At 39.0% G+C, this 234,191-nt stretch overlaps 10 protein-coding genes and 1 non-coding gene across 20 annotated transcripts; 5 read left to right on the forward strand and 6 right to left on the reverse strand.

Annotated features, from left to right (window-relative positions):
• Positions 1-24,360: 24,360 nt before the first annotated feature.
• arfip2b (ADP-ribosylation factor interacting protein 2b) lies at positions 24,361-41,893 on the forward strand. 5 transcript variants are annotated; one of them, XM_059351581.1, is made up of 10 exons: positions 24,361-24,697; positions 27,708-27,818; positions 31,315-31,371; positions 32,794-32,902; positions 35,534-35,620; positions 36,593-36,708; positions 36,837-37,058; positions 37,220-37,377; positions 38,103-38,277; positions 38,386-41,893. In XM_059351581.1, exons 2-10 carry the CDS (start codon positions 27,720-27,722, stop codon positions 38,539-38,541), a joined length of 1,179 nt encoding a protein of 392 aa, XP_059207564.1. In that variant the 5' UTR covers positions 24,361-24,697; positions 27,708-27,719; the 3' UTR covers positions 38,542-41,893. The 5 variants fall into 5 exon arrangements, with proteins under 5 accessions (XP_059207564.1, XP_059207559.1, XP_059207562.1 ...); XM_059351576.1 differs by lacking the exon at positions 35,534-35,620 and adding an exon at positions 34,097-34,153 and having other exon boundaries at positions 24,363-24,697; XM_059351579.1 differs by lacking the exons at positions 31,315-31,371; positions 35,534-35,620 and adding an exon at positions 34,097-34,153 and having other exon boundaries at positions 24,365-24,697.
• Positions 41,894-42,839: 946 nt separating this feature from the next.
• Positions 42,840-52,352, forward strand: fhdc3 (FH2 domain containing 3). Of its 2 annotated transcripts, none has more exons than XM_059351557.1 (12): positions 42,840-42,978; positions 43,851-44,347; positions 44,681-44,742; positions 46,619-46,721; positions 47,390-47,475; positions 48,617-48,717; positions 48,840-48,910; positions 49,052-49,159; positions 50,197-50,267; positions 50,426-50,543; positions 50,648-50,812; positions 50,919-52,352. In XM_059351557.1, exons 2-12 carry the CDS (start codon positions 43,913-43,915, stop codon positions 51,996-51,998), a joined length of 2,400 nt encoding a protein of 799 aa, XP_059207540.1. In that variant the 5' UTR covers positions 42,840-42,978; positions 43,851-43,912; the 3' UTR covers positions 51,999-52,352. The 2 variants fall into 2 exon arrangements, with proteins under 2 accessions (XP_059207540.1, XP_059207541.1); XM_059351558.1 differs by having other exon boundaries at positions 42,881-42,978; positions 43,840-44,347.
• Positions 52,353-53,467: 1,115 nt separating this feature from the next.
• Positions 53,468-88,768, forward strand: trim3b (tripartite motif containing 3b). 2 transcript variants are annotated; one of them, XM_059351559.1, is made up of 18 exons: positions 53,468-53,608; positions 55,778-55,859; positions 75,266-75,441; positions 79,410-79,539; positions 80,264-80,374; positions 80,511-80,662; positions 81,597-81,777; positions 81,971-82,072; positions 82,205-82,303; positions 82,844-82,996; positions 83,301-83,679; positions 84,217-84,320; positions 84,427-84,594; positions 84,708-84,876; positions 85,319-85,360; positions 86,021-86,091; positions 86,176-86,316; positions 88,549-88,768. In XM_059351559.1, the coding sequence occupies exons 3-18, from the start codon at positions 75,296-75,298 to the stop codon at positions 88,699-88,701; spliced, it is 2,301 nt and encodes a 766-aa protein (XP_059207542.1). In that variant the 5' UTR covers positions 53,468-53,608; positions 55,778-55,859; positions 75,266-75,295; the 3' UTR covers positions 88,702-88,768. The 2 variants fall into 2 exon arrangements, with proteins under 2 accessions (XP_059207542.1, XP_059207543.1); XM_059351560.1 differs by lacking the exons at positions 53,468-53,608; positions 55,778-55,859; positions 85,319-85,360 and adding an exon at positions 58,692-58,888.
• On the reverse strand, positions 54,979-55,050 carry trnaw-cca (transfer RNA tryptophan (anticodon CCA)). Its single transcript has one exon. It is a non-coding gene; the product is annotated as a tRNA-Trp (tRNA).
• A 14,065-nt stretch (positions 88,769-102,833) lies between the features above and the next one.
• LOC131986546 (sodium/calcium exchanger 1-like) lies at positions 102,834-128,873 on the forward strand. 2 transcript variants are annotated; one of them, XM_059351556.1, is made up of 9 exons: positions 102,834-103,007; positions 104,054-104,129; positions 107,777-109,148; positions 109,309-109,823; positions 119,292-119,398; positions 121,813-121,931; positions 123,727-123,826; positions 125,142-125,414; positions 127,038-128,873. In XM_059351556.1, the coding sequence occupies exons 3-9, from the start codon at positions 107,832-107,834 to the stop codon at positions 127,415-127,417; spliced, it is 2,811 nt and encodes a 936-aa protein (XP_059207539.1). In that variant the 5' UTR covers positions 102,834-103,007; positions 104,054-104,129; positions 107,777-107,831; the 3' UTR covers positions 127,418-128,873. The 2 variants fall into 2 exon arrangements, with proteins under 2 accessions (XP_059207539.1, XP_059207538.1); XM_059351555.1 differs by lacking the exon at positions 102,834-103,007 and adding an exon at positions 103,034-103,709.
• Positions 128,874-136,482: 7,609 nt separating this feature from the next.
• On the forward strand, positions 136,483-171,725 carry si:dkey-175m17.7 (uncharacterized). Its single transcript, XM_059351089.1, has 8 exons — positions 136,483-136,756; positions 150,717-152,803; positions 153,205-153,507; positions 154,838-155,097; positions 166,714-166,849; positions 166,972-167,079; positions 167,992-168,083; positions 170,046-171,725. The coding sequence occupies exons 2-8, from the start codon at positions 150,733-150,735 to the stop codon at positions 170,172-170,174; spliced, it is 3,099 nt and encodes a 1,032-aa protein (XP_059207072.1). The 5' UTR covers positions 136,483-136,756; positions 150,717-150,732; the 3' UTR covers positions 170,175-171,725.
• A 1,197-nt stretch (positions 171,726-172,922) lies between these two features.
• Positions 172,923-176,796, reverse strand: banf1 (BAF nuclear assembly factor 1). Of its 2 annotated transcripts, none has more exons than XM_059351592.1 (3): positions 176,668-176,796; positions 175,110-175,274; positions 172,923-174,198 (listed from the first exon to the last, which is right to left on the reverse strand). In XM_059351592.1, exons 2-3 carry the CDS (start codon positions 175,233-175,235, stop codon positions 174,052-174,054), a joined length of 273 nt encoding a protein of 90 aa, XP_059207575.1. In that variant the 5' UTR covers positions 175,236-175,274; positions 176,668-176,796; the 3' UTR covers positions 172,923-174,051. The 2 variants fall into 2 exon arrangements, with proteins under 2 accessions (XP_059207575.1, XP_059207576.1); XM_059351593.1 differs by having other exon boundaries at positions 175,110-175,271; positions 176,668-176,758.
• Positions 176,797-177,614: 818 nt separating this feature from the next.
• On the reverse strand, positions 177,615-181,886 carry prdx5 (peroxiredoxin 5). The gene is made up of 6 exons (XM_059351590.1): positions 181,442-181,886; positions 180,012-180,146; positions 179,792-179,923; positions 178,589-178,627; positions 178,442-178,506; positions 177,615-177,993 (listed from the first exon to the last, which is right to left on the reverse strand). Exons 1-6 carry the CDS (start codon positions 181,535-181,537, stop codon positions 177,888-177,890), a joined length of 573 nt encoding a protein of 190 aa, XP_059207573.1. The 5' UTR covers positions 181,538-181,886; the 3' UTR covers positions 177,615-177,887.
• Positions 181,887-183,422: 1,536 nt separating this feature from the next.
• Positions 183,423-198,960, reverse strand: esrra (estrogen-related receptor alpha). Of its 2 annotated transcripts, XM_059351573.1 has the most exons (8): positions 198,726-198,960; positions 196,992-197,095; positions 191,455-191,838; positions 191,179-191,295; positions 190,955-191,068; positions 189,546-189,713; positions 188,637-188,906; positions 183,423-186,610 (listed from the first exon to the last, which is right to left on the reverse strand). In XM_059351573.1, exons 3-8 carry the CDS (start codon positions 191,831-191,833, stop codon positions 186,357-186,359), a joined length of 1,302 nt encoding a protein of 433 aa, XP_059207556.1. In that variant the 5' UTR covers positions 191,834-191,838; positions 196,992-197,095; positions 198,726-198,960; the 3' UTR covers positions 183,423-186,356. The 2 variants fall into 2 exon arrangements, with proteins under 2 accessions (XP_059207556.1, XP_059207557.1); XM_059351574.1 differs by lacking the exons at positions 196,992-197,095; positions 198,726-198,960 and adding an exon at positions 195,768-196,052.
• A 4,535-nt stretch (positions 198,961-203,495) lies between these two features.
• Positions 203,496-210,793, reverse strand: LOC131986556 (potassium channel subfamily K member 4). The gene is made up of 6 exons (XM_059351571.1): positions 210,605-210,793; positions 206,119-206,233; positions 205,879-206,039; positions 205,584-205,770; positions 204,489-204,631; positions 203,496-204,376 (listed from the first exon to the last, which is right to left on the reverse strand). Exons 1-6 carry the CDS (start codon positions 210,791-210,793, stop codon positions 203,762-203,764), a joined length of 1,410 nt encoding a protein of 469 aa, XP_059207554.1. The 3' UTR covers positions 203,496-203,761.
• An 8,523-nt stretch (positions 210,794-219,316) lies between these two features.
• On the reverse strand, positions 219,317-229,307 carry adssl (adenylosuccinate synthase, like). The gene is made up of 13 exons (XM_059351567.1): positions 229,047-229,307; positions 227,739-227,841; positions 227,124-227,192; positions 225,986-226,036; positions 225,842-225,908; positions 225,585-225,692; positions 224,347-224,428; positions 223,384-223,510; positions 223,141-223,295; positions 222,186-222,310; positions 221,978-222,075; positions 220,358-220,507; positions 219,317-220,250 (listed from the first exon to the last, which is right to left on the reverse strand). Exons 1-13 carry the CDS (start codon positions 229,278-229,280, stop codon positions 220,198-220,200), a joined length of 1,422 nt encoding a protein of 473 aa, XP_059207550.1. The 5' UTR covers positions 229,281-229,307; the 3' UTR covers positions 219,317-220,197.
• Between the last annotated feature and the right edge of the window lie 4,884 nt (positions 229,308-234,191).

Below are 234,191 nucleotides of genomic sequence, written 5' to 3' on the forward strand. Positions count from 1 at the left end.
TTGGATGTATTTAAAGTTGTAATGAGAGTGATGGCTTAGCATTCAGCAAAATCATTGTTCCAACAAATGTTGAAAGAGTGTGTAGACATCCTTCTCATAAATAAAAATGTTTACTCTGTCTAGTTACTCATTTGTGGATGTAATACTGTTTTTACAATGCTACAGGGGAGCAAACAATGCAAAATGGCCGGACCACGTCTGGTAAGAAGTGGTCAGTGATTCATAGACAATAAACACAGGCTCATTCTGATGAGTATCATCAAAGCACACACTTCTTTGAAAATGCTGTTACTATCTCATTATTGCATCGATGCAGGTAAGAATGATGACACACCGAAATGTGGCACCACCTTTTAGAAAATCAGCAGGGAAACAGAGTGGTCCAAGGTGCTCATTTTATAATAAATCATTACTGTAAATGGCAGCTAAGTGTTCCTTTGAAAGCTCTGAGTCACTGCATCTGTCAGTAGTAGTAGTAGCTGAGTCAGGATACTGTGGCTCCTGTGTTTGATTATAACCAAGAGTCTCAGGCCTCCGCGTCTCCCAGGGTGTCTCTCACAGGCTGTTTCTGTGAGGAAAATAAGGGAAAAAGGACAATGTGTTTTGGCCCGCATGAGTAATGAAACCACATTTCTTCTCTCTTTGCACGAAACCGAGCGAGAGTGAGAGGGATTGCGGCACTGCAGGGATATAAAATCCTAAAAATTGACAAGGGTTTGGGGTTTGCTACTTCCAAAAATGTTGCATTCTGGCTGATAAAATCCTGGATTACTTTCACTGATTTATTACAGCTTTGCGTGATACTTATTCCACAGCCATTTATGTACTTGAAAGGTCAAAAGAACCAAATCCGGATTGTCCCAATCGAAGTGGGTGGCGTAGCTGCAGATAAAATGAGTCACATTTGAACGGGGATGTTTTTTTGGTCTACTTTTATAATTAATGGTTAAACTCTGGAAGAATTGGTTTGGCCGCTTAACTGATGACAGCCACAGACCACATAATAGAGATATCAGGCACGGTGAGCTGTGAATGATGAAGATTTATGAGGAAGCTGTGGATATCTCCGAAGTGTCCCCCATGGCTCCCACATTTCCTGTCATGTCCACAAAGTAGACTCCCTGCATAACCTCAGCATGAGAGTTCACTCTCATCACCACCACCTCCCCTGCTGTGTCCTTTGCTGCTAACTCCCTTTACCTCCCCTCCCCAGACTCTTATAGAGATTTAGATAGATGCATCAGGGTATTGCACCTTTCCAAAGCTCTTTCTATCATAATTCATTATGAATGATATCTAGTGTGGAAAAACACAAGCTTATACACTTGGTGACAGAGAAGATCAAGAGCTGGCTGCATCTGGTACAATCGGAAAAAAATATAGTGATAGTATTTCTGCAGATCACTGTTAGTGTACCTGTACAGCTGATACTGTTTGGATCCGATATTATCTCCTTCTGATCCTCTACTGTCCATTCACACTGGTGGGTTTCTTCTCAACACCGTTTAAGTCTTTACGAAACGAAACACGATCAGTGCTTAAAGCCTATTCCAGCACTGTCAGTGTGAAAGATGGCTGTACTACAACTCTTTCCCCTGCAAAGACAGGCGAAATCATTAACGGTAAAGCATAAACATGACTTAGTGTCAGGGGAGTGCATACCCAGTGCACAGTGCTCCATGTATTTGTTTTATACTTGATGAAACCATTCTGTAGGTCATGCTGACATGGAGAAAATTGTAATTAATTTACTCAGAGTACAAACTCATTTTTTTCTCATACAGGAAACATCACTCTTGTGATGCTTCTTTTTCATATTTATTTAAAAGTTTATTTCGGATATTGATTGATGGTTTCAGTCGTAGACAATATAAAACATGGCCAGTGTCTCTGTGACGTCACCTATAGCTCTCTGAAGTATCACTTGACATTAAGTTGGACATTAAGTAACCAGCTGCAGTGTGTAGTTATATTACTGCACGCTGTCATTGTGTTTAATGGGTTTTTCAAGAAGCAAAATAATGTCAAGTTGGTCTCTGATATGCACAAGAACCATTATTTTTTGGTGGAATGGGGGACCAAAAAAATCTTAATGTCCAAAATCATGAACTATCCCTTTAATGGAATTTTAATGGGTGATTTTTATATAACAATGTACTCATGTGCAACTGTCAGGAATGGGTAAATTAGTTATAGAGACCAAAACATTTTTGTACCAGGCAGTAAACATGTTAATTTCAGCTGTAAAGTTGGGCATTTTAACATGGTGGTCTACAGGGATTGACTTGCTTTTGGAGCGGTTTTTGCCACTTGTTGGCTTTAACAATCCAAGTTTATGATATAAATCCTGCCCAAAATCGAAAGGGTTTTTTAAATGCACCAATGGTTTATGTTTATATTTATCCAGACAACATTTTTAGAATCATGAAAAAAAAAAAACATCTGGTGCTGAGCTGAGGGGTCAGAGATTCGAATGTTAGGCTTTTGTGAACTACAGCCATGGTGACCTGCTATATTCTGCAGAAAAACAAAGACGCCATGATCAATTGTCATAGCCAAGTCAGGGCACCATTTGTCTTTTGTGTCGTGCAGTGTACCCAGCTTTAGAGAAACATTCAGCCATGTGACCTTCTTTCGAGCTCTCTCTGTTCAGCAGCAGTCAGAACTTCAGCACTCAGCACTGTGGCTTCTATTTGTAGACATACCAGTAAACACAAAACACAATCTCCCCTTACATTTAAGCGGAACTACAGGGGGTATTTTTTGACAGGAGGCGAGTTTTGCTTTGGCTCTTTTCACCCCCTTCTTAGCTCTGAACCTCAGCCCACCTCCTTTTCTCGCTTCTCTTGGCCCCCGCTGTGTGAGTCGTCCAGGTTGTAAAGGATACGGGTTGTGGTTGTACATAGTTCAGATGAACTGAATTCCTGGCAGCGTGGCATGTCACTCGGAGGAACAGTGAGATGTCAAGGCCAGTGAGCTGAGGATGAAGCACGGAGAGAGAGAGGTTGATGGGGGTGTTTCTCAAGAGATTGTGTCTTGGAAGAAGATGGATGAGGTGAGAATTCCTTTTCATTATAGAGGCTGGTCAGAACGAACAAAGTTTCGCTTTTCTTCTTCTATTTTTACTGTTTTGACAGAATTTTCTGTATAAATTATTTTCCACATCTGCAGGATGTGAATGTATATCTGAGCATCTGTTACAACATCAGGCAATTCAGCCGTTTTAATCAACTGCTACCGAGATGTATTGCATTTCTGAGAGTGAGAAATTTAAAGCAAAAGTTTCGCACTTTTGAATTATAATCATTTTCTTCCAGAGTTCCAGTACATGAGATGATGGCTACCACTCTGATATCTGTTAAATATTAGCTTAGCTTAGCATAGACACTGAAAAAAAGGGAAGAATAGCCTAGCCTGGCTCAGTCCTCCTGGTTACCTCACTCTAAATGTAACACTCACAGATTTAAACATGTTGTTAATGTTGTGAAACAGTTTTTAACAAATTACTTGGTTAGGTGTAGGAAAGGATGTGACATACTTAACATAATTATGTAATGTAACTCAACATACAAGTTAACCTAAAATAACTCAACGCTTACTTTGATTTCACATTGGACACAAACTGCAGTGTCCTGGGTTACAGTCCTTTGTTGCTCCTTATACTATTTCACCGAACTTCCTGCCTTGCTCCAATCATAACTATGACCAGGTCGCCCCCTTACAATATACTTTAACTTGGGTCCTAATAGGCTGTACAAACGAACTTTGGATTTGTTTTGGGTGGGAGGACAGTCAAATATTTTCCAATATCAATTATAATAACAATCAAATCTCATAGCTTCTGGCAGCCAATATATAAAAAAGCGGCATCTAAACTATATATTCAAGCCTAAGTACAACCTTGAAAAACTTTAGTTTGGGTTGAGATATTCCTTATGCTAACAAGCCCTCTCATCTACTAAACTACTAACTACTGCATCTTTTAAAAATAGAAGAGGTGGAGAGAACAGCCAAAACTAAGGTTGGCACCACGAATGTTGGCCCTTAACATGGAAAAAAAAATTGAGGGTGGAGGACAATGTAATCCTCGGGGCAGGGGATTTGTGAAAAAATGCATATCATGAAGTTGATACTTGAACCAGATCCAAGTCGACCAACCTTGTGAATGGTATAGTGTGTGAAAAGAGTTGAATTAAGACCCAGAGCAGCAGCAGAATTACTTTATTCCTGTGCTCTTATTTTCCACTGAATAATGGGCATATGGGAGACTGATCACAAAAGAATAGCCATTAATCAACCGGCTAAAAATAAAACTTACACAAGCACAACTCTAAGTGATGGAGAAGGTGACCAAAACAGCGACTCTCCAGAGAGTACAGCTAGATGGTGAAAACAGCTTAATCATTCTCTACAATGTGTGTGTGCGTCTGCCTGTGTGTGCATGTGGCTGCTCAGTGCACATACAGTAAATGTGTTTCAAAGGGCTGACATACTGCAGAATGAGACTCATGGCTCACCCTCTATGTGTTTGGGAGGAAATATTATAGATGCATGTTTTCTGTACTCTGTGAGCTGAAATCACGCAATCGCAGGCTTTGTGCAGCTTGATGTACTTGAAGCACATTGTGCATTTACACAAAAATAAATACAATGTTTGGTTATTTGCCTGACTCTGCATCTCAGGGTCACATTACAGATGCTGCAAACATCATTCTTGTCATCTGAAGGGGAAAAAAATAAACCTCTCCAGTATTGTAAGCTGTTACTGTAAGTTATTGTGTGCCAGCTGAGCAACGATGTCAGCTGACCTCTCATGAACCTCCCTCGCATTGTTTAGCTGCAGTTTCGAGCCAGACATCACATTGTTTTTGCTTTTTGGGGTTTCTCTCACGCTCACCCTGTCACAGCGGAGGGTCTTTCTGATACCTCTCAGCTGACCTCACACAGCGAACTCTGGCTTTGTTATGAAGGTTTATGCTCCCTGCACATCTTTGTACACATGGCAGCGAATGCTCAAATGTCTGTGTACGAGTTTGCATATCTACATTCTTGTAAGGCAGAAATTGTGTGTATGTTCATATCTGTGGTTCAAACCTCTTGTTGAAGGCCCAGAAACACAGGTTGAAGGAAAACTGGAATGGGCTCAGAAACAGGGAGCGCAGCAACAACATGAGTCCAAGACTTCAAGTGGAAACTATTCCAGACTGAAGTCCCATCTGCTTTCACTTTAGAGTCTGAGTCCTAAACTAAATAAAGATCCCTCCTGAACACTTTTATTGCTCTTCTCTTTCTTTCTATCCATCCTTCTCCCTCGTCCGAATCTTTTCTCAGTATCTCCTATTCCTAGCACACATTCTCTTTATTGTTACTTTGTGGGAGCTGCAGATAGTTGATTGTGAGCGAGCTATACTGTATTTATTCCCCCCTCTCTCCCCCTGGTTGCAAATAAAACTGTTCTGTGGTGTTATGAGTTAAAATGTCCCCAATAAAGACCCGATCTGATCCCTCTCATATGCAACATTGAGCTTATTTTTTATTAATGTGAACTGAAATAACTTTTACCTCCTTCTGATCTAAAATGTCTCGTTGTTATTGTTGCACACCTGATGACCAGTGTCTGTTCCTCTTGCTAAAGTCTTTACATAATTTAATTGTTTTCCTGTCCAATGAGAAAGTAATCATGAGGTGGAAGTTAAAACTATGTGAGTTGAAACTGTAATTTGGGGAATACATTATTATCATTATTATTATTATTATTATTATTATTATTATTATTATTATTATTGTTGTTGTTGTTGTTGTTGTTATTATTATTATTATTAATAATAATAAAGATGTAATTTGTTAAAGTGATTATGTTCTAAAATACTTTCAACACTATTTTATCCTTTCATCTTTTCTTGTTAAAAGTTAAATAATCTCTTCTTTAAATACCCTTGTCCCAAATCACCTAAATTATTTATTACATTTTTTGAACCCTTTCTATGTCGTCTGTACATTAACATCTTGCCATAAAAAAGGTGCCTATAAAAAGTTGTTCTTTATGTATTCCTAATAAGTTGTCTAATTGTCTAATTTTTTCTGACATTTTATTTCTATCCCTTTAGGTCCTCTTTAGAAACCCAGTCGAAGTCAGTGCTGGTTTTTGGTATTTTCCTCTAAAAGAATACCTGTTATGTTTCTCCTAATATTATGTGTCTTGATATGGCTGCAGACGCCGAGACATTTTTTTAAACATTGTTTAACCAAGTTTTTCTCAAACAAATTGTGCCTTTCTAATTTTCTAGCTGTCTTTTATGTTTATATAGTTTGATCTTTCTCCTTTTCTAATGTGGTTTTTAATAGCATATGAATCAGGTAGATATTTGATCCTCCCACAACATGTGAATGTAATTAAGGACACACCTGTGTCCTGTCCCTTATTTACTGTATCAGCACTTCTCTAACACTGGTGTGTGTTCTTCCTATCTCTCTTGTTGTTTTATTTGTTTAAAAGACGTGGTTCCTGCTTATTAAATAATTGGTGGCAGGCCGTTTTATTTATTGCATATTTTCATGTTTATACAGTCAATATTTGTGCATGTGTGTTTTACATCAGTAGTCATGGCCACTTGCTCTCTTTTGCAATGCTGAACACTCACTGATATATGTGATATGGGAAAAGAGAGGGGGCAATAAAGGGATGCGCTTAAAGACAGATGCCAAAAAAAAAATAACTGAAAAACTTTTTATCTTTTTGATGTTTGAGTCAAAAAGAAGACATGTTTTGTGGTACAAAAGCCTGATTTATCATTCTGTCATTCAATTGCCTTGAAGATCATTTGATTAAGTAAAGCATAATTCTCTTCACAGTTTTTTCTGTTGAGGTTGCATGACATAAATGCTTGTCTCTGAGGAATATATCAAAGACATCTTCTTAACTTTGTGCGCTTCCCAGCAGCACAAACAACCACAGAGTAGCACAGCAGCATTAAATATTCCAATCAAATCAACAGAGAGAATTGTTGAGTGCTGTCTGTCCTCACAGGGTCCTACCATAATGAATAGTTACCACACTAAACCAAGACAATCAGACTGAGTCTACACCACAATTTTAAGTCCCATTAAATTCTCTCCGGGATAAAAAAGCACTGGAGCTCTGGTGCTGCTGGAGGTAGACCCAGGGACGTTTGAATCCACGTTTAAGTGTCTGTTTTTTCAACCAAGAAAGCTTCAACACAGTGAATTACATCCATCTGCTCATGTCATTCCAGCATGCTGCCTTCCCTCCGCCTCTCCCTGCATGGTATGGTTTGGATTGTCACACTCTGCAGCCAATGCAATCACTGTGCTAACTCCCAGGCATGCGCCACAGCCCGTAGCCAACGGAGGCCATGTTTTTGTTTTTCTAAACAAACACTGTCCATTTTTGATGTTAGGTTTGTTTGAGTTTCAAATAACAGGCACCAAAGGGGGGATTGGAGTTGTTGGGCACTGAACAAAGACTTCTTCATCCATACAAATAATTCATAAAATGAATGAAACGCTCCGTAAGTCCACATGGATCTGGAGAGGCATCTGCTGAACAAAGAGATGATGATGAATTTGAGGCTGACCGCATATCCCAGAGAGACATTTACTGTATATTTACGGGGAGGTAATTCTGTTTGCTGATGTGCAGTCTAACTGGCTGTCTCAGGCTTGGTATTACAGGTCAGTGGAGGGCAGACTGCACTCAGAGATGTCCTGCCTACTGGCTGGGTCACATGTGACCTCATGGTGCTGGAGACATCCACAGACCTCCCATCTAATTCTTCCCCTGGGACTCTAACCAGCCACATAGGGTGCATGAATAAATCATGAAGCACAGACATCTTTTTATCTGGTGACGCTTCTCTTTCTCATTGCTCTCCCTTTCTTTCTCTCTGCTTCTTGCTTATTTAAATTCAGGAAAGAGAGCCTCACTTCGTTAAAGCAACCAGCCGTTGCATCTCAGGTTTAGGACCAGTTCTCGTTTAAGATATGCACACTTGCCCTTCTCAATCCCTCCCCTTGAGTTCTCCTTTGGGTCCTCTTGTGGTGAAGAGGGCAATGTATTCATCTATTGATTTACTTGTTTGCATGTAAGCCCCATGTGAGGCTGGAGGTTGTCTCTGTGGGGTTCTCAGCTGGCTGCAGTGAGCCCAGATCTGCTCAACCGAGTCAGATCGAATAGACAAGTTAGTCCCCTCTGAATAACACTGAGGCATGTTGAGCAAATGAACCAATAATGAATATGAATCAATAATTACAAGAGAAAAAGGGAAAAGGTGAGAGATTAATGCCATGTCGGTTTTTGAGCCACTTGTTTATTAAGATGCTGTTGTATTTAACTCCCACTCCCAGACCCTTTACCCTTTATGAAGCAGGTAAAGAACATGTTTGTAGAAATTGTGTTTGAGGCAGCAATCCATTCATTTCTATGAAAGTTGCTCAGTGGTACATAAAGCTGAATATGGTAAAACTTCCATGTACAACATTTCCTGGATCTTTAGCATCCATAGGACCTTAGTTAAGTACACCAGCTTTTTCTTTAACCCAGGAAAGAAAATAACTGCAGACATGAATATTTAAAGTGTTATTTAAGTGTTTGTATTGGAAAGTTGATGCAGCTAAAAAAATACAAATTAATCTGCTCTTACACAATATCAGTCTATGGGAAAACATTGTTTAGGGCTCCATGATAGGGACATGATGGACCCGGAAGTTGTAATTACACAGTTTGACCACTGTGTCGAATTGACTTTAAAGCCCAGAGCTGATCCCGGGGGTTTGGTGAAGAGGTCAAAGGTCAAGATACAGCATAAGTGCTTAAGAGGGGTGAGACAGGCTTCAAGGATGATTGACGACGAGAGAAAAGAAAACAAATTAAAATGGTAACCTGATGCCTCTTGGAAGTAATTTATGTATAAAATGTGCAGAAAGTCAGAAAATGCATGAAACCTCCTTAAAGATCAGAATGCAGCATGACTGAAATGAAGAAATACTGCCTCAGTGTGTTCCCCTGGACTGTGTTTAGTTGTCATTTGTTTATGATGGCTATGTTAAGATTTCAACACCCAACACCCCACCACACAACTGACTACTGACTTCACATTCTAGTTTGCTTCAGTTGAGTTTAACTTGAATACTTTTACTTGTTTACTTAACTTGTTGCTGTGTGGACCTCCCTTCTTTGTTATGTTCCTAAACAAGCTTGGCATATGAAGAAATGGCCTCACACACCTGAATATATATATTTCAAACTAAGCTTAAAAGATGCCTGTGATATCTTTGAAGACATTTATTTAAACATAAAACAGATGCATATTACTATAAGTCAAGATCCTGAACTAAGCAGTGTTTCTACATACAAGAAAACAGAAATTGACTGTTAGTATTTGTATGAGTATATGTGACGTATTATAAGCTGAGACAATGTCAGAACCTGATCCAGTTTGATTTATTTATGGTGCATTTTTGTCATGATATGCCATCTTGTTTGTGATGTTGTTTTCCTAAACATTTTGTTGCCCTCCTGTCATTCAACAGATCAAATTCTGCATGTACTGACAAGTGACAATTTCTGTGCATACTGTACCCAACAAGAAGCAAAAAAGAAAACTAGAGCAAGCAAGAAAATATGAGCCTGGCAGGAAGAGGCAAGAATGGAATATACAATCATGCAGACAGGAGGTTGTAAATCTGAGTTATAGAAAAACGTGCAGTTTGTTGGTGTGTGGCAGGGTTTGTGTGTGTGTGTGTGTGTGTGTGTGTGTGTGTGTGACATATCTGCCCATCCAACATGCATTCATAGCAAGAAGTCGACTCATCAAGCAACATGTGCATCTATTTTGGGTGGAAATATTTTGCCAAGCGTGACTCAAAAGATTCAAAACACAATCTGTTTTTCATATTCATGACATTTAGCCAGCTGGGAAGGGAAAACTTGCACTGGCTGTTATTTGTGCATCACAAATGTTGTCTCTGTCACTAACACATACGTCACTCTGTGCCTGTGTTTGTGTCTCCCAAGATGCATTTATCAAACTTCAAAAACAGCAAATGGAAGAGGATCCCAAAGTTTTCAACTCAAAAAATCAGCAGATTTGATGTTGCATTCTTGCATTTTCCAGGAAACATGACGGCAGAAAACTCACACTGTGTGTGTGTGTGTGTGTGTGTGTGTGTGTGTGTGTGTGTGTGTGTGTGTGTGTGTATATATATATATATATATGTGTATATATATACATTCACTTATATTTAAAGTTTTCCCTATTGACCATTTGACCCAAAAGAGGGAGGGAAAGAGTTCACAGCTTGGGTTTGAAAAGAGGACACTGACTGTGTACTTTGTACTTCCTGGTTATAATTCAGGATAAAAAACGTTCTTTGCTGTATCTCAATGCTGGCAGTATAAACCTAGCTGAGCCCGAAGCAGTCAAAAGTATTAAACTGGTTATTAAGCTTCCACAGATGGATATACAATGGTAAGACCCTTTTCTGCTTTGCTCTGGATAAAACTGTATGTAGTCTTGAGGTGGATGTGACTGCGGGGGGTACAATAAACACCGAGCTGAATATATTTCTTAACTGTGAAGGACAGATGTCTCAGTCACATCAGCAGCAGATTGCAGGGCTGAGATGAGCAGCTTTCACAGTAAGCCACAATGAAAGGCTCTGAGACGCCACGATGAGCAGTGTTATAAGCTGCACTTTCCCAGAATAAAGTTGAGGCAGTTTTCTTGAACTTTTTTTTGCTTTAGTAGGATAAGGATTTGTGAGAGAATGTGGGGATCACTCTGGTTTTATGGCTAGTTTTGATTGGTTTAATCTCAGTGAACATACCGTCTTTGTGTGGGTTTCGGAGGATGGAGAGGAAGGGAGATATTTGCAAAAATTGCAAAGAAGATCATAAAAAAACCAATGCACTCCCTTATTATAACAACTCCCTCGAAAAGTGCACCACAATGTGTACAACCCAAATTCATGGTAAAGTGAAAGCTTTGTGGCAGGCGGAAGGAGATTGTCGGATGGATTTAGACACTGCCAGCAGCTCTAACTCAAACCCAAACTCACAAAATCACATGCGAAGTTTTGGAAAATGTATTGTTATGTAAATGATATACTATAAGTCACTCTGAATTTTGCACCTGCCTTATGACAGTAATGAAAAAGGAACAGAATAAGTATAAGAAGATTTCAACTGTGCATGACTATAATCTGAGGCTGCACTCAACAGTTGTGCAATCTTCTGCTTGTGTCTTCTGCTCTCTGCTAACTCCAGTTCACAGGTTTTTATAAACTGTCCAAACGCACTGAGATTTAGTCCAGCCAGCAGAACTGAGAGAGAAATTACACAATGACCATATAAGGACATAATGTGTGCTGATCTGCAATCTCAAATGCAGCTGTGTGTGCGTGTGTGTGCTCTTGTCCTCTGTAAGAACCTATTTGAGCTGTAGACCTTGAGAATGAGGATATTTTTGGAAAGTGAGGACATTTTTGCCAGACACTTTCACTTCTTCAGAAGGCAGTTTTGCAGCCCAAACGAATTGTAATAAACATATAAACAATATGCCGAAATACCTACATCATGATGCAGATGTGTGAAAAGTTTGAATTCATGCTTTGTCAGGTCTGTCTGAAAGGCAGCAAGCAAATAGCTTTAAAAATGGTTGTTTTCTGGATGGAGTCTGGATCATTGGCTGTGCTATGCAGTAGAATCTTGATGCTGATAGGCTTTTGTGACAGTCACAACGGAAATGTTTCACTCACGTTCAAAATTAAAACTTGGGTAAATATGCCTCTTTCGGAATCAGGGTTGTAATTTTTATGTAATCATGCAGCACAAAAGAATTTGCTTTGCAGCTGGTGTGAACATCATTGTAGTGCACAGGTGTGTGTCTCCCATTGTGTTTGGCAAGCGATGCTGAGCTTTTTTGTTCAATGAATTTTGGAAGTGTCTTCTCTATGGAGTTAGATTTGTGCCAAGCGAGCAGAGAACAGTTTGTTTTAACTTCCGGGGCAGTTGCAGCTCAGCTGTCAGTCAAAACGCATTAGCCAATAGGTATTCACTCAGAGGAACCCGCCCACGCGTGAAATTTGTGCCAGAACAGCAAGCAAAAAGGCTGTCATCGCAAACACAAAGACAGAATCGCAAAAGCAAAACCAGAATCGCAATTGCAAAACCAGCAGCAAACAAAAAAAAAACAGTTATTCAAAGACTTAAAGACAGATTTCTTTGGCAATTACACAAATAATTTGATTGCAGGTTTTGAATTTTGTCTTTGACTTTATTTTTTTTTTTTAAATTGTGTATTCAATATTTTTTTGCTTGAATTTGAAGAAGTGTTGTTTGAACATTTTGGCACGAATCTAACTCCATACTTCTCCAGGTATGAGAGTTAAGATTCAACATAGGATTATGTTTTGGGTCTTGTTAGCTTAGGCTTTTTGCACTGTAATGGTTATGGTCCAGGTTAGGTTTTGGGGTTTGATTATGAGAAGGTATTTTATGTCTTTTGTGTTTTTCTGTTGTCATCCCATTGTATTATTTTTCCAGTTTGACAGGTTTCTGACAGTGAGAGTATGACAAAGTGAAAGATAGAGAGAAATACTAAGCATGTGTCTGTTACAGTATATAGTATAAAGTTACATGAAGCTGGTTGTTGTGCAATTCTCAAATTTACTCTAAGCAATATATAGTATTTCACCATGTCTAATAAAATATCAACTTTATTTCCATTTCCCTGACTTGTTATGTGCAATAGCGTGTCACTTTCCCAAATAAAACATTGGGGCAAATCCCCAGTCCCTGCCTGAATGCCCGAAAAGGAATCAATGAAAACTCTCAGTGTAATATAATTTCTCCATTTTACAATGTCACATGTAGGACTCTCAATCTAAAAATGTCAGGAGCATGTTGCAACAGTCCAAAAATGCAACAATTTCTCATCCACTAGAAGCTTTTCTGGATCCTCATACATGCAGAGTCCAGGGATAAAACATGGAATGGGCTTGGAGGGAATACAAGAATGAGAAGAGGGAAAAGTATAAAGTCTGCAAGCGGGAGAGAAAGCAGGTGGGCTGAGCGCTCGCGTCTGACCTGTAAAACTCACTTCAGCTTGCTGTGCCAAATCTGATTCACTTTCACTTCATGCTGAGGGCGATGAAGGTCACAAATGTGCTCACCCTGAAATTCATCCGGGAGAGACAAGTAGACGGAGGCAGACAGTGACACAGATACAGAGGCCAACATGTTGGAGGTGGGGATCTCAGGATTGGGTCTGCCCCATTGTTGGCCTCCTAATTTAATAGATATGACAGGTAAGTTCATTTTGATGAGTAGTCTTATGCACAGGAGAGAGGCTTAGGAATGGCTATTTGGGTGGCTGCTGCCTCCTGCATACCTAAATCCCTATAAGCTGTCTATAAATTAACCCTCCTGAGAAATTCACCTCCAGGCGAGCTTGTGTGTCTTCCACAGTCTCTTTAAAATGCATTTAAGGTCCCAAGTTTATATATGCAGCTGCACCGCTGCTGCCAAATTCCTGTATATTTGTAGTTTTTGGCCAGTTTAATGCTAGTGATTGATTTTCTTCTTTTAGATTTGTTGTTGATTCTTTAGACTGAATGATTCCAAAACCATTAGCACAGCATCCGGTGTCTGCAGACAGATGTCAGTTTCTCTCTTTTTCAATCACTTCAACAGCAGCTACAAGGCAGAGGTCAACAACTGGCTTTTACTTTAGGTATTATCATCTCCAAGATGTTGCAAATGAATTTAAGTGGAGGAGGAGAAGCAGCAGCAAAGGACGAAAGATGAGAAAGGTAAAGGGGAACAGGAAAGATTATTTGCTTTTTTTGCAGGGGGGAGATAGCCTTGTCATTTTAAAGGGTTTCGAGGGGATGTTTGCTCACCCTCTTAATGGCTTAAAAGGACTGGAAGCATCTATCTTTCTCTCCGCGCGTTTCAGGGGGGGAAAGCCCGAGAGGTATGGACCAATTCTGCCCTGTGACTGATTGCACAAACTCCAACAGATATGCCCCAGCACACATGGAAAAATACCATTATTAAAGTAAATATCACAGTGGAATTTCCATTACGCTGACATGAAGTGTGGGATCTACTCCATATTACCAAAATCCCATGAAACCAGTTTACATTCTAATGCTCTCATCAAAAGTTCACGAGAATGGGATTTTGTGTTTTTATAGATCTTAACAAAACAGTACCTGATCTTAAGAAAAACTTGTACTTACAGACAAAAAAATATAAGAAATATCTTGACTTATAAATAGATACGAACGATAGAGAAAGATATAGTCAAAAGGATGTCAGTGTGCATGTGTTCTGAAATGAAAAATGAATCAAATTGCTGAAAAGGAAAAAGAAAAAGAAAGAATACTGTGGATATAAATAGATAATAAAAATAGATGATTGCATCCATGCACATATGCACACAAATCACCCTCTAAATCATTTACACTAGCCGCCACTGAGCGTGACCAGTGACAGCAGCCTGTTTGCCAGGCCTCAGTCATGTGGAGCCTGGCGCTGGGGTTGACAGCCCGGACCTGAAACATGAGGACCAAATGGACCCGGGAATCTCTCGGGGGGTGCTGGGTAGGATCTTTCTGCACCTCTGTGTCCCCCACATCTGGCCTGCTGCACTGCTGTTATGGCTGTATGCTACAGAGAGTTGATAGAGGTGAGGGGAGGGCAACAGTGGTGCATTCTGGGGCAGTAGATGAGGTCGTGCACATTACAGAGCCATGCAGCTGTTCTGTGGTTTCTTTTCTTTCCCTGTGTAGCTTTTCTAAAGACTTAATAAACAGGTGAAGATTAAGCACACATATAATAAGGTTCATTTTTCTGTCTGAAAACTAGAATCCTTTGTCGTTATTTATGTGTATTTGTATCTATGCAGTTGTATCCCTGCTTGTTAATAGTTGTAGTGCATGTAATCACACTGGGCCTGTCAGTGGTCTGTTGGACATAAATTTGGACATTATCCTTTAAGACGAATGCTCCAGCGAGGCTCATATTGTGCCGTTGCCTGGTAAACAGACACATTCTTGGCATCTCGGGCACATAACTTACTGCAACTTTGGATTTGACATTAAATGTAGCTGCAGTGCACAAAGGAGTATGTCTTATGACTGCTTATGCGGGAGTAAATGTTGATTTTAAGATTTAGTTGCCACTCTTTGTCCTTGCCAAACAATTTCCTACAGTTTTAATTATTAATCCTCGAGTATAGCATCAGGGCTACTCCTACTGCTGTTGAGGTCATGTTGGGGTGCCTCCAAGACTGAAAAACATTCAGAAATATTCACAAAGAACTCTTTTACCTCAAGTACCAAAGTCCCTATCTTAACCACTGTTCATCTGTCCTATTTCTGTCTTCTACTTTTTTTCTCTCTCCTTTCAAGCATCTCCCAACCGTTCCAGCTGACCGGCATAATGGAAATTGCCACGCCAAACCAGACTGGATTCAACACACACTGCAGTCAGTCTAATGGGTCTCATAAGGCTGAATAATGTAAATGTCACCAAGGAGCTCAGACAGAGACCACAGACAAAACCAAGAAATGTCTGAGAGTGTGCGTGAGAAAGAATTATATTAAAACAGAGCTAAAGAGTGTAATTCCTAGAATGTAGCAGCATTCATTGAACCCTTACATATAGTATGTATATATATATATAATACACAGGCATACAATTTCAGAAGCAGTTCCATAACAGGGCAGCATGATTAAAATGTATTTCTAAGACAAAGAACAGCGTGGAATGTCTGTGAAAAAAAGGTGTTTCCTTTTTCATTGTTAGTGGTCTACTGGTTGTGACTGTCTCATAAACCCAGTGAAGGCTTGGTGTTTCTGTGGCGGCTTGTTTGATTACAGTCCATTTCCCCTCTCCCACAGCCCCACCAGGTGGCTGCCTGGCTCTCCTCTGTGAGCCAAACCCACTGTGATCCCGTGGAGCTCCAACCTCCTGAAGGCGCTGCTGAGGTTAGTTTTTAGGGGCTTTTTGGGGCTCGCTGCAGAAATTATGGGTTCGTCAGAACTCAGAGAACACAAAAAGATCAAAGAGGTGGCTTTAAGCTCCTTGATTTGAAAAAGGATTCCTCAGAATACACAACATGTTGGAGGTCCTCAAAGCGCCTAAACACTGCATTGAAATATTGGTTTAAAAGGAACCCCCAGATTCAAGTTTTTTTAATGATCCTGGCCATCTGCCTTTTTTTTTTTTTTTTTTTTACTTTGCACATAACTCCAAATGAACATTTACAAAAAGGTGCATGTACACACTGTTTTTTTCCCACAAACGTTAATTTTTTTTGTTTGTGCCTTGCTTATTTGAAAATGAATCACTAATGGATATTCATATTTTTAGAAACTCAATCAATTTTATGTTTTGCTACACCATAGCCAATGTTTATCATGAGCAATACTTTCTTTGAATGTAAAATTAGAGATGATTGCAGCATGAGCTAACTAATCTTTAAATCCTTTTGAGGACAAATCACCTTCGGAGTCCCTTCAGATGTCACCTCAAGAAAAACAAAGTATAGAAAAAGACCTTAACTCTCATTAAGCACTGATTAAGTACAGCTGATGTAAATGTTTAGAAGATATAGCTCTTATTTATTTTTAATTCATATTCATTCTCCTTTCATGATTAGGCCTTTGGATCTTCTGTTTCCTGGTGGGATTAGTGCAGTTACTTTGATGTGGGATGTGCCCTGCTTAGTGTGTGTGTGTAGGCATTTTACTCCTGGCCTGTGTGTGTGTGGCAGGGTTGAGGTGAAGGGGGTACATGCAAGCCCCCTTCTTTTTAACTCTGGCAGTGTTTAGATGTATGGTGTGTGACCTACAGCGCACCATAAACCAGCAGATTCAGGAACAAATGCAGCTGTAAAACACCAATCTTGGCAACTAAGGCAAACACTTCTGATCACAGCTCGCTCAGTGGGTCACATCTGTGTATGTGTGTGTGTGTGTGTGTGTGTGTGTGTGTCCCATTATGCGAATGCACGGTGTTCCTTTGCTACGATGTGTTCTGCCAAGTACAGGTAGCTGATTTCAAAAACAAAATAAACTCAGGAAGCATTAATAACATCTCCGGCACATATGGGAGCATTGAATGTTTCCAACAATGGGGGAAAAGCCTCCGTATGAATTACTTAAACTTCAAAGTGAGAGACAAACAGCAATATCATGTTTAACATGCATCAATATTAATATCTATCAAATGTTTAATTTATTGATGTTGGTAAGAAACATCAGACTGTCAGTTGAGGTTTAAAAGAGAGACCGAAGGGTTCAGGCTAATGTTGTATACTCCAACTGTGATTCCTCTAAGTACATTTACTACATTTACTACACTAAGTACTAGTACAATGTGAAGTGCTTGTACCTTACTTGAGTATTTCTATTTCATGTAACTTCATACTTCTGCTCTACTAGATTTTGAGGCAAATATTTTACTTTTCACTCTTCATTCTTCTCACTACATTTTGCTGACAGCTTTAGTTACTTTTCAGGTCGAGATAAAAAAACAAAAACATGATCAATTGAAAGCAATTAGACATTTTCTTTTTAAAGTAAACCTCATAACAGTATATTAAGTAGTTAAAGTGAGCCCTGTCTTTACAAAATTAAAATGCTGCTAACATAATGCATCCATACAAATAAAATAATAATACATTTTGAATATATAAAACGATCTGATTGGGTCCATTCTGCATAACAAGTACTTTTACTTTTCATACTTTAAGTACATTTTGGTACTGATACTTTTGTACTGTAGCAATTTTTGAATACAGGACTTTTACATGGAGTAATTCTGCAATGTGGTGTTAGTTCTTTTACTGAAGTAAGGGATCAGAATACTTTTTTAACACTGATTTTTACTACTACTCAGGCACGATATGAATCAACCGTACATAATATGTAAAGTCTACCAGAGCTTTAACTGCATTTCAGTGTTTTGGATTTACTGAGCTTCTGTATCGCCATGATATCTAAAGAGGCTGTTGAGGCATTTGAAAGCTCTGGAAAAGCTAGAAAATGGACCTTGAGTTCAGATTTTTTGTCAAAAAATAGTTAAACCATATTAAACTATAACAACCAGGAATAAAAAAAATGTGCAAATATGCAAAATATGGGAAGTTAGTCTGCTTTGTAACTGTTTAAATTAAAATTCAGAGACTTATCAATGAAAGCGGAAGGAAAGGATTTACATGACTGGGCTCTGAAAGCTCCTGCGCTAATATTATAGCTCAACAACACACACGCTTTACAAAAACAGCGGCGTGACATCCTGCAAGGAAGAAGAAAAACCTTCAACGGCAATGACCTGTACTATTTACCCAGGGTGACTCCTGAATGGCTCGCTCACAGCTACAGAGGGCCCTGTGCACCTCAAGGCAGAGGCAGGCTGTTTTTGTTGCTCCTGATGCAGAACAGATGAGACTTTTTGGAAATTTTTTGGTTTCTATTGAAGATTGGAACACCCTGCGTTCAGTAGCTTCATGGTCAGTCAAAATATTTGAACAGTGATACGACTTGTTTTTTTTATAAAAGCATAAATGAGGAAAGTGTGTTTGTTCGGCTGCATGAATACAATATCTTAGTGGGGAGCACACAGCTTCAGTGTTAAACGACCACTGTGAGGTCAAACACTTTGTTTGAAAAGAGGGTGGGGTGTGTCAGCACAGTGTAAACACTTCACATAGAACATCAGTCTATTAGCAGTGTTTCTGATTAGCTGATTAACAAAAGCAATCAAAGGCTGGTGTGGTCTCCTGGAGAACATATATCACTGTCATTCGCTCAGGGGCTGGCAGTGATTGGCATGTTCATTAAGTGTCCTGTTTACAAAAAGCTGAGAAGGCAGCAGATGATTCCAAGTGGCTCCGAGAGGCTGTTAGTCATCCAGCAGATCATGAAAATGATCGTAAAAGCTGCTGTAGTCATCAACATGTGTCCACGTTGGGTTTTTTCCACGCAGAGAGGATATCCAAGCTGATTCGAAAAGCTTTGTCAGCTTTTGAACCGTGTTGTCTCTTTGATGATGAGAGCTGAAGCATCTTGTAAGTCTTATATGAAGCCTGCTCTTTGTGTATTTATGCACTGCAGACATGATTCTTATTTGACTTGGATTTAGGTTTGTGATTTGGTGCCATCATGAGGGCATTTCAGGTATAAACTGAACATAAACTGCTTTTTACTCAGCATTAAGTGATAAAGTTCTCTTAAATGCAGTGATTTTGTTATGTGATTTGTTATGCTCAGGGTTGGAGGAGAAAGTGTCTGCGTGAGACTTTTTCCTAAGTTTGCATGAGTCTTGACGTGATTCAACAGGTGAATGTGCACACTAATGACTGAGTAAGGAATAACATCCCCTGATTCCAGTAACTAGTCCTTCTACGGCCAGACCCGCGGATCATGTGGTCGCTGACTAACTCAGAGATCAAAAACTTTCTCCGCCACTTTCTACAGCCATGACATTTAACAGAAAATACCTCCAAACTGCTAATCCTGCATTTTCCATAGCAACAATGAGTGATCACACACAAGTGGTTTTAGTGAGACTGGTGTGTTCATGCTTTCCATAATGTTTTCCCTTTGGTGTTAATTTCCATGAAGTTTTCACAAATGGACTTAATCTATTGTGACTTTACAGCAAATTACAATTTAATGAATGTGTTTATTATTCATATATGCCATAAAGGTTCAACATGTAGGCCTATAAAAGCAAAAGCACAGAAGAAGTAAGACACAATCATGAATTATAGTCCTTGATTTAAAGTTCAGATGATTAATCTTTCACCACATGAGCGCCTCATGTGTCATTGACCTGTATTCACGTTTGTAGTATGAGCGCCCGGAGTATATATATATATATAAACGGAGTATATAGCAACAAAAAAAAGGCCACTTAAGGAGGATGGTTGGGATTGAAGATGGGACAAACAAACAGGACTTTCACCCAGAAGACCTGCGTTTGTGTCCCATGTGTTAAAAAAAAGTAAACAATGCTATTCGAAGTTACGTAACTTGATATCTATACGTCATGTTTTACATCACCGGCTTAATTTCTTTACTCCATGTAGCTTCATCCATTTATGTGCATTTGTTTACTTTTTCAACTATTTTTATAACACCTAAGCATGTACTTTTTTCCCCCTAATTTTAGAGAAATAACAATTTGGCCAATACTTAATGAAGCTGCGGTTGAGTGACATTAATAACATGTTTAAAAATCCATCATTATGTTTAGGTTTTGGAACATGTTGATATCCTGCCACAGTAAAGGATGCTAATTTTGGGAACACTCCTGTGAGTTATTTAGGGAGATGTTAGGAACAAACGACTCATGAGGTTGCAAGGTTTGGCGCTGTTTTTATTGCATGTATCTTTTTTTAATATAACCATCCATCTAACCTAATCACAAGTTAGAAAACAAACATGTATTTCATCCAAAACACCGGCCTGCAACTGTGCATACTTTGTGTTTTAGTAGGGCTAAACATTATGATGATGCATATAGTCAAAATTGTATAAAAATGAATTGTTGAAAAAACAATGGCCACACTGCATAATTAAGTAATTTGGACAACACTTGCATGTTCCTTAAAGCTAAGTGTAAATGAGGATTGTTTTTTTTGTTTTGTTTTTTTACAAAGGAATATAAAAATATTATTAATTTCGTCATACTTGTTAGTCGCTCAAGTATTTTCATCTCCCCTCTCATGTGTGAAACACATGGAACTAATCTAATCGTAGCATGTCAACGAGAAGAGTCAATAAATCCACTCAATCCAATAAATCAAGTTTCACACCACAATAAAAGTGAATCATGATCATAATTAGAAGAAACTGATGGTAACTGGCCAAACTGGAGTGGGAGTGTGACAGCTGTGGGCTGTTATCTGGGTGGACAGCACACACACACACACACACACACACACACACACACACATCTGCAGTAGTAGCAGCAGCTGTGGCTTATTATGCTTCATATGATTATATTGTTCACATGTCCACAAGCTGTTAAACATATTTTAAAAAGTTATTTTGAATAGAGAATAAGAAGAAACTGCACTAGAACACCACACCATGTTCACTGAAACAGGTAGTGACCCAGACTGGCACCGAAAAACACACCGACAGCTGGAAAAGCCGCTCTGTATTCATGCACACTTCCATTACTAAAACATTCCCATATGGCATTTCACGCCCCCTTCCAAAAAATACCATGAGAGTTTCTTTTGGCACCGCACTTCTTTCAGGGTCCAATCTATTCATTAATAAAAACGTTCACTCTTCCCCTCGCTTTCACTTTCCACCTCCTTCCTCACACTCTGATTGACTGCAGAAGCGATTTGAATCCCCTCAGCCCTTCAGTGTTTGTAGGATCTCATCCAGCACTGTTAACATTGTTCATAGTGCTTCATTCACAGCTTACAGACTTGAGAGTAAGAAGTGTGTGCTTTAAGTTTTATCATTTTTTCATCATTCAGTTCTTCATACTTTTAGCAACCCCACAAGTAGTGAATGACTAATATTTGTAAAATTTGACTAAGCAATAAGTTAAATAAGTAGATAAACGCATAAGGAAAACAATAATAGGATTGGATAATTTCTGATTTTAATGTATAAAACTCCATGTGAAGTATTAATTCTGGGTAGATGAAGTGCATTGAATGTTGACAGATGAAAAAACTTAACTAATAAATTAAAATATAAATTCCTAAAATAATAACATAAGAAAATGTTTTTGTTGTATATTGCACATTGTTAATTTGCTTGTTGAAAGGTGTGATTTGAATAATAAAGTGTATTATTATTATTATTAGATAACATACAAAACTTTCCTTATGTTCTAATCTGTTTTGCAAGATAATGATGGATAGAAGTAACAAAAATTAATTGATGAAGTGGATGTGATGAAAATGCATGCAAATAAAAAAGGATTTAAAAATGGATGTGCAATAAAATTGTCTTACAGAGTAATTCATTTAACAATTTACGACATATTTTATTTATTTTAGTTTATTTTTAAAACTCTTTGTGATTAAGTATTAATACTGGATGGATCACGCTGGTTAAATAAAGTACGGTACAATGAACCTTCACAGATAAATAAATATTAAATATTAAAATATGAATTCCGATTTTACATTAAATGTGTCTATGGCAGCGATGAGAGCAGTCATAAAAATCACACCGGATTTTTATTGAAAATGCTGGGCACATTGAAGGAAAAGCCATATGACAATATTGGCCAGCTCCTTTTTTCTCTCCAGAGATCACATACTGATAGTTACCCACAGAGGGCAGTGTTGTAATTACTTTCTGCTTGAATTACAGCCTGAAGTTTGGAAGTCACAAGCAGGATAAGGAAGAGTATCACATAAGTGAAAATGACACGTAAGCAGCCTAAAAACTCACTGGAGACATGTACAATCAAGGAAATGGGGATAATAAATACATGTTATAATACAATACAACATTTGTGGGAGTCCTAAAATTATACGTTGTGTAATTGAGGCCCGAATAATGTGTAAAATTAAGAAATTTGTGTTATTTTTAACTAAAAAATTTCCTATAAATGCTGTGCGAGCCATTACTACCACTTCTGGAGATAAAATTTAACTTTTAATAAGTTAAACACGTGAAATTGTATTAATATTGTAACGTTCTGGCCGGACATGTATTTAAAAGATGGACAAGGGTGGCAATTGCCCTCGGCATTTATTAATGACAATAGAAAACGTGTTTACTGTCGGCCGTAACCACGCCAAGTAACAACTTCTCTATAGTCTATCACAACTCCTCACGCTTTCACCACTCATCCTCCCACAATCCCCTCAGGTCAACCCCTCCCCATCACTGACCTGTCCCTAAACATAACACATCGCAAATTGGCAGCAACATGAATCATCAGAATCCACAGAACATATCAAAATAACTGAACACTACATAAACATTATCCCAGGCTGCAACAAGTACAAGGAGAGAGAGATGCATAATTGAAAATGAGCCTCATACCATGAAAAAAGAAAAGAAGCTGCTATATGTTAATGATTGTCTGATTGTTTGAGGTGGAGGTGGCATGCAGGAGTTAAACATGTTTGCTCCCATACAATGGGTACTCTCTTATTTACAATTAATTGCCCCAATCTGTAAACATGAAGAAGTATAGCCCGTTGCTGTAACAACATGCATTCCAACCACAAACGATTATTTAAAAATATTTATTTCAGACACGCTGTAAGGTACAGTAAGTCATAGTGTCTACTTTTCATGATCAAAGTGAATTTATAGATTTTAGCCACAGGGGGGCAGGTTTTCAGAATCAATGGAGTTTGCATCCAACCTCTGGATACACACAAGGTGGTCACAATTCCTATTATCTCCTGAGGCACAATTAATGAAACAACACGTATAACTTAACACGTCGCTGGGTTAACGTGCAGGCACCAGCAGCTTGCTGAAACATGCAAACACACCACCTGCAGGATGCTGCCAAAGATGGGTTAAATGCGTGTGGAGGAAAAATTAAGAACTCTCACTCCATTTATATTTCCATGTTTGATTCTGAAATGTGATGCAGAAATGTGCTTAAAATCTGCTGACAATTACATTTGAAACTGCTGAAGCAGTTTCTAAAGGAGAAAAATAAAGATCTATAGAAAAAGTTTGTTAAAGGCAATTCTGTGCTTAAAACTGCTATTTTACTGATGACAATATTTGGCACTGAGGCAAGTGAGCAGTATTTTAAATGTATGTAATATGACTACATTTGTAATTCAAAAATAAATAAACAACAATACTAAACATGATTTAATGTTTTAAGATGTTATGTCATAATGTCAGGGGTGGAAGTGACACAATTTGAGAAAAATAGAACAAAATAGAAAATAGAGGGGGGTAAAATGGATGCGCAATTAAAAAAAGTCACAAATTATCAGCTGGTTTGATTCATTCAATCTGATTAAATCAGTTGTGATATTATAAGTTGTGATATAATAATTTTTTCCCATTTTACAAATTGCCACTTACACTGTTATTCAAGTGAGGTGACCTAGATGGTGGGAGCCTGGGAGTAATAAAATGTTCATAACTATTATTATTATTATTATCATTATTATTATTAGTGAAATAATTGCAATGCTTACGAATTAGTCATGGTGATTCAACGTATGTGTATGGGGTGGGGGTGGGGGGTTAGAGCGATACATTGTCAATTTATTTGTCCTTGTGATTTTATTCGAAACAATATTGCGCCCCTTTTGTTGTAACGAGTGATCCACCTTCCCATAGACAAACGATCTTTGAAGCGGAGCGCGTCTGCTAAATGAATTCCTCGGTGTCGTCAGTTCCGTAAAGCGTTCCTCCTGGCTTCATTATAAAAAAAGAGAGAAGATAGAGGGTGTTTTTTACGAGGAGTCAGAAGATAAACGCAGCCAGACAAGGCTTTATCTGGCTATGTCACTGAAATAAGAGTAAACAAGAGCAGTGCATTGTTCCCCACGGACAGGTTTCTCCTCGGACTGACAAAAGACAAATCAGTCTCCTGTAAGCCGCGCATGAACTGGGATGTACTGCCGTTAGCCTCTTATTAGCTTTGCTCGCTAGCTTCCCTTAACAGCTCTGTTTTTACGACGGGACCAAGCACACCGTAAGTCAAACCGTTTTTCAAATATTACAGTGTAAGGTATGGTTTGTCTTTTGTTTCTTCACATTTCTAACCATAGTTCTAACCAGCTTTAGCTCAGCGTGTTGTTTTGAACCAGCTGCATATGTGAGGCCTTTTTTTCTAGAAAGCCGGAAAAACTGACTCAATATGGTACACGTTGTCAACAAAAAAGCGAATATAATCAGTTATAGTTCACTGCCGGGATAAACCTGACTGTGCTGGGCAGATTGAAACCACCGGGGAGGCCTGTAGTAAGCGTTACCTGCTGGACAGGGAGCAGCTGTACACCTGTGCTGGTGCACCTGTCATGGCTCCCACGATTGATAAATTGTGCAGTGGTTCCAGTTTCCTCACTTTTACTCACGTTATCTTACCTGAGTAATGATAATTAACTGTAAATAGCGGTGTCTCTGCTGTAGCACACGTAATTTTGGAAGCTGCCAATTTCTTTTTTTTGTGATCAATTTTTTTCCACTTAGTTTAAAACGAGCAAACAAGCAGGTGTGGTAAGTATCAATTGGTCAATAATAGCAACAGCAACAAAGAAGATAAAACGGTAGTGTAGCATAACAAACAATGAATAAATTCATAAATAACAATGGCAATACTACCAACAAACATATCAACAATATTGAGTGTTGAAAAAGGAAAAAAAGAAGCTGCCAATTTCTAATAATTGACTGTCAATATTTCATATCAAGATGAAGGTTTTGGTGTCTTAATGTGGTATTCTTGAGGTATTTTTGATGCTTTTTAAAGTCTTTGCATCAACCCCCAAATTGCTGCAACAACTTTGCCTTGGAATGGCCTTTATATACCCCAGGCATAATGTTATGTTATTACACTAATTGCATGTGTAATTAATGAGTTGCTTGATTTGTATTACATTTTTGACTAAGAAAACTTGGCATACAGTGCCAAGCTGCACCTCAAATTAATCTTCAGGTTACCAGCTTTCAAACTGTATACCATGTATATGTGGCATCTACTGTTGACCTGCTATCTCCACCTAAAAATCCTCTGTCCCCCAACCAAAAAAATGAAAGGGGTACAGTTAAACAAGTTGGCTCTATTTCCAGTTCACATTGACTCGGCCTGCATTGAAGACTTATGCAGCAGGGTCGCGGCCTATTTCAGATGTAGATGTTATGCAAAGCAGCCTTTGGTTGCTGTCTGTGAAGACCTTTAGTCTCTGATAAAAAAAACTTTGCTGAGTGTCTCACAAATGGAGAATCCAGGAAAATCTCTGTATTAACAGGAACAATAAAAAGATGTAAAAAGATGTCCAACCAGTTTTTTTTACACACGTGTAGAGAAATGTCTCAGAGGAGCGTTTCCTTGTTGAGTTCTGTTGAGCAAGAGAAGGAAAACATCCAATGTCTAACGTCACCAAAGATATGTCATTCCTCAGGAAATGGCCTGGGCATGGCCCACAAAAGCCCACTTAGACGAGGTCGGAGCAAATGCAAACAAGCGAGAACGTGATCTTACCACCATATACCTGCCATATAGTTGTGTTAAAATTTCAGTCAGCCACATTTTAATTAGACTTTGTTTTGTTTTTTAGTAAATCCTGTTTTTAAACTAACTTCTTAGTTAGAGGTTTGCTGCATATGAGTGCATAAATCCTTGCTTTTGGTGTTATAAAGTAGTTATTTATTTAACATTTATTTAAGGTCATTCAGAGGCACTGAAGACAGATTACACATTAACTAGGTTTTAAAGCACAGCACACAATAGTCATGATTAACTATCTTCTGTCGTCAGCTTTTAACCATCAATTATAAACAGATTATTTACAATGAATTAATTTAGTGAATTAGTTTGAATTGAATATGACCTCTTCTCCAATCATGCACTATAAGTAAATGACTACTTTGTCACTGATGCATTTATCTCATACACCTCTCTGTTGTGTTTCCCAAAAATACTGGCTTAGCTTTCTTTTTAAGCACAATGATTTAAACCTTCAGTCTCCAACAGATCAGGAAACATCTTTCTCAACTAGTCGTTCTCTGATTAATCTTTCAGCAGCCACTTGCTTTAAGCATATTTCATTTAACTCCACTTTCACTATGTTGCAGAGGATGCAATCATCAACACATACTACTTAGTTTCCTGAGGCTTTTTCTGCTGTCCTAAAGAACAAAAGGCCAATCAACACCCACAAGTACATAATGAATCATGCACTGTGTTAAGGCTGCCATCTCTTTGCTACAGTTCATTCTAGAGTTTATTCAGGTGTGGTGTTTACCTGTCAAACCCTCAACCAGCTCTGTAATCTGTAAACCACAGTGTTAAGTATCTTTCACATCTGTAGGCTCTCAAATTGGCCTTAATTTGCACCATAATTTGTACTCTCTTCAAACACACACACAAACACACACACACACACACAAAGTACAGACCTCTTAGTGTTTGTGGGAGTGAATAAATTAAGCTGTGAATTCATTATTTCTGTCCAAGCCAAAAATAGGTGCTATATTACTGCTTGTCCAGCATTTTTTAAATCATTATTACTATTCTATTTTTGAAAATATTATTATGCCTTTGTGATTGCACATCTTGTATCAGTTTGACTATTCAGTATGACTAGACAATATTGATGAAACCATATTGCAATCACCCCTCTAGTCTGGGTTTTAGGGAATAGTTGCTGCTAGAATACAGTTCAGTAATGAGCTTTAGAGTGGCCACTTCAGCGAGAAAGCTCATTATAGTGGCGAGGCCTGAGCGTGGGGTTTCAATAGGTGTGTTGTTTTTATGCCGAGCAGTAGCCTTGCTCTTTGAAAACCACCTCCTCGCTTATTTGTGGCAATTATATTCCCATCTGCCTAATGATGTGGCTGTTTTGTCTGCACTCTCCTCTTCAGAGCAGTATTTAGGCCTCATTGTTTTTCCATCTCTGCCTTTTTCACTTTGTTTAAATACAGTAGTTTGTTGTAACCACAGTTTATGTCTTTCTTTCTCCTTTTCTCCCTCCCCCCCACAGACATAGTGCATTATGACAGACAGCATTATGAGTAAAGCTGCCACAATGGAGATTCCTATCAACAGTAATGGTGACACAGGGACACTACCAGAAGATGACAGCCTGGAACAGGTGGGTCACAGCCACTGTGTCAGTTGACACTTTGTAACACTTTGAGACCACCCTGTGTCGTTTGTTGTTTACCTATTTAAAGCTGTTACACAAGCAAACAAACATGCAGTCAGTTCGTGTTTACCCACTTGCCAAGCTGACGAAAGGTAATTTGCACATTCAAAACCAAACGGCAGCAAACAGAAGGAAGTACAGAGACTACAGAGTTGTTGTTTTTTTCTTTGTTTGTTTACTTGTCAGTAATACTTTTTGTTTTTTACTATTAAAAGATTAAAAGCTCTTCAACTGCCAGACTATTGTTGACGCTTTACAGCTGTTTTAGTTTGCATAAAATATTTTTACAGAATTTATAAATATTAAAAAAATGATACATATCCGTTCATAGTTTGTTTATGAATTGCATTTTTTGTCAGGTTATACTTTATTGATCAGTGACTTTCAGTTCTGTCCACAGGCACCCAGATATTTCCACTTCATTTTTCCTTAGTTTTCTCCTAAGGAAATTAAATTCTAACACTAGCTTTAACTTGATGATGTAATCATTGATATAGTGCTATCTATAAAGGTTATATCATTCGCATCAGAGCACTTGAAGAGAATTAAACCTACATTCTTAAGCCTGATGTCATTACGTGGTGTTACGGTTGGTTTATCACAGAGAAATGCGTGCCTTCAGCTCTTTAAAGTTGACACTGTGGTCATGGGTATTGTTCTCAGCTATCACGAGATCAGCTAATTGAGCCGGCTCTTTTCATACTATCCACAGTACTACCCTGTGGTAATATGTACAGTATCTTTTGAGACTAATGTCATTAGTAAATAACTTTGTCAGTCTAGAACACTGGCTGTATGAATGTAGTTAGTCACTACTATTATTGTCTCTCTTTGCTTTAATTTACCTGTATTCACATGAGAAAGATCCACAGAGAAAGAAAAATCCACAAGATGTGTTCCAGTTTGTTGTGTGAACTTTCATATTGTTCTCTGACTGTGTTTACTATTATTGTGTTATATTATGCCCATCACACACAACCAGGAGCCCTTGTGTTGCTTAGCTTGCTTAGCTACAACTGTGAAAAAAAGAGCCTTTTGGGAAATCAGGTGTTGCTGTCCAGCGGTCTCTTTAGGAGCCAGTTGTTCCCATTAACAGCTTCTGCTACACATCTCTGCAGTATTTGGCAAACCTTAAAATGAGGTGTTTTACCTGAAATACTAAACTCTGAGAGGTAGTTGTTGCTCTTCAGTGGGGATTTGTAGGCCTTATTTGAAAGCAAAAGTGGCAGAGAACCAACATTTTGTTCAGTATATTCCAGGAGTGCTGTAGCCAGAGTCAGTTAGATTGAAAAAACAATGGAGAGGTGGAGTAAGAACAGGTTGTTTTCCTGCGTGCTCGGGCACACCTTGTTGAACAAACAGAGTGAAGATCCTGGAGGATCCTGTTGTTTGCTCTCCAAACTACGTGTAGAAGAAAACCCTACCCTCTCACCAAGCTCACAAATGATTTGGTGTGACTTCCCTTACAGTGCTCATGCTTGCGAAATGGTTAGCTGCACTGTTTAGCGCCGGCTATTACACAGTTGTCATAGCAACTCTGCAATTAATCTGAAACTGGCTGCGCTTTGTCCTTGGATGAAAGCCCTCTCTCTGAAAATCAGATTGATATCTGCACTGCAGTGCTCAGTTTAAAAGCCGCAGCTGTCTGCGTCGCTCGTGCACGTAGAGAATAAGATTGGCAGGTTAAGGAAGAGCAGGAGTCTGGTTTCAGATGTCGTAGCATGGCTCTTTTGTCAGAACGGGGACGAGGGACTGGCAGCTTGACAGTGACAGAGATGGGATTGACTGCCAGCAGCATCCTGGCAAAAGCATCAGATGTATCACAGTGGCTCACTGGTGTCTGCTCAGACAATCAGCAGCTTTTTGTACTGTTATGCACACTGTCTCATAGGTGATTACTTGTGCTATTAATCTGGGGACACCCCTATTGAATTACAGAGTTGCTCAGTTATTTCTGAAAACAGCAGTTTGTAGCATTTTAAAGCAGAGCCTCTGCTTTCCACCAATGTTTACTAAACCTCATTGTTAAAAAATGGCAGTTGGATGATTTTTTTGATGACTTAAAGGTGCTGTAGTTTTCTTCATCTCAAGGAACAGGCACTTTGTCAACAAAGTATCCAGGGAGGGATCAGAGTCTGCGTCAGCTCTCTCCCACATTGAACAGATGCCCCAACACATGCCAGATCAGTAACATACACAGACTGGAAGAAAGACGAAAAATGTAGTTTAACAAGCTTCTTTTTAACGTGTTTTGTTGGTTGTTGGTGTTTGGTGTCTGTGGTTCAAGTATCTTTAATATATTTGCAAGAGTGGGAATGGTGCAACTATAGCTGTAGGCTACAGAAATTCCACTGTAGCTATGATGAATTGTCGCTTGACTGAAAGGTAACATGTTACTGCTGACAGGAGTTTAGCTGCTCAAATTTAGTGTATGTGTGAATGTTTGTGTGTACACAGTTCCCTCTTGATTTTTTTCTCTTAACGTTAATAGAGCCTGACGACAGATATTATCAGCCAATATTGGACTATCAATGCCGATATGACATTATTCTTTTTACACATTACATAATGCAGAAAATGTTGCTGGACGTGATTTAGAAATGGTGTTAGCTGTTTTTCTTTCTCTTTTTTTAACATAATCAGCAATTGACTGAAACTGAATATTAATTATGTTTGTTTAGCTATTTATTTTATTCCTATTTATTCTCTATATTATCACTTATCATTTTTACAATTGGTTGACAGTGTAATTCAATGTTAAATGTTAATGAATACAATAACCAAAAAATGGTGGTGAAAAATCGGTGCACAGTCCACATAAAAAGGTCATTCCAGCTCAAAAAAATAAATCGGCCACCATATCGGTTATAGATTATTATAGATTAATATTATTATTTTTTTATAATATTATATATATATATATATATATATATAATATTCTATATTAATATATATTATTATTAAATTTAGATTAGTTATAGATCGGTCTTAAAAACCCCATATCGGTCGGGCTCTAAATGTTAATATCACCTTTGATGTCTTGTTAATAAATATCCTAATTTTTGCAGCGTTGAATCACAATCAGTACTTTCTGTCCAGACAGTGATGAAATAATATCATGGCAAATGCATTATATTTGGAAAGTGATGAGCTACAACATATCAGTCACAACATGTTCGTACATGTTCATAAACAAACTAGCTGAATGATGAATCCTGACCTGAGCTGCTGTGATATCAGTCATCACTGCTCTCCATCGTCCATCCCTGCTGTCTGTGGACATTATGATGATTTTTTTCTGGGATTTTTTTTTACATCCTTCTATCTTGTTTCATGATTTCAGACATGGATTTTTCTTTTTTTGTCTCCTTTCTTTTTCTGTTTGTTTCTTTTTGTTGTTGTTCTTGTGTTTGTCGATTCCTCCTCCTCCATCTCTGTGCAGGCTGCAAAACTGCAGTGGAGCTTAGATGAGAAAGTAGGGAGCTCCAGAGGCACCAGGGTGAGCAGGCCATCCGTGCATTTGTGTGTGTGTGTGTGTTTTGTTAGTGTGTAGTACTGCTCAGTGGTTTGGCATTAAATTGCCTCAGATCACTACGTTGGTTTATCTCACAAAATTTCATTTTTTTTTATGGCAAACCACTGTGCAGCTTGAATTGTGCCGCCTGTTAACTTGCCTCTAACTAACTCCAGATAGAAGGAGTCTCTCAGACTCCACATGTTTTGAGTAATGTCCCTCAAATTGAGTGGTATTAACACAACACTTATGTCACAACATTAATATCTCTTTCCATGTGATTATTCCAAATCATCTCTCTTGTGTGTGTAGAGTTAATCTAGCCTAGATTCTGTGTGCACTTGGTGGATGTGTGTGTTTCCTTAATTTAACACGTGTTGGTTGACAAAACGATCACGGCATCATACTAATTATCATCATGTCATACTACTACTAATATGAATTGGCTGCGTTTGTTCTGTTTAAATTTTGAAGCCATAGTGAAAAGTCAAGAGAGCCGACCACGTCCTGAAGCAGAGCCTAGATGCATTTTTTTAAATTTTGCATTATCATGTTGATGAGTCCTTATTTAACCTCAAACAGCACAAATCACAACAGTTATATTCTTTACTTCTTTTTGGGAGTAATAAACGTACATTTTGGTCCTTCTTACAAAAAGGAAATAGCTGACTCCCTTCCAGAGATTACACTTTCCTGATCACAATCTTACTTTACAGTCTAAGCCCAAGCTTTCAGGAAGTGTCCTATATATTATGCTCCTGTTTACGTTTTACAATGTAGGATACAGGCCTTTGCTCTCAGTTAACTGCAGCGATTGTAACAAATGAAATAAAAGGAGGCAGGAGGTAAATCTAAACCTGTTTATTGCCATAGCAGGGCTCACATATGGTTTGTTAAAGTAAGAAATCTGTTCAGTTCAGATTTTCCTTTTCCATAAATTCCTCCTGAATGTTTTTTTTTTCTTTACTAGCTGATACTTGAGCACTAAGGCAAACAACAGAGAACAGCGAGTTAAATTAAGGAAAACACACAAAATGATCCTGAGCTTCTCTGTGATTATTTGGGAAGGAGAAGAAAGTTTGCTTGAGCATTTCCTGCTGCTTAGGTCATTGAGGTCGCTGCTTAGGCTCGAGGTCTGTCACATCTGTGGTGTTGTAGCTTGCTTCATCAGTTGGGTTGATTAGTGACTGGGAACTTTAGGTTGAAGTTTGACACTGCCTGGAGATTGTGACTAACCTTCCTAACATAGTAGTGTTTGTCCCCCTCTAGTGAATAAACCTTTAACCTACATTGTCTACACCATCTGAGTTTGACACTCCAGTCTCCTGTCTACATATGCACCCAAAACCCCTCTATCCTTTGCTTTGTTTTTGTTCTTTTTTTTATTTCTCCACTTAAACTTTGCAGGACCTACAACAGGTGATGGTATCAGGTCCCAATCTCAACGAAACAAGCATTGTGTCTGGGGGTTATGGAGGGACAGCAGAGGGTATCATCCCAACCAGCTCAATCAAAGGTAGAGTCCTCCTTCACCCTTCGTCTCTCACACTCATCTTTTCAGTCTCTTCTCAGCTTTACAGTTGCTGTACCATGTGGACTTCTTTGTTTACTCTGGGCTGTGCCTTTATTTCTGGAGCCTCCTATCATCCTTCCGGTTAGATGGGTCTGCTATTAATTTGTGGTCAATTTGCTCTGATTGATCTCTAGCTTCACTAGCCTCAACTGTATCTGAAAATGTGCCTTTGTGGTCTGTATATTTTTATGGGTTTTCTCTGTACAGCAATGAAAGTAAGCAGGGAGTGAATGATGAACTATATTGATTTCTACAACCACATGGGAGCACCAAAGTATATATTCTAATGTAATAAGCAATATATTTACTGGAGTCAGTGTTTAAAAAATGCAACTATAACAACTAACATAATCACCAGACTTGGTGGAAAAACCATATTGTTATATTAATGAATATTAATATATTCACAGTACTGTGAAAAAGGCAGGTGTGAAAAACTGCCTTAAAGAATTGATGCTGGTTTAAAAGGCAACAGGTGGTCACACCAAATATTGACTTCAATTTAGATGTTTCTTCTGTTCACTCACATTTTGTAAATTGATCAAAATAAATTATTAACATTTCTATTTCATAAAAGCATTCTTATTTTACATCATTTCTTCACGCCTGCCTAAAACTTTTGCACAGTACTGTATATATTATTAAAAGCCTTAAAAAGATACCTGAAAGCTCTCCAACATCAATGCAGCCCCTTGCACTGTTTAAACAGACTGAACACTCTCAGTAGTGACTGAGAAATTTGCAAAAACTAAAGATCATCACACATTTCTAGATATGCTCTAACCGTACTGTAACACTACTGAAAGTCAAGTTTATTATCAAATGTATCTGGCAATAGTTTGGAGCTAGTTCATCAACATTTCCATAGTTTAACCCTGTATTCTTTTGGCTGATAAGGAGATCAGGTTTTGCTGTTAAACTTACAATCTATTACACTTTGTCTTGGATTTTTCTTCTCATGTTGTGATACTGAAGTTCCACTAAGGGATTAATGTAATTTTCTTGTTCAAGACATTGACCTTGGCAGTGTAGCTGAATAAGCTGTGTCAAAAGGAAATGGCACCGTCTTTGCTTCTTATGTAATGCGTATTAATATTTTTGCATCTTTGTCCCACTCTCTCTCTCTCTCTCTCTTAGGCCCGGCTGTGCACTACAATGCAGAGTTTAACAAAAGGATCCCAGTTACAGCTATAGGTTGCTCCTTAGACCTAATAATTATAAATGATCAAGAGCTTATTTCCAAAATGTGATAGTAATTTATTTGGGGAGGTGTTCAAAGGATCTAGAAAATGCATTCTGTAAATGCAAAATGTTCTGTGTTAACTACAATACACATGATGTGATTTAGATTTTCTCACATGATGGCTGTCTCATTTTGGAAAGTTGCTTTTTTTAAATGAGGGTGTCTTGTTTTAAGCCATGTTTCAACCTATACAGATATTTTTGAAAACAAATATTATCATCTACATTTTTGCCTCTTGTCCACGTGCCCATTGCTGCATTTTTGTTATTATGTGCATGCACCAGAAACGGCAATGATGGACTTCTAGTTTGTTCACATTTATTAAGTACCTTGTTGTCCATCCACATATAAAAGTTGAATTTCGATATTAAATAGGAATCAAATGTTAAAAATAATGACATAATTACATAGCCAACTGTTGTTTTAGTGTCTTATTTGTTAATGTAAAGAATAAAAGTTCACTTTGCTTGCTCAGAATCTTCTTTTCTGGTATTTTGACTCTTCTGCCACCTACTGGCCCAGCAAGCATTTAGAGTTACGTTCTAGTTCTAGAAAATGATCCTCTGTTTAAAAAAAATATCTGTATACGTGTGACAGGGCCTATGATAGCTGGGCACCAGCTTCACTATCCCTTTTATCTTCATAACATTTTCTCCTTTTCAGTGGAAAGAGGAGCAGTACCTTCAAATCTGCCTGCTCCTCACACACACATGGCTTTTCTTTCTTTTACATAATATTCTTGTTTGTGGTCTGTTTCTCTTGCAGTCTTAAGCTCATCCATTTGGGGGTCTGCACTTTCTGCTCAATTTTCTCATAATATTTTTTTTTCCCATTTATTGCATTGAAATGAAAAGCTGATACAGTTTATTTAATTTAGTGCTGCTGAAATTCAAAGTGCCCCCGTCTTCATCATCACTCATTTGTCTGCATTGTCATGCACTAAATGTTGTCTTTTCATCTTTATGCATGTCTATCTTTGTCCTCCACCTCCCTTTCACCATCTCCTCCTCCATATTCATCATCCTCCTCTTCTCCGCTTTGTCGTCTTACTTGTCTGTCTTTTCTGCGTCTCCCTGCTCCTCCCTACAATCTTCCTCCCACGTTATCATTCCATTTTGTGGCATGCTTGTTCAACCTCAATAACTACTTCACGTCCAAACCCCTAAATATCTAACTATTATTTTAAATCCTGATCCTGAAAAAAAAAACCTTTCCCATATTAAAAAATAAAAAAACAACAATGTTAAATCCCACTCCAACACCCTACCCTGATTCATACTCACCCTGACCCAATCCTTCATCCATACCCGACCACCCACCCACTCTCACAGACCTGCGTACGAAGGCCAGGCGAAGTAGCGTTCCCCCAAGCAGTTCTTTGGTCTGCCACATAGCCAGCCAATCAAATGAATACCAAGGTACTGGGGAGAGGGAGAGCTGAAGTTGGATGCTACAGGCTTTGTTGATTAGTCAGATTTCTAGCAGTCACCCCAAATATCCCTGAAATCTAAAGTATTTTCAGCTCAGTAAAAATAACTTAGTGGGTATAATATTAATGTTTTTTCCTTAGTCCAATGTTTTCTCACAGCTTAATTCTCTGCATTTTCCCACTGTTTACTCACTCATTAACTCTTGCTCACTCTTGCATGTTTTACAGCAGTTTTATGAGTAATGGTGATGGATATGGGTTGGAAGTTTGCAAACAGATTTCAGAAACTTTTCTCAGTCTTCATTAAATGCAGCACAGTTTAAATGTACTTTAACCCTTGTGCATCCTTTTGAAAAAGTTGTTCTGATGTTCTTAGAGAACAATTACATGCATATATATATTTTTTCACTTTCACTGAGTTAAATATCTCAACCAACTTCAGTGCTGATCATAACTACCAATCATATTTATTTTAGAATTTAACCCTTTAAAATAGCAGTGTGTTTACAAAATACATATTGTTTTTTATAGGAAAAAAATACTTTCATACTAAATGCTAGGGGGCCCTACAAAATGTCCCTTTCCTAAATTAATTATAAAATACTCAAATACTCTATTAATAATATTTCCCACTTTCACAAAAACATAATTATATTATGTATACGAAAGGCTATGTGGAATTGGGGTTTTTGATGGGTTTTTAATTTTTGTCCTTAAGGACTGAACTCACACCCTGCCATATATATATATGGCATATGCATTAACACAGCCAAAATGATAACAATTTTGATAAGCCAGAAATGTCCCTAGTGATGCACAAGGGTAAAGTAGTTTAAGATTCTTTACATCGTCTGTTTTTTGCTGAGCTAAATGTTTTCATCTACCCTTAAAGTGTTTTTGTTTGCTTGTGTTTGTTGTTTACCATGTCCCTGTGTTTCTACATTTGGGTCTCATCTCTCAGGTTCCAACATGCACCACAGCAGCAGCAGCTCGTCCATGACGGCAGATGAAGCGAGCCGTGGTGTGGCTGTGGAAAAACTAGAAACAGTGAAGAAGTGGGGTCTCAACACTTACAAGGTATCTGAAGTTCTGAAATGTTGAGCTCCATGATATAAAGTGTGTGCCCGAGGATCCTCTTTTAGGAACCCCTCCGTCCATGTCCTGCATTCAGTTACTAATCTCTGTTTCTTCCCTCTTTGTTTCAGTGTACAAAGCAGATGATCTCAGAGCGTTTCGGTCGGGGTTCCCGGACCGTGGACCTGGAGCTGGAGGCCCAGATTGAGGTGCTGAGAGACACTAAAAGGAAATATGAGAATGTGCTGCGATTGGCCAGAGCGCTGACCAACCACTTCTACAACATGGTGCAGACGCAGCATGCGCTGGGTGACACCTTTGCTGACCTCAGTCAGAAATCTCCAGAGCTGCGGGTGAGGCTTCAAAAATCTATTCTATCTAATCTAAATCTATTCATGTAGCTTTAATGGTCTCAAATCTAAGGTATACATATTTCAAGTAGGATAATATGTTAATGTAGGCAACATTGAAAAGTACTAATACCATTGGTGTTCTGCTGTGTTTGCCTTTACAGGATGAGTTTGGCTACAATGCAGAGACTCAGAAGTTGCTGTGTAAGAATGGAGAGACTCTACTTGGTGCCGTTAACTTCTTTGTGTCCAGCATCAACACATTGGTCAACAAGACCATGGAGGACACCCTGATGACAATCAAGATGTATGAAAATGCCAGGTAAGAATATGCAGCACCTTAAGTATTCAGCAAGCACATACATGCTGATGTTGTCATGATGTACCCTGTGATACGTTTAAATTAAATATCTGTATTGTAACAAAAAGAATGACATATATTTACACATTAATGTGAGACTAAACAAGCAGAACAAAAATCATGCTGAGTGGATGGGAATAAGTGAAACTAATATTATTATAATTGCGAGGAACATACAGATCAGGTTTGAGCAGCGGTTGTGCCAGGCTGATTGAATCTGCACACTGACAGAGTTAATAACTATATTCATTGAATTAAATGCAAGGCAAGGAAACTGTTCCTTCTCTACAAGATGACATTTAATGCCCGCATGGAATGCTTCTTTGTGAGCAGCTTCTATTATGACATTTAAAATATCTATTTAGACAGGATCTTTGAAATATATCCTGTAATGACATCCACCTGTTTATTAATGTGCCTGAACGTGTTAGAGTTTAACACTTCAGCTAATTTGCTGTTCGATCAGTTTTGATTGACAGTGACCAAGCATCAACTCTCATTCTCTCACTCTTATTCAGATCCGACTAAATTCTGATTGGCTCAAAGAAACACAAACAAACGCAAATACAGTAATCTATAATATGTATTGGATGTTGTGCTCATGTAGGACCCAATCTCCAACAGTATAGAGTGAAGTTTTTAGGGCTTTTTTAAACTCTTATTTTCTTTCCTCTTTTTGTGAACAGACTGGAGTTTGATGCTTACCGGTCAGACCTGGAGGAACTGAGTCTGGGTCCGAGGGACGCCGTAGCCATGGCCCGCATAGACGCTGCTCAGCAACAGTACCAATTCCAGAAGGACAAGTATGAACGCCTCCGCTCGGACGTCATCATTAAACTCAAGTTCCTGGAGGAGAATAAGGTTAGTGGACATAATATAAGCCTTCAAAGTGAAAAAGTCAGCCAGGTTTCACTCAGCATGTTGTCTCTGTGATAATATGCACTAAGCTCCCTTGTTCCTCTGCCTCAGGTGAAGGTGATGCATAAGCAGCTCCTCCTCTTCCATAATGCCATCTCGGCGTACTTTGCTGGCAACCAGCAGCAGCTGGAGCAGACGCTGAAGCAGTTCAACATAAAGTTGAGGCCTCCAGGGGCTGACAAGCCCTCCTGGTTAGAGGAGCAGTGAGAAGGGTCTGCTGTGGGCTTCTTTCTTGTACACCTCCACCTGTTACCTGTTGAAACCCCCAACTTATAGAGGACCACTACAGAGGGAAACGCATACAAATACTTGAGACGAGCGTGTGACTGGATGATTGGACAGATGGATTGCAGGGTATTATTGATGAGTGGGCTAAATGCAGCAAGAAAACCAAGTGGCCAGTTTCATGAACAGTCGGGGCTTTCAGTGCCTCTCCCCAACTTCCCTTTTTTTCACTTTAACCTTCTCTTTGTGCTTTGCTCCCAGAGGAACTGTCCGTCTCTCCCTTCCTACTCAACTTAACCTCCTCCTATCTCGACGCTGTTTTTGCTGTGTGGGCCTGTGTTAGTCATGTTCATAGCCATTATTGTACTCCTCAAGTGCTCCCAGTGATCGCAGAGTTAAACTTCAACCCTCTTCAACCCTACACCATCTTGTTAATGGAGACAGACGACAAGGAAAAATGATAACACACTCCGATGTAACCAAACAGTACATCAAAACTCTTCCAGACCTTATCACTCTCCTCATGTGCCTCCTTATGTACGAGCTAACTAACGAACACGTGGCCTGCAGGAAGAAAGATAAGTTCAGGAAAAGATTTCAAACTACTCTCACACATGAAGGGGATTTGTATGGTACACTGGAAAGGAATGTCCAGACATTTCAAATCAATGTACATTTCAAATTAAAAGTACTGTTTCACTTTTGAAATAAATAGTATATGATTGTTTGTAGCTTATAAAAAAAACACAATGCTGTGTTTGGATTAGATTTTGCCTAATTTGACTGTTTATTTTGTAATTATTTTAGTTGTAGTCAGCTTGTATGTCACATGCTTGATAATGAAGGACAGTATACTGTTTGGGCAACATGTGCTGGTGCTTTAGACTGCAAATACTGCAGTGCTTAGTCTGTAACTATCAGAAACGCTTCAGATTTCAGTCGTAACCTGAAAGTTCTTTTGACTTCAACTCATATATGCAACAATCATTTTAAGAAACACTGCCACAGCTTCCCAACGTTATACCGGTTGGGGTCTAATTGTATTTTATTTACCCAAAGAGAATCAAGAGAGATGTTCACTGTTTTCATTGGTCGCTGATTGGTTCATTCTCACTGTCGACTGAAGAGGCTTTTTAAGGGACAGTTGAACTGTGTAAGATGGTTCCATCAGTCAGTTAAAATCCAGCAAACTTGAATGGATTCATTCCATTATTTAATCGTTTAACGGACTGTATTCAGAAGGAATTTATTACATTTTGTTTGTTGATGCATTGATTCATTGTAAATGTGTTTTTGTCTTAAGTTTGTTTATCTTTTTAAAGTTAACGAGGACTTGTCATTGACATCTACGGTCACACCTTACAGTCTCCGTGAAGCAGAATATATTTGTTTATGGTAACCTTTCTTCACACTGAAGATTATTGTAGCGGTCTAATAATACTAATCCTAATAATTCAACATAAAATCTTGTAAATTAGTAGATGGGGAATGGGACAACAACACTAATCATTTGTTTCATATACTTTCAGTGAAATGTCTTGGCATAATGGTAGTAAACAATCATTAATTGTTGACAATTAAAAGACGGTTGTACTATAATGGCATGGTACTACACACTGTACAACCCTTATTCCAAAAAAGCTGCAGAAACTATAAGATGTTGAAGCCTAAGACATGCATTTGGGCATTACAGTTCTTCTATTCCAAATTATATTTGGTCTAATCCTAACCCTTCCCCTAAGCCTAAACCTACCCAGGCAGGTGGGTTTTAAGAGGTTAATGTTTAAATTTTTGTTTGGATGCATTTTTTTTCTTTTCACAGCTTCACAACTTTTTTGGAATCGGGGTTGTATATTATGTTGAATCTTTATGCATCACTGTATTTATTATGATCAATGTATGTTTAAATCTGTTGGAATCAACATGTTTGTACCCTGAAACTCCTGGTTTGTGCAAATTACTTGATTTATGAGTATGACATTCATGGACTAGGGGTGTCACCATTCTCCAAATTTAAGATTTGATTAGACTGGATTTTTTGTAGTCACAATTTATTAAATTCATGTTTGATTTAACAGCGCTGAAGTCTATGCCATGTTAAACTATTGAATACTGATTCTTAAAGATCAACATGTCATTGCTTTAATGTTCTGACATTTACATTTTCAAACTCTTTATCACATGTGATATCAAGTGTGGTATAGCTGCCATGTTTTTCTGGAAAGTGCCACGCTAAGGCCATATGGTCAGATGTTTTTTTTAATCCTCTTTTTGATTTTGTGTATTGAAATTGAAAGCTTGTTTGGAATAATTTCTGATCCAGACACCCCTAAAGATGACGCTCTAAACTAACTGATAGAAAGTTGTTTCGTTTCCTAGTGTCAAACCCTCTGTGACGTCAAATGAAGATAATCCAGTATAATGAATGTGTTTTCCATGCTGAGTTGAACTTGTGATCAGTTACCGGGTCAGTCCTCCAGCTTCTCGTCTCCTCTGTATTTGCATGGCAGCAGCGATCCAAAGTACAAGTGCAGATATGTGTGAATGCACTGATGCTCTTCTCTTGGCCTTCTGCGCGCCAGCTTGCATGGACTGGCATAATGACACCATGCTTCCTGTTGTTGATTTTAGTTTTTTAAGAACTGGCTCAAGCAGAATCCAAAAGGTGAGATTTCCTTTCGATGTTGCACTCTTGAGGACAATTATGAAAGGAAGAGGATCGGAATTTTGTTAAAGAAAAGATATCAAGAATTGATTCTATGATTTGTTTGGCTTGTGTTTTCTGAAGTCATATGTGTCAGTGTGTTAAATGGGTGTGTTTTATTCTGGCTGGAAAAGTCACACAGTAAGACCTTGGCCTCACTTGGGGCTAAAATTGCAGATTCACCGGCCAGCTCCTGGTTTGTCCTACTGTCACACAGCAATATAAACTAAAAATGTGACTCCCCCCACCCCAAACCTGCTCCTTTTGAAATTCCGAAACCCAACACCAAAATGAGTGGCAATAGTTTGTTTCGTAGTTGTGAAACTTCCAGTAAATTAAAAAATTGTGACAAACCATTTAAAGTCACTCTTACTAGCAGTCTTTAGATTGTTGTTGAGAGAGAACCAAGATTTATAAAAAATGAGATATTTTATTTGTGTACAATCAATATTTTCTAGGCTGAGCTGGTGTATTGTACTGTATGAATGATTGCACATGATGGTATTTAAGATGATAAATGAAGTTGTGTCATGGATTTATGTGATACTCTGCCTTCATTCCTCACTCAGACCTGAAAAGTCCCAGCCCCACCCAGAGGGAACAAAATTAAAAGTACACATTTTCAAATGCTCTGGCTGTATTTTCTGCTTGCTCTTTCATCTCATTTGCATCACACTCTGGCCCAATGTGCTTTTTCTTGCATGCAAACAGAGAAACAACCTGGATTCAGTCAAGTAAAACTTTTAATCTTGTTATTAAAACCATACGTAGGTATTTAAGAATTAATGTTGATCAAACATTTATCACTTTCTCTTGTAATTAAATGATCCTGATTGATTATCAAGATAACTAGAACTTTAACAAAATTACCTCTTCCAGTATCACTAATACATTTCTGAATCGGCACCAGCAATTCACTTATTTTTACACACAAGTTGCATTTTTTTGGATAATAGTGTCAACTTTAGCAGTACTATTTTGTTTATTGTGCGGTTGTGCTGTTCCCTGTGCTCTTTTTTTAATAGCAAGGAAAATGATGATATAAATATATAATACTTTACTTAGTTTAGAGGTTTTGTGATATACCGATATTGACGATAACTGAGATAATTTAAAAAAAGAAATATAATACATATGATTGTATCATGTTAATAATCCAGAGCCTCTTAAATAATTTCTGTTTCTTTCCATGTTTGCTTTGCTATGTAGTAAAAAACATAATTCTACAAATATAATCATATAAATTATTGCTTTTATAGTATATAAATTGTGATTATATTATATTTGCTATAAAATAAAATAAACAAAATGCACAATAAAAACAAAGATTAATTTGACTAATGATTTTCCCAAAATGTTTTACAATTATTTAGAATTTGGTAAGATGCACATGTGCAATCATATATAATTTAACCATAATTAATTGTGTTTCCTAATATTAAGCTGCCTGACCATAGACATATAGCGTATACATGTCTATATGTATCTATATGTCTGTGGGTAGGCGAGTGGAAGTGCTACCCATCATCTTTCTTGCCTCTCTCTAAAAGGGCGTTCCCGTACCTGGAAACTAACTTGAATGTGATTGGTGGAGGCGTGCCCTGCACCTGTGGCTGCTGTTTGTGAGACGGACTGTCTGGCTTGTAGTAGTCTGCATGAGCACGAGGCGAGAGCAGATTGTGAATTAATTTGACAGCTTCATTTTCAAAAGCACGGTGAGTAAATATAATCTGAAAATTTAAAGTGCCACCGTATGTTTTATTGTGTTTGTTGACGGATTTACTAAGGTAGGAACATGCTCTGTAAGGATGTGAGCCGCTGACAGCAAAACTCGGTTAGGAAATTGTCAAATTAATGATGCCTTGTTTGCAGAAAACGCACAGACATGTTTTAGCAACACTTTCAGAGTCACTGGTGTCAGGTTTTGTATTCGGCGTACAAATGTCCCACTAAATAGGTCTTATTTAATCAGTTCTACATTGTTAGTGTCCTATTTTCAACAGTTTGGAGAGATGACCAGTGGATATGGGTAGCAAACTGGCGTAGAACCACATTTTTAAGTTTGCTTGCTTTATGGATGTATGTATGCCGAATAAACCACTCGGCTTTAATGAGTAGTGTAAGCAATAATTCAAGTTATGTGAAGCATTTACCTATTCTGTAATGAAGGATGAATTTAAAAAGTCCGATTTTCTCAATGATGTTTTGTATGTGCATGCGGAAGAACCATGTTGAGGGTATTTATGGAGCAAATGTTAACCTGTTGTGTTATAGTGCAAGGAAAAGAAGTACAGGACAACACAGTAATGAAAATGTCTTTCTGTGCATTTGGGAATTATGTTGATAAACTGTCAAATGAGCATTTCATCAGTCACTTATAGAACAACAGCTTCTTAAGGCTGCTGTATTATTTTATTAACTTTTAAGGTTGTTTTTTAACCAAGAATTTTGCTTAAATATTGCTTTGGGCAGCCGGTCAATATCATTACAGCCGCAGTTTCAAATATGTGATGTGTATGATATTTTGTAAGTTGGGTACACACAGTTTTATGTTCCTAATTCATTTTTTGTTTCAGTATCTCCTCAGATCTGAGAGGCTAACAGCAGGATAATTCCTCCTTCTGCCATCTTTGGACTTGAGATCTCCAGATGGAGGGAGTGCTGTTTTTGAAACCCGCTTCTCCTCCCAACTGTTCCTCTCAAAACTCTTGTCCTCCTCTTTCACCCAATGCTCTGGAAGATGCTCTCCAGCCATCTTCTCCTGTGCCTCCCCCCATGTGTGTTACTACTGCACCACCACCACCACCTCCACCTCCACCTCCACCTCCTCTTCCATCTTTTGGCTCTCGTAATGTCAATCGACGTTCCATGAAAAAGCTGAACTGGGACACCATCCCCAGCCAGCGTGTCCTGGGAAAACTGAATGTCTGGACGTCTCAGCGTCCCCAAAGGAACCTGGTGCTGGACATCCGGAGCATGGAGGAGCTGTTCAGTCATGTAGACAAAGGGGCCTCGCTGCGCAACTCAAGGGTCATGGGTCTGAAGACCTTCGATGGCATGGACCTCTTTCTACCGGAGCCTCAGGTAAATATCTAGGGTTGCACTAGATTGGAAAATTTTGTTCAACATAACAGGTTAATTTCCAGTAACTGATGCAGACCATCAGAATGCACACACTAGGGAAGTAATGAGCACTCAAATAGGAACTGTTTTTTAAAAGTTCCACACCAATCATTTCATCGATGAGGAACTGCTGCTTATGTAAAACCATGTTTGGGACAATGCTTCCTCAAACATTATGTGGAATTTAACATTGTGTATAGATTTGTCTTCTCATCTGGATATTGCCGTACAGAGGCGACTTTTTTATTTATTTATTTATTTTTTATTAATGACTGTAGTTATTTTTTTCTTTAGGTCACAATCCTTGACTCTAAAAAGAGTATGAATATCGGGATCTTCCTGAGACAATTCAAGAGGTAAGGATTGCAGAATGTCAGTCTACAATAAGGAAATGAAATGAGCTCAACACAGCAAGAACCAAAGGAACTTAAAATGCAAGAACTGCAGTAGCTGGGTGCCTTCATGTCAAACATGGACACGCTAGTCACTTCCACTGTGCTAATCATTACCCAACCAGCAGGCTCTTTATCTGAGCCGACCATATTCAAATACATGGAAATGCCTTTTTAAACACAATTTGAAAGCACTCAGTTATGACAATTATGACTCAATTTACTAAATGATAGGAAAACAAAGTGCTGACCCAGTGGGTGAGGGAGAGGGAGGATACACCCAGCAGGCATGTTGGACTACAGCTGTAATGTAGCTGCTTGGCTAATTATTTCATGTATTGTTTCATATGTAGTTGAAACATGACTGTCCCTTGTGGAGTTACTTTTTACCAACTAACACAGCTAACTGCACCTGTTGGTGCCCTTGAACCAGTTATGGCCTTTTTTTCCCTTTACTTCTTCACTTTTGTCTAATGATTTTGAATGTGGAAAACACAGAGATATGTGTGACTTGTTATGATCTGATTGATGAAGGACTTTCAGCATGACTAGATTGTCAATCGCTGTATGGACTAGTGCAAAATCTAAATCGCAGGTGTGTTAAAGGCAAAAGAAAGTATTGTTGTGCTGCAAGATGTTCTGGCCTACAAATAATTGAATATGCGTTTGTTAATAGAGATCACACTATGATAATTTTCAAGGACAATTAGAAAAATTATGGAAAAAGATTCCCCCGAATATCATGAATCCTATCGCAATGTCAGTCATAATAATCACAATAATATGTTTTTCAGAATTGTGCAGCCCCACCATGTATGTAGGCTTGGTTTAAATATAAAGGCATGTGTTCTTAAATAGAAAGAAAGAGAAGTGCTATTTCTTGAATCTATATGCATTTTATCAAGCTAGCAAATATTATAATATATAAAATCTTTTTTTTGGAATATATATATATATATATATATATATATATATATAAAGAAAAGATTTTAAAAAACACTTGTGATTGATGATCAAATTGTTTCAATTTTTTTTTGTTTTTGACATTCAAATTCAAAGTGTAGTACTGCATTGCCTGCAAACAGTTTATGTAGTCTGGGTCACGTTTCTGGGTCTGAAGATCATCAATATGATGTCACTTTCAGTCCAACATTTACTCGGCCCTCACTTTGAATACCAAACACACTGTGAATGTGTGTGAGAAGCTGTAATGACGTCTGCTTTAGCTTGTTAATCAAATATGAATAGCTTCTGCTTCTGTGAGGTAGTAACAGAAGTGAACTTGATAATTCTGTTTTAATGCATTTAAAATGACACAAAAATGATCAGTTAAATTGCAAAGTAAAGTGCGAGTTGTTTGTTTTTCTTAGTAGAACTAAAGGTTTTTATATACACAGTTGCATGCTGTTTGTATCTGGCGGCAGCAGAGGTCAACCCTGTAAGCTGCAACGTCCAATATCTAAAAGTGCTGCTGACTAACAACTTTATGAATGCAACAAGCTACTAAATTAACATTATTATTGATGACAGCCATGTTTGGTCATTGTTTGTCTTCAGGGTTTGACTTTGTGACTGTTTCACATCTCTAATGTTTGGTGCACTGTAGGGGTTTCACAGCACTGCAACACCTTGGGGACTCACTCAAATCAGGCAATGGTCTGCAACAGCAACATAGAAAGCTTAAATGCAGAGCATGATGCTCATATTATGGATAAACCTCACTCAAACCGGTTTTATGTCCGTCTAATTTGTTTGATTTGCAGGACTAATCATGTTTGATAAGCCCTGTTGAGAGTGGCAGCGCTGTTTTTATGCAGTTGTGTTTTGTCTCCCTCTGCAGGCCAGTGGCAGAAATGGTGCACGACATTCGACAAGGGAACTGGCTCAGATTTGGATCAGGCAAACTGAAAGAGCTTTGTAAACTCCTGCCAGAAGAAAGTGAGGTAACAGCTCCACTCTATGGAGGGAGTGAAAAATTAAAAGAAAATGATGCAATAGTATAGTTAATAATGAAATGAATTATAGTAAAAAAAAATGAATAGTTTAAAATAAATAAAAATACATGTTAACAAAGATGAATACATTAAAAAATAAATATATAAAAAAAATGCTGGAAATAATATTAAAGTAAATGAATAAAGAAGAAAATAAAACAGAATTATATATTTATATCACATTTTATCAATTTATTCATTCCTATATGTATTTTTAATACTTTTTTGATGCATTTATTTGCCCTATAATAATTCATTTATCTATTTTTTTTTTTTCATTTTTGTTCCTTCCCATCTTTCCACTTTGGTCCTGTGTGTATATAATAAGCCCAATACTCATTGAAGTTCCTTGAAATAAAGATTACTCTAAGGCCAAGTATCCTTCGGGTTAAATATGAATATGAATTCGAATATTTTACTATTTATTGTCAGTCATCATTTTGAAAGTACACTTGTAAAATATGTCAATCGTGCAAATGTTGGTCAATCATGCTACCTGACCTGATAACTGCCTGATACTTGCACACTCCAATCCCCTTATTTCTTCAATTTAAGATTGTAATATATAAGTGGGATTTATTTTAACTGTTGAAAATGAAACTTGTGTGTATGTACAGGTGAAGCAGCTGCTGTCATTCACTGGGAACCTCTCTGTGTTACCTGAGGCGGACCAGTTCATGGTGCAGCTGGTCAAACTGCCGGGGTGAGTCTAAACTGTTTTTTTTTTAATGTTTTAGGCTAACTCAAACATTTGAGAAATATTTGGTCATCTCAAGCCAACAATCAAGAACTACAGACGATTACAATCCTGTGCTATTATTTTGGTGGTTTTTTTTGAAATGTTTGTCTCATCTAGGGGTGGACGACATGGCCCTAAAAGAATATCACGATATTTCAGGGTATTTTGCAATAACGATATTCTTGACGATAATGCAAAATACTGCAAAATATATAGAAAATCTCATTAAAAAAAAAAAAATTGAGTCTGTATAAATACATTTAGTACAACAAAATCAAAATCAAAACCATAAATCCAAAATGTAGTGTAAAGTGAAAATCTCAAAAGTTGCTAAATTTTTTTACTCCTGACCTATTTTAAAATAATTGAAATAATGCTCCAAAACTCAGTAATGGAATGTAACTAAGTACATTTACTCAAGTAATTTTGAGGCACATCTACTTAACTTACGTACTTTCATTTATGTAACTTTATAAATCTACGTCACTACATTTTAAAGGCAAATATCCACTACATTTAGCTGCCAGCTTTAGTAACTCTTTATCAAGATTTAACTGTGATTGAACATTTTTATAAATGAAACCACATAAAAGTATATTATATAGTTTAAATTAACCTACCTTGGTGACAGTAAAACGCTTTTTACGTAAATGCATCAAAAATAATTATCGAACAATATATAGTATATATAGAATACATGAAACAATCTGAGCGGGTCCATTCTGCAAAACGAGTGCTTTTACTTTTGTTACTTTAATACATGTTGTTGCTGGTGCTTTTGTATTTTATCTTCAGTAAGTTTTGAATACAATGATTTGACGTCACTACATCAAGAAGTAGGAATGTTGCCAATATCGCAATATGCATTTTTAAAAATCATATATACAGTCAGGTCCATAAATATTTGGACATTGACACAATTTTCAGCATTTTGGCTCTGTACACCACCACAGTGGATTTTAAATTGGATGTAAATACCCTCAAATAAAAGCTGGAAGCCTGCATTTAAAGCACATCTGGATTGTCATTTCAAATGCCTATCTCTTGGCTTAATAATCGGTAATAAAACTGATCATGCAGTTTTGTTAATGTGTCTTGCCTTTAGCTATGAGGAACGGCTGAAAGCGATGGTGCTGAGGGAGGAATTTTTTCCTCTTATGGAGGAGGTGAAGAACTCTATTGCTGTCATGACCAAAGCAGCTAATGGTAACATTTCACACACATCCACCACAGCTGCTTCGTTAATATCTATTTCACACCTACCAATTGTCATGTGAGGTTTTTATTACGGTCCTTTGTCTCCATCTCTTTTTCTTCTCTCCCCTTAGAGCTGTTGGACTGTGATGACCTCCACTCGGTCATTCGGCTGGTCTTAAAAGCCGGGAATTACATGAACGCTGTTGGTATTTTCTTTAAGCATTATGTTTTGATCACTTATTGTTTCATGTATTCTCTCTAATGCATTCAAGCTGCACCTTTTATGTTGTTTTTTTTACTCTGTATTTAGTTTACTAATTAATTCAAATATCTTATTATTCAGGGTGGTTACAGCGACAATGTCATTGGCTTCAGAATGACCTCTCTGCTGAAGCTGGCAGACACCAAGGCCAACAAGCCCGGAATGAACCTCATGCACTATGTTGCCAAGGTGAGGAGGAGCCCTTGACTTGACATAAGGATTGTAAGAAAACACACTTGAGTATCACAAGGTTATGAATTGATTCACAAAAACTAGATTAGCCTTTTTTCTCTGCATGTTCACATACAAGAAAGAAAAAAGAAGGAAACCTGCTCAAACATGCATCACATACACGCACGTTAAAAGAATAATTTACTAAAGGATAATATAAAGTGCATATGCAGTTTTTGCACATCAGCCCATGGTAATTAAAATTGTTGTTGTGGAGGTGGTGGGAGAAGGAGGGGGATAAGGGGATGAGAGGTCACTTTGTGTATGGCTGAAGGGTAAAAAATGTTCCTCAGTCTGGAGACGCAGCATCTTAGGGCCCTGTAGCATCTTAATAGTGTAAATCAATAGGTAACATGCATTTTAATTTGAGAAAGATTGCACAAAAAGTAGTAAATTTCAGCAAATTCAGATCCTGCTGCATGGTGTTGTGTTATTTATACAGTTTTAGTTACTCTAAAATTTTATTTTTTAATTTAATTTAATTTTCTTTTTTAATCGATATACAGATGCATCTCAATACATTAGAATATGACGGAAAAGTCCATTTCCAGTAGTTCAAGTCAAATGGCACCAACTAAGTATTGAGTGCATATAGGCCATCATAGAGGCCAACATTTCCATATTAGTCATTTGTATTATTACAATTTTTTTGAGACACTGAATTTTAGGTCTTCATTAAATGTAAGCCATAATCATTATAATTACAAGAAATTAAATTAATCAAGACATGAAATGTTTCATTCTATGTATAATGGATCTATATAATGTGTTATTTCCACTTTTTTAATTCAATTACTGACGAATAAACTTTTCTACGATATTGATGTATATTGTAATATATTGAATTGTAACCCCTGTATAATGTAAATGCACAGCCCTAATGGACAAATTAACAAAATATCCGTAAAGTCATGAAAAAGCCTGTTATGATGCTTTGTCGCTCAACAGTTATGTAACTGGTGTTTTGTCCTGCCCCCATTATCTTCCACCCACAGCAAGCAGAGGACATCGACACTGCATTGCTGACGTTTCCCACCCAGCTTGAGAACATTGCGATGGGAGCAAGGTGGGAGTAATCATTATTATCATTACCATTTGGTGATTTAACAGAACTTGGTTTGTTCATCAAATGTTGTCAAATCTGTCATAAACTGATATTGAATCCAGTTGCTGTGATGCACATTTTTGCATCTTTGCATCGTGTAAATGTTTCTTTTTTTGCAGAATTTGTAAAGAGGAGGTGATTACAGACTTTGAGAGGGAAGTCAAGAAGGTGAAGGAAGTGAAATTGTACAGCAGCAGACATCCTGGACTCTTACAGCAAATGGAGACATTTCTCGTGGTAACGTTTCCAGTTGTTGTTTGACCTTTATTGTGTCAAAGCACCAAGATAAGAGTCTGCGTTCTCTCTCCCTCTGATTACTCTATTATGCTTTCATTTCTCAGAGAGCTGAGGTGAAGCTGGCCGATGTGGAGTCCTCTCTTCAGGAGCTGAAGACTCTGAGCAGTGCTGTCGCTGAGTACTTCTGTGAAGACCCAGCTACCTTCAAACTGGAGGAGTGCTGCTCCATCTTTGATTCATTTTGCAAGCGGTTTGTCACAGCTGTACGGGTAAGAATAGAAAGAATTGACACTAAAACTCAAAACTCAACCTTTGTAATTTTTTGGCTCTGTGTTGTATCCTTCTTGAATTTATTCTTTCTTGACACGGCTGTAGGAGAACCGAGAGCGAGAGGCAGCAGAGCAGAGGCACAAGAGAAAGGAGAGTATGCGTATTGCAGCCAAACGCCACTCCACAGCTTTTTGCCCAGGAATTGAACCTATTGGGGACTCCTCCAGCTTGGAGTCAGCCTTACACAGCTTCCTCTCCACCACGCCAGAGGGATTTACCAGATGCAGGAAGAACACAATGCCACCAATCAAAGGATCCCCCTCTGAGCGTAGCTCTCGGACTTTTCCATCAAAAGAAAAAACTCAGGTTTTGCCCCCTACTGGACAAGAGAAACCTGAGAAGAAACAGCCTAAAATACAGAAAGAGGTTGAGAAAATGGCAGAACCAGAAAACAAAGAAGAAGCTGAGAAGATGCGTGAGATAACTCGGAAGGTGCTTCGCTACCAAAACAGCAAAGGCTCCCTCAATGGAGACAGAGTTTCAGCCACTCCTCCTCGGTCGGAGAGAGGAAAGGACACACCAGATACCCCAAGTACCCCCAAGCCTAAAAGAGAGAGAGACTTCATCTTCTCCAATAATGGGGATGTGGGCTCTCCATGGACTATCCTGAGCCCTTTTACTTGCTCCCAAAGAGACGCCTTCAACCGAAACAGACAAGCACACAGACGCAGACTATCATCAACGCCAGGTAGCAATGAGCTTGATGATGGAGTCTGGGAGACCGGAGACGGCAGTGACCTCCCCAGTTCCTCCAGTCAGGACACTCTAACATCTCCAGCTGGGGGTTCTGCGTCTCTCCCCGAGTGCCCCAGTCAGAGAGCTGTGTCGCAGGTTCCGATCCACAGGTCTGTCTCCGTAGACGAAACCAGACGATCTCCAGCATCCAACTTCCGGCTCATTGACTTGTTCCAGAAAGGCGCGTCTCAAAGGTCGTACTCTACTGGATCACGGACAGAGAACATGGGCGGTGACAGTGAAGGATTGTGTTCGTTGCTCGGCAGGAAGGCAGGGGATCATGTAGATGGTCAAGTGAGCTCATCTGGGTTCATATCCTTCTTCAGACGCATTGGAGGCAGGAGTAAGCCTGGTGATGTAGAAGAACAAAACTTCAAGGGATCTACTTGATCCAGATTTTTATTTAGAGACAAAGGCCAAACTTTGTCTTTGTGTGTTTTAGATTTAAATGTGTTTGTCCTATTTTTTTTTTTTCCTACTATTATTATTATTGTTGTTATGGTTTTACCCTGGACCCAAGGCAAATGAGGACTTGCTTTGAAGGTTTTGATTTTGTGGGAGATAAACCACACTCAAAAATCGTTTTCTTTTTTTGTCTTTTTGTGCGCAATAAAGGGTGTCTTTCTACCTTTTTATAATCTTACTTGTATACAGATTATGCACTTAACGGCGTACATTATAAACTCCTTTTCAGGAAGAAAATGTCTCATCTTTTACCCTTTTTTATAAAAATCCTTCAAAGTCTGACTGTTGCTACTGTCTCCTTAGTGACACCTGCTCAGTTTCCAGTGCTTGCCTTTCACTTCATCTATTATTTCTTCTCTTTGTCTGTGTGGCTGGAAGGCACTTGTTCAGGTAGCAAAGGGAGTTTTTTTAACTTGTAGGATATAAACCCTGAAACAACCCCAAACACAAAAGCAACCAGATTATAAATTCAGACCGTAGGTATATTCATATAAATGTCAAACTCCTCGCTGAGGCAGTCATCACATCAGACAAATCTGAATAACACACATTGTTGCTGATGAACCCACGCTGGCATCCAGATGATCTGTGCTACCACCACTGAGCCGCCCTGGTGTCTCTGCTCAGCAGTGGCAGAGTTTTTGGACAGAAAGCGAAGAAAGAGACATTCAGCTGTGTTACTTGGGCAACACAGTTTGTTTACAGCCATTTCATTTGAGCTCTCAGTGTTATAATACTCTCTTGAACAAACTGCTCAATACAGGCTCCTTTCTGACTGTTCTGTTGTTCTCATCCACATCCATCCCTCCCACTGGCGAGCGCTCAATGGGGACATTTTTAGTCGTCTGGCATTTCAAACTAGGGGGCACAATGAATAGAATAAAACAGAATATATGGGTCGTTTTTATAGAAATTTCACTACTCTGATAATGGGAGACTTTTCTCATGGCTATGAGCATGCAAACTCTCCTTCAAGGTTGGTTTTTAGTCAAACAAAAGCTGAAAGCATAGCCTTGTACACAAGCAGAGATAACAGTGTGAACTGAGTGCGACGTCAGCAGCGACTGACCTGTTTGATGTAAAATGAGAGCTCCAGAGTACAATTGGGCCATTGTGATAAAATGTTGTGTGCTTCTAAAGACCATCTCATGTGAGTCGACTCCTGAGGACTTGAGGTGACCTGTCTCTCACCAGGGCCATGCTCGCCAACTGTGTGTGTATGTGTGTTGCAGTGAAAGATGAGAAAGAGGCTTGAATAGAGAAGAGAAAGGAGGTGGGGCAGGGGGGGAAACTTGGACCAAGTGAGAGAGGGAGTGAGGGAGACTTGCAAGTTGTATTGTAAGAAAGCATTTAGGCAGAGAAGAGCATGTGAGAAGAGACGGGAGGACCTTAAAGACGGAGAAAACACAAAAAGGAAATGCACAGGAGAGAGAACTAAGGTCACGAGGACTTGCAGATGAAAGAAAAAGCCTGAAAAGTGACAAACCTGGATGTTGTTGTTTTTTAATGTGGGACCTGGCAGTTGGACCAAAAAGGTAGATTAAATATTGAATATGTTTCAAGAATACATATTAACAGATTAGCTGTAAGGTATTTTCGCTAGTAAAATTATTGCTTTAAGTGAAACATTTCCATGTTTTTAATCCGTGTAGGCCTAAAGCATGAAGCGCTGAAGCAAATTGTATCGCATTAAAAAAAATAAATTCACTTCCCTGCTCTGTGGTAACATGACAGAAGATCACACTGTGTGGAAACTTAATCCACCGTAGCAGCCACGAGCATTAGACTGTTATAAGTGTCGTAATCAGATTTGAGGTTGGAAAAGGGAAACCATGAAGAATCCACTCGTGATGCACTGAGATGTGTTTTCAGAGATGCATCAATCATATTTTGGGTTTGTAGGTGAAAATCTTTACTCAGTTGAAGTGTACACTCTATGTTTTTGATTGACAATAATTCCCCAACCTCTGTGCATGCCATACATTCTGTTGCCAGCACTCTTGATTTGAACCTGTATTAGAGAATCAGGTTTCAAGAAATCTGTCCCTAAACTGGTGTGGAGATTAAATCAAACAAACAAAAACAAAAATTCTAGACTTTTTTAGTACTAATTGTTATTATAATAATAAACAACTTTGCAAATGCATTTCTTGGATGCTTAATTCAAGACACAGAGCACAAAGTAGTTTACAACAATCAAGGTAAGACAAAAATACTAGAAAGATCATAAAAATAAAATAAATATTAAATTAAAAGAATAGCACATAATTATTGGCATATAATGAACATACACACTGGGAAATAGGCTTGATTGAAAATAAGATGAAATAATATTAATAGCAATGATAAGATCAAAATACAAGGCATAACAACCTATTTTTTTACATCCAGGTAATTTGATTATTTTGGATGAAAAAATCTATATTTTGTATTTAAAAAATATAGGAAAATATATAATAATTATTTAATTATATTTTATATAGGTCTGTTAATTTCATTTTTATTTTGTAATATCAAGCAGCAGTTTTTTTCTAATGACAATCCCCAACACCATAAAGTAATACAAATAATAATTTTCTTCATCAGTGAATCAGTGAATCCTTTTAAGTCACATGAATGCAAGTCTGTCAATTTTACAGACTCATGTGATGTTGGTCCTTCTAACTTGTGTGGTATGTGTGTATATATATATATATATTGATTTTTGTATTGTATTTTGAAGACGAAAACTCTGTATTTTGTATTTTGAAATGAAGAAAAATATATAGAATTATATTTATTAAAATGACTTTATTATATTTTATAGCTCTGTTAACTTTACTTTTATTTTTGAAATATGGAGCAGCAAATCGTGATAGTAGCAGACAATTTCTGAATAGTTCGTTTCCCCAACACCATAAAGATTTGACCCCGACGTGATTTGAACACGCAACCTTCTGATCTGGAGTCAGACGCGCTACCGTTGCGCCACGAGGTCACACTTCGTAATTAGAAATCAACTCATCAGCTGCCTGTGGTGGAAGTTATTTTTATCCATTGTTGTCGTTTTGGATATTTGGCGGAAATGTTATATCTTCATCCGCATTAAATTAGCTCTTAATTTAAACATTTAAAGCCGCTTCTCGGTGTGTATCTCAGGCAACTGATGTAAAGTCTAAATAAATAATTCATTCGTGAGCTCAGTTCGCAACCAAAGTGAGGTTTTTCTCACTGCTGTTATGTTATTTTTTGTTTATCTGTGTCTTGATTTTCAGATTAAATAAATAGAAAAAGGTGACAACACGGCGCCACTTCATCATTTTATCTCCATGCCATGAAAGTGTCCAGTAAAATACTCGGATGCTGTAGGTGGTTTAGTTCCCAGTCAGTCACTAGATGGTGCAATTAAACAGATATCAGTTTAGTCCATCCACATACAATAACCCAGCACAGAAAACAAGAAGGTCCCTCCACAAAATAATCGTCTGAAAGATGTGAGCAGTACGTAAGTATAGCAACAGGATATTCAATCTGAGCTAAAGTAAAAGTTATAGAAGAACACATGTGACATCGACTGCAATCAAAGAATAACTGTTAAAATAAAATTTTAACAAATCACAATCTAGAGAACCCTTGGGTGTTCCTTGTGTTATAAATATTTGCTATTTGTTTCTAATTGAGTTGCTTTCAGGCCTGTCTGTTAATCACAGCTGTTTTCTGCACAGGAAGGAAGAGGAGCATCTGGAGAATCTAGGACACTAAACTAACCTTCATTAGTGACCAGACTGCTCATAACACAATGGCTGGGTAAGTGCACACAAGAGATGCTATATGTGTCTGTTGTTTGACCCTGGTCATACTGTATAAGGTACCTGCCATAACTTGCAATATTCCTTAGCTCTCTCTAAATAAAACAGTAATTATATTCATCAGTCACCTTAAAATGGGACTGCTTAGTGATGGTATTAATGTCCTTCCTGCTCCGGCTGCAGCTGCTCTGATTAGGATGCATGCTGTTTTCTTCATACGCTGATGAGACGGGCTTAAACGTCAGGGAGTTGGAGCAGCACAGGGCACATTAATTAGCTGGGTAAATGTCACATTGTTGCCAACAAGGTGAACCAATGGCAATGCTGTCAAAATGTATGTATTTTCTATTGCCTCTATTACACCAAAACTGGATGAATAATGAAGTATTTAGCATGTGATCCAGACAGAAGGATATGAACATGTGGTTTCACATGGTTCTGGATGTCTGAGTTTACAAGGGTCGGACTGTGTTGATTGTGGTTTGTCACCTGGGGTTTGTTTTTTAAGTCAACTGTTTGAGGTCATAGGAGCTTGACACGAACTAAACAGGAAGATGTGTGTGCCAGTCAGTGTGCATTTGTTTTGTAACTGAAAAACACCACAAACCCCATGTTTAACAAGTAAATGTGGTTCCTCAAATGTGCGTTGCAGTTTTTATTGCCTTTGCGACCACAATCTGTGTTTCCAGCTTCTAATTTTCTCATTTTAAATGAGTCAGAGTTATTTTTCTTGCTTTCTTGAAACAGAATAAGAAGTCTAATACATGTGGCTTACACAGCTCCCCCCACACTTCACTGCTGTAGCAGTCAAATCTCCATTACTGCCTGATTCTCAGGCGACTCTTCCACAACTAATTCCCATCTGACCACATTCACAAGAGTTTAGCCGGATTCTGTAATCCATCTACGACATGATCCAGCAGTTAGCCTGAAAGTCAGCTTATGAAAGATTTTTGAGAAGAGATTTTAGGGCAGAAAGCAAACTGTTACTGCCACTTTATTAATGCTGGCACAACCTTATCAGTCCATCAACTGATCAAATTTTATTTGTAAAGCACCTTTAATAAAGGTTGATGCAGTTCAAAGTTCTTCAGATGTTTGACCAGCCAAAACCAAAACAGAGCAAGTGAAGACCAGAAAAACCATGGAACAAAAGACAAAAGCAATAAAAACTTATAAAAGCTGTAATTAAAAATGAAACATTGAAGAGCTTTTAGAAGTTATTATAGTGAGATAAAGTGATATAAAAATGTGTTTACAAATTCGCTAAAAAATGTAAAACTTCAAAAATAAAATCATGTTATTAATAAAATACAAGAAAAGACAAAAAATTAGACAAAAAAAAGTCAACGTTAATAAAATCAAAAAGAGGGATAAAATGACAGATAAGAGATAATGTTATGTTTTACAACATAAATACAATGAGATACGTTAAAAATATATATAAATAATGTCTATAAACCCTTCATATTCAAATCCGCTGAATCTGTAGGTGTTAAGCTTATGGTTAAAAAAATATAATAGTTTCACAGTTAATGTTTTTCTTGAAATAGACAAGTCAATTTTCGAGTGGTAGGATCACAAGTAAAGAATACAACACAGCACCTTTATGTCCCCTTTTGTGCTCCAGGCATCACATTGTTATTTCCACACTGTCCGCATTCAAACGCACACCATGTAGACTTTACATAGGCTGCAGTGAAGAAGCACATACAGATTGGTCTGTACACCAACAGCATAATGTGCCTTTAATAAAGTAGATGTTTTGCTATAAACATACACATTAAATATATTAAATTACACTTTTTGGTCAAATAATCCTTTTGCAGAATGTAGCCTATACTCGTCTGTCAAAAAATAGTTGCCTGCACGCTGAGTTAAAAGCTCGTCTATACCTGGAGGGTTTTCCAAACCTGCACAGAAACCAGCTTTTATGATTTGCTGGTCAGGGATGAGAAGCTAACTGGAGAGGGAGAGAGAGAGAGAGAGAGAGAGAGAGAGAGAGAGAGAGAGAGGCCATCTGCGTGTTCTGCTGCACTGGATGCAGTCTCCATGGCAACATGGTGCTCCCGCAGTAAAAAATCCTGGGAAGACGGTTTGGGCCCCACCCCCTTGCGCATGCACATAGGCACACGTGAGGAGGACGGTGCTCATCATGCCTCTGCTGTTCATACACACACAGATATTACAAACCCGACTATCACAGTGTTTCAGCCCTTCACTTCCCTGTTACATCTTTCTTTATTGCTTCACTTTACTACTGCCAAACTTAACATCATTGTCAGCTTACTCTCTTCATCACTTTGCCTCTCTGTCTCTCTCTTTTCTTTTAACACAACTCTATCAGTCACTGCATCTTGCTTTTAAACTGAATTCCACATTTTGCATCACAGCCGTTGATTTAAAAAAAAAAACAATCCCAGCAGTATTTGGTAGTTAAACACTGTTGTGCTACCCTACACTCCTCTGTGTGGAGAGAAAGTGTGATAGACTGGTTGCCTTTCTGTTTCCTAAACTGACTAACTCCAGTTCTCTCATATGAAGCATCACCAGTTTTCTGTTTGATAGTTTGGGCTTTTCTCATGCAATCAAAAAGAGAGACAGAGAGGTAAAGACGAGTGAGGGCAGGAATTAAATAAAATCTCTATCTCTTTGTTGCCATCTCTTCTTCACTCTGCTCATCTCTCACACTATTGGTCAATCCAGCCCCCTCCCATTTTCACACCAGCCAGTCAGCTCATACAATCTCTCTGTATCTCTTGCCTCCTAAGAGCCTCTCTCTCTTTCTCTCTCTCTCTCTCTCTCTCTCAGTCGCTTTCCCTCCTGCTTGCACACATACATGCCAGATCCAGATCACACTCATATACACACACACATGCACGCCCTGTTCCTGCCTCCCTCCTTAGACTCTCTGTGTGAGGTGCTTTTTTGCTCTGGCGATGTCGGGTTTCGTGGACGGATATCGCTCCCTGTGGAGGAGAGCGTGCTGAAACTTCCTTGTACCTCTCCTTCATCTGTCAACCTGCTGTAAGTACATCTTTCTCTCCATCACTTGCTCTTTCATGCCGTGTGTGTGCCAGCACTCATTCCTTCATCCTGTACTATTTCCCATCCTCACACCCTTCTCCCCTTGGCAGAGGGTGCAAGCCTTTCCTCCTCTCATGTCTCCCTCTCACATGTTTTCCCTCCCTCCCACTGGTGGACGCATACACCCAATGTTGTCTGTATGCAAACTAATGCCGCAGGCCATTTGCTGGCCTATGATGGCTTTGTACCGTGCAGCATAACCTGAAAATATTTCCTGCTTGTGTATGTCAGACACCCTCTGTGAGGCTGACCTGCCTGATTACAGATGAGTGGAGATTGTGGATGCAGTTATCTGTGCAGGTTATGTAGTTTTTGTGATGACAAATTTGTGGAGGTTTTGAAATCTTTTTTTTTCTTTAATTGTTTGCATTAAGTCTGAATTAACTGTGATGAGAGCTTGTTTTTACTGAAGAAATTTAACACCACATTTTTTTGTGCATTGTGCATTTCTTAAAGAAATTTTACAAGATGGATTAAGCAGTTTCTACAACCTGTCACACACAGAAAAACTCCTTTGATACAATTGAAAAAAAAAAATTGACATCTGACTAAAAATGCAGTTTTTACTTTGTAAAGTTTAATCAGTCAGTAAACCAGTGTTCAAAGTCATGTTATATATAGTTCATGTGATGACTACAAACAGCTTTGTTTTTTTTGTAGAAATTTCAGGTCACATGGATGATTTGGATTAAGCAATTACAACCTGCCAGCCGTCAGTCCCAGAAAAACAAAAAAACTTCTTAAATATAATCAATAATGCATTGACTTAAAAACCAACAGTTTTTACTTAGTAAAGTTTGCCTTACAGTAAAACGGTGCTCACAGTCATGTCTTATATAGCTGATGTTGTGAGCAGAAACTTTCCTCAGCCATATGATTTGAATATAACTCCAACAAGACAGGATGTTGAAGAACTCAATAGATGACAACAGCAAAAGTATGCAGGCATGTTACACATGTAAAAAGGTTGATCCAGTGGTCCAGGAACACCTCTGCTTACTGTGGGGGGAAGTGGAGACTGGAATGTCCAGCTGGCATGGGAGGAATGTCACCAGAGCTGCATGGGAGGGGTGAGAGTCAGGCGAGGAGAGATGTAAACCTACCCGCGCACTGAATGATTAACTGCGTTCACCAATACTGTAACTACTGGATTTTCTGCTCCATTTATGCCAACCGCCATAGGTGTTAACGTTGTAGTTGTCAGGGATGCACATTCTGAATTAACCAACAACCAGTGCGGCTATTGATAAAAGGAGAGAGACAATTTTGTGTTTTATTAGTGCATTTTCTGCTTTGATTTTGCATCGTGCATGGGTTTATATAACATATTTCTGTACATGAATGCTAGATGACACCAGCAGTAATAACCATGTTAGTGTGACAGTTTTAACCTGTGTGTGGAAAGGTGTGCCACTCTCTCAGTCCTTCTTGCAGATCAGCTCTCTTAGGTGATTGTGTTGCCATGGGTAACAGCAACAGAAATCCTCCTCCACTCTGCATGGTCAAGCCAATTTTTCTACACGTCTGTAAATGCTTTAATTTTTTTTAATGCTGCTTTTGATATGTGCCCATCAGAGAGGGCACACTTGCACACAATATCGAACAAATCATTAATTCAAAAGTTTTCACTTTGTGAAGTTAAGTCTAGAAGTGAGAGGAGCTCCTCTGAGAGAGCATCAGCGGAGTCTGCTCAGGTTAATTGTTATCACCCTCTGCTGTAAAAACTGTAATGGCTAATATAATGACTTTTTATTTTATTTCAGTCTTCATTGATTTTCTTCTTCTAGCTCCAGTGTTTCCAGCCCCAGGCCAGACACAGCTATCACATTACTCATTTAGTCAGTTAATCTAAAGATGCTAAAGTCAGACTACATAGTTAAAGTAGCCAATAAGATCTTTGAGAGTTTATTTGTCCTCTTACAGTGTCAACATTCTTAGTTTCCATGTGAACATGTATATACTGTTTGTGCTAGAACGCGTTTACAAAACGCATTATTTTCTATTATTGTCTGTCTGAATATACCTGTATTCACACTCTGTCTGGAATGATCCATTTAAGCACCTGTCTCTTTAAGTACCCTTCCCAAAAAGTCCAGTCTGCTCTGATTGGTCAGTGTGTTTAAGTCTTCCACATTTGTGCTTTTGGCATCTCTGCATTGTCTTTGGAGCTGGAATATAACTGTTATAGAGGACGGCGGCACTTTATCTGGTATACTTGTGACATCACAGCATTACAGAAATCCTGACAGCTCATGTAAAGGCACAGTTTCTAAAGGCATCCTGTGCACATCTCCAAAAAAATGGAAATAAAACTTTTTATTCTATTGGACCTTCTGAGTCACGGGTTTTTGTATACAGTTTATATTTTATGTACTTCATGTGAGGCATTTTCTTCCCTCTGGGACAAAAAAATCTGATGTTTAAGCTGAAGATACATCATTGGCTGATCACAATAGATCCTGCGGCACAGTTGTTGTCTGACAGCAACATCACTCTTGTCTCTTGTTTGGTTGTGACATAAATGTGTCTGATATGTGCACATGACTGTGTGGTATTTATGTGTGCAATAAAAATATGAGTGCACGTTTGTGTATTGGCTGTGGGCATTCAGGCTATGTAGTTCAACCATATTTACTTTGCATTGTGGGGGGGGGGGGGGGGGGGGGGCATGTGGTGAAAGCTTAGTGACTGAACTGAGAGATGCAGTCATGTCATGTTGGATATATTTTTAGATGGATCCCTCAGGGACGCTCAGTAATAGCCCTGGCCATATTGTGCCGTTTCTTGAGTATTTCATGTAACATCAGGAATAAAACACTTGTTTTTGTTTGTTTGTCCATTTCTAAGTTCAGTCTTTGGAGACGAATTGTACAGTAATCATTATATGGCATGCTTTCCTACTCTTTTACATTAGTTTTGCAGACAAATTCTAATTAGCAAAAAACAGAAAGGCTTTGGTCATTTGGAAACTGCATATACATCGATCAGACAAACACCTGTCTATATTTGAATTCTGAACTTTAATAGTAATACAGAGATTGCTGTATTGATGCTTCATTAATCATAAGCTATGATCTAAAGGTCCAAAGCATATATATATTCAGCATACCAATTGATATCCTTAAGCACTATCATTTCCCTGTCTGTGATGGTGGAAATCGGCTTTTGTTCTACATAGACACAACTAAAGGATAGATTAGTTGCACTCACTGATCTGTTGGAACAATGTTCTATTGATGTTCCTGTGTTCATCGTCTCCATAGCGGTCCTCGTAGCAGTCATGTGTCGGTTCATTACATCTTGAAGGACAAACACTCTTCCTCATATGCATTGTACGCATGTGAAGCAGGCCGGTTTGTAAGTCAGCATTTGCACTAAATGTTTCTGTTTGTATAAAAATATGATAACCAGCCTTTCTGTACTGTAAGCTTCTCTCTCCTAAGAATAGAAACAAGGCTGTGATGATGTCTGTGGTAGTGAAACAAATAGCTTGGTGATTGAAGTCAAACCTCTGTGAGCTTAAGTAAAAATAAAACCCATCACTGAACTGTAAGTGAAGTTATGCAAAAGAGAAAGATTTGTTATCTGAAGCCTTTCAGTATCTGTGTTTTGGAAAATCCTGATTTGTCGCCCGTGTGTTTTTTCCGTGTTTTTTCCGTGTGTGCACCTGTGTGTGTCTGTGTGTGTTCACGTGTGCTTGCGTGCTGGAGTGTGAGCCGTGTGTTAATATGCTGATACAGGCGGTTCCTGTGACACATTCCTGCCCGGCTTGGCTCAGATCAGGCAAGCTGATAATTTTAGCAAAGCTTATGTCCGTCAGTCCTGTGTGCTGACAGCGAAGAGTAGGTACCACTCCTCGACGTTTGTCATCCTCTACATCATCCTTGCCAAAGGATATATGTGATAAATGTGTGTGTTGTTAGTCAGCAGACAGGCCTTCCTGTTTTTCTGCTCTGCTGTCATAGCAGCAGTTTCAAGCAGACTGGACGAGCAGCGATGAATTTGGCATCACAAATTGGCGGTCAGTATGTTTTTTTTTTAGGTAAAAACAGCACTTTTACAATGCATTTTAATACAGTCCTGCTGAAAACACTATCTATGTGAAGCCAGTTTGTGTCCATATGGCATCAGAGACGTGTTGATTGGTCATTTTGAGGCCTTGTCTGACTGGATTGCATCATATTAAAGGAGCTTCTGTTATTGTGTGCTTTAGGCCACACTCATAGCTCTCCTGGTTCATGCTTAGAGGTTTGACAGACATGCAAATCATAAATCCGCTGACCTATCAGCATGACGAACAAATAATGGAATTTCTAATCCCCTTAAGTAAATGAATTTCCACCCTGTTAGGAATCAAAGCTGTAATGCACATTTATGATTCAATGACACGGCTTTTTCACGGTGTTTATAATGAGCATTGTGAAAAAATAGCTAAGAAAAAACAAAACTCCACCTCATGTTGCATGCATTTTTCTTTCTTTCATCTCACATTCTCTACCGTGTTGGATTTCTCATGCGTCTCTCTGATGTGAAGGGCATGTGAGTAAAGCACCCATGGCTAAGTGCTTTTCTCCTGTTGTGATCGGCGTTCTGGGTATTTGGCTCTTACATAAACCACATTTCTGACCTTTTGTTTTTTTCTAAAAGCACCCAGATGATGTCAAACCTCTAAACATCCCACGTACCTGGATAAATAAACACTGAAGGTCTGTTAAAATGCTTAAATCACCATTGTGGTCTCGGGCTTTATTTCGTCATGTGACACGGAACTGGCTGTTTATGTTAATATATGTTTAGCTCAGGGCTTCTATTCCCTCAGTTATTTAAAGAAACAAATTATTTCAGGATCAGCTCCTCTACCCTGTGGCACATGCTCCTCTCTCACTGAAATAATTCTCTGCTGGGCGAGGGAGAGGGTTTGGTGAGATAAGAAAGAGTGTGAAAAATCTGTGCATCATGTAGTATTCCCTTTGAATATATTTTACTTCCAAACATTTGAATTTACACTTTGAATTGTGGATTATAACCTGATTAATTCTTGTCCTTACACTGTTGTTTTACAGGCTTATAACTGCCCCTGCTAATTCTGTTGATGTTCAGTGTGAAACATGCAAGAATAATGAATGTCAATGTCAAGTGAGTTTGTTTGATATTCATAATTCAGCACAAATTTCGTCCGATATCAAGAGGTTGAGTCTGTGTGAGAGTGAGCGCACGCTGGCTCTGCATCCTGTAGTCTCAGAGATGTGAAGACGGAGCCTGTATTTTCCTATCTGAGCTGCTCATGTATCGGTTTCTCAATGCTCCGTGGAGTTGAGCTGCCGTTCTGATGTCTGCCTTGATGTTATTTGTGTCAAGAATGTCTTGATGAAGTTCTGTTGCAACAGAGTGAATATGAGAGTAGATAATGGTTTCGTGGCTGCAGTGGTCACAGATTGTGGTTTATTTCAGTAGGAATTAAAATATTGACTCAGTTATTTCTTTTGTGAGACATTTTGACTCAAACATCTTTATACTTGGAAGGCTGAAGCTTCCTAATTATATGATGCCTTCACTGTCTTTAGTCTTTACAGTGGCAAAAATGAGTAAACACTGTGGATTTCAATGCATTTTTTGCATAATTTAGTCACAAACTGTGGTCTCATATTATTCAAAGTCACACTAATGAACAAGCTACATCGGCCTGAAAAAGTAACATTAAGAGAATAACTTTGTTTGGCATATTTATTGAATGTTTAGCTTGAACATGAAAATAGCATGAACCAATTTCGATTTTTTTTTTAAAAGAAAGTGAACCCGAGCAACTAGTTAAGCCCTATTTTGTAGCATTGACATCAACCAAAAGTTGCCAAAAAAGTAATTTGCACACTGGCCAGGAGGATATATTGATATATCAATATAATGTGTTCATCGTGAATGGCTCTCTTTAGTTCATGTCAAAGAATCTGAATTGATTTGATGTCAGATTGACTTTAGCCATTTTAAAACATTTGTTTTCTCTGTGTGAGACATTTTGTCGTTGATTTGCCACAGCATTAAGTTACTCTGAAACCTAAACGTGTAAGAATTATTTAAATACCTTTGAGATGTGGTTGATTGTTCAGGCCTTCATGTTTCACTTCGAAGATAACGTTAAGGATATACCTTTATTGTTCTTTTGTGTGTAAGAAAATTGTCCCAGTATCATAATGAACATTCAGGTCACAAATCTGAGAATTACAATGTCATCAGTTTTGTTAAAAAGGAGAGCTGTGCTCTCCTCCATGGTACCCTTCAATGAGCACAATGGTCATCCTGTAATTTTCTTATTACTGAGACACAAATCACAACCTCAGTGACTTTGAGATATTTAAACAGGTTCTTAATGGTATCCTAAGGGTCCTCTTACTCTTTTTAAAAACCTTCTTTTATCACCTTGCTTCACTGAAGTATTCTGAAAATAAATGTGAATGAGGTTTGGTTCACATCAGCTTGTAAAGGGATGAGTGTCAGTAACTTTATTATTATTATTTATTTTACAAAACTAACCACTAATGTCAACTCAAAATCTCACTTTCTATCCATTAGTATATTATTAGTTTTGAGTTTTTTTTTTTTTTTAAACGATTGTATTTTGTATTGTAGTTACTTTAATGAAGCTCAGGCCACATTTATGGATAAATTATGCATGCAGTAAGTAATTTCAAGTGTCTGACAATAAAAACCATAAGAACAGGAGTAACCTTAGTGACATTTTAGGCAACATCTGTTGTGATCTTGCTACTTTAAACATTTTAAACAACACAGTCGATTTTTTCTCTGCTGGTCTGTTTTGTATGGATGTAAATTAAAGGTTATTTTTGTGAAATCGAGCACTCAGCACACAATTCAAGCCCACACACCTGTTTTCCCTGAAGCCAGCTGTGATGTAAAGACAGCTGGGTGGCTTCAGCAGCTTTTGAAAGGAAGCGTCAGTATTTTCTTCTCAACCCATCAATCAATCAGTGATTTGCATACACAACAGACCTGTGTGTTTACTAAGCTGCCAATAACAAGCCTCTTTCTGACAATAGTGTGTGCATTCTCTCAGATGTCTACATAAGGTTATATTCTGTATGAATGATGCACTTATGATGTATTTGCATATTTAGAAACTTTTATTTTGCTCTAAATTCTTAAATTGGCATATAATCACACATGTACAGTGCTGTGAGATGTTCATGCTATAGTAAGCATACATGAATGTGTGACATCATGCACGATTAATGAGATATGTAATATATATTGCATGCATTGGACCGTTATGGAATGGGGCCCATGTAAATGCTTAGCATGTGCATCCTTCTTGAGTGTTTCTGAGTCATTATTATGCTGGTCATCCGAGGATCCCTGCGCCTTTCTCACAGTGTGTGTGCAGCTTGGAGCACGTGCCTGCCAGTGGTGTGAAGGGGATGAGAACTGATAGCTCTATATATAGACGTATATGTATGTGGAGGCTTACGAGTGGACTGTGCAGGAGAACGGAGGCTTGCAGAGCATACTAGTGAGGGTGACACAGGCTGGTCCGTGCACACCATCTATTATCTCTGCTATTCCTGCACTTCTATCTTTGTGAGCACCAAATGTAGGTTTAAAAAGCCGTCGGAGTGTGTGTGTGTGTGTGCGAGTGTGTCTGCGTGTGCGTGTGTGCATGCATGCTTGTATGTGATTGGTTTAAAAAGAGCAGCGTCTATTAAACATATTTGTCTGGGAGTTACAGATTTGTTGGTCAGCAATAGATTTATTTTTCTAATTAAATATTTTTTGTTAAACTTTGAAACTTGTAAATAAAATGTATTGTATTTTAAATTAATTTATTGTAAATACAATAAAATAGAATAATTTATTAAAAAGTAATACATACATTTTAATAACAATAATAATAATGGGCTACACGGCACTGTCGCATCACAGCAAGAGGGTCCTCAGTTCGCCTCCCGGTGTCAGCGTGGGTCCTCACCGGCTTCCTCCCACAATCCAAAAACATGCACTTAGGTTTTATTGGTGACTCTAATTTGTGTGTAGGTGTGAATGAGTGAATGAGAGCGTGGTTGTCTGTAACTATGTGTCAGCCCTGTGATAGTCTGGCGATCTGTCCAGGGTGTACCCCGCCTCTCGCCCAATGTCAGCTGGGATTGTCTTCAGCCCCCCGCGACCCGAGTGTGGATAAGTGGATAAGGACAATGAATTAATAATAATGTATATCATGATCATTTATATTAATGAATCAAAAAACTGTTCAAGGACCTTTTGGCAGATTGTCAAGGCCATGGACCTCTGGGTGTCCCCTGATCCCACAGTGAGACTCACTGGGCTATAGCATGACGAAGGCTGAAACAGCTGACTGTGTGTGTGGTGTGTGTGTGTGTGTGTGTGTGTGTGTGTGTGTGTGTAAGGCATGGTGTCAGGCCTGGAGCTGTCAGACTCCAACACCATCGTGGTTGCCCTGATACATCAGGATTATGCTCTGTTACACAAGAATCTTCTCGTTATTCAATGTGTGTGCGTGTGTGTGTGTGTGTGTGCGTGCGTGCGTGTGTGTGTGCAGTATCTGTGTGTTCCTTTACTCCTCTTTATCATCACTTTTCTCTTTTTCCTCTTCTTCCTCCTCCATGTCTCTCCAAGTTAACCTTTTCTAAACATGGCTGTCCTGAGGTTTCAGAGTGCAGCATGCAGAGGCAGGAGGATATGACAGTAGCCCACACTGTGCAGGGAAACAGCACATGAAACCCAACATCAAGCAGAAAACATAACAAGGCATCAGGTGTGTAGCACTGAGTATGGGCTGCAAGCAAGCAAAGCAGCACCCTTAACCCTGCTAACTCACTCTTACAGAACCGTTGCCATAATGCACACAGAATACAAAATATAAAACAACAGGCACTCAAAAAACCAAATACAACATGAAAGATTTATGTGGAAAAAATATAATTCTTTTAAACACTGCCTGAAGTGGGTGTGGATTTTCTTGTTGGAAAACATCACCATCATTACTGTTATTGTTCCGCCTCTTATCAACCCTGGGGCACAACGGTTTCTTTTGGCTGTTGATATTGCACAAGGCACAGATTTAACTACAGCAGTTGATTTGTTTGTTTTTTTTTACCTTCAAGCTCACAAATAAAGTTCCTATGAAATAGGAGTTTCTGCTTGATAAAACACACATACAATTCAGTTTTTATTTCCTGAAAATCTATAGCCTTCATACATACAGTACTCCCATTATATTACAAACTTCAGGAGACTCACTGTGGGTGCCACTGGTGGTTCATCTTCCTCTCGTTTAATAACCGCAGGAGTCGTATATTCTGATAAAACTGTCGTTTCAGCAGAAAGCGCAGCAGTAAACCAATAATGCTGTGGAGTGCTCACTGCAGGGATGACAACAGGCTTTTTTAAAAGGCTGCCCACGGTGGAGAGCTGCATTTGGCATGCTGGTCATGTCAGATACCCTCTCTCTAATTACTGTGGAGACATCCTCTTAGATTGCTCTTGTGGGAGTTGTTTTGGTTTTGAATGAAGCATCAGATCTTGTAACTACTGTCAAGTTGAGCGAGCTTTGCACACAGGCAGGTTATGAAACACTGGGCCCCTGGGCACAGGCGTGCAAAAGGCCCCATCACCCCTCCACATAGGAGTAAGATGCACATAGCCTCTTTTTGTTCTTGTTTTGTGTCTCTTTGTAGTTGTCACGCATCTCTCTATTGTTATTTTGTGTCTCTTTGCAGTTGTATTGTATTTAGTCTGGTTTTGAGTTCACAATGCATAAATGTAAGCAGACAAAAAGTAAAAACATTTGCAAAGAGGCGGGATGCTGGAAATATACTCACAGTATTATTTTAATATTGGCTGGAAAGTTGGAGATAAAAAATGTAAACATGGGAATAAACAAAGCAACATAGAGCCGAACGCACCTTTGATTCTACTGGCTGTAATTCTGCTCTGGTGTTCCGACCAAACAACGACCACAATGTCAAGCAAACAGTGAACTTCAGCAGAAGTCCAATTCAGTCCTCTCCCAGTCATGTTGCATCTGTCCATCTGCATCTGTTTACACCTCATAAAATAGCCCATATTCCGCTGCGTTTTGGTTTATTTCCTGTAATTGGGCTGGATTGGCTACACAGTGCAATCGAGTTTGTTTAGAAACGGTCCGAGACCCCTCTTGCCAGGTTGTTTTGGTCTGCACCAGAGTACGAGTGGATCATTCACAAGTGACCAAACGAACCGTAAAAAAGGATTTCACCGCACAGGAGTTAGATTGAAACAGACTAAACTTTGGGTTGTGAAAGCGCCTTTTGTGTTGCTTTTCAGCAAAAGTGTCTGAACTTCTTAGTACATTTATAGTACTATGCATAGGGCTGAGTGAAACACGCAGGTTTCGCGGTGCTTGATTTGTGTTTTGAAGAAGGACAAACTTGGCGGTCGGGTCACCCATTTTTTCCAATCACAGCTAAACAGTCACTAAAATGTTTTTCTGAAAGCATTTGAAGTGAGAAATACAATACACAGTAACACAGTCTTGACTCATATTTGATCAGCGTGGCATGGTTTGACAGTTTGAGCTGAGTTTCATGAGTTACGTTGGACCAGTCAGTAATTGATCCTTATTGGCTGGAAATCAGTCTGAATGGAAGTGACAAGACTCATCGACCAGAGCAAATAGAAATGAGCTTGGCAGATTCCAGGATATTTCTTTGTAGTCTCCTCTTAGTAATCTTGTATTTTTTTGTGGTCACTTTGTGTCTCTTTCTGGTTGATACTTGTCTCTGTGAGTGAGATTTGTAGGTGAAAGCCAGACACTTTGGGCTGTTAGGCCTGTTCAGTGATCCTCCATGGCTTCGCAGGAATATAAAAACATGTATAACTATGCCACAATAGTGGTTTATATATATAATTTTCTGAGTGGTATTTTCATCCTCTTATCCTCTACCTCCTGTTACACCCAACACAGCAGTGCGGCCTATGAGTTTAGGATGATGGGATTTTGGAAAGGTGTGCGTGGGCGTGGAGGAAGCAGAGCCGGAAGCGAGGGAGGGGAGATGACTGGACTCAATCCGCAGCAGATTAACTGCAGATTGATGTTTTTGTCAGAGAATCGTCACCTCTCGCTCCAGATTAAACTCTGACCACTTCACAAGGACGGGGCATTTAAAGGATTGGGTGCAAAATTATCCTGTGACAAGATATTTTACTTGAAAATTCAAAATGATAATCCCCTTTTCAGTATTAAGGGTCTTTTCTTAATCCCTGCATATGTGTAATTTGATACTATAATGCTCGGCGGCAAGGCATATGTTCCAAATTTTTTTCAAGGTGACATCACACGTTATGTAACTCTATGATTTGTTTGGCTGCTCCATGTGTGTATGTGCGTGTGAGTGAGTTTGCGTGTGTGAGCTGGCTACGTAATGATATATTTCTTCATAACTGTAACTGGAGGCCAGATGATCCAAGTGTTTATTTGATCGTCACCAGTCAACTGCTGTATCCGTTTTTTATTAGGAACATTCAAGAACCGAGGCTGCTTCTGTTTTTCAGCGTGCATGTTTTACATTATGCAGCAGATTTTGACTATATATGCTCCTGGATTCAAGACTGTTGTCTTGACAGTTGGACTTTTCTTCTTTTTCTCTGTTTCAAGCTTTGCCTCTCGCTCCCTCTGGCCAGCATGAATTGTTGGCCCATGATGCAATGCCTCGTCCTTGCTAGTTTAAGTTTCCCAGCCAATCAGAGCGTGGCAGTAGGAGGGTATCCAGTCAGCTCATGCTTGTAAACACCACTGACAGTAGGAGGGACTTTCAATTTACAGTCCCACCCTCTGTTGTCATCCTCGTTCAGCCTCTTTCAGTGTGTGTGTGAGTGTGTGTGTTGTGGGGGGAAAAGGCAAAAGCGAGAGAAGGAAAAAGGAAAAGGAAGAGTGGTCAGCAGGGCAGAGGGGTGGGAGTGGGTGTGTGTGTGTGTGTGTGAGAGTCAGGGCGTGTGCTGATTCTTCAGTGTTACACGGAGCTGAAATGGAGCCTTCTAGACTGATCTACCCCACAATCCTGACAGTAGGTAGTGTTTTTTGTCAACTCTGCGTGTTTGTCCTCGTCTACATGCATGTATGACTTTACATTATCAGCTCAGCTGTTACCCCAGGGCAGCATGGAAGTTTGTATATTTGTCCAAGCTGTCAGCACATATTCATTGGTGCTGCACAGGTGTGTGACAGTGAGCAGAAAAGCTCCTTTACTTATTAAACCGTCCCTCTGTCTGTCCCTTTCCCTGTCCTCTTGATAAACTCTGAAGAAGACATTTAATTTCCTTTCTCATCCATTTTCCCTCCACTTCATTTACACGTGTGTGTTATAAGAGATACACATGAGCTGTGAGGATTCTGTAAAAGCCCCAGCAGAGGTTTCAGTGCTGAATGAGACAAAGAAAACTGTTACTTTTGTGTTCTGTAAAGCCAGCAGTGAATAGACTCATTGTGTGTTAACTCTGCGGGTGTTGTCACACACAAACATGCTGCACAAATGCACTTAAACACACACACGCACAAACAATTATTTACACATGCAAAAGCTGTAATCCTTTAGTTTAGGGAATTAGTCAGGCTAAGGTCACCGGCAACATTACTGCTGTTATTACTGTGCGTATAATGGCCAGGAGAATCACAACACATTTCAGTTTGATGGTATTAGTTGACAGCTCTCTGCAGGATGTGTCTTCTCATGCATCATTTTTTGAAGCTTCCTGCAGTCCTGCCTGGGCTTGGCTTTATCCCATCCTGCTGCCTGTAACTGCAGAGCCTTGAATCTGCGTGTCTTCACTTAGTTTTTTAACTTTCCAGAGCCTGTCACTTAGCTGGTCATGGTTACTTTAGAGCATCAAATCTAAGCATTGTGGCCTACTTTGGAGTTAAAGTGGGCATAAATGAAGTTGTGGCCAGTCTGTTGACTATATAAATGCACATGGGCATGCTCGACTGTCACATGTGTCTGCTGTTGCACCATGCATGTCATGTGTCCATCAGATTTATCTGGAAAAAGCTTTGTAAAAGACTCCTGCCTTTCATGCATCTTATAGTCTATCGGATAGTATGAGCATTTGTTCTACTTTTTGAGACAGAACTCTTATTTAGTGGATTCTTCTTTTGCTTCTGTCCACCCAATAAAGCTGTATTTATTATATAATCAACAGTAAACAAATAGACACCAGTCCTAAGCCCTTAGACCCTCAATCTTATTTTAGTTTCACCGTCATTGCTTCCTCGCCTTCCCACTAATACATGTTTCTAAATTTAGACAGACGTCATAACCGATGTTATTAGTATCAGTGTGTTTAAGCACAGAGAGAGAATGACAGAGAAGTGTGAGAACGGCACTGAAGTATACAGTACATCCTGCTCTTGGTTCCTTGGAATCAAACAGAGACAACTGGATACTCTTGAAGTGCCAGTTTAAAGCGCAGGATTTATAGAGAACAATGCATATTTAGATCTAGACAAAAACATAAGCTACTTACTGGTAATCATTTCCGTCAGACACCGTGCCTGTCCCGAACCGGAGTGTGAATATGCCATGTTGTTCTCATGGATGGCAGATTAAGAAGTGACCTTTGCCCTCCCTGTCTACAGACTGTGTGTCATCGGATCCTGTGTGTGTGTGTGTGTGTGTGTGTGTGTGTGTGTGTGTGTTTGTGTGTGTGTGTGTGTGTGTGTGTGTGTGTGTGTGTGGTGCATTAGATCCAGCAGTGACAGATGTGCAGTCAGGGGGCAAGTCTGGAGGAGGGATGATGATTATCAGTGTGTTTTTTTGTGCATTGATTGTGTGTGTCCTTTTCATTGAGTGTGTAATCTTCATAACTATGTATTTTAAGACTAGGAATGATCTTTTTTAGACACGTGCTGAGACACTGTGTCTAATGCATTAATAATACACGTGTTGACCCACTGAGAGAATGTGGCTGAACTACATTGCCGGTTAGTAACTCAGAGAGAAAAATGGCATGCTCAGTATTTATCAAAGGTGGCAATTTTAAGCAAACAGTCAGGTCAGGTAAGGTGAGGTGAAGCTGTTTTGTAACAAATATATGTTGTTGTGGCTACTTGCCATTGTTGCAAACAGCATGTGTACTTTTTCTATGTAATTAACGCCTTTTTCTATTTAATTAACGCCTGAGTTTCTCGCTTCATTCACACACTAAGTGCATAGCAATGACAACATGCTGCAGTAGCATCCTAAACATACCTCTGTAATTATTACGCCATATGTGTTGGGGCTTGTGCTGATAAATGTGAACACAGGCCAAGTTGGAGATGGCACTCGTTTGTGTTGCCAGGCAGAATATCCAAACCTTGCAGCTGTATTTCTATAATTAATGAGATTATGTAAGGCATGGGGCACCACAGAGTTTTGCTGCTATTTCAAATTTTCACCTACATACATACATGGTGTTTTATTTAGGGTGTTTTTTAAAATGCACATTGTTTTCCAGATGTAAGTTATATCAGTGTCAGTTTGACATATTTTGTAATAGTTAATGTAATTTAAAAGAATTACACAATTACAATACACTGACAGAATGCTGTGTGAAGGGCAGCTTCATTTCTTTTTCAAATCTAAGCAAAATGGTTCCCAGCCATTAAAATCTCATTGCTGGATGAATAAATATATTTATTTGAAAGAAAGTAAGTCTTGTGTTGAAAATGTTACTTAAGTAAAAGTGTGTAAGTTTAATCAGGAAAATATACTTATATGTGTTATATAATTAGATTTGTTGTTATTTATTCATGGATATAAAAGCAGGATTGTATACAATTTTTTGTGATTGAGATCATTTTTAGCTATTTTGTATAGGAACCAATGATTGTTTGATTGATGCAATTAATTATTATTTGAATTATGGATTAATCTGCTGATTATTTTCCGATTAATAGATTGATTTTTCGGTTTGTAAGAATTTAGAAAAAAAAGAGGCATCACAATCACTCAGAGCCCAAAGTAACACCTGCACAATGAACAAATAATCCAAACCTTCATATTATTAAAAGTTAATTAAAAAAATAAAAGTAAAATGAGTTTATCTTCATATTTCTGAAGCTGGAAGTACAATGTTTTTATGTTTTATTGTTGTTGTTTGTTTTGTTTTGTTTTGCTTTGCTTTCTTTCATTGCATTTTTTTTTATTACTAGACCATTATTAAAAGATGAATTAATCAAAATCAACTAATCGCTACAGTGTTTTTGTAAAGTAATTTGCAACTAAAGTTGATTGTAGTGGGGTAAAACAGTACAATATTTCTGGATTGTAATGGATTCAAATTTGTTATTAGTGATGGTTCTATATTATGGCATGCCGTTCAGGAAATTATTATTATATATATATGGATTCAAAACCTGAGAATATATGTTAAAACCTGAAAATATATATTAAACATCTGAGAATATATATTGAAACCTTCGGTTAAAACCTCCAATATATATTCTCAGGTTTGTATATATATTCTCATATTTCTATATAAATTATCAGACTTTTAATATATATTGTCAGAATTCAATATATATTCTCAAGTTTCATTATATATATTCTCATGTTTCAATCCATACCTGTGTAAAACAACATATACAAGTTTTATTCAAAATTAAATGTGTATGTTATAGAAAAACATATGGTTTGATCTGAAGGCAATCTGGCTGTGGTGGATTACTGTGTGAACAAAGTTTAGCAGTGAGACCTCACTAGTGACTTTATATAGTAACTAAATATAGACTGACTGAAGGAAACACAGACTCTACTCAGCACATCCTGTTTTCAGCCATGTGTGTGTGTGTGTGTGTGTGTAAATGTGACAAACAGGCCATGAGTGTGTATTTTCAGGATGCTTTCATGTACCTGAGTGGCCAGGGAAGCTTGTGTTAATGCATGATTGTGGATTTAACTCGAGCTGTATTTATTGTTTGGTCACAAATCCTCTCGTTTCTTTTATTTTCCTGTTTTGGTGTTATCTGAGATGTTAATCAAAAGCCAGGAACACGGCCATACTGGTTTGTCTCCATCTGCTGCTGTCTGTACACTCAGGCCTGGCGCTCGCTTCTATTTCACACAGTTCTCTTTCAGCTGGCTTTTGTTTGGCATTAACCTAGAAATAACACGGTAACAATGGACACATTTTTGTATTAATGACGGAATTAAGAAGCTTTGTTAACTTTGGTTCCTGGTACTTGCTGTGCTAAGTTTGCTGAGCTTAGTTTTAGCGCTGAAAGTGACACTCTAGAAAAGCTTTTTTTACATTTATGTTTGTCTATCTCTTCAGGTTAACTGCTGTCCTTGTCCGTGGCTTTAAATGTCCTCTGCCATGGCAAAGCGTGAGGCTGGGAGCCCCAGCCCTGTGGTGCGTCAGATAGACAAGCAGTTTCTGGTCTGCAGCATCTGCCTGGATCACTACCGCAACCCCAAGGTCCTGCCCTGCCTGCACACGTTCTGTGAAAGGTAACTAACATTTGTGCTCTCTGTTTCAATGACAACCCCCCTCCCAAACCCCCCACCCCCAAGCTGACAAAAACCCAACTCTCTACTCACACTCTCTGCTTTTTCTGGCCTTGAAAACAAGGCGGTAACACAGTGTAGCCTTTTCCCTGCAAGTACTTCTACTCCTCCTATGCTTTTAATGAAGAATTCTTGTCATATTTACATGTCTCCTAATAGAGGAACCTCATCTATTGCAAATCCCTGGCCACAATTATGGCTCGGAGCGCTGAATCCACTGGGATAAGTGCATTCCTCTGCACCAGTGACCGTCAACGTCTGAGAAAAGGCTCATTGTTGGAAGACACAATTACAATTCCTCAATATACAGTTCCTCAGAAAGATGACACCCCCTCTGGCGATACTTACTGGGGCCTTTCCGTGCCGAGCAAAGCAGAGGAGGAAAGCTTGTTGTGGGTCAGGATGGAGAATGAAGAGTGGGTAATGATGTTAGATACAGAGAATAACCGGGATTAGGTTTCAAACTGGTTTACATCTAAACCTATGATCAAACAATTATTTATAGAATAGTTTGAAAAAGCCACACAATGTACGGGGCAAATCCTTTTTCCAGGCAGTGTGAGGGGTATTGGCCCACTGGAGGGCTAGTTTAATCCCCGGTTTAACTGGATGGCATGTGATCTGGAGCCCTGCTGAGGTGAACAGATTTTTTGTCTGGAGCTATGCATGATGTTGCCAGACAGATGTTTTAATACTGCATGGGTTGATGTAGTTTTAGGGGTTTTAGGGCTGAGCTGGCAAAACCCATGCTGGGCCTCGCCGGTTTAATATAATATTGTATTGCTTTTAATTCTGCTCCCCTTTTAGTCTTTCTGTGATTATCCTCAATGTGTGCTCATTATTCAGAGATCAGGATCAGGAGTTTGCTATGCATTGCGTTGTGCAACAGTTTGAAATGATGCCAGAATAAATGACATCTTCATACTGTAGGGTCATGTGTTCCCTTCTACTCGTGCTCATGATTGCAGGATTTTACCTGATCTGACCTGAACACACAAGCTATATTCACAGAGCCGTGCCCCTCTGCTGAACATCAGAAAAGTATGCCGATAAGAGCCAGAGAGCTGGTAGAACAATGGCCAAGAACAGTCAGAGGAAAATACTAAATTTGTGTGTATGTGTATGATTAAGACTTGAGAATTGGAGAATTAGAATTTATTAATAATGTATAAATTGGGTTACAGCCACACCGTTAATTATGCAAAACTTTTACATTTCACAGGTGAGTTGTATAAAAATGCCCCCCTCATGTTTGTCATGAAGAGGAGAATTTGTTATGGAGACCAAAACTGTTTTGTAACATGTTTATTTCTTCTGTAAAGTCCTGGATTTTAACATATTTTGGCATTTATGGGGATTGTCAGCCTGAAGTGGCCATTCAATTCCTTGAATATGAAAGTGCAGCGTTTTACACTTTCACCTGCACTTTTCAGCCCAAAGCTCTTGCAGTTTTTGCGCTCAATAAATGGGTTAATCATACAGTTTAACAGATACAATAGTGTTCAAAATAATAGCAGTCCAATGTGACTAACCAGATTAATCCAGGTTTTTAGTATATTTTTTATTGCTACATGGCAAACAAGGTACCAGTATGTGTAGTAGATTCTCAGAAAACCAACAAGACCCAGCATTCGTGATATGCACGCTCTTAAGGCTGTGCAATTGGGCAATTAGTTGAAAGGGATGACCAAAGACAGTCTGGAGTTACCTGTAAGTGCTGTGACGGTTAGAAGACGTCTGTGTGAAGCTAATCTATTTACAAGAATCCCCCGCAAAGTCCCTCTGTTAAAAAAAAGGCATGTGCAGAAGAGGTTACAATTTGCCAAAGAACACATCAACTGGCCTAAAGAGAACTGGAGGATCATTTTATGGACTGATGAGGGTAAAATTGTTCTTTTGGGGTCCAAGGGCCGCAGACAGTTTGTGACACGACCCCCAAACTCTGAATTCAAGCCACAGTACACAGTGAAGACAGTGAAGCATGATGGTGCAAGCATCATGATATGGGCATGTTTCTCCTACTATGGTGTTGGGCCTATTTATCACATATGAGGGACCATGGATCAGTTTCCACATGTCAAAATACTTGAAGGGGTCATGTTGCCTTATGCTGAAGAGGACATGACCTTGAAATGGGTGTTTCAACAAGACAATGACTCCGAAACACACCAGTAAACGAGCAAAAGCTTGGTTCCAAACCAACAACATTGATGTTATGGAGTGCCCAGCCCAATCCCCAGACCTTAACCCAACTAAGAATTTGTGGGGTGACATCAAAAATGCTGTTTCTGAAGCAAAACCAAGAAATGTAAATGAATTGTGGAATGTTGTTAAAGAATGTTGGAGTGGAATAACAGCTGAAAGGTGCCACAAGTTGGTTGACTCCATGCTACACAGATGTGAAGCAGTTATAAAGAAAACTGTGGTCATACAACTAAATATTAGTTTAGTGATTTAAAGGATTGCTAAATCCTAGAAACAAAAAAGTTTGTACAAAAAAGTTTTGAGTTTGTAAAGTCAATGGCAGACACTGCTATTTTTTGAGCACACCCCTTTCAACTAATTGCCCAATTGCACAGCCTACGCCTGGATTCCACTGGATGCGCGTGCATATTAAGAATGCTGGGTCTTGTTGGTTTTCTGAGAATCTACTGCACCTACTGGTACCTTGTTTGCCATGTAGCAATAAAAATACACTAAAAACCTGGATTAATCTGGTTAGTCACATGGGACTGCTATTATATTGAACACTACTGTACTCTTTACTTTTGTTGTTGTGATTTGAATATCCTATAGATTCATAAAATGTGCCATTTAGGGGTCCTCAGATTACTCAGTGACAACAGAGTGGCCACTGAATTTAGCAATTGACAGAAATAAATCAGCAGCGGTTTGGTCTGTCGATTAACCATTTATTCATTTAGAATTATTTTCTGTTTTAAATCATCATCAGACGAAACAAGAAGGGAAAAAAAGAGGGATCTTGGATTTTCTGCCATTGTAACACAAATTGACAGATAAATCCAAAATACAAGTTGGTATTATGCCATCACAGAACTTTTCAGCACATAATTGTTGCAGTCCAGCTGGTTTTGTGTCTGACAAAGTAACTGCAATGTATCCAGGCTCCAGAGAGTTTGGACAGAGCCATAGACAGACTTTTGTTAATGCTCTCTGTTGTTTACATGCAGTTTACTGAGACTTGGTGAAAACGAGCCAGCCTGGTGTCATAAATTAAAGTGTTAGCATGCAGCCCGAGCAGCTGCCAGACATCCTTGTGTACGACAACAGAGAATTATCCTCGACACTGACCTCAGATTTCTTGCAGCGTCAACCGCCAATTTAGTGACAACAGAAGCTAAAGGAAAACAACCACACATCACATGCTGGGTGGCTGTTTGGCTGTAGGCCAGGAATGCAGCCTGATAATCTGCATATTGCAGCTGAACTTTGCTGACCGTGCGTTTGGTTTTGGCTTGAAGGTTGTCTCCTCCTATGGTCAAATAAACCTGCACAACATCCTCTGCCTTCAGGGGACGGTGGGATAGATGTATGGCTGAATCCAAAACACATGCATGTAGAAACATGCAGAAGTAAAAACTCAAGCATTTTGCGTCTCTGTTTGGCAGATTGATTTGCCAGAGATTCACTCGCTCAGAGAGGAAGTATGCATGTCTTCACCTGAGGCTGTGGGTTCTGTGGATTGACTCTGATTCTCACTTTTCCATTATTTGTTGTGACAGCAGCACTATTTAGCTCTGTCTCTTAATTACTGTGATAAGGAGACAGCTCTTCCACTCCTTCTCTCTGTAATGTATTGGCAACTTGAATATGCCTTATGATTATACACAGGACTTAGATTTTACATTCTAATTCTTGCTTTTCTTTATTTGTTGACTCCCTTCCTCCAGTTGTCTCCAGAACTACATTCCCCCAGAGTCTCTGACGCTCTCGTGTCCAGTGTGTCGGCAGACGTCCATCCTCCCAGAGAAAGGAGTTTGTGCGCTACAGAACAACTTCTTCATCACTAATCTCATGGAGGTTTGACTCTTAATCTCTTAAAGTCAGACACAAATGTGTAGGCCAAACAGGATTACACAGAAAAGGAAAAGTAAGAGTGAAATTAATTATGAGGTCATTAGGTAAGATTATTTAAAATAAATCAAACTGCTCAGAAATGGGTAGGAGGCCCTGTGTGTGTTCCTGTACTGCTGCTTTTGTGAGATCCACTCTATGTGTTCAACAAAGGGAGGACATTTTTGCAGACTGAGGTCATTCTGCAGTCCTTTCCTTTTCATTGGGCTCTTTTTATGGTTTGGTTTAAATATAGGGTTTCCACTGGGCATCCACAGTATATGTGATGATTTAAGTTTAGCAGTGGGGTATAGGGGATTATTGTATTGAATTGAGAGACGGACTGGATAGAAGTATGTGTGTTTGTGTCCTGGAGAGAATGAAGTCAGCAACCGACTGCAAGGAAATTCAGACACAAGAAACTATCCGGGGAGCTGTAGGTTGTATAGGTGATTGATGTACCATGTACTGTTGTGTCTAATTCAGGCCAGTGATCTTTGTTCCATATCATTACCTTTCTCTCCCTTGCTTTGTTTCCAGTCTCCTCACAATTATCCAGCACCAAATATGGGAAAAAATGCCAAAAAAAAGACTTAGACAGAAAAAAGCATCAGTTCTACAATGCATAAGAAAATATAGAATTATGACTGTTGAAAAGCATCATAAGGAAGTTTAAAAATGCTTCAAACAGGTTCTTCAACGAGACCCAGAGTGCTCGCGGCCGGAGGCCTGCAGTGTCCTGGAGTCGGTCAGCGCTGCAGCTGCAGGGAAACCCCTCTGCTGCCCAAACCACGAAGGAAAGGTGGGACGGCCTTTTATTTGATGTCTCAGCCCAGCCATCACCTCACCTACCTAAAGAAATGAAGTCCCTTACTTACTGCAAAGCCATGCAAGAGAGAAGGAGCTTCTTTTTTTATGCAGTCTGTCTCCCTCTGCAGGTGATGGAGTTTTACTGCGAGTCGTGTGAGACAGCCATGTGTCTGGACTGCACAGAGGGCGAGCACAGGGAGCATGTGACCGTTCCTCTGCGGGACGTCGTGGAGCAGCACAAGGCTGCGCTGAAGACACAGCTGGATGCCATACTGAGCAGGTGGGGATTCGATAAAGCTTTTACAATATTTGCTTCACATCAGGTGTTTGGAAGCTTAAGCATTTGGCCCAGATCCAGCGTCTGCCAACTAAGATCACCACTGCTCTGCTGTCCCTGGTATGCAGAAGTGCAAGAGGTTTTCAGATCTCTTGTTCCAGTAAAAGTACTAATACCACTTTACAAGTAAAAGTCCTGCATTTAAAACTGTACTTATGTAAAAGTTGGCAAATGTTGTAGATGTAGTGTTGTAGATGTAGTGTAGATAGATAGATAGATAGATAGATAGATAGATAGATAGATAGATAGATAGATAGATAGATAGATAGATAGATAGATAGATAGATAGATAGACAGTGTAGCAGCAGCATTACACACAGAGACAATAACAACACAATTATATAAAAAGAACAACTTAGGCATACTTCAAGCGATAAAATATAAAATACAATAAAAAATAAAGTGTCTAAAGAGGGAGTATGTATATAGGAGTAGAATTCCAGTGCAGAATAAATATGAATATGCAGTATAAAAATGTTGGTGCCATGAAACAAATAAGGTGCAATGAACAGTGTGCATAAAAAACACATAAAGTGCATAGCGACTGTATGTAATGAACCAGACTATTATTTGTTATTGTACAGTGTGATGGCATGTGGCAGGAAAGATTTTTTATATCTGTCCCTTTGACAGCGGTTAAATGTTAACTGCTTAATATACTGTTATGTGGTTAATTCATAAAAATGCATAATCTTTTTTTTTTTCATGTCAAATCTTAACCTGAAAAGTGGAGTAAAAAGCGCAATATTTGACTCTAAATGTAGTGGAGTAATAGTATGAAGTTGCATACATTTTCATCAAGGAATAATTAATTTCATCATCAGATTTTTCATTTTACAATTTTTGGAATAACATTTCACACTGTGTCATCTTCCAGGCTCCCTCAGCTAACAGCATCCATCGAGGTGGTGAGTGAGATTTCTCGCCAGCTCAATGAAAGGAAGAATGAGGCGGTGGCAGAGATTACCAGTACGTTTGAAGAGCTAGAGCGGGCGCTGCATCAGCGCAAGACGGCCCTCATCACAGACCTGGAGAACATCTGCACCACTAAGCAGAAGGTTTGTTATGTGCTGCACTTGAATTTTTGCATGATTACTGTCAGAACACACAAAGGCATTTTACAAACAAGCATGAGCTGCCAAATGTCTCACATTCCTGTCAAAAATACTCCAGCCTGCTGACTTTTTGCACTACTCTTCTTGGTCTTTTGTGTCACTTTTTTCCTATTATCTTCCACTTACCTGAGTGCAGGTTCTGCAGACGCAGCTTTCATCTCTCCTCCAGGGGAAGGAACACATCCAGAGCAGTTGCAGCTTTACGGAGCAGGCTCTCAGCCATGGGAGTGCTACTGAGGTGGGCTAGCAGATTGTAATTACAAACCAGTTACAACGAAATGGGAATCAAATGTGTTGCAACCATGTAGCAGGATGTGAGCTTTTGCATTGAAAAAATAATACATAAAATCTGTGTCGTTTGCAAGTGTAGGTGCTCCTAGTTCAGAAGCAGATGAGTGAGCGTGTGATAGCTCTGGCCAGACATGACTTCCCAGAGAGACCACATCAGAACGCACACCTGGATTGTCAGGTATCACCTGATGTTAATTTCATTCTAACTGTTTCTATGTTTTCAATTGTCATTAAGGTAGTGTGATATTTTTAAGTTTTAGCTTGTTGTCATTTAAAACCTCAAGTTGAAATATGTTTCTTCAATATGTTGAAATATGTGGGTGTTTAAAACACTTTCTCACTTTAGCTGTAAGAAAAAAATACTTTGCAGAGCATTAAAGCTGGCTAAAGACATTTTCTTAAACTCTTTTGAAAGTTTTTTTTCTAAAAGATGAAAATAAATTTAGAACTGCAGCCATTCTGTTCCATAGTTATTATTTCTAATAGTTTAAATCCAGTATTCCCTTTCTTTTTAACCCCTGGTTAAGAGTTAAGAGTTGTTTTTCACTCACTCAATCCTGAGGAAATAAATATCTCCTCTTACTGATTATTTATTGGACTACTCTATCATTATCTGTCCCAATGCATCACATGAAACCATCCATACAAATGTAGCTTCTTAGAGCAATAAGAGATGGATTCTGCAGTGGAAAATACTGTAGTCTACATCTTGTTGCAGGTGGAGACTGAAGGTCTGCGGCGTTCCATCCAGAACCTGGGTGTTCTGCTCACCACGGCCGCTGTGGCTCACACCTCCGTCGCCACGGGAGAGGGCCTCCGCCATGCAGCTACTGGGCAGCACCACACCGTTACTGTGACAACAAAAGACAAAGTACTGTCTTCATTATTTTGCTTTAGAGCCATTTGCTACACCTGGATAAAGATTGCAGATTTACATTTTAATATGTTGACTAACTTATTTATTTGCTTTATTATTCTATTTTCATCTTGTTCTCTTGTTAGTTACTTTATGGTGGCCTCTGTGCTGAACAAAGCAATTCACAGGAAATATTTTTATTGAAAAAATAAATCTGTGAGTGGCTTGTCATGTGTCTGTAGAAAGTGCTGCCTGAGAAGGTGTGCTTAATGCTGAACAAGATATTTTCATTGTTCTGATATTGAATCTCCCTCTGCAGGATGGGGAGTTGGTGCGGACAGGAAACGCTGTTTTAAAAGCAGAGATAACATCTGCTGACGGGAGCCGCGTTGCAGAGGCAGAGATAACAGACAATAAGAATGGTACTTATGAGGTGGGCTACACGTTACGATCTGAGGGAGAGTACTCTTTCGCTTTGCTGCTGTACGGCCAGCCGGTACGTGGCAGCCCGTTCCGCCTGCGGGTGGTCAAGCCCTCAGATGTGCCACAGTCTCCAGATGACGTGAAGAGGAGGGTGAAGTCCCCCAGTGGGACAGGAGGTCACATTCGTCAGAAAGCGGTGCGTCGGCCTTCCAGCATGTACAGCACCACCAAGAAAAAGGAGAACCCCATCGAGGATGAGCTCATCTACAGAGTGGGTAAGACAAACGTATCCAGGAGGACAAAGATATTAGACCTAACTGCAAATTATTTTGTCAGCCAAACAAGTTTTTAGATTGACATCCTCCCTTAAGGCAGCTTCTGAATGTACTTCATGCCAATAGACTACAGAATGAAAGTCAACTTGCTCTGACTTGATAGAAGAGGTGACACCCAAAAAAACAAGCTACTGTGTGTTGACAGAAGATCAAATGCAGAAAACAAACACGGTTAAATGCAGAATTTGGCAGTCACTTATTTAAACTGTGGACTCTTAGGTTTTGGCTGTGGAATTGTCCCTGCCATCCAAAGATAATGTAACATTGCGTTAAAAAAAAAGGAGGTGCAGCATTCTCACTGTGAAGGATTACGTTTCTCAAGCAGGTCTTTCAAGTCTTTGCAAGTTTAACATGAACCGAAACCTGCATATGCCTAAAAGCAATTCTTACTAAAAACAAAGAGTCTTTAAGTATTACACATGAAGATCAATATATGAATTGTCACATTTACTAAGAGTGTTATTAATTATTTGTCAGGTTCCCGGGGCAGAGAAAAAGGAGAGTTCACAAATTTGCAGGGAATCTCAGCATCTTGTAACGGCAGAGTGGTAGTGGCTGACAGCAACAACCAGTGCATACAGGTGAGACACACACCGAGGAAAATGCATGGGAATGCAACCATGTGGCCACATAGAATAGGAAAAGTACTGTCACTCAAAATGAGCTCTTTAATGGAACCAATTCCAGGTATTCTCCAATGACGGCCAGTTCAAGATGCGCTTTGGGGTCAGAGGTCGCTCTCCAGGACAGCTGCAGAGACCAACAGGCGTGACTGTAGACATGAACGGTGACATTGTGGTTGCCGACTATGACAATCGATGGGTCAGCATCTTCTCCTCTGACGGCAAGTTTAAGGTGAGCTCTCATCGCTCCTTAGCTCAACTGAAACTGATTGAAAATGTGTTATTCTGAAGTACTTTCTGCTCCAAAATGGTACTTTTTATGTCTTGTTCCTTCCTCCTTGGCAGAATAAGATCGGCGCAGGCCGGCTCATGGGTCCTAAGGGTGTGGCTGTGGACAAGAATGGACACATCATCACCGTGGACAACAAGGCCTGCTGTGTCTTCATCTTCCAATCCAATGGGAAGTTGGTGACTAAGTTTGGAGGCAGGGGGACGTCAGACAGACAGTTTGCAGGTGAGACGGAGGCCTCAGTACATAACAACAGTCCTCTTTTAAACACACACGTTTTTAATGACTCCATCTATTTTTAAAGAAGATCCATCATGATATTTAGCATATTTAGCGTAAAATATGGCATATGAGAAATATCCCATGACTAATGCGAATTATTATTTTGTACATTATAGAGTAAGTAAAATAAGGACACTTTTACTGTGATAAACAATAATGTCTCTTATTCCACAACTGTATGTTTGAACATAGACCAGTTCATCACATGTTACTTTGCCTAAGCCTGTATATACTTGTAGGCAAAGCCCCGGGCGATGCAGCTGCCCGCTGCTCCCCGCACACAAACTGCGCCCATGCAGAGCACCCTGCTTCTTCTTTGCTTATCCTTTTTCTCTGACTACCTATTTTCCTTTCTTTCTGTTCTTCCTCCTGTTTTTCAATCCAGAAAAACTTGGCCCAAACTTTAATAAATCTGGCTCAGTGTTCAGTAAGTACTAAGTGTGGCCTTGCTGCAACCTTAATCCCACAGTGCAGTGCCCTCTGTCTAACCCGACTCCCTGATCATGTGTCTGCCCTCCTGAGAACTCAGATTGTTGACAAATCCAACATTTGCCTGTACGATAATAATCAGAAATACAATTACATGCCATTGTAATAATCACTTCCTATTACAATAATGAACATTTTGTCATTGTGGTTTTGGTGTTAAGAGATTAGTGTGAATGATTTTCACTGCTCCGACTCCAGTGCCGTGAAACTAACCGATGTTCCCTACGAGACAATCAGGAGCTCATTAGTGGGTAACATAGACATTAGGTTTCACTTCACATAAATAGCAACTCATGATACACTTTATACGTCTTTATGGTGACTCTAAGAGCTAATTCAGAGTTTTGTTACTATTTTGACATCTTGAAAAAAGAACAAAAAACAGGAAAACAATCTTAACACATCACACCATCTTATGCATGAAAAGAATGCAATCAAACAACTCCAGGTAAACATGAAAAGCTAACCATCTGATTAAACTAGGTTTTGTAATTACAGTGTTTGGCACAAGTAGTTGAAATTTGTTTTTAAACAGCCTACTAACCGTAATGGTAATGGTGCAAATTCCACATTAACTTGCCTCTCTCTCCTCATCCAGGTCCACACTTTGTTGCAGTGAACAACAAGAATGAAATTATTGTGACTGATTTTCACAATCACTCTGTAAAGGTGAGACATACTTTTCTGTTTATTTAATGCAATAATATGTATCAAAGTGCATGTGGAGATTTAGATTTTATTTTCCTGTCCCAGGTGTACAGTGCAGATGGAGAGTTGCTGTTTAAATTTGGTTCTCATGGTGAAGGCAACGGTCAGTTCAATGCTCCCACTGGTGTGGCTGTGGACGCCAACGGAAACATCATTGTAGCCGACTGGGGTAACAGCAGAATACAGGTGAGACAAGACACATTCAGTCTGCTATATAACTTTAAAGTGATTATCTCAGAGATTCTCTTGTAAATACATGTCTGTTAAGTCACTATCTCTTCCTGAATGATGTAACATAGGGATGGGTAATTCATTTTCCTAAGGGGCCACATGAGCTACTGTAAAGGTTGAGGAGGGCTGGACCAATACTCTGAACTAAGTTCTAATTCATATTAATTTCACATATTTTATAAAAAGCAGTAAATCATCTGGTTTTGAGCTATTGGTAAGAATACATGTTATGATAAGACTATGTTAATGTGGAGTAACTCAAATATAGCAGTACAAATAGTAAAAACTCCAATCATTATCTCACCTTTCCATTTATTTTAAACACAACATACATTCAAACCAAAAAAACAATATAGAGCATGTATGTTATGCAGTAAACCAGCAATTTATTAACTTTATTCAAAAAGCAAAAAGCATTTTTCACCAGTTAACAAGGTAAATCGGTGTTTTTGAAGAACACATTGCACACACGCACATATGTAAATCGCCTTCAAAATAAAAGCATTGCGATTGTATTGACTTCTAATGTCTGGGTAACCTCACGCAGGCCGGATGTGGCCCCCGGGCCGCCTATTGCCCAGCTCTGATGTAACACAATGGTGATTGGGCTTGTGGACCACTGATGAACACCCTTGTATTTGCAATATTAGGCAGAGAGAACCTAATGCAACAGAGCCAATCTGTAACTCACTATCATGCAACTTACTGTTTCTGGTTTCTGTTTGTGTTGCAATTAAACAATTACTATGACTGAACAAACAAAGAAAAGAGAGATGACTATAGACGATGAAGTGAAAGGAAATCTTGAAACATGCTGTTAACGGCTATAGGTGCTGCCAAAGGAGGAAAAAAAATAAAACAAAAAGTCTTTGATAACTTTATGACTTTTGAAAGTTATATCAGGCAATGAAACAATATGGAAAAAAATTATAAATTTTGGACTAAAAAATCCCAATACGATATTCTTTCATTATAAGTAGTGATATTAAGTGCTGTGCCAAGGCTTTGGAAGCATCTGCTGTGAATTTTTCCATAAAGCACGTATTGGGGCTTGTATTGTCTGAGATCAATGATGTCATTAATGACTGCCCGTCCATACCATGTGACTGGTTTAGGAGTTGTTCAGCTCTTTCTTTCCAGCTGTCACTTTTCAGTTTTAAAACACTTTATTACCTCTGCTGCACCATTATTATATTATGATTCAAACACTGACCAAAATGAATGATTTACTGATTACTCAAAACATTTACAGTTTATTATACAGTTTTTAGGATCATTATTTTCTCACCATAAATTGGCACTATATTAATATGAATAGATAACATGGATTCTTTTTTTTACCCCATTATTGACAGTCAAAAATACAGTATATCACAGCTCACATGCAGTGGTGGAATGTAACCAAGTACATTTACTCAAGTACTGAACTTAAGTACAGTTATGAGGTACTTGTACTTTACTTGAGTATTTCCATTTTATGTAACTTTATACTACTACTTCATTACATATTAGAGGCAAATATTGTACTTTTTACTCCACTACATTTAGCTGACAACTTTAGGCACTTTTCAGGTCGAGATTTAACATAAAATACATGATCAATTTTATGTGATTAGATTTTTTAGTTAAAGTTAAAATGAGCCCTTTCTTGAGAAAGTTAAAATGTGCTTATATAAATGCATCAATAATAATAATAATCTAATATTTGAAATTCTAGAACAATCTGAGTGGGTCCATTCTGCATAACAAGTACTTTTACTTTTGATACTTTAAGTACATTTTTATGCTGATACTTTTGTACTTTTACTGAAGTAAGTTTTGAATGCAGGACTTTTACTTGTAGTGGAGTAATTCTGCAGTGTGGAATTAGTACTTTTACTTAAGTAAGGGATCTGAATACTTTTTCACCACAGCTCACATTGTTGAGATGCTGTTCTATGTCTGCCTGTGTTACACTCTCTGGCCAGCAGGGGGAGGTAGTGTGCACATGAAGCTTTGAGTAATAAGGTAATAACCCCTAATGCCGACCAATAGATCTTTTTTCAAAACCGACATTATGACATGTCACGCTTAATGGAACTCAGATATTGTTAATGTTATTAATTTCACCATTGCTTTTTCTGTCTTTGAGTATGTTCTTACTAATACAGTGTGTTGCATCTGTAACCTTTGTGTTTTCTGTTTCAGGTGTTTGACAGCACAGGCTCCTTCTTATCTTACATCAACACCTCAGCAGACCCGCTGTACGGCCCACAGGGCCTCGCCCTCACCTCAGATGGACATGTGGCTGTGGCCGACTCTGGAAACCACTGCTTTAAAGTTTACAGATATCTGCAGTAGGCAGAGGGAGGACATCACTGACACAACCCCTGCTGAGGCAGTTAACGTCACATACTGCTCGGGAACATAGAGCTGCAACGTCCAGCACACTTTACATTGGCCTCAAGTTCCACAAAGGAATTTCCTTTTTTTCATACATTAGAAAATCTAATATTCAGAGCTTAAGACAAAGAAATGTGAGAAAAATGTTCACATGAAAATCATCCAAAATTCAAGTGGAATTAAAATGTTTTTAAAGACCGAAAAAAATACCCAAAGAGACAAATTTCCCAAGGAACCAAGGGATAAAAATAAAGATAGATGCTTTTTTTAATCTATTTTCTATCTTAATTAAATTAAAGTGTTTTTACCAAAATCCCCTGAGGGAACATGTAGGACTGAAACTAATCAATTAATAATTTGGTCAAAATATCAGACAGTAGTAAAACATTTCTCCATCCCATTTCGAAAGTTCAAAGTGATGTCTTTAAATGTCTTGTTTTGTTAGTCTGACACCCAAAGATACATAATTTAATATGTTAAACGGAAAAAAAGCTAAAGGCTAAAAATATCATTTTTTCCCATTTTTGCATGAACAATTTCTTTATCAATTAATTGACTATCAAAATAGCTGTAAATAGTTGCAGCTCTAGAAAAATGAACTGGAGATTAACTTTTGGAACGAGGCGTTGCAGCTGTGTGTCCTCAACAGTAGATAGCCCGCCAGAAGTTGGTGATACACTGCAATTTTTTGGGCAGATGGGCAACACTCCTCATAGCAACTTAGCTACTTAGCAACCAGCAAACAAAGCGAGACACATAAGCATAAAGTGTACCAACTGTTTCCTGATGATGCTTTGGGATTGAAATAACAATGCTCAGGCCTTTCCTCGAACACTGTCGCATGTTGGTGTGCTCCAAAAAATTCCCCTGTCGTCACTGCCTTCGATTTCTCACCAGTAAACACAACAGAACACACGCAGACTGGAATGTGATGTTTAAAAGGAATTGTTTCTTATTCTCATTTTGCACCTTATCACAAAATCCCTGCACAGGAATATAGATTTTTGTTTTTTTCTGAAGTCATAAGATGAGTTGACCTACAACTAAGCCCGTCACGATAATTACAATACCGACTTATCGTATGATATATGGGCATGACCATGATCATTTTGGCCGACTGTTGTGTTTACATGCAGGTTTGTTTACTTAATAATATCACCAACACTTCAGCCAACATGATGTTTGACAAACAGCAGGTTTTACTGACTATTATAAGACCTGGGCGCATTGTTTATGCCAATATGTTGTCAATAACAAAAATAGTTATCGTGACAGGCCTACCCATAGTATATGCTTCTTTTTATTTGGCACCCAAAGACAAGCAGTAAGAAGCACAACTCTTAATAGAATTACATTGTCTTTGAACATCTAGCTATTCTTTTCTTTTCTTAACCAAAACAAACCATATCTGACCCCTAGTTCTCACACTTTTGTGTATTCAAATCTACAACCTAATGTAGTTGTACATACGGTATGCATATTAAGGTGTACATATGGATTTGATGTCCATGTTATTTCACTATATAGCCTACTTATTACAGCACTTAATGAATCAAACACTGGAGCATATACTAATACAGTAGAAGGTCATGCCAAGTAGTAGTCAACTGAATGACAAGCTTCAGTGGAACAAAGTTGTATACACATTACTTGCTGTATTTTTTTCAACTGACTTAATTTATTTTTTCTTTTCTTTTCTACATAATTTGTTCTACAAATTATTTTTCTAATTGGTGCATTTGAACAGTCTCCTCTTTGCCAAACATCTTCGTACATAAGCCTTGTAACTTGTAGCACTGAAAGCCGCTCTCTCTCCCTCTCTCTCCCTTTCGTCTCTTCCCAGAGCTCACATCCAGTTAAACAGTAACTTTTCCTTCTGCCAAAACGTATCGTTGTAAGTTGTTGTTAAACATTGCACAAAATACAAATATTATAAGAGTTATATATAGTTTGCAAGAGTAATATATGCCTCTGTGTATAGTTATCATTTAACATAATCAGAAAGTGTACTGTATATTACAATCACATTCTTGTTGTAGCTGACAAGCACTTTTATCATTTTCCAGTATTTGTATTAATTTGCTTGGTTGTTCAGTGTTTTTGAAGGTTTTCTGTGTGGCTCCCTGAGGAACACAACACCAGCTAAAACCACAACATTTTCACCTGTATTTTATGAATAAACTGTCTGTCCCTGATAATTGATCTATGATCCATTCTGTCTTTCCATCTGCATTTCCCATTTAATGCAAAATTCTCTGTAATGACAGATTTTGTTGACTTTCCTCAACCATGAATCAGACCCCTTTGTTCCTTTGGTTTTATTTTTATGTTGCCTATGTTGCCTGTCACCTGTAAGTGTCACTGACCCACTCATGTCTGTGTTAAATAAAGGAAGCACATATAAATGAAACAGTACATCAACCATCATGTGTAGCCTACTGTATACTACAAGAGGCCAGTCTTACAATAACTAATCACTACATTTATGTAACCATGGCAAATGTATGATTGTAAATATTAAAGAATTACACTATGTACTGTGGTGAAATTAGTATTTTGTAATAAGCCTTCAGTTAATTAATGCATTCATTTTTTACATAAAGGTTAGAAAGATATGTTTACATCTTTTATTTGTCATATTAGAAAAACAGCATGTCCGCACATGAATAATAATAATAATACATGGATGACAACCCAGTTCAAAGGCCAAACCTGTGAACAGTGGCCACACGGAAATGAAAGTCACCCAGTCGTCTACTGACGAGCCATACCAAGTACCCACTCACCAGAGGAGGGGCTCGCTGCAACATTAAGCTGGTAGAACCTGGAAAATGTGGAGTGGGATGACCAAGTGGTTGCAGCACATATGGTAGCCATAGAGGCTCCTCGCCATAAAGCCCATGAGGCAGCCGCACCATAAGTCGAGTGTGCCCCGAACCCGGATGGAGTAGGAACACTCAAAAATATAAAGGTCTGCTGAATCGCATCCACAACCCAGTGCGACAGGCCTCGACTTCAACAGGGGCCTGCCCAAGCTGCCGGAGTTAAAGCAAATAAAGAGCTGATCAGTCGTTCTGATGGCCTGCGTGTGCTGGATGTACTCTGTCAGAGCCCTGACAGGACACAGCATACACCTGCTGCTGATCGATCAAAGCGCTTTACACTACACACTACGCTCATTCACACATTCATACTGGAGGCCGCACCTACCAGGGCACACTGGTGCCACCATTGGGTTGAATCACACCAATGAACGCAGCATCGGGAGCAATTTGGGGTTCAGTATCTTGCTCAAGGATACTTCGACATGTAGCTACCATGGTTGGGAATCGAACCACCAACCTTCCGGTGACTGGATGAAAGCTCTACCAACTGAGCCACAGCCTGGAGTAAGGTCGTAGGAGCAGGTTGGAGAACGGGGACTCAACCGAACAGGTAGAAAAACTTGACGTTAGCAAATCAATCAAATCAAATCAAAATTACTTTATTCATCCCCAAGGGGAAATTCAGTTAGTCTGGTAGAGTCTCTGTTAGAATGAGGCAGCCTGATGGCTGTAGGAGAGAAGGATCTTTTGAATCTCTCTGTCCTGCAACGGAGAGAGAGTCCCAGTCCACTGCTGTTTTTTGGTCCATAAACATTTTGTGTAGCGGATGATCCGGGTATTTCAGGATGGCCTGGAACATCTTGACAGGTCATCTCTCCACCACCTCCTCCAGTGTGTCCAACCTGACTCCAACCACAGAACCAGCTCTTTTGACCAGTCTGTCCAACCACCTTGCACCTCTGTGTCTGATGCTGCCTGCCCAGCAGACTGCAGCATAAAACAACACACTACCACCACAGACTGATAAAACATCTGCAGCATCTGAACTACAGATGTCAAGAGATCTGAGCTTCCTTAAGAAAAAGAGGAGGCTCTGCCCCTTTTTGTAGAGAGCGTCAGTGTTTAGGGACCAGTCCAACTTATTATCCAGGTATACACCTAGATACTTATAACTTGGCACCACCTCCATGTCCACCCCACATAAATTCACTGGCAGAAGAGGGGCTTGAACCTGCTGAAATCTATGATAATTTCCTTAGTCTTTGAGGTGTTCAGTAGGAGATAGTTCTTGTGACTCCAGCCACTGAAGGCTTTTATCAGATCCCTATATTCAGATTCCTGTCCATTCACAATAGCAGTGTCATCGGAGTACTTGTGGATGTGGCAGGACTCAGAGTTGTATTTGAAGTCCCGTGTGTACAGTGTGAACAGGAATGGAGCCAGAACAGTGCCTTGTGGAGCCCCTGTACTGCTCATTAATGTCCCAGAAACACAGTTCCCCAACCTGACATACTGTGGTCTTCCTGTCAGGTAATCTGTGATCCAGGAGATGAAGGAAAGATCCACTCCCATCTCTGTGAGCTTGTTTTTAAATATGTTGGCTTTGCTTGCGTACTACAAGCAATACGCCGGTAAAGGATGTCAGCCACTGTAACTGCTTCTCTCTCTGTTACTGGCAGGTTGGAGAAGCGTGTTCTTGCCCGCTGTTAGCTGACTTTATGTCTGCACTCAGCATGGGTGTATTAACCCACAAGCCCTGAGCAATACGCTAATGCTGGGAACACAGCCACCAGGACCGGAGGAGATGGACAGGGAGAAACACCTCGACAGGGCTGTAACTTCATCACTGCTAGCTGACTTTCGTCTGTGCTAGCATCCAACCGCACGTGTTAGCTCGCGCACCGCAAGCACCACCAAAGGATGTCAGCCACCGTAACCGGGAAAATGGGAGCAGCAATCCAGGCCTGAAGACAGACGCCCTATTTGCCGATTTGTTATGGTAAGTGGATACAATGCTGCTCCCCATAATCTCTCTAGAATTCAAATTTTCCAAGATTGTCACACACACACTGCACCCTGACTCAGGTGGAGATTAAACAATCACTGATTGCATGCCGACACAGGTATATATAGGTAGGCCTATCTGTGGGGCATGGCCCCGGTGTGTCTGAAAATACTGCCTTGCGCGCTCGAAATGAAATTCGAACGTGCAAGGCAGTATGAGTATGCCCAGTCTAGAGAACCGCCATAGTACTGTGTGTTGTTGATCGTATAACGTGTGGAAAGACTCATGCTGACAAGGAGAGATCGCAAAAAATATGCATATGGAAAATGGAATGGAATGGAAAGATGCAAAAAATATATCTAAGCTATCCAAGCAGGCTTTGAACCCCCTTCACAAGTGCTGTAAGGCAACATTGCCAAACACTACACTACCACATACTTTCATGGAAGAGTATAGCTTTTCCAAGAGTACCAACAACAAACAAAAAACCCTGTACTATACTGTTGAAAAAAGTAAAAGAAAAGAAAAAACAACTCATAGTGCGATAACACAGTTTGTTGATAATGGTAATTGTATAGTTTGTCCAAAAAAGTACAAAAAAGACCATAAAATAGGATATCCAAAATAATTATAATTTGACTATTAACATAAAACTAAACACGTACACATTTAGGCTAACGTGTATGCGTAAAACATTTTTGTAACTGTAGAAATATTTTGTGTTTGTATAAAAAAAAATTGATACAGAAATATTTTCAACAGTGAGGTTTCACAAAATCTAAAATATGGACACAATTGTGTTAAAAAAAACAACATTTTTGCATGAACCATTTGCCTGCCTGACATTTTTGAAACAATTAAAACTTTAGGCCAACCTGAGCAAAAAGATAGTACCTCTGAATTACCACCGGATGTCACCCTACACCACCAGGTGTTATAGATGTGCAGGGAAAAGTAAAAACCATAGGTAGAAACACTGTTAAACTTAATTTAATGTCATTTACAGACTATGATTGCATCAGTAGCTCCAGTTCATTAACCATTTATCTGTTTTTGAATCCACTGCTGTATAGAATCAGGAGGGCGGTTCGAATATTTGGGTAATCAATTTTGTATGAAGTTAATTAAATTGTGTGTGAATATGTAGTATAGCACATCTGAATATGTCTGTGCACAAATGCTAGATTCCTTTCATATGTAGGGGTGCATTTTCACTGTGTAAAATAAAGAATATCTTGTATCTGCCATTGCATCCTTTCAATACTTTTGTCAAAGTCCACCTTCCTTCATTAGGTCTTGGTACTTTAATCTTCAGCAGGTTGAGCATTTACTGCTTCCCCATAATGATGTTGCATGTATGCATCCATGTCACAATTCTGTACCAACCAGGTAAGTTATCAGCATTGATGTAACAAAAAAAATCAAAACAATACGTTGATTAAGAAAAAATGTTTTATTTGTGAACATTTCATTATTTGGATAAGGTAATATCAAAATGCATATGGCAAGGAAAGGGACCAATAATTAGACTTTAGAAAAAAATGTATATGGTCATATACATATAATTCAGAAACTTAACAAAAACAACAAAGAACAGGATAAAGTCTTGGAGTCCACTCTAATGTAAGATGTCTTGATTGAATTACAAACAAGGCTAAGAAATGGCTGTCATTTTTACCAAACATTTTTAGCCATTAAGCCAAATAATACACTGCAGATAAGAGGGAAAGCAGTGATGAATACAGACCACAGGGCAAATAAGCACTGAAGCACATCTAGTAACCAACTGAAATGAAAATGGAAGGTAATTACGGACTCTTAAGAAATCAGAAAAGGTGGCTAAAATGGGTCCAACACACTCAAATCACCAACCAAATTTCACTAAAGATTCAAAGGTGGGAGTAACACTGGAAGGATAGAAGAGCAAAAAAAAGCATATTTTAATATTTAATAACAGCAGCAATTAAACACAAAACAATTCAGTGGTTAAAGCCTGAACATACAATATATGAACTGAGAATGAATGGGAAAATGCATCATGCACCATGCAAAACCTGAGACTCCAAAACAACATTTATAAAAAATAAAAAGGTGGTGCTTGTTAAGCCCAGTTACAGTAGCACAGTGGGCATTAGGCCTGGTCATAGCTGAATGAGTGCACTGAACAGCTGACGGCAGTGTTTAGAGGGATATTGCTGCACTTGCATGGCCATCCCAAGAGTGCAGAGGAGTGTTACAGCCATCAGCTATGCTACCAATACAAAAAGAAACCAGATCAATTTAATGTCTCCTGACCTGCTGCCCATTGGCCCTAAATGAAATGGGTTTTTACCCCAACAGCCTTATTGAGTACTTTAACAAGGAAAAAACTAACCATGCACCCAAGGGGCACAGTGTGGAATTGAGGTATTGAAAACGAATGCATACATTACAGTTTACAATGTCAAGCAGCTTTATATTGTGGTTAAGAAGCTGTTGGATACTTTGGTTAATTGTGCACAGATGCTGCCAGTCAAGAAACTCCTGGAGCTTGTTGTCTAACAGGATACAGTTTGTCCTAACAAGCTGTGATACAGCAGGATTATGATGCTTTTCCTCATTCAAATACCTGTAAAAGTAATTAAGTAAACAGTGCACAGGTTTGCAGATAACGCCCTTTTGGTTTGTTGACCAACAAATCATTTGGTCCTCCACAAACCAATGTTTGTTCACGGGGTGTTTACTTCAACCTTATGGCAACAAATAGAGAATACACATTTTTTATTAGATGTTTTATTGACCTTGATGCTGGAAGGCAACAGAGACGACACTGAATCATGTAAAGCAACAATACAACAAGTGGTTCACTCAACATTATCCCATTTCTAATGGATTTATTGCAAGCTAAAAATATTCATACAAGTGTCTGCCAAAAAAAGCTCAGCAGGATCACAAGCGTATATAAAACTACGTCCCTAACATCCATGGAGACACAGTAGCCGAACAGTTACCATAGCAACAAAAACAACTCCAGTAAGGCTGCTCTTCAGCTTTTAACCAGAAATAAAAATGTTTGGTGCCCTTTAAATGCTGCTTATAATGCTGGAAGACATCTCTGTGTTTTCACAGAGGTCAGCTGTTGGTTTGCAGAAGGTATCATTAGTTACAGTGTTAGATAGAGAGACATGAGCACAAAGCAAACGCTACTGAAGCTGCAGGAATCAAGAAACTATGTAGTTATAGCAAAGTGTGTGATTTAATAAATAAATACATGTCCCCCTATTGCAGGCTTAACTTTATGGTTGCAGAGAAGATATTGAACTAGAAGATCTAAGGAATTCAAATGGGATCAACCCCAAAATTGTTAATTTTCTTTTCTTCTTTTCTTATACACCTTAATAGATTTAATAAAGTTATTTCTATTAGATATTTATGACCAGAAAAACTTGACACAGTGTTGCCTCTCAAATTAATCTTCCCCAGCGTCTCCAGCTTTCACAATGTAGCATTTATTGATGACCTGCTATCTCCTCCTAAAAATCCACAAATCCCAATGCTCAATAAAAGGGGGCCTAATAGCTCACTACAGCTGGCAAAGAAAATCCCATTTATTTACATTCCAGCGAAAATATAAGAAATATTAAAAAAAGAAAAAGAAATGAGCAGCCAAAACACTTTAAACAGATCATATCATAATGGATAAAGAGAGATTTTAGTTAATGTTTTAAAAGTTATCTGACAAATGTTCCTTATAAGGATACACTTCTGTTCTGCAGAAATACTTGTTAAAAAAAAAAAAAAAGGCTGTGGAGTCGTGCAGCCACCTGTTGCCATCTTCACTTGTAGAGTTATATTTCTGACTTGATTTTGAGATTCTGCAATTTGTGCTTTTACTTCTCATAAGTCCTTGTTTCACTGGCTACTTCTGTCACATTTTTTCTTAAATAAAAATAGTGATAATTTTACGCATCAAATAGGATTTGAAGGTCGAATATGTAGGATTAAGGGAGCTTTATTAGCCGAAATGTTATAATATAATATAATATTCATTAGATAAATTATTTGTGTAAAACCACCTCAAACACAGAATTGTTGTGTTTTCGTTAGCTTAGAATGAGCTCTTCATATCTACACAGGGAGAGGGTCCTCTTCAGTCCTCTTCCACAGAGTCCTCCATGTTGCACCACCACATTCATACAGTTGCCCCAAAGGCACAAATCAAACACCATCTCTAGATTAATGTTTTTGCATTTTTCACGTTACCTGAAGGCCACCTACACGCTGAGTGAGTGGAGTCGTGTTCAGTTATTTGCAGTCTGCAATCTCACCACTAGATGTCACAAAATCCTACAAACTGCTCCTTAAGGATAAGATAAGAAAACGCACAAATATATGAGCAAGTAAGCATTAACCCGGAAAAAGCAAATACTGTCAGAAGAACACATTTTTGGTGACACTTTAGCATTTTCTTTTTTGTTAAATTTTTAGACATACTAAACTATTAGAATTATCAACATACTCTACAGAGGGGTTTTGGGGGGATTTTTTGAATAAATTATACTATAATCGTTTGGATTTTTTTATTTTTTTTTTATTTTTTTTATTTTTTTTTTTGGGGGGGGGGGGGGGCATTTTTGGACAAACTACATTATGACCATTATTAAATATTATATACATATATTCTCCATTCCATTCTTAAACTTTTTTAAGACGTTTTTTGGATAAAGGAAATAAGGACTTTTTTTATTTTATTTTTGGACATACTATTATATGGTATAATATATAGTTTTTTTCATATATATTTTTGGACATATTTCACTATAACAATGATCTATGTACTATGGGTATTATTTTTGTATTTTTTTTGTGTCATTTTTTGGACAAACTACAATGACTGGTTTTTGACATTTTTGGACATGCTATACTATAGCTCTTTTTCTATTATTGGACCTGTTTTTAAAAAAATAGTTTTTACATACTATAATTTGACCAGGGGCATAAGTGGGGCAATATTTTTTTTCATTTTTAGCCTATCTCAAGAACACAACTGCACCTTTTGTGACTCCATTTTCAGGACTATATTTTGCCCTGATGGCACACAGACTCAGACTCACAAAGAAAAAAACAGACACCAGACAACTTGTAACAATTTCTGCTTCACAAAGCATAACTCACAAAAGGTTTGGCTCCTTCTTGCAGCAACATCAATTTCTCCAGTATTACATCATAAAAACTGTGGTCCACATATTCCAACATTTGTTGGACACTTGTACTGTCCACAAAACAAGAAAACTCCAAGGAGACACAGTAATCGTGCTCTCACTAATAATGGCATGCGAGATAATTATAAGTGACAATCTAATTGGTCACCTGATGACTCCTAAGCTACTTCCAGCTGCTCTGAGACTCATATGAGGCTCAGTATACGGTTCATTTTTTAATCTACTGAGTCACCATTTTAATACAGGTCTGAGTTAAGCACAAATAATAATATTATTAACAAAAATAATAAGTTTATTTTTATGGCACATTTCAAAAAAGACATCACAGGGATCTTCACAAAATAGCAAAACAACAGAACTCAAATGCAGACATGAAGCTCAAAACATAAAAGACACTGAAAACACCAAATGGGTTGTCCAAAGATCTTAACTCCAATGGGAGAGAGTTCCAGAGCTACATCCTCAAAAGCACAGTTTTCTTTTGTCTTGAGCCCGGAGCAAGGAACAACCAACAGACTGTGATCAGGGGACCTCAGAGACCTGCTGCTGATGTATGAGCTGCAGTAGCTCTTTAATGTAGCCAGGCGCCTGACCACACAGGCTTCTAAATTTGATGGGAAGCCAGTGTGAAGAAATCGAAATGAGACTAACTTTTTGGAAGACTTGGTCGAACCTTGGCAGCAACATTTTGGACCACTTATAGGAAAATGAACAGTGTTTTGCAAAGGCATGAGTGCAAAAATTTCAGTTGTTAAAATGGGTGGAAATAAACACATGAATAAGCATTTCTGACTCAGTTGGGGGCATGTTGCAACCAGCTGTATCTCAGCTGGTTGTTACAGGAACAAACCAAACAATTAACATGCTGGTCAAGGCTCAAAGTGTGGTCAATAGAAACACCTAGAATACAGAGGGCGAAGGCCTCCAACTTTCTATTTCAGTCACGGAAACACATTCATGTTCAGTTTTGTTGATACTGTCGTAGAAATGTTTTTTTGATTATATATTTTGGCAGCAAGGTTATAGTTTGTGATGGTGTTGTATTACGCTGAATTATATTATGACCACAAGGAGAGATAAAATGACTACAAAGAGATGAAAAGACAAAAGAAAAAACAAAACAACTACAAAGAGACAGAAAGAAAGACATAAAATGACTATAAATAGACAAAAAGACAACAAAAGACGATAAACAAAGTATGTGTGTTTTGTTCCTATGTTGGAGGGACAGTGGGGTATTTTGCATTTCTGTCACCAAAAGCTGAATATTTGAAACTAAAGTGGCCACATAGTGTATATTAAACATACTGTACACTGGTTTCCTGATGCTCATTTGCCCTCAGTGTTAAAGGAGGTCTGAGGTGCTGTCCTTGGTGCTGAACGACATTGACTGAAATATGGAAAATGAAAAGTGACATTGTTGGAGCTGACTGGCCCGTGACAGACATATCTGCTAATTTGAACACATTGGAGAATGTGAGAGTGAGTGTGAGTGGGACCCGTCAGTATCATGGGTTATACTGAGCAGCACCTCCTCCTCTCATAAGATACGAACACATGCATCACAATCTGCTACCATAAGTGGAGATCAATAGTAATTTTCATTTAAAATATCACATTTGTGTTTCCTTAATATTCTTACACTCATTTAATCTGATTAATGAGTTTGAATATATCTCAAAAGGTCGATTGCTTGACATTAATGAGGGGTCAAGAGGAGAGATTACTTATAAATGATGATATTTGGAATGAACAGAGTATGGTAAGTGACTGAAGTAAGTTTCATCGTGGCTAATTTCAAACTAAACCCTCTTTAGAGGAACAGAAGATTCCACTGTGCTGCTCCTCCTCATGGTGTTTCTCCCCCGACGCTTTCTGTCCTGCAGATCTCAGTTTAATCTCTTTTATTTCCCTCCAAGGTTTGCCATAATCATCGCTTCAGGTGGGTAATCTACAGCCTCCATTCCACGATTATTACAGGCAATCATCTTCCAATAAAAACTAAATTAATTTTATCCAAATGAAAGCTATATTTTTAGCTTTGGTAGCAGCGTGGCTCCAGGGATAGCAATGTCGTTCTGTCAGTCTGTGGTTTAACACTTCCAGAGTCAACAACGAGTGAATGCGTATGGATACAGACATGCATCTCACCCAGAGGATTCATCCTAATGATGGTGGTGATTACCATCAGGACGAATTTAATACTTGTTTAATGACAGAATATGTCGTTTGAAAGGACAGTAAACGGAGCATGTGAATATGCTACACATCGCATGTTAAATGTGAGCATTAATTAATAAAATCAATGGAAGTCTAGCCAAATATGACAATACATCAAAACCTTTTTCATTAATGTAATGTCTTATATTGTAAAATTGGAGATTTCAATGTGTTTTGTGACTGTAAAGCAGGTCTAGATGGCGTATTAATACTGTGTAAGTAATAAAATGCTCAATCCACAGAGAAATACATGCAGCCTGTATACAGAAACTGTGCATTTAAATGAGCCACCAGGACTTCTGTAAGGTTGTGATGTCACAACTATACTATACAACCCTGCTTCCAAAACAAAACAATGTAATGTGTGCAATGATATGCAATGATTTCTTTTACAGCACACATCCACTCACAGAACACAGACAAAGTGTTCAAACTGGGAAACTGCAAAACAATCATTCTTATTTTTTTTTCACAGTTTACAGAGCTTCCCATTTTTTTGGAATTAGAGTTGTATATATGTAGAAAGTGCTGCTACAGTGTCATCAAAGTCATTAGCCAGCTGCAATGACGGTGCAGAGACACTAAGGGCGCAGATGCAGAAGACCCATTAACACTGACCAATTAGAGCAGGCTGGGCTTTTCTGGCTGACGAAGCTTTTCAGATAGAGAGTGAATACAGGTATGTTCTGATCGCTGGTTTTTAAACTTTAAAGCATTTAAACACATTATGAACCTGAAAAACAGCATAATGTGTCAACTAAAAAAGGGTAATCTGAGATGTAATATTGTACCACCATTAATGCAGGGGACTCGTATGACACAGGTTTTTTTTTTTTAAAGAAGTAGAATAAAGAAGAATCTGTGCAGCAAAGGCTGTGAATCCTGACTTTTGGCTCCTTACTATAAAAAAAACGGAATCACACAATTTCCGTCGTGCAAATCAATCCTATCTTTCTTTAGACCTTCACTGTCAGTTATAAATGCACTTCCATTTAAATTCCATGTCAACAGATTATAATGCAGGTATCTCTCTCAGATATTTGAAGTCAAACTCAAGCAAAAAGTCCATACAGCCACTTTGGTCGTTTGTTCCCACCCTCTAATACCGTTGGCAGATCAGCATGACCTCATGCTTAAACGTACCGGTTAACATGGTTAATGTTGTGAAATTATTGCACTTTGATGAGGTTTCGGCAACAAATTTACTTGGTTAGGTTTAAGTAGATTGTGTATGATTGTTATGTTACTTCAGATACATACTATGTTGTCATGGTTACATCACAGGATTATTGTTCAGACTTTAGAAAGCAGTGCCAGAGCTTCAGAGAATACAGCTGTTCACTGTTTTTTTCCCTTCTTGTTTTATAGGCTGAGTGGTACTCCTCGTGATGCTCTAACCTTTATGTTTAAAATTGGTGGCTTTTTCTCTGGCACCATCCTGAGGCCAACCTTTACATCTTATTGCACCCCACTAGTGGTAAAGATGGGAATGGCAAAGTTGTCTAACCTGTGCAGAAATCTTGCTTGCAGGCGTTTAAGGAACAATATGGATTGGGGCTTCTATAGCTGCTATAGACTTTTCTCTGAAGTCAAGTTTAGTTTGGTTTGTTTTCTCCCAATAATAGATCCTGCTCCTAACTTCTACCTGTTATATAACCCTTATCTCAGGGTTAAATTCACAATATGTGTGTTTTTATCTACATCCTTGTGTATACAGACAACACCAAAAACCACCAACCCACAGCAGACCTACATATAGCAACATCTGAGAGTCTTGGACTCGAACATCAGACCTACAGCAGGTTTATCTGCTCTGATGGCTGATAACGGTAATGAGCCAATAATGAGGATTTAGTGGTGAAATGATCATTGAGCCTGGACTCCTGATGCGCAGTCAGGAGGACCAGCCGTGCGTGTAGCGCTGTTTCTGAACGTCTCCTCCCCTGTTTCTGCAGTGTTACTGCTTTTCCTTCTCGCTCATCGTTTCTTGTGCCAATGCTGTCCACCGCAAGAGTAAGAAGACTTCCATTTGCATAACACCACACTCCTCTTTCTTGTCTGCCACCATCCCTCTGCTGCTTGATATCCATCTTGTCCTGATCCGTGTACTGTGTGGTTTGCGTCCCTCTCAATCCTTCACCATTCATTCACGCCTACTCTCATGTGCAGTCCTGTTTGGTTCTTTGCGTTATCCAGCTCAGACAGAAAAGCAAGGGAATTTTTCCACTCAGCTTATTTTTCGGAGGGAAAAAACACCATAAAAGCCTTTCATAAATTGACAGTTTGGAAGAATTTTGACTGATAAAAGCGGGACGAATGAGGACTGAGTCAGTTATTTCATTTATTATTTTACGCATCAACAATCGCACGTAGCCTGGAGAGGATAAAGCTGAAAACGCATTGTGGGTTTGTTGTATTTTTTGTGTGTGAAAAATTACTTAGCTTTGCGGAAGGTGTCGCGGCGTTGGTGCGAGGGGAATTTATTAAGAGGAACTAATCCGTCAGTGTTAAGTTTGCTGAGGTAGGGCACCTGTCAGAGAAAATAGCGAAGAAGCACCGTGGAAAGCTACGCGTCATTTCCAAGACACCAGCGCAACAAGCCAACACCATTACACCAGCCTGCTGTGTGAATGGCACTCGGTGTGTCTTCCTCTGTTGAACTGGTGCAGGGTAGCCACGCTGTGACCAGGGTCCAGCCGAGATTCAGGGCTTTCTGTGAGTATCTGTGGGACTGCTGTGCGCACCAAATGGACCAGTCTATTTGTCCCTCATGCACAGCGTAGATACTGATGGGATAATCGGCTTTTTCCCCTGCATCTGTAATGTCCAATAATCTAGTTGCCTCAGAACCCATTTGTAATGTAACATTTTGAATTGCCTGCAACAGTGATGTTTTATTTGTATTTCTACTCCAGTTGCTAAATCTACTGACCCACATATATGGCTTTTAATAAGCTTCTTAAAACTCTCTAATGTAGAATCCTTTCCGGCTAGTTTTCACGGTGATTATAAAACTCTCTCTACCATTTGGTAATTTAAGATAACCTGTCTTTTTACAGAGCGATATGAAAGATAACTTCATCTCCTGAGGCCACAAGTTCCACACTGAGCTGACTCACTGACAACTGCACCCAGGTGAGTAATGCAATATTAAAAATAGGGAAATATAAAATAAAAAAAAACAAGTATAGCGTTGCATGAGCATCTTGGTTTTTCTCCACTACGCTGCTCTCTAAAGCTCATAGCTGCATGCAAACCAGTAGCTCTTTTTCGTGCCATTTTTTGCTCAGATTTCTTGGTGTTTCTTGATGTTTTTTCACCATCAGGTGTCAAAGAACTCATTTTGTCTGCTAAGTTGGTTTTCTTTTTTTTTTTGTTTACACATTGTTTCTGCTTCATTTTCCTTCTCTTTGTTATTTTATGACTTTTCATTCCCAAGATAGTAGACATGGCATTTATGAGGAGTCTCATTACAAATTGAGAATGCCACCATTTGAAAAGAAACAGCATCTCTCACAAAACAGTGCCAGCATCAAAGTGTGACTCATTATGTAGAAGTGTTTATTTGCCAACCTGAGACCTCTGCTAACGGAGCAGGAACATATTTGAGGATTAAATCATCATAATTCTATTTGGGTCAGAGGCTTTTTTTTAAAAGATTTTGATGATTTGGGAATTATTAAATGTTAAATGAGAAACTCAGTGAAATGGAAAAGTGTCATCTTGTTGGGCTTGCCAGGGGGATATAAAATGTTGAACTGAGGCTATTAAAGAATGTTAAATATCAGCCGTGCAGAGGATTGTAGTTTTGTACTGACAAAGATCCAGCAGGGATCTATCTATGAAACGTCTTTGGCAGACTCAAGTAATCAAAGTAAGGTGAAAAACTTTCAGCTTGTTTTTTGTGTTCAGCAGCATAGTTGAATTCAGCCCTGAATGTGTTCTCAAAGAGCCTGAATCTGATACATTTTTCAGTCTCACTGACTGGAACATACATAGTTTAAAAAATAGACGTAGTTTCCATGACTTGACCTCATGCATAGATTTATAAAAACCCAAAATTGAAGCTGATAAAGTGAGTGGCTTCTTTGAAATTGGGGCTCAGGCAAGGTGAGGCGGGCCGAATGCGACACTGAGCCACCTGTGACTGCAACCGCCAGTCCCTCAAAGCAGCCATGCCCTTAATTATGCATAACTTTGAGACTCAATGTGATTCAAGAGGGCAATTTATATAAAAATTGATCTCTACCCTCTTGTCGTAAACTGAGAAATTAGCTACAGAAACCAAAACCTTTTTTCGTACCAGGCTGTAAACATGTTTATATTTGCTGTAAATTTGGACAATTTACGTAGATGCCAAGGAGTATTGACTCCCTTTGAAAGCCAGCCTCAAGTGGCCAGTCAAGGAACTGCAGTTTTTGGCGCTTTCTCATTTCAGCCGCTGGGATTTTAGCTTTGACTGGACTGGCAAATCAATGGAGCATAAGTTCTGCTACTGGGGATATATCAGTATCTATAGGTCTGCCCTAACATTGGGGTTGTTATATGCTCTAACATTGCCATAGGGGGTTGTTATATGCTACTACTACGTCTACTACCACTAATGCTATGCTATTCCCTCAAGAACACAAATATAACTGTGTAAATTTTCTTCTGTTGATCTAATATTCAGTATTAAAGACACTTGTATTGTTGGGAATTCTTGATTCTGCCCAGATTATTATTGGATGGATTCAAATGTATCAGATTTGTCAGCTAAACATTCATTCCTTGAACTCTACTACAGTAAAGTATAACATTAATAGGTTTTGAGATTACTAGTGCTTGTAATGTCCTTTTCTACCTTTGTTATGTAACTTAAAATGAGAAATATGAGACCATTTCTACAACATTTTAGGTGACATGAGTGAAAATAAATAATCTTCAGCCTTTGTTGTGTTATGGCTTCAGAATGTGACAGTTGGAGAACAATTAGATACAAAATAGGATGTCAGGGCTACAAAAGTTGTTTGTTTTTTTGCTCAGCAACTATCGTGTTTTTCCCAAATGACATTCTATTATCTCAAAGGGCTTGAATGATGGTGCATATAGCATAGGGAGCATGCCGCTGGACCCCCGTAGGTTTGGGTTGAGCCCCGGATGTTTACAACGATTGACTCAGCCCCTGGCTGGGTTGACTAAACCTGATGATTGCAGAGAGGCATTCATGTCACTGAACTGTGCATGGCACCACTAGAATGGCTGAAAATATGTAGACACATTTTGTCTCCATAGTATTGTCAAAAACATGTTTTTATCCCTGCGTTCCCACCAGTTGGAGAGCTTGCTTTTACCATAGAAACGTCACCCACTCAAAATTTGTGCAGGGTTTGTGTGCCAGACGAGAGCACTATGATATTACATTATAGGAAGGAATCAATGATATCACATGACAGAGCTGTGGAATATTTAATTATTTTTAAATAACATGAAGTAGGCTACACTATCTTCTACTCTGAGCTCTAATATTATGCACATGAAATTCACCTTCATACAGTTTAAAGCATCAGATTCCCAGTATCAGGGGTTTCTGAAATGTCTTTGTTGAAAAAAGGATGAAACATCCTTTGAAAACCAGGCTGAGGGTTGCATGTTTCCTGTCGCTGTGTTGCTCCTGCTTGTTGCAGGAGTCGCTGTCCATGGTGCTGATGCTTCACTCAATCTGATCAGCAGACTGAATTGTTGCATAAAGCTGTTGTTGCACAAACACAATCTGTTTGTCATTTATTTATAAGGTACCAATAAAATGACAGCTTAATTTCTACATCTGTGCTGTGTTTCACTTCACCCTGAAATGTCGCCCTGATGGAAAACGTGCACTCCTGTTACACAGGTCAGAGTGAAGATTGCAGCTTTTCTCTCCTGCATGTCGATGAGAGCATGGACTGTATATATAAAGCATTGTCAAATCTATTCTGCTGTAGGTAGGCAACCTATTTTTGAGACGGAGGTGGTCTTGAAATTTTAATTAGGAAGCACCAGATTACATTCCTTGGCTTTCCCCCCTCTCCATCTCTTTTTTCACATCGATGCAGATGTTAATCCTCTGGATAGCATTGATGCTGTACTCTGAATTGCTCATTCAAGCTGTTGATGGCCCTGCTGCTGCCAAGAAAACCACTGTGAAATTATTTTATAAGTTCTCCCCTGACATCGTTTAAATGCCTTATGTAAAATGAAGAAAAAAAGGTGTTGACTACATTTTTAGCATTAAACAATATATTACGGATTAGAGTTGAGAGATACGTCGCACTTTCATGAGAGACCAGGATTGTTTCTCCTTTGAATTATCTTATAATATCTTTATCAGTAGGTATGGGATGCTTCAGAACCACTGCTCTTTTCTTGTTGTACTGTCAGTGAAGATTATTTTTGGAATCCACTCGAACTTGACAATACATGGTGGACTGAGTCACTTTTTCCCTCAATACTACAGGTGCAGAGGGCAACGTTTTTACTGCTGCTTAGCTTAGAATGACCACATTATATGTGTGGGAGTTCGACAGGGTAGTTCAATAACAATGACTCAATGATTAGTAGGTGCCAATATTTCTGGCTTTCCAAACTCGGACCAACGAAACAGTTGGCTCCCACGTCATTTGCATACAAAAGAGTATGACTGTGAGTACTCCTGTGATGTTATACCTTTGCTTGTAGATGTTATTTCAGGAATAGGACACTGAATGATGAATACCTGACGTTGCTTATCCTCCACGCACATTTCTTATACTTATGTCTTTCAGAGGTTTGGAGTTACCTTCAGCTTCACCACAAGACTCCAAGCAACACCACGCTGCCATGTTTCTGTACAAGCCTGTCCTGAATTTCATCTCCTTTCTGCTGGTTCTGCTCCCAGGAGTCACTCATTTCTCCCAGGGCAGTGCCAGCCATGAAAAACCTGGCAGCACACCAGGCAACTGCTCCAGTGAAGATAACTGCTCCGATGGCGTGGTGCTGCCCATGTGGAACCCCCAGAACCCTGCGGTGGGTGACAAGGTGGCACGCGCCATTGTTTACTTTGCAGCCCTCATATACATGTTCCTGGGCATGTCCATTATCGCAGACCGCTTCATGTCTTCTATTGAGGTCATTACCTCTCAGGAAAAGGAGATCACCATCAAGAAGCCTAACGGGGAGACAACGACGACAACTGTACGTATCTGGAATGAGACGGTGTCCAACCTGACTCTGATGGCACTGGGCTCATCTGCACCAGAGATCCTGCTGTCTGTCATTGAAGTGGTCGGCCATGATTTTGAGGCTGGATCTCTGGGTCCCAGCACCATTGTGGGCAGCGCTGCATTCAACATGTTCATCATCATTGCTATCTGCGTCTACGTGGTGCCAGAAAATGAAACCCGCAAGGTAAAGCACCTGCGGGTGTTTTTTGTCACTGCTGCCTGGAGTATATTCGCCTACATCTGGCTCTATCTCATCCTGTCTGTGGTCTCCCCCGGAGTGGTGGATGTTTGGGAGGCCGTCCTCACCTTCCTCTTCTTCCCTCTCTGTGTGCTGCAAGCCTGGATTGCAGATCGGCGCCTGCTCTTCTACAAGTACGTCCATAAGCGGTATCGTACGGACAAGAGCCGTGGCATTATCATCGAGTCAGAGGGAGATGCCATGTTCACTAAAATGGACTTGGAGATGGACGGCCAGGGGGTGAACTCCCACACTCACCCCAAAGAGGCTCTGGATGGGATGCTAGAGGGGGTGGAGGAAGGTGGAGGGATGAGTGCGGAGCAAGATCAAGAGGAAGAGGCCCGTAGGGAGATGGCTCGTACGCTGAAAGAGTTAAAACAAAGGCACCCGGAGAAGGACATGGAGCAGCTGATTGAGATGGCCAACTACCAAGTGCTGGTCCAACAACAGAAGAGCCGGGCTTTCTATCGCATTCAAGCCACACGCATGATGATCGGAGCTGGGAACATCTTGAAAAAGCACGCCGCTGACCAGGCCAGGAAGGTGGTGAGCTGTCATGAGGCCAGTGGGCAGGAGGAAGATCCCAACACCATATACCTGCAGTTTGAAACCCCTCACTACCAGTGCTTTGAAAACTGTGGCTCACTGAAGCTGTCGGTGAGCCGGCATGGAGGAGAAAGTGGCTGCACAGTGAAGGTAAAAAGAAGAAATAGCAAATACCGTAAATGCTTACGGTCAATTTAAAAAATCAAATTTTATTGCTTGAGGCAAAAAAGATATAAATAATTCAGCATTTTATTAAAACTTCAGACACTAAATATTTAATTGTATTCCTCTCTTTGCTTGTGTCACTCAGGTGGACTACCGTACAGAGGATGCAACTGCCAATGCTGGCTCAGACTACGAGTTTGCTGAGGGCACTTTGGTTTTTAAGCCTGGTGAGACAACCAAAGAGTTCACTGTTGGTGTGATTGATGATGATATTTTTGAAGAGGATGAGCACTTCTACGTGCGCCTGAGCAATCCACGTATCGTGCACCGAGCTGAGGTCTCCGTCCTGGAGCCAAGCTCCATCACCTCCAGCAACAGCACGGTGGGCGTCTCCCACGTGCCTCCAAAAGCAGCCCTGGGCATCGCTCACACCGCCACAGTTACCATCTATGACGACGACCATGCTGGCATTTTTACATTCGAGAGTAACTCCATGAGGGTCAGCGAGAGTGTCGGCAACATGCAGGTGAAGGTTCATCGGACGTCCGGGGCGAGGGGGAAGGTGGCCGTGCCCTACCACACCGTCGAGGGCACCGCAAAGGCAGGGGAGGACTACGACGAGGTGTCAGGCAAGCTGGAGTTTCAGAATGATGAGACCATGTGAGTGACAATTCTTCTTCTTTGATGTGATGACTTGTTGTCGCTTCTCATCACTTGATCAAACATTACAGCCCACATGTTGGTATGTTAAACAGTCCTGCTAGATTACTGTAAGTTATCTATTCTGGTAAAGCATAAAAGGACTATTTTTATGAGTCATAGATACGTTGCTTTTGAGAAGTTTAGGTCTTCAGAGGGATGACGTGGGAGGATAAGAGGATATAATTGTGAGGGAGATAATGAAACAATGTGGCTGATGTAAAAGAAGGAGAAGAAGAAGAAGCATACAAGCAGCTTTCTATGAATGAATTAACACGCAGCCCTTTGGGATTTCTGTGGAGGTTATATGGGAATTCATTGTAATGCAGAGAATTGAAAACTCCATTGCAGAAAACAAAGAAAATGCATGTTCTCGATAGAGCGGAGGAAAGAAAATCAGGCAGGTGACTACACAGCAGCAAGGAGGGGTGTAGGGTTGAGCAGCTACTGAAACAGGTGCATGTGATGAAGTCTGTGTGATAATTCCAACAAAAGGATTCATGGATGCACCAGCAGAGCGGCAGATAAAAAGAGCAGGGAGGAAGGCTACAGAGAGAGGGAGAGAGGGGTGAGAGTGTGATGTTTTTTCCAGCTTTTCTCTTGAACATTGTGTGGACGTTTTGGCTGAATGATAAGCACACTTGTGGTGTTTGTTTTATGATGTGATGAGCAAAGGACCTGGCAATTATCCACAGCAGTGATTTATTTTTTTCACTTAAAAAAAGAAAATGCCCTTAACCGTATCAAGCTCATCACATCAAAATGATTTACAGAGCACCAAAGGACAAAACAACCGAGTGAAATGTGTCAGATGAATTTGTCTGTGTGAGGAGGATTTCAGGGCTTGTGTGTAGGTGTATTGTGTAGGTCGGCTGAGTGGGAGGAGAGGCAGGTGAATACATGGTGTCAAAGAAAATGCAGATCTCCCTATTTGTCTTTTTTTGCCTCACAGTGCAGGTGAGATTAGAACATATTCGTCCGTGTGTTTGTCGGTTTGTTTCTGCACATTTATCTGCATGTTTTCTTGCTCTTTGTGGGTTTTTTTGTGTGTATTTTTAAGGGTATGTGTGTGCACTGAATCCACTTTAAACCCACATCAAACAAAATGTCGCTCCAAAGGGGAAGTTAAAAGAGCTTCTTGAGCATCCGAAGCAATTAAAGAGAGTGAAGAGGGGGTAAAGGAGTCCCAAAAGTTCTCAACACAGCGCAGGCGGCTAGAGAAGCTGCGGTTAATGAGACAGCAGTGTATAGCAATGTGAAATAAGAGTCTGGCAGCTTGTATCCGCATTCAGATGGAGACTGAGCATTAGATAAAATCCTCACCTACTGAGCCAAGACTGTTCATCTGACTGTAGCAAGCTGACAGTGACAGAAGCATCTGCACACTTCATATTATCTGGAGTCATGCTTCTCTCCACAGTCGCCGTGCAGCAGGAGAGGAATGACTGTGGAGAGCAGGATCCAGCAGAGCAGGACAGTTGGCTATGAGAAAACTGATGAAAAGAAAACCCCAACACGACGGGAAAGGCCAAAGCTGTGCTCAGCTGCTCCTGCGCTCCTTTGAATAGCAAACAAGGACTTAAAGGGAAATGCCGGGGTGCTCTGATCATAGGTAAAAAGGTTTGACTCAGATCTTGAGTCAGAATTGCCAGGTCCATTCGGGTCAAATCACAGCAGTTTACTTATTTTTTCAGCCAGTTCTGTTCTGAATCCAAGTCAGAGGGTTAGAGAAAGAAAAGCAGTATTCATCTCCACTTGCCACATAAAGGCATTTATGAAGACTGGTGAGCCAGTTCAGCAAAAGTTTCCCCGTTGAACAGCTTTTCAAGGGCCTTAGACTTTCAAAAATATCATATTTTGTTCCTGCTTTATGCTACTCAGAAGCTCGAGCCAGACTGAATTTTTTATGAGGTTGTTTAATTTGGAGTGTTCCGTCAGTCCTGTTAAAAGATGCAGGTGAAACCCCATCACTGTGTCTCTGCCTCTCTACATCTTAAAGGCAAACTATGCAGGAATTGTCACTTACTGCTTGTAAACGCAACATTAGAACATGGTCCTTCCTCCCCAGCGCAATGAAAGTGAAAGCAAACCCTGTATTCCCTCTAGTTTTGGAATAAGCTATGTCAGTTTGCCAATTGGCCTTGCTATTTTTGTATTTTTTCACCACTGTGAACACATTTTAGCTTATTTTAGCTTTGTGCCAAAAAAGGTGATGCCCAAATGTCCCAAACACGTCAAAATGAAAAAAAGGATAAAATACAGGTAGAGGGTTACGGGTTAGGGGTTAGGGCAGCAGACACTGGTCACAGACTCCATAAGACATTTTTACAGCAGCTTAAAACAACCCATATTTACCTTTTTGTAGCTAAATTTGTTGATGCAGTGCAAAAGCAAAGGAAGTGAAGATATGGAGTATAAAAAATGGCAACCTTGTGTGGGCAGCAGGGGTGGTGGATGGGTCCCAGCTGGTGTTTGTGTCCCGTGTGATACCAAAAGTAAATGTTGTTTGTTGACGTTCTGTAACAAAACTTCTGTACATTACGCTTCAAAATACCTAATTTCCAATAGTGATGTCAGCTATGTAACTACCTCCTTCCTGCAAGTTACTTCCATTTTTTTCCAAATGCCTAACCATGAACTTTTTATCCTAACCTTAGGGAAGTAGTTTTGCTTAACAGTCACCATTATATGTTTGGGTATCAGGATGTGTTTATCTGCTGCTGCCAGAAAGAGGGTTACATTTGGAAACCTTGCTGTGGGTTGTATTTGAAGGTAGAAAAAGACCTGTGCTATCGTATGATTTGGGGGAATTGTTGGTCAGAAGAGGGATGATTGAGAGGGATAGTTATGCATATTATAACTTTAAACCATTTTGGCTTTTGTAGGCACGTATCTATGTGTGTATTTGTGTCTTTGTGCTCTGTGTTAAATATATATCTCTGCTCCGTACTGCTCAGCATGCTGCCAAAGTTCATCCTTCAAACAAAGCTGGCTTCTCTAACCCAAGTGTTTCCCTGGGCGTTCAGGACAAAGAGCTGACACTCGGCAGAAGGCCTCCAGGCAGCTCTGTGTGTGTGTGTGTTACAGTGCCTCATGTTTTGTGTGTCTTTCTGTACATCTGCCTCTGAAAAAGGCAAGAGGAGGAAGGCAAGTTTATAAGCTTTTGACATTGAGCCAGGAGGTACGGTTTAAAATCGGGGTGTGCAGTTGAAAAATAATTTACCATCTAAACTCTGCACTGCAGTAAATAGATTATGATGTAAAAACACAAACCTCTGAGCCAAAATAAACAGGCTGACATAGAAAACCGTTTTACATTCTGTTTATGGATTAGAGGGAAATCTGCTCAGGCCCTTTGATGCTTGTATGCTTTTTCTTGTGTTTTTGTTAGCGCTTCAAAATGAGCAGCACAGCACACTAGTTGACTGAGGTGGATAACGGGGGCAGTTACATAAGCTTAGATGAAAGAGATGTGAGGAGATCACTTTTGAAAAGGAAAATCAATACCCTTATATCCTTTATTTCTCACACTTAATGTAGTCCGGATCAATAACATCCTGAACCTCCTGACAAACAAAAGCAAAGGGGCAGAGTCAGGTTTGGGTAGTGATAACTTCTTTTCATAAATAACATGCTTTCACTATGAAATTGGTGAGAAGAAAAGGTTTGCTCTATGAAAGCAGCACAGATAGACTTCCTTTTGCTAAACATTCGTTCTCATATTGAATACTCACTGCATCATATCTAAGTGTAATTTCATCTCATTAGGCTGCACTTTTTGCTCGCGGCATAGCTCTAGGGATGGAAATTTCTGTCGGTTTATTGTTGGTAGGGCCATCTTTTCGGTTCAGTTTGAATATCTCAGCTACTTTTGGATACAATACCATTTGTACAGATTAGTATGAATGAGGATGAATCCTAATGACTGACTTTTCCTCTAGGGCCACCCGCTGATCAGAGTTTTCATTTTTCCTGTGGAATATCTGCGAGATTGGATTGGCATGAAATTTGGTTTTGCCACTGTGGTTTCTAGATGATTACTTTTGATGATCTCATGACTTTTCATCTGGTGCCAAAGAGTTTGTGGTTTTGAGTGAAATTGCTTGACAACTTTTGAATGGACTGCTGTGAAATTTGGTTCGCCAGGATCATGTCCTCCTGAAGATAAATTGTAAAGTTGTTATCAGAACAAGCCACCAGAAACAGCAGCTGGCTTTGAAGCCAATTTTTCCCCATAGATTTAGACTGGGAAAGAGACGTCTGCAAATCAGTGGATGTATTATTCCAAACATCACAACCCAGGCAAATGACCCATTTTACTATGAGAATTTGATTAATTAATTCCCATTTGGAAAGTGTAGAAGAGATGCACGCCCATTCAGGTTATTTTTATGTAAGGCAGTCAAACGTTTTGGGCTCCATGCGCCACTGAGCAACTCTAATAGTAGTGAACATTACTCTGCCTTCAAAATGCTGTATCCAGGTCTTCTTATACATCCATGGTTCTGACCCAACACAAGGCAAATTTCAGTTACTGAGACGGAAGACACTGACGTAAAGAACGAGATCCCTAAAACAAAAAATGAAATGAGTTTCCTCCGTATACGGTGGCCACCGCCTGAGAGAGACAGGGTGAGAAGCCTAGTGGTTCGGGCATCTGATCAGGATTATTTTTTTGGCACGTCCAACTTTTAGGAGGCCCAGGGGTAGCCCCAGAACACAGTGTAGATTAAATATTTCCTCTGGCCTGGGAACACCTCAGGGTCCCCCAGGAAGAGCTGTAAAATGTTTCTGGGCAAAGGGACATCTGGAACACCTCACTGCCCCCGCGGCCCGGCCCTCGGATAAGCAGATGAAGTTGTATGGATGCATATTTTATCTGCTGTAGATATGAGAACCATATTTCTTCGTCGTGCTGCAGCTGTGCGTTAATATTCAGCTACAATGCTGTCTCTCTGGAGCTGGTACAGTTCCAGTGTATTGCTCAAGGACACTTCAGGAGGCAGACACATGCTGACACACAGGTTTGATCCCTGATTTTTCAACTGAATGGCAGTGCCCCGCTCAGTCATGGGCATTTGACATACTGTCATACATTTATGCATTCTCCCTGCTGGCTTCATTTTTGTCAGGCTCTCGGGAAGGCTGGAGCCTATCCCAGCATGCAGAGTGCAGAAAGCCGAGATACTCAACCAGGGTGAACACAGAGCCGTAAAATCACTCACACTCATACCTGTAGGCAGTCGGAGTCTCCAGTCCTCATGACTTACTGTACATGTCTTTTAACTGTGGGAGGATACTGGAACATCCTTAGTAAACCAACGCAGAATGTGGAGGAGAGGGAAACTCCAAATAAAAAAGGTCACAAAGCTGCCTGCTCCTTCTTTCTAGGGGTCTCAACTGCAGAGCCACACCACCCTCGGGCCTCATCTGAGTTTCCCTCTACTCAGCTGTAATTTAAAAAGCAAATACAAGTTACTAGAGCTAATAAATGTACAGGCAAAATACACACTTTTTAAACAGCCAAGACTAGACTATCACAAAAGACAAAGAAAACACACATGCAGCAGAGATTGTGGTTGTTTCAGTCGAAACAGAGAACAGGCGGACAGAGATGGCCAATACACTGTGATCTGCATTAAGTGACGGCTTTAGTGTCTCAATAGAATCTAACTGCGGCTGTTGTAATGAGAGTTTACATCGACCTGCGGAGATACGGGGTTCAGGAAGCAGAACTGGACGGTGTTATTATAGTTGTTAACCTGATTCTCACACTGACCATTTCAAACTCTGAGGGGAGACAAGCACCTCATGAATTCAGCACCAAGCTTTACAGGGACTTACATGCTGGAACAATTTCATAAAAGTCACTGTTTCCAGTCTTTAAATTAAGATACCAAACCGCAGGGGACAAGAGAGGGGTATCGATCGTCTCATCTCTTGGCAGGACTTTGACTAGTTTATTAGGACACTGGCTACTAGCTAGCTACATTGGTTCATTTCTATGACTCAAGCAAAGCCAGACATTAAGATCAACAAGAGTTAGAAACATTGAGAAGCAACATAGAACTTATTTTTCCACACTAAATATGCATCAGACTTTTCTATTGTCATTTTTATGGACAGGTTCATAACAATTCTGTTATTATCCATTATTTTCTTTTTCTTTTTTTATTATAAGACATATTTAAAAGCATTTAACTTTAATTTTTTTAATAATGAATGTAAAGAAAATCTTACAGCCCTTCATCATGCAGTATTAAGGGCATGGAGAGAAAAGATGAACAAACACCAAAGCACCAAAATGCCTAAAATACATAACAGAAAAGAGGTGAAACAAGCTTGTTCTTCACCATCATTCCAGTTTTCTAATCTATCAAAATGAGGGACGGCATTCAGAATTTAAAATAAAAAAATCAATGACAGAAAATATTTGGTACCACTGGTCGGCAACGCCGTAATGCATCCACTGCTTGATCGTCTATTTTACACTAAATCAGAGCATAATTTACAAAATCATGTTGCATTAAAAAAAGAAAAAATTAAGAACACAAACTCATGAGGAAGATGTTTACTTAGGTAATACATTAAGTGAGAAGTAGCATCATTTTCTCATAGACCTCTATACAACCTGGCTTCTCTTTCCAGCTAGTGGATTCAGCTCCCTGCTGGCCATAAGAAAGAAAGCAGGTTTAATGCACTCCTGCACTGGCTTCACTTTTCAGTGCCTTGTCCATAACTTATCAAATATCCAAACTGATTATTAAGTCTACAATGTTCAATTTCTTCACCCTGTTAGCAGTTGTACTTAGGGTTCAACCAGGTGAAAAGAACTGTTTGACTTGAAAGACTTATTCATAGAACTAATGTCACTGCAGTCTTTTCTTCCAGGCTATTTTTGGAATCTGTAGTCAGCTTTGATTTGTTCACCTTTTGTGTTATTATCACCCACCTTTTGTCTGAAACGAGTGCAAATGAGCATCAGACTCTGGCAGAGGTTGAGATTTAAATTGCCACCTAATCAGCTCTAATGCAGTATGTGAGCCTACTTCCCTGCTGCTCTTTGACAACCTTTGATTTCTAGCTTGTTTTTTTTTAAGTGCAAGGTCTTCAAAATGTAAATGTTTGTCTGATCCCTACCAGTTATATCCTGCGCATCTTCACTCCACTAAAACAGGACAAACAGTATCTGCCCAGAGTGTGATGTAATATCAAAATGGCTGCTGTGTGAATACGGTCCACTGCAACTGAACCACCACATATTCAAGGCCTTTCCATGCTGCTTCAAAGTAAACTTGTACATATTGCACTTAAAATAACACCTTGTTTTAAAGATGAAATTCTGCTGTGAGGACTCGAGGCTACACTGCCTTTGCTCCCACTGGCATGACTTTCTTTGACATTAGACAGTCGATGACGTATAATTCGTGTTTAAAATAAACTTCTTCTCTTCTGCAAGCAAAAACCTCTTCCACCGTGTTGTCGAATCCTGAGTGTACATGAGTAGACAGAAATAGACAGCCACCCACATATCATTAGGGAGATGGAGGGAGAGGGAGAGAAAGACGCACTGTGACAGTGTAGGAGAATGAAGCGGGCTGAGGCAAATATGTCGGTCACAGTTTGACATCCTCACGTGTTTTTGTGGCACTCAGATTTAAGTACAAGCTGTATTTCTAGACATGTCTTAAGAGTTTGCTTAAGCCTGTATAGAAACCAAGAGGCGGCGCTTAATTTCCACTGAGAACAAGATAATAATTCAATTTCCCATGACTTATAACTCGATGTGTGTGGGAGGGGTGTGGGCTATCTCACTATTTTTCTCCTGTGCTCTAATGGAATTAATGGTGTAGAAGGAGTCCGCCCTCTTGTGGGGTGCTGGAAAAGAATATGTATATATATTCTATTTTGCACATATTGTTCTCTACTACAGAGTTTTGGTAATTTTGTGAAAAAAACTCAAGCTTCCATCTTCTTATCTAACATCTCTGTTTCATGATTCACTGTGTAGGCAGTCTACCTCTTGGCTACTGTTTGTATTCGAATGCGTTTAGCAACAGAAGCTGCTCTCACTGGATGCCTGGGATCTATTTTGGATTTTATTCAGCTTGAAAAAAAATGCATACAGCAGGTCAACTCATATTGACAGCTGCTGATATTTACTTAAAGGGATAGTTTGGTATTTTTTTGAAGTGAGGCTGTTCGAGATACTTTTCCACAGTCAGTGTAGATGGAGGTCGCCATGCCTCCAGTTTGGAGAAGCATGCAGGAGCACGGAAGCTAATAAATGTACTGCTATATCTACTATATTTGGAACATTTTCACTGCTTTATCTTGCCTTCAGGCAGCACCTTTTCCAATGGAGCTGTTAGCTATGCTCCCTCCAAAGCCACCAGACTCCTTTGACAAAAACAGTCATTTTACCTTGCAGAACATTGGGAGTCTCTAGTCAACCTTAATCCAGCCTTAATCGTTTGATTTCTTTGAAGATTCGCATGGGAAAAGCTTGATAGAAACACCAAAATCTGAAAGTCTGTTCATGAAATTTTTTATGCTCGTTTGAGGTGTTTTTTGTCTTTTAAAAAAAAAATAGTCAATATGCTAAAGAGAAATGGAAACAGTTTCACAAATGAGTTCTGACGTAGCGAATATTTAACTCACATTACATGACTGATCAGCTGTTTCCTCTGACATGAAAGAACAATTATAATTTGCACATCTGAATCCAATTCCTGAAGACTTCTCTCCTTTTTCTCTTGTGGGTGGCCAAAGTTGTCTGATTAGTAACTTCTCTTTTGTGCAATCTCCTTCTCCTACTATTTACTGATGGATTAGCCTACAGCGATACATTTCACTGCCATCTTCTGACCAAGTCCATTTATGCAGTTTTGTGTATCATTTTTATCATTTTTTTGTTGATTGAAATGTTCCTAATTCACATTTTCTTGAATGAAACATTTTAAATTTTCGCTTCAAAATTCACTTCATGGGAACACAACTTTTGTGTGACTTTGGTGTTTTAAAGGGTTGGTTTGGATTCACCAAAGTCACACAATAACACAAACCAACTAACTGATTGAGACGGTAGAGCAGCAACTCCAGTGTTATTACTATGTTTGTCAAAGGAGTCCGGTGGCTCTGAAGAGACCATTGATAACAGCTTCATATCTCTGTCTGACAGTGCTGTTGGCAGCAAGGTAAAGCTGTGAAAACAATCTGAACATAATTTTTCTTAAACTGATATTGATTTTCTGCCCATAGCAATATATTGCTTAGCTTCCATGCAGATACTACCGTCTGCTTCAAAATCATGATGGATAAAGACCTCATACAACCCCATTTTAAAAAATCCAGACTTTAATAATATTAATGAATTAACCCTCTATTTGGCTCCATCCTTTCCTTGTTTCTTGACCCCTCTATTTTCAGGAAGCTACTGAATGTGAAAGTCATCGATGATGAGGAGTACGAGAAGAACAAGACTTTCACAATTGTGTTGGAGGAGCCCATCCTGCTGGAGGTGGGACAGAGACACGGTGAGCTGAGGACACAGCTGCATGCTTCAGCAGCACAGTGATATTCCTCATTATTAAAAAGCTGGGATTTTTTTTTTGCTTTGCATCCCCTGACCTTCATATTTTATTTATATTCATTGATACAAATTCATCTCGACTCTGGGGCGACTCTAAGGTCTAAGGTGGGATCTCTCTTTAGTCTCTTTGGAACTTTTAATGGCAACACTTTCTGCTGGAGGACTTATGGATTTGTTGTAGCAATTTAAAATATCTTGGGCTCAAATGGTCAGATCAGGATGAGCACAATAGGGACAAAGAGTCATTCATAAATCGTGCATTTCTCACCATACAACCCAGATTCCACAGAAGATCAGACACTGTGTAAACCATAAATAAAAAAGAATGCATCAAATTCATAATTGGAGTCTATATTTACAATCCAAACTGGTAACACTTTATTGTAAGGTGTATGCATAAGACTGACATGACAACTGTTGATAAGATGAAGGAGGCTTTATGCATGCTTATGAATGTTGTCAGTAAGTGTCATTCAGTTAATTATGTCACCTTTAATACAAAGTTGACCTTGTTTGAGATGTCTGAAACTATCACAGTAAAGAAAAAAGTGGGAAAACTCCTCCTAATAATCTATGATTACACTTAAGTTGTTGATTTATTTATAAATCAGTATAATAATCTGTTTTACTACTTCCTTACTTCCTGTTTGAACATACATGATCACAAATGTTAAAACAAGCTTCTTCTTTTTTAAAGAACAAGTGATCCTCATCCTCATTTTTGTTATTTTTCCTCAAAAGTACAAAATGTACATTTATATGTGAATATGTCGGGGACCTGTTTTTGAGGAAGTAATCCTGTGTTCTTGTCAAAGAATCTCAAACAATGTCAACTTTGCATTAAAGATGACATAATTGACCAAATGACACTTAATTACAACATTCATTAGCATATTAATGACAGATGTCATGTCAGTCTTATGCATACCCCTTTAAATAAAGTGTTACCCACAAACGTTTATCCCTTTTAATGTTAACCTCTTAAAAAGCCTCCTGCCCAAGTAAAGGTTAATGGGTATGGTAAAAGTTAGGATTAGACCAAAAGCAAAAGATTTAAACAGAAGAACTGTAAGACCAAAAATGTGTATGAGGCTTCATTTCAAGTTTCTGCAAGTGTGCTTTTTTAGCATGTGGCTAAAACAACACAACACTGCATTAGTTATAACTGAATATATCACATATCACAAAGGATTAGCACATTTTTGCATTCTGCTTAATTAAGTTAACTTTTTTGGACTCAGGGTTTTACCTTACACAGTTGCGCATTAATCATATCTTTTTTTTAATTTACTGTAATGACTGACATCACTGCAAAAGAATGTTAAAACATAAGTGATTTCAGATTTGTTATTTTAATATAACTTATGTCAGTATGTCCATCAAGGTCATCTTTGCCCAATTCTATGGGTGTTTTACATTAACATTTGTATAATTGATTTTATTAAAAGGCATGCCTGTACCTGCCCCAAAGAATTACAAATTATTAAGTCAACATTATCACAATGACAAAAAATCAATCTCGCTGAGGTACACAGTATACAATACTTCTTGGATGCATAAGCACAAAATAAACAAATAAATAAGCCTATTATATGAATAAATATGGCATTATAAATTTAACACAATTATTTATATATAAGTATACCTCATAAATATATTTATATATTTTTTTTATTTTTAAGATGTACTTAAATTGCAATCATAAAAAAGCTTTTTTTTTTTTTTTTTTAATAATCCAAAACTAAAGTGGAATCAGTGGTGGAAGAAGTATTCAGATCCCTTACTTAAGTAAAAGTACACTGTAAAAGTCACACTGTGAAATTATTCCACTACACGTAAAAGTCCTGAATTTAAGCGAAGATAAGGCTCATTTTAACTACTTAAAATTGTTATGAGGTTTAATTGAAAAATGTCTAATAACTTTAAATGTATCATAATATTCATGTTAAATCTCGACTTGAAAAGTAAGTAAAGCCGTCAGTTAAATGTAGTGAAGTAGAAGTATAAAGTTACATAAAATGGAAATACTAGTAAAGTACACAAATCTCAAAAATGTACTTAAGTCAATGTACCTAAATACATTCCACCACTGAATGGAATATACAAAAATGATTTGCAGATTATTGTGAAACTACTTGAAATTAATCAGCCAGTTCTTTTAAAAGCTGTGTCACATTCACAGCAGATTAACTTGAACCCTAATGTCACTTGTGACTCTAACTACGATTAATTCTCATGCAAACAGTACACATGGAAGACTGGGTTTCATTATCAATAGATATGGCATCTTATTTTGTAGCAAATGACCTATGAGGGGAAAGCTGGCTGTTAGTTTACACACCTGTCTCCCTGCCGCAGGAGACACCAATGACAACAAGACAGCAGTGGGGCCGGAGGACGTGTCCAAGATGGGCTGCCCCTGTCTGGGCGAGCACACCAAGCTGGAGGTGGTAATTGAGGAGTCCTACGAATTCAAGGTAACTCACAATAAGCAGCTCTTTAGCCCAGAGCCATACTCACCTATCACACTGAACTTCTCACAAGCTGCTATGGCCTGATGAATGCTGATGTTTAGTCTGTTCAGATTTACCTGCTTTCCTCCCGCTGAGTACCCACCACAGCACTCCACATGCACTCAGCAGAGATTACAATAAATATGAAAAGTTGATCTGCAGAAGAATATGTATTTTAAAGTAATACATAATGTTTGAGACATAAAATAGAAAAAAAATATAATGTATATATATTGCCATATATTCTGAAATGCCACCTGCTGCCTCAATTGTGTTTTTCTTAACATAAATAAAGACATTTTAACCATAACTTGGTGTATAAAAATGATAATAATGCAGGAAATGATGTCTTTAAAGCTCAACATGTTCTGTGGGAAGGCAAATCCAAATTTGACCCTGGTTAATTGTTTTATTCTGAAGAAGTTTTATTTCATCACTATGCCCCAGCTCTGGGGCATAGTTTTTTCAGTTATGTCACAATATTTTGGGAATAACTATTTGGGGTTCATTTTTAATCTACCTAGGCATGGGTGATAAATTATTGATGTGATGTGCATGTAACTAATGGCTCTGCCAGTAGAGTCCGTCACTCATCATTTCATCCAGCTTGAATGGTCAAATATGTTAAGAAAATTGTATAATTTAACCATAATGCAGAAATTAAAGGAGACCCCATTGATTTTGTATTGCATTGCCATCAAGGTGTAGGTTTTGGGGGTTTCGCGACAGACTAAAAAAAGAAATCGATTAAGCAGAGGCTTAATAACACGAGAAGCATAATAAATCAGACATAATAAAATAAATAATAAAGTGCTCTACCGTGATGAGGGCAACACTAAACACACACACCACACATTTGATTAACACACTGTACGATTTGTATAATTAGAGTTTCATTGTTGGAAAGGTGTCAGTCACAAACTGACACCTTTGAGTGTCAGAGAGAGATGAGATGAGTTATTCCTTCACTCTTAAAATAATTATCACAGTCGTGTACCTTCACATTTTTAGCCATTGTCATTTGCTCCAAATCAAATGTTTTATGGCCAGGAATCATCTCCTAGCTGACTGGCTTAGTTCCAGGCTTAAAACTCTTTATATATGGATTATCTGAATCGTCAGTGAAGTGAATGATGGAAATTGCACTTTGAAGCCTTCAGTTTTGACTTTTGAGCTGTATATCCATATTAAACTCCCCCTGCCTGTTAAATGTCCATATCTGTTATTCATAACACCCCATGTAAACCTCAAAGCTTTCTGTTACAAATAGATGACAGCATCATTATTTATTCTTCCCAGACAAGCTCCTAAAGACGTTTCCACCTGTTTTGTGTAGTAATATTCTGTTAAAAAGTAAGTTAATCTTCATGTATAAAATTGGTGGTGTGCCTCTTTAAGACTAGATTGAGCTGTAATGTGATACTGCATGATATACTCAGAGCTCCAGTTTCATGCACTGATACGAAGGGCTCTACTTTCTGCACTGGTGTAAAGCAGCTTTATGCTGGCGGCGTGCCTTTTTCCTGAGGGACAGTGGGGTTTTGTGCTTCTCTGCATCTGATTTGGTGACTCACTGTGCACCACAGTGGGAAGGGTGACACAGTTAATTGCACCTAAAGTCACCACATCAGCGTCTCCATTCTCATATCACTGTGTTAGACCAGATATTGATACTATAAATCATGTCACTATAAAGAGATGTCTCCCACCGACTTGTCCTTTACTCTGTTTCTTTCTTTGTCCTTGTGGCTGTCTGCAGAGCACTGTGGACAAGCTGATCAAGAAGACGAACCTGGCTCTGGTGGTGGGGAGCAGCAGCTGGAGAGAGCAGTTTGTTAGTGCTGTCACTGTCAGTGCAGGTGAGTCGCAGCGTTGTGAAATGTCTCATCTGTTCATCCCTCTGAGACTGGACCTGTGGAAGATTGAGTCTGCAGGTTGGATCAGACCCACCAGCTGCTTCTAGAAACCTCACTGTTAAACCTCAAATGCTCCGGTTTGTCATTGGCCGAATTAAATAATTTAAGAGATAATGAATGAAAGAGCTTACAAAAACAAAGCCTGTTTTAATATATTTTGGCAATTGCATGCTCATTTGCTGCTCCCTTTTAATCCACACAGTTTATTAAAAATGCATGATGTGGTGAATTTCTCCCGTGGCGCACCATAAAAGCTAAAACTGGTCAGCTCTGCCTGGACAATTAATGGCTCTGAAGAATTTATGTAGATGTATGTGATATGGTGAACCCTTTTTATTTTGCCCTTTCAAAAGCTATTCACTTGGCTCTGTGAACCTTTTAGATCTGCACTAGTGCTCAAAGCATTTGGGCTAAAAGCTGACTGAGACATCAGAGATGTGTCATTCTGTTAATACGCTCTTCTCTCTCAGTTTCTCTCTTTCGCTCTCTGGTGGAGGTCACTCAGATTTCCATGCAGAGAGTGCACATATAAATAGAAAACATGCTTCCTGTTTATATGTACTGTATGTCCCAATCACTGAGTCATGGCTGTTAACAGATTTAATGTAATGATTTGCAAAGGTTAGCTTACACACATTTGTAAAATGGCTTAAATGTAGCGTGGGTGGTATCGTCTTGGCTGGATTTTTATGTTAGACGTGTTATCTAACTTTGATTGAAGCATGAAGCTTCAATGATTTAGTTTTTCATGATTTAATCTAAATATCTGAAATGAGATGTGATGTCACAACTTGATCAGATGATAGATAAAAAAATGTCTACAAATGACTAGACCTATATGTTATATTTTGTTGAGTTGAGTACCTACCAGTGGTGGAAAAAGTATTCAGATCCAGAAGTAAAAGTAAAATACCACACTTCACAATTGCTCCACTACAAGTAAAAGTCCTACATTCAAAACTTACTTAAGTAAAAGTACCAAAGTACCCTTTCAGTGAACAGTTCATATGATCATATGATTTCCTGGTGATTGGCCTGAATCCCCGGTCTTTCAACCAGAAGACTGGCGGATTTCTTCCTAAACTTAGAAAAGTGGTGAACTTACATACTCTTCATTTAACATTTAGTTTTCGGCTGTGATTCAGTTTTCTGTTCTGCAGCATATGGCCTTCAGATAGTCTGTCAGCAGCGAAGACAGACACAATAAGTCTTTGTACGGATTCTGCAGGCCTTCATGTCTCTATTCTGTCTCTGCCAGGTGACGATGATGAGGAAGAGAGTGGGGAGGAACGCTTGCCGTCCTGCTTTGATTACATTATGCACTTCCTGACAGTTTTCTGGAAAGTCCTCTTCGCATTTGTCCCACCCACTGAGTACTGGAATGGCTGGGCCTGCTTCTTCGTGTCCATTTCCCTCATCGGCGTCCTGACAGCTGTGACCGGGGACTTGGCCTCTCATTTCGGCTGCACCGTCGGTCTCAAAGACTCGGTCACCGCTGTGGTGTTCGTGGCCCTCGGCACCTCCGTTCCAGGTGGGCGTGTGTGGTGTCTATCAGCTCTACCAGCAGACTGGTCCAAGGTTTCCTCTGGGGTTTGGGCGTGCAGGAGGAGCAGCTGCTTGGAAAGACTTGTGTAACCTCTGCCTCTGCCTGTGCTGTCAGAGTAATTCTCTACTGAGCTCTTGTCTTAAACATTAACAAGCTGTAAACAAAGAAAAAGATTGTTACACTTGTAATTCTCTCTGTGCTGCCTAATAGTATTCCCATTTCACTATGTCCTAAACACTGCCACGGAGAGGCACAAATGAGAATATGAAAATTAGTGTTTGACAGGTCAGTAAGCCTGGTAAGCCCCACACACTCCGTCAAGCTGGCAGACTAAGTTATCCTGGGAATCACTCTACATGAATAAGTTAGAAGGCAATTAACAGTATCTACAGGTAGAGGCAGCATTGAACTAGCTTTTCAGTTCATTTTCTTGTGCAGGGAGTTTTGGAGGCATTATCTTCCTTCTATATGTGTAGTGTAGAGAATAGTGAAGCCAAAGCAAAGTGCCTTTAACCTGCATTCTTTCTAACGGCCAGCAGGGGGCGACTCCACTGGCTGCAAAAAAAAAAGTCTGATTGTATTTAAGTTTAAAATTACCCTTCCATTTATGTTCTCAATCACAAGTTTCAAGCCTCTTTAAAACAGCATGATGTTCATTTTGTAAATGATGGTCTCATTTAGAGTGAAACAGATTATTGTTGGAGTTAAAGGACAACATCTATAACCACAAGTTATGGTGTTCACAAGTTAGCCAGTTTAACTAAGTTAGCTAAGCTAAGAAAAAAGTTTAATATTTGTAACAGGACACCTGACCTGTTTCTAGATTGCATATCTGCCAATATGTTCCGCCTCATTTTCTCTCCACACAGACGAAGGCCTGCTCAAACATGATTGGTCTTTACTATTTGGAAAGGGAAACTAGGTGGCTTCTGATATTGAAGAATGGTCCCTTTGCCTTCAGCTTCTGCCTTCAAATCTGTTTGTAGAGCTTATGGCCTTTTTAATATTTTTAACGGCAGACTTGATAGCTTATTAGAATGCAAGACATTGACTCAATTGCCTTTTTAATAGAAAAAACATCAGTCAAAGGGATTATTCACAACCTCGCAACAGAAAATAAGTTCTTATTTATGGTCTCTGAACTATACAGCATCATTGAATGATTTATTAACCATTAATAAAGCCATTGAGGTTGTTAAAACACCAATTATAAGTTGAATCCAGAGGGGAACCTTTCTTGGCCATATCTCTTTATTACAGTATTGCTATCTAATTAAGCCAAGCAGACTTTTTTACTAAGATGTGCCTAATGTAAAGCGGTACATGTTTTTTTTAATCACATCACTTTTAAGCTCCATAACTGTTGGCTTTTTAAAAAACATCTCACACCCCTTGTGCCCCAGAGAGCTAATTATAGAAGTTTAATTTGATATTTGATTGCATTAAATACCTTTATTTTTTGTCTTAATATCCCTTAGTAGTTGTAACATTTAAGGAAACGTATCTGCAGAGTCTGTGCACACCACTGATCTCCGGTTGACTTGCACAAATTCACCTTTCTTCTATTTCTTTCTTCATGCTTAATTCATGTCCGTCTTTCTTTCACAGATACGTTTGCAAGTAAAGTGGCTGCCATCCAGGACCAATATGCTGACGCCTCCATCGGCAACGTGACGGGCAGCAACGCGGTGAATGTGTTCCTGGGCATCGGGGTGGCATGGACCATCGCGTCCGTTTACTGGCACAGCAAAGGCAAAGTGTTCAGGGTGGACCCTGGCTCCCTGGCCTTTTCTGTCACTCTCTTCACCATCATGGCGCTGGTGTGTGTGTGTGTTCTGCTCTACCGCCGGCGTCCCAGCGTGTCAGGCGGAGAGCTCGGGGGCCCACGGACAGCCAAGCTCCTCACCTTGTTTATGTTCCTCTCCCTCTGGTTCATCTACATCCTGTTGTCCTCCCTGGAGGCTTACTGCCACGTGCCTGGCTTCTGAGACAGAGGGAAACACACAGACACGGCTCCTCTTCTTGTTTTTACAGTTTACTGAACGTGTTTTCTCTCTGTTTTTGTCTATTTTCACAAAGGTTTATAACTATTTGTATCATTAGTTATTATTGATACCGCGCAATATTTGATTGACTTTGAATCGTTGGACTTTGGAACTTTGCTACCACCCACTATGCTGTGAAGTATAGCTTTAGCCACTGATATTAAACCCTTTTATCAACTTTTCTTTTTTTTTGAAACACTATGTTCCACTGGACATTTATCTAATCATTACTATCAGCATAAATCGCATCAAACCTTCTGTCACTTGAAACTTCTGGCACCATGTCCTCTCTCTCTGTGTGGACACTTATTTGGGTTTTTAAGTGTTAAGAAAGCACAAGATTAAAGCAGTACTTTGAACGGTGTTATAAGATAGAGAAGATGGCGCATGGGGCGACATTATACTTGACATTCGCATAAAAGGAAAGAGAATACTGGGGCTAATGTGACAAATTTGTGTGTTGATATTTATTACTCAATCTATACATTAATTATTCATTGTATATCATGTAAAAGATGAACATTGTGCGTGGGAGTTTTGTGAAAGAGTAGGTGTGTTTATTTTTTGCACGTGATCAGATAACAGTTTCTTGGTGATCTATTTTAAAGTACTGTATGTGATATTTTGACATGGCTGTTGACGTGTTGATGTGTTCCTGTACATGTGAATCACAGCTGTATCATAATCTTTTCACTGCCTGGTCCCCGTTCCCACAACGCTTTCTCAATCAGTATCATGTTTGCAGAGCCAAGGTTAAAAATGCCTTTTTTTACTACATAAGTCAACCTGAAGCAGAGTGCCCGCTTTAAATTGTACTATGAAATATAAATTATTTGAGCACATTTAGGATTTTTGAGTGTGTGATGTGTGTATGTGTGCGTGTGTGCGTGCACCTCTGCTCTCCAGCACAAATTGTCATAAGGCATGGCACTATTTTGTCATTGACTCCACAAATGACAAAAAAAAAAAAAAAGTAAGTCTAGCTACAGATTTGAGAAGGACACAAGTTTTCTTATCTGTCATGCTGACACTGTGAACATTTTTCAACATCACTTTTAGAAAAAGCACAGCAGACAGCAAAGGGTAACATTCCAGATGTGAGTGTCGGAAGAGTTATTAGGTCGTAATCATAGCACAATCACCGAACAGGTCCATCATCTGGGATGAAAAATGTGCTAAAATAGAAGACATGTACAGTATTTCCTGAGAGTGTCTCCTTGTGTTGCACAGCAGTTGATATTGAAGTTTGTTTTTTATTTAACCTAGAATCTGTAGAGCCATATTTATTGTAACAGTATTACAGTAGAGGTATTTATATGATCAATTTTAGTTTTATTGATATGCACGTTTAATGTACAAAAAGTGGAAATAAATGTTGCTCATTTATGATGCTGTAAAATGTCTTGTTGTCTTAATTCCACATTTCAAACAATGAATACTCTCACAGTCTTTCAAGATTTAGTCTACACAATCACCCCGGGATGAAATCATTTTTTATCTTATTTCTAAGTAAGGCAATACAAAAAAGGGAATTAACACCTAAACAAAACAGGATTTTCTGACAATAGAATGCAACACAGTGCAACAACCAGTAGCAGGATCAGGCCGTCTGAAGGGCAGGGTCAAAATAATAATAATAATAATAATAATAAAATTACCAGTTTCATGTGGTGAGACACTGGCACTTAAAAAGTTTTCTAGCATGTAGAGAAGCGTAAAGCAGTCTATCATCTTTAACATTCATGTTCTAAAATCAGGCACAGCCCCTTTAATGAAACCATCTGAGATGTTTATTAAAGGAGAAATCACTGTTGATTGGATACCACTTGAATCATTAATAGCGTGTTATATTTATATGTGAAGTCTTAAATGTACAGGTGCATTTCAATAAATTAGAATATCATAGAAAAGTTTATTTATGTCAGTAATTAAATTCAAAAAGTGGAAATAACACATTATATAGATCCATTACACACAAAATGAAACATTTCATGTCTTAATGTATTTAATTTCTCCTAATTATTATGATTACGGCTTACATTTAACAAAGACCTCAAATTTAGTGTCTCAAAAAAAACGAATATGTTGGGGCTATTTGACTTGAACTACTGGAAATGGACTTTCCCATCATATTTGAATGTAGTAAGATGCACATGTAACTATCTGTCACAATATTTCCCTCAGGACTGTAGTGGAATACTGAATAAATAATGAGATGACTCATTAAAGACGGTCGATGCAAACTGGAGCTCCACTGATGAAGTGTGTCGGATTTTTAGGTTTCATCATGTTGATGATTGTTGAGCCTGATGCTCAACAACAACAAATTAACAACAAACTGCAGAGAAAATCATTGTTGCCAGCCTGCCTTCCATTCAGGATTTATACTCGACCTCCAGCATCAGGAAACGGGCAGGAAACATCAGTCTGTGGGGCGCTATAGAACACGAGAACAGACACAAGAACAGTTTCTTCCTGCAGGGCGTCACTATGATGAACGATTAAACCATTCACACACTGTCAATAACATCCACTCCTCCCATTATAGATTATAATTTTACAGTTTTAATGCATCAATGTCAATACAAATCGATCCCACACACTCTTTATAGGCATAATGCACAAAACCATCCAGTCCATGTATATCTATTCAATATTTATTAACTTGTGGTATAGTTTACAACTTATAGAACACTTAAAGATTTAAAATGTTTTGTTGGTCACTGGTAGTTTTATATATATATATATATATATATATATATATATATACACTGCTGGTCAAAAGTTTTAGAACACACCAACTTTTCCAGAATTTAATTGAAAATGATGCAGTTTAATGTCTCAGTGTACTCTGAAATTAATGCACATTTGCAATATTTAAAATTCTTTATTGAGCATGATAGTATTTTGAAAGTAAAAAAAAGATTCAAAATCACATTTTATGTTGGACTAGAGGACTAAAAAAGACACAAAATGACCAAAATAAGACACAAAATGACAAAAAAGACACCTAAAGACACAAAATGACTAAAAAAGACACCTAAAGACACAAAATGACTAAAAAAATGATACAAAATGACTTATAAAGACATCAAAAGAATTTAAAAAATTGACAAAATAGCCCAAGACTCCATAGAGTTAAGTTGTTAACCCATTTCTTGTTCCCTGAAAAAAGGCCTACTTGTATAATTCTGAAATGTACATTGTCTTTCAGTTTTGGTTAAGCTTACCTTTTTTTATTTACCTCTGGCAGTTCACCACTTACCTTCGTACCCTTTCAAGCTGTTCATTTGACTTGAACTGCTTGAATTTTTAATAAAAAACTGGAAAAATTGGGATGTTCTAAAACTTTTGACCGGTAGTGTATATATATATACCTATTTTTCCACATACATGTCTACATTAAGGGCCATCTATTCTTTATCCATTTTGTTTCAAATTAATTGATAAAGAAAAGTTTTATATAAGATGTCATCATTTTCCCCCTGCAGCTAAAACGCTGTCTTAATAATTGTACTTTTGTTTTATTGCAAGCACTAAAATGTATTAATTTCAAACATATAAACTGGGAAATTAAGCCCCCTGCTGTGGCAGAAGATTATTATTATTATTTATTTTGGGCACACTGTCACTTTGGTGAATTTTGGGCTGTGAGACTACCTTGTGCTTTGTTCAATAACTTTAAAAAAAAGTGATGTTTTATTTTCTGGGTTCTTTGATAACTAAAAAAAGGAGTTTCACACGCTGCCAACTCTCTGACAGGGTTTGTACCAAAGGTTATTCCTACTATATATGATGAAGGTCTAAGGACACAACACTGTTTTGAATAAGAAAATGCTGGGCGCAGATGAAGCTGCAGACCTTCTTGTTCTGTGGTTTTACTTTCTTTTGCATCAGTATGCTGTCTAAGATTGACAAAAGTAACTAAAACAAGAGAAAAGTTTGCAGAAGTATATTGCAGTCCTGCATACATTTAGCCAGAAACAGATTATATTAATAATATCAATTTTCATTAAAATGGTATTTTTCCCAAAACAAAATAAATGAAAAATGCTTATCATCTGGTGGTGTTCGTACTGTCCTTTTCAAATCAATATTATTTAATAAAAGCTGGCTGGTGTAAATGATTGCTCTGCTTACAAAAATCACTTTATTTCATCAAGGCTTACAAATACTGGATTATTACTTGTCATCTCCTTTTCCCAGCTCTACTATTTTGCTGCATTGAGTGGGAAATGAGCCATCGTCTTAATATGCATACACATGCTGAGCCTGGGTGGGTTTCGTACTTGCTGCCAAGGGCATGCTGGGAAATGCTTCAGCCCCCTGAGAAGGAATAAGCGGGTAAAGACAGTGGCTGAGAACTGGCAAAAAGTTATGTGATACTTCATTGATCCTAAATCCTTTTTTTTCCACTGTTGAAATCCTCTGTGGTTGGAATTAGGTTAAGGCCTCACTATTAAATTATTCGATATTAAAGCTGAAGTAGGAATGAACTGGAAAAAGAGGCTCTGCCACTCCTCTCTCTGCCTTGAACACTGGCACAACCTGTTTTATTTATGTTATAAAATGTTTTATGTTACAGCTAAAAAGTACACTTAAATATGTTTTGAAAAATATTTTAATAAAGAGATAGGCAACTGGTTTATATTTGATCAGCGTTGCCTATATTTCAGGCCAACTGGCCCCAGTCTTTCTTTCTTTACTTTATTATGCAAATTATAAAACATTGTAAAGAACAATGTAATACGATTGCAGAAAAGAAATGTAAATTCTATAATGTGTTTCATTGGTAATAAATTATAGTTCACATAACAAGAGACGTGTGATTTCACTTTACCACCCTGTGTGGAAATTGTTGAAATAAGCAGATTTAGTAAGATAAGTAAGTAAAGTAAAACATAAACTAGTGGTTGCCACATTTACTTAAGTAAGATAAGTTGGATCTATAGTTTCAACAAGATACAGCAGTTGAGTAAAGGAAATGTAAATGTTAAGTCACATTAACACAAGGGAGTGAAGTCAACATCTTCATCTTTATGTTGGCATTAATCAACTGCATCTTGTTGAAAATTATGTTAGTGAGTTTAGTTAGCTGGGCACTGAACTATTAATTAAATCCAGGTTGAACAGATAATGTTGGAATTGCCAAATATAGTATGTTGGTTGTACGTAAACCCAGTTTGGTGGAAATTGCTGACATAACTTGGTAAGTAAATCCAATAAAATATTTTTTTGAGTGTAGTTTAACCGCAGTTCACCAGCATTCTTGCCTGACAACCAGACGGATCTGTAATTTCTTTGTAATTTCTGCAGCAGATAAGCATGGTCACTCTTCCATTCAGACTAAGACAGTCTGTACACTTTTTCATGTTCTGTACATACTGTAAGTATTCATCACAGATCTTACTTAAATATCCTCACTACAGGATCTCTTTTGCTACTTCAGTAAGCTTAGAGAAGGTGTCACTTACACCTCCTGGGACCGGATGAATTAACACAACTTTGGCCACAGATCGTGACCCAACTTCATGAACAGATATAAAGAGCTAAGAGAAGCATATTGAAATTCATCACTGTCCCTCCATTCCTGCTGCTCGGAAATGAAGGAGAAAGAGGCGTGTGTGAGCCACTCACAATGAAATCTCTTTTGTATGAGACACGGCAGGACAAGATGAAAATCTTGAGGGGATGTTCGATCATGTCAGCCGCAGAGAACGGGTTATAAAGACAGATTATATATAATATGGATACTTTGTGTAATCATAAGTCATTTTGCTGTCTTATAGGCATCACTGCAGTGTTTAATTGTGACACATTACAAGGTTTACAGATGGGTTTTTTAAAAAACACATGCTCCCATTATCGGATTTACAATGCAGGTGTCAAATGAGATGATTCGCACTATCAGATTGACACATCATTACATTACCAAGTACAGCAGGTGCAAACACATCCCTAATTATCCACTGGGATGTGAAGTGCTGTTACTTTGAGATTCTGTAGGACTTTTCTTTGTTACATCACAGCTGTGAATGGGCCTGAGTTGAGGCTGGTAAGTGAAGTGTCTCCCGTGTTTTGGCAAGTGGAGACAGGTGGATAAATGTGTCAAGAAGTAGTAATATTACCAATCCAAGAAGGACAAGCTGTGAATTTCTGTGTGGAAGCTGTGAGACATACACGTTAGGCGTTACATTATAATGCACAGCTGAAATGTAGCTGTAATAGAGGAGAGCAGATAATGCTTTACTACTACTCATCTGCAGTTCCACAACATGTCAAGAATGGTACGTATGATATTGTATGAAATATTGCCATTTGATTTAACATTATAAAATCGACGGGGTTTTTTAAATCAAGACTAAAGTTTTAAACATGTTGTTAGCTGTGTGAAACTGAACTACTTGTTCAGGCAAGAAAACTACTTGGTTAGGGTTAGAAAAAAAATGGTTTAAGTTAAAATTACTGCGTCCGTACATTATTAATAGCCACAAATAAAATGGTAGGAGGACAAAAATCATGATTCCAACAAGTACGTTTTTTGTGATCAGGATATCAAATGTGCAGGCCTTAGTGTTTGATATTATCGCATTAATTCAGGTTTTTACACCATACACACCTCCAAAATGAAATAATATTGGTGGTTTGAAACTGATCCAAACCTTAAAATGTCATTTTTTGCAATTAAACCTCATAACCCCTGAAAAAAAGAAAAAGATGAGGCCTTTTTTTGAAAGTAAGTTATATTTGTCTCTTTTTTTGTGATCCATAATCACAACATATTGTTTTGAAGAGGACTTGAAAGAAGTGATTGAGACCATAATCTTCCCACGAGCATTTTTACTGAGGAAAAAAAATAGAGTAAGAAGTCGTCTCATTTTGTATTGAGATAGAGAGAACCGGACTTGTTCTGTTACTGATGGTGTCGACCCCTGCTGGACTTTTGAAAGAATGCAGACTTAAGACATTTTGACCGGGAAGTTGTCGCTGGTCTTTATACTATGATGGCATCTCACTTCCTTCTTTTCTCCCATATTAATTACTACGGCCACTTGTGGTCGCCACCAAACAACGGACATCAATATGTGTCGTAATAAGCTACGCCTTCTGGCTCAAGGTTATGTGGGTTATGTATAAATTGTAATTATGAACAGAATGAGAACAGCCTGAGTTCCTCTAATCTTGAGAAAGCTTGAGTGATCATAGATGCAGTGGTTTGCATGGGTTGGGCCATCTTGAGCGACCCTCAGTCAGGGCTGTTTTCCAAGACCGCAAGTGGGCACAGGCCGTCGAAGTGCCAGCTGGTTGGCATGTTGTTTGTGCCAAATTGCAATTTGGCAACAGCTGCTGATGTCTTTGTCAAGCTAAAAGAGCACCTACAGGATTTTTTTCTAAAGCTTTTAAATCAACAAAAGGTCTTTGAAGGCCACAGGAGATAGATGCACGCCCGAACATGTGAAAAACAAACCCAGGTTAAGCTCCTGAAAGGGTCGGAAGTTGTTTAAACAACAGAGGGTCATCTACGAGAGGCTTTCACTGACCACACACCTCTGCCTAAGTGCAAAAAGGCCTGAGGGGGGAAGAGCTAAACCCATTTTATCCAGATATGTCACTCCTGGCACAGCTAGATGTCTCTGCTTGCTGCCTTTCTCTTCTGTCATCAGTATGAGCTAAAAAATCTTTAACTGCGAAAATAAGTCTCCATTTTCCTTCATGATTTCACACAATGAGAAGATCATTTTCTCGGTCAGCGTGACATCTGCGTCAATCATCTCCTCTTCTTGTGAAGAGAAAAATTAGGATTTTTTTCTAATCAAGCTAAGACAGCTTTGCCAGAAATAACTCACTGACATGGCGCCCATGTGTGAGTGTGCACATTGAAGAAAGCTTTTAATGGAAATCAAATTACAGACGGGTGATGCTCTGGGTAAGGTTACATGAATTAGCATGATTTTATGTGACCTAATGCATGAAGAACCATGAAGTCATTCATACAGTACATCATGAACTATCAGGAACATACAAACCTTAATAGTATCTCATTGATGTAAGAACAATATTTAAATTAATGCAACACCTAACTTATCTGAATCATCATTATTTGTGAGTTATTAATGAGGTTCCTATTTTCTCCATAGATAAATCTGCAGTCAAAGGGACAAGAGAAAAAGATGCCCAAGTTTATTTATAATATTATAAAAAAAAATGTCTGCACTACACCACATACCCATATATATTTATGTATCTATAGTGTATACAATGCATCCATATCATATCACATCATGTTGTTGTTTTTTCTGGATGCACGGCTGATATCTCTATTGTCATTAATTATTTATTGTTGAAACCTGCACTGTATATTTTTGTTCATACAACTCTTAGCAAATTCATATTACGATTTTCGTGCAGTAGATCCCATAAAATGGAAATTGTATTGTAATAATAATAATAATAATAATAATAATAATAATAATAATAATAATAATCAAGAATTTCACCTTAAATGGGACATTTTTTATGGATACTAGGTGAAAAGGCAGTTGCAGTGCAATTGTGTCCCATGTGTCATATTACAGGCATTTTCAATATTTTTGTCACTTTAAAAATATTACAGATGATGCATTTAGTCCATGTCAGCCTTTTCCGAGTTAAGAGTCTGAGTATAAATGAACATGTACAACTTAATTGAGCTGATCTTTCACGCACTTTAAGATATTCAAATGTATTGACATCTTGTGCAACCTAAAGTGTAAGTTTTTATTATTATTAGTTGTATTTTTTTGCAGGTTGTTCAACATCACCCCCCTCCTGCTCCTCCTCTTCCTCCCCCACCAGCCCGCACGTGCTGCGTGCTCGCCCCTGAGCCCTTCATCTCGTGTGTTGCGCCATTGGTCTGGGATGATGTCATCCACAGTAGAGACAATAGAGCCCACCTCCCCGTCAGTGTCTCCTCACACACGCATCGCAGCTCAGAGTGACACACGCTCAGACGTGACGCCAGCTGAGTTAGCCAAGCACTCCTGATGACATTTATTTATTTATCTCTTTGTTTATCTCAAGTCCGGCTAGAGCTGTGCATCTTCTATTCAAACCAGTTCTTATTTTTTAAGACATCTTTTTTGTTTTTTAAATCCATGAACAAAGCAGCAGGCAGGGAAGGTGTTACACATCTGGATCATACCATCGCAGCGGGTCGTGCTACTCGGCCCCACTACAGACATGAGGATTTCTCATTCCGCTGCGCATAAATGATGAAAACACTACGGGACTGCCACGCTTGATGTAAGTGATGTTTCTTTTTAGTAACGTTACTTGTCGGTCCGGTCGGCCTGCAGCCTGTGAGACCCCCATCAGCAGGCTGCGTTCAGTGCAGCGGCTGTCACAGCACTACGTGTTGGTCAGCTTTAGCTTACAGCACAGACAAATAGCCTCCTCTATGTCTTTATGCTCCCTGTGTATAATAATGTACTAATGTTAAAGCATCCTCGTCTTATTCACCGCTGCTGGAAGGAGGTCAGCACTTATGATTGTTTGCTACAATGAGCGTGTATTATTTATGGAGATAAATAACTGCAGCCATGTGAAAGAGCCAAGTATAGAACAACAAATGAACCCTAATTATACACATCCACACTTAATCAGAGGGAATGTACGCTGCTGACCCGGGTCATGTCGCTCACTGCCGCTTTATTTGTCATCATGATAAAGGTTCAAAGAATGTGCAGCAAAGATGCAATATATAAAAAATAAAACATACAGAGAAATTAGGCAGTGCGCCATCTAGCGACTGTGCACACAGGAACTAATAGATTTTCCATTACTGGCCTGCAGGACAGCCCTATAAACAACAATGCAGAGGAAGAATGTAAATATTAATAGCTGGTTTATTTCTGCTGCTGCTGACGAGAAGCAACAAAGAGCCGATTAGAGGCAGAGCAGGAGAGACGTGCAGCATCTGAGCACATCATTTTAAATAGCATCTGCAAGTGATTTATTGACATCCATCAGATATAAAAGGTAGTGTAAGTAAGGATGTGCAGAGATGACGGAGAGCACGCACACATATGTGACTGACTGATGAGATCAATTTAAAAGGCTCCATTCGGATCAGATATTCAGTTTATTTATGGTTGATGCTTACTAATTTTATTTCCTTAGATGGTGGGACTATGATTAGTGAGACAGGCAGCATGTTTATGTAGAAGCACTAACTTCACAAGCACACATACAGAAGAGGATTCACTGCAGTGGATTTGGAGGAAGGTTTTGTTTTGGAGCGAGCAGTGTGGGGACATAAACCAATTTGAAATTTAAAACCTGCATTAAGCAATATCCTGATGCTAATACAGCTCTGTAACGTGATCTGGTCACTTGTAGTGGAGTATAGACTAACAATAAAACAGCAGCTCAGTATGAGCTACTTTGAGTTCAGATTTTGATTCTCTGGCCGGAACTATAAAGACTGTAGAGTTGACTCCATGCTTTCCCTCTATTAAAACCTACAGGCAGCCATTTCCGATGACAGTGTAATGTTTCAAAGGAAAAATAATTAAATTTACTTTGAGTCTCTCAGTAAAGATACAGTGCGTTACCAGATCTTCCATTCTACATGACTACAATGAGAAAAATGTAGAAACCAGCTACACTGAGTAACCTAACAGTTCTTCATCACTTGTAGGTCATTGGAACAATTTATTGGCAATGAAGCAAAGGGATTGATCAGAGAGAGGAAATGATGAACCCTAAATATATTCACAAGACCTGTTATACCAGTCAGCACACCTAGGTCACAGTGGACCTGACCCTGAGGTTTATCGATGTGAGTGGTGGCTCCGTGTAGATTTTGCGGGCTGAGCTTTGGGTAGTGACCGAAAGAATGAGGCCAAAATCAGTCTTCCCCGTAGGGTGACTGGGCTCAGCCTTAGAGAAATGGAGCCCAGACAACCAAAGAGAGCTCGGAGAAGAATCGCTGCTCCTTTGAGCCGAAAGAGGTCCGTCGAGGTGGTTCGGGCATCTGATCAGGATGCTTCCAGAGCGACCCAGAACACGCTTGAGAGATTATATGTCATGTCTGGCCTGGGAACGCCTCAGGGCTCCCCAGGAAGAGCTTGAAAATATTGCTGGGGAGAGGGATGTCAGGAGTATTTTTGCTCTGGTGCTGCCACGACCCAATCCCGGATAAATGGATGGATGGATAAGATACTTAAATATCTATGAAATACACAACTATGGCCTTTCCTTTGAGGTGAAAGGGAGGTCAAAATCAATCGAGGGCCAAATTATTCAGCAAGATTTTGTAGAGTGAAAGCATTGGGGCTCAACGAATAGCATTATGTCTTAACACTAGAAATTGAAAGCCCTGGAATATTCTGTAGGAACAACTTTTAATTACTCAACCAATTAGGACTCTAAAATATAGAGTAAACTGTTATCCTAATGCCCCAAGACGAAGTCACATTTTTAAGCTCATCTTTAGATGGCTATTTTTCCAACCAACAGTCCAAAGACTTTTAGTTTTCCTACAGTGTAAGACAATGAAAAGCAGAAAAACCTTGAGAACTATTTTACCTTTTGTCATGTTTAATCATTGCTTACTTTTCAACTAATTGTTACAGCTCTAGTTTTCTTCCAGTGTTCCAGTAAAATCCCACAGACTACAGACACTCAAGTGAGGTAGAAACTGCTCTCAGACGGGGCTGTTATTTAGATCTATTATCCTATTTCTCTGCAATTTACAGTCCATGCTGTGATTGTCTTCAGCGACTCTAAATTGGAACAAGCAAGTCGACAGTGGATTAATTATTTGTTGACTGCGCCAGCTAAGTTAAATTCTGTGGTGCTGAGAGGCTGAAATTCAAATGACCCATTTAGCATTTGACTTTAAAATCACTCCCGTCATTAATAATGATAATTTTTTCATTAAGCATGCCTTCTTCTAAATGATGATGCTGCGGGCGGGCTGCAACAGCCTCAGGGCTTCCTGTGTTGTTGTTTTCATGCACACTCATACTTTCTTGGAGGTTTTCTTCGAGGATATGAAGATTGCATAACTTCCAGAGGCGGACTAGAAACAGACTGTTGTTACCACACTGCAACTAACAGATGCTGCTTATGATTTTTTCCTGTTCAAGTTGAGCAACCTTCTGTTGGAAAGAATAGTGTTGGATGGAGGTATTTTTCTGAGGGAAATTGCCTGCAGGGGACAATATGTTTTGGGGACTAGACGGACCTGCGCTCGCTCGATACAACAAGTTCCTCGATTCTTGCAAAGTAATAACTCCTTCCCTGGTTCAGATCAAAACACTCTCTGAAACAAACATCAATCAAATAGTGCCACAGAGCACACAGTGGCTTTCAGTGTGTAATATTAGACCGCGATTGTTCATTTGTTGTCTCTACCAATTAATCTGTTTTCACGCCTGACTGTCTTTTTGACTGTTTGTTTGCAAGATCCAGCATGTCAGAAAATGACAGTTTGGGAGGACATTTGGTGGACAGAAACGCCTTGGTACGAGCATCAGACTACATTTTGGTGGTGTTCAGATCTGGGATTTTCAACGTCAGCTGATTACTTAGCAATCAGTAACCATGACAGTGTGCTTTTCCCAAAAAGAGATAATTCTTCAAAGATTTTTAAAATATATTCAAAGCATATTCCTCTTATCTTTATGTGACAGAGAGCTCAATCCCAACCAACCACAAAACCTTTCTCCAAGCTGCTTTTGGCACTTTCTATTCTAAGTATTCTATTTTAGGATTTAGTCATTTTTCAGATTTTCTTATTAAATTGAACAGAGGTCTTATTTTTTAACATTACAATGTGCCGTGACATTGTGCAGACGCAGCTCTTTTAAGGGATCATTGTGCTGCTAGAGGTGCTGCCTGTGACTGATTAGCATGGGTTTGCTTCTTGATTCACATACTTGATTTTTCAATAAGTCTAAATTGGGGCAAAGGCAGGAAATCTGGGTCACTTTTACTTTGCTGCCAAATTGCCAGCAATTCCATTTTATCTCCTATAAAATAAAGAAATAAAAGTAAGATTTGCTTCGCCTTGGATGTGTGGGGAATAAAACTGTGCGGCTAAAAGTCAGGTATAATATTCTCAGTGTGAAATCAGTTTGACTGAATAGTGGAGGGAAAGAAGAAGAGATAGCTCAATGTTCCCCGGCACGCTGCCCTCTGATTGGCCCGTTTGTGCAGTTGCTTCCATCACTTTCTGTCCGCTGACTGTGGAGATTAGGTGATGTAATTATTTTGACTTCCCCGCAGTAGCCTGTAGTGGTGTGAGCTCTGATGAGATAGTGAAAGAAAGAAGATTACAGGGAAAAACAAATTTAGATTAGCAGTAAGATGTATTTGTCTTTTCAAGTCATTTAGGATGAATGCAGTGTTGTGATGGGGAATCTCAACTAATTAACGAACAGGTCCAGTATTTTAGACATGAAGCTAAAGTCAAATTTAAAAATAATTACTAATTAACACAAGGCTCATCCTTGTGTGTCATTATTGTAGCATTATCGTGGCATTGTTGACAAAACACACTCTCATTTGGGCATCTGAGTCACAACCAAGTCATCGCATACAGCAGGACTTTGAGTTGCAAGTCATTTTCCTTTGTCCAAAGTAACTCTTACATCATTAGATGTGTGACTTAAGCCTGATGAGAGTGTGAGTCACAATGACTTAGTCCACAGTCTCTGTTACAACCCAGATGAATCCTTTTGTTTTTTTTAACTTCATTTTAGTTCCCTTTGTCAGACAATGGGACATTCATTTCACTAAAGTAAACATAAAGTACATGCTTCGGATCATAATAAATCTGCATCTTTTGCACTACTTCAAAATAAAAGGTTCTACAAACAAATGGCCCAAGGGCCAGCACCGGCCCTCTAAAGGATCCTGTAGAGCCAACTGGATGACTATGACCAAAGTGTTGAAATTGCAGAGAAGTCAGTAATTCCAATTTTTAATTCAAATGCACTGCTATTCCTAGTAGCAATTCCAAAACTGGATATGCTATTATAAGTCCCATGTACGGCTGGGCGGTATATCGGTATTACGTGTTATAGCAATATGTTTTAGAAAGAGATGTGTAGTTGAGACAACACCGCCATACGATATATAATATATTCTGATGTTGCCTTGCTCATGACTGCTATTTGTTACGGCCATTTGCTCCTCTCTGTGCCTGTCGGGCACAGAGAGGAGCAAACAACAGGCACATTCTCTGCTTCCCATGCTCTTTGGCTCAATCCTGCTCCTTGCATGTATACATAGGCTTCTCCCACGCACAGCACCGCAACAAACTTAAAAAAAAAACATGTTGGACACGGTGCCGTTTGATAAAGAACAAGAGCTATTTCCTAAGAAGAAAAAAAACAATGGTTCTTTAATTTGGAGGTATTTTGTATTTGGGATTGCAGATTAAAAGCAACACGAAGCTGTTTGCAAAACGGCCGCCAGCAAAGGTGGAAGGTTTTGAAGTTGATAAAGTCTTTAAATCAAACAGGTTGATGATGATTACTTGTGATGCTGAGTAAAAACTAAACACTTTGCACATTTCTCTTCCACCCTGACCAGAATACCATTTCTCCGGTCATATTTATAGATATTGAACATTGTGCAAATAGTGTCCATCAGCAACTTGAGTGCAAAATCTGTATTAGACTGCTATCTTAAAGAAATATTGGTGGGACCCTGTTGCTAAGGCACTGCCAAAGCTTTTGATTTGTAAATGGTTTGTAAGGTGTCGGATAACTTAACCAGCTTCCTCAATGCTTTCTACTTTAGTTGGTAAAGTTTTGACAGCAACACAGGAGTGGAAATGTATAAAGAGATAAAATAATAGAAATAAAGATGTAAAATATTACATGTTTCTTGAGTTCCAAAATACATGTGATTAAAAACAAATTTTTAGAATAGACTCGTACTTCTTAACACTAAAACAAAGGGGAAACATTTGGAGGTGTTGTTAATTATAGGTCATTATACAGGGGTTTAACTGGTCCAGCCCACGTGAGATCAGATCTTGCTGCGTGTGGCCCATGAACCGAACTGAGTTTGGCACTCCTGTTTTAAATGATCTCCCAAAGCTTTGTGGCTGCATTCATTTGAGAGCTGCAGTGTGAATATAATCTCCATAAACAGATATCTGCATATGAAAGCAGAATCTGTAGGCAACGGGACAAGAGTTTGGTTTTGGAAGTGTTCTGGTTTCCTTTTGAAATCTGTTTATTGTTCAAGTAGTATTGAAATATCACTTTGTGACGGGCTTGCATGTAAACAATTGGTGTGGAGAACGAGAGAGAGAACACATTGGCCTAAATGCAACAACGATTTAGCTTTATCTAAACTCTTTTGAAATGTACCTGCATTATGCAGAGGAACAAATCCAGTCTCTCAACTTCTCATATTACTACTAGTAGTAGTAGTAATCAGACTGTCTTGGCCAGGATATCCTGTATCTGGAATTCTGCTGGCTACACCTGAACCACAGAAGTATTGGTGTAAATACACCTGAGTAATATTTATATATGTAAATAAAAATCATACTTGAATGACAGAAACACTTTACATTCACACTTGACAGACATGCTTATTATATCCTTGCTGATGGTAAGTGAGTTATAGAAGTTTGGGGTGTAAAGTCTAATTAAAATGTGATTTTCAGTTCAGTTTGGCAGGCAGCCATCTGCACACAGCAGTCATTATCATTCATATCATATGTGTGATGGGCAGGAGGCACTTCACTCTCAGCCGCTTTTCCCCTTCTACAGCCCATTCTGCCGCAGTAACAATTAACATTTCCACCCTGGTAGATGTTTAAGGGGAGGCTCTACATGCTGCTGTGACACCAGTGTCAGACACACTGCAGTGCTGTGCAGACTGTTTGTATTAGAAGTAGACTTTTAACTCCTTTGGTACTAATTTGAAAGCTACAAGCCACACAGCTTTGGTGGTCAGGCAAATGGATTTCCAGTATTTAGCAATACATCAGTGAGTCTGCTCTCTGATGTTTGTTTTGTTTCATTTTGATGCCAAATCATGCTCGAGTGTTTAACTCCTGATAAGCTTCATCATTTTCTGCTTCTCTGCTGATATGTGAATTAGCCTGTTATCTGATATCAGCATCTGTGCAGGCCGGACTGAAAGATCTTTAACTCCCGTTGTAACATATGCAACCAGAAGGGCACTCGAATCGAGAAGACTTCCGCCAAGGCCATGCCCGATCTTTCAGTGTGAAACATAATTTATGTATCCGCTGTGAGATTCTGCTCCACTCCAAAATTTAATTGGTTCCTCTTAGGCCAATGCTACTAAGTTTCATGGAAATATAGCCAGAGGTTTTTCCATATCCTGCTGACAAATAGACACACACTGGCAAAAACACACTGAGAATGGACACATCTATCGTCTAACGATGTTCCCTGAGAACCAACTCCCCAAATAAGTTACTAGCAAGCATGTAAGGGTTGTTTGCTGCGTACCACAAAGTGGAGAGGCTGTGTATGAGCCAAGACACAGGACAGGACGATGTGCTGTAATTACAGTGTTCAAATCCTGCAAAAGCTGCACATAGTATCGCCAAACAGTAAATCATCTACTGATCATTCAGTTTTTTGCTTCTTTTTGTTTCATACATCATAAACTGGTTGTTTAATGTACATTAATAACCCTCAACCCCCTCTGTGAGCTAACCACCACAAATAGAATGTCGTTCTAAATATGTAAGACACATTTCCACATCTGCTTTTGTTGCTTAATAAAGACAAGGTGACAGTAGCATGAGGCCAGCAACACCTGAGATGCAATTATTTCCCTCCAGAGCCTGTTACGTTTGCTTAGTCGTGGGGCAAATCCGGTCAGTGACCCTTGTCAGTTTGCTGACCGCACAAATCCATCAACACATTTTATTCTACACTTTACGCGTTGACACAGCAGTCTTCTCGGCAGGAACCTTGATTGAACCTGTTCATTGATTTTCAGTCACATAAGCAAACCTCCTTAGTCTGTATGTCCTCTGTTTCTTTGACACCAACTGTTTGGCCCGTAGTGCTGTTATCTATATTATTATGAACATCCTTATGCCTTTCTGCTTTCCACCGACTGCCCATAGCTCTGGCTGCCCATCTGTCAGTTTGGTTATATGTGTGGATGACCATATAAAGAGAGAAGCGGACCGCCCTCTGTCAGTTTATGCCAAACACAAGCAAAAATGTGGAAATGTGGATTGTCCTCTGACAGAAACGGCCTGCTCATCAGCCTCTGGAAACAAGTGACTCTGATGACTAATTTTCCTCTCCATCCACTAACTCGAGAAGCCCTGTTTTTTCTTCTGTGATGAAAAAGAATCTTGTTCATGCAGCAGAGGAAGAGATTCAAAAACTCAAGCAATTTTACCAGCCGGTAATTGAGCTGCACATCCTCACATTTTGCTCTGGTGCTGTCCACTCTGCTGCGTGGGTGTTTAGCTGTCAGGTGCCTTTTGATGAAGGAGCTGCATAAAGCCGGGGCGGAGAGGGGGAACGGGAAGATCGCCATCAATCTTGCACAGCCAGGCAACCATCTGTTCCCCAAAACATCAGCCCCCTCAACAGCTTGTCCCCAAAAACCCTCACTGCACCACCTCCAGCTGGAGGCACAGTGTGCACCACTGACTCTACACTGTACCTGATTACTGTAGTGCACAGGGAGATTCTTTATAGTCTCCTATAAGTCACGCACCATCCTCCTGTCTTGTTTGTGGGGCCTGTCTCAAAAACAAACAACTCTGCAACATACTGCAGAGGGGGCCCAGTGGATCTTTAGGAGGAGATGACATGTCAACTTTATATGCTACATAGAAGTTGTATACATGATCTGAAAGCTGGGAAACTGAAGATTAATTTAAGATGCAGCTCAGCACTGTTTGTCAGAAATCTGTAAGAAACATTGTATTTTGGTCACATTATTTTATGCAGTGAGAGCATTTCTCCCTAAAATGGGGACTAGCCATGGACTAACATCATGGCGCATGAATACATTTGGGATAATTGAATACACAGGAGTTTCAGCTTTCCAGTCACACCCAATTTATGCAATTTCAAGACTGTTTAGGGACGACAGAAATATTAAAATTCACCATTTTTAGATACATTAAGACTGCATGCAAAAAACAGCAAAAACATAAAGTGGGCTTGTCTAAATGGGAGACATTTGGGTTCCCATAAAACACATTAAATTAGATATCTTGAGGTGACTGGGCTGGTACCAATGGATGGCTTAGGTCGTTTAGATTCATATAATGCTACATATGTCCCTCAAAAGTGAGCGCATTACAGTGTCTGACAGAGAGTCATGTTGAGATCTAGTTTTGTTACCCAGAGGGGGGTCCAGACTTCATATTACCCCCTCAGAACCAACAATGACACCAATTATGATTGGATTTTGCTTTATGAACTATTAGACAGTTCAGAGTGCTAAGCAATTGAATTAGAACAATTTGTTATACTGAAGTTCAGGTGTTTGAGAAAGAGTTAAATCATCTGGAAAAACATTAGCATGTGTGCCGCTCTCCTCACTCTGCCTGTGACTGTAAAGCTGTTATCTTTATTCTGCTGGTAGGGTAGCAGGGAGCCGAGGGAGGGCGTCATCATCTCCCCCGTAGGCTCCTGCTGTTCTCACTAATAGGGACTGAGTGGCACTCTTCTTCTACTTCTTTTTTGAAAAATATTTCTTTTTATCTGTGTGAGTTAAAAATTGCACTTTCATGTGCTTGGATTGTGGAGCAGCTAAGGTGACTGCAAAGCTTAGCATACGTTAGCCTTTTCCTTTAATATTAATACACACCTAATCATGCGCATATATTTGCATTTGGCTCCTTGATCCATCCTGCGTCATTTATTTATACTGCCTAATATAAGTAGCTAACTCTGTCCAAACTTTTTTATAGCGTCGTCAGTGGCTGCTATGCCTCACTTCTTCTGAGAGGAGCTCATAACTTATTCACATTTTACTGTAAACTTCTGAAGTCATATATGCCTGGTAGATATATTACGCAATCTCACATACTGGTATGAGCTGTCTGATGTATAATATTGCTGCAGTAATGCACCTGGTAGTCAGCTGTGATTCTAACAATGAGAGTAGCTTCCTCTGAAGTAACAACACACAGCCTGACCATTATCTACAATATAACAGTTATAAATCACAGATTGTCTGATGGCAATGGACTCATAAGACATTAATTTTGGCCATCAAACTGAGCAGAGTGTTTTTTTAGAGCTGTCACATTGGCTGCTTGCTCAATTCTGGGATCTGGTAATTGAGGCTCTGTATTAACAAGGGAGCAATAATAAAAAAATGAAGTCTATATACTTTGTACACTTTGAACCGTTTGGCTGTAACTTCCAAGTGAAGCTGACTGAAGTGGTTCATTTTTGAGAGACATCGCTGTAAAACACACACAAAAGCACCCAGCATGCAGTGTGTGTTGGCAGAGCAGGTAGCTTACAGCCCTTTATCAGATTCCATTATGTGTTAGAAAGACCAACCAACAGCAGGGACTTCACACGAACACAGTTAATTAAACACAGTTTTTAATTAACCTCCTAATCAACAGTGTTCACACTATTTTACAGTTTTTATTCTCATAGGTGGATCCTATCACTAACTGTCTTCAGGGCCAAGAGAACAAATGCACTGAGATGACAGGATATTTAGATTCTCAAAAGTATTTGTCTTGTTTTGTCAAAATTATAAATTGTCTTCAGCCAAAAGTCCTGCAAAACCAAATCACCACAGCCACAGACCAGAGGTAGAAGAAGTATTCAAACTAAAAAAGTAAAAGCACCAATAAAACAATGGAAAACTCCTGCATTTAGGTATAAAGATTGTAGTCCAGATTGATTGCCGACACCCTATGTTCTGGTGGTAAAAGCAAAACACACTGCTGTAGTTATAATAAAGGCAGTAATTAATACTCTTTTTTCCATCATACTGTGAATAACCGTGAACTATTTAATGCTGCACAGAGCATGAGTCTGCAGACAGCAAAGGTGAAAGTCACAGGGAGGTAGCAGTGGAATACTTTGCCGAGATGAAGGTGTACAGCCTGTCGCCTGCAGCTCTTCTTCAAACAGCGCACTGTGGCCGCTCATTCTTGTTCTATTACTCGCTGCAATATTTCAAACTGATCCGCTGTTAAAACATGCTAAAAATGAGTGTTTTTAATAAGAGAAAATTAGAAAGGAATTCTCTCTGTAGTGACACTCCTCCCAACTAACAGACATCTGAAATGAGACAAAGTGCCCCAAACAGGCACTGCTTTTCTGTGTATCATAAATATATGTCATGTAAAATTTTAATCCGAAGAGTAACTCCGGCTGTCAAATTAATGTAGCAAGTAAAAAAAAGAGTCAGATTTGCAGTCAAAGCACAGGCAGACAAATGCACCAGACAGTTTCTGTCTTCAACAATTAAAGCTATGAACAATAGGAATATTTTAGGAGATATTATCAGACTACTTCTCCAAAGATGGCAATGCATGACTGATAAATTACCACTTCACATGAGAATAATCATTAAGATCTTAGATTATTTGATGAAGACAAAGCAGATTACTGTAATGCTATTAATTAATCTATTTGTTTTCCCCTTAAAATCCTGTTGCATATAAGACTGTATTCTGTACTCTGCCAACACAGAAATGTGTATTGTCACTCTAATTAGCCCATGTGATGTTTCCAGCATAAACTTCACTGTAGTCTATTGTGCATTATATTTACTTTTTGCTGTGAAGTATCATGACATGTGTTTTCCATGTCTCTGTGTGGCCCTCACTGTCTGCTGAAGCCATGACTATGAGTTAGTGAAAAGGCCACTAGCCAGCATGCAGTTTACAGTGTGTGAGAGAAAAGTGATCAGAGTGATAGTGACTTCCACCATGATAAAACTGGGTCAATGTAACCCCCACCCCCTCCACCACAGGCAAGGCTGAAAAAGGGAGAAAAAAAGAGATGAGGATACCATCACCAGACTCTGTGCGTGGATATAAGCATGGGGACACTGGAGCGTGGTTTGCTTTCTCCATGGGTCGGTATCTGTGTTGTGTTGGGACTGAAGGCATCCACAGATTATTCTGACATGTTCCTTCCTCCCCTGTAGTCTGTGGTTTACAGTGTCACGTTATAATCTGTCCCCCTGTATTTTATCTCTACCCACTTTGTTTCTGTCAGCCAGTGTTGTCCTCACTATCTGTTCCTCCCACTTTTGACTTTTTGCTCTTCCACTCCCTGAAGATTCTTGATAAATATGGCTTTAGATGCCTACAGTTAAAATGAAAATCCACCCTGACAACACCAATAGTTGCAAATTGCGTATACAGGTTTTAGTGTCAGCGCCCAGATGTTTCTTTCTAGACTCATCAGTTTACACTAAATTCTTACAAACACATGGGAATCCATCAAACATGAGGCAGACACAACATTTCAGCAGACTAGAATGCCAAACAACTGCCTTCTTGTAATGTCTGTAGGAAAATGCATCACTTTTCAGAATCCTGCACTTGCATGCTTTAAACTCAGTGCTATTAGCATGGTAACATCCTCCTAATCGACCTGTATAAACCACCCCTACAGCCATGCTGCTAGTGTGGCAAAACTAAATTAAAGTACTTCATCAACCAAACAACTCCTGGGTGCACTGAACATCTCAGATTGATTGTATTTAACAGTGTATCGGAGGGTGGGTTTTTACTTTAACGACAATAATTTTTCATCTTAAAGTTTGAGAGCAGCCTTATAATGAATGTACCGATTTATTAAAAAAAACGTAAAGTCCTGTAGTAACTGCACCAATCTTTTATTAATAACATTAATCATGAAGGCAAATTAATGACACAAAAAAACTTGTATGTGTATTTTATTACAAAGTGCCTATTTATAAACTACATTCAGTTAATCTCTTTGTGCTGTGTCATGGTGAGAAAGCTTTCTCCTCCAGCCGAGTTGTATTGTTGTGTATGTGGTGACCTTCTGCTTATGCCATGGCCTGGACAAATGCTCATTTCTAATTGGCCCAAAGGGTTCAGTTAATTTAGTTTATTCCAGAAGCAGGACGAACAAGACAGATGTGTTTTAGTTCAGGTAATTGCAAAGCTCTGCTGCATTAAACAGTCTTAAAAGTGAAGAATCCCACTGAGCTATTAGCGAATTTTGAGAGTCACAGGGTTTTTTATTCAGTGCAAAGGCAGCAATGTAAACACACAGAGTCACATACATGGGCTTGTAGCTTTAAAACAAAAAGCAGTGAAAATGCCGAGTCCAGCTATGTTTTTATAGTATATTAAGCTATTTTTACCATCAGCTATGACTTGGTTTGGCGTATTATTTCATGTGACTGAATGTGTCTCATCAAGACTGAGGACTCATCAGAGGGATGAAGGTAGTTGCAGCTCATTTGATGCAGCTTTTGTGACTGATCTCTTAAGAAGCCTCACTGCCATCAGGATTAGCAAGGATTATTTGCTGCTAACAGCAAACAGGTTCACACTCTTGCGCCTTTGGATTTTATGCCCGAATGGTAATGATATTACTGGGGAACAGTTCAAATTTGAATGTTAAAGTCCTGCAAATATAGATGAGCATTAAATTCCTGACAGGTGGTCCTGGTATAAGCAGAAGGCAGATTGTGATGTGCATGTTGAAATGGGTTTCGTAATCACTACGTGTTATCCATTTAACATGCACCTCAGTGGGTTTTCTCTTTATATCCTTTCAGTTGCAGCAAATGTGAAAGGAAATACGTGACATGTCAATGGTCAAAAATGAGATGCAGCATTGTTGGTTGTTGGTTTTGTATTTATTCTTGATGTGTTTTGCAAAATACACTTCAAAGATGAAAGTATACAAAACATAAAATATATATATATTGCTGTTGCCAACATGTCTTGTCATTCTTGTGGTGGATTTGGGGTTTGACTTTACATTTCACAAATAATTTATTCCTTTTAAAAGGTACTTACACAATATGGTAACATACTATATCAACAGAAAAGCACAACTATGCTTACAATCATGCACTGACTGCAACATAAATATTTCATAGTTGCAAGGCAGTGTTCATAATTTTTAATTAGAGTGTGCTGTTTGTGTCTAAACAGAGGGAATGTAAAGTTTGCCCCACATTTTAATTGTTTGTCAAACTGCAATAATTCACTGACTTCCCTTTTTCTGTCTCTCTCTTCCTCTTCATTGGACAGCTTTGCATAAACCCAGATGCCTCCCCTCCCTCTTGATGAGCGCATAGTTGTCATTCAGCGTCCAAAACACTTAGCCCTGTGTGAGGCTTCCCCACAAACCATCCCGCATCACTCCTCTCAAATATCAGCCTCTTCCAATGGACACCCTCCTCATCTCCACCCATCGCAGTCCCATTTCTATCCTCCCTCCTGTAAATCTCTGACTCTGGAATGCAAGCGCAGATCCTCTCGTGTGCAGAAATTCAAGAGCGACCAACCTGTCATCCCAGCAGGTGCCAGACACATCCCTAGCCACTGCCACAGCAATGGCACAGTAACTCTCTGCCCACGGCTGCCTTCCCACACACATACTATTGATATCAGGTTGTCAGTGGACAAAGGAGGACGAGGAGGAGGAAACAGCAACTCGTTAGGACGCAGCGGAAGTGTAAAAGGTGGCAGAGGGAAAGGTGTCTCTTCACAGTTGGATCAAGGACAATGTGAGAGAAGAGCTGGAACTGCAGGGAGGCCAGGTGGTGCTGAACACAAGTCACAGCGAAGTCGTCATAGTCAGCTGTCATCTTCGCCCGGAGGCGTCCTGCAGTTTGTGCCAGCTCAGGCGCAGCAGCATCGCTTCAGGAGTGAAAAGGAAAACACTAGTTTTCTTAACAGAAGCGAACAGGAATTTCCCTCCTTAAGTCACAAGAAAAATTCCAAACTGGGAACTGTCCATCAAAGCCATAACAGTCACAGTCTGCCCTACCACCAAAACTCCGTCCCTGTGCCCCATGCTTCCATCCTAAACGCCAACTATCCTTCGTCCCCTCCCTCCCAATCCACCCATGTCCCAGTCCCATTCCAGCAGCTCAACCAGCCACACCCGTCCCGCGCCAGGGATCTCCGCCCTCACATTCTTCATGGTCTACCCCTCTCCCCATGCTCCTCCCACGCCGGAGGGTTCCCCAGCCCTGACCACACCTGCACCATCGACTGCACCCACCCATTCAGCTGCGGCTGCTGGAGGTTGGTAAGATGCAGAGGGTGTAAGGGCCACTCTGCTAGCTGCCAAGGAGGTGGAGGAAGCTCTTCCACCTCGTTCTCCTGTGTTCATAATGTCGGAGCAGTGAAGAGAGGAGGCAAAGACATGGGCCTGAGAAATCTGGGTGGGTGTCTCTCCACCGCCTCCACCTCCAACACCTCCTCTTCTAACAGCACTGTGTCTGACTGCCGAGCAAGCCTCTTCAAACCTCTCCGCTGTGCCTCCTGCTCTGGCGAGGCCGGAAACTTCGAGAGTCCTGCTATCCTTCGCAAAAAACTGGTAGGAGGATGCCTGCCCTGTACCCCTCTGTCCTCCTCTGCCCCCCTCCGGGCCATACAGAGCTGTGTGACAGGCTGCAACCCCAAAGCCTCTCAGACAGGAAGCTCCACCTGCAGCTACTGCAGCAGCGACCCCATAGTGGTGACATTTAACCCTCGCAGAGGCAAACCTCCGGGAAGAGGCATCGGAGCAGCTCATCCCATGGGTATGTTTCAAGCTGATGATGATGACTACAGCGTGCGTACTATCTGGCCTGCAGAACTGGCCAAGAAGATGACCCATTCTAAAGCCCAAAAGAATCACTGTGCGGGGATGGGAGTGGGAGTTGGGAAGACCTGTGCAACCCAGGCCAAAAATGGCAGCAACGGAACAGGCCTTGCCCTACTGGACTGTCAAAACCTCCAGGAATATGCGCAGTCTCATCTAACAGACCGCGCTGGCCGACGGCGGCTTCAGCAAGGAAAAATGGCTGCCCTTGATTTTATGGCCCGCACGTCAGGATCTGGGTACGACGAAGGACGGAATTCACTGAAGAGGCTGTTGAATAAAGCCGAAGATGGAGGAGCTGAGCAAGACGGAGATGTAGCATATCCACGTTCCCCCTCTCCCCGCTCTGTCTCTCCATCGTCACCTTTGTCATTCTCGCCTCCACCGTCTGCCCCTACAACACTCATCAAACCCAAGCCCTGGCAGAGAGAAAGGGAGGGAGGACATTCCTTGCCGTCGGCTCAGTCACTTCACCTGGCCCTCAACTCCCTGAACAGAGAGCAAGATGAGGAGAACAGCAGAAGTAAGAATATTTTGCAATTCACCTGAGTCCAAGTGGTGAAATATGCATTCTATCTGTGATTTTCCACTGCAATCACTGACATCAAGCTGGGTGATATTTAGTAGCATTAGTAGTTGTCATTTAGCAAGATTTTTCCCTCACATACTGCAGATGTCTATAGTGAGTACTGAGCATTTAATATCTGCTGTGTTTTAACAGATACACCACAGAATCTAGGTTATCAGCAAGTTGTGTCATTTAAGTGAAAAAAATAATCTGTGCTAATGACCAGATCTCCTTTATAGCGAATAAATGTACCCTGTAGGTATTTTAAAGTATAATTCTTGTCAATTCATGCTCCGTGCAGCACAGACAGCAGACAATAATGCTACATACTTTCTCCCCGTCTCATCTTCTTTCAGTGCACCTCTCTCTGCCGCTCTCATCTTCTTTGCCGGCTTCTCTGTCCGATGAGTCTCTGATGACTCCAGATGCAGAGAACGCCGTGGTCAGTCCCATCCTGCCCTTCCTGTTTCTGGGGAACGAGAGAGACGCCCAGGACCTTGACCTGCTGCTGCGCCTCAACATCGGCTACGTGGTCAACGTGACAACACACCTGCCCCTCTATCACGTCAACTCCGGACTGCGCTACAAAAGGCTGCCGGCCACAGACAACAGCAAGCAAAACCTTCGACAATACTTTGAGGAGGTTTTTGAGTTCATTGGTAAGAGTCCCACCCTTGATATATATTGTTTGATTTAGGAATGATTTTTGGGGGGATGATAAAAAGCATAATACACTGATCTGCAATATGAACAGTTTTTAATCTCAACCATAGACTGTATATAAAGATGGATGATGCAATGTACGGTGGTGATCCCAGCCATATACCCACCAGACTTAATCACAAGTCTGAAACAGTTGTCAACTATGACATCACACCCAAACTTAAAAGAAAAAAAGATATTGTCTGTTGCCATCTTGCTGTAAGGCTGTTGCCATGTTGTTTTTTTGCAACCAGGGCATGCACAGAACAGATAAGGAGCCGCAAAGATGTTAAAATGTCATCAGCTCGCTTGGTTAGCAAGGGGCAATTGTTTTTCTAAATGTCCAGCTGAATCTTAAGAGTGTATTTTTATCCATACATACACTAAACAAGACACTTTTAAGTGGCCTAAATGTTACAATTAATTCACTTGAAAAGGTAAAAATTCTAAGATAAAAACGCATAGTAATCTGTGGTAGCGATCAGAAATAATATGGTAGCCTCAAGTAGGACCATAATTTACTAAATGAACATCATGCTGTATTGCAGAAGACTGAAAAGTAGCGATTATAACCGTAAACTCACTATAAGAATGTTTCCTGAGATAATGAATCAAATGGGAAGCAGGATAATTATAACATATACTTCTATAAAATCAGATTTCTTGGTACAACCGGTGGAGTCGCCTCCTGCTGGCCATTAAAATAATGCAGATTTAAGGCACTTCCACAGTGGTTTCACTTTTGAGGCCTGGAGGTTGGTTCAAAATGATGAAATATCCACATTTGATGATATCCAAAGTACCAAAGTTATAAAAAAAAAAAAAGAGTTTTACTCTAAGACTGTGTGCTGGAAGAAAGTGATTCTATTTTGAATGCCTCAGACTTTTTTCTTATTGCCGTATCAAAAGATGTCTAGCTTTTATATAGTAGTATTGTATCCAAGAATTCTGGTATTGTGACAACCTTACAGTCTATAATATTAACAGTTAGTTTATTATCTTTCAAAGCTGCAGCATTGACTATTGTGTTACTGTCATGAATTCCTGACCTGAGTCATACCGCCCACGCTCTGTTCGAAGAGACTGACCTTCAGACAAGTTTCTTTTCTTCTTTTTCTATAGTTTCAAAGACAGTCAGTGAAGACAGCCCGTCTTAGGGGTTGCTGGATGTATGTTTGTTCTAATGAGAGCGAAAATCATGCATTACTACTTAATACTGGCATTTTTTTTCATCTTTAATTGAATAAAATGATTTAAGCTCGTCCATTTTGTTGTTCTCGTTCACAGAGGAGGCATATCAGAGTGGACAGGGAGTGTTGGTACACTGCCAGGCAGGCGTGTCCCGTTCTGCAACCATTGTCATTGCCTACCTTATGAAGCACACCCTCATGACAATGACAGATGCCTACAAATACGTCCGGAGCCGTCGTCCAGTGGTGTCCCCGAATCTAAACTTCATGGGCCAGCTTTTGGAGTTCGAGAGGGACCTCAACTCCGGTGTTACTCCTCGTATTCTGATGCCTAAACTTAACGGTGTGGAGACGCAGGTGTGAGAAAGGTCCGGGGTCAGGAGTGTGTAGAGTTACTGCAGGTAAAGAAGAGATATAAGAGGCATTGATGAAGGAAAAAGTGCAGCACATTGTCAAAGAGAGACATGGTGAGAAAATTACAATTGGAAAATGTTTGGCAGTTAGTGCACTTTTAATACTGTGAAACATGAGACAAAAGACTGGACACTTCATTTGTTTAAGTAGTAACTCTTAGACAACATGAACATAATCCAGTATACTGTTTATAAGATAATGTGCCAATATTTTGTATAGACCTAACATCATTCAGATATCTCATTTCTTTTATTTCTGACGCCTCTAGCCTTTTGTTCCCACCGTTTACATTCCCAGCCACACACGGAGAAATACAGCATCTTGCTGCCATTAATCATAAATGCATGCAGAACGAGTACGCAAAAATGGAAAAGGTTCACCGGTAATGTCCTACTTCATCTACAGCACCACTCTGATGTTTCCACCATCACACAGGTTATTGCAATGCACTTTACTTCCCATGCATTAGTTTCATTATCACCAACTGGACTGACACAAAAATGACAAGAATTCATCAAACAGACCTCAGTCACTGTTTTTGGTTAATATTATCATATATATGTGTGTTTTTTTCCTATTTGGAAACTGTGCAATAGAGAGGCATGGGCCGAGTAGGGACATGAGTAGCATTAAGACAGCTTAAGGACATGTGTAAAAATGGTATTATTTCAGTGAAGTGGCCTGTATATTTGCAAAGAAAAAAGAAGTGCACAGCTAAAATAATGCTGTGCACCACCAGGTTTGGAGGAATATTAAAGGGTTAATGTGTGTTAATATAACATACACTTCAATATGTAGGCAAACACACTGAAATAAGATCATTATAAACACATTTACTGCAGAGCTGAAACCACAGTAGTAGATTTCTTTATGCAAACTATGATTTACAGAATATCTTACCAGATGTGGGTTAATGTGCTTTAAAACAACAGACCTTTTCCAACTGTGCACTGTTTATTTTGTGGCTAATTCATAAGAGGAATGCATAAGTTTTAATAATTTCTTATGACGTAAAAAATGACGTTCCTGTGACTTTCTTGTTTGGTGTTTGGCATGAAAACTGTCATGGTGCACGGACCGATATCTCTCTAAATATAAAAAGCACATGGTAGTTATTTTCATGCAATGTCAGCTGGGATTGGCTCCAGCACCCCCATGACCCTATTTAGCATAAGCGCTAATAGACAATGTTTTATTTATTGGACAAAACACAGTTACAGTAAAGAAGCAAAATTTAACATCCTGCTTAACCTGTTTGGTCGGAAACATAGAGCCAAACGATTTCATATATATGTTTGAAATTTTGCTTTTAATTTGTAATCCTTGATTTCAGATTAAGATTAAGATTCAAATTTCAGTTTATTTGTATTCAACATCCTGTAGCATTACAAGTGTTATTTCCCAAAGAACCAGTTAGAAAAAAACTTTATAGTTTCATTGCATACAGTACCTTATCTAAGTCATGGACACTCTTTAAGCCAAATATACTTTATATTTAGTTATTTTAATACCTTTGTGAAGGACGAAAAAAGCACTGTTTTTTAAAGATGGGGAGTTCTGGTAGCTGATTAGTTGGTGTTCGTTACTCCCTAGCTGTTCTTTTGCCTTATTGTCCTAAAGCTAAACTTCTTAACTATGTCCCTCATGACTATGCATGGTTTTTTAATGAAGGATTTGGTTTGATTAGAGAAGGTTTATTCACTGTGAACTCTTACAATGTCTTGTTAAGCTTGAGGCCTGAGTATCAATACACATTTAACCGCAGTTAAGGGTCACGTACATACACTGTATAAAGAAAGTGGACATGAAGTCACCTTTTGGTTTGTGGACTGCTGTTTTAAAGCCTTGAGTCTGGCATTTTGGCTGTTGCCATTGTGTTTTTCTGAAACAAGGGCTGAACAAATGGGGTGTTTACCAGCCTAGCGGGACCAGGTAAAACGTAGCAAATGCTAAGTCACCACCTAACTCGCTAGCTAGCTTGGTTAGCAAGGTGCATCAGTAAATTACATTATCTGAGGTATGAATTGGGATGCTAACTTTGGCTAGTGAGAACACACTGTGAAAGGATCAAACTTAGAGTTGTTGGTAGTTGGTAGTGACTTGCCAGATAGCCACGCCTCAAAGCATACGCTACTTTATTTTTAACTCTATATTACTCGCGTGGGATCATAATTTACTAAATGAACATCATGCTGTATTGAAGAAGAATTAAACTCAGCAATTAAGACCATGAACTGATTAAAATGTTTACTGAGATAATAAGTCAAGTGAACAGTAGTGTCAGGAGTCGCCCTCTGCTGTTTATTAGAAAAAATGCAGGTTTAAGTCACTTTTCAGACCCTGGAGCTATGTCCACTTCTTTGATACAGTCTATGGTCCTGTTCAACCAGTCTGCATATTTAATCTTCTGGCTTATGGTAAAATAAAAAATAAAAAAAAACTAACTGAACATAGGAAGATATGAAAAATTGTGATTACTGAAAGTTTCTTGTTATTATAAAGCAGTCACACAATTTTGGCTCATAAATCAGTTATTGTGTGCAAAGTCGGTGTAGATTAGGGGCAGTAAAATGTGTGATACATACTGCCATTTTCCAGCAATTCAAAGCATTAAGCTTGCTGTAAAAACGCCATTAATTCCCTCTATGGGAAGAATCAGTGATTAGTGGAGAACTGATGTTTTCTAATCTGGTAGGTAAGGATTTAGATTTATTTTGCACATTTTTAGACCGATGCCATGCACATTTTTCATGGCATGCTGTCAATATATACCGTATTTATTAAGACTTAAACATTTGCAAAAGAGATTCTAATTTTTTGCTAGCATCACTTGTTGTGTCAACAGTATCAAATATGACATTGTTGTAAAGAAAGATTCAGGTGTAGAAAGAGGGGACACTTATTGTGACACTGTGACACTGTGGTCTTATTATTTTAATTAGTTGCGTTCTACTCTTAGACAGAGGAGTCTGACACTCTGATAGTCCAGGCATTCGACCCACAGCTATAATTGATTAAAGCTCACTTGACAACACATTAAAGAGAGGAGGTAAAGCTTGTGTGGTCATGAAAAAAACACAAACAGATCAAATCTTAGTACACGTGACTGAATATAAAGTTTAACAACAGAGTCAAGAGTTTTGTTAGTATTTTTTTCTTGTAGTATTTTAATCCCAGTTGGCCCTTTTCCAGATTTTAACAAAATGCCCCGTACCAAGTTTCTACAACCAAAATGCCTTCAGTTTAGCCTTGTGTAATCTGGTCCTCCCGTGTTGTCATTATAAATATGACTTTGTAAAATGATCCTGAATTTTGCTTGTTGGATTTATTTTCTGTCAAAGTGACTTTGATATAGGCTATATATTTTTCTACAGTCTTCATCATGTTAGGTATACGCATTTACTGTAACCGTGTATTTACAATTTTTTACATGAATATTTGTTTTGTATGAACGACCGTTTGGACAGAACGCCATCTTCCAACTCTGCAGCGACAAAGAGGATCTTGAGCCGTGCTTGGCGTTGCAGTATTACAGTTTCACTGTTATCAGACCTCAGTAAACGGGGGTCAGCATACCGCATTCCTGTTTTTACCTCTCGCCTTTATTTCAGCTGGAGAGATTTCAACCAAACATGCTGTTCACTCCTCCAGTCTCTCCAGCTCAGCTCCCAGTAGGTGTAGAATTAACCTTTGCAGAGGGCCTGTTGCTATGCTCCTTGATTTTTATACAGACTTTATATGCAAAATGGCTGTTGAAGCATTTTCTTTTATTCTGGACTGTATGCACTTGCTGTGCAGTTGAGTCAGTGCTGACCTCAGATGTTTGTACCCGAGAGACACATCGAAGGAACATTTTCTCTTTAATTCCTATAAACTGAAGGGCCAGTGTCTCTGTGAGTGTCAGTGTGTGTAAAAAAAAATCTTCTGTTTGTGTTTTGCACTTGAAAAGAGGAAAGTTGTTACAGTATGTATGATAAGGTTTTAAGAACATTGTATAACCGTGCATTGCTTATTTGTGGGACTTCCTGTTTGTACTTTATTGCTCATTTTTAAACATTGTGTTATTTCCTGTACCAAATATTGAATTCAAGAAATTCATAGGACTGATGATGATGATGATGAGATGTTGCAAGAAAAAAAGCAGATCACCTCCTTCCTTCCTAACGGGGGTAAGAACTCTTCAGGTATGACTATCATGGTAATGCTGTGCTGTTTCACCCCGCCGTCCCACCTCCTCCAGAGACCCAAAACTCATGTTATCTAACCTGTGATGCTCTTCCTTTTCATGATGGATTGTTTCTCTTAAGCAAATGTAATATTTTCATATTGTAGTAACTGGTCCTTGTACTTAGAAAATGTTTTTACCTTCATGTACCGACTATACTCTTCATAATTCTTTGAGGTGCACTGTGACTAATACAATGCTGCTATATCACAAAGACTTTTATTTTGTACGTCACATTTAGCTGATGCAAAGTTGTGATTATCGCTAAAGGTGACAGTTACAAAGTGGGCTCATTGTTCCAATTCAATCCAGGCTTTATTATTGTGCTGCCTCGGTGCAGTGTGTTAATCTCAGAGTGACTGTGTGCACAACGGTAGGATCTGTAGCTCTTCCTGTTGGTCTTCCTTTACAAGCATGATAGACAGAAAAGAAAGAGTCAAATGTAGCAGTAAAGCATTTTTAAAAGCCCATCTCATTGCTCATTATGGTCAATAAAACTGTGATGTTGCTTTTTCTGCAACTGTGTTAATTTTGTGAGAGATGTTATCTAGGTTCAGTCGTAGTTTTATGATTGACAGTATATAACAAATTATCCATACATAAGAATATTTGACACTAATGTAGACTCTATCCGCACTTATCAGACAACATTTCAGGGTCAAATGAAAAGTTAAAATACTAATCCTGTAAATGAAACTTAGATGCATATTTGTGTCACACGTTGCTGTGTATAATATGGTGTTGACATGTGGAGCATATTAACAATTAAAAGAATTAATCATTTAAAGAGAATGAAGACTGGATTAAACAGATTTTAAAACAATTCTAATTATTTTAGCCATGTTAGCGAAGTTGTTTTATAGGGATGGAAATGTTGATTGGTTGGTAGGTATCAGATTTAATGCCGTAATATTTGATACAGACATGTAAAAACGTCTTAGATTTATGACCAAATGCCTGTCAAGCTAATGCTGCTCCTACGAGCCTCAGCTGTACCTTGTGTTTAGTGCTAATTCGTAAATTTAAGCATGCTAACACATTAAACATCAGAATTCTGGCATTACTCTTATCATTATTATTATTATTATTATTATTATTAGGGTGCAGGCATTCACATTTAGCTCAGAGCACCACTGTGCTGAAAGGCCGAAGTTTTTTTTTTTTTCAACCTGGACACTATTTTTCCAAAATGTTGTGTCTAAGTGATGATGGGGACAACAATTTTTGAATTTGAGAGCTGCAGCTGGTGGCCACGAAAATAAATAAATTGCCCTTGGTGCAATTTATTTATTAATCAGGTCGAGAAAAAAAACCAAAGTTGCCCTTTAACCCAGTTAGCATGGCTGTCCACACTGTCTTTTACACATAGACACATCTACATGTACAAAATCTGCATTACAGAGATATGCTTTTGTGAATTTTGCCGTCCATATTAACATTACTGTGGCACAAATATGATTGTATGCCTAATTTAACACATATTCGCAACCTGCATATGTTTCAGTTGCTTGTCATGATCTTTCACAGTAATTATTGGCAGAAAAAATACCCTGTTTAAATTCAGTAACATCTATATACAGTATATGTACGTAGTTTATCTCATGTAATGATGTGATGTCAAGTACTTTTGAATTACAATTGATTAACAAAATTAATACTGATAATGCCTATTACAATGTTGGCAATAAAAACAGTTATGAACCCACATCGATATGCTAGAGAGAGATTAATTAGGGGTCTTTTTATGTTTGTAAACTGCCTGAACTTTAAGCTTATGACGAACTGCATTTAGAATATGTTCACACGTGGTTTAATTTGCCTTTTTATAGAACAAAATGTATTCGTATTGTACATGGGCTTTGAGAGGTGTAATCTTTTAGAATCTAGTGTCGATCTTGGACATAAAAGCCTGAAAAACATGCATCTAAAACTCATCTTGCAGCACAAAATATTATGCAAAAAGTCAAGTGGAGTTATACTGAAATACACTTTAGAGAATCTGTAGCAGGTTAGCCAGTGCAAGATTGTTATTTCAAATATACACAGGCCTTCCATGCATCTGTGGCCTCCCAAAGAAGAATGGAGTTTAGATAACAGCATCATCTACAAGGATGTAGATGGTGTGTGTGGAAATTGATCATTGGTTTAGTTGTTACTATACTCCATAGGCATGACGTCAAACTCCCAGCCAGGCAGAACAGTTGTGCAATACATAGACACACGAGCTGCATACAGAGATTTGAGGAGGTGCTCTCAGTTCACACACTTTCTCTTCCATGTTTCTCACATTTGATTAGCAGCAGCTCGGATTCACTAATGCTTTCCCATCAAGTGGTTTAATTGCTGTCTTGTCTTCTCTTTCGTTGTTTTGTTGGTAATAGCTGAATATGATAATGTTACCATAATGACATTTTAAAGTGTGCAGTACAAAACCTGATGGCTGGATTGTGAAGTTGTTCACCATGTTAATTTCTAGTAAACACACTGGAACTGGCTCTTTTCATTAAAAAAAAAAAAAAGGAAGAAGAAAAGATTCAGTCTTGGGAGTGTCTGTTGTTTTAATCTGTTATGATTTTTTTTCTGTGAACGCGCTGAAACATCCAATAAAAACATGCACTGTCTGAGATAGGCTGGAGTTCACTCAGCTGAGAGATCACCAGTGCTCTCTGAACGAAGATAGCAGTGTCTATTTGGAAAGTATTGAGCCGTTGCATTGCCGTCGATACAAACGGCCAGTTGCAATTGATGATTCAGATGATCACCCCACCCAGATCTGCTGTGCACATCATTACATAAGAGCTGGTTTGGATTCACATCTGTGTGATTGAGCACCCGGGGCAGATCGATCAGTGAGAGAGGTTAAAACTAACTCGCTGCCTGGCAATAACTACTGCAAACAAAAATCATGAGCAGTGTGGGGCAGTACAATACTGACTGCACTAGAAAGGTGAAGAGCAGGTTTGTGTTTCATCATGATTACTTAGTCTCTAACTTTCAATAATGGATTTATTATAAGAACTGGATACCAAAAAGGTGCCTATATTCAGTCCAATGAGAATTGCAGTCTTGGCACAAACTTTTCTGGCTTCCAGGATTACTTTTGCATTACTTTGCCCACTAAATATGCACAGTGGTGTTTCTTCTGTTCCTGTTAAGCTCATAGACTTAACATTGTGGTGACAAAATAGATTTTTAAATCTATATTTTACACATTTCATAATAGAAAGACTCATAATTGACCTTGTTTGCAGGTCGAAGGGGCTCCATAAGGATAATGCTTTTTGGGCTGCACAGTGATTTTACATTGTGTAAATGATTTCTTCTCTACATAGCATTTGTACAAAAGACACGTGCATGATTGGTATTTATTTCGGACGTTTGCTGTGATTCGATTCTGGGGAATATTGAGAAGCAGCAGTTGTTAAAAGCCCTGAGTCATCAGACATTAACACTCAGAGTCACACAGTCACACATTGTGCATTTCTGTTCTTCAATATCAACACCACAGTTACTGTTGAGCTTGAAACACGTCCAACATTTCAGTGTCTGCTAGCCATTGGGCCTAATCATGGAATCAATGGCCCAAATGGGTTGAAATGAAAATCAACATTGTTTCCATATTTATTGACATCAACCGCGAGGCAGAGAACTGCTCTATCTGCTGCACAGATTCAAATCAAATGTCAACAATGCACTGACCGGGTCACACAAGATTTACTTTTCGGTTTTTGAGGGAAATTATAATCTGACAGAGCTACAACAGAGCTTTACCATCTTATTCTGTCTTTACAAATCCAACTTTTTTGACTTCAAAATTCCCCTGAAGCTTGTTTTTTTAATCAAGTGAGTGAAAAATCATGTAATAAAACTGGCTGTTTCTCAGCTTTGAGGTCTCAGGACTTGCAGGCTCCAGTGTGCCACGATAGTAATTAAATTCATTTTAATTAAGGATTGTTAATTAAGTCAAATGAATTGTACTAAGAGTTAATTAATTGTAATATTTATAGCATAAGAGCTAATTAAAAATACAAGAGAGTTAATAATTGAAATTTGGCTCAAAACATTGCTGGATTTATGTTTGAAGTGTTTTGCAGTCTTATTTTGAAAGACATTAAAATTTAAGTTTACTGTTCTTGTACCATATTAATAGATCTCAACAGCTCATCTGCTTAAACATTTACACTTTTATCTGTGACATTATTGACATTATGTTAGCATATTATTTTTTGCTGGATGGCGGGCACCCACACTAATTACACCACAGTATAACCTGCAGAGATGAAGCAGGAGGTCCTGTGGACCATCTGGGGAGCATTTTAAAAACGGCCCTTGCAGTCATGTAATGATTTGTACCTGCTGTCACTGTTTTTCAGAGTTTGTGCCAGGACAAAAATGGTTCACAAGGATTAAAGCTTCTCAAATTACAAGAAATGATGCCAAGTCCCTGCTGAATTAAAATGTGGGTTTAAATTGTAAATGTGTTGGCTAAAACCAACCTGTTCTTCAAAGGAACACAAAAAATGGCCTAAAAACAATCCTGAAAACCAGTGACAGTAAAGTTGTTATTCAGACAGCCACAACAAAAATTATTATTATTTTATGTGCTCTCATTTTATTTAGAAACTGAGGCTAACACGGGATCAGTATTATTGTACATGTACAGAGTGGAGAGAACATTTACCTTTCTGCAAGTCAACAAAAAAGCAGCATATCAACCAATACTGTATGGTTTATAACACACTGTCATGTTATTGATGCAGAAACAAAGATATTTCTAATTGGATGTTAGGCGTTAATACTGATGTATTATCAGGAAATTAATGCTTAATGTAAAATGTAAAAGCCAGGACTGCTCAATTTGAACAAGCTGAGTTTCCAGCAACAATATTTCTGTTTCCTGTGGGGGGTTTTCTGTAAATCTTCCTCATGTTTACTTGTTTTAATTGCACACATATCATGAAATTAAAAACACAGGTGTAATTTATAACATTGATCTTGGCTGCACAACTAAATGGAATGCAACCATTCACAATGTAATTAATTAGACCTATGCGGGTATGGGCCTTGGTGTTATGTATTCTTACTAACTACATTTAGGAACAGACACAGGGTGAAAAAACACTTTATGGTGTAGATAGTCATACAGCTGGAGATACATTTTAAGCTCCTTGGTTATGAACCATGATCAAAAATATCATTACAACTTGGTTGTAACTTTTTGCAGCCTGGTCAAAACATCAAGAGATAATCGTTAAGATAAAAGCTGCCAAATTTCATTGAGTACTTTTCAACCCCCACAAAAGTCGTTTGCTAATTAAGATATTTCACCATAATAAAGAGTAATGAGACATTTAATTCATTGATTTAAGATTTCCTCTTCTTATAAGAATGTCAGGTTCACTTGAGTCACAAGTGAATATGTGATTGCCTTCCTTAAATGTTCTGTAAAATTATTTCTTGACAAATTCTTATTATAATGTAGAGAACTAGATTTTTTCTGTTTACCTCAGAAGAAGCTATTTCAGCAAGTTCATCAGCACCAGCCTTATTGTTACTGTGGTTCTTAAACCTGCCAGCATCATCCAGCAGATGGAGTCCTTAAACTGCAGCAGCAGTTTCTAAATCCATCAGGAATTTCCTCTCTGGCAGGGTAATCAAGATTAAAATCAGTCACACAACAAAGTAAGAAGCATGGAAACAGTGTGTGTGTGTGTGTGTGTGTGTGTGTGTGTGTGTGTGTGTGTGTGTGCGTGTGTGCGTGTGTGTGTGTGTGTGCGTGTGTGTGTGTGTGTGTGTGTGTGTTTGTGTGTGTGTGTGTGTGCAGCTCTTTGCTCTCTGAAAATTGGCTGCAAAAGGTCATCTTCATCACTATCTTACACTGTCATGAATTGTTAGAATGAAGAAGTTTTTGAAATTCTAACATGCATTAATCACATTGTCACACCCAATTACACCCTAAATACAACTACATCTAAGAACAGACGTAACTCAGACAAGATAGTTTAGGACTGTATTTAAAGAACTTGATCTATATTTGTGACTTTCATAAGCTATTTTGTTGTATTTCAATATATGATTATTTTAAATATCCCAAAATAAAAAAGAATGACAAGAGAAATGTTGCCTATTAAGATGGCTCAATAAAACTCATCCCAAAGCCACAATTGTACGTTCAAGCATTGTCTTTCATTATATACTGTATAGTATTATCTTTCAATCTTTATTGAAAAAACATTGAAACATAAAATTTCATGTGTGCAACTCGACATAATGGTGCAGTGAAACAAGAATTTGAGTTCAAATAATTAAAAATTACTATTTAAAAAGAAAAGTTGGGATAGTTCAAAATATTATCTTCAAACTCACAAAAAAATCCAGTGAGATTTGGGGTAACTTTTGTTATCTTTTACGTATATTTATATTTTGCATTTATAGTCACGTTTGCAGACACTGGTACACTTAGATTAGTTATATTATTAGTTTTACATAATATATAACCTTATTTGAAACTGAATGGCGAAATAAATGCGTTAATTCTGCTTAATTTTCGCAAAAGAAAATAAAAATACATTCGTTTTCATTACTGCATCCAGGCCCAGTGAGCTCATTTACGACGGCAAGCACAAAGGGACAAACAAGCAAGGAAACGAAACCGCCTCCTCGTTACCAGAGATAGTACATCTTAAAGATAGGTCACCGCCGAAAAAGAGAAGTGAGGGACATAATCGTAGCGCCATTAAGGCCGAGGACACGCTAGCCTAGCAAAGATGGCGTCGGGCAGTTTTTGAAACTACAATTGCCGGTAACCAGTCCGTCTGCTCGAGTAGCCTCTGAATCTCCACGATGTAGAAGATGTATCGCATTTACTGCGATAAACAATTATATTTAAGTTACACACTGTATCCTGATTTATTCAACTAGCGTTACGACCTGTTGTGGGTGTAATGCTAATGACGCTCTTTCTTCAACAGGGTCTTTGGTCTGAGCATCTTCTCGCTGGCTACCGACAAAATACACCCACCCTGAAATTATTCCCAAGATATTTCACCTTTCTTTTTACTATACTAGAGTGAATCAGACGTTTATTTAATCTGTAAGACATGTGCAGTCATTTAAATACAAGCAGAAATGTCACATTTTTTAGTGATGTAAACCCCTTAAAACAGACTGCAGCAGTCCCCATAGCAACAGAGGAGAGGGTGGGCATCATAAGAGGCTCGGAGACACGTCATGCTTCAGGCCTCTTGAGTTCACATCCAAAGCTCTATATAATATTTTAGCACTAAAAACCAAAGCCACACCACAACCACATTGCCCATCCTGCTCCATCTCAGAGACTGAAACCTGAGAGATTTCAGTTGGCCCCAATTTCCTACAGGCACAGATATGGTTTGATCCACCCCTATAAGAAAACCTCACCAGTGTCCTCCCCCTCCCTCTGTCTGGCAGGCACCAATCACTGCTGTGGGGGTGATCCTATCCATCCACCACAAATCTAGTGCTCATTGTGGCAGAATTGCAGTGCACTGGACTGTACAGAGCAGGGTACCATCCAGGCTGTTGTCTGTGAGGGGTGGGGTCCGGCTACACAGATACCACCAAACGTAAGCTTACAGAGGGTCACAGAGCAGCAGAAAAAGAGAGGAAAAAAAGAAAGAGAAGAGGGGGGAAGATTGCACCTGAAGAGGACAATAAAACGGGTAAGGAGAAAAGGGGGGTGGATGGAGATAGAAGGAAAAAAAGACAATGGAGAAAGGTCCAGAATGGTTCAAATAGATCCGCTCCTTTGGTGCTCTGCTTTTTTTCCCTGTTGACAATCCATCCTACATGATTCCTTTTCCATCTGTGGAACATTTTTCCCAGTCATATGCATATTCATTCATTATTTCATAACTGTCTGTATGGCTGCAGTGCTTATTTCATTCTACATTTGATTTCTCTGGTTATTTTTGCTCGTAGTGGGAATCTGTGGGCCATGGTGAATAAACCTGACCATTTGGCCCAGTTTACCTGTTTTATCTTATTTTATTTTTTTGAATGGGGTAAAATATAAATGCTTTTGGTCTAATATGAGATGACATAATGTAGCAGCTGTGCCAATTCTATTACACGATATTGACCGATCTTTATATTTCATTATTGGAGGATGGCTGGTTTCATGGTTGCTTTGCAGCCAAAGCTGCCAAAATACATAAACAATAAGTACTATAATTATTTAGCATAGCTTTTATCATTTATGATTTCATAGTGCCATATGTTTATTTGTCTTAAACTATGAGTTCACACATAAAATGTAATTCATTTGATCAGCCACTTAATTTATGTATCAAATAGCTAACTTTACAATCAATGACCTAAGGTGTGTGATTGACACATTTCAATTATAGCACATCGCAACCTATGAAGATTATTTATACCTTCTTTTATTTTATTTTAATTTTGTCAAATGAAAGATTTGCTTTTCTAGGATTTGTGGATTTATAATTCCTTGAGAAACAGGCTATAGGAAAACTATTTCAAAATAAAACAAAGATATGTGCAAAGATTCACAAATTCATCATATTCAAATCTGTGAAGCCTAAATGTGGCTGTGTTTGTGGCCAGGATGAAAGGAGACACCCCAGTGAACAGCACCATGAGCGTCGGACAAGCCAGGAAGTTGGTGGAGCAACTGAAGATAGAGGCCAGTTTCTGCAGGATAAAGGTAAGACAAGCAACACCTCAGATTTAGATAGCAACCATGATAGTGTAATGCACTGAAACACATGACACAAAGAGGGAAATGGAAGCAATCCATAAACAAAACACAGTAGATAAATAACACCATCAATCCTAATTAGACTCTGAACAGCTAAAAAATATATTTAAAAAATGCCAAATTGATTGATGACCATTGCTGCATAAACAAAACCTTCCCTCACATAAAAAATGACTGGTTGATTTTGCAGTTTTTAACATGCAATGCCTCCAATCAAAGTTAAAAAGGACGACACTGGAGAATTTAGACATCCACATTGGTTTGCAGTTGAAAAAAAAAAACGATCTTCCTCTTAAATGGATATTAGGTGATGACTATCCTTTGGAGAGATTCCAAATGGTGTTGGCTTCTGTCATGTTCCTAATGGTATTGAAAACACCTTGCAGAGGCACCTTGCCACTTGACAAAGATCAATTTACCAGTGTAAAAATAAGAACAAAGGACAAAGTTATACATAAAGCAAATATCAAGTTTCGGAGATATTTATTAGCTGCTGTCTCTCTTGGCAAACCGTAACCTAATGGAAAGATTGGGCTGAGGGAGAAAAAGACTTGAGAAAAGTTTGAATCAGCAGAACAATGAAGTTTCTTTTCAAAGAGGTGCTTCCTTTTTTTACTCCAAGACTTTGCAAGAGCCAATACATATGTAGCAAGTTATTTATTATTCATTCACACATGTAGATTTAAAAAATGAAATCCAAAAAAATGAATGTATTGATTCCCATACTTCCCATTAGACTCTGCTGTTATTGATTCTGTATGGTTTCAAAGTCTATTTTTGTGCTCATGCTCGATTAGTCCTTTGTTTGCTGCTGTACTGCGACACCTGTAACTGCAAACATCCGGTTTTCATCATTTTAATCAATATCTTCCCCGTTCATCCTGTTAGTATATTTCTAAATACACTCATTTGCATTTTTATGTCCGGAAGCATTTAAAATACAGTTTTGCAGCTTCGGTAGAAAAGAATATGATACAATTCAAATTTGACTATGTGTAAAGTTATGTTTTCATGAGCCAAATCTCAGCCTGGGTAAAATGATCTGGTGAGGGGTTGTATTCAATGACAGAAATAAAGGATGGAATACATTTGCTCGAGCCATTTGGTGCCAAAGAATATTCTAGAGAGCATTTCCCAGAAAACAGATGATAAGCATCTCTGAAAACAGGGAGATTATACCCATCATTACTGGAGCTGCAAGACAATACACTAATGATCTTCATGAGGGTCATACAGAAAGCGGTCTAAAACAAATATTTCAAATAAACTTGTAAACTATGAAAAACTATAAACTAAGCCAAATCTGTTTGACCCTGCAGACAGTTAGTGTATAAGCTGCAAAAGAGCTTCACAATAAAGCATTTATTATTATTATTATTATTATTATTTTGTGATTGCAGTGTCAGCTTGTGCAATAAACACATTACAAAACTATGATATTGGGTTACTTTAAACAAAGTATCAGTAATAAACTTTTTTTTTTTTTAAAGCTCTTTAAAATGAGTCCCTTTTGTGTTCACTTTGTTCAACCAAACAATGCTGGAAATAATTTCCTTTCATTTGTTTTCAAAATTAAAAAAGCAATTTGTTGTATTTTAGCAGTATACTGAAAGCAGAAGAATGGCAAAACTGAGTACACTTAGGTGTCATTATTGCGAAAATTAAAATTAACATTATCGCATATTTCTATCATGAAGCCCTAGTCTGCGGTTAAATAAATAGCTTTAACTGCAGCACACCCCAACATAAAAAGTAGGAGAAAAAAATGAAATTCACATCATGTAAAAATGGCAAAAGCTTCCCAGTGGACACAGGACTGAAATCACAGGAGAATTATCCTTTGACCTTATTTGTTATGAACTTACAATTGAAAACATTATAATCCAATGTGATTATGTTCGTCTCCAGGTATCAAAGGCAGCGGCTGACTTGATGGCGTACTGCGACGCACACTCCTGTGACGACCCCCTGATCACCCCCGTGCCCACCTCAGAGAATCCTTTCAGGGAGAAGAAATTCTTCTGCGCTCTGCTTTGAGACCAATCAGGGATTGTTGTGATTAACAGTACAACTGTACAGTATGTACATGTATGTACAGTGTGTACATGTACTTCTGATCTAAATAAGACATCAATGTACTATAGTAACCTTGCATAAAAAGCTGCCGATGTACAGTACACGATCAACTACAAAACGTTTTGAACTAAATTCTTAAACTGCAGTCTTAATGTTAGAGCAGAATAACAAAAAGATCTTGAAACAAAACCTAAACATTCAATCAATAAAGCGTCAGAGTGATCATTATCAATAGAAAAGGAGAAAACTAATTTAAGAACAGCTATCATATGGTTGAAAACACATTTCATGCTCATATATTTACAGGTAACTGCCAAACAAGAAACTGTCTCAGCATCAAGTGTCTTAACTTACAGGCTCCACCAGTCGCAGGAAAAGACTTGAAATGGATTCTGCAGCATTTTACACTTAACTGGGAGGCTAAATTCCCACATTAGATCTTTGGATTGTGGCGGTGCTACATGTCTCAGATGCTACTCTGATAGGTCAGGGCTGTCAGTTCTCCCAATAAAAATTGTCCATACATTTGAGATCTGGCAACTGAGGAAAAAAACCTATGTTAGGTAAAGGTATGTCCACCCTTATTCAGATTAGACATGCTTTACACACGTAGAGAGCAGTAGGATTCAGTGTTCAGTCTTCATCAACATTCAGAGCTACATCCCAGTTATCGTCAATATATTTTGTATTCCTCAGTCACTTTCCTCTGTTTTGGCAGTAACTTGTTTGTACCAAGAAAAACCACTGTCTATCAGTGGATCATTTAATCCATTTATTTCAAGGTTTTAGCATCTTGCTCATTTCTATACTGTTGCTGTAGTGTGGATGTGGAAGTGTGTGTGTATGCATAGGTGCTACTGTGAAACTTAAGCAACAATTCTGAGCATATGATCACTGTCAAATCAAGATTTTATAGTTCAATAGCACATAGACCCAAAAAAAAACATTCCAAGGGTTATGGACATTTAAGATATAATCTAAGCCATTAAAGCAGAATCAGATATTGGATTGTTATGAGTCCGTCACATGAACAATTTTATATTTCTTTGAGGCAAAAAATAAACACAGCAGTTATAATGTACTTTTAAAGAAAAGTGTACATCGCCATTTCAGGTCTGAGAGGTTCTCCAGAGCAGAGGGGTCCTTCTCTACTCATTCATGTGAAGCGAGGACTGATGTGAATGACTTGGGAATTTCGTTTTTTAATTAAAAGGTGTCACTTTCTCTGTGGTTATTTCACCATCTACAGTACAAGCAATGGTTTACTTTTGTTAAATCATATTCCAAAAGATTAAATAAAACCGCTCTCCTTTGGAGTTCCCTTGGACATGATCCCATCTCATGAACTCCATGGCATCTAAAACGTGACAAACTTTTGGGAGCCCCTGCTCTGGACTATTTAAAAAATTGAGCCAATGTATTTTCAATATCTTACAAATATCAAATTTGGAGCTTCGGCGAAAGAGTAACCATGGAATATCAAGTATTGAAATAAAACCTCCTGTTATCAAAGACTGTCTCTCATTTGTGATGGCTTTATTTTGTCAAAATTAAAGTGTAACTGCATCGTTAGGTCTGAGCCTAATGAAAACATTTTGAGTATCCCTAAAAAAAAGGGAGGAGCTAAGGAGAGTTTCATGACAATACATTCATATAATCTTGTTTCAGCTTAAAGCATGTTTAAATGTGCAGTACCACTTTAATGAACCCATGAAAGAAATGTAAAAAAAACAAGTTGCTTTGTGATACCTGCCCTTTATTTATTTTTAATATGAAGAGCAATATAAAAACGGATGAGTTTTCACAGTGAAAAGCAAACACTTCAGCCAGTGTTTAAAAAAAAAAAGCTGCTACACAACAGTTATATCTTCAACAGCTGGTGTTGTGTGGAAGATTAAGTGACACAGCCTGGTCATGCACTACTGCAGGTTTTATAGTTCATCTGACTACATAAAATGTTTAAACTAACATGCATTAAGGCATTTCTTTACACAAAGATAATATCAATCTCAGTTATTAAGACCTGACCTAAATCAAGTCAGTTGGTGTTAAAAATAGGTTCTATACTGTGTATATTGTGGTATTCCATCTCATTAAAGCCACTAGAAACAGACCAGTAATTTACTATTGTAAACAAAGACATGCAAAAGGTTTGATGGGTCTTGCCTCACCATTGTCCAGGTTTTGTTTTGCAGAATGAAGAAGATAAACTGCTACTGAAGCTTTAAATACATTCTATCATACAATTACAGCATATCAACTACTTTAGCTTCTGACCTGTTAATGGACAAACGGGGGCTGATTGGTTTGCTGTATTATGAACCCTTTACACCTGACATTAAAATGCATTTTGGCTGAATAGATTGTCATCGGATATCGCATGATGATCACATGTATGTATACATGCAGCCAAATTTTGTGTACATACTATTGGTTTTGATTTAAATGCCTGTCGTAATATGACAGTGTTTAACCAAAGCCTTACATCTTGGTTGCAGTTAAAGCACCCCAACAAATTGCATCAATCTGAATAGGTCATGATTTAACTTATTTGCCCTACACCCCCAGCACTTCAGGTACAAAATGCTTTGTTTACTGCTTGTTTAATTATGTTAAGCTTATCTTGCAGACACATTGTTGTCAGTTTATTTAATGTAAAGGCTGCAATTGACTTTTCAGCAATAGACTGAGACGTTCTTTTGGACAGTGTTTGAGTTTGTTGAATTTGCATCTTTATTTAAATACATTCCCATCTCCAGGTTCACACAATCTTCGTGCAGCAGACCAGATGTGGGGGTCTGGCCATGCTGTCTCTTTATTTGCAAGATCAAAAGTTAAAAGTTTTTGGAATTAAAAAAAAAAAAAATTTCTGCTAAGACCAGTGTCACATTAGTTTTGAGGTTTAGTTTTTGTGTTTTACATAAATGAGTCAGATCCTTTACAAGACATTCCAAACAGACAATCCACCTCTTCAAGACATCCTTCAAACATTGTGGGTGAACCGACAGAACATGATACTAATCTGTGAAATGATGCGCTAGTTAAAAAAAACAGCTTACATCAACTTTCCAATGGCTTTAAAAACAGGCAAAGGGACCAAGAAGCCCAAGAGTTGAAAGTGAGTACAAATGTGTAGAACAGAAAAAATGTGTGCTGAACTGTGACAATTTATGTGAAAAGGATTAAATATTGAACAAACTAGCCATGTTTAACTCACAAAATTCCCAGTATATGACAATGGACAGACCATACATTTAAAATTCAACCTTTGACAGAAAGTACATGCAGTAGTCCAATGAGCCTGAACAAATTAAACTATGAGTATTCCCCAAAACTAGAAACAGTTTCAACATAAAGTACCTCTATGGACTGTTCACACAGCACAACATTGCATGCTGGCTTCGTGACATGACTTACATTAACCTAAATGGGCAGGAGCAATCAAAAAAGTTATTTAAATCTTTGCTTTCACTACCACAAGAATGTCTGCCAGGAAAGCGGTTACAGACAGTGAGGGCAGGTAGATAGAATTGTCATATTTTGTGATTATCTACTAAACTGAATGATTTGATTTCAATCTAAAAGAGAGTTGGCAAGTATTAGTTTCTACCTACTTGTTAAAGACCATGAGAAGGGCATGTGTAAATTCTGTTTGGGGGTCAACAGATTTCAGTAATACACTAACAGCTTTAACAATTTCAAAATTAATTGACTTCAATACACTTGTTAGTGTGTCCAATGTCAGTCCGTATATATGGTGTAGCTGCATTGAAACAATATCACTGAAGAGGTAATGTACAGTTTGGACTTCAGAAGTAGAAAACAATGACTGAATGCTTTATAAGAAGGCATCACACCATTCTTTAAGACAGCCATAGCAGTCACCCTGTTGTTTGACATTAGCCCCACAAGTGTCCTTCAGCCAATCCCGGAAAAGCTCCTCATCTTTCTTTAGCACTAGAAACTGCCCAAGGACAACATACGCCTGTGGAGGGAGAGATAAATACACAACTGAAAAACTAATCAAGACATGTATAATGGGATTTACCACATCAAAGAGCATAATGTCAAGTAGTTGATGTTTAATCACAACTTGAAAAACATGAGACTTGAAAAAAAATGTTTCTTTTTTTCAGACCTATAGTGGTGCTTGCATGAACAGATGATTTGCATGTGGAAAATGGACGGCTTGACACTTTAGAGTAGAATTAGATTAGATCATAAGCAACTCTTTTCACAAAAAAGACTGTAAAGAATGACTAAATGATACCATTGCAGATCTTTTGTACCTGGATAACAGGAGAAAGAATAAAATTCTTAATTGCAGAAGAATGTTTTTTACGTTACAGAATTTAGTGCAAGCTTCACCATTCGCTATGTTAGTTGGAAGATAAAACCGGATTTGTATGTCACTTCAGAGTCATTTAAATGAATGACGATGAACCTGTTAATCAAGTTATACTTGATTTGATTTCGGCCTAACTGAAGAATGGCGGCCTGTTGACTGTAGACCGGTTCACATTCAAAAGGACAAACAATATGTGAGGATATAACAAAGTAAGGATGCACCTGTACTGACATTTGGCCAACAGTCAATCCAATGCGGAAGTGCCAAAAACTGCGACTCCTGGACTGAACAGTTCAGGCTAGCTCTTTCTTAGTTTAAAATACTACAGGAATTAGGTCAAAACTTCAACAGGAATTCCAATTTCAGTATGTAATTTAACATACTGAAATTGGAATTCCTGTTGAAGTTTTGACCTAATTCCTGTTCATATTTAAGATTACCAAGTTATTTGTGCATGATTAATAATTGAAATAATACGGTGTATTATTCAAATATACACACATACATTGATATCGCATATAAAGACAAAGTAAAATCTTTTTTATTACCTTGTCAAAGCCTTTCTCCTCCAGTCTTTTGCCAAGGACCTCTCCAATGCCTGCGAGAGCCATCACAGCCTTCTCACCCATGGGCTCAGCCACAAAATCTTTATGTTTTTGGGAGGTCGACGACATGGCTGCTTCGTAGATGGTCAAAGATCACCAACTGTACTGCTACACAAACACAATGACATAAATTAAAATGCTGTAAAATTCAGACAAAAGAGAATGCATCCTAATAAATTATATCTTTCCATTCTTTAATGATTAATTCATAAAATTTAATTCATTATTTGTGTGCATTTTTTTAAACTAGGTGGACTTTACTATAGGGTTAAACTTTTGACTGCGTTTGGTTTAAAGTATTTTCACTGACATCCAATGAATAGTGTAGCAATTCTAATCATTTTGTTAACAGAAATCATGTTTAACATTTGGTTTCAAATAAATCTATGGCGCACAAACACTTCATATATTCCACACATATGTCTGCAAGGTCTATTCTGATGGCAGCTTCACCCTACTACAGATGCCTTGTCTGTTAGTTTAGGAGCAATACCCAGATTTATCACGATAAAACTGGGCCATGCTCCAAAACTAACAGATGATAAAACTAGGCAATAAGTCCTGGTGCTCACCCAATACGAGTTCGGGATTTGAATGCTTTCCTAAGTATGTGAAGGGGCGTGTCCGAGCATAAAAGGGTGCTAAGTTTCACTTTGCGTCAAATAACTTAACCATCTGTTGCTTGTATTTGAAGTAGAGTTTTCCAACAATATTTGATTAACTCTACTTGACTGCACTGCATACTGCAAAAGATTAAGCTTGTTTAATATGATAATTTTTTATCATGGATAAACATATTTGAATTAATTGAAAGTTGGAGGAAGGTAAACAAAAAGATACGTTGAAACAACATAACGTTATAAGTTACAACTTAGTCACTTTAAGACACCAGCACATTTATCATTTGGCTGTTAAGTGGGTTGTTTTTGAAGAAAGGAGGACCCAACGTCCCTACGAGCAGGCACTGCAAGAGGCGTCCATAATGGAGGAAATATCTAGATGTTAATGTTTGCTTAGTGTTGAAAAAGTGCCGCACCTAGACACACCAGACTGGGTGAACATGCGTGTCTGTTTACGCTCATTGATGTGGCGACAGAGTAACGATAGAGACGGTTCGTTAACGTTATAGCCCCAGTGATGAATAGCGCGCCAATACATTTCAGCGCTAACGCATTTAGCATAAGGAGCTAACGTTTACTCGGTTCAGACTGCGTTATCGTTTATACGCTCACAAAGTGGTTATTTTAAAGCATGATGTGATGCTTGAATAATTATCGCCATTGCGCAGTCGATGAAGTTAGCGCTGTGCGGCTAGTAGCTCAAAATTTAGGCGCCTTCAGTTAAACTTAGCGTCCACGCTAAAGTTGCCTCAACGGTAGTTTAGCTAATTACTATTAACTGCATGACTTTTTGATGGCTGTCGCTACTTTTTTTTTGTTACAGTGCACTTTATCCAACTAATGGCAGACATGTGGTATTATGGCTATGACTAATAACTTACCTTTTATTGTCCTGTCCAGGCCAAAGACTAGCGTTGTTCACCGGAGAGCAGTGTGTGCTTTCTGTTTCTATCAGGCACCGGCGACCACAATGCAATGCGCCCGCTGCTTGCGTCATTACGTCATTGTTTGAAATGTCTTGTTATTTTTTCCCCGATAACTGACTTACAGGGTAAGCAGACCAGCCCTTTGGGGGCTAATCACGTCACATCTCAACTGATCTCAACACAACAGATTTTTTTTCTTTTATGAACATCCAAGTTGACTACCAACGATCCAGCCATAAATAGTACATCGGTTACCTACAGTACAGATAGCTAAAACGTTGTATTAAGTCATTAAAACGTTTAAGAATGCATGCTGATTAACCAATATCATGATATATTTTTACATACCTCATTGTGCATTGATGTGTTAAAAATTAAGACTTCTAATTGTCTTACTCTTCATAAACCTTTCCTTGCCATAAAACCATAAAGTATTCGTGTGAATCAGTGAGACTGAGACTAATAAAATGTTCTCAATTTTGTTGAAAATAACAAAAATATCATGAGAAACATTTGAATGTGGTGCCAAACATCAAAAGCCCTTCTTTTGTGATGACAGTGATACATTGTGTACAGTGATACAGAGTGTATCAATTACAGCAATGTGCTTCTGAAAATCTGATTTTGAATGGGTGTGTACTATGAATTAAACTATTATATAAAATGTGGTTTACAGTGTGTTCATACAATGTGCTTGTTACTCCATTTTCAGATGATCACTTTAGTCGTTTTACTTTGTTACATTCTATACATGTTTAATTTAATCCAAAATGTCTTGTTTGTAGAGTAAATTATAATATGACATTATGAAAATTGGCATTTTGTTTCTCTTGCATCATTCATCATAATAAGATCCAAGCTGTGGTTTATTCTAACACACACAAAAAACCTGCACTATATGCAATACAGGAAAACAGTGTTTATTGCATTAAGGGTGAACTTTATTTACTCAAAAGTATCAGTATACAGAGGAGAAGAGTTGTTCCTTTGGGTTGCCATTCATGTCATAGTTGTGCGCATTAATATCCTTCCTGTTCTGTTTTCGGCATTATCATCCTGGTGACCTTTGCATCCGTCTTTGGGAATAGGAATAAGCTTGATCAGGGTACTACTGGGATTTGTAAGTGCAATTTTAACAGCAACTCAGTGCTTGCATATTGGTTAAATACCTAAGCCTACAGCTCAGAAAGAACACTGGAAGCCAAGCTGCAGGTAAGCCCAGTGCCATCAGGCTCCACATTGATCTTCTTCACAACTCCATCTTCCACCAACATAGAATATCTGAAACACAGGATGACGTGCAAACTGATTTATATACATGGACATTACATGTACCAGTAAAGGACAAACACAGGCTACACTGCATCCATGTTCAAAATCACTCCCTTGTTTACTTATTCACTCGTCCTACTATGAACAGACACTCTCTATAACCAGTAGTTAACTCTATAGTGAGCATTAAAGTGAGGTTTATGAAGCACACGTATGAAGTCAGACAACTGGATTTTTTTGCATTTACTAAATTCAGTGCATTGCAAGTGATATTCTTAGTAAACAAACCCTTTATTTTTCGAGGGAGCTCTATGTCCATTTACAAATTCAATAAATATTCAATATGCACTATAATAAATAAGAGGAGGAGTGATTTCGGACTGATTAAAAAAAAAACAAAAAAACAATTGCAATCCATCTGCTACTGCAAAACTAAAATGGGCAAAAGGATCATTACCTCTTGGATCGCTTGTTTCCAAGTACCTGCACAATCTGATCATTGTCAAGAAGCAGGTCAACTGCCTAAAATGCAGAAAGAACAACACAGATGAGTACACACAGTCACATTAATTACAACTTCAATATACTAGTCATTTAGCTTTACCTTTGTAAAAGCTCCAGTAGGGTCAGCCAGCATTCGAACCTGCGGAAATATCAGCAGTAAGTTCAGCATTCTGGATATCAAAAAGTACATGAAATGTCGAATGACATCTGCTTTGTCATCAACCTGTCTATTCTTAAACAAGGCCACCAAGAAGGCGTGACGCAAAGAAACTGACATCCTCAACTGACTTAACAAGGCACAAGGATAATGTCAGTGAGTTTACTAGATATAAAGAGCAGCATAACTCATCTTTGCATTATCATTTACTGTGAGCATCTTATTGTCAAGGGAACAAAAAAGGTTGAGTGCAGTTATCATTTCTAAAATGCCTCTAGTATGCACACAGCACTTTAAATATAGTACATTTCCTTTTAGAAGATTGCTTGAATTGCCTACTGGTCTCTTCCACTTTATTCACACAAAATGGCGTTCAGGAATCCACAGCTATTTAACATCTATTTGACAAGATACAAGTATGTAGCACAAACCAATGTTACATACCACAGCATTTATAGCCTAGGCTAATTTGCGATGTCTGTCCCTAGATGGGCCTTTAAAATACATAAAAGTCAACAACAAATAAGAGAGACGGAACAAAACCAAATTCAACAAAAGGTGTGTACATAAAAAATGCAAAAGTCAGAACTCAACAAGAAAATGAAAACAAAATACAAGACACAAACTAATACAATAAAACATCACAAGAAAAGAAGTACCAAATCATTCATGACTACATGGCTGATCCATCTTTTAAAACACTTCAAGTTTGAGTTTAAATGATCTCATTCAGGATCCAGTTTGAGTTATATAGGTAAGGAAGTCCACATGTTGATCCCTGAACTGAAATAGCAGGGCACATTGCTATTCCCATTGGATGCTCCATGCATTACTGAATTTGAAGCTCTGAGTGGAACAACAAGGTCACTGAGCACCTGGGAAGCCTGCTTATGTATTGGCATTCATAGAGAAGTTTCAAGATTATGAGATTTAATAATATTTTCAAAACTTTCAACTTCATTTGTACATGGCAATTAATTAGATGTTATCAGCTTCCTGTCAAAAATTGTATTGCTTAGTTGTACATCATCATCCTTCCTTCCTGGAGATGCTGTTTATTATCTGTATGATGATAATATGTGGTCAGCTTTTACTTCATAATTTATCTTGAAGCAGGTTATCACAGAAATTGCTCATCACTCATACCTTGCCATCTGTTCCATGCTCCTTTCCCCAGGCCGCCATGACAAACGCATCATTGACTGAAATGCAAGCCACCTCCTGTATTCCTTTACTCTTCAAGTCCCCAGCCTGCTCCACAAAACCTGGGAGATGAGTCTGCAAGCAACAAGACAAGTACAACGTCAGCTGCTTCAAAGATGATTGTGCAACACACAGCAAACTGAGATGACAGTGTGAACTCAACCTTGGAACAACCAGGGGTGAAAGCTCCAGGTACAGCAAAGAGGACTCCCTTCTTCCCCTTGAAGAGCTGATCCATGGCCACCTTATTTCCTGGCTCCCCCTCCTGGACCTCCACTGCAGGGAGCTGTTCACCAACCTGTCGGGCATTGAGAAAACAAGACAGAAGATTCAGGTCGTCAATTTAAACTGTCCCCTATGAGAACCAACAGAGGTCTCAGTTGTCCCTGCTGCCATTAACATGCTGTTGTCTGTCGATTGCGGATATGGTTTGTTTACTTAACATTTTGATGAAGAATCTCCTTCTGAACTACTCTTTAATCTGTGTCATGTGGTTGTTGTCCATTTGTGTCTAGGTGTTTTGTGTGCTTTATATGCGTACTGGCTGCAAATTAATAAACCTGTAACAGACAATAAAGATACTTTGAAATCACACACGTTTACTAATGCTAGGAAATATATGCACATAATGCACAGCCACCTGGCCTTACCTTACCTTATTTAACTTGTGTATTCAGTTTTTCACAGCCCCTTCCCTCATTTAAATAATTCCATGTGTATATATTGTTTCTACTGTTTCCACTTGTGTATCTTGACTTTTTCTATTCTCCTTTGAATTTTAATAATTTGCTCACATATGAACACTTGGGTCAGTGGCCACTGGAGGGCGACAAATTACCACATAATGACGCATGTGTCTCGTTAAAATGGCCAAATGCCTTACATTGGCTTGCACTGCAGCCAAATTATCGCGATATTGTCAGATAACGCGAGAATGACGGGATTATGTTTCACAAGCAACCTCGCTGACAATGTGGGGGTTAAAATACCTCAAAATTGACGGGCGGAAATGTGAAACTTTAACACACTGATCGCTTAATAAAAGTCAATTTAACAAGGTAAAACAAAATGCATTGAACTTTCACGATGTTCTTGAAAGTATTTTAATAAAAAAAATAGTTGTAGGCAGGGAAGCTGTGAAGTTCAGGCACTGTCAGATAAACTAGTCAAACAAGTCCAACTTGGAGAATAAGTATGTGCTACACATGCATTTACTGACGATATATTAAATAAATTACAACCGGACAACACATGTTTAGTACATAGGGTTAGATATCAGTATCATCATCAGTTTCCGAGTGAGTTAGACTATAAAAGGCGGTGGACAAGCCTGCACGACAGCTGGTTAATCGTTGACAGTTTGCGATATGCTACGTTCGAAAACCAGTTGAGATGACAACCAAACAAATCCTTATCATTGCTAGGCAATAACTGTCATGGCGACGAATTTCAGGGGGACAGTTAGCTACAGAGCTAACGCGTGTAATCGTATATTAGCTATAGTAAATTGTCGGTGAAATACAACACTTCACCTCTTTCCCTCAGCCATGTAGCACTCATAGCTATCGTTAGCTACACGCATTAAAGTCCTACCTGAATCGGCATTCTGACAACAGGAGAAGTGTGTAACAGCCGGACGCGCTGGATAACACGGGTGCTCTTGGTGATGGTGCTAGTGATGGACAGCATTGCAGCTCGCTCTTTTATCAGCTAGCATTAAGAAATACCCTGCGGCAGGTTAGCAGGAAGCTAGTCTGTCCTTTTCTCTGCTGCGTTTCTGCTCTCTGACACAGCTCACGTTGACTTAACGTTGCTGTCACCCTATCTGTTACCTGCAAGAGAGAGTCGCACAGCGAGTTTGGCTGCTGGGACTTAACCTAACGTCCAGATTTGGGCCCGCTAAATCTTTATTTACTGCGCCATCTGCTAGCAAGAAGCCATGTCTAATTTGGTATTAGTTAGACTGAAGTTAAAGAGTTTTTTATTTGAAAGCAGCGGGTGGAGACATGGCAATTATAATAAAGAAAAGGTGCCTCTGCTTGGAAAGTGTATCTATATATTATCTATCTGCATGGATGAAATTTTGATTTCAGAGGTGTGTGTGTGTGTGTGTGGGGGGGGGGGGGGGGGGGGGGGGGGCCTCAAGTATCTTTAATAAAGCTCAAACTCTTTCAGTTCACTGTGTTTTCTAGTAGTTCTTCTAGTTTTCTATTGTTACTTTTAAGTTTACTGTTCCCTTTTTTGGTTTGACCTAACAATCATCAATTTTGATGATACGGTTATAGAGGAAAAAACTTAGTTTCAAAATTATCAAGAGTATGGATGTATCAAATCACATTTGTAATCCGAGGCTGACGTGACCCAGGCAGAACAAACGGCCAACATGTTAACAACAATTTACAGCGGCAGATTAACAGGCACTCTTGTCTCCTGGGTAACTAGCAGACCGGTGTGCAAGTCCTGGCGCTGTTTACAACCAGATGGAGTGACAGCGAGGACGGCCAATCACACAAGACAGCTTGTGGGCGGGGCTAAACTAAGGGGAACAGGCTTCAGCCTGAGCGGCCGTTTTCCGCTTTGCCTGACGCGTTTCTTTTGGACGGTAAAAATTGCAGGGGACAAAAACGGCCTTTTGAAAAAGTGCAGGGGACATGTCCCCTGTGTCCCCTGGTTACTTTATACTTTATTGGAGTATTTCCATTTTCTTCAACATTACACTTTTTCTCCGCCACTACATGTCAGAGGGAAACTTGTGTCTTGTAATAATATTTGTATCAGGGTATTTTTCATTGTAGTAGTATATTGTTACTTTATATAAATCTGGTGGCTTCATGCAAATAGGTGTGTTCCGTAGCAACGCTGTCATTGGTTGATTCAGCCATGACCACAGCCGCTGATTGGTTCGTCTCAAATAGGAGTCAATTATATCCAGAGCAAGATGGAGACAAAGATTTACAGTCAGAAATCCAGGATTGAGATTTGCTGAAGTCAGTAGGGGAGGGCTGCCTGTTTTTGCTGAACCCCTAGTTTTTATTTCAGTCATCGGAGGGTAAGGTTAGAAATTGTATTTTGGAGACCTTTAATTTCTTCAAGAGTCTATTGTTTATCTTTGGCCCACCCTGAGTCAATTGTTCTGTATGTCTGAGCTAGTTAATAATTCTGTATGTTTTAGCTATGAAAAGTAAATAAATCACATTTGGTATGTATTCAGCTCTCGTCTTTGGGGCTGCTTGGCACTTGGGAAGTTGTTAACACAATACTGCAGCCAGAGGTGCAGAAAATTAAGACACAAATACAGGAAGACAAATTGTTTATAATGGCAGTTTGGTCAGGTATTGTCTGGTATCAGACAAAATTGTAAACTGCTTACATATATATTTCCCAGGCTCAGGAACTGTATGTGAAGTTTTGAAGGAGAGTTTGTCCCAATGTGATACATGAACTGCATGGTCAAAAATCATTCAGTCATGAAGTTTACAGTTTCAACAGAAGTCTTCACCACGCTACCCCCATCTAATAAACACAAACACGCATACATAAATACACACAGGGAGAGATGACGAGACCAATGATATGTGGTGGTGGTGTGTCCATTTATTACACAACACAAAGCACCTACAATAATCCACTCCCCTTTGCGTCAGACAGTGGAAGATCTCACTTTTTTCACAGTGATTTTTATGTGGACATGTTTAGACAAGGACATCAAACTGTTTTATCTAAATGAAAAAAAAAATCTACACACAGAAATTCACAGCCAATATCACACACAAAAATAAAGCAGTGTCAACAAACAACAGTAAATTGAGTAAAAAATAGAATTTAATCATTTAAATAGTCTTTCAAAATACAAACATTGATTTGAACTTCTAAATAATATAACGTTTAGTAGCTATTCTTCATTATAACTGGCAATGTTAAATGTACACTGTGGCTATACAAGGAAATGTGTGAGGTTTGGTAATTTATTGTATTGCTCATTTATATTAATGCGCACATATTTAATAAAACTACAAATGACTGTATCGTTTTAACAGTGACACTGCAAATGACCCTGCCTTCACCCTAGCCCACCGTACCTAAAACATACTGGTATGCTAATGAAATGTATAAATGACCGAGTTAATCTGAAGAAAGTTTAACAGCTCAAATTCGTCCAAGATATCCATGTTTTTTTGCTTGCTAGATGATAAGCTGTAACTTAAGAACACAAAACCAAACCGGTAAATCGAGTGTGAGATATCAGTCCCTGCTCCACAATGCCAGCTGTTGCTATTATAACATCTGTGTTACAAGTTGAACCATTTTCAATTTTAACTGCCGGAAATGACCTCCAGTGTTTTCAAGCTGCACCATTATTCCTGTGAAACCGTACAAACTGTAGGCCTGCCCCTCACTTTGTACCGCAGGGCATCTCATAAAGCATTACTAATGAGCCATTTACACCCTCAAGTTTTGAAAACAAAGAAAAACTGTTTTCGCAACCGCAAAGACATTCAATAAACCCAATGTTCAAATTTAAGTTGACAAATCAAAAGATCAAGAATTACATTTGTCTCCACAGTTACTTGGCCATCTCTGCCTCCTGAGGTAGCCCTCTGCAGCTGCATCATGCCGCTAAATATAGAGCCATGTAAATTGATCCCTAAAATGACAATCAGCTTCAGAAAACACACAGAAAACTGCTTACATAAACAGAAAGAAAGAAAAACAATTAGTATTCATAACATCCTGAATGGAAAGCCTCATTTCAATACCAACCCACAACAGTGTCACAATGTAAATAAAATACCCTTAAATCCTAGAAAGGAGAAATGTATGAAAAAAGCAAGTTTCAAGTCTTTACAAATTTCAGAACACTGTAAGCTGCACACACATAATTGTAAATGGGGAATTTGTATCACGTTTGCTGGCTTTATTATTTTCCACTATAAATTGCATGTTTCTGTTTATTTAAATGGAACTGTACATGGCTGAAAGATTAATGACCCTTTGGCCACTTAATATTATATCTGATTTTAAGATCAGATAGTGTAGCTTTGCATTGCATGTGAAGCTTACTATAATGATCTTTTCTATTGTAAGTATACAAACCTGCTGAACAAGGACTCTCAGGATGTTCTCAAACAAGGTTTCAACATCCAAAACAAGGACGTTGCATAAGTTGCATTTCTTATTGTCCTGAGCCCATTGCGGGCACTTACAAATCAAAGTTCAACACATGTACATACACAAAGGAGGGATCTCTCAATTAAACAATTGAGATCATTTATGCAACGTTCTTCACGACTGCAGAAAATGCAGCAAAATCTCACAATCGACTATCAGTCATATGGATTAGTGTTATAGCCCACAAGTCAAATAGGCCAGACCGTTATCTTTGAACAGCACAGTCGCTGAAGTCAAAGACGGTGGTTAGATCTAGTGGAGGATCGTATAAAAAAGCAGATGAGGCATATGCATTTCTGTTCTAGCCACTGTTGTTTCCACGCTCTATTGTCAAAGAGTTGTGTTCTTCCCTGATCTCAGTGTAGCTCATTGGTTTCGACTGCAAACGAACGCACACTCTTACTTAAATGGAAGTCAGTTTTTTTGTGCTGCATTTGAATTTGCACAGAATATATTACCTTCCCAGTAGACCATTGTATGAGCACACAATCTTCATATACACTTCTCCATTGCACAACCTTTAATGAAAAATCTTGCACCTACTGCTTACATCAGTGGCTCCCAACTCCAGTATTTAACCCCCAACACAGAGGTGGTTTTCTCTCTCATCAGGTTTCTATATCTACACACCTGGCATCTCCAATAATCAGCACTTGGGGTCCCCAGAGTGGAGAACTACTGATGTATGTACACAACTATGTCTCACCATTTTATCCACATTTTTAATGTGACAGACAATAATCGAGTTGTTATATTGCTTTTAACATATTGCAAGTAATTCCTATGAATTTGCCTACAACGGCACACTAAACTATAGTAAATACAAGCACTCCATGTGCATGTCAATCTGACCCTATACTGGACCCTCGAGTCTTTCGCCAGATATGTTATTATGGCTTTCATGAGTAGATGTTGCATTATTTTTTAAAAAGTTCAGAAGCCACAGTCTGCTCTTTAGGTACCTAAATGTTTTTCTCCAGCGGTTATGCAACTGCAGATCAATGCCGTGATGGAACACACCATGAAAATAGTTAAAACTGAGAAGTATTCTGGCATTCATGTTAAATGTTTTCACTCTTTGAGCCTTTTACTGAAGCGTGGCAGTTACATCTTTCTGTAAATAACCAATTCCCACTAAGGGACATGAATACAGGAGCTTTTATTTTCTCATATTCTTTTCCTTTCTTCATATAGTCTATGGAAAAAGGGAAAAATTACCACTTTCCTCGTTATTAATTCTCTAATAAAATCCTTTCTCACAAACTGCTCATCCACTCTTGTAGACTAGATCTCTGTTGGGTCTTTCACTGCATCCTATTCAATTCTGCTGCTTTCCACTCTAGGGAGAGTCCATCATGGCTTCCAGCATCTCCAGGAATAGTTTGTGCATGGGTACACCACCACGGGTCTTGATGCTGTAGAAGGTGGTAAGAGCACGACCTGCAGTCTGTCGGAGAAGAGGCAATGTTAAAAGGAGGCGTCCTGCCCGCTGTGGGTCGTCTGGGCGCTGCTGACATTCCAGCTCCAGCAGGGCCTGGTGGAGGAGGTCCCGCAGCTTCTGCACAGCCTCCATGTCCTCAATGTAAACAGAGTCTGACGGAAGAGCAGAGAGCATATGGTAAAGCACTGTGTAGGTGTTTACATTTTCTCAGCTTTTGCCACACGCTTCAAAGAAAGCCTCATTAAGCCAGAAACTATCTAACTGACCACAAATACAAACGACAGCAGCCTTTATTTACACAGTAAACAGTGGATTTGTAGTGCAAGCAGGACATGTTAGATCAGAGATACTCAGCTTGCTTTGCCCGGGAGCCACTTTTGCAAAATGACAAAAAAAAAAACAGGGGCTAGTAAATAAACAAACATAAATGATGTTTATCAGCCCTGGACAGTTTAGGCGTACACAGGGGTGTTTCTAGGATTTAAAAAAATGCTGATTACAATTCACACTGCATATTAACATGCAATGTATAAAAATAAAATTCCCCAGAGTGAATCAATTTTTTTTATTGTGAATTAGAATATGGTCCGCAGGCCACTGAGCACCCTATCGCATGCAAAGTAAGTTGAGTATCACTGTGTTGGATGATCTGCTGTTGACAGTAAACATGAGCGAATCTTTAAGGAAATACAACCAAAAGGTTACTGAAGAACTGACTGATGACCTTGCAGCAACTATTAGACTCATTTCTGCTCTACATTTTCTGCAGTGACAGATCTGCTGGCCTAAGACTAGAACACAAAAACTCTGCACTGGCAGGACAAAATCTTTCTCCTGCGCATAATCCCATCAAGGTAAAAGAAAAAAGGACAGCAGTCACTGTTTGCACCCATTCCAGTTATTCACTGTTTTTGTTTTTTGTTTTTTTAGCAGTTAAATGAGAAGTAATTACAGTTACATATTGAAGGACATACAATCCCACAATTCTAGACAATATAATACAAGAAGAGCGAGAGAAGTGAGAAGAGAGCTCTCTCCCTCCCCTCTCTGCTGAGAATGTTCGCTCGACTGTTTTCAAAATGGCAGCTGGGTCGCAAACTTTCTCATTTTACAGCTTAACAGTACACTAAAAAATGTTTCTGAAACATTTAAGGTAAAAATAGGCAATGCTGTAACAGAATCTTGAGTCGTATTTGATCAGCGCTGCCTAGTTTGACCGCGGTTCACGAGCAGTCATCAACATGATTGACATGTGCATTAGAAACTACTCTGCTCCGATTGGTTGTTTTCATTTGGGCACAGAGGATCACAGATTATGTCTCCTGTATTACTGTCAGGATATAGTGACAGTTTAGTAAATACGACAAAAATGTATTTGTATAAAAGTTACCAACTGTAGCAGGAAAGCATACACTATTCAGTACACTTAACTTAAACTGATGGTGTCTAAATAGTTTTTCTTAAAACTGTTTTGGAAAGTTTTTGTTTGTTTTTGGGGGTCTTTTTACATTTCTGGTCATTTAAGTGGCTGTGGTTTGCAGTGCTGTTGAAGTGCATTCCTTTATGCTGACATTATATCAAAGAAGGTAAACTGAATATTTCAAACACATCTCAGCATAAAACACAATACAATTCAGCAGCAGCACAATCTGCAGCCTCCAAAATGATCATAAAGTATAATGAACACCTCGTTTAACAAAAACTGAACAGTATAACCTACATTAAGGCAAATTTCATTGCAGGGCTGCTGTAAAATTCTGCATTAGAGTGAGCTATAAACTACATAATTTAATGTCTTTAATAAACTGGAAAATGAGTGTACTTTTTCATATACACTGTACATTAGTTATGTGCATGGTTTCCCAAGAAATGTGTTAGCGGCTGTGGTGAGCACTGCCCCTTAATAAGCGTAACATTATATTTGATAAAAATGTAATAATTTCCCCTGACATGAGCAGAGTCTTTCATGGTGGAGTCATCTTACCATACTATTTCAGGCACGATAAAAAGGCTGCAGGAAACCCTGATATGATCAATAATAACACTACAGAAAGACTGCTTTAAAGTAGTTTCAGTTCAATCTAATCATGACAGTTGATAGTGTTAAAGTTAGGGTAAGCATTATTTTGGAAAAGGCAAAAACTACTGAAACTGTTGAACTACACAAGTATTAAGTACCTGAGTTAGTGAGTGCGATGGCTTTTAGCATGACAAATTCCTCTCGATCCACGTTTAGCGCCCGGAAACGGCGAGCAAGTTGACTAATTGCTGCATTTAGCTCCGTCAGTCCTGCAACACGTGACATCTCCTCATCAAGGACAAAATCCTCCGCGAACACCACCTCGTCCTCACAGCCGAGCGAGCGGTACGCTACACCCAGCACCAGCACCTCCAGCCACACTGACTGCAGCACAGACATCTGGTCGGCTAGAGACAGCGACAGGAAGCCTGCAGTTCAACAGACAGACAGACAGACAGACAGACAGACAGACAGACAGACAGACAGACAGACAGACAGACAGACAGACAGACAGACAGAGGGAGAGGGATTTAAATGAAGAGGAGAAATGTAAGGTAATGTCTGGGACATTAAAAATTTAAAAATTAAAATGAAAAAAAGCTTCTGGTAATGAAGTTATGTAACTGTAGTGTGGTTTAACGTTAGCTTTTTAATTCCTCTTAAAAGTGGTGTTCTTTTGTGATGATTATCTTGCTGAAACAACATGTATGCATCATAAACTTTTGTTTGCCACAATATTTTTATTTCCTGCAAAGATCCAATCCAATATCCCATTGGCTTCTTGTCAATGAAGCCAGGGTGATTCCAACCTCTGGTGGGCCTAGAAACAAAACATCATCCCTGCAGCATCCGCTTCATTTTGTTGCACTAATCAATTAATCTGTTTAGCCTTTAGAATCAGGTCAATACAGGTCATTTATAATAGTCGGTATTACAGTTCTGTGAAAATAAATCAAGAAGCCTGACAGGAACATGACACAGCACGTTTCTTCCTGTTGAGATTGGATAACTACATCTCTTCCACTGCTGCCCTGCTATCACTGTTTTATCTTCTCTGCATCTCTTACCAGGAATGTGTTTGGCCCAGCCAATAATGACAACCAGCTCCCGGTCAGCAAGGTCACAAAGGGTGGTGAGCGTGCGCTGCGCTGTGTCAGGCTGCAGAGGGTCAGGCATAGCAAATAACTTTTCTGGCTCGGCCACTAGAAGGTGGGACACAATGATGTGGGAGGAACCTATGTCACAATAGACAAAAGCAATGGATTAATATGATGCACAGATTTAAAAAAGGCAGGCTAAATTCATAACACTCAAAATATCAACTTATAAACTAAAACAATTTTGGTTTACATAACATGCCACTCTGTACATATTAACTGCAATCTATATCTTCATGCAGCAAATTTCCATTTACCCATTTCAAATTTGGGTTTAGCCTGGGCCTGCAAACTGACATCTTTACAACTACAGCCACACTTCAGTAAATCAGGGGCACCAAGTTAGTTGCGCTGACCCATTTTTTTTGGCAGTAGAGGGCACTGTTTTCTAAACAATTTCTAATGTGATGTTTTTGAAGTGTTTCATTTGCGGCCTGTGTGCTCTGTGCACCTCATGTTTCTCCCAGTCTGCATGTCTCGGATTTTTTGGAAGGAGCACTTTGGGATCCTCAAGTTTTAAAAAGACACTAAAAATTCACCTCAGAGCAGATGAACTCTCTACCTCCCAACTGCCGGCTACCCGACTAAGCTTAGATTTGTGATTACGAATTACTTTATTATTGCCTTGACATTGCTGCTGTTTCCAGATGCATGTAGCTTGTCAGCACACTATCTCACAAGCTCACAAGTTGTGAATGTGTTGCCATGTAGAGGTGTATAGAGATGCCATTACCTGTATTTGTGTCTGTATGACAACCAACTAAGGTACCTGTCTCTAAATCTGATAAATCAGGATATAAATCATAAATCAGATAAAGACTGGAGGTGTGCATGGTTTATGCCGTATGTCACGATTAATCGGGCCATTTTATAACCTAATATTCATTGCCAATGCAATTTTTGTACCTTCAAAGCATCTCATTTATTTCATAATGGTATATTATTAATTCTGAAATATATTTTCATATCCCCATACTACATTTACATTATTTAAGAAACAAATGCTTACATTTTTTCTCTTCGAATAAAAACATCGGTTCAAAGCACAATGTGATGCAGTAGAGAAACGTAGGCCAATGTGGTGCACGGTTTTGAACTTAAGTTGGACACCCCCATTTTTTACAATTTAATATACACCTTGAAGCTCATGAACACACCAAAGTCAGAAGAAGGACATCCCAACTGAGGAAAGGGCCATCAGAGGAGCATTGAGTGCACTGCTAGCTCTCTGCGAGTGCCACTCTAGCTGTAGTAGTATTACACTATGTTGGCTGTTGTAGAACAAAACACTATTGATAGGACAGGAATATAAATCCCACCTTTTTCACTCTCCTTTGTCAGTGGTAGAGGGGCACTCTGGTATGTTGCATTCTCCACTTCAGGGCGTCTTTTGTACTTCTGTCTTCCACCTCTGACCCTATCAAGACGAACTCCTGCGTTGGGAAAACACAGAATAAGTATATACTATATTTAAAAGATCAGATTCAAATACAGCATCAAAGACTGGCAGCAGAGCTTCAGCATAAACACCACGGACACTCACCCTCTTTCAGCATGCCTACTTTGAGGCACTTGGTGAAGCGGCATGCCTGACAAGCCTTTCTGCGCCTCTTAGTGATCTCACACTCATTCGATGCTGGACAGCTGTATTCAATGTTACCTTTATGGGAGAACAGAAAATATAAATTTAAATATGAAAACCACCTTCTTCCATTGCTTAAATCTTTCTGATTTTAAACATATGATCTTCTCAAGGTGGAAATCCCACAAACTAAGCTGCCCACCACATGTCTCAGTATGCATACAGTGCAACACACACCTTGGATGGTTCTCTTGAAGAACGCTTTGCAGGCCTCACATGACGCCACGCCGTAGTGGTAACCCGAGGCCACATCCCCACATACTAAACACAGCCTCTTCGGTAGCGTGCTCAGGGCGTACTTGCATCGCCCCGCTCCGTTTCCAGTGGAGCCCTCCTCTGCCCCATCCCCGCCCTCGTCTTTGAAGTGGCAACGCAGAGCCGGTGTGTAGAGTGGCGGGGAGTAACGTTTAACACCGTCTCCTCTGGTTCCTCCACCTCCACTGTGAGAGGAGTCTGAGGAGGCCCCGCCAGGGCTGGTCCGACCTCCCCCTCCTCCCTCTGGACTGCTCGGTTCTGCCTTTATGTAGACATCCGACCGACGCTCCCTGGAAGACATGATGTCTGGAGGGGAATAAATAAACAGCACAAATGATACATGCAACCTTTTTACCTCCCTAATTTCACTTATTCAGGTACGAGTGGCAAATTAAGGCGCTTTGTTTCCTTTTCATCTTTCCCAATTATGGTTATTGGATTGAGTAACTTTTACTGACTTGCTCCTACTGCCATCAAGAAAGAACCGCTGTACATTTATTCAGTATTCTGCATCATTTACTTTTATTGTCTTTTAAATTGCCTTCATGTCACAAAAAAACAAAGATTAGATTATAATATATAAGCAGGTAAAAAGAACATGCAGACTTATATTTTCAAATTGTTGTTGTGTCTTTTCTCAGTTTAAATAAATCTTATGGGAGTCAAATATGTAGTTTAAGTAAGAAGAAAAAAGGAGGCTAAAAGGCAAAACTTTGAACTGAGACTGAGAGATCTGTAGTGTAAATGTTGCCTTGCCATGGTGCATTCAGACCAACATCTAAAATCAGTTTAAGCCCAATTTACATATGCTAAACACCCTCAGTAACAGCGAACCACTAACCTGTGGCTACATCACATTACGATCATGGTGAGTGTACTTTGCTGGAAGCACAGATTTTGCGTGCCAACATGATAAAAGGTCTACTTGTTCCACTTCTTGGTTCTTAGTTCCTGTGTTGTCTGGGTTATTTTTCCCCGAGTTATGATCAAAAACAACTTATTTTCACCAAAACAGAACCTTTCATGCTTAACATAAACGAATCAGTCCTCGAATCATCCTCACAGTGTGAAGGCTTTGTCTCTGACATTTCTAGACATTAAAATAGCCAAGGTGACTGGATGAAGGTCGCTATGCTCATAAACAGTGACCGCTGTTCCCTCTTCAGACACATAACTTACATTCAAGCAAGGTAGTAAGAGTACTGCGGCATGCTGCCTGCCTGCCAGAAGCTGGCTATTGTTCTCAATGTAATTACAGGAACAGGCGTGGTAAGTACTTCATTTTTATGATGAAATTAAATATATATGTTGACGAATACAAGGACAGAGATGGCTATTGATGGCCATCAATAAAAAAACAGAGAGCATCAAACTCAGAATGTGTGTATTCAAAAAAAAAAAAAAGAACATTAAATATCTTGTCTTTCTATTAATCAAATGTTGGGTGAAAAGGAGTTGTATTGTATTGCATTCCATTTTTCGGTATCCCAACTTTTTTTAAATTATGGTCGTATGTATTGCAAAAATAACTTTTTAAATAAGAACAAAATCTGAGGCACAATTTCAACATCGCAGGGGACATGAAAAGTTTCCAAACAGCCACTTTCTCATCACTGACATTAAATCTATCTCTTAATTACTGCAATTTTCCTATTTCAACTTATCTCAAAGGTGACAGCAACAAACAAATGCTACTCAAAGTCATGGAAACACTTTAAAACACACATTCATTCACACACACACTGCTGATTGCTCAGTTTCAGTATCAAAGGTCAAGATTGCAACAAATGTGAAAATCAAATTGCAACAATGTTCGGGCACAAATGTTTTATGATTGGATTGGGTTGAATAGATTCAAAAGGCAGCCTAAAAGTATACTTTCATAGAAGTAACAACATTATGACAATCAAAAGAAGAGATTTCATTTCTTAAGTGAGTGTGTAGTTTTGACTTTTCAAAATCAGATGCAAAGCGAATACAGAGCAAATTGAATGGTCAGTTCCTCAAGAGTAATACCGTTTCTTGCTTTTAAGATGCAACTTGACTTTCAGTAACTTAATTTTAATGTCAAGTGTCGGGGTTCCTTATTTCAATCATACATTGCATTTATTACAAATAGGATAATTAGCCTAAATCATTGTTTGACATATTATGTAGTTACATGAAATGGGCATCTACGTGAGGTGTTTTCTTGCACATCTCATACTCATACTCTCATACTTTTTAACCATAATTGCACTATAACATCACAGTATTATTTGCATTTATTTTGTACTACTTCCAATATCTATCTCACATGTATTTATGTACAGTGTAAAAGAAGTTATATCCCCACTCACATCCATCTCTGTGGATCCAGGTGAGTGAATATTTGTACTCACTACTCTACAACCAAATAATGGTAATTAATTCAGAACATAGATCTGCCTCCCTTTAATCCTCCCTAATATAAAGGGGACCCAGCCAGTACATGCTGTAGCCAAACAAAGACTAATAGGTCACGTTTCATTATACGGTCAGAGATGAGTAAATGACAGAAACGTCGATTCCAGTGACCTTACATTGACTTCATCAACAGCACTTTAGGGATCAGAAAAATTGGTAAATGGGATCAACAAAGGGGCATAAATTGTAGTGTGTCTCTGCGCTTCAACTCATCAATAGATGCATTAATTCAGAGCCGCACTCTGACGATAACGCTCTCGTTCCAACTTAATAGAGGACGATCTCTGCAGCCTAAATAGAACCAATCCAGTTACAACCTGAAAGTGCTTTGTGACTTTCTTGTGTGTACACTGGCAATACACTGCTATTACCAACCCATTTTTCCCCGTTTATCAGTTGGCCTGATAATCCAGTTGCAGCCTGGGTATTTACAAAGTGTTGCAATGTTTAAAATGCAGTACTTATGGTCGGTTCAGTGCTCCAATCCCTCACCCTGCCTGCAACGAAAAAATTACGTGCAGTTACACGTTCTGCACACACTGGTATGGATTATTGACGTAATCAAACACATTTATTGGTGTTTGACATATTTAATAGACTAGATATAATGTTTTATTTACATGCAGTCTTTTAAACATATCAACTACCACCCTGACTACAAAAATATCAGTCAACAATCTGTGCGATTATGATATATTATCAGAGCTCAGTACAGACAGAAAAACGATTTTCTGTGCTTCAATACACATAAATATTACTAATAAGTTACTATATTTTACCTTGTCTGTTAAATATTTTTGCCTCGATGCTTTACAGTCAGATCATCTACTTTGATATGTAAAACTTTGCAATATCAGGCACATAAACTGGGATCAAAACTCACTGAAAAAAAACAAAACAGGAAGGAGGCTCTGGTTGCATTTATTCTATGATGCCATCATCCAGTTCCTGGTGTCAACATGCAAACAAAATGTCACAGAGTGGAGGATTTGCTTTTGCATACACGCAATACTAAATGTAATACAAGGAAGTATGGCTGCAAATAAAGACTTTTTATATCCTGGGTTCAGACCACTGAAACTGAAAACCTGCTCCAAATACCACTCACTGCAAATCAAGTATGTCTTTTATCATATTTATTGCTGCAACTGATAATCCAGTCCTGTAGTAGGTGGCAGTCCACACTTTCTTTGGAGTTTGCCCCCTCTGGACTTGATAGTAGCACTGTTTAGCATACAGCAAGGGGGTCACAGCACACTTGCCTGTTTAAAGTTTAGCTCACTTTGCCTGAGTTAACAAGCTCAGTGAATGGATCAGCCAGTAACACCAGGACTGGTACACGAGCCCAGATAATCAATTGGATTTTTTTGCTCAGACGTATTGAAGCAGAGTACACAACTGTACCATGTGCACCACTGGTCAGCTCGACACCTCCTCTGGCACATGAGGAACATCGGTGTCAGCTCAGAAAATGCTCAAAAGCAAGCCACAGTAGCTAATGGTTACGATTTGTTTGATTAAAAGGAGATTAAACAGTGCTCACAACCAGCTGATGTGTGCTTAAACACTTTGTTATCTCTTCAGTCACCACAGAAACGTGTCGTGTGTACTGTACACTAATGTACCAGCATGTTTTGAGTAGCGTTAGCATTAGCTTCAACACATTATGATAACTGCAGGTTAGCTACCCTTAGCTAACTAAGCTAGCAGAGGCTAGCTTTAATCCCGACTCTCCTGCTGGGGCCGGGGTTTATTTTTGTCACTCTAACCCGGACTAGGCTGCATCTTACCTGATAACGGTGACTAGTACAGCACTTAAGTCTCCCCGCGGCGTGAGATCATGGCACAGGTCTGACAGAAAGTCGGTTTCCAGACTGCCAGCGTCTGCTAGCTTTGTGTTGGATGTGTGTGTTGAGATGGGCCGGGCTACAGTCGGCTTTCTCAAATAGCTGCTAGATGATAATGGTTGAATATACTGAAGCTCAGTCACATTAGGGTCAGGGGTCACTCTGGAAACACTCTGATTCTCTTATCCCACTAAAGCAGTCTTCATCAGTGTTTAACTGCCAAACATGTTAGTAAACATTTGTTATATTATATATATATATATATATATATATATATATATATATATATATATATAGCCTATATAATGGATTAGCCAAGCATATAGTCTAGAATGCCACAAAAGACAGATTAAGATTAATATTGGTGATATTGGATTAATATGATCAGTCCTAATTTGATACAGACCAATAAGATGCCTGGAAAGTTCAGAAATCAATTTACTATCTGTTAGGGCTGGGTCTATTGGTAATATATAAATATCATGATATGAGACTTTATATCATCTCATATCACAATATTCAAAATTGACCAGGCTGTTCTAGCTGTACTATTATGATTATATCTAGGTATATGGTACAAAAATTATCTCCATATCACGCAGCCCTACTGACAGTGCATGAATCCAAAGTCTGGACACACTTTGCCTGACAGAATACAAAAGAGATTCCTAATGATGAATGACTGGTGACTTGCAATTATTTAACTGGTGTTAATTTGTTTTGCAAATAAGGAAATATCACGCTTCTTAACGTTGTGTTAGGCACACGTTTTGATTCTGTTCAACAGAAATTGCATTAGAGAGCTTATTATTTTTCCAAGACTGCATACAGCATCCCTAAAAACACAGAATTTCAAAGTTATGGAGTCATTGGGTCCCTTAGACTAACACTTCCCTGCTTTTTTCTCCTCACACTTTTGATTTTGGATATTTTCACATTTATTTATACTGCTTTTGCAAAGAGCAATCCTCTCTCCCCTCCGTACACTCCTTGTCCCTCATTTATCCATGACATCTCTCTTTTGGTGTTTTTTTAAAAAAAAAGACATTAACATTGGCAGCCAAAGGTCTGTCCCTGCTTAACAAGAATGCACTTGATAAATAACAGACATAGTTGTAGTTGAAGCATATGATTATATTTCATTAAAAGGGGATGTAAACACATTACCTGTTTGTTGAGGTGGAGTTTGAAGCCTATATACTTGTGACTCCCAGTGGAAGCTCAATGAAGTGGATGTTGCTTTGGGTTGAAGTATGCACTTATCAGGACACCTGCAAAGTAAGCAAACATTTTTAGTGCCATTGCAGTATTTACAGCCAAGTTACTATCCATTATCCTGCCTGCAATTTGAAAATTCATTGTTCTGTACAGTACAGAACAGTACATATTGTTCAGCCTCACAATAGTCATGCTGTCTGAGGATAAAAATTATAAAAGATTATAAACAGCACCAGATGCAAGAGAGAAAACCTCTATATCTGCAATAGTTTTGTTTCCTCAGCGATGTGCATGGTCGTAACAATGATTTGTCCTTCCTGTAAATACATATTCCACTGTATCTACCCAGATTTCTGCACCCTGCACGAGTACCCTCCCCCTTGCGCTGCGTGACACACTCCAAAGGTCACAGTCACAGGAATGCTTGAAGGACAGACAGAGTAAAGCCAACACCTTGTCCCTCACTCACACAAAGTCATAGGCTGAAGTTTGATGATAACTCTCTGTAAATAATTAAAGAGAAAAGTTTTAAAATATGTTCAAAACTCCATTTGATGCAACATCATTTCAGTTACTCTTTAAAGTGTATATACGACTACATATGGTTTTGGAGATCTTTAAGAGTAGACAGCAGTAAATGCCATATTGAAGAAAAGAGTGACCACAGTTTTTCTTTAGAACTGATGAAAAAGCACAACTTTTTTTTTAAAGTGACACTTCAAAAAGGACAATTAATTTAAAATAAAGACGCAGATGTAGATTTTTTTAATTGGCATAATCTCTAATAATTCCTTTATCTAATTGTGTCATCTCTTAATACACTTCAAGTCTGACTAAAAGCACAGAGACCAGTCCTTCCTTCATGTTAGTGGTTTCAAAGCTTTCTTATCATACTTTTGTTCAGGGTGGGATCTTTATTTGTTTTTTTGTCACCGATCATGCATCACACTGGCTGTTCATAAAACTCAGTTTGATGGTTTTAAATGCGGCGCGCTGTGGAGACGGCGAGAACAGCACCGAGGGGTGACCTTGTCTACTGATCTCGGACCGGTGAAAGGTTAATTGCCATAGTGGATTATGCTTTAAGATCAGTGACCTCAATCCCGGTCCAGCAGGCTCGGTGTCTTGCATAGTTCAGTGTGTTAAGACAGAAAGAAGAATAACTCAAGAGGTAGGGGTTAAAATACATACATTAAAAAAAACTAAAGTGTGTTGAAGAAGTGCTGGGCGTCATTATAAGCCCATGCAGGGACCTCCGGTGAGCCATACAGAGACAATTATACGCTGCATCTCATCCAACCATGGCCCTGCAGTCTCATTTACTCCATAAGTAACCATGCATCCCATTTATTAAGGCATTTTGTGGGTCAACGGCGAGTAGAGCGCCACATTGAGTGTTGTAGCGTGTGTTTTTTTGTTTTTTTGCGTGAATTAGTCAGAGGGTAGTTCATGAGGAGGACGCTTTTGCTACAAATTATTACACAATGTCCTAAATATTTATTCAGTAGCTGGTGCCCCCTACCCCCAATATCGTGGCCACGCGAACTTCGCTCTGCCAGGCGAACCGTGCATGCACATCAGGCTACCGCTAAGACAGCTGACATCTCCGCACACACATTAACAGCAGCCCGAGCCCACTGTCTGCTCTATCTTTGCATTGCAGTGGCAAGTAAAGATACTTACAGGGAAATGTAAAAACATCGCAGGGTTGTTTTTTTAATCTGAAGTCAGTCAAGTCTTTGCGGCTGGCAAGTCCACAGTCGGTTTAACCGGTTTAACGGCGCTGTCCAAGCCTCGTTGGAGGGTTCCTCACATCGCATCACTACGTTACCGTGTTAATAAAGGTGATAACAACAACCGGCTACACACTGTCTTGTCCGTCTGTTCGGTTCCGTACACTGCTGTTATAAATCCTCGTCCCTTCGCTGCCACAGCTGAGGTTGTAGTTGGACATCAGCAGCGAGACTTGAAGCGGAAAAAAAGCTTCACAATAAAACTTTGTTGATTCGGTTAACATTTTAACTTCTCTCTAACCAAGCAACGACCTCATGAAAATGCTATGTATAAAATGACAGAATCACCATCTACTGCCTAGATGTGAAACATGCTCAAAAGAATCGTATAGCTGCTAATATTACAAATATTTACACAAATCATGGTTTTATTTGCACAGGCTGCCAAACATCCGGTTCCCTCGAGCTTCTTCTCGCTCGCTTGACGTAGCCCAGTGACGTAGCCTCTATCCCGTGTCTTTTCTCCTCCCTCTCCCCCAATTTGCGTCTCCTGTGTCTCCGTTACGTCCGTACGCACCTTCCACTAGCGTCATCAGCATTATAATAAGGGGCCTGCAACTCGTGAAAAAAATATGACCCAGTCTCATAATCCGTATGTAGTAAGTGTGTATTTATTAAGAGTTTTGATTTTAGATCAGATATGTAGAAATATGTTCTTGCAGCAGCATTTCTAAACAAAAAATATGAAATTCCCACTGTGACTTTTTTTTTAAATCTATTTTTATTATTGGCCTTATTTTGCATTGTCTCCTCATGTAGTTGCTTTGTTATTTCTAAGCTAAAATGACAAACAGTTAACCTTAAATACCACGTAATTCAATATTAGAGTGGCTGACATCAAGATATCCTTATTTGATGCATAGCACAAGCTTTAGATTGAACGAATGGGACGCATGTCCCTTGCAGCACACCTCTATGGAAAATGTAGTCATGCTGTCGGTCTTGTGACACTGACCCAGCTCTCACTAGCACTACACTATTTGGACAGAAGCCAAAGAAGAGGAGATCAGGAGATCACTGCAATGGGATGAGAAGGACTAATAATCAAGGGATAGTGGGTTTTTAAAAATAAAAATAAAAAAAGTAGCTTGCAATACAGTTTTCCAGGCATTTTTTTAAAGAAATGTATCAGCAAACATGCCTCATAGATCTCCTGTGTATCCTATCAATGTTTAATGTAGCCGATAGCAACAATTAAATCATTTTTCTGTCTAAGTTGGTAGCCCGCTGCGTCTCGAAATAGGCTGCCCCCCTGCGCTCTCCAACATGCCTGGTAACAGCTGGCACAGAGAGAAGGGAAGTTGTCACGGAAGAGTTGACAACCTTGACAACTAATTATAAGAAATGGAATAAAAACCGAATAGAAAGAAAATTAAGCAGTACACGTATGGACAAGTGAGTGTTTCCCCCCAAAGAGCCCAGCATTATCTCTCTAATTATAGAGAAATAAACTGGTGAATTTAGACCAATAAGCGCTACTTGTTTTTCCCCTCGCTGTGTCAGAGGAGCAGGACAGCAGTGTGAATGCGTTTTGATGTGGTCACATGAATGCAGCGGCTCGGGGCTCGGGACAGGCTCTCCGTGGTGCGCGCATGAGAGGAAAAACTGACGGCAGTGTCATTGCGACCTTGAAGCAAGGTCATTCAGTCTCTGCTGCAGACACTGCAATTCTGCGGGGCTGCATCATACTGGTGCAGAGTCTGCATTATCATCCTGTTAGAAGGCGAAACCGGTCATGCTATAGTCATTAGATTCACTCGAAAACCGGAAAATTGGATTTATTTTAAGAGTTTATGTTTTGAGATTTACTGCGTTATATTATCACAGCTATCTCACTCATTACAGCCAGTATACAGTCGCAGAGGATCTGTGTTCAAGCCAAAGAGTGGAGGAGAAGGGACAAACTGTGAATACCAGCTGGGGACCCTAGGGTGCTCCTTACAGCAGGTCCTGACCTTAGACAGGTGTCAGCTGATAGGCTACATAAATACAAAGAAGCTTTTGTGGCTGATACACAAATAGCATTTGGCACTGCATCAGTGAGTCATGGATAACATAACTAAGAAAAAAAGTCTCCACCTGTACTATAAACAACTTCATCAGCTTATAATCGTTAGTAGTAGCCGAGAATACTGAATACATGTGCTACTAGAAACAGCATGGTGGACTTCAGTTTCAGTTTGTCCTGAACAATCACAAGGCTTAATGTCTACTTAATGTGTTGCTATATTTATATATATTCATAATATTTACTGCATTCATTTTGGGTTAAAAGGAAAATTGATTCCTTAATAAGGCAGTACTGTGCTATATATTATTAAGATGATCAATAACAGAGCACCGCAGGGATGACGTTTCCATTGTATTTTGAATTATTATTATTATAATCAGAAGTTTATGATGCTTACAGGTTACGTTCAGACAGGTAATCTTCACAAATTAACAATTCATTTTATCATTTAATGCCGCATTAAATATGAGTTTTAAAATTGTGTTTTATGTCAGGACTTGCCTGAACTAAAGATTCAACTTGACTTGACGTAAACTGCGACTCGACCTGCCCTCTTGACTTGCTTGAGACTTGGAACAAAATGACTTGAGTCATGGTTCGATAATGTCATCTGGTTACACTTTATGCAGCATCACGTCACCACTGAAATAATTAATTCCATGCATGCATGGACGTTTTTTTTAAGATGTCTTATCCAACTGAGTGTAAAGCAGCTATTTTGGGATTAGAAAATGTCTCCATCATGGTGCAGCTCTAGGATTTGTCTCTAAGAGATGTGATCACTGCTGTCTGTCTCTCTGTCTTCCAGTTTATAGAAATACCTCTGCAAATCTGGAATGTGCAAAACTGTAGAAATACAATTTTTGTATTCTAATTTGTGGTGAATTTTCCCTTTAACTCCAGGTCAGGAGTGTAGCCTACATCAGCACTACAAACACTCCCCATTACTTGCCCTCTGGTGGCAGCACTGAGACACTGCAGCAGCAGTACTGGTGACGTTATAGCAGCTGAGTGTGTGTCCTCCAGTAAAAGGTCACCCACTGCCACAGCACATCATCACTGCTGACTTCCTGATCACAACGCCAGAGTGCTGCCTTTATTTTTTTTTTACATATCCTGCAGTAAAGTGTCACATTTCTGAAGGACAGATGGACCGTCACTTGTGTTATGCTCCTTCAAACATTTGCTTACTCACCAGTGAAAGGCTATTTGTCTCATTTGTAATCACTCAACAAAATAATGCAAGTCAACTTCAATCAAAGACCTTGGATGTATAGCTATACTGTATAGTTAGTCATGGGCTGCTTTAGGGAGGGAAATGTGTCAGTGTATGCCATCTGCTGGTTGTGTTAAAAGAGAAAAATCTGCATTCATTTACTTAGAGAGGGAGGGAGGTAATTGGTGTCAACTTCACCTATTATGTATCACACATTTTGTGGCATTAGAGAACATCCGTTTTTTTTCTTTTCAAATTATTATCAAATTATTAAATGACACAAAGAACTGCAGACGCAGTTTGCTGCTGCACCCGGTTTGTCCTTGGTGCCCTTTTCAGATTGAAACACCAAGGTAGAATTTCCAGCAGAGTATCACTTTCATGGTTCAACTGAGGAGCCACGGCACATGCTAAAACGGCCATATTGACAACTTGAAGGGCATTTATACAGTACATCCAAGATACAGTACTGCATGCATTCAAATCCTGCAGCATTGACGCCATGTAAAAACTTCATTTAGAGCAGCTTATAATGTCAGGAATCATGTGAGTCCATCCCTCTGGTGTTTAGACAGTAAATTAACAGACAACCATACAAAGAAGTGACTTTATTTTCATGACATAGTCAGGGTCTCTGAGTGTGAAGGAGGGCATTTCTTTAGCTCAGTAGTGTGACTGATTCTGTGAGCCACACACTTTCTGCAGGAGACACTCAAAATGTACAGAAATGATCTGGTATGAAACCTGATACCATATTCCAGTCCATAAAGATGATCGTGAGAACTTCTTCAACATATTGTTGCCAGATCCTTGTTTTCTGTGGCTGCATGTTTCATGTTTGGTCTCTGCAAAACACCATTTATGATTCATCTCTAACTAATGCACCTTATTATGCTCGACCCCAGCTTTTTTTTCACGCATTGACCTACATTTTCATGTGTGATGTGGTCTTCTAAGTGAACTAGGGCACTAACCCAGCATGAAATGATAGAATGGTGTTTGTTCAACAGCGATTATCATGTCTTCCAGGGAAGCTAATGTGCTCAATCAATCAAAAAAGAAAAAAGGGGAAAAAAGACACAGTGCTGCTTTCAGTGAAAATATCTTTATTACATATATGCAGTACAGTAGGATTAATGCATTTGGCCATCAAAATGCAAATATTATGGTTGTACACTGTTTTTTTAAAAAGTTTTGTGACATACCAAAAATGTACAAGAGCCTGTTTGGTACCCGTTTAATTGTTGGCAGGATTCAAGAGTAACTGTCTCAGACCAAAGCATCCTCTCTTTAACATGAACACCACAACTTTCTCACCACATGGCTTTGGTTTGCTCTGCCTTGTTTCCTGCTCTGTGTGGTTTAGTAAAAGGCTCATGTCCAGGGAGTGCATTTCTGCCTTGGCCCAGTAGAGAGCAGTAACTCCTCAGAAAGTAATGGGAACATTGGCATAAAAATCACTTCATCATTTCTGATTGAGTCATACACACTCGCATGCTAAGAGCATTAGATGCAAACCACAAGTGGCTAAGGCTTCTGCAACATGTTTTCATCTTAAGTGTCTGTAAGGAAGCTCTAGGCTACATATACACAAATAAATTGCTACGCTGAAAACTCCTCTGTCAGATTATGAACACATCTTATATCTCTCAAGTGGATACTTGTGCTAGCAGTGGAGTTTCTGTAATCAGCTTGGATTTTAAGGCTTCACTGGTAGACCTGGAACTTGTTTTGGGTTTACATTGGGCTCCTTCTTGTCCCGGTTGGAGCCGTTGATTTTAGGGCTTCTCTGTGGGACAGGTCTTCTTTGGCGTCTCCTTCTGGGCGGACGAGAGCGTGCACAGTTGGACTGTGATGTATCCAGCAGAGGATCCAAATGTAGCTTCCCACTCTGGGCGTCTGAGGACTCATCAATAAAGGCAAGGTTCTCCCCAAAGTAGTCCAGAGGTTGAGACAGGTGAGGATCTGGTAGATCTGGAGTCTCCGCCTTCTCAGGCTCTGCAGGTTTTTCTTCAGGCACTTGTTCCGTCTGAGTGGCCTGAGAATCTGATTCTGATCCAGACCCTGATTCATTAGAGGAGGAGGAAGAGGTGTATGATCCAGACTCTGAATGACCCTCACCCTGCTGCTCCTCTTTCCCCTCAGCGGCCCTCCCATTAGCAGACACACTGTGACCATGGCTGCGAGGGCCGTGGCGACGCTTTCGCCGACGACGCTTGAAGGGGTCATCAATTTTTCCTGCAATGCGAAAGTCTACCGACATATTCTGGATGTTTTGAGTCCAGTCAGTGGCGTGGGCTCGAAGCTCCTCCATCTAAGAGAAGAGAACAAAACCAAAGATGATGGAAAGGAAGTGGCAGAGACAAGACATGATAAAAACAAGACATGAGACAAGACAAGACAAGACATGAGAGGAGGAGAAGTACCTCAGCTCTGGTCTTCTTAGACAGAACCCGAAGCCAGTTACCAATCATTGTCAGGATAGATGCAAAGTAGGCAAGACCCAGCAAGATCCAGAACCACACCAGAGGCTTGTACCAGTGGTCACTCCCTGCATTTCCAGAATCCCCTTAGAGACGAAAACAAAAACACAGTATAGAATATCAGTGTGTAAAGGCAACACTTTTAACCGTCAATCTGTCTTTTTCTACGGAGGAAATAAACATTTATACAGGATATATTATATAGCTGAAAATGTAATCAATAATTCATCTCTTAGAAGAAAAGAAGCCTGAGTAATTTATGAGGGTAATGTCTGTGCTAAGTGAACTTAATGCATCACAACTGACAGTTATATTTATGGATGGCTAATTAAGTCATACTAATACTCATCAGCAGATCAATAAATTCAACGAAAAAGACAAATTATGCAAAAGGAAGATGTAAACAAATTGGACTGTAACGGAAACTATGGTGTTCTGCACAAACAGTATAAATGTACTGAGTAAATTTTTATTGATCAGTGTCTTAAAGTTTGTCCTGTGGCGATGAGCTATCTGTGTGTACGGGGGGCTTTGAGAGCTTTTTAAAGGCCTTTGTATCAGTGCACTGATATTGTGATGCACCTTGGCCTCTGATGTGGCCCTCTGGTTACCTCAAGTTCAGCTCTCATGTGACCTCAGGGCAAAAATAAATTCTTCTGTCTTCTATGCATGCAAAAGGGCAAAAGCAAATTTAATGAGGTTAGGGATCCAGACAACGTCCACTCAACAATTCTGTACTTTCTATTCCCCTACATTTGGCAGCTGTAGTTACATCCATTTTATTTTTATTTTCATTAAGGACGTGTGGCCAATTTACACAAGCTTTACTTTGTCATTTCAAGCAAAGCTTGTCATTTCATACTTTCCCTAAGAAAGTCTCTGCACAACACAACTTTTACTTTTGATACTTTAAGTACATTTGAATGCTGATACTTTTGTACTTTTACAAGTAGGTTTGAATGCAGGACTTTTGAATGCTTGAATTTAGATTTTAATTAAATAAGGGATATACTTTTTTCACCACTGGCTGTTGTATACCTGCAACATAGTCTCCAAAACCCACTGTTGTAAGGGTGATAACTACAAAGTAGGCCGACTCCAGGAGAGTCCACTTCTCCACCTCTTGGAAAACCAGGATAGGCACTGCAACAAAGAGGACGCAACCCAGCAGGATGGACAGGACGGCTGAGATGACACGCACAATGGTTGGACTGACTTTCCATTTCTGTCAGGTGAAGGAAGGTGAAACAATACAGTGGGATTAGACAAATAAATGGAAGTACATGCAGAGTGCAAGAAAAGAAGACACTGAAAGCTCTGTTGAGGGTCTGACCCGGAAGAGAGTCTCTATTTTGGCAACAGTTTTCCTCAGCCCAGTACCCAGATGGTCTCCGACTCCAGCAAGCAGGATACCAAACAGTGGGATTCCCACCAGGGCGTAGAAGATGCAGAACAGCTGCCCTCCTTCTGTCTTAGGGGAGATGTTTCCAAAACCTGAACATATGGAGTCAAGAGGTGGTCGATTGAAGACACAAAATGTAAAGGTTAGATATTGAACCAATTGGACACCCACCGATGGTTGTGATGACAGTCCCTGAGAAAAAAAAGGCACTGGCCAGATCCCACTGGCTGACGAAGGTGATGTTGCTGCTGGGATCTACACCTGCACCGACGGCCTCCACTACTTCCTGGTAAGGGACAGCAGAGAAGAGAAGAAATCAGTGGTTACTTCAGGGAATAATAAAAATGATAATAATAATAATACTTCTGGGAACAGTTAAGCAATTTATATTTAACTGAATAATAAAAAAGAGTGCACATGATAGTACAAATTTTTTTACCTGTGGCCATTAAACTGTATACCTCCTCCCCTTTCTGCAGGGAGGAAAGCTAACATATCTGACTGACTAATATTAAAATCATGTACGATACAATTTTCAACATCAAGGACTATATTATGTTCGTTATCATATGCAATATATCTGTCTATTACATCCTGCCATGTCATCTCCACTTTATTCACTTTACTTCTTAGACACTTTATTATTTATATTTATATTTATATTTATATTTATATTTATAGTTATATTATTACTTATTTTATTCATTGGTTTTCTTAGATTATCCTATATTGTGACTGTTTGTAATTGTTTTTGAGGCTTTGGAGCAATTTGGAACCAGAATCTCCTTCAGGATTAATAAAGTTCTATCTTATATTATCTTATCTTATCTTATCTTATTAATTATTTCTGTGATGCTGAAAGCTTCAATGGCACATGCACAAGCATGACTTTCTTTTCATTATCCAGTTAACTAGTCCAGTAATGCTGGAAAACGCTGTAGAAATGCATTGTCACGGTAGCAGCTGCAGGCATTGAGTGTCAAAGAAGTGACTGGTGTCGGCTCCACTCTGTCCCGAGTGTATCGAACCACTGCCAGCACAGATAATCCAATTCCTGCTCTAATGATCTGTCCTGTGTCTGTTGGTTCTTGAAGACATTTGTTTACTTTAATTTTAAAAGCTGAGTATGATCAAGTTGTGAGCGAAAATGACATTATTACTGCTTCATATCAATTAGAAGTTTATGATCACAGAGATCGGGCTGTGTCTATCAGACATCTTTAAAATATTTGACATGTGGATATAAAAGCTGTTTCTACTCCTCAACAAAATTAAAATGATCAACTTCTGTTTAGTCTGTTCACCACAGCTGAACTATTTGAAACACACAAAAACAATCCTGTCTCACATCCAGCCACATTTCAGTGTTATAATTGAACAGCACACATAATTAGATTGTAGAGGCAAATACTAGCCACAAGAGAGAACAGTGTATTTCAGCTATGCATGGTCGTATACTGAGACACCTGACTATGCAGACAGAGCAACCACAAGTCAGTACACATTAACAACCTCATCTATAGCCAGAGGTAGAAAATGTACAACTGTACAAGCGTGGCATCCTGTGGTGTGAGCCGTCTCATATTACTGGAGTTGAGGACAGATTGTAGTAGGAAGGAACTTGTCAATGGAAGACCTGTTGAAACATCAGCTGACATCGGTGCAGTGAAACCTGAGCCACAATGCTGCGGAAGAACATCTGAAGAAGCACTTTGTAACACCTGTCTGGATCAGTCAGGAGTAGGACAACTTCAGTGTTTGTTTTTGTTTGTTCTGACAAAATTATGTGCTGTGACGTTGTGTCTGTATGCAAATAAAAACAGAATGCATGCAATCTAGAATTAATAAGTGTAAATTTACACAAAAAAAGTGTGTGAGTTTGAATATTGTCAACATTGTAGATGGCATTGGTCTGTGAGGCTGTTTTTGCAACATGTGGAAAGAGATTTTTTTTCACTAAAATCTCCTCAAAAGGTTCCACCATTATTAAAGTGTCTTTGTTGGCCATATTGGTGTGTCTCGCCTGAACTATTTGCAACTCCATTTTGATCGTGTCCATAAGCTTTCAGAAAATGTGCACAAAAACTGATCAAATGAAAGCTGAGTACGGACGGTGTTTTCCTTTATCACGTTGAGTATAAATGAGGACAACTCTTTTTGCTTCAACCATAGTGAACTGGTAACTCCATGAGAGGTGAGCAGGCAGGTAGGGAGGTTTGGCCAATCTGACAGGTGCATGTTCATGAAATGTGCAGCAGAAATTAAAAGAGAAGAGATTGATCTTTGCTGTGTGTGAGTTTCTTTAAATATACAACTGTTTTCTAATCAGGTCTCAAACAGGAGGGCCTTGGCATGGCAGAGCTTTGGCGCAAGACTGGATGTATCAGATAACATGACCTATTCTCATTTCCTTTACCTTTACAGGTTCTTCCTTTAGATAAATAAAAACAAAATGTCTGCTGGACCACTGGTTTAATTCTGTAATGTCCTTTGGTCTCTTGAACCTTTTTGCAAATGTCAACCATTGCATCACTTAAAACAGTAATTTACAACTTTCATACTGGAGCAAGGACAAACATCTCAGGATCACAGCACGGTTGCCAACCTGTTCGCTCGTAATGCTCAGCTTTCATGCACTAACACCCACACACATACACATACACACACACACACTAGAGCTGACCATCCTTACATAGCTGCTGTGACCACAGTCGCTCCACACGGTCACAGACAGCTTCACTGAAGGGTCATCCAAAACTGACCAAATATGAGAAGCTCTACTGTCTGAGTCAAACAAGTTCCCAATAAATATGCCAATTTGTATGTTTAGCTATAAAGGCTTCATCTCTAAGATAAGGGAGCTGTAATATAAATTATAATTGCATTGTGACGTAACACACCAGTGCTGGTGTTTTAACTCTATAAAAATTAGCATTTTATGGTTTGAAAATGGTTCAAGATGCCCTCTGGTGTTTTAAAGCAGCCCTGAACCTGCAAGACCAATGCTGACACTGAGTGAACTGGTTTGAAGTCAACCATGTCACCAAGGTTAAAAAAAGATTGTTAACGCCTCACACATCAAAGCCACTGACTCCGCTCCCCCTCCCCGGCCTCTCCCTTTGAGCCCTTCGCTCACTTTTAACATTTTTAAAAATTCAATCTGCAGTAAGTGGGGTTAGGCTCAGATTTGGGGGTGAAGGTGAAGGGTCACAGGCCCAAACAGTTGGGAACCATTGCAAAGTGGCGGTTTTGTGTCACTTATATGCTCAGATCCATTTATAGAGAGGCCAAGTCCACTTTTGGACCATACTTTGAGAAAAAAGATATGGTGGGGAGACATTAATTTTTTTTTTTTTAAATGTTCCATAAATTAAGGCGACACACTACAGGCAAAGACAGTTTTTTCATGCACTGGTCAATTTTGAGGTTTTTCGCTATTTTTTCTCCAATAACATGTCTTCTTTCAGAAGAGTGGAAAGAAAGCATCCTAAACAAACATTTAGGTTTATATTTTACAATATTTTGTAGACTTCTACTAAACCTCGTCATCACAGGCATTGTTAGAAAGCTCCCACTCTCCTGCATAATATTATGTGTTTTACATGTTCTGTACTGTCGTTGCTATAAATTACATTCATATAAAAAAGTGTAATTTCCATTAAAATGTATGAAGGCAGTTTTCGAAAAAAAAAATGTTCTCATGCTCTGAACCATAAATCTCAACTTCAGATACACTTACAGACGCCAAACTGACCAGTTTTATTCCTAACTATATTCTGAAGGGTTTGTCAATATATCCTTCATATCCTGATTTATGGAACATTTTGTTCCTAAAAACAAAGAAACAACAAGAATATTGGTTTTATATGGCTTTTGACAGTATATTCTGATTTGTGAAATGATAAAAGGAGATATCCCAATTTCCCTAATTCCCTAATTTAAAAAAATGTGAATTAGGGACGTTTCCATCAACTGGTTAAGAATGAATTAACAAAGCTGCATAAACATATATTTCGTCAGAAGAAGGCAGCGTAATGTATTGCTGTAGGCAAATCTGTCAGTAAGAAGCAGAAGAAGTAGAGATTATGCAAGAGAGAACTTTGGCAACCCAAAAGAAAAAATGGAGAGAAGTCTTCAGGAATTGGATTCAATTGGGCAACTCATAATTGTTCTTTCATGTCAGAGGAAACAGCTGATTATCCATGTGAGTTATTCAGAAATGTCCATGTCCTGTTAAGCGCATTAACTACTTTTCGAAAAAGACACCTCAAGCGAGTGTAAAAACTTAAATGTGCATTTTCTGAAAGTTTTATAAAATGTCGGTGTTTCCATGAAGCTTTTGTCATGCAAATCTTTAAAATGTGCATCGAAATTTGTTGATGGAATTACAACATGGATATACAAAGGCCCATTGGGGAACCTGAGAGGGAGGGACTTCACCCACAAGAAGGTCCATCTGCGGGTGCACATGCTACAGGACACACCCTCTAAACAGACCTGTTTTGAGGACTTATGTTTAGGCACAAATCTGGTTTAGGGACAGAAACTACTTCTTTAGGTATAGGAAAAGAAAAAATGGCACTGTAGATAATGTTCATCTGTTTAATGCTTGGAAATCATCCCAAAATAAAACTAGATAATGAGAGATCTGCTGTACCTCTATAAGGGTCTGTAGTTCATCTGGGCCCATGCAGGTATAGTTCCCCAAGTAGTTCCGCCGTATGTCCTGCAGATGATTGTACTTGTCCTCCTCTCGTGGTGTCTCCAAGGCTCGAAACACCACAGCTCCCAGCACCAGGTAGAGAAGCACCCCGGTGAGGATGCCGAGCAGGGTGGAGCAGCGCATGGCTACACCTCCACCGAGTCCAAACGCAGACTGCTGTTTCCCTCTGCCAGACTCGACGCTGGTGTGGCTCGGATCCCAGCTGCTGCAGCTGAAACGTCAATAATCACAAGAACACAAGAGTTTCATACTGACCACAGCGCCTGACAGCAGTCCCAGCTGGACACATACAGGAGCAGCAGACGGACTATTAGCTGAACATGAGGCATTAAATGGACTCAGGCCTCACCACACTGCTGACACACAGTTAATGCAACATCCCACATGAATCGCCAGTCATCTGACCTGCTAAACACTTCTAACAGATGTGACCTGCTGTAAAACATGATCCATATCAAGAATACACAGACAGATTCACCCATTATAGCTGAGCTTACCTGTCAATCCGCTTGAGTGGATCACGCCTTCGTCTTTTCCAGTCCTTCTTTGCACCAGGCCTGAGGATTTCGTCTCTTGATCCGTAACCACTGGGAAGCCCGTCCACCTCACACTCTGAAGGAGGGGACACTAGAGAGAAGCAGAGACACAAGTTTTCACATTTATGAGTGATTTGAAATGAAAGAAAGACAACAATATGTCCACTTCCTGAGAAAACAACAGCTGTCAAACACAGACTGTCACTCATATTGTGCAACCAAAAGCCACCTGTTGTAATTGTTTTATGGTGGTTGTCTGTTGCCATTTTTAAATCATATGAACCATTTAAGCCTTTAGCTGTCATGAAATTTTCTACCCACACCTATGTAAACTTTGAGTGGAGAAAATGGAAATTCCCCACTCTGGATGAAAAAAACGATGGCTCATTGTAGATGATTTATTTCCTTAAGATGATGCAGATCACTTGGAGAATAATAATGATGAGAACAGATACCTCCAGTTACAGCAGATATGGACTTCAGAGATCATGGTGTCTTCATAAAAAGGAACAAAAGCTTTAAATGTCCAGCAGTGAAACCCAGTTCGGTGTGACGAAGAACCAAGAAGGCATTTAAAGCTGAAACTGGAGCCAAGGCTCTGCACTCTGATGCATCTTTACCTTGTTAGTTGAGAAACTGATAGATGTGTCTGACACTCCCCTTTGTCCTGGAAATTTCAGAAATAATTTAAGAGGGAAAGATTTGATCATTTGGACAAGTAGGTCTGCCACTTCCAATTCACTCTGCAACAGTGGACTGCAAGCCAGAATTTACGGAAAAAAGAAAACAAGCTCCTAGTCTTCAAATTTTCAGTGACTGCAGCTCTTTAGTCAGCAGATTTGTTGATCTTAATCCAAAATTAGAGCAATAAACTGTCGCACTGTGACAGCAAAATATACACTTCTCTCCAAACAGTTTTACAGCTGCTGGGAAAAAACAGAGACACTGTCCACTTACTAAATTGAACACACCACAGCTAGGTTAGAGGTTAGCAGTTTAGGTGAAACTCTATACATTGATAAGATTAATTTAAATGCCTGTTTTTTTCTGTACATTCAATGCATTTCTAAAAGAAAAAAAAGAGACAAATACAGCACAGTAATCCACTTTTTAACACATTATTGAAGCATGTTCTGGCACAACTTTAAACATCAGGATTTTCAAACTGCTCAGTCAACATCTATCAACAGTACTTTATCTTCTGCATACCCACCTTAGACTGCAGCACAGAAAGCCAGACGGACCACTAGACAAAAGGAAATTGTAATACAGCTTGCATTAAGTGCCAACATTGCTGTTGCTGCTGCTGCTGCAACCAAACTGATCCCGTTTTATCACCACTTAGAGTCCCGCCGGGTGGTTAAAATGTATGGTACTGACCAACAATGCGCCAGACAGTCCAGCCCCTATGTGCTTACCTCAAAATGAAGGATCATATAAATCCAGAGGAGCAGTCGCCTCATGCATAGTGTTTGATGAGTTCAGGCAGCCGCATACTGGGAGGTGTATGTGCGTGTGTGAGTGTGGGTGAGGAGGGAGGCTGTTGCTGAGCACACAGGAGAGAAAAAGATACTCAATCAAAGTGACTTCATAGAGAGTGAAAGAGTGGATTAAAGAAGAGAGAGAGAGAGAGAGAGAGAAGCAGAGATGAAGGTGGAGATGATGATGAAGCAAGAGACAAGTTTCCAATTCCAGTTTTCTTTTCCAAGAGTAGGTACAGATATAATAATATAACAACATAAAGATATAATTCAGCTCCATTTGCTTTAGCCTGTAAATTCTATATTCCATAGTTTTCTTCTGTAAATTAGGATTCAACTGAATTAATAGATATATTGGGATCAATGTTTGAGACCATTGAAATGTGATGGGTGTAATACTGCCGACTCTGCAGGGGAAAGCCAGCTAGGCTCAGCCACTCTGCTCTGAATATCCCATCTTCCACACAATCTGCCTGACAGAACTGCTGCTGCTCTCTTTCTGTGTGTGTGTGTGTGTGTGTGTGTGTGTGTGCGTGTGTGTAAAGGGGTGGGGATAGGGTTTCTCAGGCGTATCCAGGGGGACTGTAGTAAACTCTCAGATGTTCCTCTCACACATCATAAACCAGACAGGACATTTCTGGTTTCAGTTAATAGTGTTATTATTAGATTCATTACATAAATCTTCATCAGTGAGTCGATTATCCTCAGGTTGCAATGTAATATAGCAGTCAGCTGACTGTATAGTGGAGTAATTGCTGGGATTGTTTTTTTTCCTTTTCAACACTGTTTGACATGCATCTTCCCCTACTCTGTATAGTTTCTCACTTCACTTGATAAATAGTCAAAGCAAATAACAAGACTAGGCCCGACAATAGTCGAGACTATTATATGTCCAAGTGCTCGTTTTACAGAAAACATTCCCATGTGCACCAGTCCAATTGACTGATTTGGAAAGTTTCCTCAGATTTGTGCTTATAGGTGAAACCAGAGAACTCTTCCACGGGAAATTAAAAATGTCGGTTGTGTGCACTAATTGTTTAAGAGTGTGCATGCTTCTTCATGGCCCCTTGAGCTAATGCTACTATCAGCAGGCTAACATCCTCACAATATCTATGCCTATAAGCTCATGCAAAGGAGGCATACTGCAAAATATTGATTTATTCAAAATCACATACCTATTAATTTTAGTTTTTCACACACTGCAGCAATTCCTTTACAGCGTGCATACTGTTGCATGCAGTATGCATACAAATGGGACATACTATTTTGGCTGTCTTGCTCATTTGAGCTGCATAGAGGTATTTAAGGCATACAGCATCTGATAAATGATGTATCAAGACATACAAAATATTTTCCTTGCATACTAAATAGTATTAGTCGTACAGATACCCTATGTTAACCATCTTAGCATGCTAATGGCTATTAATAAACATATTTGTTTTGGGAATACTTGTTCTCTAAAAATGAAGAAAAACTCTTTATACAAACTGAAAAATTACACACAAATATGAGACTAAATCATTATCATCCTCATTTTATCACTGCAATATTTCGTAATATGTGCCTTTTTTTGTAAAATCTTCACTGAACTGGCATTAAGAAAGAACTAAAGTGCATCTATATCACATCTATATAAAGTATTAAAAGAGGAAATGTATATGTTTTTCTTGTTTTTCTGAAAGAGAGACAAGTAAGATTATGTAACTTATATAAACTAAGTGGGCGGATACCCAAGATGCTTCAGTGTTGCTCAGTCAGGGTCGACCATTACTGTCTGTGGCAATCAGATATATAACTCAGCTAAACAAGCATTTTAAATGAAAAAACAAAAGGAACTCACCACATGTTGATGCATACGATCCCCTAAAACACTGATGGGTTCAATTAATCAGAAAAAAAACAACTGGTTTGATTTTGTGGATGAGGCTTTTGTGTTTATTGCTCACAGAAACCCCATGATGCCTCCTGACAGGATCAATGTTGTTGCTTGTGACCACACAGGATGAGAAAAAGGCTTTTCCTATAGTAGCTGGGTGGGGAGTTGTGATGATGGCAATCAATCAATAATCAGTCAAATAATCCAAGGCATCTCCATTCAAAACAATTAATTATACTCAGGAGCGGAAAGTAGCTAACAATTACCCATGGAGTCAGGAACTGGTTGTTTGCTGGATGCCTCGTTTAATCTTTTTGCACTGACCTTGTACCGTTACTTGTACTACCTCCTATTCCAAGTCCAAGTTCCTCTCTGAACAATAACTCTGTTCATCCAGTTAAGCCTGATATATTGTCCTGGCACACTTTGCCGTTTGCATCCTGGAAGCTCTGTTGGCAGCCACCGCTGGGAGGAACTGAACATAAATATAATCTATGATTCTGTATGGCTAAAAGACCTCATGCAGTTTTTTCTAACTCTGGAAAAAATCAAATACAGCCTAAGGGTCAAAAGTTTAAATCTGTCTGGGGACCTGTGATTAATTACATAAATAACTTAAAGACACTACCGAATGAAGGACATGCTCAAAATTCAACTTGATATTTTCTGCAAATATTTAGCCTCATTTTAAGCCACCATGTAACAGGTAGCGATATTGTTATTGAATTGCTGTTGGTGTAACACTGTATAATGATAAATATATAATAAATATACAAGGCAGAACCTAATTTCGTCTTTATTTTTCCGCTGATTTTCTTTTTTTTCTTATTGTACTCTAAGCTTCTATTTGTAAACATGACTCTGGGACCGGGGGTTGGGGAAAAATGCCTTTTGTGCCATTTGAAATTAAAAAGATATGTAAAAACAAAAGATATATAATCTATATCTAATCTATAATATATACCGGAATTATAATAATTATAATAATAACCAAAATCATAAAGAAAACCCATGGAAAATGTCTAGATATCAGCTCTTGGATTAAACTCCTATCAGCTATATTTGTTGTTTTCATTATATCTGTCCAAACAAATGTACCTTTACTTGTACCAGTCATTTAAAATGAACAAGAATTTAGATAAAACAAGGGTGATCTAATACATTTTTCCATGACTGTATTGTTTTGGGACAACTGAGAGAAGCTGGAGATCAAAAAACTCCCACCAAACATACAGTATGATAGCTGATTTACTATTGTCATGTACCAGTGAGGAAGATTCAGTAAAGTGGTTTGAAAAGAACTTTGCAGCGGTGAACAAAGTACACAACACTTGAGACAAAGTATAGTTACACCTGGCTAAATATTACTTCAATCACCAGCAGCCTCAGAATGTTTGAGGGGCAGGGGTGAAAATATTACAAAGGGTACCTGCTATATGCGGTGAGCACCAGCGCACAAAATATTGTTATACTTCACCATTTTTTTGTCCACTCACAGGACACGCTGGAGAGCATTTCATCAAGTTTTAATAACCACAGGGTCATCCAATAATTTTTTTGAGGTAAAGTACTTCCATCCATCCATTATCCTTAACCGCTTATCCAACTCGGGTTGCGGGGGCTGGAGCCAATCCTAGCTGAGAGGTGGGGTACAGCCTGGACATGTTGTAGGGCCACACAACCATTCATGCACTCATTCACCCCTACTGACTATTTAGAGTCACCAATTCAACTTTGTGGGAAAATTGTTGGAGGAACCCGCACTGAGACGGGAAAAAATGCAAACTCCCCGCACAAGAGCCACAAGCCAGAGTTGAACCAGCGACTCTTGTTGCAAGACCACAGCGCTAACCACTACACCCACCTTTGTTGTGTGTTTATTTGACAACATTAAAAACATACAGTACAGGCCAAAAGTTTGGACACACCCATCTCATTCAATGCGTTTCTCTTTATTTTCATGACTATTTACATTGTAGATTCTCACTGAAGGCATCAAAACTATGAATAAACACATATGGAATTATGTACTTAACAAAAAAGGGTGAAATAACTGAAAACATGTCTTGTATTTTAGATTCCTCAAAGTAGCCACCCTTTGCTTACTAGAATATAAGACATGTTTTCAGTTATTTCACACTTTTTTGTTAAGTACATAATTCCACATGTGTTCATTAATAGTTTTGATGAATTTACAATGTCAATAGTCATGAAAATAAAGGAAAAACATTGAATGAGAAGGTGTGTCCAAACTTTTGGCCTGTACTGTACATTTCTAAAAAAGACTTAAGTCTAACTCAGCTTCTGACAGCCAACTCTTCAGCTTCCGTCGCTTTGTCGCGGGCCTTGGCGTGTGATACAGACTCTAGAGGAACCCCACAGCCTTTTTGAAGACTTTAATGTAAAACTGTATGCAGGAATGTCAGACACCTAGGGTAAATGATTTAATAAGGGAGGGGAGGTGGAAGGGTCAAACTAACCCCAGACTTTGACCCAGAAGACCATCACAACCACCTGGTGACCCCTGGAATTATCTGGCGAAACGGAAAAAGTTTTTCCAACATTACACCATGTTCCTCTGCTGATCAGAACATCTGCATTTCTACATCTGATTGGGTGAAATACTTCACAAGCGCTCTTCGTTTGTTTCTATACTATTTATCAAAATATTTCACATACAAATATGAATTTACATATTATGAATAGAAAGGATTTTTTTTACAATGAACTTTACAATGTTTTTCTGTTACACTGAGCTTACATTACAAATCTAAAATATTTTACATATATTTAGTAGACAATATATTGTTTACTAGTTTAGTAAGATGTACATTGCCTATTAACACTGCTAGGTGTAATAAACAGATGATTTCTTATCACCAATTCCTGCTTGAGTGAGCACATTATTGTATTTGGGTGCAATAAAAGACATCCAGACACTTAAGATAGCGATACATTAGACAAGTGGAGATGAGAAGAACCTGACACATCTTTCTCCATCTTTTCCTGCAAATCCTTTGTACTTGGACTCTACTTGCTGAGTGGCAGAATTTGATTTATTTTATGCACTCACCAAATAAACCGTTAAATACATTTAGCTCCTTCGATTCAATCTGTTTGAGAGCTGCTGTCTCTCTGTTCTTACAAAAAACTGAACACAGTCCAACCCCCGATGAAACAGGTGTCCTATTGCTCAGGCTACATAAATCATGAGACAGTGCAGTATGAGGAAGGAATGATTATTTATAAATGCAGAATCGAGAAGATGATGCAGGCAAAGCAAAACTTTCATGGGTTTTGCTTTGCTCACACAAAAAATCCCTCCTGCATCAATCATATTCAGAAAAACATTCTCATCATAAGTAGCTACTCAGAATTACAAACATTACTCCATCATGCCCACTGCAAGATCATGCAGATATCAAAAACTGATATTAGATTTCTACCTTCCTCTCACATCACACTATATCAAAAGAAACCTGCCTTGAAATCCATCAAACTCCTGGTCACACAGGCAAAGCAAGTAGAAAACCTAAAAATCTTACTTCTTGTAGGTCGATGGCTTCAATTGTTTGGCTGATAGTATGAAGATCAATCAGTTAACATCCAGGCAGCGGAAAAACACGAGACAGGTTTTGGAAAGCAATCTGATGAGGGATGAGCATCTGAGAAGTAGCTACACTTGAATGAAAGGCTCAAATTGATTGAACGGAGGATAAATGTGCTTACAATTACAAGTAAAGGAAGGTGGTAGTAAACAAAAGAGAGGGGTGGAGGAGGACGGGCAGAAAACGTGAGGGGGAGGAGGACTACACCGCTATTATGAGCACTTTATTTTCAATTAAGCCTTCTTGCATGTAAGCTCACTTTCTGCCATTTTTGATGATGCAGGGAGTTCTCGGACTGGAAATTGATTGGATAGCAAACGTCTGCAACTTTGCTCATTTAACGGAAGTTGCACTTTAAACATACATTAGAAGAAAAAACAGAAATATTGTTTTTATTCTATATGGCAGCACAAAAACAAGAAGTCTTCTTATGGATAGAATGACGAGATTAAAAAAAAAAAAAAAGCAGTTGAATGATTATTTGCAAACTATTATATAAATCACTAAATATTTCAAGAAACATTTAATGGTTTTGAGTGTTTTTTTAAGAAAAAGTAAAAATCACTGATTCAAGCTTCTCAAGTGTGAATATTTTCTGGTTTCTTTAGTAAAAATTAAAACCTTTGAACAAAACAAGACATTAGGGAACGTCATCTTTGGCTCTGGGAATCACTGATAGACTATTTACTGAGCGGAGGCCGATTCAGCCAGAATAGCTGATAACACCTGTGTGGGCGCACAGAGCCTTTAACGCATTAGACTGAATATCTGAGAAGCCACATGACACTGTTACACCTCCAATCGATTGGCCAAGGAATCCACTTTACACATTAATCTAATACCTCCCGGTCCGGAGAAGCTTTTAAATCATGAGAGGAAGTCAACTAACTAAGGGAGGGTGTAAAGTAAGAAAGAGTGAGTGAAAAATGTTACAAGCTGACGGGCGTGAAAAAAAGAGTGCAGATATCTGCCCTCTAAAGCCCGTAAAGTTGATGTAGAAAATGATTTACACATTATTTTGTTTCCGGCCATCTGACGAATGTAACATGCATCCTCCTTCATGCCAACGCTCCACTATTGCCCCATTTTTAGGACTTACACACGATTAAACAGTTCACAAAAATCTGAATGACAATGACAAAGACTAAATGACAGTTTCCTTTTATTGATAAGAGCAAGCTGAGTGAGAGTCTTCTACAGCATTGACAATGAATGAACTGGCATAGGAAACATATTGAGATATACTCTGGTACATTATTGCCCTTTGGCCATTTTTCTTTACATGTACAAACTTCTCAAAAGATCAGCCATCGTCTACATGTGGCTGTGGAATTCCTACTTTTCCTCAATTTTTTCATGAAGAAAACATCTATTCAAACTCGTTGAAAGTTGCTTAGTATTTGTTTACCCATTTTGAGGATGAATTAAAAAGCACTATGTTCATTCCAACAATCATGAAAATATTGTCACAGACTTAACTGAGATGCATTCATGTTTTTAAGTATTTTAAAATTACTCAATAGAAAAGTTCACAATCGACCTGAACGCACCATGGCTTTCAATCATTTTCTCTCATTACAAAGCCTGAAAATAATCTCTTGCTTTATTGTGTTGTGCCATTAAATACAAAGGCTCCTACATCTGTTCATCACTGGCTCTTCAAATGTACGTAAAAAATAATCCCATGAGGAACAGATTAATTCAAATTAATTAAGGTTAATTAGCTTCTAATGCTAAAAAGAAAAACTTATTTTACTGTGGAATGGAATAACGAATGATCTGCAACAAGTTTTAAAAATTAACACCCTAATAAATATTGAAAACTCAATGTGGAATGCATAAATTATACCCAGGAACAATTACAGTGAGTGTAATGCACAAGCAGCTACTAAAAGTTTCACAAACAGCTTGCTGGTGAAGTATTTCCTTTAGGAGAGTTTGCATTTTATATTCCTCTGGTAATCCCATCAAACCTGAAATTATTATCTGAGCTGTTGCTGAGGAGGACTACAGGTCGGCAGACGGATCAAAACAGTTTGATTATGCTCTCTCTGGACTTGCCGACTCCAACCCACTTCACTGAAATGAGAAGAAAGAAAAAGACAAGATGTGACTGGCAGGTTTGGCAAAGCGAACAACAATTTGGCTGCAGTCTATCCATTAATGTAAAATGCCTCTTTACAAACCTGGCACTTGCAGGAAGTCTTCGATGAACCGAATGTAATCTTGTGCCTGTGACGGCAGCTCTCCGAAGCTCCGGGCTGCCTCAGTGCTGCAGCACCAGCCGGGCAACGTCTTGTACTCCACTGACACCCGCGTCAAAACATCCATGTTTGCTGCAACGGAAGCACGTTGATAACATTGAGTCAAAGATGTTTTTGTTTTGGTTTACATATTACTTTTCATTATGAGACGGTGGTAAAAAAAAAAAAAACTGCCCTTGTGAGTGAAATGTTTTATTATCTGTGATGCTGAAAGACTGCAGCACAACCAGAGAGCATTTAGAAAACAGACTCTGGATCAGGATGAGCTCCACTTCATCCGTAAAGATGATAAACGTACGGGGGGAAATTGGTGATACCGTGCTGGCCGCAGGGCATAAAAACAAATGTTGTTTCATCATCCTCTGGTTCATTAGCTTAACAATTCAATTTGCTCCATTTTGGCGGCGCAAGCAGAGAGATACAGGAGACAAATGCATCAAATCTGCAGCAAAATAGATTTTCAAAAACCCAAGATGTTGTATTTCCTGCTGGTAAAAGCTGACCTGTGTAAAAGTAAGACATTAGGGAGCATAAAAACAGCATTCATTCACCTGTAACCAAAGTGGAAGTAGTAACTGTGTAAAAAAGAATCCCTTTGAGTATACAGCTCCTCTTCTGTGTGTCTCATGTTTCTGGTATAAAAAGTTTGTTGAAAGATGGAACCTGAATGTTGTCAAAGATCTGCTGGGTGCTGTAATTTACAATGTCAGGATGGGAGGAATCATCTACCAGTCATAGTGTTACGGTAAATCCTCATAAAAAACATTATAAGAAGCTTTTTTGATGACCGTCATATGCACTTACTGCGCAGAAAGGCTTTATTCAATTTCATGAAGCATAATCTGCAAAGACAGCTCTTTAAATGACATGAAAATGTGTTTTGTTTCTACATTAATTGAAACATCCTGTTTCACTGGAGACAGGTTCTCCTCACTCGCAACGGGTGTGCAGGGAAATAAAATCAGTGGATAAATGCGTAAAAAAACAATGTTGGTTTCTTGCAATAGACTTCAATGTTTCTTAATCTGCAGAATATTATTTTACTGGGCAAATATTGTCAGAAGAAGTAAATGTTCAGGCAAGGGGTGTGATGTGTAAAAGACAAAACATATTATTAAACTATACCAAGTTTTGTCTTGATGTTTTTGTGGGTATCATCTATAATTATAATAACGTTTCAAAATGATGTAAAATTGCATAGTTTTAAGTTAAAAACCCTCAAAGCTTTAGAGAGTAGTGGCATGAGAGAGTATGTCTTTGGATTTTCACCTTAAAAAAGCAGAAACACAAAGAGCAATTTAAAGATATTGAGTTTTTTTAGGTCTTTCAATCAAGGAATTGAAGAAACTATTTACGGATCATTTAAATATTCATAAGTTGCAGCCCTAGAGTCAATACATTTGCCCATTACGTTAAGGCAAGACTAAAGCCTAATTTGACTTCACCAATGCCAATTGTTGACTGTTAAATCCCCTGCTATTTTTCCTGTAATGGCCAGAGAAAGAGCACATCCACAAAAAGCTCTAAATGGGAATGACCTACCAGGGAAACTTGGGAGAGGTTGTCCATCAACCTTATAGGCCACACCCACTTTAATCTCTGGCAGTGTGTCCAAAATGTCCAGTTTCGTCAGGGCAATTCTGCAAGACAGATGTCACTGTTCAGCTCCGAGTGTTTCATGAAGGTGAACTGTCACTCCAGTAATTACATCAGCAGCTTTGGATAATATTCTGAAATGAAAGTGTCTTACGCAGAGAAGCCGTTGACCATGTGGGCGTATCTGACCAATATCAGGTCCAGCCAACCGCAGCGCCTCCTTCTGCCCGTCGTCACACCGAATTCTCTCCCTTTGGACTGTAACAGGTCTCCAGTCTCCTAAAATACAACAAACAAGACGCCAACACTGTCAACTGAGAAAGACAAAGGAAAACAAACTCAAATCCAACAGATAATACAGCATGTTTTTCAGGGATATGCCGTTGATTCCCTCTTGACGGGCAGCTACACATGCCATTTTCCAGTAACATCCTGCTTCGATTTCATGCACTCACATGTGGTGTGGGTACAACCACACTCCTCTACTGTCAACCACTGAGCATCTGGGGGTAAAGTGTCTTGTTAAGAATAAAAACAATAGTAGTACAGCCATCAGCACTGGTAAATTAAGTCTGAATTGAAGATTTAATCAAATCTTGACCTTCAAATCAAAAGGCAAATAAAAACATGGATTTGGAGAAAAGTGACACCCCTTACAGAGTGAATACAAAGTACACATATGGTAATAAGGGGAACTGATGGTATAAAACACGTTAACTGTGTCCCATAAAATGATAAATCCAACTAAATTGTGAGGAAAATTGCTCCGAGTTGCAGGAAAAAGAAATCCTAACAATGACATATATATGATAATACAAAGTCAGGACAACCCTGCAGACTCAATGTCAAGGTTTTCACTGTATTCATTTGGAGAATTGCCAAATTTTAAGTGCCTCCACAACATCAAATATCTCCTTAATCCTGGTGGAGTATGTTGGCTATTTTACAAAAAGCTGCTGCTGAGCGCCTGAGAAGCCCACATGATGAATTTGTTCCTTTAATCACAACATCGACGACTTCTCAGCTTCTTAACATTTATCTCTAATTAGCGGGATCTTTTTCATCAACACGCTGAAAAACTATCTTTTCCCAAACGTGTCAGTACTCACATTATCCTGCTCTGTTGGGAAAGCACCAACGCCCACCCGAGTTGTGTACGCTTTGACCACACCGTATACTCGGCCAACGTATGATGGAGGCACGCCGAGACCAGTGCACACGCCTCCCACAGTGCAGTTAGAAGACGTCACGAAAGGATACGTCCCTGAACAAAGAAACATCAGTTAAACCTGGTGAAAGCAAAACATCCATCCCTCTTCATAATTCATCCCACAAAACCCTGTGTTGCTCACCAAAGTCAATATCCAGCAGAGCAGCGTTGGCTCCTTCCACCAGGATTTTCTTACTGGGACCCGTAAGAGATTTGTGCATGAAGTACACCCCATCAGTCACCATAGGACGCAGTCTCTCCGCATATTTCTGAAAAACCGTTAACAGCAAGTGCTTAGACCGAAAAACTGGTAAACACCAAATACATATTTTAAGCATTTAAACTTAGGCGAAATACACTGTTATCATATAAAACAAGCAAACAAACAATATTGAGTATTGCAATGTTGTCATTGCAGTTAAATTTTTTTTTTTTTTTAAGATTATTTTTTGGGCATTTTTATGCTTTATTGAAAGTGATAGAGGGAAAGGGGGTGATAGAGGGGAAGACATGCGGCAAAGGGAGCTCAGGCCGGATTCGAACCTGGCTCCGCCACAGCAGGACTCAGCCTTAGTGGTAAGCGCTCTACCAGTGTGAGCCACCGGGACGCCCCGCAGTTACATTTTTAAGAGTGTATAAGCGTGACAAATAATATTTTTTCAGACTATATTAAGCAACCTAAATGTGTATTAAATGATTGTTTCCATACGTATATTATAGGCATTTCTAAAAGCAGACACTTTAAATTGTAATGGTAGTAAAAGTATAGGTGTTATGATGTGGTCACACCAAACATGAGTGAGCAATTTGATTTACATTTGTAACGAAGAGTCATTTTGTGTTGGTAACTGTTATTATGTCAGTGTGTGGCTGTGCTTAAGGTGTCTACATGCAAAATAGGCATGTTCTGTGAGGATGCTGGTGATTAGCTTACAGCGACTGACTGTAGTACAGCAAGGCTGCCTATTTTTGTACAGCTTTAGTTTTTCTCCTGTTTCTTTAAATTAGGGAGGTTGGAAATTAGAAAAATTCTACTGTTATAATATTAATGTCAAGCAAAAGATTATGTGATGTGATTCTCCTCTGCATGATAACCTGACCTCACCTTCAGCTGCTCCAGTTCACTGTCAGTGTCCACATTAAGGTTTGGATACATCGTCAGGAAATGTTCTGCCAACATACGAAACCTGAGAGGGGGAGAGTTTGAGAGTCTGCTTACACATGTTCATTCAAGTTTATGTGCTTCACTTTATGCAATATACTTCACAACATGATATACAGGACAAACAGGCTATCATAATGCTTCATCAAAGCAGCAGTTTTCACATTTGTGCCGTGGCTAGGTGGTGCCCCCTGGTGGCTGGAGGAGACACTGACACTACATTGAAGCAACGCATAGTGAAAAATCAACACCCTCCACTCAAGTGAATTTTTGTCCATTTTTGGCAGGTTTACTCATTTAAATTACATATAAAAGGTTCATCCAATTGCGTCAAGTAATTCTAACATGAACCAAAAAATACCGATTATGTAATTAAATCTAATTAAATAGAATTTAGCTAATTTCCATTAATAAAGTTTGTTAATAATGTAATTACTGTGAATGCAAGAAAACAAATTAAAGTTAAATCGGACAGATATGGGGCGTTCCCGGTGGCACACCTGGTAAACGCGTACCACAGAGGCCCAGTCCTCGTACGCGGGCGGCCCGGGTTCGAATCCGGCTTGGAGCCCTTTCCTGCATGTCTTCCCCTCTGTCTCCCCCTTTCACTCTCAATATCTCTCCCATCAATAAAGCTACAAAAGGCCCAAAAAAATATCTTTAAAAAATAAAAAAAATAAAAAAATTGGACAGATATATCTAGTTTTAAAATACACAAAATATATTTACAGTAATTAAACAAACGTATCAATGTAAATTAGCTAAATTCTGTAAGCTATAGTTGCATACATGTCTGATAGTCCATCTCAGTTTAAATTGATTTAATTACATAAATGGTACTTTTTTGGGTTCATGTTAGATTTACTTTTGGAAATTTTATACCAAATTGAATTAAGTGCAATGTATGCAAGGTCCTTTTCATTTTTAATCCAAATGCTCTCAAAAAGTATTTCTGAACTCAAACTTGCATTTTTAGAAATGTATTAATTACATACCAGGATGGAAACATAACTGGCCTTTAAAAGAGACTAAGACATTAAAAACGCTGCAGTTTGATGTATTAAACTTGGTATAGCGACACTCTCAGTGACATTTTATCTCATATTAGATCACTCATGGTAGGGCATTACATGGGAATACGACATTGAAAGAAATTTATAACATTAAACATAAAAACTCACTTTTCCTCAAAAACCTTGAAATCAGAGACAAGGTCACAGACTCGCAGGCCGTTCCGAGCAGCTTTGGAGGAGTAGGCAGGACCGATACCCTTTTTAGTGGTTCCCAAACTGGAGAACACATAAAAAAAACACAGCATTTATAACCATTTGCTGTATTTAATAGAAACTAGTCACTCCAGCCTGACTACACCTAACAGTACAAATTACAATCTACATTTCAAGGTAAAAACATTCAGTATTTAAAAGGGTCAATTTACTTTTTCCCTTCTTGTTGCTGCCGCTGCTGCTCCTGGATTCCATCAACAGCTTGATGGAAGTTGAACACTAGAGGCGGACAGAGCCGACTGTCAATAACAGGACATTTCTAATCCAAATGGTTTAATGAGCAAATGCTTTCTCACCAATGTGGGCACGATCAGAAATTTTCAGTCTCTCCTCCCATCCTTGTAATCCTGCACACAAAACAAAAGATCCAATATTACATGTTACGTATACAACCCATTTTTAGCAGGTGATACTACATCCTATACATTTTATTGCAGGATTCTTGTGTATTAGGGACACATTTATAATTTTTTTGAAGCATACACCTGCTTTTTTCTATTTCATATTATGTAATTACGGTGTGGGCAAATATGAGACATCTTGTCATTTTTAGACCCACCTCAATTAATGAAGTGTTCAAAAACACCTTAAGTTTAATCATATTTCTAGTCTGAGTGGCATAATAAAACAGAAAATATAAATTTTGAAAACAGACAGTCAAACAGATCTTTTCACAACTGACATTTCACTTAACACAGCAGGTAACGATGGCCCTGCTCAGTTTAAGTGTACCAGTAAACCACAACAGTGTGACAGTAAGCAAATATGCACAATACCAGGACCCAGAAGCAATCTGACACCACTGACACCACACTGCCTTCTAGGGAATTTTGGATTTGTGCAGGAAGTGATATTTGAACATATTTACTCTCATTTGTTTGTGTAATTTAGACTTATTTTGTTGGTACCAATTTATTTCTGGGATTCACAGACTTTTCTTTAAAAACCACTTAAGATTTAAAAAAAACATTGTGCTTTTAAAGTCCACAAATTGTTTGCCAAACACAAGGAAACAGTCTCATATTTTGGGGAACAAAAAAACATACATGCCTGATAATCAATTTTAGATTATTTTATATTGTAGACATCTGTTTTAGCTGGGTTTTGATGTTTCTGTAGCACCAGCACTGAAGCTTTAGAAAAATAAAATTTACTTTAAGTTTATTTAAAAATAAGATTTAACTACTGAAGTTCTTCTTACAGCCTTATTTTTTGGCGCCAGCCCTCCAATCCACTGGGCTTGTGCCAGAGTATTTGCACATTGCACAACGCCTGCCATTACACAGTGTTTAGGGGGTGTTTCCTTTCCTATGCTGATAAACAATGGTCACATGGGTGAGGGCAGATATGGGCGGTTGAAAACATTTGGTGCCTCTCCTGTTGACTCCCAACATGGCCCAACATGTTTATATCACTACTCTTTACAAAATTTACCTTTGCCTTTCTGCAGGTTCTTTTCAGCCTCCTCGAACAGACCTGGCAGGTGAATCACCACTCCGTTGCCTGTAATGCAAAATAAGTCTTTAACAAATCTCATGGGAAATAACTTTGCATGCAGACGATGCTAATGAGTACCAAACTGCTGACAGTTTATTTATAAAACAATCCATCTTGTAAACAATCTCTTTAATAAGAGGTCCTTAAATGTTTCCTCTTTCCATGTTTTCATAGCACTGGAAAACAGTCTCACAAAATGAGGAAACACTTAAGATTTATACTGGAAGTGTAAAACAGAGCAATGTAGCAACTCTGGGCTTGTTGACATTTACTTTTGGTTTAGTATAACCTTTAACCCTTTCAATCTTGTGTGCACTATATGTTGACTTTCTATATGTACCCACGCATACTCTCACTTTAGCTCAGAGCAGGTGTACTACAAAAACAGCCCCGTCTACATAACACATTGCAGCTGATAAGGCTGTCTACTGTGCTTTAGATGTGCACCGTTATCTTGGTCGTATACTGTTTTTTTATTGTTTTATTAAAGCTTTTTATCTTCCCGCCAACTTCAAGTCTGACAAAATCAAAACACAAAGGATTGTCTTGTACCAATGAAGGAGAGAGCCTTCTTGTTGAGCACTCCACTGGGCAGCAGGTGGAAGTCGTACTCCACTGAGTCCACAACAACAGTGTGTCCTGCATTGTTGCCTCCCTGCAAACAGCACAAACAACAGAAACTATCATCAGTGGGGACATTTACAGTGTCACAGTCTTGCCTGTGTTTGAATGACAATAGAGTCAAAATGTTTACCGGTGCTTCTAACTTAGAAAAGAAACATCGTCACACTGTTAAAATAATCGCCTAAGTCATTTTTTGTCAAAATTGTTTTTTGCCTAAATCATCTCGTCATGACGCCGGCCACCTTTGGTAAAACCGCCTACATCCTCAGTTGATCAGATCATGTGATTTTACCCCTTTAAGATCATCACTTCTTTGACAATTTGCCACATTCATAGGCATCAGATAAGAACCCAGCAAAGAAGAGCTGGAGGGAGATTGTTTAGTTGTCAGTTTAGTTTATCCGTGTTTTATTGTTGACACCAATAGTGGTAACACTTTACTCTAAGGTGCCTACATAAGAGTGACATGACTATGTCATAAACATGACATGGGATGTGTCATGAACATTAATGGCACTTTGAAGTAACATTAATGCTCATGATACTTGTTATGTTTCTGACAGGCTTGTGTGACTCTTCTGTAGACACCTTCAAAATAAAGTGTTACCATATCTTGCTTAAGTCACCGAGGCATGTTCAAAAAAATTGCCTAAAGTCATTTATTTCTCTTAAGTTACTTAATTTACACACACACAATAGCCATCCTTTGTTACGTCCTTTTTGAGTAAAATGATCAATAAATATCATATGCTACATTTTTGGTGAAGTTTTTTGTGTTTCTTGCAAAACATGAAAAAATGAGTTTGGCGATTATTTTAACAGGGCGGCGATATGCATCTTGCTAAATGTCACCGTGTTGAGGAGGGAGAGGAACAGCTGGGCGGCCAGTGCGTTACATAACGTTACATTCACCGGATACGGTTAACAGTTGGACGTGTTCGTGTGGTGGATTAAGTACACGTTTAGCTACCACGAGGGTAGATAAAAACAAACTAACACAATTGAAACAGCAAAGCAGCTTTCAGATAGCATATTAGCATCAATGTACCACTTCCACATCCGGGAGGTCAGACAAGGTTGTTGACGTCGGGACCAGGTCATGAATATTTAACGGCCGTTAACAGTAACGACTTTCACCAAACCGCCGTGTTAACAGCGGCTATTATGAATAACAAAGCCACTGTCAGTAAGTGTGAGTGTTAAATGTAAAGTTAAATCGATAGTGTAGCTGGGTACCTGGCACCTGCAGACAATATCCGCATCCATTGCGAGCAAGTCCACAACTTTCCCCTTGCCCTCGTCGCCCCACTGCGCCCCGAGAACAACGGTCACTTTGTTCTGCGGCTCCTTGGGCACGCGGAGAGAGGACTCCTGCTGGACGCTCTCCCGTGGCCGCTTCACGACCGGCTCCCCGTTCAGAGAGACGCTCTCTCGCCCGTTAATGTTAGCCATGGTGCTGTCGGATGCCATGCTGCTGCCCTCCGTCTACAAACCGGAATATCGTTTTACCGCGTTTCTCTGCGTCACGGGAAGTGCTCGTCTGTCGCTCCACCACTAGGTGGCGGTGTTTCCTCTTGTCTTGGTTCTTCTCAATCTCATCTTTGTAGGCACAGTTATCATCATTTATTCTCCTTACAAATCTTCTAGTCTGACTATAATGCATTAACCGACACTTAAACACTGTTTTTAACTCAGTGTCTTTATTCAGTCTGGATTATTAAATCAAAACCACTGCCGTCGAAGAGACATCACGATTCACGAAGAGTACAGAAATATATAGTGATGATTCTCTCCTCTCCACTTCCGCCTTCGCTTTAATCCACCGGACAGGCCACACACTGTTTTGTGCCTTGACTTTCCACTTCCATCAATCAATCAATCAAACTTTATAGCGCTTTTCATACATATAAATGCAACACAAAGTGCTTTACAAAAAATAAGAATAAAAACAGACAATAAAAATGACAAAATCCACCCCTCCCATCCCCACATACACATCTGTATGTACATATACACATACATGCACGCACATAGACACGCGCGCACACAAACATACACTCAGACTCACACACAGCACATATTCTATTGATTGACAGTGTAGAGACATGGCAAGGCACCGAGGATCCAGATGAGGAAAAAGCAACCTGTGGGAGCATCCACACTGAGAGGTGGCAGAGCCCACCGCCATAGAGGACGCCGTCACAGAGACCACCACGACCCAAGTAGACCGGGGCGGACTCCACACATGGTGCAGAACCGCCTGGTCCCCCGGACCCAGGGAATCTCCAAGACGACGTCACATCCCCACGGGCAGACCGAACACACACCCCAGTGTGGAGGCCCCCATGAGGGAACACTGGAGCTAAAAACTAAAAGACTAAAAGACAACAGGTTCAGATAAAAACTAAAAGACTAAAGGACAACAGGACAGCATAAAAACTAAAAGACAACAGGACACCATAAATACTAAAAGACTAAAAGACAACAGGACAGGATAAAAACTAAAAGACTAAAAGACAACAGGACAGGATAAAAACTAAAAGGCTAAAAGACAACAGGACAGGATAAAAACTAAAATACAACGGGAAAGAAAATACAAACGATGTGATGAACAACTAAATAAGTAAATAGATAACTAAATAGGTGAATAAATAAATAAATAATCAGTTAAAAGCTAGACCAAACAGGTGAGTCTTGAGCCTCCTTTTAAAAACATCAGCAGTCTCTGCGGTCCTGATGCCCTCTGGCAGGCTATTCCATAGGCGCGGGCCATAATGGCTGAATGCTGCCTCCCCGTAGGTTTTGTAAGTCTTTATCAGTACCACACAAAATACACAATGACTTTTGTTTATCATGTGTCGACTTGTTCGTTCCTTTTTGGTGAATATGGTTTTAAATGTGCACAATTTAAGCATATCTTTATTTTGTCTGTAGCCTCAAGCTACTGGGCACTGTCATGTGAAGGGCCCGTGTTTCAAAACGTAGTCACTAAAGTAACTCCAAACTGACATCAGTGATCATCATTGACATAAAGTTTTAGGCCTAGTCAGTGGTGGACTCATGCTGTCTGAGGGGTAGGGGTGGAAAAAATGAAAACGGCACCAGCTGCATACACAAAGGAAGCTTTAGAGAATCTAGGGCAGCCCGTAGGATCCTGCACCTGCAGATAGGGCACTCTAGAGGGCGCTACATCATGTTTTTTTTTCATTTAAGGGCATCCAGGAGAGCACCTTATCATGTTTATCTACCATCGGTGCTTCCAAGAGTGCACTTTTGCAATGTTTTTCCCCGTTTTTTCCCCTAACACGGCGGCGTCAAGGGGTGTCAACACCACGTCCCTGACGGAATGCTGCATTCCTGAACTGAAGCGTATTTATTCAATGAAAGAAGAGAAAGAACAGCATTGAAGGATTTTGCTCTCTTCTCAACTGTCTTAGGCATAGCTTGTGTGTGACTGTGATAGACAGATGGTTTATCTAATCACCTGCCTTTTTTTCTTCTGTTTTTCGTGCCCTTTTTTGAACAGTTTTCAATGTCAGTCTCTCAGATGGTTCTGTGGAATAAACCATCTGGTGTATGTGAAACACCAAACACTGATTCATTACAGCAATGTGTCCATCAAGCTACCAGGTGGCAGCAAAGGCAGTCGCTTCATCTTGTGTCATTCCAGGTCATATTGATCTTTCCTGGTGCATAATCCAATATAAATTTGCATTTAATCAAAACACAGCAAACAAACGGACCCAGAGTGTATCTGTGTGCAAGTTCTGTTCAAGCACATGACTGCTGGTTGGTTTTCTGGACCACAATTCAGATCTGTCTTGCATTTGTGGTCTCATTAATCGTGAACGAAGATGTTAGGTTTTTTTTGCAGTCTTGCAAAACTCACACTGGAGATTGCTCTGTATGGAATCACTGCAGCTTCCTCCCCATAATCCACTGAAAAAGATACTCAGAGTGGAGGACTGCACAGGTCACTCAGGTCAGGTTACTAAAGTAGTCTGCTTCAAACAGTCACCTGCCACATAGTCACACTGGACTTAGAAGTAATAAAACTTGGTCTAAACCATTCTTTTCAATTTATTAAATAACTTTCTAAGCACGGCTCAGATTACTGGAATGACATGTTGTATTATAAGGTATTGTGCTTGATGGAATAATGCACATTGAGAAATATTTATGCATTATGATAACACAAACTAGCTGCTAATAAATCATATTTTCCTGATATAGTATATTGGATTATCAATAGGATGGAATGCAAAGAGGAAATATTTTGCTGACCATTTCATATTAATTTTGTAAACACATTTGTGTTTTTTGCAGGCCAGATCTCAATTAAGGGGACATTAGATTCATTATTAAGACATTTTCCTTGTTGATAAAAGTGTAATTCTTTAGTTTTATTAATTTTTCTATATGTGTGATCAGTTTCATGTGTGAATAAAATAAATTGTTCTGAGTTTGTGCCCTCCAAAATGTCAAATAGACTGCTTCAACTTGTTTCCATGAGGCTGAAATGACAGTCGAGAATGGCGTCTGCACTTCCTGATCGCAGTCATTTAAACACACTGAGGACACACTGTACCTCTGTAGTGCTTCAGCGTCAATTAGGTCTGTACATGTTTGCATTAGGTAACTTTATCATTGTTATTTCTTTAGTATAAGTCGCTCATAATTATGTCTGCTTAACACTTTCGGCATCTAAAGCTCTATCAAATAAATTTGTGATTTCGGGGGTTTTACAATTAAAAGTGACTTTCTTTGGCAACACATATTCATTTTACACAGACTCACAGAGGACAAATGACAGATTGTTCCAAACATTCAAATTTTATTCATTGTACAATATGCTTAAAAATAATTGCTGTTTATATAAAAGCAACAAAACTCACAGTTGGCTCCTTGATGCACCTGTAGGCACGTTGCTGAAACACAAACTTTCGCATTCAGAGGGACAAACACAGCAGTGGCCTACAGAACTGACAGGCAGATGTTACAGTAACTGGCTGTCAATTCATAGGTCATCACCTTGTGTCCCATAACTCTAAAAAAAACCCTCTAAAATAGAAATTTCAGCAACGGGTTGGGATCTTCCAGGAAGTGGTCGGGGTTGCGTTTGGTGGCTCTCTGCAGGTAACAGCACCTCCACTGGAACAAACATAACTTCCACATGGAGTTGCTGTTACATCCAGAAAGCACCAGAAGGATCATCACTGACAGGAAACTGCAGCTTTTCTAGTTGTCCAAGTCCACAGATGGACAAACCTGTGATGAACTGGTGCTGGTGTGGAAACCCGACCTGAGAGAGAAGAGGAGGAGAAGGAGCACCGAGGTTAACTAAGGATGTGGATTTGGAGGCCCTTGCTTTAGTACATGAGGAGTCTCCACTTGACTTTGACCCAGCGATTTCCTCCTCCCAGTTTTATTGCCTCAAGTCGACGGCATCATTGCTCACACTCTTCCAACAGCCCGGCCAAAGGGCCAAGGCCTGCATAGATAACACAGATTTTATGGCTGCTGTCAACATGAGGCCGCTTTTCAATATGTGAATATCAGGGTGTGTCTGACCTATGTACCTGTGGGCTCTGCATTTCCTGCTTACACTGACATTTGTCCTCATAATTACTAAAAGATTAGCTTCACAGTTCACAGTCAATATTCTATCAGTTGAAGCTAATTGAGTTGCTTTTCACACCCTGTAATACATTTTGTTCCTTTTCAAGCTGTTTTGTTCAGCTCACAGAGTGGTATCTCTGTAGACTTTGCCTTGCAGTAAAACTCTGCACAGAAGAAAACAGAACAATAAAGCAATTAAACGATTAGCAGCTCTGTTGGACCTTGTCTGCTTGTACTTGGTTGCTTTTTATTCTGTTGAATAGACCAATCAGACTGCATCCATTGCTTCCTGTCTCTTTGGAGACAGAAACATTTACTAAGGGTAATACAATTACAGGTAGTTTGATTCAATAATTAATTAATTCAGAAAGTATTTTTAAACATTAAAATAAAGTTAGGACCTTCAGTATATTAAAGAAAGACAAACTTTGTCTCATAAAAGGTAATGTAACTTTAAACACAGAGCCATTTCAATGTCGTAAAAGCATTTTTTTCTGGTTTATCGCCTGCTTTTGTCAGATATTCTTTTGATTAAAACAATATATTTATACATTGTTTCAATCCTGTAAAGTTCACTTAGGATTCAGTTTTGACTAAGAGCTGTACTCACCTTTAGATGCATGGCCCGGTGGCTTTCACAGGACGAGGCCAAAGGTTTGAAGAGCAGCAGGGTGTCATGACACGAGGAGCAGAGCAGCAGAGCAGCGAAATACAGAGAAGAAGAAACAGAGCTGGCGAGACACAGATGTACGAAGACCCAGA

Source organism: Centropristis striata, chromosome 15, assembly GCF_030273125.1.
Source record: "Centropristis striata isolate RG_2023a ecotype Rhode Island chromosome 15, C.striata_1.0, whole genome shotgun sequence".
Classification (NCBI taxonomy): Eukaryota; Metazoa; Chordata; class Actinopteri; order Perciformes; family Serranidae; genus Centropristis; species Centropristis striata.

Coding starts and splice junctions, on each gene's coding strand:
- trim3b (XM_059351559.1), top strand. CDS start 75,296: ATGTCCTCTGCCATGGCAAAGCGTGAGGCTGGGAGCCCCAGCCCTGTG. Junction 80,375..80,510: donor GCCCAAACCACGAAGGAAAG/GTGGGACGGCCT, acceptor CTCCCTCTGCAG/GTGATGGAGTTTTACTGCGA. Junction 86,092..86,175: donor TTCACAATCACTCTGTAAAG/GTGAGACATACT, acceptor TTCCTGTCCCAG/GTGTACAGTGCAGATGGAGA.
- LOC131986556 (XM_059351571.1), bottom strand. CDS start 210,793: ATGCGCTGCTCCACCCTGCTCGGCATCCTCACCGGGGTGCTTCTCTAC. Junction 206,234..210,604: donor AACTACAGACCCTTATAGAG/GTACAGCAGATC, acceptor GTCCCTTACCAG/GAAGTAGTGGAGGCCGTCGG. Junction 206,040..206,118: donor GACTGTCATCACAACCATCG/GTGGGTGTCCAA, acceptor CCATATGTTCAG/GTTTTGGAAACATCTCCCCT.
- esrra (XM_059351573.1), bottom strand. CDS start 191,833: ATGTCTTCCAGGGAGCGTCGGTCGGATGTCTACATAAAGGCAGAACCG. Junction 189,714..190,954: donor GACAAAGGAGAGTGAAAAAG/GTGGGATTTATA, acceptor ATTGTGACATAG/GTTCCTCCCACATCATTGTG. Junction 188,907..189,545: donor CTGGGCCAAACACATTCCTG/GTAAGAGATGCA, acceptor GTTGAACTGCAG/GCTTCCTGTCGCTGTCTCTA.
- si:dkey-175m17.7 (XM_059351089.1), top strand. CDS start 150,733: ATGCCTCCCCTCCCTCTTGATGAGCGCATAGTTGTCATTCAGCGTCCA. Junction 153,508..154,837: donor GGAGGTTTTTGAGTTCATTG/GTAAGAGTCCCA, acceptor TCTCGTTCACAG/AGGAGGCATATCAGAGTGGA. Junction 155,098..166,713: donor TTAACGGTGTGGAGACGCAG/GTGTGAGAAAGG, acceptor GCTCCATCTCAG/AGACTGAAACCTGAGAGATT.
- banf1 (XM_059351592.1), bottom strand. CDS start 175,235: ATGTCGTCGACCTCCCAAAAACATAAAGATTTTGTGGCTGAGCCCATG. Junction 174,199..175,109: donor AGGAGAAAGGCTTTGACAAG/GTAATAAAAAAG, acceptor CTCCCTCCACAG/GCGTATGTTGTCCTTGGGCA.
- LOC131986546 (XM_059351556.1), top strand. CDS start 107,832: ATGTTTCTGTACAAGCCTGTCCTGAATTTCATCTCCTTTCTGCTGGTT. Junction 119,399..121,812: donor GGAGGTGGGACAGAGACACG/GTGAGCTGAGGA, acceptor TCCCTGCCGCAG/GAGACACCAATGACAACAAG. Junction 121,932..123,726: donor AGGAGTCCTACGAATTCAAG/GTAACTCACAAT, acceptor GGCTGTCTGCAG/AGCACTGTGGACAAGCTGAT.
- arfip2b (XM_059351581.1), top strand. CDS start 27,720: ATGACAGACAGCATTATGAGTAAAGCTGCCACAATGGAGATTCCTATC. Junction 36,709..36,836: donor GGGGTCTCAACACTTACAAG/GTATCTGAAGTT, acceptor TCTTTGTTTCAG/TGTACAAAGCAGATGATCTC. Junction 37,378..38,102: donor AAGATGTATGAAAATGCCAG/GTAAGAATATGC, acceptor TTTTGTGAACAG/ACTGGAGTTTGATGCTTACC.
- adssl (XM_059351567.1), bottom strand. CDS start 229,280: ATGGCATCCGACAGCACCATGGCTAACATTAACGGGCGAGAGAGCGTC. Junction 225,693..225,841: donor CAGCAACAAGAAGGGAAAAA/GTAAATTGACCC, acceptor TGTGTTCTCCAG/TTTGGGAACCACTAAAAAGG. Junction 222,311..223,140: donor TCCCAACAGAGCAGGATAAT/GTGAGTACTGAC, acceptor GTTGTATTTTAG/GAGACTGGAGACCTGTTACA.
- fhdc3 (XM_059351557.1), top strand. CDS start 43,913: ATGGAGGGAGTGCTGTTTTTGAAACCCGCTTCTCCTCCCAACTGTTCC. Junction 46,722..47,389: donor TCCTGCCAGAAGAAAGTGAG/GTAACAGCTCCA, acceptor GTGTATGTACAG/GTGAAGCAGCTGCTGTCATT. Junction 48,718..48,839: donor CATGACCAAAGCAGCTAATG/GTAACATTTCAC, acceptor CTCTCCCCTTAG/AGCTGTTGGACTGTGATGAC.
- prdx5 (XM_059351590.1), bottom strand. CDS start 181,537: ATGCTGTCCATCACTAGCACCATCACCAAGAGCACCCGTGTTATCCAG. Junction 179,924..180,011: donor TCACCCCTGGTTGTTCCAAG/GTTGAGTTCACA, acceptor TGTTGCTTGCAG/ACTCATCTCCCAGGTTTTGT. Junction 178,507..178,588: donor CTACTGGAGCTTTTACAAAG/GTAAAGCTAAAT, acceptor TCTGCATTTTAG/GCAGTTGACCTGCTTCTTGA.